At 43.3% G+C, this 263,648-nt stretch overlaps 3 protein-coding genes and 1 long non-coding RNA gene across 8 annotated transcripts; all 4 read right to left on the bottom strand.

Annotated features, from left to right (window-relative positions):
* Window positions 1-1,369: 1,369 nt before the first annotated feature.
* On the bottom strand, window positions 1,370-2,979 carry LOC139702221 (suppressor of cytokine signaling 5-like). Its single transcript, XM_071602794.1, is given in 2 exon segments — window positions 1,370-2,466; window positions 2,469-2,979. Coding segments are annotated over 2 exon segments (1,608 nt in total).
* Window positions 2,980-4,162: 1,183 nt separating this feature from the next.
* Window positions 4,163-9,100, bottom strand: LOC139702220 (uncharacterized). The gene is made up of 3 exons (XR_011704814.1): window positions 9,015-9,100; window positions 7,811-7,890; window positions 4,163-5,813 (listed from the first exon to the last, which is right to left on the bottom strand). It is a non-coding gene; the product is annotated as an uncharacterized lncRNA (long non-coding RNA).
* A 16,734-nt stretch (window positions 9,101-25,834) lies between these two features.
* LOC114081929 (E3 ubiquitin-protein ligase RNF213-like) lies at window positions 25,835-94,908 on the bottom strand. Its single transcript, XM_071602621.1, is given in 55 exon segments — window positions 25,835-26,761; window positions 28,813-28,991; window positions 29,076-29,165; window positions 29,598-29,792; window positions 30,343-30,420; window positions 31,598-31,799; window positions 32,027-32,207; window positions 32,497-32,580; window positions 32,926-33,061; window positions 35,869-36,120; window positions 36,681-36,772; window positions 37,796-37,976; window positions 38,603-38,762; window positions 41,166-41,260; window positions 42,452-42,486; window positions 43,236-43,317; window positions 43,626-43,868; window positions 44,313-44,423; window positions 45,144-45,266; window positions 46,021-46,211; window positions 46,385-46,598; window positions 47,278-47,389; window positions 49,352-49,451; window positions 49,543-49,712; window positions 50,410-50,592; window positions 50,684-50,784; window positions 53,937-54,057; window positions 54,672-54,853; window positions 55,080-55,292; window positions 56,526-56,680; window positions 57,832-57,977; window positions 60,646-60,784; window positions 61,023-61,167; window positions 61,580-61,707; window positions 62,141-62,260; window positions 62,988-63,106; window positions 64,022-64,117; window positions 64,644-64,780; window positions 66,402-66,666; window positions 66,668-66,857; window positions 66,860-67,036; window positions 67,039-67,726; window positions 67,728-70,007; window positions 70,661-70,816; window positions 71,024-71,217; window positions 72,083-73,235; window positions 74,398-74,562; window positions 74,672-74,812; window positions 75,779-75,996; window positions 76,978-77,143; window positions 77,904-78,490; window positions 81,314-81,463; window positions 81,642-81,815; window positions 84,071-84,251; window positions 94,900-94,908. Coding segments are annotated over 55 exon segments (12,339 nt in total). The 3' UTR covers window positions 25,835-26,607.
* On the bottom strand, window positions 94,804-213,844 carry LOC114081391 (serine palmitoyltransferase 1-like). Of its 5 annotated transcripts, none has more exons than XR_011704756.1 (7): window positions 213,760-213,844; window positions 210,578-210,685; window positions 209,589-209,683; window positions 194,183-194,276; window positions 193,156-193,228; window positions 162,613-162,952; window positions 94,804-97,272 (listed from the first exon to the last, which is right to left on the bottom strand). XR_011704756.1 is itself a non-coding variant. In XM_071602581.1 (7 exons), the coding sequence occupies exons 1-6, from the start codon at window positions 213,814-213,816 to the stop codon at window positions 122,003-122,005; spliced, it is 435 nt and encodes a 144-aa protein (XP_071458682.1). In that variant the 5' UTR covers window positions 213,817-213,844; the 3' UTR covers window positions 94,804-97,272; window positions 121,975-122,002. The 5 variants fall into 5 exon arrangements, 4 of the variants coding, with proteins under 4 accessions (XP_071458682.1, XP_071458681.1, XP_071458680.1 ...); XM_071602581.1 differs by lacking the exon at window positions 162,613-162,952 and adding an exon at window positions 121,975-122,010; XM_071602580.1 differs by lacking the exon at window positions 162,613-162,952.
* Window positions 213,845-263,648: the final 49,804 nt, after the last annotated feature.

Raw genomic sequence — 263,648 nt, 5'->3', positions numbered from 1 at the left:
TGCATACAAATATAGCTTTTGTTTTTTGTAGCCTTGGAAATAGCTACAGGGATGTAAAATAACCTTCAGTAGCAGCTGGTAAAGAAACTAAGGAGCACTCTCCAGCAGCACAGAGCACATTAACAAAAAGACATGAGAATGGGATTTGGCTACTATAGTGCAAAATGTCTAGGACAGAATTGAAAATTCGGTTCAATACTAAGAAGCAACCACTAGAACTTGATAATACTTCCCAAAGCGCTCACTCAAGTTGTATTACATACTATTCTAAGTGACAAAAAGGTGCTAAGTTATTTACAGATACAATGGTTGTACAGTACCTTTTAAATCTGCAATTTAGATTTCAAATTTTCCCATTAAGAATTAACTGCACTGAAATTCTGTTAAATTATACTTAAGTGATTCAGCTATGAGAGTTTACAGCAAAGATAAATACTGCCATCCAAATTATTAATTATAGTTTAACAATATTCTCAACACCAGCAACCACTGTAGTTACTATTATCTGACTTGTTTGGGCATCTTCTAGTCTCATTTTCTTCATGGTTCACAAACTCATCCTGGCCATAGGAAAAGATCCAATTTTAATGGAACAATGTTTAGACTGAACACATCAACTTAAAAAACAAAACCACATGCAGGACTACAATTGCAGCAGCTATTCCAAATGCCTGCTTTGACTTAAAGCACTCATTTAAAAAATGAATAAATAAGGTCTTTAAGTAAAACTCTACTACTAACTTTATAAGTCTGAAATTTTAAAAACAACTATTTAGAAAACCTGGTTTACTTAACAGTACTTTTTTCAGAAGAGAAAAGGAGACTGACTATAAACTATGTCAACACTTAAGTGAACTGCACTATGCCCTTGTGGCCAGAAAATTGCATTTTTTTCCCCTAAAAGAAAGGCAGTCTTTTATTTATTTATTTTGGACTTCCAAAGCTTGACTTATAATAACTACAAACATCACTACTTTTGGAAGGTTATAAAAAATTCTTAGAAAAAATAATTTCAAACAGTCAACTTCTGAAATACTCATCTACTATTAATTTGTTCTTTAATAAGAAATAGAATTCTTCATAGCAAATGCCCCAGAGTTGCCTCCATTAGTTACTATAGCCATTAAAAACCAAACTCAACTAAATGGGCAAATGTTTTTGTAGCCTTACTGAACACCTGCAGCTCTATCCTGTTGTTTCAATAGGCACCACATCTGTCTGAGTAACAGTAGACTGCATCTGACAGAGACTAATAACTAAGCTTACACACCATATGAAAAACCAAGCACTGACACTGTGCTTCCTATACGTGTACTGTCTGATGCACATGAAAGCAGACCTAGTTGATGCCCTTTGGGAACAGAAGAGTTTACTTCGCCTTGACTGGTTCTCGTTCTAACCAGCGAACCCTAACTTTTTGTTTATAATGATACTCTTTTAAAATATCCTGTAACATGGATGGTAAAGGGAGACCATCAATTCCATCATATGTAGTGCACCTGCAGATCACTGCACGGCAGATACACTGCAGGCTGAAAGGAAAAGTCCTGTTCAGAGATATTGTAAGCAATGGTTCAAAAAACATGCACGAACTGGGATCTTTATAATGTTCTAGAAGTCCTGTTATAGTGGAGGAGTGAAAAACACATGGGTAATGGGCATCGAAACTGAAGTTGTGGTTCCACTGTTCAATCTGGGCATGCAGGGATCTGTTATAGCGGCGGAAGCTCACAGAGAAGAGGTAGTCCTCTTGTGCAGAGTCCCTGAGCAAAAATGTGCCTTTGGGTTTCCCTTCCAGTAGGGCTTCTGCTTCATTTCGGTCCATCACGCCCCAGTAACAAGGATTCCCGGTAATCTGAAGCAAATCCGGCACGAGGCAGTGAATGTAATCAATCTGCGTGTGAACTTTCCACGCTCCCTGTCTGCTAACATGGGCATGGCTGTCTCCAGATACCTGACGTTGTTTCTGCCTCCACGACTGCAAACACAGGGTGGTTGTGTCCTCTTCCGAGTCACAATTAGTTTGTGGAATTGCAGAACTGTCCCCACTTATTTCTGTCATTCCAGGAGCTAACTTTGGTCCCAGTTTATATAATGGATTAACCTGTGCAGTAGCTTCAAATGTATGTATTTGTGCATTGGGAGGAGGGTCCACCCCTTCTTCAATACTAAGCCGTCTTCTCTCTCTAAGTCTATCTTCTTCATCTTCTGTAGAAACCAAAGATGGATCAAATGTATCAAAAAATGTTGAATGTGGGCTCACAGGAGCTGTATGCTGTTTAATCAAATGCCATTTTTGAGCTAGATCTGAGCCAGCAGGAAAAGGACATTTCTCAAGCATTAATTCAGAAAGATGTATTTTTCTTTTATTGGAAAAGAGGGGCTTTGATTGCTTGCTATAAGTTCTCATAGGAAAACACAAGCCCACAGTATCCTGAAGCCTCTGTCTCAGAGAGCGGCTCCCAGGGTTCTGCTGGGAACACTGTCCATGTCGTGTGCAGAGCTCACTCCATAGCTCGGCTCTTGCCTTTGAAGTCCACTGCGAGTCCTACCGAACTTTTTATCAGTGTCCAATAAACTCTGGGTCTTTGTGGAACAGGAATGTTTTTTCTTCCCTCCCCATGGTGCATGCCGCGAGAAGGAATCTCTTCGTGCAATTCTTGCTCCGGGGGTGACACATGAATCATTATCTTTCTCAATGCTTATTTCAACAATTTGAGGAATTTCAGTGGCACAGTTTTGGTTTCTCCTTGAAGAATTCTTGGATGGACTTAACCCCAGTTGTAAGGCAATATTTTCTCTCAAAGGACTGCTTTGTTGCTGAGGAACCAAGTCTCCCAGACTGATGTTTTTCTCTTTGACAGACAAACATCTGTTGGAATTCACGTCTACGCGTTCACTAGGGCTTCCTCCCTCATGGCTGAAGAGATTCTGACACCTGTATTTGAAGTTATTCCACATTTTCCCCACTTTATCCATTGCTTATAAGACCGGCCAGGATGCACGGGTGGGCCTCATCCAGGGCACCTGCGGCCAGGCAGGACCGCCCGGAGGGCTCAGTCATCAAGAGGGCCAGTCTGCTCGCCCGCCGGTGCGACCTGTCCCTGCCCAGCCAGCGCAGCCTCGCTTCCTCCGGACGGAGCCTGGGGACCCCAGCTCGGCCAGATGCCCCCGCCTGGCCCCCACCCCTTCCCCGGCCACCTCCCCCTCTTCCCTCTTTTCCCCTCCCCCATTCCCCCAACTCCCCTAGGACCTGCAAATTGATCTCCGGAATAGATTAGAGACTTGCTCCTTTCAATGAGTATTTTCTCAATCTGCATCTTAGATCTAATTTTTATTACATTATTAACATTGTTTTGAACTGAGCAGTCAGAATTATGAATATTTATGGGGCACCATGTGATTTTTTAATATATGTATATAATGTGGAATTATTAAAAAGTCAAGCTCATTAACATATCTATCTAGTCCTTTCCTGATCTATGTTATTTTTGTGATGACACACTTTAAAATTACTTTTATTTTGAAATATATAATAAGGGTTTCATTTTATTATTTTATACCTGTTACTCAGTTTTCTCAACAGCATTTGTTAAAAAGGGTATCTTTTCTTCAACATATGTTTTTGACATCTTGTCGAGGACCAGATGATTATACATGTGTGGATTTATCTCTGCATCTTCTAAGATATTCCACTGGTGGATGTGTCTGTTTTAATGTCAGAATCTGGTAACAATTATTTTACTCTCTACTTCTATGAGTTAAACTTGAAGACCTAAATTTAAACCTAAAACTCTAAGACATTTATAAAATAACATGAGAAAGTATCTACGTAATCTTGCATTTGATGGTGTTCTTTTAATTGAATCTCAAAATCCATGAAAGAAAATACTGGTAAGTTGGGACTTTGATAAAATTAAAAACTTTTAAGAACCTGGGAGTTTAAGTTTAGGAGTTTAAGACAAGCCTGGGCAACATAGTGAGATCTGATCCCAAATAATTCATCAGTCAATCCATCAATAACTTAGGATCTGAAAAAGAAAATGTTAAGAGAATGAAGAAACAAACCACAGAATGGGAGAAGATATTTGCAAAACAAATATATTTTTATTTATTTACTTTTGTCATGTCCAGGTTTATTTCCTGTGCATTATTTGCATCTCATTGGGATTTTTGTATTTAAAACATAGACAGTGGATCCCTCAGTGCTTATCATGAAGCACTTCTTTTTGTCCTCCCAGATTTCCTGTGGTGTGTAGGCCACTGCTTTGCAGCAGGCTCCTCTGGGCAATGAACCTTTTCAAAGACAGGGAACCTTCCAAATGCAGGGGTCAGAACTGGGTCTACACTTGGTGGCTCCCATTTCATCTCTTTGGCACCAGAGCACTCACTGCCCTCAAAGTGGGCGCTAACTCCATTTCAGGATGAGGAGAGAGAGAAATCCTAAATGAATTCACACAGACTAAACCCAGGCTTCGAGCCCAGCATGGCTGACCTCCACTTTTAACACTCCACCAACTGACCCACGCTGGGCCCAATCCTGAGAAGGATCCGCATCAGGGCTGTCCTTCCCTGCTTGGCTTCTAAGGACCAGGCTCAGTGCCTAACAAAACAGCAGCCATGCGTGGCACTGACCCACGTCCTGAGCCTTCCCAGGACACATCTCCATTTCTTACTCCTTCCTTAAGAAGCAGGGCTCTGGGACGCCCCTCCCTTGGAGGGTTTCTAGCCTCTAGGTCCCTAATCTACAATGTCAAGGACATTGGCCCCTTGGTTTGGGAAGCAGTTGGGGAGGGTGACTTTGGTCAGGTGTCCCAACACCATGCCCGAGTCAGGTAGAACTGAGGTGCAGACTGCTGGCCCTGGAGGTGACAGAGTCTGTCCAGGACCAGAGTCCCAGGATGCCTCATCCCAGCATCTAATTATCAGCCACTTGGCCAGAACAAGCCACAGACCCTCCTGGACACTCATGGACTTAGGCCTGAGAGGAGTCCCCTGTCAGTGCAGCAGGAATACCCTGCCATGGATCAGTGGCCATGTCATACTTTGGAAAATTAAAAAAAAAAAAAAAGACAACAACCAGCAAACAGGAGGCTGAGTAACAGCTGGACTAAGTCGCAGCAGGCAGAGGCATCTGGCACATGGTCAGTGGTTCGGGGTGGGAGCCAGCCTTAGGATAAGAGGATGGGGAGAGGGGACAAGGACCCACCATGCTCCCCTGGAGGCAGGAGGTCGATCCTCCAGAGAATGTGGGCTCCTCTAGCCTGGTGTTTCAGGTCTATACACCTCGGGCTGCCCAGAAGCTGACCAGAACCTGGGCTCACAGCACAGCTCAGCACTAAGCATCCCCAGGGCCTGGGCCAGCCACTCAGGCTTTCTTCGCCTCAGTCTCCTGTCTGTTGTGACAGGGGCTGCTCCTACTGCTGTGTGCTGGTTACAGGAGGCTGAGAGCCTGGGACTCCACGACCAGTACACTAGGACTGAGTACAGGCTATGCTGCTGTGTATTCTGTCACCAAGGAGAAGCCCTCGTGGCCTGGGTGGGCACTACTCAAGCAGAGACTCTGGGGGTGCTCACGGGGCCTTCCTTCCAGCCCCAGTCCTTCCCAACCAAAGCAAGGCTTCGGTGACTGCGTTATTTCCTCGATGACATTCCACACCTCCTCCTTCCTTGGGGCCCAGTGTCTCTGAGGTGTTCTGGGTCTGGTGGACTGGGCTCTGGGGGGCAGCCAAGGCAGGCAGGGTCTCCTGCTTCAGTCAGCTTCCTGCTCAGCAGCCTGGCCAGACCCCTCAATGTGTGGCTCCTGTTGCAACCTAGGTGGCCGAGGAAAGCTGGTCAGGGGTCTTGCTCCTCAAGGGGACCCCACTGATAGCCATCCCAAGCTCTGTTGGAGCCTCAGCCTCTGAGTGCAGGGTGGAGTCCCTGCCTGTTCACCCTGGGGGGAGTCTGGTAGGGTGTGCTGGAGCCCCATCACCTCCTGGCAAGAGAGCCCTGCAGATAGCAGGCCTCTGTGTGCTGAGGAAGTTCCCCTCCTGTAGAGCTCATGGCTCAGAAAATGAAGGCGCCTGAAGACACTAAACACTCTTTCAGGCCCTGAGGAACTGGGAGAGAAGGGATTTGCCTATGGCTACCCAGCTAGGCATGACAGAGGCATGCCAACCCGGAACTACAGGGTTTCCTTAGAAAGGGGCACTCCTCTAGATGAGGACTCAGTCTGTAGAAGTGGGGTACCCCTCTGTAGGGAGGCCTACTCCCTAGAGGAGGATCACCTGATCCTTTAGAGGATTGGCACCACGTTGAGAGAAGTATCCAATTCTTGCCAGAGAATGGGAGCCCCCATTTCCTACTAGAGGAGCACCCCTCCAGAGAGGGCCACCATTTCTAAATGAGGGGCACACCATCCCCTAGAACAGGGGCACCTTTTTGACTCCATCCTTCATATAGGAGCAGTGCCCCTATCCCCTAGAGAAGCCACATGTTGGAAAGGTGACACCATCCTTATTTTTGGGAACCCCAACCTGAAGTAAAGGGGCACTTCTCAAGAAGGTAGCCCAATCCCTAGAAGAGGGGCACCCCATACCCTAAAGAAGGGGTACACCACAGTAGAGGAAATGTATCTCTCTATGAAGTTGGGGGTGCATGGACCATTGTTAGAGGAAGGGCACCCCATGAGAGGACCCCCCATCCCTCCAGGATTCCAGGCACAACCATATCTAGAAAAGGGGAATTCCCACAAAGCTTGACCCCATCCCTCAAGGAGGCAGGGTGCGGGCCCCCATCCCTAAGATGTGGGTCATACCAGAGAGGGACCACATGCTATAGAAGGGCTGCCCAAATCCCACAGAGCAGAACACCCCAAGAGATGCACCACATCTCTAGAGAAAGAGGGGTGCTCACATCCCCTAGAGAAGGGGCACCGCTGGCAAAAAGGAACCCATCCCTAGAGAAAAGGCTTCTTTAAAATAGGGGGACACTGACAATAGAAGAGCTGCAACCACCCACTAAAAGTGGGATAACCCCTGAGAGGGGAGCCCCATCCCTCACGGGGGGGAACCCAACCCCATCCCTCTAGAGGAGGGCCAGCTCCCCAGAGGGGGAGTCCCATCCCTCACAGGAAGAAGGGTGCCCCCATTCCCCTAAAGGAGGGGCAATCCCCTGAGGGGTGTACCTTGGGCTCAGCTGCTGACTTAGGTGTACTCTCTCCCTAAGGGCAGGCAAGTGTGGCCCATCCTCAGTGGGAAGGGGTCGCCAAAGGCACACCTACCCCTGGGCTTGGGTGGGAACGCCACCTTGTTCCTGGCTCTCATGTGTGCAGTGCCTGCCCAGGCCTGTGGCAGTAGTGTGCCCCTGTGAGCCTTGCCCAGGTCTGCATGAGCTAGTGACATGAAGTTTTAGAGGGAAGGCTCTGGGGGCTTCCACTATGACCCTGTTCTCGTCACACCATTGACAGGACTCCACAGGGGGCCTGGCCAAGAGGCTGACCTGTGTACAGGTGCTCAGTGGGCTCAGAGGCACCATCTCTCCGCCTACCATCTTGGTCCTGGGCCCAGCCTGAGACTAGACTCCTTCACTTACTGGGAATTTCCTGCATGTCCAAGAGACTTCATATGTATTTGCACATTTAATGGCCCCCAAACCTGATGAGGAAAATTTAGAACAGTGGGAGCTGGTGCTCAGCCTCCTCAGAGGCTGCTATAGAACTGTCCCGAGGGGGGTTCCTTGCTGCCCCTGGCCCATGGGGGCAGCTGAACTTAAGGTTGCTTGTGTGAATTTCCTGGGACACCAAATAAAACACAGACACACACTTTACCTTTAAACAAGCTTCCAGACAGCTCCTCCGTTCTTGGCCTCAAGTTCCCCAAATGTGTGAGCGAGGGACATCACAAGAGGCTGGCCAGAGAGAGAGAGTGAGCTCATTCAGAAGTGAGCTTTTATTGGGAGGACCCTCATTCTTAGAAAGTTCCAACCAAAAAACTGAAGAAGGGGGGGAGTTACAAGGGACATGTGAGTGTAATTCGACCCAAGGGCTGTAGGGAGACATCTATGTCTGAAGACATGTCCTCAAACTTCCAGGACCTGGGCCATATCCAAGTCACTAAGAGATATAGTGACCATCACAGCCTCTCTACTCTGGGATGGAAGACACGAATCATTCAGAGCGGCCCCTCACAGTTCCTAACACCCAGTGCACACTGGCTTGAGAGGCCAGGCAGCTTGGCTGCACCTGGACACGACATATTGAGCTGTCCCTTGGGCTCAGCACAAACCCATCACCCCAGCATATGGCTGAGTGTCTTTCCCTCTCCTGTTTGGCCCACAGCCCAGCAGCACTAGGCTAGTGTGACAGGTTGCCAAGAGACCCAAGGAAATATCCACAGATGGTGTGCAAGACATGGGTGTATTTTTTATTTTGGTATCAGGAATTGAACCCAGGGACATTTTATCACTGAGCCATATCCCCAGCCCTTTTTATATTTTATTTAGAGCTAGGGCCTCTTAAGTTTGCTGAGGCTGTCTTTGAACTCATGATCCTTCTACCTCAGCCTCCTGAGCCTTATAGGTATGTGCCACTGTGCCCAGCGATACCAGTGTATTGAAAGCTGCTCTTGGGGAAGGTCCAGGGCAGAAGGCAGGACAGGCATCACCCACCCCTCCTGCAATTCCATCCCTTTCCACACTTTGTCCAATGGCAGGTGGCTGAACAAGAGGAACTTGTCATCTCCCTGGTGCCAACACCAGGCCAGTCACCCAGGGAGAGGGGTTTGTGGCCAGGTCACAGCAGTGACATCATTAGAGTGCTTCATCTGCTTTGATTCCTGCATGACCAGCATCCAAAGAAGTAGCTGTCTTGGTGTGTGTGTGCAAGAAAGCAGCTCCTACTGATAACACTAGTCTGCCTATTTACCATGTGTGACAGTCAGTATCCCTCAGGATGGCATTTACCTGGACATTCTGGTCTGAGCTTAATGTGGCTTGGGGAAAGACCAGGGCATTTCAGGGACATGGTTTCTCACCATTCTCCATTTCTTTAAGGACAGCACACCTCCCTCCTCTTCTCCATTGTTGGCCACATTCTTTCATCTTGATCTGGAACTGGGGAAATGGAGCCCACAGGTCTGGCAGCCAGCCCCGCCTACCCTCTGTCAACTCCACTCTCGAGCCTGGAGTCTGAGGGGCAAACTGGTACATGAAAGACAGGGGATGAGGCAGGCTGCAGGTGGATCACCCACTGTACCCTTCCTCTCAGTTGCCTCTTCAAACCCATGTCAAGAGAGGAAGTGGCCAGATGGGGTGGGGGAAGGGCTGCCTTCCCACGGTAGAGAGGAGGCTTGAGGCTACGCCTCTGGGTGAGGGTGGCAGAAGTGTCCTGGCTTTCTCGTGGTGGGCATGGGGCCTCAACTGCCTTCCATTTGGCATCTTCTGAACCCCTAGCTTCCCATGCCCACCCTTGGCCTCATTCTAGGCTGAGGACAGACTTGTGGGTGCTGAAGCATGGCCACACCACCATGAACCCCTTCTGTGGCCCACTATGGCTGGTGAGGCACCAGTTAAAAACGAACCCTGAAAGTAAAGACAGAGCAGGTGGAGGCAGGTTTATATTCAAAGGAGTGGGCTGAGCAGGAGAGCTGTGGTGTTCACACAGCTTTGGGTCCATGGTGCACATGAACCTGAATCCTCTTCCCATGCTCTAGGAGGGTGATCACAGGCACTTTCTGGTCTGGAACTGGCCTTGGAACGGTCTGTCTTATTGCTGGAGAAGGTGGCTTGCCACTGGCCATGCTGGGTGTTCCAATGGGCATGTCCAGGGTCCTCCTCTATGTTCCAATGGGCCTCTACCTGAGGTTGGGTGTGTGAGGTCCTCATAGCTGGAATGGGAAGCCAGCAGCCCAAGTGCTCATGGCACCCAGTTTACTCTGGCCCTAGCCCTGTTGCTCCTGGGAGCCTCCAAGTCTGTCCTGGGGCCTTTGCTGTGGTCCTTAGGGGTCAGTAGGCTCTCCCAGGCCTCTTTGGGGGCATGCTTTTAGACCCTGTGCCTTCTGGCTCTTGGTAACGGCAGGAGAAAGGGCCACCATCAAATGCCAGAGCCAGCCCAGGAGACCCTATTAGGTCCCTGGAAGGCCTGAGGATGGGCCTGGCCAGAGCTTGACAGTACCACCCTGAACTCGGGTTGGCCAGACCTGACTGTGAAGCTGGGCAGTCCCAGGGGCCCATCTCGCAGTTCTCCAAGCAGCTTAATAAGGCCGAGGAACAGTCACCAGGAAATGAAGGCAGAGGGGAAATGAGCACAGAGGGTACACAGGACTTGAATGACTTGTGCCGTCCAGCCCTGGACACCTCACACAGTCTTCCCTCAGGGAGTGAGGAGTGCCAGAAACAGGGTCTAGAACCCAGGCTGCCACTGTGGCCTGCACTGCTGCTTATCAACACCCTGGGCCTAACCTTCCTCAATCATATGGTGCCACCCAATACCTGCCTCCTGGTAAACTGCCATCAGGCTTTGCTAACCCATTGACAGTCATTAAACAGGCCTGCTTTGTGACACCAAGGACAAGAACTACTGTGCTGCCTCACAGAGAGGGCCAGCATGCATGTGATGGCTGTGAAGGGTCTCCAGGGGCCATGCCCTTTCTGTGGAACCCAGGCTGGGGTCCCTTGAAGATAAAATAGGACATGAGAAGCTGGAGTAGCCCTGCTGGGGGACAGGACTTGGGCCAGATGTTTCTAGAGAGTTCCCACCAAGCCAGGAGTCCATCCCACTCTCCTCCCCCTTCAGGACCTCTCCTGTGTCCCCTGCCAGTCATGAGCCACAACACTGCAGCAGGGCAAGACTGGGCCTCTGGAAGCACCACCTGTGGGCAGCTTAAGCGTCCCCTGGTGCTCACCTCTCTTGCCCTGGTACAGATGGCCTGGAGTGTCCCAGAGTCCTGAAAATGTTCTTGATAGTGGATGTCAGCCTAGAGGAGACAGAAATTGGTGACATGTGCTGGCTGGTTCTGAGTCAAACTCTACCTGCCCCACAGCCTGGGGAGGCCCTCACACCTCCCACAGAGGCCCAGACTTCCAGATATTAGGAACAGCCACCACTGGTGTGGGGGTGACAGGGATTCCAAGAACCTCAGTGTTGAGGTCCTGACATGAAGGAAGAGGGTCCTAGGGTCCTCCCCCACATGAGCAGTTCTGCCCGGCTTTATTGGGGACTTCACTCTCTTCGGAGGACTCCCAGCAGAACTAGTCTGTCCTTCCAACTAGTGTCACCTGTGACCCCTGCCATCTCTAGAAAGTTCAGCAAGGTTACCTTTTACCAGAGTGAAAGAGGGCTTGTGGGTTGCAGGTGGAGATTGGGACAACCCAGGTGGGGAGGAATATGAAACAGGGCTCAGTCCCAAGTGGGACCTTGGCCTCAAGACGCCCCCGATCCTGGCTCAGATGGGTTTAGCTGACCTCTGGGGCCTCACGACTCATGGGCAGGAGCAGCTAATCCCCAGATGGCTCCTGCTTCAGTTAGTGGGGAAGTAGGTGGGGTGGGCTGTGGCAGGCAGCAGCCCAGCGTGGCTGGAGCACTTGCACCTGGCACTGGCAGGGCAGCAGCATCTATGACCAGGGGCCCACCAGAGCAGCAGGAGGGAGACCCAACTCCAAGACCATCTCTCACACTATCTAGGAGGGCCGAGAGGCCAGTGGGCCCAGGAAGAAAATGTCGAGCCTGTAGGACCCTCACCCATTCCAGCAGGGAGGAGAGGATGGGCCCAGTATGGGTCACATTGTCCTGGGAAGGGTCTGGACCGCCATGTCCTCCACAGATGTTTATGGAGTGAGTGCTCCACACAGGCGCCTCTGCCGGAGGAAAGGACAGATGGGGTCTTTGCTCTCAGAATGTGCTGTGCAATAGAAGAGCCAAAGTGTTAATGTCACCTCCCCTGTGCATGCTGCAGGGCCAGAAGAGGGAGATGCAGGGGTGAGAAAGGGTGTGGATGCAGTCACAGGCAGGAGAAGTGGTCCAAAGCCTGGCACGTGGGATGGCGTGGGGGTGACTGGGGGACATAACCTACAATAATCTACATAAGTGTGGCAGCAGCACAGAGGTGGAGATGAAAGAGGCAATCACAGCACAGGGAGGAGTCAGGGGCCCCAGGGGTTGCAAGCCACAAGCTGGGATGCACCACCCAGGGCTACATGGAGAGAGGCACCAGAGAACACCAGGTGTGCTTTACTCCAGGCCAGGATCCAGGGACACAGAGGTATGTGGGAGGTAGCTGACCCGTCCTTCCCATCCCCAGGACCATTCCAGGCACCTGCTGGCTGGGCCCAGGCTGTCCGGGCCTCCTTACCTTCTCCTTGTGCAGGGCACTCTCCTCAAGCATGTCTACCTGCAGGAGTTTCCTGGCCACTCCAGTGCAGGGCAGCTTTGTGAGGACGCCAATGTAGCAAGCCACCCCAAAGCTTGGCAGTGGGCAGAGGAAGGTGAACTGGGGCAGTGGGGTTGGGCAGCACTAAGCCATGCAGCCTGGAGGTGGGCCCAGGATGAGGGATGAACAGAGTCTCACCATCTGCAGACCAGCAGAGAACTCAGGGGCCAGACTCCAGGAACCTCTGTGCCCTGACTTCATGGGTGAGGTTGGGGCAGGCCCAGCAGCCTAATCAGCATGCTCACACCACGTCACCCTGTTCTTTCTTTCATTTTCTGACAATTTCCCTCTTCCTCTCCCCTTTGCTGCTGCCCTCAGGTCTATGCATATGTTCCCATGGCCTGGGTGCCCGTGCCCAGGAGCAGCCTGCTGGTCCCAGGACTAGCATCCAGGTCAACATGAGTTTACCCTTTGGTTTTGGGGCCATGGGGTCCAAGGGCAGTGGCCAGGATGACCATCAACCTCAGCAACCTCCTGGGCCAAGGTCCCTGCATCTGCAGGAAATGGCACTCCTGTCTGATTATGGACAGAGGCCTGACTGTCCAGCTCAGGACGGTGGTGAGGGGGCTCCCTGAGCTCAGGCCCTGTGACTTTTCACAGTGGCCAGGTTGGCACTGGACCATGGTCCTGGAGATGGGCCAGTGTACGGTACTGTGGGGAAGAGAAGGGGTAGGTAGTAAAGGTGGGGTGAAAGGGGGGCTCTTCTCTGGGTGGGGGATCTGTCCTGTGGTCTCACTGCCGATGATGAAAATGAGTCCAGAAAGGAGCCATCAAAGCCTGGATGGCAGCAGAAGCTCTTGCATGGGGTCAGACATGCCCTCTTCTGGTCTCTCCCAGTGCCCACTCTGACCTTTCCTTTTGGGAGAGCAAGATCACCTCAGTGGTGGAACACCCCCATTTTCACCCAGAAACAGGACCTACAGAGCCACAGGGAATCACAGTCAGCTAAGCTGACCCTCACTCCTCAGGTTGGGCTTGTGGGGCAGAAAAAAGGGGAACTGCCACAGGGGTCCAGCTTTTAGAAAACCCTCTTCTTTTCTGACTATGAGTAGTAGTGGCTTTCAGGGGGCCTTCCCTCCCGCAGGCAAAAGCAGAGGGTCCACTTCCTGCCCCTGGGAGGAAGTACCTGTCTGGGGCATGAGTCCTGGCTCCTTCTCCTATAGCAACTGTACCAAATCCACCAGAAAGGGCAACTCGCGGAAGGCCAAAAAGGCCTGTCACATAGGAGGCCATCAGGCTACCCATTCAGCTCTCTTCATACACCACCTGCCACCAGGCATGCAGGTCAGCAGGAGCCCGAGGCCACCTGCTTCCTGCCTCCATTTGCTCTGCCCTATTGCTCAGTTCACCATCAACAACCAACCTCCCCTCTCTGCCCCACCCATGGCTCCCTTCTCTGCCTCACCCAGAGGTGGGGTGTGCAAGATAACCTTCCCTGCAAATGGCGGTGAGGACTGAATGCAATGTCATTTTGTAACAGGGGTTCACTTAATACTTTGACTGTATCCCTTGTTGCCTTGAAACTTGCGTTTTATTCTTTCTCCAAAACTTCTTTTCCCTGACCTTTATCCTCCTTGATCTCTCCTCCCTAATCTCATTTTTCTCTGAATTACCTCTTTAAAAAACCCCTATTTCCCATGATGGGCAGAATCACTGGCTCTGGGTTAGGAGTCCCTTGGGTTTCTCCTTTGCAAGCAAAGCAATAAAACATCTTCCTTTTTCTCAAGACTTTGTCTTTGTTATTGGATTGACATTGAGGATGAGGACTGAGCTTCTGGTTACAATTTCAAAGGTTCCCACCTGGGACCTGGTGTGTATGACACCCAACCACTCTTCCCAAGAGCTCTTCTAAGGGCGGTGGCTAGCCTCACCCCTGCTTGCCCCTTGCCCTTCTGGGGCTCCTTGTAAGTCAACCCTGACTCTTCCACCGCATGCAAGGCTGCTGGAGGCTCAAAGACAAGGCCCAGTAAGGCACTAGCACAAAGGCAGCATTGCATGTACATAGGGAGGGGAGGGGAAAGCCAGGTCTCCAGGAGGCTGTAACAGTGAGGTGTCAACACTGGCTTTATGAAAAGTCCTCTGATCATCTAGAAAGGTGGCCATGCCCTCAGAGTAGGAAATCAGAGAAAATAGGGGTTTCCAGAGACAGGAGAACTTGGAGACACTGAGGGAGGAGGGGAGTGCACACTGGTGTGGAGCTGCAGGGACAGCAGATGAACGGACTGAAGGCCCTAGCACACGCTGCCAGGAGGTGTGGAGGACAGAGGGCCCAGATGGCCCAGGCTTTCTGGAATGGCTGGCAACTACCCAGAGAGCTTTTAAAGTTCAGCTCCCTTACTTAGGGCTCCTTTTCTCTGGCAAACAGACTGTTTTAAAACCCCAAAGACCCTACCCCACAATGGAAGAGGGTGTCTGGTTATAGCCTGGTAGAGCGTATAGGTCAACCTCTGCCTAGAGCACATGAAGGTGGAGTCTCTTAACGGTGTCTTTTCATTAGTCTCTCTGGCCTGGGCTACTTTGCAGGCTGGTCTGTTTCATTCCCCACCAGGGGGCACAGTGACATCTGAAATAGGCTCCTCTTATGTCATGGGCATGGGAAATGAGAGGGGGCTTTCCTTTCTTGCTCACTGGTTTTTGGAGCTTGTGTGGAGAAATTATAATTTAAGCAACCACCATCAACCTATGGGGACACAGGATGCCCCTTATGTCCCTGTGGAAAATCATCTGTAGATTTCAGCAGCCCAACCTGCTTGGGTTCACTAAGAATCACTTTCTCTTGTCTACCATTAGAGTGGACCCTCCGCATTTTGGGTTATTTTCAGGTAAGATTCTTACCATGTTACTGATAAAGTGGCCAAGAGATAAATCCCAGCTCTCTAGGCTAACAGAGAAATCAGGTCTCTTGGGTGTGTTTAGTTGCCAACCCAGCCTCAAAAGAGGAGTAGAAATTGTGGTTTAGGAGATATCACCAAGAGATCTGGAGGATTCAATAACAAAAATGGGGGTGGGGAGGTATAGGGTTCTAGAGAATGTATGTGTAGTAGGACCCTGGGACTTCCAGCCTCCAGAACTGTTTATAAGGCACCTGGTCTGAGGCATTCTGCTATAGTAGCCCAAATGGACTAAGACAAGGGTGCAGGGGGCCACTCCTGGACTTGTTGGATGAGGAGGCTCACTAAAGAGGCAAGTCTAAACTGGGTCCTAAGAGAGAAGTGGGAGCTGGCCAGGCACAGCATGGTGTGTGAGGGAGTCAAAGTTGATCTGAATGGGATATGGGTGTGGGGAGTGGGGTGTGGGAAGGATAGTAGTGGTGGGAGTCCAGCCTACAGGGTCATACCAAGCAGAGAACAGATCACAAAGGGCCTTCAAGCTACTGTCAATAAGTGTGAACTTGATTTACCTTGAGGTCACAAAAAGGACACTGAAGTACTGTAAAGAGGACTTATGGTGACATGATCTCACTTTTTATTTTTTTAAGGCAATCACTGTCTTAGCCCTGGGCACCAAGAAGAAAGACTTGGGATGGGGAGCCCATGACAATTTGGCTGGCTTAGTAACCTACAGAAGCAGAGATGGCGACACAAACAGGAAAGGGGCCAAAGGGAGGCAGACAAGAAGGCAGATTCCAGCAAGACTGAAAAAATTGAGCTGACATCAGACAGGATGTGAGGGGAAGGGGAGAATCCAGGAAGGGACAGAGATTTTCCGCTTGGGCACCTCTGGGTGTGTGCTGCCTGTCACTGAGACTATGAGACCCCAAAGCTGACAACCAGACTTGGAGGTAAACATCTTAGCAGTCATAGAATTCCCTTAGTCTTTATATTTTTATTTTTTCCCCTTCAAACACTTCTCACTTGTTAATGAAATTCTAGGAAAGGCAGGCTGGGGATGTGGTTTAGTTGTAGAGCGCTTGCCCGGCACTGAGCCAGGTCCTGGGTTTGGACCCCAGCACCCCAAAGAAGGAGAAAAGGAAAGAAAGACAATTCTACTACTTTGCTCCAGGTCTACAGCCCCTGCCTGTCCCTCCAGGTTACCTCGGGCTCTGGGAAGCTGAACCATCAAGGAAGCACAGGCGCTGACACTGTCCCCTTTCACGAAGGACACCTCAAGCTCCCGACCCTCTGCTGACCTGAGAAGGCAGGGTCCTGCTGGGATGCCTCAGTGTCACGGTCCACCAGGAGGCTTGCCCCCTGGAAGGACAGCCATCAGCCCCGCCCGGGCCCAGCGTGGACCATGTTCCCTGTCGCGCACTGGAGTAACGCCCTCCCAAACGCCCAGGACCCGGCCTGCCCCTGCCAACGGCGGGGCAGGAGGGCCACCAGGCTTGCAAGGGGTGGTACAGCCCCCTTCCTCCCCACCTCCCGCCCCGCACCTCCTGTGGCCGCTGCCTAAGTCGGCTTGGGTGGCACTCCTAAGCCCAGCCACAAGGCGCTGCAGAACATTTCCCAGCAGAGTCTTGCAGGCTGCAAGGCCTCACCCAGAGAGCGAGAACTTGTGTGCAGTAGGAGTCTTGGACTTCAGATCAGTGTTGCCTCTTACCCCGTGCTCCTCAATGTAATGGACATTTATTTACTCAGTGCTCTCTGTGCCTGGCGCTGTGCTAGGATCTGGAGTAGCAGGTTCCTCACGTTGCTTCACCAGGGACAGAGAGAGGGGTGAATAAATAGTGCGGCTGTAGCGGGCTGGGGTCATGGCTCAGCGGTAAAGCATTTGTCTAGCATGTACGAAGCCCTGGGTTCGATCCTCACACCACATAAATTTAAAAAAATAAATAAATAAAGGTATGGCATCCAACTACAACTAAAAAAATAAATAATAGTGCAGCTGCAACTACTGCTGACTGAAAATAATACCCCCCGGGTTGGGAAGGGCCTCATGTTGAGGTGATATTTAGAGGTGACCTGAAGGGTGAGTTTGAGAGAGCTTGAGACAGCAGAGGGAACAGCGGGTCCTGAGATAGGAAAGAGGCTGCTGTATGTGAGTCACCGAAAGGCAGCCAGTGAGACTGAAGTATTGCAATTTAAGTCATAGTAATTTAACTCATTCTATTCTGAGAAGTCAGAGAGGTATATGCATAGGTCATGTAGTCTGAATACAGATTTCAAGGAGACAGGACGATAAAGAACACTGCATTAGATCGGACTAACTAGTTTCAGGTTTGGGAAAGACTTCCTATAGCACCAACAACCAACAGTGCCTTGAAAGCAGGGCAAGTTCTCTTTGGGGAGAGGGTGTGTCCCATTTCTTGAGCACCCCGCCCCATGCCAGGCACTGTGCTGCTGTTTACCTACTCTAATTTCTCACCACAGAACTGGGAGGCATTTAGTACGTGAGAAAATGGAGGCTAAAAAGGATCAAGTGTCTTTTCCAAGCTGGCAAACAGGAGAGCCAAGACCTGACTATGCTTAGGTCCATCTGGGCTGAGTTGTGTCAGCCTGGTTGTGTTAAAGTTGGGGTTCTGAGGAAGTAGCTGTCCTCGGGGATAAGGTTCCATGGTGTCTCGGGGTACAGGTAGTGATAGGGAAGGAAGACTGACCTTGGTGGGGCCATGTGAAGGGAAAGGCAGCACACTGCAGACTGTGGAGCCCCCAAGCAAAAGCAGCCCCAAGAGCAGAGAGGGCTGTTGCATCACAGGGCCCTCCCCAGCTGGCTCTCTGAAGCACTCCACCGGCTGAGAAGGAAGCAGGCTCCATGTCCCTACAGGGAAGGTATGAGTTTTGCTAGCATTTTCTCTTAGGAAAAAGCACTCGAGCTTGTTTTTCCAACTGGAAATCCCAGGATCCCGAATGCTTGAGCATGTGCTTAGTGAACTTAAAGGGGTCGGAACATCGCAGAACACGATGTGAGTGCCAATTGCTGCTTGAACCACTGGTGCCCAGCTCCAGGCCTCAGGGCTGCTGTCCCCTGGAGCACTCTGCGTGTACTTTGACACGGCATCCTCACTCGGTGCTTCTGGCATCACATCAGAGATGCTTTCCATGTGCACGCTGGGGCAAGCAGGCATGCCAGAACTTGGGCAAGTTTGGCTGGGCCCTTTGAACTGGTGTTTTGCTCACAGTGCTCATCAGTGGAAGTTTGTTTTTTAAGTCAAAATTGCCTTAACATCTAGGAACAGCTGAAGGATCCCATGACTGTCTCCCTTAGCAAGTGGCAAAATCTCCTAAGTGTTAAGGATGGAAAGGGCTTGAGGGCAATGACTTGAACTTCTATTTCTTTCATTGCCTTTATTTCCTGTTACCAGGAAGTCTTCTCCATCCTACAGCCTGACTCACTGAGTTCATTGTTACTCCTTGGTAGCTGGGGCTTTGCTGTTTCAGTGATGTCCCTTTAAGCAGAAGATACCCCTCCCATGGCTGAGTCTTAAGCTTTTTCTACTGTGGACAAGCTGTTCTGCTGTTGTTCTGGCAGTGGAAGTTTACCATCTCACATTCTAGGGTGTGCTCTTCACTTCTGAACCATCCACTTCATGAATACTTCTGCAAGGATATTTCCACAAAAACCCGCATCTGTTCTCATAGCCTAGCTGAAGTCTACATGCCATGCACAGTAGCATGGCCCCCCAAAAGAGGGATCCTTTGGCAGCAGAACTGAATTTTATCAAAATAACATTAAAAGTAAAATGAAATTTACCTATGCTACCCAGTGTATTTTTTTTTATAAATCATGCTAAATATGATAGTTAAGGCTTTGAAAGCATAGCGTACAAAGTAAAACATCTTATTTAAAAACAATTCATAACAGTGAGGAAAAAATGCTCAGGCCAAAGGGAGGAAAAAAGTCTTCACACCAAGGATTTACTTGACACCGGATTCCACCTATGAAGGTGTGGCAGTGAGGAACAGATTGGGTCTGAGTGCCACTGCTGGTCCTGGCAAGCTGCACCCCACTCCCAGGCATCTAAGGCCAAAGTACTCCTGCTCCTACATGTCAGGCTTCTAGTAGGAGGGGGTGGGGCTCTACATAGTCTGGAATGTTCATCACAACTCACTAAATGCAAGCACATGTTCTGTGAAAGGAGCTACAACCTGAGGTCTGTCACTGCACTTCCTTCATCAGACACTGTGAAAACCATTCATGGAAATGGAGTGCATCGTTCCTTCTGCACCTGCCTTTGGAGGTGTGCAAAGAGCCTGTGCCAGGCCACCTTTTTTTTTCAGTGCTATAGGTTGAACCTATGGCCTTGTGAGGCAAGCACTCTACAACTGAGCTGTGCCCTTTGCCCCAGTTTTATATTCCTGTAGTTCAAAAGTACACAGGCCAGATTTCAAGTTGATTAGGTCCCTAATTTATCTGGAATGTAAATGAAACACATGGTCTCCATTGTGCAGATGGCTGCTGTCCTGATCTCACTGCAAATGGATGCTGAGCTGTGAGAAACAGGAATTTATCTGGAGGTCCAGGATATCAAAGTGGGTTTCAAAAAAAGAAAAAACTTACAATGAAAAACACTGCACATGATCGAGGCAAGTTATTTTCCCTTTTTCAGAAATGGAACTGGTTTTGTACTTGCTCGGAGGCTCAGTGGTTTATGGCATGGTTGAGAATCAAAGAAAGGACCAAGAATGCACATACCCAGGAAGCTGAGATCACAGCAAGAATGCTTGCTTACTCCTCATGGCATCTCAAAGAGCCTACCTCTGATCCAAGCTGACATTGAAAATTTTCATTTAGAATCTCAAAATATGAGAACTAGAAGGTGCTTTGGCTGTTAGTCTACTTCAGTTTATTCACAGGGGAACCAAAACCTTAGCAGTATCCCAAGTCCTGTGCTCTTCACAGAGTTGTTGGCTCTGATGGTTTGGAATCTGGCAGTGACTTACAGTGGGGTCTGGGTTGGCTTTTGTTCTGGTGGCCTTAAGGCATGTGCAGATGCCCTGGCTTTCCTCGTATTAGTGAGAAGATAAAGAGTGTGGTGCTTTTTTCACATCTTGAAACCCAAGAAATATGAGCACAGTACTCAGAACTTAAGGGACTGGGAAAGAGAAGAAAAACAGATTCTCTTCTGTGTGTGCAGAATAGAATAGGGAAGAAAAGAGACCAACACCCCTGCATTCTGCCTCTGTGTGGCAATGTGAGGAAGCACAAGGAAGAGGCTGCAGACCTGACAGAGGTCATTGCTGGGAGTGACCCCTATTGTGACTCTTCATTTCTGTTGCTCCTTGAATGCACAGGAAGGTGGTTGATTACCAGTTTCAAGTAACTGATCTTCTCATTACTTATTATTCATAACTTTACATGAAAGTTCTGGAATCTGCATGTGTTCCAGAAACAGCATGGCTCTCAAAAAATCCATCGATCAGCACTGCGACCATCCGTGCAGAAATCAGCGCCTCTGGGCTCAAGTAAGTCTCCGGACCCAAAGCCCGAAGTTCTAGCCCATGCACAGCTCAGAAGCGGCTTAGCAGAATCATCTATCAGAACCTCTACAGAACTCCAGACTGCACACCGATCCCACACAAGTCACATGGCTGCTAGCTATCCACAGCACAAGGCCATTACCCAGCTCCCCCCACATCAGCAGCGCTGGAAACAGACCATCTCTATCTTGGAAAACCTTCGTCACCATTTTGTGGTGGGTGTGGCTATCAGATCCTATAGCCATTTAGCAGGTGATGTATTGTTGATATTGGGATCTGTTAACATTGTCTTCCCCACAAAAGAGAGATCTTGGAACCCTACAAGAACACTACAAATCTATAGAGTAAAAACAATGACACACCAGATCCACAGAGTTGGAAAGGAAGACACGTGAGCAACATGAAAAGACAAGGGAAGAAAGTACCACCAACAAATCAAGAAAATACAACATTAGAAGAAATGGTAGCTATAGCAGAAAAAAATGACAGAGAAAGATTTCAGGATATACATGGTTAAAATGTTTTAGGATCTCAAAGAAGATGTAAGAGAACAATTACAGGCAGTGAAATATCGCTTTGACAATAAGCTACATAAACAAATCTAAGAAGCAAAAGATCACCTCAACAAGGAGATAGAGGTTATACAAAAAAAATGAAATCTTTGAAATTAAAGAAATAATAAACCAAATTAAAAACTCAAATGAAAGCAACACCAACAGAGTAGCCCACTTAGAAGACAGGACATCAGACAATGAAGATCAAATAAATAATCTTGAAAAGAAAGTAGACCACACAGCAAAAATGATAAGAAACCATGAGCAGAACATCCAAGAAATATGGGCTAGCATAAAAAAGAGCAAATTTAAGAGTTATTGGGAAACAGAAAGGCATAGAGGTCCAAACGAAAGGAATGAACAATCTATTCAGTGAAATAATATCAGAAAACTTTCCAAACATGAAGAATGAATTGGAAATGCAAATTCAAAAAGCCTACAGGATGCCAGATGTACACAATCACAACAGACCCTTACCAAGGCACATTATAATGAAAATGCCCAACATACAGAATAAGGAGAGAATTTTAAAAGCCACAGAGAAAGGAATCAGATTGCATATAAGGGAAAACCAATTAGGATAATGGCAGATTTTTCAACACAGACCCTGAAGGCTAGAAGATCCTGGAACAACATATATCAAGCTCTGAAAGATAATGGATGCCAACCAAGAATCTTGTATCCAGCAAAATTAAACTTTATATTTGAAGATGAAATAAAACCCTTCCACAATAAACAAAAAATAAAAGAATTTATAGCTAGAAAACCAGCACTACAAAACATCCTTGTCAAAACATTTCATGAAGAGGAAATGAAAAACAGTAATGAAAATCATCAGAGAGAGGTGGTACAGTAAAGGAAAAACTAATCAAAGAGGAAAACTAATTCAAGTTAAATAACAAAAATAAACAAATATGGCTGGAAATACAAACCATGTCTCAATAGTAACCCTAAATGTTAATGGCTTAAACTCACCAATCAAAAGACAAGCTAGCAAATTGGATTAAAAAAAAAGATCCAACAATATGCTGCCTCCAGGAGACTCATGTGATAGGAAAAGACATACACAGACTAAAGTTGAAAGGTTCCAAATAATCATACCACTAACATAGACTGTGAAAGCAAGCAGGGGTTTCCAAACTCATATAAAATAAAGTAGACTTCAAGCCAAGGTTAATCAAAAGGGATAAAGATGGACATTACAAACTCATCAAGGGAAGCATACACCAATAAGACATAACAATCATAAATATGTATGTCCCAAACAATGGTGCAACTATGTTCATCAAACAAACTCTTCTCAAGTTCAAGAGTCAAATTAACCACAAAACAATGATCTTGGGTGACTTTAACACACCTCTCTAGCCACTGGATAGATCTTCCAAACAAAAGTTGAATAAAGAAACTACGGAACTCAATAATAACACAATTAATAACTTACACTTAACTGACATATATAGAATACTTCAACCTGCATCAAGCAGATACACTTTTTTCTCAGTAGCACATGGATCCTTCTCTAAAATAGATAATATCCTATGACAAAAAGCAACTCTTAGCAAATACAAAAAAGTAGAGATACTACCATGCATTTTATCAGATCATAATGGAATGAAATTGTAAATCAATGACAAAATAAAACATAAAAATTTCTCCATCACCTGGAAACTAAACAATATGATACTGAATGAACAATGGGTCACAGAAGACATCAAGGAGGAGATTAAAAAATTCCTAGAAGTAAATGAGAACATAGACACAACATATAGAAATCTCTGGGACACTGTGAAAGCAGTACTAAGAGGAATATTCATTGCATGGAGTTCATTCCTTAAAAGAAGAAAATGTCAACAAATAAATGACCTTACACTACATCTCAAAGCCCTAGAAAAAGAAGAACAAACCAGTAGCAAAAGCAGTAGAAGGCAAGAAATAATTAAAATTAGAGCTGAAATCAATGAAATCGAGACAAAAGAAACAATTGAAAAAATTGACAAAACAAAAAGTTGGTTCTTTGAAAAAATAAATAAAATTGACAGACTCTTAGCCACGCTAATGAAGAGAAGGAAAGAGAGAACAAAAATTACCAGTATACATAATGAAAAAGTTAATATCACAACAGACACTACAGAAATACAGAGGATAATTAGAAATTATTTTGAAATCTTATACTCCAATAAGATAGAAGACATTGAAGGCATTGACAAATTTATTAAGTCATACAATTTGCCCAGATTGAGTCAGAAAGATATACACAATCTAAACAGACCAATATCAAGTGAGGACATAGAAGAAACCATAAAAAGCTTACCAACCAAGAAAAGTCCAGGACCAGATGGATACACAGCCAAATTCTACAAGATCTTTAAAGAAAAACCAATACAACTACTCTTCAATTTATTGCAGGAAAGAGAAAAAGAGGCAGTAATTCCAAACTCATTCTATGAGGCCAATATCACCCTGGTCTCAAAACCAGGCAAAGACACATCAAAGAAAGAAAACTTCAGACCAATATCTCTAATGAACATAGATGCAAAAATTTGATGTTTTTCTATTCGATTTGCAAAATCCTGGCAAATCGAATAGAAAAACATCAAAAAGATTGTGCACCATCATCAAGTGGATTCACCCTAGGGATACAAGGTTGGCTCATAATATGGAAATCAATAAATGTAATTCATCACATCAATAGACTTAAAGATAAGAAGCATGTGATCATCTCAATAGACACAGAAAAAGCATTTGACAAAATATAGCACTCCTTTATATTCAACATACTAGAAAAACTAGGGATAACAGGATCATATCTCAATATCGTAAAGGCTATCTACGCTAAGCCTCAGAACAACATCACTCTAAATGGAGAAAAATTGAAGGCATTCCCTCTAAAAACTGGAACAAGACAGAGATGCCCTCTTTCACCACTTCTATTCAACATAGTTCTTGAAACACTGGCCAGAGCAATTAGATGAAAGAAATCAAAGGGATATGTATAGGAAAAGAAGAACTTAAATTAGCACTATTTACTGATGATATGATTCTATACCTAGAAGGCCCAAAAAACTCCATCAGAAAACTTTTAGAACTAGTAAATGAATTCAGCAAAGTAGCAGGATATAAAATCAACATCCATAAATCAAAGGCATTTCTATATATCACTGACAATACTTCTGAGAAGGAAATGAGGAAAACTACCCCATTCACAATAACCTCAAAAAAAAAAATAAGATATTTGGGAATCAACTTAATGAAAGAGGTGAAAGAGCTATACAAAGAAAACTACAGAACCCTAAAGAGAGAAATCAAAGAAGACCTTAGAAGATAGAAACATCTACCTCGCACTTGGATAGGCAGAATTAATATTATCAAAATGACCATAGTACCAAAAGCACTATACAGATTTAATGCAATTCTGAACAAAATCACAATGGAATTCCTAATAGAAATGGAAAAATAAATCATGAAATTCATCTGGAAAAATAAGAGATCCAGAATAGCTAAATCAATCCTTAGCAGGAAGAGTGAAACAGGTGGCATCACTATACCAGACCTTAAACTATACTACAGGGCAATAGTAACAAAACAGCATGGTACTGGCACCAAAATAGACTGGTAGACCAATGTTACAGAATAGAGGACACAGAAATTAACCCCAAAATTACAATTATCTTATATTAGACAAAGGTACCAAAAACATGCATTGGAGAAAAGATAGCCTCTTCAACAAATGGTGCTGGGAAAACTGGAAATCCATTTGCAGTTTTAATGAAATTAAACCCCTATCTCTCACCATGCACAAAACTTAACTCAAAATGGATCAAGGACCTAGGAATTAAACCAGAGACTCTGCGTCTAATAGAAGAAAAAGTAGGCTCTAATCTTCATCATGTGGGATTATGGCCCAACTTCCTTAATAAGACTCCTATAGCACAAGAATTAAAACCAAGAATCAATAAATAGGATGGAATCAAACTAAAAAATTTCTTCTCAGCAAAAGCAACAATCTGTGAGGTGAACAGAGAAGCCTACATCCTGGGAGCAAATTTTTACCCCTCATACATCAGATACAGCACTATTCTCTAGGATATATAAAGAACTCAAAAAGCTAAGCACCAAAAAAAAAAAAAAACAAACAAACAAATAACCCAATCAACAAATGGGCCAAGGACCTGAACAGACACTTCTCAGAAGAGGACATACAATCAATCAACAAATATATGAAAAAATGCTCATCATCTCTAGCAATCAGAGTAATGCAAATCAAAATTACTCTAAGATATCATCTCACACCAGTTGGAATGGCAACTATTATGAAGACAAATAACAATAAGTGTTGGTGAGGAGGTGGGGGAAAAGGTACACTCATACATTGCTGGTGGAACTGCAAATTGGTGCAGCCAATATGGAAAGCAGTATGGAGATTCCTTGGAAATCTGGGAATGGAATCATCATTTGACCCAGCTATCCTACTCCTCAGACTATACCCAAAGAACTTAAAAATAGCATACTACAGGGACAGAGCCACATCAATGTTTATAGCAACTCAATTCACAATAGCTAAACTGTGGAGTCAACCTAGATACTCTTCAGTGGATGAATGGATAAAAATAATGTGGCATATATACACAATGGAATTTTACTCAGCAATAAAAGAGAATAAAATCATGGCATTTGCAGGTAAATGGATGGCATTGGAGAAGATAATGCTAAGTGAAGTTAGCCAATCCCCCCAAAAAAACCAATGCCGAATGTTTTCTCTGATATTGGGAGGCTGACTCACAATGGGGAAGAGAGGGGGAACATGGGACAAATAGATGAATCCTAGATAGGGAAGAGGGGAGGGAGGGGAAGGGAGGAAGAAGGAGATTAGCAAGGATGGTGGAATGTGATGGACATCATTATCCAAAGTGCATGTATGAAGACATGAATTGGGTGTATACAAACAGAGATTTGAAAAAAATGTGGTGATTATGTATAATAAGAATTGTAATGCAACAAAAGTACATGTATATAGACATAAAATGGCGTGAACATACTTTATACAAAGGTATGAAAATTTGTGCTCTATATGTGTAATAAGAATTGTAATACACTCCGCTGTTGTGTATTTAAAAAAAAAAAAAAAAGTAAAATCAATAAAAAGTTAAAAAAAAAATCCATCAGCTGGCACAGTGCATGCTGGCCTTGAATTCAGTGCTATTCCAACACTGTCTTTCCAGGTGCCCTTGAGGCACAGTGGAGGGGAGGGGAGCTATGTCCCCACCACATAAAGGGACAGAGTAGAGAGTCCTATTTTGCTTGCCGGTCCTGTTTCCATGCAACTGCCACTTTCCATACAGAGACGCAGCTGGACAGCAGTATCTCTTCTGGGAACTGGGATTCCATTTCTGGAAGAACTTCACTCTCTTTGGTTTCCATGTAACTCATCAGAGTGTCCCTCAGGCTGAAAAATCAGGCACAAGAGACAGTGTTTAGAGTATTCAGGAGCCTATCAGCTCTCATTCTTTATAGGACTGGGGTGCTAAGACCAAAAATACTTAGGGTCAGCTTCAGGTCAGCCAGCTGCCCAGTTCCTGAGCTGGACTCGGAGTCCTAGGCTCAGGGCTTCTGGGGGGTGGAGCTTCCTCGATGATGCTCAGCTAGGCCATTTCAGGCACTCCACTGATGGGCCTGTCTGGCTGCATCAGAAACAAAGCTTTGCCACTCAGAAAAAGGAAAGTGTTCCCTCTCATGGTTTATCTTACCAAAGGTTGCAAATTCTCTAGAAAGGGGAACTTTACTGTACAGGCATGTGCCATGCGGCCTGAGGGCAGAAACAGCAAATGTAGCCTGACTGTCCATCCAGAAAGCCAGCCAAGTGAAATACCTGCCTCATAGCACACACAAAAGTGAACTGACTAATGAAAGAAATGTGCAATGTAGAACTGTAAAAGCAGCAGGAGAAAACAGTATGGCTTAGCACCCTGGGATGTGATAAGGAAGTATGTCCCCGTGGCAGCTTTTTGGGAGGGCAGGGGAAGTACTGGGGATTAAACCCAGGGGTGCTTAGCCACTGTGCCACATCCCTACCCACCCCTCACACTTTAAAAGAAATATATTTTTAGTTGTAGATAAAAGCAATAGCTTTATTTTGTTTATTTATATGTGATGCTAAGGAGCGACCCCAGTGCCCCACACATGCTAGGCAAGTGCTCCACCACTGAGCCACAACCCCAGCCACATCTCCACCCCTTTTCAATATTTTATTTAGAGATAGGGCCTTGCTGAGTTGCTGAGGCTGGCTTTGAACTTAAAATCCTCCTGAGCTCCTAAGATTACAGACACGCACCACTGCACCCAGCCCCACAGAGGCTTTACGAAAAAATCCTATCAATTGACTTCTTAATTCTATCAATCGTAACATGTAGATCAAAGGAAATAATCTATTCTATACAAAGAGCTTTTTACAAATCATTAAAAAAGAGATAAAGGGGCTGGGTAGAGCACTCACCTGGGTTTGATTCTCAGCACCACATGTAAATAAATAAAACAAACACACTGTGTCCATCTACAACTAAAAATAAATATTTTTTAAAAAGAGTGAGATAAGGGCTGGAGTTGTGGCTCGGTGATAGAGTGCTTGCCTCGCATGCATGAGGCCCTGAGTTTGATTCTTAACACCATATAAGAATAAATAATGCAATCGGTATAAGGGGTAAAAATGGGAGTTCATAACCCACTTGAATCAAATGTATGAAATATGATATGTCAAGAGCTTTGTAATGTTTTGAACAACCAATAAAAAAATAATAAATAAATAAAGATATTGTGTCCATCTACAACTAAAAAATATTTTTTTAAAAGGGATAAACTGGTTAGGGGCGGTGGCATATGCCTGCAATCCCAGCAACTCAGGAGGCTAAGGTAGGAGGATCACATAGTTGAGACCAGCCTTAGCAATGATGAGGTCCTATCTCAAATTAAAAAATAAAAAGACCTGGGGATGCAGCTCAGTAGCTAAGTAACCATGGGTTCAATCTCTGGCACTAAAAAAAAGAAAGAACAAAAAAACAGATCAAGTGCCCTGCCCAATAACCAGAAGCTACCAAGAGCTATTTCAGAGGATGATAAACAAATGGTGATAGATTTAAAAATGTGCCCAGCCACAGAAGTAGGTAGGAAAACAAGTGAAAACAAGACACCATTTTTTGGCCATTAGATTGACACAAATGTAAAATTCACATAATTTTGGATATTTCAGATTTCACACATTGGTGTAGCTTAATCTACCTAATCTAAAATGCACACTTCTTTGACATAGTTAGGTCTACTTGTTATAATGAGCATATATGATTTCATAGTTATCTTTTTAGAAGTCCCCAAAAGATTAAAATCAAAGAAATAAGTTTTCAGTTGCTCTGGTGATGGAGAACAGTAGACAGAGGGTCCTGTGGCAAGGTGGAACTACCTTCATGTCAAGGGAGATGCCAAACATTCTCGGTGTGCACACCCTACCTCCATTCAGGGTTGAAGCTCTCCTGGGTCTGGGTGTTTCTTAGTTTCAACACCATCAGCTCATGGAGCTCCATGAGGAAAGCATCTAGGTCTGTGTGATTCAGGAAGGTGCTGAGGAGCTTAGCAATTTCTGGGCTGAGGTCTGCTTTGTACCTAGAACTGATTTCCCAAAAGGGATCCTAAAAAAGATGAACAAGTACAACATCAAAGCCTGGGACCAGTGTGCGGCACCCTCAGTCTGGGCAGAGGCAGGGCAGACTCACTTTCTCCAGTCGCAGCAGCTGTTCCGACTTATGAGCAGAGAGGAACTGCCAGAGGGCAACAGCGTGTTTTAACTGACATCTGCTTAAAGCCTGGAAAAGGAAGAGAGTCCCAAGTAGGAGTGAAGGCTCACTCTGAGTGGTACCCAAGGGCACTCCTCCCTAATTTTGTCTATTTTCTTCATGAGGCCATCTCTGTTCCATCCACGAGTCTACCTGCCTCATCTTGGAAACATCTGAGAGTCTCCCCCTCCTGCAGCAGCTTGTAACTGTGAGTATCATACACTGAGCAGGCAGTCAATGTCCTCAGTCACCTGTGCATCCTGCTCTACTAGGTGGTCAGCACTGAGCGTCCCTGCCTCTCCTGTCCCCAGTGTGCACTGAAATTCTGTGGACTGGTGAGGGGTGGGGTTCCTGACCACCCCTTTCCACAGATGCCTGCACCAGGCTCCTGCGTGGTGGCATTCTGGCAGGAAACTAAGACGAGGTGACGCTGATTCTCCTTGAAAAGCACACAAGACCTACCTTTAAAACCGGAGTTGTTTGGTGGCTCATTCGCAGGATGTCTTGGACATACACATTTAGGTGCATATTTGGATCCCCACCAGCTGTGCCTAGAAAGCCCAGAGTGACCTCTATGATAGAGAGTGCTTCACAGACATCGCTGTAGGACCGAAGCTCTCCACTGATGGCACCCATGGCCGACTTGGGGAGGGGGCTCTGAAACCAAAATCAGGACAGAGTCTTGGGTCAGCTATTGCTTCTCCTGCTTGGTAAGAGCCTGACTGTGAGCTGCCAGCACAGGCGGGGCCAGCTATCCAGCACTTGTGGTAAGAGCTGATCCCTGTGCTTGAGCTGATGCTGAGGGCCTCAGCCTTTCAGACTTTGCACAGAAATGGGCCCAAGTTAACTGAATCCTCCACATGATCCATGAGGACACGGAGAGGCACAAGAGCCTCTCCACTTGTCGGTAGCAGAACCTAAGGAGCAGGAGTAACCTTTAGCACCTGAAGCAGCTGCTGATCTGCTGCTGGACATTGATATCTGGTCATGATATCATCATTGAGAAAACAACCCCCAAGGGGTTGGTCTGTTCTCATCAAGAAAGTTTGGTGATCTGCCATCCTGCTTGCCTCTCTGAGCTCTGGGCTCCCTAAGCTCCTCAGGGAGCCAGAAAGCCTGGTGCTCACAGCAGACACCAGGAGGAGATCGTACTGTCCTTACGTATGTGGATGGAACAACCCTGCAAGTGAGGGTTTATCACGACCACCTGTGCCATTTTGTTCTTGATGTCCACAAAGAGATGTTCGAAGTTCCAGTCATGTCTATAGACCAGCGTGGGTATCCCCTAAGTGAGAAAGAAAAAAAAGTTTTTGGAAATTAAAATAGAGGAGGCTTCCATCTGATGACAGATGTATTCTTCAGCAGTGACTCAGTGGAAGTACCAAGCCGGACAGTATATTCCTGGGCAAGGCATGTAACTTTGTTGTGTTCTGATGACTGTTCCACCCGTACTCTTTGGACACAGTAACACAAGAAATCCAGCCTGGCTACAGTGACCTTGCAGATATTGCCCTGTAGAACAGTGTATCTGCCGACCACAAGAGAGGAAGAGCGCTGGAGGAACAGGAATGGGAATGTGCGCATTTGTGATCTATCCAGCAACACTGAGCAGAGACTGTGCACAAGGCAGCCACTGTCAGGATGAATTAAAAATGGCTTTAGGCTCAAACAACTGACAGGCTGACTACAATGAAGGAATAAATACATCTGAGAATGACACCTGACTGGACCTGGAAGGATGAGTGCAGCCACGGTAAGGGACAGTACAGAAATGCCACTGTGTTCAGGGAGTCGGGAGGCAGTTCACAGGGTTTGATGCAGAAAGGAAGGAAAGGGCTGGAGACACCTGGAAGGTCGAGCTAGGGCCAGGTGACAGGGCCTCTGTGCCAGATGGGGGAGTGTGGTGGAGGCCATGTAACACTGTCCACATGCTGTGGACTGGCTGGGGGTGAGGGTTCCTGACCGCCCATTTCCAGGGGTGCCTGCACTGATGCTCCCCGCATGGGGGCATTCTGGCAGGAGACGAAGATGAAGTGGTGCTGCTGGCACTGGGCAGCTGGACTGACGGCTGAATGCTCTGAAGTGAAGCCAAGGCCATGGCAGTTAGAGGACGAGGCAATGGGGAAGTTCTGCGTGGTGGTTCCTGGGCACGGACTGCATATGCAACTGAAGGGGGGGCAGCAGTGAGGTCTTCTTGGTGGTGCCATTAACTGTGGTGGAAACCCAGTCCACTGAGACTTGAGGCTGCCCTGGAGGACAGGTGCAGATAGTGATGGTGATACGGAAGAGAGCTGGTCTGTGGTCCCTATGCCTCCCGGCCCAGAGAAGGCATAGGGACCACAGATCACTAGTGGGGAGGAGATAACACAGACAAGATCCTGGGTGTCACTTGTCTGTTCCCCCTGAAACTCACAAGGGCTGTTCATAACTACAGCAAATCATTGGCAGAGGGCCCAGCCTACCTTGAGGGTCAGCCTGGGCTTGCCCTGGAGGAAGTGGCTGCTGATCTGCCGCTGGATCTTCTCCAGGTCAAATTCCTGTGAGGTCTCCCCACCTTGCTCCACTTGATACTGGCAGTTGGAGAGAATCAGAGGCATCAGGTCCCGCTCCACTTCGTAACTGACAACATGCAGGTCAGTGACCTCTGAGGCATCCACGGAATAGCTGAGGGACACAAGATACAGGTCTTGGTGTCCAGAGCAGGTGTGTGAGGCCTAGGGCTTTGGGGCATATGCTCCTGCTTCTGCCCTTATAGTGTAAGCAAGTGAAAACCATGTGCAAATACGGGGCTTTATTGAGGAAGGCTGAGAGAGGATCTAGGGGACAGGAGCTTTTGCTGGCTAGAGTCTGCAGCCCATCTTGGTGGCAGGGGTGGTGAGTTTACGCGGTACCTGTTGTTTTCCTTGGAGAACTTCTCCATCGTGTAGATGATTTCATTATGTAGATTAATCAAGTAGCTGACTAATGCAGTTGAGCAGAGGCCCAGGCCCCGACGTCGGGGCAGGATGACCTTAAAATCTGTGTCCAGATCCAACTCAGAGTTGTAGTAGCCTTTAGGTAACTTGATTTCACCTTTAAAAGACAGGGTCATTACTAAGCAAAGGGATGTTGCTCCAGGCGTTTGTCTGGAGGCAGGGGAAGAGAAGGGCAGCCACGGGCAGCCACGTCCAAAGATCTAGGCCCTGGCTGTTAAGTTTCTAGTGCCCCCAACTCCTTTCTGATTCCATATTTATAGACTAAAGATGACTGAGGGTGACTTTGGAGGTTGATTCAGGTATTCCAGCACAAAAATCCATCAACAGGTTGCGTTGCCACACACACATCAGGGTGCTGGCAGAGCCACGTGGAGGAGGACACTTACCGTTGGTCTCCAGTGACCGCCTCAGGGCATTCCACGTGGACAGGAAGGTGGTGATCCTGTTGTGGAACAGCTGCCTCAGCCCCTCTGTTGAACACAACACCTGGTAAGACCCCATGGAAACAACCCCTACCACTACCCTGGCCAGGGTCAGACCACAAGGCGTGCTCCCAAGAACCTGACCCTGAACCTTCCCTCACTCAGCAAGCAGCATGCCTGAGTTTCAAGTTTTAGGCTGTATGAGAAGCTGGAGAGGCTGAGGGCTTTCTAGCCACAGCAGTGGCTCATGGCCATCTCTGTGATTTGGCATCCTTTGCCTCTTTCGCTACCTTAGGACCTGAGCCCCACCCTCATGTCCCAGCCTGAATGATCCTTTTGAACCACCAAACATGGATGGTCCTGACCTTTGGTTGCAGCAGACAGCAGTCATACCTGAACTGTGACTGCTAATAAAACTCCTGATGGAACAGGGATATTCATCTTCTGGAACATTCTGGAATTGTTTCACTAGATCCCTTTGCAGGGCCAAAATCTCAGGTAAGAATTTCACCAGTCTCAGTTCTGCCTCCTGGAGAAGAGAAGATGGCTCAGTAACACTTCCTCTATTTAATTGAGAAACAACATGGGGTGTATAGATTTTAGGGCAGGCTGGGGACTTTCTGTGTAGTTTAATTTGGTCAGTGGGTTGTTTTACATGATTATACCCTGAAGCTTGCAAGTGGGAAAGGGGTCATCCCATCCTTTCACCAAGTGGTAAGGGATGTAGGATGAACTGGATCAAGTCCCCGCCCTCCTCTAATGAAAAGCTGCCTCAAGGACTGAGCTGGGCCCCATCTCTCAGTTTGCACAAGAATCAACTCTAGATGACCAAAGACCCAGATGTAAGACTTGACCTCTGAAGCTATCAGCAGAAAAACAGGGGAAACACTCCAAGACATTGGTACAGGTGATGGGTTTCTGGATAGGACCCCCAAATCAAAGGAAGTAAGAGCAAAATGACAAATGGGATCACATCAAATTAAAAAGTTTCTGCACAGCAAAGGAAACAACCAACAGAGTGAAGGGACAACCTACAGAATGGGAGAAATAGCTGCCAACTCTTCACCTGACAACAGGCAAATACCCAGAATATATAACTCAAAATTTTTTAAAAATCAAAGTAATCCAATTTAAACGTGAGCAAATGATCTGAATAGACAATTCTCAAAAGAAGAAATATAAGTGGTTAACAAATATATGAAAAAATGCTCAATATAATAGCCATCAAGGAAATGCAAATCAAAACTACAATGAGATGCCATCCTACCATAGTTAGAATGACTCTTATTAAAAAAAATAATAAAGTAGGTGTGTAATCCCAGCTACTTGGGAGCCTTAGGCAGGAGGATCACAAGTTTAAGGCCAGCCTCAGCAAGTTCTAAGTTAGTCTAGGCAATTTAGTGAGACCTTGTCTTAAAAAAAAAAAAAAGCAGGAAAGGGGGGCTGTCGCTCAGAAGTAGAGCATTGCTTGCTTGCTTAGGAAGCCCAAGAAGGCCCTGGGTTCCATTGCCACTAGTCCCCCACACCTAAAAATAGATGAACCCAAACATAAAATAATAAATGCTAGCATAGATGAAGAGAAAAAGGAAATCTAATATATTTCTGGTACAACTGTTTTTTTAATGGTTATCAAAAGGGGATTTATTAGAATGTCTTATACAACCAAAAGCTGGGTAGTCCACAAAGGCCATCTGCAGGCTGGGGAGCTGGAGGAACCATTGCAGTCCAAGAAGCAGAAGCCTCAGAACAAGAGGGATTGATGTTGCTACCACAGTCCAGTACCAAAGACTTCTGGAAACTACCTGGACAATCAATCACTGGCAGAGTCCACTTTGGAAGAGTGAAGGAGCGAGAGTCTGATATCCTCAGGTGATCACAGCAGCAATCAAGAAACCATTCAAGAAGAATGGAGCTTGCATCTGCTGCTGCTTTCTCATTCTTCCAACTTTTATTCCATCCAAGACACCATACTGTTGGATGGTGCTGTTCATGCTTAGGGTACAACTGTTAATTAATACCTCATAATAGAGAACAGTATGGAGGTTCATCAAACTAAAAAAAGATCTACCATGTGATCCAACTATCCTACTCCAAAGGAAATCAGGTATCAAAGAGGTACTGCATGCTCATGTTTATGTGGCACCATTCACAATAAGACACAGAATCAGCCTAGAGGCTATCAGCAGATGAATGCATAAAGAAGATGTGGTTTAAATACATAATAGAATATGATTCAGCTATAAGAAAAATGAACTCCTGTCATTTTCAGCAAAATGGATAGAACCAGATGATATTATGTTAAGTGAAACAAGCCAGACACAAAGACAAGATGAATGCATGCTATATGCATACATGGAAATTTCACACCGATTCCCATTATGTATACAACTAATGAATTAATAAAAATAAGTAATTTGAGAAAAATTTTTTTAAAAATTGACTCTTGGGCCCATGGTTGGGTGTGAGGCTGCTGAAAGGAAAGACCAAGGGCTACTGCAGTGGTAGCTGATGTGATTTTGGGTTTTGTTCTGAAGGGCCAGGATCCAGCACCCTCACTCAAATAAGACCGTGTCTTACTAAGAGATCACAACACTAACATGGAGTCCTTCCTAGTGTGAGTACCAGACATTCCCCAATCATTCTGTTCCCTGCCAGCTGTGGTACTGGTCCATGAAGGAGGTGGTGTGAACCTCTACTGTGGCCCAGGAGAGCTCAAGTGGGCGAAAGCTGGGGATGGTTTCTGGGTCTGCAGCCCCATCATGCAGCACACTGCCTTCCACCTGCAGGGCACAGGGAGGGCTCTGGTTTGGTTTTGGTGTGCATTCTTTGTTTTTAATATTTTTTAATTGTAGTTGGACACAATACCTTTATTTTATTTATTCATTTTTATGTGGTGCTGAGGATTGAACCCAGTGCCTCGCACGTGCTAGGAGAGAGCTCTATGGCTCAGCCACAACCCCAGCCCCTTGGTGTACATTTTTGACTGTTCAGCAGGCACTTGCTGGTGACCACCTACTCAGCTTCTGGGGATGAACACAAGGTATCACAGTCGAGTAACCAGGGTGGTCTCTCCTGGCCTTCCTTAGAGATCACTGCTAACCTCACTGTGCACTAGGTAATGTGCATATTACTCCTGTGACTTCAGCAGACGTGTCTTAAGATCTCTGCGCTCTTCCCTAAGACTCCTGATACAGGCCTTGCATTCAGAATCACAGTGCTGATGGGGTTGCTTAGGATTCTGCCTCTAGAAATGATGACTTTGAACCCAGGCACAGAGCCTCCCATCCTCAGGGGAAGTCTACCAGGAAAAGGGGGCAGCCCATGAAGCAGACACACCTTCTGCAGGAACTGCCAGAGCACGGGCACCATCTCCTTGCCGTTCTTCTGCTCCACAACGTGCTGGAGGTACTCGACTGTGATCTTCTTCCTGCAGCTCCAAATCTTTGAGCAATGAGCCTCACTTTTCTGGGGCAGCTGGGGCAAGAAGCTTGCAGGGTCACCATATATGATTCTGGCCACAGGGCTAGAGCTGATGCGCTCATCCTGGCTGATGAGTGTGCTCACAGTCAGCAGGGTCTTATCTAGATGCTGGATAAAGAAATGACACAGCATTCTGCAAGTGAGACATTGTCACAGACAACCAGGTAGCTCTTGGACCCACGGTAGCTCCTTAGGAATCTGCCTGCACAACCCGGATGCTTGCTTTTGCCATCGTTCACTGATTGGGGGGTTCCTTGTACATAAGGTTTTTGCCTCTACAAACAGAGTGAGACTTGGGGCCTTTATTTCACTGCCCTTTTGCTTCCTGACTTCCCTGTCCTGCTGTGGATAGTCAGCTCTGTGATGTTCTCAGCAGAGCAGTCACGAATCCAGAGAGATTGTTGATGCATTTCTGGAGGGTCTCTGCCTCTTACTTTCACATCCTGCTATAAAAAGCAGTGGAGCAGGCTGCCATCTGACCTATGGGAACTCCTGATAATCCTTGGCCTTACCTAAGACTAGTGCAGGAGGGGGATAGCAGAAGGAGGGGTTTCTCCAGGTAAGGCCTCTGACAGCCCTCCTGAGGACAGTGGGCCAACAGTGCTCACAGATGAATGGGACCCCCTCCTGGAGAGAGGGCTAAGGAGTGGTCACCACTCACCACTTACCTCCAGTTCAGGTAGAAGAAGAGCTTTGACATGTTTTTCCCAATTGTTTCTATGTCCTTTTTTGGACAATTTCACATCAAAATTTAAATGTCCTACAAAAAAAATCAAAATGTGTCTGTTACCCAAGAAACAAAAAGCAGTGCTCTCTATACAGTAAACACTGAATAATGTTAATAGAGATAGTCCCCCTTTTGGGGTGATAACTTCCTAAGTTCACCAGCCTCCAGGCCTTGTGAAGACACTTTAGTCTTCTGACAACCCTCCAGGCCACAGCTGTGGCCTTGAAAGTATTTTAAACAAATGGCTAAGAACTCAAAAGCCTAGGGGCACAGCAATGCTGACAGCTACCCAGAGCCACCTCACTGCTGCCCCCAGGCCTGTAGACAAAGGTGGTCCTGGGGAGCTGGCAGCAGGTTAGGGCTCCCGAGTCCATGTGCTGTGGAAGCCACACCAGAACAAGAGGTGCTCGGCAAAATCAGTGTTGCTAAGATGGGAAGGACATGCTAATGCTGGTTTCTGATGAAGACACCCCTGAAGTGGAACAGATTCTCCGGTGGTGGTAACAGACATTTTATTGCTACTGTTATTATCTGTATGCTTTTAAATAACATTGTTCTACAATGGTACAATGATCGTTTTAAAAGATTTTTGCAAGTAAGCAAGAAGAAACTGAAATCCCTTCTAATGCCACTCAGATAACCACTTACAGAGTCCCCTCACAGACCTTTGCTTTTGGCCTGGATTTAAATGTTTAGAGTAGAAGAGTTAGCTCAGCAGACAGTGTTTTGTAGCTTCCTTTGTTTATGTAACAAATTGTGTACATGTACATATTAGGTCAGGGTACAAGTGTGACATCTCTGGAAAGCAGAAGTGGGACATGTCACCTGCTGGGGTGCCACGTGCTCCCAGGGCACAGGTTAATGGTGCATGCACAAGCACCAGGTATCAGTGCTGCAGGCCCCAGCCAGGCAGGTGGTGTGTGGAGGAGCGCAGCAGCCCCTCCAGCCCCCGCAAGGAGAGCAGAGCGCTTGCTCCCACTCCTGTCATGCCATTCACCAGGAGCTGAGGGAGCCTGGCCTCCTGGCAGTTATGCCCAGCCCACATCCCTTGCTTACTCCAGTCAGGGAGTGGGTGCTGCTCTTTGAGAAGGCAGCGCAGCATGAGGTGGACCACATGGGTGGTCTCGTCGGCACTCTTCCCCAGCATCTTTGTCAACTGCTCCAAGTCTCTCCGGATGTGCTGCTGCAGGAATCCTTTTGGGTCACTCACTGGAGGCTTGATGATATTTATCACAGCCTGTGAGGGCAACGAGACAAGACGTGTAGTGAGATCAGTGTGTAGAGGACACAGTGAGAAGCCAAGGGAGCGAAGCACCAGCACTGGGGAGAGGGGGGTTTCTAGGTGAGGTCAGGGTGCTCTCAGCATGACGCAGGCAGCAGAGGAAGGGAGGCAGGTGAGTAGAGCCAGAGATTGCTGGCTCTGATGTCATCCCAGTGCAGCAGGGAATGCTGCCCTGCACCTCCTGCAGCCACCACAAGGGTTTAGGTGACAGGGTCCCACCACCTCCCCATGACCAGGTGTGGGCATGGACAGAGTTGTATACTCTGAGTAGACTTTATGATCTGATTGTTGCACCTTGTATACACATGCTAAGATGTCACACTGTAACAAACGTGTAATTGTTTTGTGTCAGTTAAAACAGATTTTAAAAATTAAAAAAATGAAGAAGATTTTCCATAATCTGAGGAGTAGTTCCCCAATTGCATCATATGCCCCAGAGGGAAAAGTAGGATCTATAACTTTTGCATTACCCTGTGGAAAATCCCTAGGTGGCTAGGACTTTGTAGACAAAAGGACTGGATGCAAACACAGCAGGTTCTTCCTATAGCAACATAAGAGAGTCTAGTGGTAGCATCTTATACCTCGGGATTTTGAGTGGCTCCCAAAAGCATAGCCAGATGAGTGAGTAGGCGCATGAGAATGAAGATGACTGGGGACAGGTCTCGGTCAGACACTACTATGACATCTCTGGGTTGCGGGTGGCCCAGCACATGGCCAGTCTTGGTTCTGTCTGTGCTGTCTCTGGAAAGGATGAGAGGAAACAGGGTGAAGACTAGAGATGTCTGTTTCTCCTCAGCTCCAGGGCCTCACCCTCACATCTTAACGACTAGGTTCCCAGTTTTTTTTGTTGTTTTGTTTTGTTTGTTTGTTTGTTTGGTTGGTTTTGGTAATGGTATTAGGGATTGAACCCAGGGGCTCAACCATTGAGCCACATTCCCAGCCCCCACATTTTTGGGGGCACTAGACCACTGAGCCACATTCCCAGCCCTATTTGGTATTCTATTTAGACAGACAGGGTTGCTCAGTGCCTTGCTTTTGCTGAGGCTGGCTTTGAACTCACAATCCTCCTGTCTCTGAGACTGGGATGATAGGTGTGCATCACCACACCCAGCTAGGTTTCAAGAATTGAAGAAAACACTAAAAGAACCAATTATTCCAAGCCTAGACCACCTGCCTCCACATCCTTCTCTCTTTAGACCCAACCAGCTGGATGGCCAAACTCTGCAACTTTCCCAATGTTAAATGGCTGCACGTTGTGGCCATTAGTGCAGGGTGTCAGGATGGAGACCAACACCTTCCTCATGACAGCAAGTTTGGGGCATTTTTGCATCCATGTGGGGATTGTCTACATAATTCTCAATTTTCCCAAATCAAAGACTGGGATATACAGCCTGGAAAAAGTTTTCAAGATTCAAGGACATTGATGATTTCAGAAGATAAGAGTCTAGACTACTTTAAGCTTTGTAACAGAAAAGCCAGATAAACGGTGAGGTAGAAGGTCCTGCATGTCATCTTAAGGGAGCTCTGACAGCCACACTCATCTCAGGATCAAGCATGGGACTGTGAGATCAGATTTTTATTTATTGTTTTCAGTTCTGGGAATTGAGTGGGGGCTTCACATGTGCTAAGAAAGTACCCTACTTTTGAGCTACACCCCAAGTCCTTTCTATTTTTATTTTAAGACAGGGTCTCACAAGGTTTTCTGAGCTGGCTTCAAACTTTCAATCCTCCTGCCTCAGCCTCCTGAGTAGCTGGGATTACAAGTGTGCACCAATCTTCCTGGCTGAAGGTCAGATCTTTATCTAGTTTCTGAATCTGGTACAGTTAGCCTTATGTATCTGCAGTTCTGCGCCTGTGAATTCAACCAACTATGAATCAAAAATATTCAGAAAGAACTGTGTACTGAAGAGTAGCTTTCTTTTCTTGTCACTATTTCCTAAAAATATGATAAATGAGTATTTACATAGCATTCAATTTGCATAAAGTATAATAAGAAACCTAGAGATGATTTTTTAAAAGTCTATGGGAGGGCTGGGGATGTGGCTCAAGCGGTAGCATGCTCGCCTGGCACGCGCGCCTCGCTGGGTTCAATCCTCAGCACCATATACAAATAAAGATGTTGTGTCCACAGAAAACTAAAAAATAAATATTAAAACATTCTCTCTCTCTCCCTCTCTCTCTCTCTCCCCCTCTCTCTCTTTTAAAAAAAAGTCTATGAGAGGCCAAGTACAGTGGTGCACACCTGTAATTCCAGTGACTTGGGAGGCTGAGGTAGGAGGTTCACAAGTTCAAACCCAGCCTCAGCATCTTAGTGAGACTCTATGCAACTTAGCAAGACCCTGTCTTTAAATAAAATATAAAAAGGGCTGGTGTTGTGGCTCAGTGCTTAAGAACCTTAGGCTCAATCCCCAGTACCATTAAAAAAAAAAAAAAAAAAACTGGTTTACAGGAGGATATTTGTAGGCCACAAGCAAACACTGTGCCATGACATATAAAGGAACTGAACATCTGGACCTGAGTATCTATGGAGGAAAGTGTCCTGGAAACAAGTCTCCACAGATACGGAGGAATGGCTGTAGTTAATATGACTGATTACAGGGCTCGAGCTGGGGCTCAGTGGCCGAGTGCTGGCCTAGCACATGTAAGGCACTAGGTTCAACCTTAGTACCGCATAAAAATAAATAAAATAGTACACGTATGAAGACACGAAGGATGGGGCTCTACTTTGTGTACAGCCAGAGATATGAAAAATTGTGTTCTATATGTGAAAAAAAGAAAAAATAAAGACACGCTATCCATCTACAACTCAAAAAGTTTTTAAAAAACACTGATCATATCTGTCTTTCACTTTTCTCAAATTGAAAAAACAAAACAGGGAAGGGGTGCAACTCAATGGCAGAGCTCTTGCCTAGGATGTGTGAGGCCCCGGGTCCCATCCCCAGTACCACAAAAATAAAACAAAGCAAAGAAACAAAAAAGCTTCAGCACTACGTGACTACAGGTGTGCTTGACGTGGATCCCCAACATGACACAGTCCAGATGTAGAACAGTGGTGTTAGTGACCCTATAGCTCATATGATTCATCTGCTGGAATGGACAGCCCAGAGCCTCAGGCTCCAAGGGACGGAAGCTGAGTCCACATACCTGATACTCTGGAAGCCGGCATGAGGTCTGTGGTTGATACCTCCTATGTTAGCACCACAGTCAACACAGAAGCTCTGCTCCATCGGCTTGCCACACTGGGACATAGAGGGGACACACAGTCAGCACTGCATCCAGCATTGGTACATGTGCAGAAGCCACCCTGCCTAGGAGGTGGTGTGTGCCACAGACTGCATCTGGTGCATGTGTGTGTTAGGGAGGAGCAGGAGCCCTGGGGAGAGGGTGGGCACTTAACCACATATACTGTCCATGGGCAAAGGTGGCTTCATTTTCCAAAAATAAAGTTTTTTACTCCCAAGTAGAGTGACTAGTGTGTATAGCCCCATCTTCCTTTCTCCTATTCACCGCCTTCTCCTTCCCTGTGACTAGCATGCCAGCCTCTAGAGCATCGTTATCTAACACCAGGAATGATGGTGTTAATAACTTCTAAGCAGACCTCCTCACATCCACTGGACAAAAACAAACAAACAAAAAAACCCAACCATAAGATTTGCCACCACTAATGGTCCCAGGTTTCCAAGTCAAATGGCACCCCACTGCATGCTGTGAGTCACAGCCACAGCAGGCCCCTCCAGCTGCAGCGCTCAGACCACAGAACTCAGTGATAAGAGGGGCCCTGGAATCTCTTCTTATTTCACTCCTCGGACAAGGAAACAAGTGGGAGTCAGGAAGGTGAAGTCACATCAGGGAGCATCCTGTTCACTTTAGGGAGCAGCACACATAAGTCTAGTCCAGCAGCATGTTGCTCAGCAAGTGCAGATGCCATGAGCAGCTCGGGAGATGCCCTGGAGTCCCAGATGAGCAGCATGTGCTTGTCTCCCAGGGCTCATCACCCATAAGTCTTTCCTGTCCTCTCCTGTCCTCTGGTATCTAGCCCACATTCCTCTCTGACCAGTGAACCAGCTGAAGGTCTGTGTGGCTGAGCCCTGCTGCAGGGCCAGGGAGGGGGGTGGGGCTCCCAGCCAGCAGCACCATGGCATCCCAGGAGACTTGGGCAGTGCCTGCAGACATTCTCGGGCATCACACTGGGCTAGGGCGTGCTGCTACTGGCACCCAGTGAGCTGAGGCCAGGCGTGCTGCTAAATATCCTACAATGCACAGACAGAGCTGCAGGAAAGAATCATGTTCACAGTGCCATTTAGACACTCAGCCGGAACACCCTGAGTAGCCCTCAGAATGCACCTATGTCTCCCTCATTCCCTAGGCCCTCCCTCTCCTCCCAGATGGGAAATGCACATTTAGAGCCTCCCCCAAACACCATGGCTCACCTCTCCTACAGAACACGGATGACCTTTGGGACAAGCTGTTCAAAGAACAACAGGACACATGTTAGCTAGTGAGTCTCCACCAAATGACCTATGTGGGAAGGGGAAGTTGCCCATGTCCTCATGATCTCACCAGAAGCCTTGAGCCATGCCATCAGCTAAGTTTACTTGACATGTCAAGTAAGCTGCAGCTCAGTGAACACATGTCATCAGTGAAAAGTGTCTGCATTTAGCTTTCTACCACAGAGAGAGGTTAGATTCCAGACACACCAGGGGTAACTTAGTGGCAGGGGGGATAGTGTTTTATATCTTTCTATTCTCTTGGATTTTTTCCTTTTATGGCAAGAGAATGATTTAGACCAACTTAAAAAAAATAGTTTTAGAAGGTTACTTGCTCAAGGCAACAGCTTAACTCACATAAAGTCAGGGGTTATATGGTGTCTCCCAGGTCCAGACTACAGGAAGCTCTCTCTGGGTCAAAAACCCCTGGATTGTGACTGGGCTTTGAATGAGCCTCAGCATGGTCCCCAGGTCCCCCTTATTCCAAATGGCTTGTTCTGCCGAGCAACAGTGCATTCCAAAGGGTCTTGTCCCATGACTATGCAGGGAAATGATTTGGTCATCTAGCCAGCCAAGTCTGTGGCCCTCGAATCACCACGAGGAGGCAGGTGACATGGGCCTTCAGCAGAACCTTGTGAAGCCAAGTCCAATCTCATGTCTGGCATGGCCGCAGGCTGACCTTCCAAGCTGAGAGGAGTGAGACCCTTCCCCTTACACCGATACTCACTGTACCAGTGGACGCCTTCCAGACCCTCCCACTTCTGGGCTTGAGCCAGCAGGTCTTCAGGCATCGTTGGAAGAAACGCATTCTGAAAGACCAAGAGCAGAAGTGGCCCTGCTGAGTGGGCCTGTGGGCTGCAGCTGCTGCCCAGCAAGAGGCACAGAGTGAGGAAGTTTCTTCTCAGCAGCTCGAGAGCTGTTTACAGAGGATGAACAAGAGCTCTGTGTGAAACGGCAAAGGGTAGGGCATGTTTTTACCAGGACTGTGCTGAAGGATCAAGTGGGGCAATGGGGCAGAGAATCTAGAAGATGGACAAGTCGGAGAGTTCCCACAGCCACAGGCTGAAAAACCCCTGAAGTTTCACTGTGAAACCAAAGTCATCATCATGCAGCTTACCGCCATGCTGGCTGGGGAGAAGGCCAAGTTCCTCAGGGGCACCAAGACTTTGCTCTGTCCACACAGAAGGACAGCCGCAGTGTGAACGGCCATTTCTGTCACTGTTCCTTCAAGGCTGTCAGCACCAGGGCCCGCGCTCAGCAAGGGCAGAGTGTTGGCCACGAGGGATGCTGCGAAAGGCCTGACTCCCGGAGGGGACAGGGTCTTGCTGTCCTCAATGAACCTGCTCACAGCCTCGCATTGCTGGCACGAAAGACGTTTTTCATGTTAGAATATGTCAAAGAAGAATACTGTGTGAACTTAGGGTTTTCTCTTTGAAAGTCACATATTTCGATACTGAGTGCACATCAAATATCAAGGTAAATATATTTAAAGGATTATAATGGAGGAGAAATTCTTCAGGTAAGAGAATTTTCATATAGAAACACAGCAGCCACATTCCTGAGTGCAGATCTCAACACTCTGTTTTGATAAACATTAGGTAATGTTCCTGAGACTGTAAGATTTAGGTTTAACAGAAAATAGTTCTTCCACATAACAAGGGTACACCCTCTATCCTAGATAGGAAATTATGGAAGGTCATAATTCCTATTATCCTGATAGGAAATAAAAGTTTATGACTTTTACTGTGCTCAGAAAGTCCCTCCTAATCATGAGACTGAACTCAAGCCCCAATGTGTCACTCACCTCCGGCTTAGGGTGGAGGTTCGAGTTGTGGGAGCAGTGGAGAGCAGCCACTTCTCGGAACAGCGCCAGCAGCAGGTAGACGGCCTGTTGAGCTCCGGGGCTCCTGCAGGCCTGCGGGTGGGGTGTGGAGCGAGCACTCAGAAGCTACACAGCGCTACCTGGAGCAACCTTCCCTGGGCCACGCACCATGGCTCTCCACGCACATGACTGGGGCTATGAGTTCATGAGACATGCTCAGGTTAACCTCAGTGCACAAGGGCCAGGCAGCCATGATGGAGAAACAGAAGTCAGCACCTGTTCTCCTCCAACTACTTCACAGGTCTTGGAAATGTTTCCTGAGAGGTTTTTCTATTTCCTCTTTCCAGCATTAGGCCCAGATAAACTGGGACTCAAAAAGGAAGCAAGACCAGAACAATTTAAAGATTAGAATCCTGGGGCTGGGGTTGTAGCTCAGTGTTAGAGCTCTTGCCTAGCATGTGTGAGGCCCTGGGTTTGATCCTCAGGACTGCATAAAAAGTAAGTAAATAAATAAATAAATAAAGGTATTGTGTCCATCTACAGCTAAAAATATTTTTAAAAGATTAGAATCCTAAATCCCTGTATCAACATCAAAATAGACACATAAGCATATATGTGGATTGTGAATCCATACAGCTATGGATTTTGCTAATTGTCCTGACATCTTTCACTTACCAGGGAGACCATGGGCATCTGGCATATAGTGTCACTCTAGGGGCTGTTCAGAGGCCCTCTCCACCACACCGGCATCCTTTGACATAACCAAGGTCAGGGGGCCACCTGCATCAGGGAGGATCTTTGAGCCCATCCTACCATCAGAGCAGCCTCGAGGCTGGAGGCCTTGCACTCGAGCATGGCTTTGCCCACTGCGTCACGAAGTGCCTTGTACTTGTCCCCATGCACCAGGTATTGGTCCATCTGGCCCGTGTGGTCTTTCTGCAGCTCAAAAGAAAAGGGTTAGTCATGGTGGAGCGGGTTGAGGTGTTCTGCAAGGCCCATCTCCATAGGCTAAGAAAGACAGCAGACACCACTGGAGGCTGGAGGTAGCTCAGCTGGGACTCGCTGTAGGGTCCAGGCATGACAGTCCTGGGAGTCTTCAGGAGCACGGCTTCCACAGGGTCGGAGAGCCCAGGGAGGAGGGAGGCTGACCCTGGAGCTTCTTGCTTTCTCTACACATGGCACCACCCCAAGCGAGGTGACAAAAACATGTCATCTCTGAGTCCCAGTTGGTCATATTAAAGATGCCAGGAGCTGCAGTGCCATATTTTTTAACCCTAGGACAGTAAGAATTTTCAAATTTTTGAGCACTGGGAACAGGGAAGCCCGAAAGCCAAACTCATTACACTTGTCTCTCAATTGTACCCACCTCTGCCTGGCAGAGAGCACAAGTCACAGCCTGCAAGAGGTCACCTTTTAATTTACTGGAAGCAAATATTTAAGAAAAATACTCATTCACTTTCCCTGAAGTGAAGCCTAGATAAAATGCAGGTGAACAACGAACCAGAAACACACACAAGTGTGCACACACATGTGTCCATGCCTACCTTTGCCCTATAGCAAGTGGCCTAAACCCACCCTGAAGCAGAGACCAAGGACCAGATGCCTGCCTGTGTCCTGCCTGTCGTAAGGGCTGGGAGGGTGAGGAGTAGTGCCCATAGCTGGCCCGCTCTGCCAGGGACCTGCGCCTCACCTGCTGTGCAATGACTCCCTTGGGAAACACCCACTGGCACCGATGGCCCTCCCTGGAGAGGCTTTTCACAAATTCCATCCCACGCAGGCTCGCGAGCCTCCGGACCAGGTACACGCGGTGCCAGTCGTTCCCTGCCTGGGTGCAGAACTGCTGGACGTGCCGCAGGTAGCACTGCTGCTCCTCAGCCAGCTCTGAGAGTGCAAGGAGAAAGCTGGTTGGCGACTGGGGACTGAGGGCCTGCTTCTGGGGAACTCAGTACAAAACACCCAGAGGAGGGGACCATGGTAAGGGCCAGCAAGACCCTAAGGACAGTTCCTGTTCTTCTGAACCTGTAGCTAACTTCTCCAAGGTAGAGAAGACCTGCCTGATCCCTCCTCAAGCTCCAAGAGGAGGTCAGAAGCTCTGTCAAGACACAGGCGTGTCCTGGCCACCTCCTGCAGGTACTCGACAGACACCGCAGTGGCAGGTCCTTGGCCTTGTCTCCCTGAGGAGCAGGTCTGCAGGAAACGGCCTTCCTCCCTCAGGCAGTCGAGTTCACTCCTTGTGGAGTAAGCACTGGTCTTCTCCTGAATTGAATCCTAAGGAACAGAGAACAAGAAAGAAAAGGATATTATACTTTATAACAGGCAACTCCCCAACCTTCTAAAATTGCCAGTGAGAATTCAAGGGAAAATAAAAATCATTATTGTAGATCTGAGTATAAATTTTTTGATTCATAGAAAACAACTGAAAAAGCAAACCTATGAGAAAAAAATGTGTATAATCTTGAAATTTGGAAATAAAAATATGAAGACATTAAAAAGGATTCATGTTCTCGCCAGCTGGGGACGACCATTGCTAACCCTGAGGTGTAATCCTCCAGGCTGTGGTGTCTTCGCTTAGCACCTGCACGCACATGACTGTCAATGTAGTCACACACTGCTTGACAACAGGGACACCTGCAAGAATGCATCCTTAGGGACTTTCAATGTTGTGTAAACATCAGACAGCTTCAGATACTAGGTAAGGATCTCACGAGGCCACCATCACACATGCAGTGAAGGAAACGTCACCAAGTGGCTCCTGACTGTGCGTGTGACATCTAAGAGCAGAGCAATGTCTTTGAAACATCTTTCTTTTTCCACACGGAAAAGAAGCATCTGTTAATTGTACTGAATAAAGCTGCATTCTGTCAGTTTTCAGAAACTCTGCCACTGCCTAAACCATATGGTTCAGATGGTTTGCAGAAGAGAAGCAACAAAGAGGCAGCCGGCGTACTTCCAGGCACTTGATGAAGAGCATGTAGAGTTCGGTCTTATCTTCAGTGATGAACGCTTTCTTCTCTAACAGGGACAAATAGGCCTGGATGTAATCTTTCACTGCTTGGAAGCTGTGAAAAGAGAAATATTATTCCTGGTGATGTCAGGATCACCCTACACAAAAGCGCATCTATTAATCTATTATCCATCTATTTCTCTGTGTGAGTATAAAGGTATGATACATACATATGCAGGTATATACCTTTAACAGCTTTTTATTAAAATGTTTGCACACTCTTGGAGGAATACGAAATTCCATATTGAAGTTCAGCTGTTCGCAAACATTTTGGTTTAGGGCTCTTTTACAGGCTTAAAATTTATTGAAAACTGCAAGAAACTTTTTGTTCATGTGGGTCAAATCTATCAATGTTTATGGTATTAGAAATTAAAACTAAAAAGTTTCAAGAATATTTATCAATTCATTTAAGATAAAAAGAATAAACCCACATGTGTTAATGATGTTTAGAAGTGTGGCTTTTTTATAGTCCTATAATTCTTGGAAGCCTTGTTTAACAGAAGTCAGCTGACTTCCTACATCTGCTTCTGATGCTACATTGAAGCGTATAAAGAAAATCTGGCCTCACACATGATGTAGTTGGAAAAGGAAGAATTTTTCAATAGTCCTTATATATATTTGGGGTTATTCTTTCTCAATACTGTACCAACACTTGAAAAGTGATCATTTCTGAAGGCTGGTTATGGGACCTGATACCATGTCAGTTATTTTCATCATCAACTATATTACAATCCCATAGACTACTCTGTTATGAATTTTTCCCAGTGCTATGGATTGAACCAAGGGCCTCACTGTGTGCTAGTCAAAAGCTCTACCACTGAGCTGCATCTCCAGCCACTGCATCATTTTTTGATTCTGTGACATCAGACATTGGTCATTTGGAAAAGCTTTGGTTTGCTGAGTAAAGCAGATCTTGAGATGTTGGCATCTTTTTAGTCTACAACCTGTTATTGTAGATACCTACCTACATTCATCAACATCACCAGAGATCTGTGGTCTGGTGGTCACTGGTTCAGGCAAAACGGCAAGGCCTGAGAAACGCAGCCAATTCTTATCTGGAGACATTTAGGAGTGGAATTCTTTGAGATAACCACTGTCCTCTGGTATGCAATGTTTTGGATCTACTTCCTGCTTCTACACAACATTAAAAATCACAGCCTCAGTCTGAGGTTTTAGCTCAGTGGTGGAGCACTTTCCCCTCAGGTTTGAGGCACTGGGTTCCATCTTCAGCACCACATAAAAATAAACAAACAAAATAAAGATACGCATCCAACTATAACTAAGAAATATTTTTAAAAAATCGCAACCTCAGGGGTTGAGATTTAGTAAGGCTCATATGTGAAACTGGCATTTGAAAAACTACATATGCACAGTGGAGAAGATGACCATGACTATGGTTGCAATTTCCTTCATGCAAAGAAGCTTTGGCAAAGTTACTGCAACTATGGACATGTTGAATAGGCAAATTACTGTCTCAGGATTATTTTTTAAAACTCTGAGGTCTGGGACCCCCTCCCCACCAAAGGGTCTCTGCCAGCACTCTGAGAATTGAAGCTCAATGAACACACAGGATCAGCCAGAGGACACCACGCTTGAACATCACTGACCACCTGTCTAACTGAGAAAACACATAGTCCACGTGCTGTGGAATCTTGACCTGGAGGACACCGAGGGTAAGGTACAATCTGAGTTACCACCCTGCAAATCACACCCTGGGGTGGCCATGAAGCTAGGGTCAGAACCACCATTCCTAATGCATAGGTTCTGCATGCTTCACCACACCAAGGGTCCTTCCCAGAACTCTGTCTTCTTACTTGTACCGGACCCTGGCAATGCCCAACTCACGTGCCCACAGGGTTCAGTGTCTAAACATAAGCAACAGAGACCAGGTTTCCTCGCACTGAAGAAACTTTCCCAGATCATGAGCTAGGATATTTGGCAGCACAAAGACCAAGCACAGCCCAGCCCAGAGAAGACGAGGCCTCAGACAAGTGTGCCTTCAGGGAGCCGCTCCCACCTGTGCTTCAGGAGCAGCTTCAGCACCACGGAGCGGATGACAGGAGTCTTATCCACAGCATCATCAAATGGCGAGAGAGACTTGGTGTGTTCCCGGTATCCTTAGCCAGAAAGAAAAAGGTGCTACTGCTCATATCATGGCACAAAACAGAGAGGAACTGAATCAAGGTTTAAAGGAAAAAAGTAACTCACGTTGGGGAGCATCTCTCAAAAGCTCCTTCTGCACAAAGAGTAGAGACAGCAGCTCATCAATCACACTCTTCTGAGGAGGGGTACTGTCTTTGAAGCACATGGTAGAAACCAGGTCCATGAAGAAACTGTTGCACATCTGCCGGAACTGGGCGTGTTTCCCAATGGCCACCCTGAGGAAACAGTGAAAACCCAGTCAGAGGATTCAGAGAGTGTTCCCAAATCCCTGCATGCAGAATGATTCGAGATTTAGACAGCAACTCATTTTACATCAACAGATGCAAGTGTCTACTTCTGTTAATTAGCTTGTCTTCAAAACTGCAGGTAGTTCCTACACACATGTCTTCCAGGAACGCCTCCATCATTGAACCAGGCAAAGCCTGTCACAGAACCCCTTTACTGGGAGGAAAGAGAAGGCAAAGCAACCAGTGATGGAGCCCGACCACGGTCTGAAGCCCACAGCACCATAGCTCTCTTCCCGCACCTCCCAAAGACTGGGCAAGAGCAGGTGTGGGGCTCGATGGTAGGGGGCTTGCTTGCCTAGCCTGCACAAGGCCCGGAGTCCACCCCTGTACACAGCACTCAGATGAAAAGGAGGACAGAAAAGCTGTATCTAAGTTTCTTGGGTCTCTTTCAAGGGCTTCATTTATTAGTTTCTGAATTTTGCTGTCTCGAAATGTTGAGGGACATGTGTGTCTTGGGGAGAGAGGAATTCTGAGGTACCCAAATGGGAGTCTCACTTCAGAAGAGTTCTCTGAAGCCAGGCTTTTATCAGATGGAGGTTAATAGAAATTGAATTTCTGAATATTATATTTGAGGAAAAAAGGACAGAAAAAAAGAGGAAGACTTTTAAAAAGAAAAGTGTTTTACCTGTGCTTTTGGGAAACGGTCAAAGAGAACTCCTCTGGCAGGACAGTTAAACAGTAGGGGCAGGTCATGTGCCTGGAGACGAGCCAGATCTTGATGCAAGGCAGGCAGTACGCATGGTCACAGGGCAGACACACAGGGTCCTGAGCATCTCCCAGGCAGATGAGGCATGGCTGCACTCCAAACCTGAAATCCAAGCAGGCGATGGGCTCCGAGGCAGACGCCAGCACCCCAGGGACAGCGATCCCTCCCGCCTGGAGCCCAGACCCCCTCTCACCTGGCCAGGCTCTTGCTGGCTTGCTCCTTGCACTCACAGAGAGTGGTCATCACAGCCACAAAGGGCCTGTGGGTCTTGAGGTCAGAGTTCTCCTGAAGACACTGAGGAGAAAGGCCTGGTGAGGGGTGGCTCCCATGGAGGAGGGGCAGGGGTCAGCCGTGCCCTGGGCAGCCCAAGGCCTCAGGGACTCTTAGCAGTTTCCCACCCTTTTATCTCTTTGTGGCTCTGCTGCTTTTAAAAGAGAAGAACCAAATTCCCAGTGTCTGAATTTTCCCTCTTCCTTCCTTTTCTTTTCAGGTCTGCCCCTTCCCTTCCCTGAATTTCAATCTTTAAATGATGATAATGGGATGACCATTGCGACACACCATTAAGCTCTGAGAGACCTCAGCATTTTTGTGATATTGGCTTTAGATCCTGTTTTATTTATTTACTTATTTAGAGATGGGGTCTTGCTGTGTTGTCCAAGCTGCTCTCAAACTCCTGGACTCAAGCCATCTTCCTGCCTCAGCCTCCTGGGGAGCTGGGACTACAGGTAGGCACTGCCACCCCTGGTTATATCATATTTTAAAGGAACAACACATAGATCCAGTTGTGGCAGCACAGGCAGCCCTTTCTGATTAAGTGTCCCCCCTCCGCTCCCGGGTAACCACATTCCTAAGTTTCTCTGAGGTCTTGTGCGCCTGTGTAAACATCCTGCCATTGTCCTGTGCCATTCTAGCCTTTAAACCCTGCGGCCTGGGAGGCCCCACTACAGGCCCAATTCTGTGAGTTCCTGGTTGGGAGCTCAGCTGCAGATCACTGGCATTAACCACTGTATGGCAGCTCCCATGAATATTTCAGGTACCTGTCTCCAGTAATGGACATTTAGTGTGTATTTGGGTTTTCACGATTCTAAAGAGTGCTGTACTAACAGTCTAGCGTATGTCTGCTTCAGTAAAAACAAGAAGTTGGGCTGGGAAGCAGCTGGGTGGCGCAGCACTTTCCTGGCATGAATGAGGCCCAGAGTTCCACCTGAGGACCACAAAATAAATCAAAGTGTCTCCAGGACACTCATTTAGAAATGCACATCTGCAGCAATGCAGGATAGTGAATTTAATGATTTAATGGCTGTTTCTGAGAGTTTGTGGTCAGGCCTGATACTGAAGCCAGAATTAGATAGGCTGCTGGGTCAATTCAGAGAATGGAAGGATTCAAATGTTAATGCCTTCAGAACACTTCCCTCCACCCTCACCAAGATAACCTGCCCTTGCTCCAATATGTTGCTAAGGTAACCTGTCCCAGGGACTGTCCCTCCCTATAGGGAGTTTTAATTAAGCCCCCTTCCTGCCCAGATCACTCCACTTTGACCCCTCCAGGCCATCTGCCTCTCACCTTTTGGCCATCCCACCAAGCATCTTCTGGGCCTAGTCACTTACACAGGAAGGAGAGAGATAAAGGAGAAGAGAACAGGAGAACAAAGGAAGCCTAGAACATATAAAAAAGGCAGAACACCCTCACTTCTTGGGATACCAGGATACCGGCTATGGCCCCCTTCTCCCTTCTGGGAGAAGTCTATGTTACCCATTTTTAAATATGCTTTATATGCTTGCCTCTGCGTGTTCCTCTAATGTTCAAACTTCACCATGTAAGGAAGCAAAACTTGTCACTGGTAACTGTGGTATCAATGTTAGTACTGATGTTCTATAAGGGCATTATACAAGTAAGAATAGTTCCCTATTGCTATTTTGCCGAGGGTATATTTTTTCTAAATCATACATTTTGTCAAATGTTCTCTTTACCTTTTGAAATCATTATTTAGAGTTTATTTTTCTGCTTATATAACTGATGACATTCATAGATATTTTTTAGCCATCCTTGAATTCTCAGGATTGATCAAACCTGGAAATGATGTGTGTTTATTATCCTGATAAATTTGATTTGTTAACTAAAAAACCAACTCAGCAATGGATAATGGACTTAGACATTTCTCCAAAGATACATAAATACCTGAGAAGCACAAGAAAAGGTGCTCAGCATCACTAGCTATTATGGCAACGAATATCTAAACCCTCTGAGGACTGGGGTAGTAGCTCAGTGGTAGAGCACTTGCCTAGCATGTGTGAGGCTCTGAGTTCTATCCTCAGCACCACAATAAAATAAAGGAATAAATAAAAGTATTCTAAAAAAGCTCTTCATTATTAAAACATTATTCTTCATTATTAAAAACAAACTTCTTAATTATTAAATTCTATTAAAATTCTTAATTTTTAAAACAAAACAAAACAAAAACCTCTGAACCAGGCAAGGTGGCACATACTCAGCGATAAAGAAGCCTGAGGCAGGAGGATCACATGTTCAAGGCAAGTCTCAGCAACTTAGCCAAATCCTGACTCAAAATTTAAAAAGAGGCTGAGATGTAGCTCAGTGGTAGAGCACCCCTGCATTCCATCACCAGGACAAAAAAAAAAAAAAAAAAAAAAGAGAGAGAGACAGAGAAATTTAATAAATTGATACTGTGAGTCACCTTCTAGTTATACATCCAAAAGAAGTAAAAGCAGGCCTCAAATAAGTTGGTGAACACCAAAGTTCACAGCAATCACAACAGTCACAAGGCCTCTGACATGCTGATCAAGTCTGGGTATGCCAATCTATTTCCTGTGTGCCTGCCTGCATTTCAAAGGCTGCATACCTGCCTACAATGGCCTTTCTCAGACACCCTGACAGTGGGCACTCTGGAGGTCAATGGCCTTCCAACCACAGGATGAGATCACACAACAGTTACCCTAGCCCAGGTCATGGGGTGAAAGAGGTGGGAATCTGGTTGTGCTGAGTGACCATTGTTGCCAGACAGCCTGGCCACAGAGATGGTGGCTTTCTCTGAGGGGCACCGGTTGTGCTATCATCGGCTTTATCTGGTGTTGGGAGCAGAGGCTCAGTGGTTTTCTATTCCCGTGGTCCAATGAATTGCGTGTATTTTGAAGTCCCCCGCTCCAGTGGCATTCTCCTGCATCACTTTCACCCTGCTCAGGGTGGTGGTGACTTTGCCCCTGAGGGCTAGGATGTTGGCCTGCTCTAGGTCAGCTTGGAGGTGGGTGGAGCCTAACTCTTCAGCTCTTGCAAAGCATCCACAAGCAAGTTTCCTGCCAAAGTCCCGTTCTACACAGTCATTATTATCCCTAAGTGACATGCCACGCATGATACAGCAATCAGGCAGGGCAAACTCATGAACAACACACGTCTCTGCATCCCACCAAGAGACATGCCCAGTGCTCACCTTGTCCAGTGAGAAGACGAACTTGGTCACCAGCTGACACAGCTCAGGAATCTGGCTCTCGGTCCCCAGGAGCACGTGTTCCACAAAGAGTGCAACGGGGAAAACACGACTCCACTGGGTCCTGTCAAAAGAGGGTGTCACACACTCAGCTCCAACAGAGAACTCTGAGACAGGAGGAGGGGATGAGAGGGCAGGTGTAAGGCAGCACGGGAAGGGGAGCTGACAGGAGGGGTTATCCACCAGCCCTGCCCTCAGCACTCCCCTGGCTCTCCATGCAGGCAGGACTTTGGGTCTCACTTTGCTACCTCAGCATGCTCAGCCACTGTGCTCACTCTCTCATAATCCTGCACACAGTGAGTTCCTCGTGACCCTCACAGCCCAGCACAGGTTGGGACCCTCCCCACCCCTGAAGGCCTGCCCTCTGCTTGCCCTGCCTGCCCCTGTCCGTTCCAATGGCTCCCTGCCACCACAGTGGTTCTCCAGGTGCAGCCGAATAACCTGCCTTTCTGGGGCTCTGGGGCACCATGGCCTCCCTGCATGTGGTTCTCCTCTTTCTCAAGCATCTAACGAGATGCCTGGCACTGGACAGGGTTCATCAAGCGCAGAGTGAGTGCACAAAGAGCCCTGCCCGTGGCAGGAGCACCTGCTCACCCTGCTGCCAGGTGAGCCAGGACCTGGAGTCCACTGATGATCACAGGCCGAGCGTGCCGGGGAGAGCCGGGCTCTGGGTCTCACCTGACCTCCGCAGTGACAGCTCTGGCTGTGCTCCCACTGCCTCGCAAGTACCCATCCGAGCAGACGAGCTCCAGCGGTATGGACAGCTTCTTCACCAGCTGCAGCCAGGCCTGGGGACTCGGCTTCAGGGTGTCTCTTATCAGCATTTCAGCACAGGCCATTGCGGCCAACACATCTAGTGTCTGGGAAGAGGAGAGTGGTCACGGGACCCCACAGGGCCCCTTAGGCCAGAGGTCCTGGCAGAGTGTGTCCTTGCATTCCAGGCTCCTAACCTGCTCCTTTGGGTCTTGGGGTAGAGGAAGCACTATCCAGCTGTTCCCAACACCTCTGGGCTATGCTGACTCCCAGGCCCCTAAAGGGTCTCTCCCTGTGCTCCTGGGGACAGGCGCCTCCCAAGGGGGACTGTACCATCTCATTGCCAGCCATGTCATGCTTCTGTATAACTTCAGTGAGGCTCTGCAGAACCTGTGGGTGGATGGTCAAGATTCTGGAGAAGTTGTGCAGCCGGGTCCTGAAATGCTGATAGGCCAGGTGCACCCACGGCAGATAGAGCCCTTCCTCGGGCCTCTCTGAGGCTGCTCGCAGCTCACAGACACAGCACCACAGCGCCATCTGCAGAAACTGGGGTTTTGAAAGGTTTTCAGAATGAATTTTTTAATTATAAAGAGATGTTTTCCTGTGGGAAATCAGAACTATTCAAAAATCACAAAAAAGAGAATTACAACCCAGACTTCCTATCTTCCGACTGCTTTTCAGTAGAGCCTCTAGCCATTTTCCTAGCTGTGCCTTTCCTCAGAATCATCCTCAAATCAAGATCACTGTGTTCCTGATTTTCTCCACTCAAGATTAGATTATGAGAATCCTCTATCACTCATTATCTGTGCAAACATTGTTTTTCAATGGTTGCAAACAACCATTTTAAAATGGACATACTGTAATTTGTCCCTTCTTCATTTATTTGGACACTTAAATTGTTTCTAATTCTTCATGATCAGACACAAAGCAGGAAAACCTTGCTGTGAGCACCTGCCTGGCCTCTGCTGAGCAGCGTTGGGGGGGCAGGCTCTCCAATCACCCTGCCATGTGACCACTGCTCTGCATCTGCCCAGGAAGCCTGTAAGCCCTCCCTTCTTTTTGAAAACAGTTTTGCCAGATGAGCAGTACAACTGGCATCTAGAGACTCTATATGTTCTCTTGAGTCACTGGTAGCGCTGAGCATGTGAGCAAAGCTTTCTAGAAACTTGCACGATTACACCCTGTGTAGCTGGCTTGTAACTTCTACCCATTTTAAAAATAAGAGTATTCTGCTCATTCTCCGCAAACCCCTCGCTAACCTTTCGTCATGCTGGCTAGAGTATATTCTCTCATATTCTCCACCTTCTTTTTCTGCTCTGCGTGTGACTACCAGGCAGCTGAGTTTCCATCTTGGGCTGGGCTCTGGCTCTGCAGTCAGCACTTGCCTGGTGGGACTGAGGCTCTAGGTTTTCTCCCCAGCACCCAAAACAAAACCTATCAATCTTTCCACTGAATTTCACTTATTATTCTTACCTTAAGAGGTCAGTTACATATTTATCTTGATTTTATCAAGAGAAACTCAACAATTTCAAGAGGGGTGATACAAGGAATCTGGAGAGCTTCTCAAGGTACTAGAATGTGCATTCCTGGAGGCCTTGGGGAGTGACGAGGATTGGCCCTGTTTTCTGAGCAGCTCAGGGGACATTCTCAGCCTAGCGTTCTGCATGGCTTCATTCTGTTCCCCTACATGGTAGCACTAGCTCTCAGAAGCTGAGTTCCCGTGTTTGCCCCCAGTGCAGACCATGCAACTTCCACACATGACCTTGAGTGGATACCTACCTTCAGCTCCTCCCAGGTGGACACTCTCATGGTGAAGAGCAAGAAGTCCCTCAAGTAGCACTGAACCAGCTCCTGCTGCTGCTCTCCAGGAAGCTTGGCAAGAAACATGCCCAGGGGAGTCTGCTGGAAGATTCCTACCAACTTCTCTGACCGTCCTGCAGGGAGGAAGCCAGAGTGGCTTGAGACAAGTGAAGCCACAAGCGGAGAGAAGCTTGCTCCCCAGGAAGGAGAGCCATAGGCTAGAGCAGCCCCTGGGGGTGACTCAGACACAAAGTGATACTGGTGGCCTTATGGGACTAGAGAGTGGTGGATGTATAGACTAGGGGACCAGAAAGGAAGGCAGGATCAACATTCAATTTAGGCCATGCTAGCCCCAACAGGAAAAAACATCTGAGGGAGTCTGAGTTTTGTGCTGCACGTCTATTAGGTGTAATGGGGCTCAGTAACCCTGGGTTCCCAGGGAATCAGGACTGAGTGGGCTACTCATCGGGGCTGGGGCCAGAGACTATGCCCACCAGGGAGATTTGCCTTCCAGCAGATGGGGAGCTGGCTCCCAGCTGCACACTCTGGTGGACCAGCAGGGTTGGGTAGGGCATTGCCCCAGGAGAAGAAACACCCTCTCAGCAGGGAACAGACTGCTTCACACTGGTTCAGGACACGCAGCAGAATACAGACCCAGGAAAACAAGTTCACTTTGAACATACTGGTTCTCTAAGTAAATGTTGAAAAGATGGTTTCATGTGTACATGAAAGATGACTTCCAAAAACACAGCCCTGCCACTGGCTTTTCTGGAATGACTATGACCAGACTCAGCCCCCAGCAAGTGACAGCAAAGCACACACTCTCTAGCCTGTGCTACTCAGGATGGACGAATGGCTTAGCATGGAAGACGGGGACACACTCCTTTCATTGCTAGCATTTGCTGAGAAAGCTTAAAGGGGACCTCCCTGGGTCTGAGCCTCAGGACAGGAATGGTCAACTTGCAGCAGGTAGCAAGCCCCGTCCCTGCTGGAACATGCTCCAGTTCACCAGCCTGCTGGTCAGTGCACTACTAAATCACCTCACAGGCTCACTTCATGGTGTGACTTACAGGCTTCTGACCTCCTGGTGACTCTCACTCCTTCATCAGAAATTTCAAAATGAAGGCAGGACATGAACTTGAGCCTATTCCACATGCAAAGTGTGAAAACCACAAGTCCCAGAACTTACCAGGTGCTGGCTGCTGTCTGCCCACTGATGGTCAGGCAGTGTCTCTGTGGATAAAGGCTGCTTCACCAGGGCTGCGTTGGGTTGAGCAGGTCTCACCTTTTACATCCATGATGTACTGGGCCTGGACCCAGAGCTCTTCCACATAGTCCCTGATTCTCCAGCTGAAGGGGACGCTGTTGCAAGCACCCTCGGGAAGGCTCATGTGGTTCTGCATCACGATGGAGGACATCTCACTCTTGGATCTGCAGTGAGCTGAGGTGAACGACAGGTGAAGGTGCTGTGGGCCAGGGGTGGCTCCACGGTAGAGTGCTTGTCTGGCATGTGTAAGGCCCTGGGTTCCATCCCCTGCACCACATCAAAATAAAACAAGGCTGCATAGACAGTTGCTGTCTCCTTTGATGGCCAGGACTCCTGCTGAACAAGAACTGGTGGGCTACCTCATAACCCCTGTTTACAGACAGAATGAAAGCAGGCCACCTATGCAGGGCCTAGGAGGGGCCCAAAACTTCAGGCAGAACCAAGTCTCCAGTGCCTGCGCCTGTCCCTCTCCTGCACCTTATTGGCCTACATTCCAGAACTGAAGTCCCTGCAATCTGAACAGGAAACTTGGGAAGGCCCCGCACAAAATAGGGATGGTGAGTCTGGTCTGATCAGAAGCTCGAGGTTGCCATCTCTGTCGATGAGAGAGATCATGCTGGCCAGCAGAGGGGTGACTGTGCCTTGGACTCGCTTCCAAAGGGTATGCCTGCAGCAGAGTGGGACAGGGGACAGGGGACAGTGGCTCAGTATCACAGCCAGTGCTGTTCTTGACACCTCCTTCCTCTGTGTCAACAAGCCATCTAGCTTACAAGCCAGGGCTGCAAATTGAAGTTTCTATCACTTTTAAGTACAAGAGACTCACAAACGTAATTGTCTTAAGATTAGTTAGCAGGCCTGGATAGAACTTAATTCTACATCTAGTAACAGTAACTAGTGCCTTGAAAAGGTGAAGAAATATTTGCTGCATTTTTAGTATAAATTTTTTTTTCAGAACAAGCCTACTAGGTTCTATAAACAAATCAAATAAGGACCAACTTCACTAAAAAAATTAAATAAATATTTTAAGAAAAAAGTAGCTATAGATGAAATATAATAAAGATGAAGAGATCAAACTAAATTTGATACAAAGTTAAATAAGAAAACATTTTTATCTAGAATTCAGCTTTTCTTATAGGTGTTTCTGTAACTAACCCTGAGTACTTTAGACTGACAGTGCTTAATTGGTTAAATTAACTATATCTCACCTTCATGCTAAAATGATATATGTTTTACATAATGAAAAATGCTACAATTTCTCATGATAAAAGACAAGAATTAATAAATATTTGTTTTGGGGAAAAAAGTGCAGCCCTTTGTAGGGAAATTTTTTTTTTCTGGATATATAGTACACAGGATTCTAGAGATAATTTAAACACATCTACTGAGAAAAAAAAATCCCATTAGGCAAGGACAATGACCTTGACTTAAGACCCCAGACTAGAACACACACAGTGGATATGGGGGAGGCGGTGAAAGGGGCCCTGGGCCAGAGCAGCTGAGAGTCCTGAAAAGTGCTGCAGAATAACACAGTCACCGCAGGAGGGTCTCCAAGAGACCAAATTTAAAACAACTTGAGAATCAAAAAAAAAAAAAAAAAAATGAAGGCAACAGGCTGCTAATATGATGAACTAAAAGGACTCCAAGGAGGCCGGCTGTCTAGCCCCAAGGGTATGTGACATTAAGTCGCGGACACACAGTGCTGGTGAAGTGTCATGACATCCTGCCAGCCTCAGAAATGGGCACTGAGGGTACCATGCAAACAGGTCCAGCTGTTCCTGGGTGTTGCTGGTGACCACGGGGAAGAAACTGGTCCCGGGTGCGGTGGAGACCATGGGGCAGTGAAAAGGGAGGCTGGCGAACCCAGCAAGGCCAGAGCAACAGTGGCAAAGGGGCCATGGGACACGGCTTGGACATGTGCTGGGAAAGGGAGACAGACCATCCAGGGAGACAAAAGCATGTTCAGCTTCTGGGCTCACAAACTTCCTTCAGACGGTATAACTAGGAAAGAAGTCAAGGAGCACTGCAGAGAGAACTTGAAACAGAAAACTTCCTGTGGTGAGGAAGCCAGCACGCATGGGCCCTGGCCTCCCAGGACTCTGCCATCGCCCACATTCCCCCTGTGGGCCACGTGGGGCAGCAGGCCTGGAGCCAGGGGGTCAGAAGGGCAGAGCTGGAGGGACTTGGAGAACCTCAGTGGCCTAAGATCACCCTGCCAACAGGTGGTTTCAGACCCTCAGACCGCCATCTGAGACCCTGAGCAACCCTCCTGTCCCCTAGCACAGGCTCCTCAAAGGTTGTCTCAAGTCTGAAGAAAAGGGTCACGGTATTATAGAAAAAGGATCACGGATAATAAAGGACACTCCTGGGTCCTATTTTTGTACTTGCTGTTACTTCAAGCTGTAGGGCTGGGAAGATAATTTCTGTTACTTCCCTGCACATCACCATCTCAATTTTAATAACCTTGAATGGCAAACCTGGCTTTGGTTTATGACAGGCTGGCAAACATCCTATGAGAACAATTATTTTTAAAGTTTTCTATTTTGAAAAAAAGTTAAGGACACAAAAGCAGAGAAAGGAAGCCAACCATCCCCATGACCACCATTCAGATGGCCAACAATCCACCAAGACCAACATCCAGGTGGCCAGTAAACACCCCAGGACCACCACCTGCATGGCCAACAACCCACACATGCCCACCATCCAGGTCTGCTTTGGGCTCTTGGAGCAAAAACATAGCTCCGCCCCCCACAGAGGTGGAGAAAGAAACACCTGGCGGGCTCCTTCCCCTGGGACGGTACAGCAGGCCCCTGCACTGCCTGCGGCTGGCAGTACCTGAAGGTGCCGGCCTCCTGGAGCGCATCCTGGTTCGCAGCCTCTCGCCCCACCCACTCCTTCAGAGTGCAGAGCTGGTTCTCTTCTTGCTTCTTTAGAAGGACAGAGAGGCGCATCTTGGATATCCGCAAGAACGCGGCTGTGAAAAGGCAGAAGGGACATAATTTGGTCCACCTGTGGGCACCAAGTTGGAGGCTCTGCTGTGCTGCTTGACCAGTTCCCCTGCAGAGGGAAGCCACAGGTCCTCTGGCCAGGCCAACTCTAGAGCAGAATTCATGAGATGTCCTGAGATCCCCGCTATCTACTCAGCCACCTGATTCCCACTGCTCAGGAGGGGCCTGCTGGACTAGGATGAGAAGCAGGGACATGACTCATACCACTGCACACACTGTCCCCATTCAAGAGGCTGAGGAGGATGGTGACTCTCCTCATGTTGCGCGGGCAGCTCTCCTGGTCCCTGAGCATCCCCACGGCACTTTGCACACAGCTCCTCAGCAGTCTGGTGGTGTCCAGGACCTGTGCCTGCCAAGGGAGACAGCACGTCGTCTGCTGCTGCCATGTCCAGGGTGGGTGAAAGCTACGTTACCCACACGAGAAGGTGGCCTGGTGTCCACCTGCCCAAATCAACAGTGACCAGTCTCCATGGCGAAGCTGACCTACTGACCTCCCCCGGCTGATCCCTGTGTGCTGTCCAACCCCCAGAGGACCACTGGCAAGTGGTGGCTGACCTCACGAATTTGGCCAGTGGTTGGGGGACAGCTCCTAGAGCTAACTAAGAGCCTTCATAAAGAAGGGAAAGGCAGATCTTGTCCTGGTAAGTCCCCTACCCTTCCAGCATAAAGAGAAGGCAGGACTCAGCCTGCCGCTGGCACAGCTGCCTGTGCTCCTCCAGATCAGCCACCTGCAGCCAACAGGGGAACAGAGGAGAACTCACATCACTGCCCCGCAGGTCCGCGGCCTCCCATTCCATCTCCTCAGAAACTTCCTTTTCCGTTTCCATTTCTGCCACCTCCCCTGACTTGCTGGTCTCTGCCTCCATCACCTCCTCCTGGTTGCCCTTTGCTGCAAACGAAGGGAACACAATCAAGTCACCACTTGGAGAAGGAAGGGGGTGGGTAGTACCAGGTCTGTGCCTAGGCTGAGCCTCTCCAGGGTTTCCTGTCCCAAGCTTCAGTGGCAGCCCCAGTTAAGGGGACATCCGTCATCCACTAGTCAGGTGCCCTACAGCCTGGGCTGAGGGCTGGCACATGACCCACAGCACACCAGCTGATACACTAGGTGCTGCTCCTTGGCCTTCCCAAGGCTCTGGTTATGTTGACCATGAGCCAGGCAGTTCAGTGCCACATTCTGAGTTCCTGCTGAGGGCAGGTGCCAAGACTCAAAGGGGACTCAAATGTGGCAGCCCTGACTCCAGCTTCACAGGAGGCTGCCTAACTTGGCACCTTTCACCTGCCTTTCCTCCCCCACCTCTGCAGTCTGCCACCTTGCAACTCACACTTTGGGCTGCCTCCTGGCATGAACAGCTGGCTGATGGTGACACTCTGCAGCTTAGTCACATCAGCAGCCATGACTGTGGACCTTCGGAGGTCATCAATGTGCACAGACTGCCACAGCCCTGTGAAGAACAAAGCCACCAAGTCTTCTCACATCTTTCTGCTTTCTTCTTGTCTGTCAGGAGCAGGGGCACACCTCTGTTCAGTTGCTCAATCACACTACTGTCAGAGTGATGATGGGTACCTCAAAGCCTACATCCCCGAACACACCAAAACCCATCAGACTCCCTACATCACATCAGCACACTCACCATCAACATGGGTGTTGAGGCTGATTTATGTAGTCATGCAAAGGCTCCATGGATCCTGCCCACAGTTCTTTACGTGCATCTTACCGTACTTACTGTCCCATAATTAGAAAGTGCTGCAAGGTGCTGACAGTTTGGTTTTCCATCTATGAAATTCTTATTTCCCTCTTTCTAAAATACCAATTGTCTTACATAAGCCAGCTAGTGACCTTCCACAGAAAAAGGGATGGACTGATTTGAACACAGTACTTCCCCAAGGAGCAGGCAAAGGAGTCAGCACTAGGGCTGGTGTGAAAGGGGAAGATCTCTGAGTCATTTGTATAATGAAGAGTGGGAGCAGGAGTGTGTCCCGTGCACTCCTGAGGTAGACCAGGCCATGCTGACACAGCAGCAGCACGCCCCAGAGCAATGGCTGTGAACAGTGAGCCCAGAGAAGCCCAGAGACAGAAGGGGTTGGTGTCTGACCTAGACGTGGGCAGCATGGAACCCCAAGAGGCAGCCCAGACATACTTAAAGACAGTCACTCATCTTTTGGCCCTACCTCCATGGAATCCCACGTAGGATGCTCTGTTCCTCATCCGGGACAGTTTTGTGATGAAGTAGACGAAGACGCAGCCCTGAGTTCCTTGTATTTTGTTTATTTCATTAATAGCAGAATACCTATTGAGAAAACAAAAATCAAAACAAAGCAAGCAAAGGAGCAAAAGCTAAGGTGTGACATGGCTGCCGCGTGTCCCAGGAGCTGTTGGGGCTTTACCACATTCCACACAATGCCAGGGGCCACCACATCTCTCATGAGAGGAGAAGGGTGGCTTCCAATTGGCAGGATCACTTCCTACCTCTCACTGCTGATCAGAACCCCCACCCGCCCTGCAGGTCTCAGGGCACCCACATGCCAGAGGTTGGGGCTTACTGGCCTTCCCATTTTGAGAAAGTACAGTGTGGTACGGTGGCCCTTGCACACCCAGTGGCCGCAGACCACCTCCCTATAGGATCTGGCTGGGCCTTAACTTGTACTAGGCTTCCAAGGGCTTTAAAGGGGCAGAAGTCACTCTTAATTACATGAGGTAACAGAACACAACAATTATGAAAGCAACAGATTTCTGGACACCACAAAAATGTTCAATAAATATTAATTTATTTATATTGTCTTACTGCCCTTAAACTCACGATAAGTTCTTTTCTTTCTTTTTAGGCAGTACTGGGGATCAAACCTAGGGCCTCAGACATGCTAGGCAAGTGCTGTACCACCAAGCTACATCTCAGACTGAATTTTAATTTTAATTATGTGATTCAAAATCAAAATGATCAAAAAAAGGACTGCAAATGCAGCTTTAACACATTCTCCTAAACACTACAAAAATTCCATTATTGACGCGTCTTGCATTCCACAATTTCTGTGCCATTACTGGCCTTTTCCTTCATCCTTTACTCTCTAGCTTCTCTAGCCCAGGTTAGGAGCTGGGAGGGAGAGTCATTCTTATTTCTACACTGTTTTCATGGAAAAAATTCTTCAGGATGCCCTGGGGAGATTTTGGCTTCCTATGTTTTCCTAGAAAACTACTGAGAACATACTTAGCTGACGCAATGAGCTGAGCACTGTGAGCGCCATCATCAAAATCCATCTGGACAATGAGGATTTTACGTCTGGCTGTCTTCATTAAGCTGCTTCTGAAAGAAAAAAAGAATCACCCAAGTGAGTCGTCTGTCCTATAACATGGGCAGCTCAGGAGGCTAAGATAGGAGGGTAACAAGTTCCAGGCTAGCCTCAGCAACACAGCGAGACCCTATCTCAGAATTAATAATAATAAAAATTAGGACTGGGGATGTGGCTCAGTGGTAGAGCAGCCCTGGATTCAATCCCCAGCACAAGCAAAACAAAACAAAGCAAAAAACATGGATCACAACACTCCACAAAGTGAAGGGAAACACAGGCCATGCAGATCCCAGCATCCAGGTGGGGTCTCCCTCTACAAGGTGAGGATGCAATCCACTGGAGAAGAAAAGGACCACACAGTGTTCAGGAGACAGATGGACACAGCTGTCTTACAACTGGGGCTAGAGAAGCATACCAGGAGGCTGAGCAACGAGCCTCCATAGTACTCAGAGTTCCTTATAAATGGTTACCACACCCCAGCATGTGATACCACGTTCCCAGGGCAGGGGCCAAGGGTGATGGGCAGGCAGGGCACCTCACCGGACTTCCATGAGGAACGAGTACTCAGTGTCAAACTGCTGCAGTGACAGGATCACAGGCCTCAAGGCCAAGCCCTTCACTTCTACCCCTAGGGCCTCGCAGTCATGGCTCGTCAGCAGTCTAGAGAAGGTGGTGACCTACAAAATGGGCACACAAGCCATCAGCTGAATTTCAGCAAGAGCACAGAGCACCGGGTCAGAACCCAGGGCCAGTGGGCACTCAGACAGAAAGAAGCCCAACCCAGAGCAGTTTTTATATACAAGGAGTGGCTGAGGCGAGCAGAACCTCCAGGGTCAACAGATGGCCGAGAGAAGACTTGCCCTGACTAAAAGTTGCCTTGATCTCCTCCTGAGATGTCAATGTCTCTCTTCTTGCTTTTTCCCTACCTGGGAGCCTCCTGATCCTTTAGGGCTCAGCACAATGCCATTTCTTCTTGTAATCTGACTTCATGCTATCAGGAGTTAGCCACTGGCAACGCTCCCTCCCCTCAGTAGTTCTCCATTCTTTGCCATGGACCACACCCCATAGTGCAAACCCAGACACCACCAGGCACATAGGACCTCAGCTCTCCAGACCCCATTTTTTTTGTACCAGGGATTGAATGCAGGGGTGTCTAACCACTGAGCAACAACCCAGCCCTTCCTTTGAGTATTTATTTTGAGGCAGGGTCTTGCTAAGTTACTTAGGGCCTCGATAAGTTGCTGAGGCTGGCTTTGAACTCTCAATCCTCTTGCCTCAGCCTCCCAAGCCACTGGGATTACAGGCATGTGCCACTCCACCTGGATCTAGACCCCTTCTCTGGGCCTGTCCTTACTGACAAGCTTCCTATTCCTACATCCAACCACAGCAGACATCCAAACCTATTCAAACCAGAGGTCACCACTGGCTCCCAAACCCAGCGTTCCTTCCTGGGGTCTCCATGATGATAGCACAAAGCGACAGTGAGCTCAGGAAGGCTGTCCTCCACCTCGTGCCACCCTCCATGGAATTGATGATCAGCCCGGCCATGCTGCCTGCTAACCATTTGCAGTTTGCACCATGCCAGAAGCTTCCTGACAGATCTATCCTCTCAATGTCACTCTCTTACTCCACTGTCTTTCCATCAGCCAGTCATCGGGGCCTGTCTACGTACACTTTCATCCATAGCTCCTCTCTGTGCAGTCAAGACCAAGCTCAAGGCTATCCACAAGGCCCTCCACACGTCTCTCCACCTATCCCATCCCCACAACCCAGCACTCACAGCTTGAATTCCAAGCTCCGTCAGCAGTCCCTTCCTGGTCTCCTGCACAGATGCAAATTCAGACTCAACACCTGTGCCCCAAGGATCCCTCTGCCTCTGACGCATACCCAGCCAGCCCTCACAGCCGGCCGGTGTCTTTTAAGGAGAACCCCCTATGATCCATGCCCCCACCTGGCTGCGCAGCTTTCACCCATGACACTAAGGGCACCTGAATGGGAGGCATCCTCGTCCATTACTCTTAGGCTGTCCAAGGATGAGAAGCAGGCCAGTCACTTATATCCCGGGTGGGCCCAGCACTCTGGGAAGTGAAGTTGTGCCCAGTGCTGCTGTCAGAGGAGAGCTCTGCTCACAAACAGGTGAGAGAGACCAAAATGGACTTATCCTCGTTGTGCCTAACATGGAGGGGACATACCGGTTTTCCAGACTGAACAGTGCCTTCAACGGAGTTGAGACCTTCTGGCACCAGAGAGCAAGGGCTCTTGGGTGAAAGAAAAAGGAAAGGCTGTGGGGGCAGTCACCTCTGTGAAGATGGCGTGGCGCTCCAGGTCCGCATTGCGAAGTTGGTCCTGGAGGAAATCTGCAAAGGAGTGGTGCTGCTGCTTGTTCCAGTATTCCTGGGACAGGGTCTGGGCAGCAAATGAGCCCAGCGTGGAGGTGCTCAGCTGCACCACAGCATCTGGTGTGGCACAGTGCAGCAGGATCAGCTTGGCCTCCTGAGATACTCTGTGATACAGCTCCTGTGTCAGGTCCCCGGGGCCCTGCCTCTCCACAGCCTGCAGCACCAGAGGCACAGGCGTCAGAGTGGTAGCCGATGAAGACGTCAGCAGGGCTGTACTTGTGCCCAGCCAGGAACTGATGGGCCTTCACGTCAGCGAAGTCCTCTGCCCACCGCGTGAGCTCCTGCACGATGCTCTTCTGCCACCCCTGCAGCACCGAGCTGAGGTCCAGGTAGTGCTTCTCCAGCCGGTTAATGGGGGGACGGGGAACTGCTCGTACACCACATTTTTCTCCTCGACGACAATCAGGCGAAAGTCGGGGTGGACCCGACACTTGACGCGATGGGTGCCGAGCCCGAGGTCCACGTACTTCTGGCCCCCGAGGTAGACGTAGTACTGGTTGAGCGCGTCGTACAGGCTCTCATAGAGGTGCTGCGGTTCAGCAGCACCACCATCTTGCCCGTCTCCATGCAGATCTTCACCCGGTTGATGTTTCTGCAGATCTGGGTGTACTCCTGGTCCCGGGGAAAACTGGAACCAAAGATGATCTCGGGCTGCTGGTCCTCACTGAAGAATAACTGCTGCAGGATCTGCAGGGCCATGTAGTTTTTGGTCAGCACCAGCAAGTAGCGGGACTCAGCATCTTCCAGCTCTCCAAGTGCCCCCCTTTGCAAGCCCCAACAAATGTTCTGCTTAATGAGCTCCAGGGTGCTGACCTCTCCCATGCACCTGACCTCAGGTAAACTGGCCATGAAGATGTCCAAAGCGGGGATGTCATCTTTGCCACTGAAGTTCCGAAGGACCGCCTGCGCAATCTCCTGCGGGGAAGGCTTCCTGTTAGATGCTCTGGCGGTGGCGAAGACCATCTTGATGAGGCTGTAGTAGTCGCGAAGCCCGAAGAATTCCTTGTCCTGCCTCTGGCACACCATCTCATAGGCCTTGGCAAAGGGAGCGAAGTACCCTCGGACCCTGTCCTGCACCAGGCTGTCTGAAGAGGAGATCCCTCTGGCACTCTCTGTGAGATCCTTCTCACTGGGGCTGCCGCGGGACACAAAGATGCCCCGGTTCATCTTGGCAGGGTCGAGGGCCCAGTTGGAAATACCTATGAAGCCAACTTTTTGGTGGGGGGGCAGGATCACCTTCAATGCACCCGTCTTCCAGCAGGGGGTGCAGAGCCTTCAGGGGCATTTTGGGGGAATCTTCTGCCAAGCCGACCTCATCCAGCACCACCACAGACACGTACTGCTGCAGGTCCTTCCCCTGCTGGAAGCGAGCGCACTGCTTGAAGGTGTTGATGACGCCCTGTGGGGTGCAGTGGGGGCTACACTGGAAGGACACCAGGTGGACCTGCTTCAGGCTGCGGAAGAGAGCGGAGTGCGCGGCCTGGCCCTGCATGGCATCCGCCACGATGGTCTTGGCGAGAGATTTGGAGCTGCCAGGCTTCCCCACCAGGAAGAGGGGTATCTTCAGCTCAATGCAGATGATCATCATGAAGACGTTCTCCTTCAGAGCCAAGTTCCTGGCTATGGTTTTCCTCAGAGGCACCCCACTCAGGAAAAGATCCTGTGCGTGCGTGATCTCGTCCAGGATGACCCCGCTGTTGTCATATGGTTCTGGAAAGGACCTGCAAATGGCTCTGCGGTAGGACTCCTTCTCCTTCAGGGAGGCGTGGTAACAGACCCCCACTGCCAGAACCAGGGACCAGAGGACGGGGTCTCTCCTGAAGTTATTTTTGCTGACACTGGTCTCGCAGAGAAAGGTGTTCAGCTTCACCAAGAGCATCTCGCTGCGGCCATGAAACCACGTGAACACCTTCACACAGCGCTCCACATCCCGGAGGCTGACGAAACTGCACTCACTTTCAGTGTTCCTCATGAACCTCTGAGAGGCAGAGAGCACTTCCGTGATCACACGAGTCTCGTCCTCGCTGATCCTGACGTGGTCCACCAGTCTCTGCACAATCTGCTGGATGTAGAGCTTTTCAGTAGTGTCATTCAGCTGCCCAAAGTCCCACACCAGAGGAATCAGGCTCGGGGGCAGGGCGTGGACACGGTACACCAGCTGCCTGAGGGGAATGGAGCCCAGCCTGTCTGCCGTCTCCTCTGCACTGACCCTGTACCCCAAACCAGCTGACTCCAAACGGCAGATGGTCTCCTGGGAGTGCTTCCTGTAAGGGTTGCAGGCAGCTATGATGTGCAAGCCTGAGTCCTCCTCCAGGGGCTGGCCATCCACGGTCTGGTCACACAAGACTTCCTTGATACAGCTTATGGCTTCTGTTGTGTTGGCTTCATCAAAGAACAAGATGGTGTCCAACTGGTGTTGGTCTTTATTATATAAGGCAGTTTTCTCAGCCTCCAAGACTTTGGAGTGGATCATGGCTGTGGTTGTTCCTCCATGAACCTTGACCAACTTCATGTTCTCAGCCTGGGTACCAGCACGCCGCAGATCACTAAGGAATTTAATGAGCCTGGTTTTCCCACAGCCTGTTTCTCCCATGATGATAACTGGGATCCCACAGCGGAATCGCATCTCAATGGCCAGAATCTTGAGCATGTTGTCTGTTGTAAGCTCATATGTTTCATCGGGATCAAGGGCCTGAGGAATTCCTAGTGATTGGCAGAGTCTCAAGAGTTTCTTATGTCTGGGCAGGTTATCAAAGTCAACATTGAAGGGCACCCTCTGAAGCAACAGCCCCTTGTACAGTTCTTCTGTCATGACATCTTTCTTGATTATCTTCCCATTGAGATAGTTGATGGCGTCAACACTGCCATTCTCATTGGGCCGAAGATGGAAGCCGACGAATGTCATGGTCTCGCGGTCACCACTGAAGAACACATATGGGTGAGGCTCTGACTCCCACCTCCTCCGGAGAGTGAAGGGGGCGAGCTCTTCCTCATCAACCCCATCCATGGTGACCATGTGCTTCCCTGGGCTCTGGTCAGACATATGAAGCGTTGGTGTGGCAAAGTCTCTTGCCATGAAGATCATGAAGGTGACCAAAAAATTCTTGAAGCCTGGTAGTGTAAATCCAGTAAAGCCTGGATTACAGAACATACAGGCCTCACAGTCCTTGAGCTGACAGTTGAGGAACCGAGCAAAGTTCTGGAGCTCTGACCAGGAGGGGTTGATGACCCCACAATATATGAGGAGGTGCTGGATGCACTCCCCTGGGGTACCTTCAACAGAGCCTGCTTGGTATTGAAATGTGTCTAGGTTTTGTTTTTGATGGAATCTTTTTAAATATTGGTAAGGTCTTTGGAAAGTGGCACTGCGGAATTCTCGCTCGTCCATTCCAGGCTCTATGAAGCTTCTCTCGGGGCTCAGCTCCATGGCTATCACTTCTTTGGGAGGTCTGCAGGTGACTCTGGGGAAGATGTCAAGAAAACTGAACTGGGGGGCATGTGGATTCTGCAAAGGAGAGACATAAATAGAAGTTAGAACTTGATTTCCTGAAAGATGCCCATATATATGAACCCTCCACGCGATCTACTCAGGATCGGCCTTTATGGAAACAATCACTTAAATACACAGTGATTGCTTGCATTCTGCAGCCTCTCATTCACAGAGGCTGGCATCTGCACCTTAGGGTATTAAAGAAGCTCAACTACAGTAGCTGTATTATTAACCAGGAATCCATTTCCAACCCAGCCTCCTGTGGCGTGATCTCTCCTCCAAGCACGAACACATGTGCGACCATAGAACTCCCACCAGCTAATGGCTTTCTATGTGCAAAGTCGCCCTGCTATCTTCACTGGCAGTAAAAGAGACAATGGCCATCAACAGAGGAATCTCCTGAACACTCATCACGGGTGAGACTCAACCCAGACACAGCATGGATCTGACAGATCCAGACAAATGCAAGACGCTGCCAATCAATAAATACGAGAGCATTCTCATTCCAGACATCATTAAGATCTAAGTCTAAGCATGCATTTCGCCTTACACATACTCGCTGCTCCCTTAACATGAAAGTGGGAAACAATTAAGATGTGTCAACTCAGGCCACAGGCCACAGCAGCAAAGGTGTGCTGTGATCACCTGCAAATGCCCTGTGTGCTTACCAGCTTTGGAGACCTCTTTGGCAGTACTGAATTTCCTACTGGGATTTCAATGATATATAAATGGCATGGGTTCCGAAGCTACATTTTCCCACTTATATCCATTAGGTATTGTAAAATGAGGAGTTTGAAAAGAAAAACCCAAGTTCCAATCTGTACCTAAAGACAGAGAAGCATGGGTTGAAAATACACAAATGCCAACCATTTCTTCCAACCCCCAGGACCCTCCTGTCTTGTTCCTAAAGAGAAGGGTACTGACCACAGGTAGGTGTAAAAAGAAGGGACTCTTCATACAGGGAGAAGCAAGTGGGGCCCTTGGAATTACACCTTCTGATGTGGCCATTCAGCTGCCATATAGGCACTTACCGAAGCAGTCACATCAAAGTGGAATATCATAGGCGTTTTCCGAAACTGAGCATCCCAGAAAGATAGGAGGGAGCCCAGGATGCGGCCCTCATCCACCTGAGTGTCAGTCAACCGAACAGTCTTTAAAGGCACCTTTTCACTATTTAACTTCTTTTTCAGTTTTTCATGCAATCTCTTCACATAGAGAGACTTCCCTGTAATGTTCAAATAAGGAAATAAGATCCCAAGCCCATGGACCAAGAGGAACAGAATCCAGAGAGATTAGAAGTTACTTCTTAGGCAAGAGCAGTGGCATACGCTAGTAATCTCAGGAGCTTGGGAGGCTGAGGCAGGAAGATTGCAAATTCAAGGCCAGCCTCAGCAACTTAGTGAGGCCCTGAACAACTTAGTGAGACCATGTCTCAAAATAAAAAATAAAAAAGGCTGAGGATATGGCTCAGTGATAGGGCACCCCTGAGGTAAATCCCCATTTTTAAAAAAACAAAAAAACAGTTACTTCTCTATGTAAAAATCAAAACTGATGCAATGGAACATCAGATTAGAGCACAATTGCACCATGAAGCCAGAGTCCCTAGCTGTCACCCACTCAGCATCCTGGCATTCTCCATGATGACAGCAGTGGAAGTATAATAAAGTAAAAGCAGAGGCATGTCCTGAGCAGGGAGGGGGGGGGCAGGTTTTGTCCTGACAGGGCGCAGTGATGCTCATGGGACGAATCAACAGAATGGAAGTCACCACCTCTTATCAAGGACACATGACAGTGACTGAAGGGAGGGTGCGAAGCACTCTTCTCCTGGAGCCAGAGACCAATGCGACCCAGAAGAGGTCAAGGGTTTACACAAGAAAAAGTGACCTGCAGAGAAGTCCATCCAAGGAGGAGCTGGGCTACGAGGAACTACAACCTGGGTGGAAAGGGGGCCCCTTCTAGAGGAAGCACTGACTGCTGGCAGTCAGACCCTCCTGAGACTCACTTTCCCACCTGCAGAGGGGTGTCATCTGAGGTGCCCACTGCTGCAGAGGCAGGGGTCATTGGGAAGCCCACCCCAGCGCTCTCATTACCAACTCCCGCTCTCTCCGAGGCCACGAACCCCACACACATCCGGTCTCTGAACACAGCTGCCGCTGACAGGGTCTGTGCCGGGACCTGGTAGTGATGTGCCAGGTAGTCCTGGATGGCATGGAGGGGTGCCTGGGGGATGAGGTGGACTTTGTGCTGGCTGAAGGCTGAGGGCAGGTAGCAGCATTCCTGTGCCGCGTCGCAGACCAGCACCAGCTGGTAGTCTTCCCGGGGACACTGTGTGCACAGGCTGCGGAAGAAGGCCTCTGCCTGGCAGGCCACCTCGTAGCTCAGCTGGTCCGCAAACAGCAGGCTGTAGACCTTGTGCCCCTGGGAAACCGGGGCCAGGCAGCGGCGCAGGAGCAGGGCCACCTCCTCAAATGTGGTCCCTGGGGTACAGAGTAGCACCTCATCGAAAGTGGGCAGGGGCTGGCCTGGGGCCTGCATGTAGATGGCCAAGGTAGCCAACAGCACCTCAGAATGGCCACACAAGACCAGGTTGGGCTGGCCAGCCTGCAGGCCCGTGGGGAGAGACCGCTCCACAGGAGGCCCGCTCATCCTGGCCAGGCGAGCCAGACAATGGCCCAGGGCCTCCAGGTCCAGGCAGCCAGGCAGAAAGACACTCATGCTCTCCAGGGACTGTTTCATGATGGCCTTCAGCTTGGTCACCAGGCTGATCTCAGCGGATTGCAATGGAGGTAACTTTTCCATCACTGTCCTCACGTGGTGTCTGGGGGCCTCATTGAACCCCTCGGTGGCCCTTAAGACGTCAGCTGGGGTGCAGTTGTCTTTGATGAAGGACAGCATCATGAGGGCAGCTTCGCTGGGACTCTGCTTCCTGAGCTCGGTGCTCAGGAGGACCAGCTGCTCGGCCGTGTAGAAGTTGAGGTAGAAGTGCTCCCTGCGCTTCCTGCTCACCAGCTCCTTCCAGTCATCCAGAAAGTGCTCCATCTGCCTGCAGAGGGCTTCCAGCAGCTGGGTGACGTCCCCACTCTCTGTCAGCTGGCTTACCAACTCCAAGTGGAAGTCCATGCAGATGGAGACGCCGTTCCTGGGGCAGCAGTAGACCTTGGCAGTCCAGGTCCGGAACAGCATGTTTCCCACAGAGTACAGGTTCAGGAAGGCTTGCACGAGCCGCTGCACATGGCAGAATAACTGGGGGAAACAAGGGCATAAGGCAGATGTCACAGTGAGCTACTGCAGGGGGACATGCTAATCTAGACACACACGGGTTCTAAGTCAAGGGGCTTGGGTTCACTCCTCCTACAGGGTCGCTGGGAAACACGAAAAGCCTAGGGAGAGGGCAGCCACCTTCAGGAAGAGATCAGGTGGCAGATAAGAATGTTGACTGTGGGCTGGACTGTGCTCCGTGGTAGAGCACTTGCCCAGTATGTGCCAGGATCTGGCTCTATGGCTGCACTGGAGGAAAAAATGTCAATTGTGAAGTGCAAATAAACTGTAAGGAAAGAACCTATAACAGGAGGGGGGGGGGAAAGGGGGGAGAGAGAGGGAGAAGGGGGAGAGAGGGAGAGAGAGAGAGAGAGAGAGAGGGAGGAGAAGGGGGGAGAGAGAGAGGGAGAGAGAGAGAGAGACAGAGAGAGAGAGGGAGAGAGAGAGGGAGGAGAAGGGGGAGAGAGAGAGAGGGAGAGAGAGAGAGACAGAGAGAGAGAGGGAGGAGAAGGGGGAGAGAGAGAGAGGGAGAAGGGGGGACAGAGGGAGAGAGAGACTCTAGAGAGACTATTACAAAAACAACAACCTATGTCGACAATTATTTTAGGGGTTTTTGGGGGGGGGTTGCTACCAGGGATTGAACCCAGGGTGTTATAACATTGAGTTATGTCCCCAGCCCTTTTTGACTTTGAGACAGGATCTCACTAGGTTGCTGAGGCTGGCCTCTAACTTACACTCTTCCTGACTCCCTCCTGAGTCACTGGTGTTACAGGCATGTGCCACCACACCTGGCTCAGTTACTTTAGTTTTGATGAAGAGTGCCCATTAGAATCTTGAGGTGTTTGCCTTGGCCAATCTACAGAGTAAATGAAGCCATTCTTACTTCTTCTCAGAACTATCTACCTGGTCACCTCCTGCTAAATGCAGCTGATTAACCACCAGTGGTGACAGATCTTAAGGAGGCCTCCAGGGCCTCCAGGGCCTGTCCCACCTCAGAGGGGGCTCCAGGCAAGGTGCACCCTGCAGACCCACCAGCTCCACTCTCTGGAGCCACTCTGTCCACCGGAGGCCAACCCCTGCCCCTTCCCCTTTGCAGGCAGCAGGGCAGTGAGCGTGCCCAGCCTGAGGCAACAGGGCACCTGCTCACCTCAGAAAACCTCTCCACTTCCACACTCTTGTGGTCTTTCTTGCCAGACATCAGCATCAGCTTGTTTAAAAGATCCTTCAGCTCGTCCAAAGTGTAGGAGCGCTCTGGCTCCAGGCCACTGTGACCCCCGGGGAGGATCAGGCGCAGGATGGCATCTGGGGAGATCTGGGAGGCACAACATGCTTAGAAGCCATTTTCTGGTGGCTGAAACGCTGACTCTGCAGCAGGCCAGTGCACGCCACCAGCACTGCACCTGGAATCTGGGAGGGCTCACCTTCTGGTCACCTGTGGGTGCCCTGATCTCATAGATGCCTCTGCTGTTGATTGCTGTGGCCAGGGACAGGGACGACAGCTCAATGGACCCGTGGCTTTTCTTCACTGTCTTCAGCCACTCCAGGTTCCTGGCAGTGTCTCGCTGTTGGAACAAAAGCAGAGAACATGGGGCAGGGTTCCAATGACTCTCTTCCTGGATGTCCTCCTCCTGCCTCTGCCCTTGCTGGGCAAACTCCAGCCCCCCTCCTCCAGGGCTCCAGGCATAACTTCTTGCCTGAGGCTGCCTCAGGTACCCCTGGCTGTTCCCTCAGGACCCTGCCTGTTCCTCAGGACCCTGGCCACTCATTGTGGCTGCACTGGTGCCTGGTTTCTAGCTGACACTTGGAATGCACTTGGCCTGCTCTTATGGTTGATTGGTAAGATAGCCACAGGCCGCGCTCTCTGGTGGCAGGCCACCATCCTCCTGGGTTCCCAGAACAAAGGCCCTCTGAGGAGAGATGGTTGACTGAACAGGAGCCCTAAGTTCTTAATGTCCTGTCATGGTCCCTGAGCATGACCAGAAGAACAGGAAAAATCGCAACAGAAAATGAGCTTCTAGCAGAAAAACTGCAAACTGCTCTCTCTGTCCATCTCCCCACCCTCCAACCACATACAGGACTGTCCCAAGGCTGGTGCAGGCCTCTGGACATCTCTTCTCATTGGGTGAGTTATGAGTGTAAGTTTACTCAGGCGCTGGTACAGGTAGTTTACTTAAATGTTTTTTTCCTGATAAAAAAATTAATCAACATCAATTGTGAAAAATACCAAAAAGTAACTAAATAAAAGGGCAGTTACTAAATTCAGAGAAAACTGCTGCACACCCTTTCACACGCTTCCTACTGTGCTCTTTCCACACTTGTCCTGTAGGGTGGCGACTGCTCTTGACATGCAGCTCTGTAGTTCTCTTCCAACCCAAGACAAAGAAAGCATTTCCATAGTGAAGAAAATCTGGTTTTAAACATCAGTTTAAATGGCTGCCTACACACCTCCATGCCCACGTGCCCCCAAAGCACAGCTGCTCCCCAGGGCTGCAGGACCTCCACACCTTGGAATCAGGAACAAACCTCACCAGCTTACTGGGCAGATGGGGGTCATTTTGCAGAGCCTTCCAGAGTTCTCTTAAAATTTCCATGAACTCGCTGAAGCCTGCCTTCTTGTCCAGCTTATACAGCAGGGACGCATGGCCCTGCACAGCATCATGGCAGCAGGCCACCCGGTCCACGTCAATGTCGCTCTCTCCAGCTGAGATGGAGGCCAGGTCCACAAACACCTGGAGCTCGGTGATGCCTGGGGCAGAGAGGGGGTCAGCACGGGACCACTCCATGATGCTGCACAACTCTCACCTGGGGCAAGACCCTTCGTGAGGCCATCGATAGACACTAGGTAAACACCTAGCGTGTGTGGCACTTCCTGCCTTCCGTTAGGACACCAGGACACCTTTTCTTTTGCAGCATATGATGACACCACTGACCAGCATCTAATCTTTACCAAACAATGTCCCAGGCACTGTTCTAGGCTTGTGTGTTCCTTATTTCCTTTAATCTACAAACATTATCACCTAAACAAAAACACGTTCCATTGGTAAATAATTTGAATCAAATGTATGATATGTCAAGATCATTGTAATGTTTTGAGCAACTAATAAAAAAGATAATAATAATATTGGGCAATCAATTATTTTAAAAACTGAGATAATTCCCCTAGGGTTAATTACTAATCAAAGAATGTAAGTCAAAGCAGACTCAGGAGTAAAGGTGGAGCAGCACAGCTCTGGATGAGAGCTGGGGCCAGTGACGCCTCAGTGCCAGCAGGAGGTGGCCTTGTAGGCCTCGGTGGTGTGTGAGTGCTGTCCCCGCTCCACCTCCTTGGACTTTCCTTCTTACCACTCCTCCCCTGCCTCTATCTAGCCCACACAACCACACAGGCTGCCCAGCCCTAGGCTGGAAGAGAGGTATACAGGTTACACAAGCTCACAGCAGCAGCACCCCTCTGTGGGCAAGAGCAGGCCTAGGCCTCTGGCAGAATGAGCTGGAAGGAGAAAAAGGAGTCAGGATGCTTATGAAAATGATGCCAGTGTCCACAGATGGAAAGAGCAACACAGGAAACAGGTTAACCAGAAGCCTGAAAAGCTGTCCTGATGCAAACTCCACTGTGGGCCTAGAAGCAGACACTGCCCCCCAACCCAACACACGCACATGATTGAGGCAGGACATCCTTGAGGTCAGGAACCCCACTTGGCAAACACCTGAAGCTGACCTCCCACCCCACCTCTCAGCTCGTCGTGTAGCCAGCTGACCAGCTCCTTCTGCAGGGCCAGCTCCTCCAGACACTGGCGGCGGGGCTCGCTGATGTCCTGCAACAGCCTCTTGGCCTGGATGAGCTGTGGGCTGATCTGGTTCAGTCTCTCATGGTGGGTGGCCTCGAAATCATCAATCTGCAAGATGAAGCTCTGCTGTGGGCTGTTCCAGCAACCACCCACACCTGCCCCACAGTATGCCTGGACAAGCAGCTGCTATAGCAGAGCCCGACACATTCTTGCACCAAGAACAGCATCACCTCCACAGCCCTCCTTGCTAAGCTGCAGTTGCTACTGTCCCCAGTACCCAGGTCCTTTGAGGAAGCTTTCATAGACTTCAAAACGTGCTCCTCACAGCAGCCCAGCCAGGTCCATGTTGTTAGCTTCTCTGGGGAAGTTACTCATAGACTTACCGAAGGGTTCAAGTCTAGGTATAGACAATTCCACACTCTGTGTTAAATTTTAAGCATTAACATACCTTAGAAATGTGAAGCTAAGAAACAGGAAGAGATTCAGGCCTGAGCTACCACAGGAGCAATGTACCATTTGGCATTCCCACTGCAACTAGGAGAGGTACCTGGACAGATGACAAAATATCTCCCTTTGTGCCTTCATAACCTAAAGAGATGAGATTCCTCTGGAAAGAGGTTGGTTTTTCTACCCTGAATTTTTGGTTCTCATATAGACCCGAGAAAACTCACTACTAAGGAACAGTCACACTGTCTCAAGCAAAGGTAAAAACCCAGGGCTTGGAATGTTCCAGACTGAGTGCAGCCCAGATGAGAGTCCTTGGGGGGGGGGGGGGGGGCTGCCTCACTGATCTTCCCAGAAAACCTGGGGCTTCTAAGGAGTCTGAGGTAGGCCCCCACCTCCCAGGAGTCCCCAGCAAATAACTTACAAAGTTTATTAAAGTGTAAAGAACACTGAAGTCACCCATCAATCCAAAATCCTTTTTGAACTGCAAGATGACCTTGGCTGAGCTGATGGCCTGGTGCAGGCTATGGTACTCCTTGATCTGTTCAACACGCTCTGAGATCCAGCCCCTGTGGGCCTGGGGGTCTACTTCACACATGATCTGGAGGTCTAAAGTCAGGTCATTGTATTTATCTACAAAGTCCTTGAAGATGACATTAATTTCTCCAAAGGTGACCTCTCCTGACTTCAGATCCTGATACAGTTTCATGAACCTCTGGTAACAAGGCGAGTACAAGTACTCATAAGCCTCTAAAAGCGCAAGGGTTTGTCTTTCAGATTCTCCTTGGGGATGGCTTAATGACTCTGCAGCTTCTTCCCAGAAGATCTGGAAGATGTGGCTGTCCATCAGCGAGTCTATCCTTGCAGCCATTCTTTGGACCTCAGGGTCCAGGTTGTAGTGCGTCATCAGCTTGCAGGCTGAAGACGCCGGCTGTCTCACCCTCATGGCTTCATTCAGTCTTTTGCGGTTCAGGTCTTCTGAGTGTCTTGCTTCAATCTCTCCAAAATCCACTTTGGAAACCACAAGGAAACATGGAAGTTAAACTGCTAGACACGGTAGCATCTTATTTTACTTTCCTAGTATTTCTAATAACTTCTTTGAGAAAACACAAATTAATATTATTTATGGGATTTTTTTTCTTAGGAAGAATTCATCCCTCCTCCCCTCCACCCTGCCACGGGATTGATTATCAGTTTTCATGATAAAGAACAGACTGGAAGCTCTTGTGTGGAGAGAACAGTTGGAAACACAAATCCATCTCCCTCCCAAATCCCATTCCAGTGACAGATTAGAAAATGCCTTTGAAACATCATAACCAGCAGGAACAAGGACAGTAGAGAAGAAGCCCAATAACAACACAACCTGGGAAGCAGAAAGATGGCCACACCAGGGGCAAATGACACTTGGGGCCTGAGAACAGAGACCCTAAGGACACAGCAGAGGTGAGCTCAGCCAGGCCCAGCACAAGTTCCTGGCACTCAAGGACACCAGATGTTAAGGTCACCCTAGAGTGGGGGAGGCAGAGAGGGAACTGGAATTGGGTTCAAAGTCTGTTTAAGAAGCAGTTGGTGAGAGTCCACCTCCACCATGGAGGCAGATGGGGGCTGCCCGCCCCCTGTCAAGGGGCAGGAAGGACCACCTGCAGGGCTCTCTGGCCTGGAGGCTACTTCTAGACACACACTGTCTTGGGCAGCTACAGAGGACAGGGAGTATTCAATCTAAGGACAAAGAGGATGACACAGTCACCAGGGCAGGAAAACTGGAATAAAAGTGGGGCTCACCCTCCTCCTCTCCCTCTTGGCTCCAGAAATCTGGCAGCAGGCAGGGGGTGCAAATATGACCAGCTCACAAGAGAAGCCCTCAAGGACTAGGTCAATTTAAGGGCAGCCACAGAGCCCCACAGGTCACAGCCCAGAAGCCCTTAGCCTGTCCATCCACCTGTGGGGACTGTCTTCATACAGACAAACGAAAATCTCCAATCAGAACAGAAAAAGTTTTAATGTGGGAAATATATCCAAAAAGCCAATAGGGATTGTGTAGCTCAGTGGTAGAATGCTTGCCTAGCATGCGTGAGGCACTGGGTTCGATCCTCAGTGCCATTAAAAAAAAAAAAGAAAAAAAGCCTAGCGTCCATCCCCAATATGCAAAAAAGGAAAGAAAGAAAGAAAGCCAACAGATAAAAGCAACTTGGATGAAATGGAAAAAAACGGGAAAACGTGCTGCGACCACGAACCACAAGAACATAGTATACAAATGAATATCTCAAGAGAAAAGGAGGGGTGGGGGGTGGCTCAGCGGTAGAGCATGCACCGAGCACATGTGAGGCCCTGGGTTCTATCCTCAGCACCACATGAAGATCAGTGAATAAAGGCATTATGTCCATCTACAACTAAAAAAATATCTTTAAAAAAAAAGTTTTGGGCGCGATGGCACACACCTGTAATCCTAGTGGCTGGCAAGGCTGAGGCAGGAGGATCACGAGTTCAAAGCCAGCCTCAGCAAAAGAAAAATAATAAGCAACTCAGTGAGACCCTGTCTCTACATAAAATACAAAAATAGGGCTGGGGATGTAACTCAGTGGTCAAGTGCCCCTGAGCTCAACCCCAGTACCAAAAAAGAAAAGCAAAAAGGGAGTGCCTTCAAATTAACTATGTATAAGAGCTGAAATGAAGAATTCAATGCCCAGGTTACAGGAGGAGATTGAAGAGAAGGCTCAGGAAGTGAAGCCCAAGCAGGAGAGATGTCATGGGAGTCGGGCAACCATGCCAGGAGGCCCAGCAGCTGCTGATGTGCACCCTGCAACAGGGAAAGCACGATGAACCAATTCAGGAGAACGCCCTAGAGCTCTAAGACGAGATCTCTCGCTGAGACCTGCCAGTGCCCCATCCTAGAGATGGAAAAGAGACCCAAGGCCAGGCACAGATTAACGTCAACTTCAGAACACTAGGGCCCGACAGTTCTCAAGGGCATCCAAAGGACAACAAGCTCCATACAGAGGATCAGTAGCGAGAATGCATCTGACATCCCAAGGCAGCACTCAGGCAGCACTCTGAAGGAAACTCTGCCCCTGGCCCAATGATCAACCTACAGCAGGGGCATAGTTCTGTATCTGGCCTCCTGTGTCCCTGTCCCAGCAAGCAGTAGATGCCACCCTCTGTCAAACAGGAGTCAAGCACAGGCCAGAGATGCAGGACCTGCCCTACCAGCCCAGAGGCCAAGGCAACCCTGAGAGACAGAGGAGATTAAGGGCCAACTCCCCGCTAGGGAAAATAAGCCCTCTGTCCTGAGAGACGCTTCAGAGACATCCACTCAGACAGCTGGTACAGTTTGGGGCTGAATTTGAAATAAACGCAATGAAAAAGGGGAAAAGAAAGTACCAAGGCAAGAAATGCAATTCCACCAGCTACAGAAACTTTATGCCAGAACCGTGGAGTGGCCATGGTCCACCGCACGGCTCGCCTGTGAATCCTGTGTTCACACCATGGCGAAGGCCTGACCCTGGAGAAGGTACAGTAACTCAGGACACCACTGGGAGTGACAGAGCAGCAAGCAGCCTCATGTGCAGGGCACAGACTGGAGAAAGATCTACACCTCCCCTCCTTGGGAAGCCAGCATAGGACACTGACACTGGGAAATCAGGACATGGATGGGTGTGGAGGCACACAAACAAGAATGTACAAGGGGAAGCTGCTTCCCTGGGCAAACTCATTGAAAACTGGGTCAAGAATGTTTTTTAAAAGCTTCTCCTTGAAAAATAAGGCCCCTCTATTTGTGGCCTGCTTCATCCCTGTGACAGCTCTCCAGGGTTCCCAGCGCGACTGCGGGAGCAGTACCTTGGACGAGGTGCTTCACCTTCTCACACAGCCTCAGGAGACTGTCCACCTGTCTCTTCTCTCTCTTCAGAAACATGATTTCGCCCATCCTCCAGTCCAGTGTCTCTTCCATGTCACAATTCTTCTCTTGGAATGAAGAATTTTCTGTCTCTGGAAAATAATGACAAGGTCAGCCAAAGGAAACAAACTTCACGGCACCCCTTTCTCTCCCTGGGAGTGCCCCGCAGTCACCATCAGAAGGACAAGGAGGCCCCCACTTGGTGGCATAGAGGAGGACAGCCAGCACACATGTGAACACGGGCTTCTTACCAGCCTGGCCTCAGCTCACCTAACTGCCACAGGTCCAGAAACTGACTTTTGTGCTTCAGGATCAGCTCCAACCGTCTGACCAATATGGACCCATTCAGGACATCGCCAGCAACCTCTGCGAAGACAGAGCTGGCGGCAGCCATCAACCTCTTGGCATCCTCTGTGATGTTGGCTAAGAGTTTCTCATCTGTCCCTGAGAAGATAACGAGCACAATGAGCATGCGGCCCTCCCCTCTCCTTGCCATTAGAACCTCTCACCAGCCCCATGCCCACACGGCGCTGGCAGCAGTCAGTGGTGTTTCCAGATGCGCTGATGCCTCACTCAGCTATGTCTGTACCTGTGAGGTTCAGGTCTTAACCTAGTGCATCTCCTGGCTGGGAGGAGGAGATGGCCAAAGTCAGCCAGGAGAACCACAGTGCTCAGGGTTGAAGTCCTGAGCCCATGCTACAGTGAACGTATTTCTTGAACTACATATGATATTCTTCGAAATTCACCTTGTGGGAGACCAACCTTGCATGTGACTGAGTCACACTCCCCGGCTGGGTGCTGAGGCACTCAGTCACAAAAATATGGCAAAGCTTTCCCCATCCTTCTTGGGTTTGAGGGACAGTGTCTTGTGCATAGGTGTGTCTTGCTACAGCACCATGGGTGAAGCTAGGCTCACCTGTTCCTTTGTAATATAACCCCTTGCCCTGTTTAGGATAGAATCCTTCATGGAAGTGCCTGTGTGTGTCCCCTTCTCTTACTGTGCCCTTGGGTGTGGCCTACTCAGATGTCAGTCAACCTGCTGACAGTGGACATCATAAAGATAGACTCAGCCCCCTGAAACCTGACCCCTTGCCTCATTTGAATTGCTTCTCCTCAATAAAAGGGGTTAGCACGTGCTCTCTCTCTCTCTCTCTCTCTTCCTGCGGACCCTTAAAGTCAGAGGAGCCGTCACTGTGACCCCAAACATAAAGGTATTTGTGTCTCTTGTGTTTTATTTGGCGTACCCCAGTCAGCCCAGTTCAACTGGAGTGACCCCTGAGCCTTTTAGTCACAAGTACAGAAACCTGGCACCCCTGTCTTGAGAATCCCTGCAATAGTAGGAAAATAAACTGCAACAGGACAAGCTCACATCAGAGGCCACTCCACGGGTGCAGGGAAGCATCTGCACAGCACCCAGGAAGGAGGCAGATCCATGCTGCAGCTTCATGCTCTGCCTATCTTGTCTGCAGATCAAAACCTGGAACATGAGCTTTTGGAGCAACTAGAGGACAATATTTTAAAACATGACTAGTTTAACTGCCAGACTATTTATCTCACAGTAATATGAGGTTCACAGAGTATTATGAGAAGACCAAGTTTATTTTTACCATAAAAAACAAAGATAAGGGGCTGGGGATGTGGCTCAATCGGTAGCACACTCGCCTGGCATGCGCAGGGCGCTGGGTTCGATCCTCAGCACCACATAAAAATAAAATAAAAGATGTTGTGTCCACCAAAAACTAAAAAAATACATATTAAAAAAATTCTCTCTCTCTCTTTAAAAAAACAAAACAAACATAACAGGGGGCTGGGGTGCAGCTGGGTGGCAGTGTGCTAGGCCAGCAGGCATGAATCCCTGGTTCATCGACAGCATCACCCCCACACAGAGTGCAGCTGAGATGACCTTCAGGGGGAGAATGGACCAACCCAGGCACATCCAGACAAGGGGGCTTTACTCAGTGATAAAAGGAACGGAACCATGAAGCCAGGAAAAGACAAGGAGGAGCCTTAAATGCATGCTGTGGAGTGTAACAGTGAACTCTTCCCCAGCAGGCTGCTGTGGCCCGTGCACACAGCAGCCACCTTCAGGTCCACACACTACTCCTGCCTATGTCCTGGTGTAGAACAGAGCAGCTGGTTTGGCTGAGACAATCATTGGCCCTGGGTTTTTATTGCCACACCAGTGCTTTCCCACGACAGCATCTGAATCTAGCAATTTACACATAAACCTGCACCATCATTTCCAGGGCAATGCATGCCACTTGGGAAGGTGATGGCTGAAGAGTCACATATTGTTAGTTATCAATATTAGTCTCAAAATGTGACACATGAGCTTCACAGGGAGGCAAGCTGGGCTTGGATTTGATTTCTAATCATTTGTTATCTTGGACACAGTGAGTCTCCAACACCCTGGTTAAGCAATATGCCCTGGGCACTTCCATTCCCTCATCTGGGAATCAAGGGGCTTGGGGACTTTCAGAGGGGTTGCTTCAAGAACCATGTGTGCCCCCAGGAGCACGTATTCAGCAGGCACTCAGCATCTAGTGTTAGATGGTCTTTAGGCCTAACACCTGCCTGGGCACCTCCATGCATCCTGCCTTTACCAAACCTCAGCACATGCAGGCTGAGGACCAGGTCAAGGACCTTGCCTGTTCTATTGCCCAAGGAAGGACAGCAACTCCAACCAGTCCTATACACACCGTACAACTTGAAGAGCTGCTTCACATCTGGCCCCGTGAGCAGGTGTTCAAGAATCTCATCCAGGCCTTCCACAGCCTCTCTGTTGTTCCTGGGCCAGGACTTGGTGATCACAGCAGACACAAGGCTGCCAAATTTCTGCAAATCATGACAAGAGACCCCCTCCAGGACACTGATCTGAGACTAAAAGAAAATGAATTAAAAGAGAGAGTTGAGAAGATTTTACTGATTTGTTTTTTAATGACACAGGTTAGCACCCAAGAGCATTCCATAAATCTACTGAAGCTAGTTTTATAGTGCCTCAAAAATAATAATAGTAATACAGAAGAGAGGTTGGGCTACCCCCTGGTAAGTGGGGAGCTTGGCCTATTGGAGGCCCTGGGTTTCATCCCTCGTATTGCAAAAAGAAAAGAAACATAAAATACTAAATATTTCCTAGGGCACTTCCATTGCCCTGTGGCCTGGATCCTTACGTGAGGTGCCAGAGGTTTGAAGATGCATACACACACACAAACACACCCCTATAACCCCAAGTCACACACCCTCCCAGCTCATTGTCAGCTTCTGTATTTCTCTTAGACATGCCCGTCATGAAAAATGCCAAAAACAAGATGAGGAAAACTTTACTACATCACAAGCTGCCCTCAAACACCACAGACACTCCAATTCTCCTTCTGATGCTTCACCAAGAAACAAAACAGTTTTCTTCTTTGCATTCACATTTTTGCAAAAAAAAAAAAAAAAAAAAAAAATGAAAAAGTTTCAGTGATCAATAAAAAACACAGGGTGAACTAATAACAGGTACTTTTGACACTTAACAGGATAAAAGAAAACATTAATTAGCAATGAATAAAAAGTTATAGACCACAGGGAAGTGAGATTTATCCCAGGAATAAAACCACGTTTTTTACATCAAAAATCAGTTAATAAGCCTGGTATAGGGGCACATGCCTGTAATCCCAGCAGCTCACTAGGCTGAGGCAGGAGGATCACAAGTTGGAGGCTAGATTCAGCAACTTAGTGAGGCTATATCGCAAAATGAAAAACAAAAAGAGCTGGCAATGTGGCTCAGTGATAAAGTACCCCTGGGTTCCATCTCCAGTGCCACACACGCAGACACAAAAACATGAATACATCATACTGATAGAAAAAAAGTGACACAACCATTGTAATAGATACAGAAGAAGTATCAGGCAAAACTCCAAGAACAAGACCAGGATAGCCAATTTCACTCCTTTCACAGTGCCAGAGTTGCTATCCAGGGCAATTAGGTAGGGAAAAGAAAAAAAAAAAAAGTATTGGGATTGTAAATGAAGTACTAACTTATAGGCAGATAACATGGTCATCTATGTCAAAACTTCAAAGAAGGTACTCACCCACGGATACCCCGCTAGAGAAAAGAAATGAGCCTGCAAAGCTGTAGGCCACAGAGACGAGGTGCTGCCCTGTTTCCAAGTGCTAGTGATGAACAATCCAAAAACATATTTGAGAAAACAATTTTTTAAAATATGTTTTTTAGTTGTAGATGGACACAATACCTTTATTTTATTTTATTTTTATGTGGTGCTGAGGATCAAACCCAGTGCCTCACAGGGTGAGGCTAGTGCTAGGCAGGTGCTCTACCACTGTGCCACAACCCCAGCCCTGAGAAAATAATTTGTTACAGTAGCAAAGGAATAAAGTACTTAGGAGTAAATTTCGTAAAAGAAATGCAGACCTCACCACTTGCAAACTGCAAACTACTGTTGAAAAAAATTAAAGACCAAAATAAATGGGGAGACATTCCAGGTTCAGAAGCCATGAGATGTGACATTGTTAAGAGGTCAACACTCCCCAAAATGACTTACAGATTCAAAGCCATCCCTGTCAGAATCACAGCTGCTTTCCTTGAAAAACTGACAAACTGATTCTAAAATTCATATGGCATCCCAAGAGATCCAGAATAGCAAACAATACCAAAAGAGGAGAGCAAATCAGGAGAATTCATGCTTCTTGATTTTACGACCTACTGGAAAGAAATGGCAGTGGAGACGTGGACAGATGTGAGGTGAACCCTCACAGCTGCGGCCAACAGACTTTTTGACAAGAGTGCCAAGATCACTCAAGGGGTGAAGTACAGTGCCTTCCCAAATGGTCGGGAACAGATGGATCTCCACATGCAAGAGAATGTACCTGGACCCTTACCTCACACCACACAGAAAAAGGAACTAATGTTAAGAGCTAACACTCTAGAGCTTTCAGAGGGGGTTGCTCCTTGACAGAGCACGTATGAACATATGGTCCTAGGTTAACACTCAGTGCCAAAAACAAAACAAAAACCTTTTAGAGGAAGACACGGGTAAATCTTCATGACCCAGGATTTAGCACAAGATGTCAAAATTACTAGCAACAAGAGAAAAAAAAAATACACATTGAATTTTTCCAAAAGTAAAAACTTTCCCAGGAGTGGTGGGGCACACCTGTAATCTCAGCTACTCAGGAAGCTGAGGCAGGAATATTGCAAGTTTGAGGGCAACTTTGTGAGACTGTTTCACAAAATAAAAAAGAAAAAGGACTAGAGATGTAGCTCAGTGTTAGAGCACCCCTGGTTTCAATCCCTACTACCACAAAAAAAGAGAGAGAGAAAAAAAAGAAATTAAAAACTTCTGTGCTTCTAAAGAAAACACCCAGAGTGAAAACAATCCAGAGAATGGGAGAAAATGCTGGCAGATCACACATCTGACCAGAGATTTGCACCTGATTATCCAAAGAACTCTCATAAGCCACAATCAAGGAAAGACATAGAGCCCAATTAGCCATTTGAGGAAGGCACTGTACTTCACCCTCTCAACCACTCCCTTCTGGCAAAATGCCGTGCGTCATCCCTACTCAGCTGTGGCCCTCAACATCATAGCACAGCTAGAAAACCTAAATTGTGGATCCCCAGTGTTAGGCACAGTGCCAACCCTGGAGTAGTAAGATGGTTATGGCGGGAAGCACTCAGGTGCTTGCAGACTCATAGGACTGACAGACATCTCAAAACTATTTGAAATAAAGTGCAGTGGAGGGTGGAGGGTGTTGGAATGGAGATTTCTGTGCAGAAGAGGCAGAGTTATGAGGGCAAGTTGGGAGGGTTCGAGAGACCCTCACCTGGAAAGTGGTGCCTTCACTGTTTGGAAAGACAAGGAGTTCCCCAGGCATTCAAGACCATAGAGCAGAACAGAAATGACTGTGCTCTGTTGTGTCCAATGCCTGCTGAAACAGAAGTATTCAGGGTGTCTGAGGATACACTGATGACATATTTTATTCTCCCATTTTAACGGAAATATGAGTTGTGCACAGCCACCCATAGGTATGCACAGGATATTGGTTGAGGACCCCCTTAGATATCAAATTCCTAGGATGCTCAGGTCCATCCATTATATGAAATGATGTAGTATTTACATATAAACTACCCTCTATATCCTTTAAATCGTCTCTAGATCATTTGCAATACCCAAACAATGCAATGATATGTACACAGCTATTATATGGTATTGTTGATGGAATAATGACAAGAAAAATGTCTGTGTGTGTGTTCAGCACAGACCACTTTTTCTGATCATAGGTTGAATCTATGGCTGAGGAACACGTGAATATGGAGAACTAACTGTATGTAGATTTATATTTTTCGTATTGGATTTTCTGATCTTAAAATGTAATCATAAAATTTGGAAATATTTGAAAATCATTGCAATATTTCTCTAACAATGTCTAGAAAACAGAAATGGCTTGCTAATTGTAAGGGTCCGGCGAAGCGTCGGAGAAAGAGACCACCAAGTGACCACTCATGCAATTGGCAGAAGGGGATTTATTGAGGATCCGATTCAGCGCGCTGAGGCTCCATGCTCACCCAGGAAGGGAAAGCAGCCCAGAGCCCCAAGCAGGGGCTGAGCACTGCTTAAGTACACTTTTTTGGGGGAGGGCAGGGATTTTACATACATCACAGTCTCCTTTAACAAATCATCATACACCGTGGGAAAATCAAACAATTCCTAAACATGATTAGTTCATTCATTGGCGGGAACAGGTTGGGCGGGGGTGATAGGTCAGTTCTAAACGGGGTACACATTCAAACTGATTGGTCCAGGCCCTGCAATGCCTACGTGCAAGATCACACAGAGCCGTGAATTATTAAACAACCAAGCAGTCAGGGGGAATATTTACTGGGCGGTTCCAAGCATTGTCTTAACAACTACAGGAATTTCAGGTTAACAATACCTAATCCTTTACATTTTAACTCAGGCCTTGCAGCCTAGAAACTTTATACAATGCCCAGTCTTTTACACTTTAACTTCAATTTCTTTTACCCTTACACTAATGACTACTAATATAACAAAAGTTGCTTTTTTCCTAAACTTCCCCCACTATTCTTATACCTGAAACTTGAGGTTCTGATAATAATGTCTGACAGTTTTAGACTGCATTTGTTGCTCACTTGTTTCTGCTCATTAATCAATAGCACTGACGCCCATGCCCTGTTTGTAAGTAGACATGGTTAGGATGATCTGGCACCTGCAGGACTGCAGGAGGTGCCAAAGGGGACACACAGACCCCTGCCTCTGGCTATATCCTCCGTGCTCCGTGCTACACAAGTGTGCTGCTGATCCTCCAGGAAAATATAAAGACTGCAGATCATTAGTCCCTGATTCCCTCTAAGATTTCCTCATTAGCATCACTAAATCTTTGTTCAAATAGTCAAAATTTTCCTAAGCACAATGTCTTTTTCTTTGATCCTGAATCTCAAATCAGCTGTAATTATGACTGCTCTATAGTGCATTTTCTGTATTTTTATTTTGAAGGAATTTCAGATTTACAGCAGAATTACAAAGATTGTATAGGCAATTTCCATGTCCTTTTTAACTTGCTTCCCCAGGACACTTTGATCAAATCTAAGATACTAACATTGGGACAATATTATTAATTTTAACTGACAAACAAAAATTGCATGTATTTATGGTATACCACACATTTTGACATATTCATATATGGTTGAGTTGAAAGGGTAAAGTTTCTAAGCTGCAAAGCCTGAGTTAAAATGTAAAGGACCAGGCATTGTAAACCTGCTTCTAAACTGCAAAGCATGGGTTAAATTCCTGAGGCAGTTAAGACAATGCCCTACTGGCCATTTAGTTGATTTATAGCCTAAGATCCTGTGCAGTCCAGCACATACACACCTCAGGGCCTAAACCAATCAGTTTAAATGTAACCCCCTCCTTAAGAATGACCTATCACTCCAGCCAGCCCTGTTCCTGCCAATGTATGTACTAATCAAGTCTAAGAATTGTTGTTTGACTTTCCCACGGTGTATGGTGATTTGTTAAAGGAGACTGTGATGTATGTAAAGTCCCTGCCCTCCCCAAAAAAGTGTACTTAAGCATTGTTCAACCCCGGCTCTGGGCTCTGGGCTGCTTTCCCTTCTCGAGTGGGCATGGAGCCCCAGCATGCTGGATCAATAAATCCCCTTCTGCCAATTGCATGAGTGGTCACTTGGTGGTCTCTTTCTCCGACGCTTCGCCGGACCCTTACAGAGTGTAATTAGCATATATATTACCACAATACTAACTCTTTGGTGGTAAGAATCTTAAAATCCACTCTCAGCAACAGTCATATGATGGGATAATTATATATATTCAGGAAGTCAGCAGGACAATGTCATTAACAAGACCTCAAATTATTTTGATTGCTTGAGTTTTCCACTTACTCACTTTTTCTGTAAAATCTCCAGGATTTTACATTAAATGTTGTCATCCTATCTCTTTAGAGTTCCCAACACTGGGATAGGTTCTCAGCCTTTGCTTTTCACAACAAGGTGGGCCATTACTCAGTCCTTTTTGCCAAGTCCCACTGTCTGTCCCAGCTTCCAATCTAATGTTTGGTAAATGCAAAGTCTGTCTGGTTTCAGCTGAGAGTCAACTGACAATCCTGAGTATCATTCCTGCTGCAACAGCTCCTGACTTTATAGCTGTTTAAACAATGTTAGAAATTAGATATTGTTGCCGGGCACACACCTGCAATCCCAGCAGCTCAGGACGCTGAGGCAGGAGGATTTCAAGTTTGAGGCCAGCCTCAGCAACTAACCGACGCCCTAAGCAACTTAGTCTTGTCTCAAAATAAATAAAAAGGTCTGAGGATGAGGTCAGTAGTTATAGTTAAGCGTCACTGGGTTCAATTTCTAGCACCAGAAAAGAAAATAGGTACTGTTGGTTCTTTAACCTACATTTAATAATCTAGATGCCTCAGCTTAAGATTCTAAGAAACTACCAGTTCTCACATGCTCTGTAGGGCATGATGTAAGGTGGGGCATGTTGCATCAGAAAAGAGGAAACTTAACTTGCTGGCTGCTACCCCCTTCCCAGTCCTGGGCCACATGTGGCTGAGAGAGCACCTGGCGATTAGCCAGAGGGCATGGCCGTGGGTTGTGATGAAGAATGGGACCTCCTCTAGGGTAGGCATGTTTTAAGTATCAAAACACTATCAATTCAATATCATTTAAGATTATTAAGTATTTTAACTCCTTTCCTTTATAAACATGGTGATTGACTTTTCATTTCTTCCTCACCCCCAGTCTTTTTAGTGATGAATTTTCTTATTCTAAGTAAGCACAAGCTGCCCCAAGACCTAATGGTATTTCATAAAGGAAAATCTGCAAGAAGAGATTTCAAAGCAGACCCTTTGAAATTTTAGTTAAGTGCTAACCATGAATAGGTTGAAAGGGCACCAGTTTAGAGGGTCACAAACTATTTCAACCTCAGTGTGTACTTAATGGTAATCCCACATTTCTCTGCAGAAACCTGAGCCCCCGCATGCTTGCCCCCAAGACCCATAGTGAAGAGGTTAACACAAGGCAGAGCAGCTGCATGAGCAAGAAGGTGAGATGTGTGATGGAATCCCAGGGCTTGACATGCTTTTTGATGAAGGGTAATGATTACCTCTCACTCCCTTTCACCTGAAGAAAACTTATGTCTTGTGTGCATCTAAAAGTTCTCTAATCTAATCAAGGATGTAAAATAGTTGGACAAGTTGGTTTATAACCAGCCCGATCAGAGCTTAACTGAAGGAACCCTGACATGTGGTACACACCCAGAGCACATTAAGGAAGAGGATATGTGTGAAGTCAGGAGCAACACAGGTACTATTCTCAGACCCGATGACTGTCTATAACCTGTGTGGTACATAGACTTTGGAGTCTATAAGTGCAGAAAGAGAAGTTTCCTAAAGTTGGACAGACTTTATTTTAAGGATGCCACTGTGTCTGTTCAGTCATAGATTATGTCGTGGTTACTCATGATCTTCCTTTTTATAGTCCCCTTACCCTTCCTTACAGATTCTTTAAAGGCAAAGTCCACATGTTAATAAGCTATATTAGGCCTATTTTAGATTCCAGATATCTATTTTTGGCCAAGTCAGAGGAGATGATAATTTGTGGATCATCACAAGTTAAAAATCTGGGTGCCAGACCTTCTTACGCAACTCACTGATCGTATGACCTTGGGAAGGTCCTCTAACATCAAGGCACTTGAGCCTCACTGACGACATGTGCCATGGCCTAAGGAACTGAGGGAATCTTGACGCAATTTAATTGCTTTAGAATGCACCAGTGAGTAGACGGGCTGTCACTTTTTCATTGCAATGACACAGATTGCTTGGGTTAGTCAAATTTTTATCACTGTCATCCAAATACCTGACAAGAACAACTTCAGGAGGAAGAGTTTTGGAGGGATCGTGGTTAAAGGGTTCAATTCTTGGTCAACTGACTCTATTGCTATGGACCCAAGGTGAGGGGACTAACAGATAAAAACTTCTCGTCTCATGGCAGCCAAGAAGGAGAGAGAGAGGAAAAAAAGGGTGGGGGATAGAAAATAAAGAACAAGCAGCCAAGGACAAAATACAACTCTAAGGATGCCCTCAGTGACCAGTGACCTACTTCCTTTGGCCACATTTGACCTGCCTATAGTTACCCCAGCAATTCATTCAAATTATTATTCCATCAAATGGATCAATTCATTGATTAGGTTTCTGCTCTCATAATCTAATGATTTCACTTTGGACCTTCCTGAATTAACACGAGTTTTTCGGGTGACACCTCATATCCAAATCACAGTATTACTATTAGATGGGGATGGAGTTGTAGCTCAGAGGTGCAGCGCTAGCCTAGCACGTGTGAGGCACTGCAGCTATTTTCAGTGCAGCATATAAATAAAGGTTCATCAACAACTAAAATTTTTTTTTAAAAATATTACTATTAGAAATAATTATGTTATAGGTCGTCTTCCTCATTACAGAAGCCCACTTCGAAATAGACCCTGATGCTAAGCAGGTTTTGGCAAGTTATGTGCTTCTAATTTGTGGATCTCTCTCCCTCCAGCCCCCTTTCTCATTCATATATATATATATATATATGAGAAATATATATTGCAGCAGAGTTGACCCAATCCTTCTTGTGTTCACTTAACAGGCATACACTGGGCAGTTGCTAGATGTGAAAAATTGCTATGGTGTGTACACAGATTAGTTAAATTCACAAACAACATTAATTTGTAAAAGTGCTGCATAACTCCCAACCCATTATCTAGGAGAAAACTCAGGCACATATAGAGAAAACTCAAGCAGGCCAATGATCATGAGTGACTTAAAGGATTTTTCAGGAGTTCATGGAACATGAAGAAGGAGAGATTGCTTTTCAGTGTCCTTAGAAGTGATTTTCTAAAGTCACTATATAAATGTCGTGAGAGTACTATCAAATATGGACTAAGGTAAGCTCACATAGTTACATCCTGTAGTTATATACAGTAAACAATTGTGTAGTGCATGATATTTCTTATATAGGAGTTTCTATTTTTATATCACCACTTACCTCACTAAGTGAAACATGGAAGCAGCTCTTGGTACAATAGCAGCCAGATTCATGGCATAACTATCAACAATGAGAGTGTGTGGCTTTTCCTCCTTTAATGGGCTTCTCTTGATGCCTCAGAGAAGACCGAAGAGCTCTGCATCCCTCCCTCATTCTCAATGCTGAGATGCCTAGCAATTCCAGAGCAGGGTAGAAGAGCTGGAAGGTTTTTAAAAAAGAACAACTCACTAACACAGAAATGTTAATTTAAGATAAAGAAATGATCTTCCAAATTTACAACTACACCCAATATTTAGGAATAAAAGACAATAAAAACAATCCAATATATTTTATCTTAGCTGGGGCATTTAAGTAGAGTAAAATCTAACATGAGATAATATAAGCTATCATGAAAGATTTAAATATCAAAATTGACTTCATTTTCAGTCCTATTCAAATTAATTTTAGTTTACTTATACCTGAAGGCAAACCTACACAGAAACCACCATTGTGGTTCAGTTAACTCTCGCTTCACAAGAATCCATCTCAAAACATAGTGACTTCAAACACTACTATTTTAATGCTTGAGATTCTCTGGTTTGATTGTGGTTTATTCAGCTAGTCTTGCCATTCAAGGAGCTACATTTAGCTGATGAATTGACTTAACCAAGAATGTTTAAAATAGTTTCCCCCACATATCTGGGTACTGGAAGGTGGATGTCTGTGCTTCCTGTGCTCACTCTTCCTCCACTAGGCTAGACTGGGCTTCAGTGGATGATAGGTGTATTCTGAGAGAGCAAGCCCAATGTGTACCCTCTTTTGTAGCCTCTCTTACATTACACTCTATGATGGACCATTGACCAAATCAAATCATGGGGCCAAATTGGAAATCATTGTCAGGAAACCACCCAAAGGTGTATTTACTGGAGAGTGTAATTCGTTGGGATGTCATCATTGTACAGCCCACCACAATCCCCTTATATGTGCCAGATACCCCCAGGAGGATGAGGGTCATGACATGCTTCCTTCTTGTTTTCAGTAGTGAGCTGTCATTCATATTGCCAGGATCCTTTTCTTCTTCTGCAGAGAATTCTAAATCTAGAGAAATCAAAATACAGTTAAAGGCATTTTTAAGGGGGTTGAAACACCAACAGCATATCAAACCATAACCTTAATGTTCTACCTCTGTTTACTTTGGAAACTTCAGTAGCTTCTTCTTTAATATGGTCTTTGTGAGCCATTTTCTTTACTTTTGATTCGGGAGCTAGGACGTCTCCGTCTTCAGAACTACTTCTCTTCTTCGTTCCTATTCTGACTCCAGGTAAGCTGGACACTTCTCTTTCCTGTTTTTTCCTCTTTGTTGCAGGTTGTATTTGGAGTTCAGGAATTTCTGCTTCAGAGTCCTTGGACACGAATCCTTGATCTTTCATTTACACACGGTTATATTGCCTGTGTCTGTATTTAACTCTTTGATCTGGACATTGTCTTCCTTCTTTTTTTTTTTGGTGTTGTGGATCTTTACTTTATTCATTTATTTATATGTGGTGCTGAGAATTGAACCCAGGGCCTCACACATGCGAGGCAACTGCTCTACCACTGAGCCACAACCGCAGCCCTTGTCTTTTTTCTTCATTCAAACTTTCTTCTTTTTGTTTTCTTCTAAACAAGTAATCATTAATTTTAGTTTAGTTACACCTATTTCAATATTAAACAAATATCAGCTACTCTGGTTGAAATAGGCTTGTTTTTCACTGTTTTGGCAAGTTTTCTTGATGCTGCTTTGGGTAGATTGTTGAGAAACTGAAATGATTGCAAAAAAAATTCTCCTACTTGGGACTCTTGTTACACCTTTCGATTTATTTTCCCCTTGGTATCTGGATGTACCTCAATAATTTTTGCTGCTTGTCCTTTTGTTTTGAATTCCACAAGGTCCAATAACTTTGCATCTCCAGTAGATTTATAATGTGGGATACTTACATAAACCATATTGCCACATTTCCCAAGTACTCTATCAATCCAGCTGTGACTAGCTGTTTGGGAAGTAAGTCTTGTAATAAATTAGAACTAGCTCTTGTATGTAAGGTTTTAATAGCTATAGCCTAAGATTTTCATAATTTCTATGCCTTACCTAGAATGTCAATAATTTTAACATTTAATATAAAAAAGAAAAGAAAAAGAAAAAACAATATAATAAATAGATCTCTAGACAGGCTAACAAGCCAAAAAAAAAAAAAAAAAAAAAAAAAAAAAGTACAACTCAGGAATAACAAAAATTAAGGAAGCATCAGTAATACTGAATCTTATGGATACCAACCAGATAATAAAGGAACACTCTGAACAACTCTTTGCCCACAGATTCAATAAACGACATGAAGCGGACTCGTTTCTTTAAAGACAAATCTGCCAAAATCCACACAAAAGAATAGACAATCTAAGCAGAATTATGACTATTGAAGAAGTTGAATCAATACATAAAACAGTGGTACACACCTGTAATCCCAGCAGCTTGGGAGGCTGAAGCAGGAGGATCATAGGTTCAAAACCAATCTCAGCAAAAGTGAGGCACTGAGAAATTCAGTGAGACCCTCTCTCTAAATTAAATAGGGCTGGGGATGTGGGTCAGTGGTTGAGTTCCCCCGAGTTAAATTCCCAGTACCAAAATAAATAACCTTCTAAAACAGAAATCCTCAGGCCCAGATAGTTTCCTGGTTAACCCTAACAAAAATTTTCAAGGAATAAATTCTGTATAATCTCTTTCAGAAGATAGAAGCAGAGGAACAATATTTTAACTCATTCTATTGGGTCTGTATTATTCAAATAACAAAATGAGACAGAAATATTATACAAATATTACAGACCAATATCTTTCAAAAAGAGATGCAAAACGATTAAGATATAAACAAATATTCTTCAACAATAAATATAAAGAATTACATAGTAAAACCAACTGGGATTTATCTCTGTGTCAACCCTCATAAATTAATTAATTAATGTAATCTCATATTAAAAAACAAAAGATTTTAGTTTATACAGATTTGAAAGGGAGAAATAAAACTATCTTTGCAGGTGCCCGCATTGTCTACATAGAAAATCAAACACAATCAACTAGAAAACATGTTGGGGACCCACTCATCAGAAGTGTTCTCTAGAGAGCCGCGGGCGCTTTGCTCCCATCTGCTTCCTCTTTCGCTTCGCTCCGGGCAGAAAAGGGAATGTGTAATCAGCAGTGGATTGTAAGTATCCTAGGCAAAGAAAGCTCAGTGCGCCCCGCCTTTTTTTTTTTTTTTTTTTTTTTGAATATTTTTTATACAGGGAGAGTTTGTGGATTGGGATCATTGGCTGGGCTGCGGTTTCTGTGCCGAAAATCCACTCCGCGGGAGCCGCCATTTGCTTTCTGCCGGCTACATTGTCCGGCAGCCGCACCTAGAGGTTGGAGCTGGGCTGCGTGCCGAGCCCTGTCCTCCAAAGGCTGGACCGCAGCCTTGAGCGCCTGGGTCGCTTGTTCGCCGCTGCACCCTCGGGCAGAGCCTGCTCTGGGGTCGTTCTGCATGCCCCTGCGAGGGGACCCGTGCTTCAGAGGAGGGAGCCGGAGAGCCGCGGCGGCAGCCGCTTGGGCCCCGGGGGCTGGGCACCGGTCGGCGGCACAGCTAAGGTCGCGGACGAGCGCGGCGCCCCTGAGCGTGGCCCCGGGGAAGAGGCGACGGCGGCAGGGTTTAATTTCTAGAAATCTGGACTGGAAACAGAAGCAGCAGTTTGTATAATCCCAAGAACTTGCTTATGCCAGGAAGCTGTAAGGGCAACATGAATATCATTGAGGAGATCTAACATGGCAGCGGGCGGGAAGAGATCAAGTCTCTGACCTCTTCAACTGCGCGGGCATAGGGAGCTGTAAACTGTATAAATGCTGTTTGCCCAGGATCACTAGGCAATGCTGAGCTGATGTGGATCTGGGGTGTACAGTCTGGGCCCCTCAGAACACACACACTGAGCCCGGATCGGCTGCATCCAAGCTCCGGTTCGCCTGCTTCTCGTGACTCAGCACTAACAATCCCGCTGAAATAACTGGTTGGCCCTTAGGAACTTTCAGAGGTAAAAACCAACCGAGCCTTCATAGGCAGTGGCCACAGGATTGAAACGGGGATTGGGAGAGACAGTCAGGACCCACCTGTTGCATTGGTCACCCGGCAAAGGGAACGAACGGTCACCTTTTACATGTGATACCACCTTGGCAGAGAACGGACGTCACGGGCGGAGGAGATAACTGCATTGAAACCAGCGCAACAGGGCTCCCAGGAGCAGCAGACATGGCGTGTAGCCAGTATTGTGGTGAGCGTCACAGGTGAGCGCGGCCTGGCTTGAGGAAACACAAGAGAAGGCCCTAGGCACTCAGGATTGGAGACCCGCCCAGTCTGTGAGGAAGAGCTGCTACACAGTGATTGGTTCCCACTTAGTGAAAGGAGAAGCTTGACCCAGTGGGCACAGCTCCACCTACTGGAAGAGAAATTAATCGAACTCTATGACTGCATTTATTATTATTATTATTATCATTTTTTTTCTTTTTCTTTTTTTTCCTTTCATTTTCAATTTTTTATTGTTGTTGTTCTTTAACTTTTTTTAATGTTTCTAATTTTTTTATTATTATTATAATTTTTTTAATTTTAATTTTCATTATTTTTATTATCATTATTATTTTTGTAAAAAAATTTTTTTCTTTTCTTTCTTTCTTTCTTTATTTTCTAACTTTTTTGTGTGTGTTTTGTTTTTGTTTCTTTTGTCTTTCCATTTCTTTTCAATTTTCTTATTCCCCCTTCCTTGAATTCTACCTGCCTACTCTCATTCTCTTTAGTGACTTCTTCCCTTCCCTTCTAATATCTTTCCTCCCAAGCATCAAATAAATTTATAGGAGTAAACAGTAACTCAGCAGTCAAACAGAACAAGAACTAACATGAGCAGCATAAAAAAGCAAGGAAGAAAAGGGGTACAAACAATGAAGGACAGCCTAAATATTCAGGAGGACCTAGAGTCAGCAGAAAAATGGTCATATAAAGAACTCAAGGAATACCTTAGACAGATGGAATGGAACCTTAAAGAGGATACGAGACAGAAAATTCAAACAGTGAAAGAACACATTGAAAATGAATTACATTAAGAGATAAAAGAAGAAGTTAAGCATCTTTATCAGGAGATAGAGATTATAAAAAAAAAATCAAACAATAATTCTAGAAATGAAGGAAACGATAAACCAAATTAAAAACTCAATTGAGAGTATCACTAACAGAGTGGAGCAAGTAGAAGCCAGAACGTCAGATAATGAAGACAAAATATATCATCTTGAAAAGAGCCTAGCCAACTCAGAAAGGCTGGTTTAAAATCACGAGAGAAACATCCAAGAGATATGGGATAACATAAAAAAACCAAACCTACGAGTCATCGGGATAGAAGAAGGTACAGAGATTCAAACCAAGGGAATGAGTAGCCTGCTGAATGAAATAATTACAGAAAACTTTCCAGAAATAAAAAAGGAAACGGATATACAAATTGTAGATGCATACAGGACACCGAGCACACAAAATCACAGTAGACCAACGCCAAGACACATTGTTATGAAGATATCCAATATACAGAACAAAGAGAAAATATTAAAAGCTACAAGAGAAAGGAGGCAGACTACATTCAGGGGTAAACCAATAAGGTTAACAACAGATTTTTCATCACAGACGCGGAAAGCGAGAAGATCCTGGAACAACGTATTTCAAACACTGAAAGACAATGGATGCCAACCAAGAATTCTGTATCCAGCAAAATTAAGCTTCAGGTATGACAACAAAATAAAAATCTTTCATGATAAACAAAAGCTAAAATAATTTGCAGCCAGAAAACCAGCATTGCAAAGCATCTTAAGCAAAACACTACACGAGGAAGAAATGAAAAACAATAACCAAAACCATCAGTGGGAAGTGCCTCTATAAAAACAGAGGGCGGGGGGAAAGCAAACCATGGAGAAACAAACTAAATTAAATTAAAAAAAAAAAAAAAGAAGATAAATAATCAAACATGGCTGGAAGTACAAACCATATATCAATAGTAACTCTAAACGTTAATGGCTTAAACTCTCCAATAAAGCGACATAGGCTGGTAACATGGATCAAAAAAACAAATCCAACAATATGCTGCCTCCAGGAGACACATCTGATTGCAAAAGACATACAGAGGCTGAAGGTGAAAGGTTCGGAAAAAATATACCACGCACACGGTCCTCGTAAGCAAGCAGGGGTGGCCATCCTCATATCAAATAAAATCGACTTCAAGACTAAGTTAACCAAAAGGGATAAGGAAGGACATTATATACTGTTAAAAGGAACCATTCACCAACAAGACATAACAATTATCAATATTTATGAACCAAATAATGGTGCTGCGACGTTCATAAAACAAATTCTCCTCAAGTTCAAGAATCAAATAGACCACAACACAATAATTATGGGTGACTTCAACACACCTCTCTCACCATTGGACAGATCCTCCAAACAAAAGTTGAATAAAGAAACTATAGAACTCAATATCACAATCAACAACCTAGACTTAACTGACATATATAGAATATATCAACCATCATCAAGTGGATATACTTTTTTCTCAGCAGCACATGGATCCTTCTCAAAAATAGACCATATATTATGCCATAGGGCAACCCTCAGTAAATATACAGGAGTGGAGATAATCCCATGTATTTTATCTGATCATAATGGAATGAAACTGGAAATCAATGATAAAAGAAGGAAGGAAAAATCCTACATCACATGGAAAATGAACAATATGTTACTGAATGATCAATGGGTTACAGAAGACATAAAGGAGGAAATCAAAAAATTCTTAGAGATAAATGAAAATACAGACACAACATATCGGAATCTATGGGACACAATGAAAGCAGTTTTAAGAGGGAAATTCATCGCCTGGAGGTCATTCCTCAAAAAAAGGAAAAACCAACAAATAAATGAGCTCACACTTCATCTCAAAGCCCTAGAAAAGGAAGAGCAAAACAACAGCAAATGTAGCAGAAGGCAAGAAATAATTAAAATCAGAGCGGAAATCAACGAAATTGAAACAAAAGAAACTATTGAAAAAATTAACAAAACTAAAAGTTGGTTCTTTGAAAAAATAAATAAGATCGACAGACCCTTAGCCATGCTAATGAAGAGAAGAAGAGAGAGAACTCAAATTACTAACATACGGGATGAAAAAGGCAATATCACAACAGACGCTACAGAAATACAGAAGACAATTAGAAATTATTTTGAAAACCTATATTCCAATAAAATAGAAGATAGTGAAGACATCGATAAATTCCTTAAGTCATATGATTTGCCCAGACTGAGTCAGGAGGATACACACAACTTAAACAGACCAATATCAATGGATGAAATAGAAGAAGCAATCAAAAGACTTCCAACCAAAAAAAGCCCTGGACCGGATGTGTATAGAGCGGAGTTTTACAAAACCTTTAAGGAAGAATTAATACCAATACTTTTCAAGCTATTTCAGGAAATAGAAAAAGAGGGAGCTCTGCTAAATTCATTCTATGAGGCCAACATCACCCTGATACCTAAACCAGACAAAGACACCTCAAAGAAAGAAAACTACAGACGAATATCTCTGATGAACCTAGATGCAAAAATCCTCAATAAAATTCTGGCGAATCGGATACAAAGGCACATCAAAAAAATTGTGCACCATGATCAAGTAGGATTCATCCCTGGGATGCAAGGATGGTTCAATATACAGAAATCAATAAATGTTATTCACCACATCAATAGACTAAAGATAAGAACCATATGATCATCTCAATAGACGCAGAAAAAGCATTCGACAAAGTACAGCATCCCTTTATGTTCAAAACATTAGAAAAACTAGGGATAACAGGAACATACCTCAATATTGTAAAAGCTATCTATGCTAAGCCTCAGGCTAGCATCATTCTCAATGGAGAAAAATGGAAGGCATTCCCCCTAAAATCTGGAACAAGACAGGGATGCCCTCTATCACCACTTCTATTCAATATAGTTCTCGAAACACTGGCCAGAGCAATTAGACAGATGAAAGAAATTAAAGGCATAAAAATAGGAAAGGAAGAACTTAAATTATCACTATTTGCAGATGACATGATTCTATACCTAGAAGACCCAAAAGGGTCTACAAAAAAACTACTAGAACTAATAAATGAATTCAGCAAAGTGGCAGGATATAAAATCAACACGCATAAATCAAAGGCATTTCTGTATCTCAGTGACAAAACTTCTGAAACGGAAATGAGGAAAAACACTCCATTCACAATATCCTCAAAAAAAAATAAAATACTTGGGAATCAACCTAACAAAAGAGGTGAAGGACTTATACAATGAAAACTACAAAACCCTAAAAAGAGAAGTAGAAGAAGATCTTAGAAGATGGAAAAATATACCCTGTTCATGGATAGGCAGAACTAACATCATCAAAATGGCGATATTACCAAAAGTTCTCTATAGGTTTAATGCAATGCCAATCAAAATCCCAATGGCATTTCTTGTAGAAATAGATAAAGCAATCATGAAATTCATATGGAAAAATAAAAGACCCAGAATAGCCAAAGCAATTCTAAGCAGGAAGTGTGAATCAGGTGGTATAGCGATACCGGATTTAAAACTATATTACAGAGCAATAGTAACAAAAACAGCATGGTACTGGTACCAAAACAGGCGGGTGGACCAATGGTACAGAATAGAGGACACAGAGACTAATCCACAAAGCTACAACTATCTTATATTTGATAAAGGAGCTAAAAGCATGCAATGGAGGAAGGATAGCATCTTCAACAAATGGTGTTGGGAAAACTGGAAATCCATATGCAACAAAATGAAACTGAATCCCCTCCTCTCGCCATGCACAAAAGTTAACTCAAAGTGGATCAAGGAGCTAGATATCAAATCAGAGACTCTACGTCTGATAGAAGAAAAAGTTGGCTCCGATCTACATATTGTGGGGTCGGGCTCCAAATCCTTAATAGGACACCCATAGCACAAAAGTTAATAACAAGAATCAACAAATGGGACTTACTTAAACTGAAAAGCTTTTTCTCAGCAAGAGAAACAATAAGAGAGGTAAATAGGGAGCCTACATCATGGGAACAAATTTTTACTCCTCACACTTCAGATAGAGCCCTAATATCCAGAGTATACAAAGAACTCAAAAAATTAAACAATAAGAAAACAAATAACCCAATCAACAAATGGGCCAAAGACCTAAACAGACACTTCTCAGAGGAGGACATACAATCAATCAACAAGTACATGAAAAAATGCTCACCATCACTAGCAGTCAGAGAAATGCAAGTCAAAACCACCCTAAGATACCATCTCACTCCAGTAAGATTGGCAGCCATTATGAAGTCAAACAACAACAAGTGCTGGCGGGGATGTGGGGAAAAGGGTACTCTTGTACATTGCTGGTGGGACTGCAAACTGGTGCGGCCAATTTGGAAAGCAGTATGGAGATTCCTGGGAAATCTGGGAATGGAACCACCATTTGACCCAGCTATTGCCCTTCTCGGACTATTCCCTGAAGACCTTAAAAGAGCGTACTACAGGGATACTGCTACATCGATGTTCATAGCAGCACAATTCACAATAGCTAGACTGTGGAACCAACCCAGATGCCCTTCAATAGATGAATGGATAAAAAAAATGTGGCATTTATACACAATGGAGTATTATACAGCACTAAAAAATGACAAAATCATGGAATTTGCAGGGAAATGGATGGCACTAGAGCAGATTATGCTTAGTGAAGCTAGCCAATCCCTAAAAAACAAATACCAAATGTCTTCTTTGATATAATGAGAGCAACTAAGAACAAAGCAGGGAGGAAGAGCAGGAAGAAAAGATTAACATTAAACAGATACATGAGGTGGGAGGGAAAGGGAGAGAAAAGGGAAATTGCATGGCAATGGAGGGAGATCCTCATTGTTATACAAAATTACATATAAGAGGTTGTGAGGGGAATGGGAAAATAAACAAGGAGAGAAATGAATTACAGTAGATGGGGTAGAGAGAGAAGATGGGAGGGGAGGGGAGGGGAGATAGTAGAGGATAGGAAAGGTAGCAGAATACAACAGTCACTAATAGGGCATTATGTAAAAATGTGGATGTGTAACCGACGTGATTCTGCAATCTGTATTTGGGGTAAAATTGGGAGTTCAAAACCCACTTGAATCAAATGTATGAAATACGCTATGTCAAGAGCTTTGTAATGTTTTGAACAACCAATAAAAAAAAAAAAGAAAAAAAAAGAAAACACGTTGGATGAATAAGTAATTATACCAAAGTTGCAAGAGAGAAGATTAATGTAGAAAAATCTAGCAATGAACTAGTAGAATATAAAATTTTTTAAATTATTATTTTTATTAGCCCCCATATTAATTATTCAGAAAGAAAACTAAAAAAAAATTTATATGACCGATATGAGGAAAACTTTGAAGCCGTGACGGAATAAGGAAGATCCAAATGAACGGGGAGGTATTTGATAACGTGGATAGAAAAACTGAACATTATTAAGATGTCACTTCTTGCCAATTTGCTCTCTATATTCAATGTGATCCAAACAAACTTCCAACAAGTTCATTTGTGGAGACTAAAAAAAACAATTTCAAAGTTTTTAAGGAGAGACAATAAAATGATACTGGGGATAAACAAATCTGGAGGACAGGCAGTACTTGACTTCAAGACCTACTGTGGAGCAGTGGTTATCAGGACAGTGGGATACTGGAGAAAGAGTAGACAAATAGGTGAGTGGACAGATTGGAGAGACCAGAAACAGACCCGCATCAGTCCAGCCAACTGATGTGTATTCAAGGAGCAGAGGCAACACAGCAGCATGGAGCAGAGATCCTTCCCGCAAGTGGGGCTGCCTGACCTGGACGTCCCCATCACCACGGCTACTGACACATGTGGAAGGAGAGACCAGAGAGAAAGGAGGGAGAAGGGGGAAGAAAAACTTGTAAAATAAGGGCTGGAAACTTAGCAAATTTTAATTATACATATATATAAAACCTCTAGATTCAATGCTTTGCCTTTGTAAAGTGAAAACAAATAGATTCATTCCTAAGCACAGCACAGTCAAACTGTGAAAAGGCAAAGATCTCTCTTTAAATCTCTCTTAGAAGCATCAGAGAAAAACTCACGCACAAGGAGACCACAGTGAGGTTATCAGTTGATTCCCCATCAGAAATAATGGAAGGAGGGAGTGGTAGGGAGTCATCAAAGGAAGCCGAGGAGGACCAGCTAAGATTCCATGACCAGAAAATCTGTCCTTTCATAACGAAAAAAAGAGATACTCCCAGATAAACAGTGCATGAGAAAATTTGCTGCCAGCAAATTAAATCCTGTAGATGAAGATAGTAAAATAAATTTGAAAAAATTTTATTTAAAATTGATATAACTAAATAAGCATAAAAGCAATTTTAGTTCTACGCCGAGTTGATACAAGGCAAGAACATATCATATGGAAAAGTTGGAATTTCAAAGAGAGGAGATCCTGAAAGTAATAATCCCTGAGAAATAAAAATTCCAGAGAAAAAAAAGAATTTCCAAAAGCTATGAAATTAATGAAGCTCAAGCAGAGATCTACAAGGAAGTGGGTCACGTCTAGGTTCTGAGGAGAAAGAATATGGAATGGACAAAAGGCTCCTCTGACAGGGTGAGTAGGTGGAGTTGAAAGGAAAGATCTAGAAGGCACAGGAGGGTGGAGGACAGGCTTGGCCAGGGGGTGGAGCAGGGGTGTGGTGCTGCCTCCTCTCCTTGCCCCTCCCCTGCTGTCAGGATCCCTTTGTGATGAGAGGGCACAGCCCTGTGTGACACAGGCCAGGGTACGACTCCCCATTGCTGAAGTGAACTCTCAGGACTCATTTGTCCAACAGGACAGTGTGATTCAGAAGATGGAGAATCTTCTTTTTCCTTTGAATAGTGTTAGTGCCGCATGGCTGAACCCCAGCTTCACCACCTGGGCGGTAGACATGGTCCTTGCCTGTGTGTGTGGACTGGGGCTCTTTTTTTTCTTAATGCCTTTCCTCCAGGGTGATCCATCCTTCCCACCACCAAGGAAAAAGGAAAAACTCAGGAAGGTAAGAAACCCTCACACCAGACTCAACAAAAACTAGGTTCTGTTTTGTCTATTCTTTTTTCCATTTTTCCAAAACAAGTAGAAGCACTTCAAAAAAGATAAATCTCAGGAAAGAAGAGAGCATCATTCTGGGACAGGCGGGGAAAGCAGGGGAAGAGTGTCCACTAGATGTAAGCAAAAATAACCAACATGGTTTTAGCACCGTAATGAAAATACAAATAACCAGGATGGAAGCAGACCTCCAATGAATCAGCAAGCTGCCCTGTATGCTGAAGCACAGTCAATCCATCAGGCACTGGAAGGGCTCATTTTCTAGGTATAAAAATGACCCACAGTTAGAGAAGGAGTCTGAGTTCTATAGTTTCCAAGGAGAGTGAATTGATCATTGGAAACTGCAAATGGCCCTTCAGACAGTCAGGGAACTAGTTGTGCAGGTAAAAATTTTAACTCAGGAAGGCAGGTATAAAAAGTTTGAAACCCTTTGTCACTGTTAGAGATAGGAGTTCATATCCTTCCCATTGCTGTTCGTTTTCCTGTGGGATCCCTTGATTCCCACAGCAGCTATTTACTGTGCCTCCTTTCAGAACTCATTTGCAATGGTGGAAGGTTAAAGTCCAGAGCCCAGGCTTTCCTCTGTGTTGGGCTGAGGTGAGGGCTGTGCTGAGCCCTGAGGCCTCCATCACCCACTGGAGAGACCTCTCCTCAGGTAGCAGAACCCTGTGTCGCAGCTGAGACGAGCTTCTGTAAATGAGTCTGCTCCTGAGCCAAGGATCAGTGGCTGCGCAGGACATGCATGGTGTAGTTCATGTAGAAAAATCTCCTTTTGTGTTTTCCAAAGAAGAAAAATAAAGTATTTTGCCACTTTAAAAATGTTCTCTGAACCAAGAGAACTAGTTAACTGTAGAACGTGATGCTGTTCAGAAAAACGGAATGTCTGCAGCTGACCTAGCAGAGCGGAGGGAGAACTGGGCCACAGCCTCTTTTTCTTTCTTGTTGGTTAGCACCCAAAGGTGAAGAAGAAAAGGAAGAAGAGCAACATTCTGAAAGGTAAGGCCCTGCCCTCCCACTCCAGAGTGACTTGCTGCCACCTGTCCTGAAGAGACCAGAGCCAGGTCCCAGAGGAAGTCAGGTGCAAAGATCTGAGAGGGGGGATCCTGGGAAGGAAAGCATCTCACCAGAGACACTCCTTAGGCCTGCATGGTGGCGGGCCGGGGTGGTGATGTCCAGTAGTGAGGTGTGGGCACGACTGGAGCCTTGCTGTCTGTGATCCTGCCAGTGAGGAGGATCCATCAGGGCCCAGTTCTGTTTCCCCAGGGGTGAAGACTGAACAGTCAAGAAATGCAGAGGCAGACATAGGGAGCAAGTTTTCTTAAAGGATAGAATAGAGTCAGACTTCTCCATAGAAAAGGGGTCCCAGAGCTGGGTATCCAAAGAAGCAGGGGTGTCCTGTCCCTTTGTACCTTTTAGAATTCCTCTGCCCTCATGTCCTCCTTCTCCCCTTATCTTGCCTCTCCTCTCCCATTCTGCATACATGACCCAGAGGTGGGCCCCATGGTGGACTGATCCAGGCAGGAAGGCAGCAGCCCAGGAGGCATCAATCAACAACTCCTACAGCTCCCTGCAGGGAGGAGCAATTCCAGGGCAGTTACCTTAGCGATAGGTGGGAGGAACACTGGAAGGAACATGGGAGGAGGAGGGGGAAAGAGCGTTAGGTCTCCTTTACTTTCCACCAGACCCATCTCCTAATTGGACCAGTCATTATTATCTACCCTGACTTCCTTTGGTTCCCCTGCTTCATCTGGACAAGGAGGGGGACTTCCTGGTCAAAGTGTGGACAAGCTCTTCTTCCCTAAGAGACATTCCTCTTTGAAATTGTCCGATCCTTCTCTCAGTACTGTGGTTGTTAGTACCACGGAGCCTAGTGGAGGTAGAAGTAGATGACAAAATGCTGCTCCTCCGTGTGCCTTGCGATTCATGTCACTTGTCATGTGGCCTTGAACACTGGTGGTGGCAACCAGAGTCCACTCTCTTTGTCTGCCCCCTGTGGATATTCCACACACCCTTCCTTTTCCACAATAACCAGGTCTTCATTTTCAGATTATAGTGATTTCTGGAAAAAAGCGGAAGAGACTAAAGATCTGCTTTTACTTCTACAAAGGTGAGTCCTTTCCACCTCTTCCTGAGCCCTTCCTCCTGCGGCCTGTGACAATCCAGCAACACAAAGCTCTCGTGGGGCAGCAAGGAGCCTCAGGTGGGGCAAGATGTGACTAAAGCTCTGGGGTATGGGACAGCAAGGGCTTGGTAATATCAGCCAGTGGAACAGTGAGGAGCCATGGACCACAGTGTTTACCCCTGCTCCACCTTCCCTACCTCCTGGGCCCATCTGCTCCTGACTGCAGCCTGGGCCTCTATCTCTTGCAGCCACCTACAGAAGCTCCAGGATGACAGCACCTTTCACCACCTTTTAAAAGGAGATGACCCAGATGAGATGTGCAAACCAGGGTCAGCTGGAGCCCACCAGTCATGTACACTGCCTGTGCAGGAGGCTTTGGCCACTGCCTTCCTCCCTTTGGCCTCCCTGACTCCTTTGAGCAAGCGTCCTCTGCTCCTGGCCTCTGCTCCCTCAGCAGACCTAATGACTTCCTCAGATACTGTTGAGACTCACTCATCCCTGAGTGCCTCTCAGTCTCCAGAGTCTGTGATTCCTCTAGAAGGACGTGCACCTCAGCCACGTGGACTTTCCTCTCCCCCATCTCGTCCTCCTGATCCCATGGCCCATCGTATATCTCTGCCAGGACCCAGCCTGACTCCTCCTCAGTGTGACTCAATGACACACTCACTGGGAACCAGCCCACAGAGCGCCTCTCCACCCAACAACTATTGGCTGCCTTCTCCTGTGCCAATGTCATCTGCTGTTCTACTGCCATCCCCCGGCCTATCGCCTTCTCCTGACCCATCGCCCTCTCCTGGCCCATCATCACCTCCTGTCCCATTGCCATTTCCTATCCGATCGCCATCTTCTGTCTCATCAACTTCTCTTGACACTTTGCATTCTCCAGTCAAATTGCCACCTCCTGTCCCAGCAGTCTCAGGCCATGTTCTCTCCACCTGTCCCATCTCATCCCTCTCCTGGTGGCAGATGGCTGCCAGAGTCTGTGGCCTCTCCTGCTCCCCACACAGTGAATCCAAGAGAGCCTCCCAGTTGCTCCACCCACTTGTCCAACTCCAGCCTGGGACTCCAACCTTGTCCTGGTCCCAGTCCCCACCGCTGGCTCAGATCCACCATCAGGACCATCTCCCATCATCTTTCCCAAGCCTGCCATGCCATCTTCCTCTGAATACTGCCTGTGGATTTCCATGCCCCACAAGCCAAGAGGGGACCCAGCTGCTTTCCGCTTCTGCTCTACAATACCTGGAATACCACATTATAAGAAAACACACAGAAAGTAGACAGGGTTTACCTTATTTGGTCCAGAAGTCTCAGAAGGTCTTTAGCCATCTCACTTCAGAGAACAGGGCCTCCTGTGACCACAACAAGCCCCCAGGGAACTTCCTCAGCCTTGATCCTCAGGAGAAACTAGAGCAACACCTTCAGAAGAGGTTCATGCTACATCAGTATGGACTACCACCCAATATGGACCCATTTATGAATCTGACGGAGTCCTGGGATAACATCCCAAAGACAGGTCAGGCAAAGGACAGTTGTGAGTCTTCATGGAACTCAGTGATTCCAGACAACAGGAGCCCTGCTGTACAGAGGGCTGGTTCTGAGAGGCCAGAGATAATACAGGAGGGCACGATTCCCGTGGGTGTTCGGCATTCCAGGCTTGGCTCATACCATGTCTCTGTCCTACCTGGAAGTTCAAACACCCAGAAGGAAACTTGGGGTGGACCAACCTTAAAAGGTGGGGAAGCCTTCAGGAACACCTCCCAGGTGCTCTCCCTCCTTGATGCTAGCGTTCGGCAGGAACTGGAGGCACATGTTACAAGTCTAAGAGTGAGGCACAGGTGGGGCCTACCCCTCAGGGTCCCCAAGCATATTAATATCTTGAAGGTGAGGAACTCTGAGGCTTCACCACCTCCACAGCCTGCCCTTCCCTCTTCAGCCTCCTATGACTCCAGGGCTAACCCCATTGCCCATGATGCCAAGGTCCGGGGAAAACCCACTCAGAAAGGTCCAGGACTGAAGGAGGTAGCACAAACTCCAGTTCCCACCCAGAGGAGTCCTCTCTCTGGCCCCTCTTTTGAGTCCCTGAGCAGAATTCCATCTGGTGACAACGGTGGGCTCCCAGATGCTCCTTCAACTGCACATGAAAGCAGCCTGCCCTCTCAGCCCCACACTTACATTCTCGTGGGCAGAACCTGGCACAATGGTACTGTCCTGGGATCTGCAAGAGACAGTCTGGAACCAAGTCCAAGCCTAGAAATGGGCAGACAGGAATCCCTGGGGACTGGAAGTATGAGCTCACAAGGCTCATGCCACAGCATGTCATCACTTCAGGTAGGACACCAACTTTTAAAGACTGAAGAAGTCAGAGAGCTGGAGGATGATGAGGAGGAGTCTTCTCAATGGGGAATCACCAAGGAAACCAGGAAGACTTCAAACTTCCCTAATGTTCATATTAATTCCCTAGGGAGTTTAGAATCTCAGGGGACCAGTGAAGGACCCCCCCCTTCTATAAGTTCTATTTCCCAGGGCCAAGAATACTCATGCCTGAAAGCACAGACTGAGCCAAAGAACCAGCCTCAAGAACTGGCTACAGGTGTCATCCTGCAAGACTTTGCCACTGACAAGTTTCATCAGGACTGTGCCCCTGAGGTGCTCCTGGCTGCAGACATCCTAGCTTCCCAGGAGAGACAGTCCAACACTCTAAGCATGTCCAGTAGGAGTGCATCAACTTCTCAGTGTGGACTCAGTGAAGACAGCATCCAGGACCTGCAGGGACCCAAGATCCCTCAGCTCCAGGATCCAGGGAAGAGCAGGAGAAATACGTTTAGGCCAACTGCCAAGAGGGCGGACAGCGTGAGGCCCAGGTCAGGAACACAGGGAGAAAGGCTTTCAGGAGGGCGGCCCTCCTGTGCTGGGGAAATGGGCCCCTCTGTCCCAGTTAAGGAGGTAGGGGACACTGTGGGGGACAAGTCCTCCCAGGCTCCTTCAAAGAGAAACTTTGGAGACAGAATAAAGAACTTTCTGCCGAATATTTTCCCCAGTAAATCCAAAGGGCAGGCAAACTCCTCACCCAAAATCATGATCCCATCAACTACTACCCAAAGCCAAGGGTCAGTCACAAGCCAACTGCTAATAGACAATGTCAGGGTGTCAGAGGCCCAGGCACTCTTGTGTACTTTTGGATGCATCATAGCGCAGAAAATGAGGTTTCAACATGAATGTTCTGCTTCAAAGGAAAACATAGTTAAAGAGAAACCCCAGGCCCCTGTGGGTAGACAATCCCATTATGCTAGGGGTTCCTTCTCTCTGGAACGAAGGAGAGGGATCGGAACTATGACTCCTGGTCACCAGGCCAGCCCCAGGGGCCACAGCCATCCTCTGAACAGGTGGATCAGAAACCCGGACAACAATCCGGCCTTGCTGCTTAAGAAGTCTGCACCTCTGCCCAGCCCCTGCCAGCAGAGGTCCAGGGTGGCAGGTATCTCGGGCCACAGTGTCCACTGTCCAAGGCACTGTGCTCTTCAGAGACATTTGCTGTCTCATCAACATCAACATGCTTCCCACTCCTGTCCTGCTGGGAAGAAGTTTTTCCCATAATAAAAACCATACTCAGAAAAACTGTCCCCCTGTGAGCCCTTTGTTTGATAATGGCCTCTTCCTAATAGGGTGACAATTGCTTAAAAATAATGTTTTTTTTTTAATCAGAGAGGCTTCTGTCTTTATTGTGCTGGGTCATAAGGAAGGAGGTCATGTCTGTTCTTCATTAGAATGGATTCTAAAAGAGACTGGACTTGCAGGGAGGTGATAGTGGCATTGAGTACCCACAGTTATGTCAGATCCCTTTGTTATACCTTAAGAATTCATGACTTGATCATTACAGAAATAACAGAACACCTTTGGAACCCCACCCTCATGTCTGAATCAGCCTTTCCCTTCATTCTGAACTTTGTGAGGCCACAGGGATTGGGGTGCAGGGTTACCATGGGACTTAATAGCCTCCCACGCCACAAACGGGCCCAGGAAATTGGGAAAAGGTGTAGTTTCCTGGCCTGAGTTCAGACATGGTCAGAGAGTCCTGGCTGTTGGATGTCTTGGTGGGGAACAGAAGACACCTGCCCTTGGAACCCCTCCCTTATGGAGGCTAACATGGAGATGGGCCTTGACAGCTCCTTCTAGCTCAGGCTGCATGCCATGGCCATGTCACCTGCTTCTGCTCCTGCCTTCCTACTCTCTAGGGTAGTGACCAGGAAAACAAACTGCAGATCTGTGTGTGAGTGTCTCGTTGGAACAGCAAGTTGGCTGCTGAGGGCTGTGTCACATGCAGCTCACCACCTCTCAGCTCTCCAACCCCCAGCTGGCACAAATGGGTATGCACTAACCATGTGACAGTGGGGCACAGTGGGCAGAGTGGGATGTGGAATGGATTATAATGGAGCCAAAGAGAGGGGCAGAGTAACATGGGGATGTCACAGATGGTGTGGTGGATGGGAAGCCCCTGCCCTCCCAGTATCAGCCACCAACCTGGGCGGGTAGAAACATCATGGACTCACCCTGGCCCCACCCCTGTGGACTCTGCTCTGGCTCCCAGACCACAGGCCTGGAGAAGCCTCTTTAGCAATGACACAGGCTAGAGAGGAAGCAAGCCCTTTGGTAGAGAAGATTCATTTCCTGACATTATATGGAATAGTCCTCGTGTCTTAACTGTAGAAGGGGGGATGAGTTAACAATTGGAGTAGCCAGGAGTGCAGAACTGGAGCTGATGACCTTCAGACATGAACATGGACACATGGCCCTAGCACTTCTTCTGCAGTGGAAAGGTGGGGACCTAAAAAATCCAAAGGGGAGCCTGGGGTCACAAAACAAGGTTCTCTAGGCCCCAGAACTTGCTTGTCCACAGACTAGAGGTGGTTCAGTTAGAACTTGTCATATCAGGGCAGCGACTTGTCCAAAATGTGGGCGCAAGCTGGGCAGGGGGCAAGCAGGAGCCTTCCCTGCCCCCAGTGTGCTTCCAGGACCTGTCCACAGGGGAGAGCAGGCAGGACCCACAGGAGGAGAGGAGAAGCTGTGCCTGCAGAGTGTTGGACGCTGTGGCCACCTGGGGAGGCACCACTCCAGGTACCCTGCCATTTTTGCTCCCTGATGCAGAGTCCTTTACCAGGAAGTGACACCAAGGCAGGGACACAGGCCTGGTCCTGCCCCAATATTGGCCTGAAGTCCTCCACATGTCAAGCCAGGCCGTCCCTCTCAGTGTGAGCAAGGCCCCACAGGCCACCCCTGAACCAGGTCCTGTGCCTTGATCATAGCAGACCCCAGAGTGGGCCTAGCATCAAGAACGACCCAGGGACAGAATGGGCTAGAACAGAGTCGGGTCCTTGAATCTGGCCCTGCTGGGTCCTCTCAGAGCCAGAGAGGCAGGTTCTCAGTGCAGAGGAGCTGGACATGGACCCCAGGGATCCCGAGGGGATAATGCCACAGACAGTGACACTGAGGGACAGCCAGAAGCAAGAGGGATAAAGTCCTGTGCCCTCTGCTGCTGCCAGGTTTGATACACAATAAGACCCTGTACAGAGATTTTTCACAGAATCCTTTGTCAGACACAATACACCCCAACAGTTAGCCCTTCAGAGATCCCACAAAAAGACTGTCACAGAGACCATCACAGAACCTCCAACACAGCCTCATGGAAACACAAGAACCTCTCTGAGAAGTAACACCGACTTCATGGTCCTCCCACAGAGCTCTCACAGTACCCCTGACACACTTCCCAGAGGGGCCTCTGACAGATTTGTACCAACAGAGACCTCAGAGACCTAACACAGAGATCTCCCACCACAACCTTCACTGCCACATGGTCCTCATGCAGTGATCTCTCACAGAGACTTCCCACAGAGTTCCAGACCTTAGGGAAACATCATCACAGAGATGTCCTACAGATATCCTCAGCAAGAACTTATCCATCACTGAGACCACCCAGAGACAGTACAGAAACATCGCACCCAAACACACTGACCTCATGGAGTGTCCTCACACAGAGACCTCATACAGATTTTGAGAGACCCACACAGACATCACACAGGCACCTCAGAATTTCCACAGGGATTGGAAACAGAGACCTTTCCCAGAGACTTCCCACAGAATCCCCACATCCATTGCTCATTTCTCTAAAACTACTGGGAGCACAAGAGGGATACCACCAGCCCCTGCCCCTGGAACCCCAGGACACTGAGACACTGTCAACGTGGCCTCCCAGATGGCGTCTCTGCTTGGGAAAATCCTCAGGAACTTCTGTTCCTTTGTAATTCCATTGCCTCTGGACAGAAGAACTGCGGATTCCAAGCGTAGATCTGAAAAATTCCTCCCTCTGCAGATTTACACAAGCCTCAGCTCTGACTCATTGTTTAAAGAACCACAAATTTTAAACATGAATAAATGCCACCAACTTCCAGTGAGAGAAATTTTCTTATTTGTCCAGTTTTACTTATTTTCTTCTCAAATGTAGAAATATCACTTCTTTATTTTATTGGATACAAGAATTGAATTTAAGAGAGCTGGCTTATTTTGGAAAAACGATAAAGACCTGTAGCAAATGAACTCTAAGAATGAAATGAACCAGTAAAGAAGAATCTGGACTCACATTCACTTCCCAGGGGCTGAGCACCCACATATTCTAGTGATCAACACAAACACAAAATATGCAGAAAAGATCAAGAGAAATTTATGGGGTTACAAAATGTAAAGTGAGAAAGTAGAAGAGAAAAAGAAGTTTCCACTAACAGAAAGTGTGCAATCTCTCTTCCTCTCTGTCCCTCCCTCTCTCACACACACATGCACGCACACACATATACTACAATTGAGGAACTGCTACACACTAGGCACTGTGGTTAAAGTGGAATAAATTGTGAATTAAAAGAGAAACAATTTTCTGCTGCTATGAATTATATAGTGCAGGGCAGAAAACACAAAAATAGGCATAGCCCTATTCAGCCATCCAGCTGCAACTACAGCTAAGGCCCATAACCACTGACTTCAGCAAGGGAACTGTCAGACCCTCTCTGCACAGAGACTTCGCCCTGGGCCCTCATCCCCCAGAACACTGCTCCACAGGTGCAGGCCTGGGGCACATCACAGTCATCTGGGGAGGCAGAGGGAATGGCTCAGTCTCCCACATCTGGAAACAGATTAGAAACACAAGTGGGAGAGAGAGACCACCTGGATGCCCTGCCATACCCTCCTCATCAATAGCCCGGCATCCTTCCCTGACCTTTCACTTCTTCTTTTCTTGTTCACAGAGCCCCCAAAACCCCAGCAGAGGAAGCTAAGTGAGCCACACCTTCCTCAAAATTCTCCTTATTCTAATTTATAAATTAAATATGGCATCATTTGTTTTTTAAAAAAATCAGGGCAATTAGTATATGCAATCGCCTCACAGTGTTTAAATGAAAGGAAGAGTTACTCATTTCATTTTTAAATCAAAAGCCACTCGTGGTCAAGTTCAATGCAGAAGGCAAGTGGAAAGTCAAGACAGGCCAAAAGCCATGCCAAGCAGCCAAGCTGCAAATGCAGAGGACAGGTTCTTACTTGCTCCTGGGTACTGAGAATATCACCCAGGCCAGAGGATACCAGGGTCCAAGCGAGCTGGATTCAGTTGCTCACTCACATCACAATTAGGAAGAAATTATACAAAAAGGAAAAAAAAAATGTTTGAAACAGAGTCTGGCCAAATCTCATAAAACAGCTAATCTGCCTTTGCTGCCCTACATAAATGTAAAAATTTATAGGAAAAAAAAAAGAGCCAGGAAATGTGCATATGTAGAGTCAACCAGACTGTGCCAGGCCAGGGAAGTGTCGTGACTTTATTTCTACCTTTGTGGATAGCAGGGCTCTGAGGGACAGCAATTTTAGCTTCCATTCTCTGCATGAGATGACGGCTTCTAGGAATCTGGACAGAGTAAATAGTTTTACCAGAAAATGAATGATAAGTAGGAAAAATAGTACTTAAAGAGTACTTGGGCTTCTAATTTTAAATGGGTCCTATTACAACAAGGATATGGGGGAGGGTTGAACCCAGGGGTGCTGAACCACTGAGTCACAGCCACAGCCTTTATCAGCCTTTTTCCTTTTGAGACATGGGCTCACGAAGCCTTTTTTCCTTTTTACTGTTTCATTTTGAAACAGGGTCTCATTAAGTTGCTCAGGACTTTGAGAAGTTGCTGAGGCTGGGTTTGAATTGTGATCCTCCTGTTTCAGCCTCCAGAACCACTGGGTCTTTCTCCTGATTTTAAAGGACATTCTTCTAATATTTTTTTCATTGAGTAGTCACACACTGGTACCCATATTCTTTTTTCTTTTTTTGCATCATAATTCTTATTACATGTACATAGCACGATTTTTCATATCTCTGGTGGCATATAAAGTATGTTGACACCAATTCGTGTCTTCATATATGTACTTTGGATAATGATGTCTATCACATTCTACCATCCTTGCTAATCCCCTGCCTCCTCATTTTCCCTCCCACCCCTCTGCCCTATATAGAATTCATCTAATCCTCCCATGCTCTCCCTCCCTACCCCACTATGAGTCAGCCTCCTTAAATCAGAGAAAACATTTGGCATTTGGTTTTTTGGGATTGGCTAACTTCACTTAGCATTATCTTCTCCAATGCCATCCATTTGCCTGCAAATGCCATGATTTTGTTCTCTTTTATTGCTGAGTAAAATTCCATTGTGTATATATGCCACATTTTTTTTTTATCCATTCATCCAATTGAAGGGCATCTAGCTTGGCTCCACAGTTTAGCTATTGTGAATTGTGATGCTATAAACATCGATGTGGCTGTGTCCCTGTAGTATGCTGTTTTTAAGTCCTTTGAGTATACACCGAGGAGAGGGATAGCTGGGTCAAATGGTGGTTCCATTCCCAGATTTCCAAGGAATCTCCATACTGCTTTTTATATTGGTTGCACCAATTTGCAGTCCCACTAGCAATGTACCCTTTCCCCCTCATCCTCGCCAACACTTCTTGTTGTTTGTCTTCATAATAGCTGCCATTCTGACTGAGATGATATCTCAGAGTAGTTTTGATTTGTATTTTTCTAATTGCTAGGAATGATGAGCATTTTTTCATATATTTGTTGATTGATTGTATATCCTCTTCTGAGAAGTGTCTGTTCAGATCCTTGGCCCATTTGTTGATAGGGTTATTTGTTTTTTTAGTGCTTAGCTTTTTGAGTTCTTTATATACCCTAGAGATTAGTGCTCTATTTGATGTGTGAGGGGTAAAAAATTGCTTCCAGGATGTAGGCTCTCTGTTCACCTCACAGATTGTTTCTTTTGTTGCTATAACCATTTAGTTTGATTCCATCCCATTGATTGATTCTTAGTTTTGATTCTTGTGCTACAGAATTCTTATTAAGGAAGTTGGGGCCTAATCCCACATGATGAAGATTAGGGCCGACTTTTTCTTCTATTAGACGCTGAGTCTATGGTTTAATTCCTAGGTCCTTGATCTACTTTGAGTTGAGTTTTGTGCATGGTGAGAGGTGGAGGTTTAACTTCATTTTGTTGCATATGGATTTCCAGTTTTCCCAGCACCATTTGTTGAAGAGGCTGTCTTTTCTCCAATGATGTTTTTGGCGCCTTTGTCTAGTATAAGATAATTATGATTTTGTGGGTTAGTCTCTGAGTCCTCTATTCTGTACCACTGGTCTACCCGTCCTTTTTGGTGCCAATCTGGTTCCCATTTCAGCCAGCAGAAGCCAACCATTAATTTTTCTTGACTTTTGTAAGCCAGTGTTAAAATACAGTCATTATTTTTACATTAAGTCATATAAATGTATAATTAAGCTAATTGTATTAAAAACAATGGCAAGAAGTAATCAAAATGCACTATTTAGTTTATTTTATGATATCTTGCTATTTCCCATCCACTTTAGGCTATTTATTGTGTTTTATTGTTTTTAAAGTACTTCCCTCGTTCAGTACAGAAAACATATTTATTAATCAATTAAATTTCTTTCCACATTTTATATTTTGTTTTATGTGTTTATTTTGTTTTAACTCATGTGTTTTATTTACATACATATTTATTTTGTTTTCTATTGATTTATGAAAAAGCAATAAAATATTTCTTAGAAAAACGTTTATAACAAAGAAAGGCTCTACTGAGAGGACTTAGTGGAGAATTCTGGGCAGGTTCCTGTGTATCCAAGGACCAAAATAAGTGAGGCAGTGTCCAAGTTGCCGAGCACCATGGCCCGTGGTCTTGCCACTACATTTGTCAGTGGATTTACTAGCTCCCTCAGAAGAGCTGGTTATCATGGAGATAGCAATGGGTTAGTATTATAATTCAACAAAGTGTTAAACACTCCTAGAGTCTATTTTTGAAATCTCTTCTCCTTCTTCTTCTAGAGTTCCCATTGTTAGGGGACAGACAGATGTGAATGGTGGGAACCCAAGGTTAGGAAAATAATTCTATAAAATGGGCCCATTGGGTTGACAACCACATGCTTTATTTTTCAAGAAGCAATTTACCTGCAGTCCTGCCAGGCCTAAGTGGACAGGATATGTCACATTTCTCAGAAAACTACCTGATATCTGCAGAAGAATGCAGGCCTGAAAAAAATGTCAATAAGAAAAGCCCATGTTACCCTGAAAGGGGAGACATTTTGTGCCCCTTTCATATACCAGATCCCAAAACACAGGGAAATAAGGATGATATCCTCCTAGCCATAAATCTGTAAAAAAATTTATGGTTAAGAATCAAATTGAGCTGGGTGCAGTTGCAGAAGCCTGTAATCCCAGCAACTTGGGAGGCTGAGACAGGAGAATTGTGAGTTCAAAGCCAGCCTCAGCATTGGCCAGGTGTTAAGGTGCTTAGCAGCTCAGTAAGACCCTGTCTCTAAATAAAATAAAAAATAGGGCTGGGGATGTGGCTTAGTGGTTGAGTGTCCCTGAGTTCAATCTCCAGTACCAAAAAAAAAAAAAAGAACCAGTCAGCATGGGCCAAAGTGAAATACTGTTGTCATGGCAGTGGGGATTTGAAAGTCTAATGTCATCTTCATATCAATCAAAAGTCAAGAGGTGGATCTGAACAGGACTCTCTGGAAACTTCTCTGATGTCCCCAATAAAACTGGAGTGCAAGAGAGAAACACTGTTCCTCTATCCCTTGTCAGTGTCCCCTTTTCCCTCTCCCATCCCTTCTAATATACTCATTCCTGTTACTCTGAAATCTTTTGCAAGAATCAGGGTTTGAATTGGGGGTGGGTCTTCATGCTGCTTCAGTTTCCTGAAAGGCCCCAGCTCTGTGACACCATTTGAAGTCTGAGTTTGCTGAAGTTGTGTTTTGGATATGCATATAAAAAAAAATGACCCTAATATAAGAATATACCTTAACTTTTTGTACAGGGCAACAAATTGCTAAAAAGTTAGCATCTCAAGATACCTGAAATAAAACTCCCAAACTGATGGATTTTAAAAAGTAAAATAACTGCTTGAGAAAATTGATGCCATTAGATATAAATTTAAATATCTAGAAAATTGGATTTGACTATTTTTTCAATTGATATTTCCTAAAATTAAAATAGTTAATATTTTCCATACAAGAGCAGATTGCTGAAATTTCTGCATTCTAGATAAGAACATGCTATAGTATTCAATCTCATTTTTCTTCTCCAAAATCTCCTTAAGAAATTTTGTGTTCCATAGTTACCCAAACGAAAGTCCAAAAGCAAAAACAAACACCCAGAAAACTGTCTCCAAAAGTAGCCACGTGAGCCTTGCATTCCACGTTTTGCTTGTGCAGGGAGTCCCTCGTTCTGCCGTTCTTGCTGCTCTAGGGACCCTGATCAAGCTGGCTCAGAGCATTCCGGAGGCTGCTGCCTTCCAGCCTCAGGGCCACTTCTCATGCTGTCAGTCATGGGGGCTGTAGGTGCAGCTTGGTGAAGAGAACCCTGGTCTTGGCAGAGGTGGTTGAAATTGACCAGAGGAATCATATTAAGGTTTTTTTTCTTTCTGCTCCCCACAAAAGCTTGCAATACATACTCGTTTCCTGACAGGGACTGCTCTCTTCATAACTCAGATGCTGAAATCCTGGGCTGTAAATCTTCAAGTGCCACCTGCCTGTACGACCCCATGGAGACACTGGAAACTGTCAACTGCTTTGACTGCAGCACGATCAAAAGGACAACCACTCCATTCACAATATCTTCAAAAAAAATAAAATACTTGGGAATCAACCTAACAAAAGAGGTGAAAGACTTATACAACGAAAACTACAGAACCCTAAAGAGAGAAATAGAAGAAGATCTTAGAAGATGGAAAAATATACCCTGTTCATGGATAGGCAGAACTAACATCATCAAAATGGCGATATTACCAAAAGTTCTCTATAGGTTTAATGCAATGAAAATCAAAATCCCAACGGCATTTCTTGTAGAAATAGAGAAAGCAATCATGAAATTCATATGGAAAAATAAAAGACCCAGAATAGCAAATACAATGCTAAGCAGGAAGTGTGAATCAGGCGGTATAGCGATACCAGACTTCAAACTATACTACAGAGCAATAGTAACAAAAACAGCATGGTACTGGTACCAAAACAGGCGGGTGGACCAATGGTACAGAATAGAGGACACAGAAACCAATCTACAAAACTACAACTATCTTATATTTGATAAAGGGGCTAAAAGCATGCAATGGAGGAAGGATAGCATCTTCAACAAATGGTGCTGGGAAAACTGGAAATCCATATGCAACAAAATGAAACTGAATCCCTTTCTCTCGCCATGCACAAAAGTTAATTCAAAATGGATCAAGGAGCTTGATATCAAATCAGAGACACGCCGTCTGATAGAAGAAAAAGTTGGCTACGATCTACATACTGTGGGGTCGGGCTCCAAATTCCTCAATAGGACACCCATAGCACAAAAGTTAATAACTAGAATCAACAAATGGGACTTACTCAAACTAAAAAGTTTTTTCTCAGCAAAAGATACAATAAGAGAGGTAAATAGAGAGCCTACATCCTGGGAACAAATCTTTACTCCTCACACTTCAGATAGAGCACTAATATCCAGAGTATACAAAGAACTCAAAAAATTAGACAATAAGAGAACAAACAACCCAATCAACAAATGGGCCAAGGACTTGAACAGACACTTCTCAGAGGAGGACATACAATCAATCAACAAGTACATGAAAAAATGCTCACCATCTCTAGCAGTCAGAGAAATGCAAATCAAAACCACCCTAAGATACCATCTCACTCCAGTTAGATTGGCAGCCATTATGAAGTCAAACAACAACAAGTGCTGGCGAGGATGTGGGGAAAAGGGTACACTTGTACATTGCTGGTGGGACTGCAAATTGGTGCAGCCAATTTGGAAAGCAGTATGGAGATTTCTTGGAAAGCTGGGAATGGAGCCACCATTTGACCCAGCTATTCCCCTTCTCGGTCTATTCCCTAAAGACCTAAAAAGAGCATGCTACAGGGACACTGCTACATCGATGTTCATAGCAGCACAGTTCACAATAGCTAGACTGTGGAACCAACCTAGATGCCCTTCAATGGATGAATGGATAAAAAAAATGTGGCATTTATACACAATGGAGTATTACTCTGCATTAAAAAATGACAAAATCATAGAATTTATAGGGAAATGGATGGCATTAGAGCAGATTATGCTAAGTGAAGCTAGCCAATTCCTAAAAAACAAATGCCAAATGTCTTCTTTGATATAAGGAGAGTAACTAAGAACAGAGTAGGGTCGAAGAGCATGAGAAGAAGATTAACATTAAACAGGGATGAGAGGTGGGAGGGAAAGGGAGAGAGAAGGGAAAATGCATGGAAATGGAAGGAGATCCTCAGAGTTATACAAAAGTACATACAAGAGGAAGTGAGGGGAAGGGGAAAAATAATACAAGGGGGACAAACGAATGTCAGTAGAGGGGGCTGAGAGAGAAGAGGGGAGGGGAGGGGAGGGGAGGGGGGATAGTAGAGGATAGGAAAGGCAGCAGAATACAACAGACACTAGTATGGCAATATGTAAATCAATGGATGTGTAACTGATGTGATTCTGCAATCTGTATATGGGGTAAAAATGGGAGCTCATAACCCACTTGAATCAAATTGTGAAATATGATATATCAAGAACTATGTAATGTTTTGAACAACCAACAATAAAAATTATAAAAAAAAAAAGAATAGCAAATAATTTAAAAGACAAATGATGTGTTGGACATGGTAGTGCACACCTGAGGATTGCAAGTTCATGGACAGCCTCAGCAACTTAGCAAGGCTGTGTCTCAAACTAAAAAAATTTTAAAAAGGTCTTTTAGCTCAGTGTGTGCTTGGCATTCTATGGCCTAACCCAAAGCCTTGGGTTTAATCCTCAGTACAGCTAAAGGAAAAACAAATTAGGAAAATTACTTTCATATAAAAAATTAAATTTTAAGGAAAACCAGCTATGTTCACTTATATAAACTTCCATTTACAAAATTAAAAGGAGTTATAGCTCAGAGTCTTTTTTTTTTTTTTTTTTTTTTTTTTTTTTTTTTTTTTTTTTTTTTTTTTTTTTAGTATTAGGAAAAATTGGAAGTCTTCTGGTGAACTCATTGTAATAGCTTTACTTTCACAAATGGATGTTGCTACTATGTAGATAAACAGACACAAGAGAAAAGTATATAACAAATCTAGAGAAAGCAAAACATGAAGTAGACTTTCTTCTCACCATTTTTCTTTTTGATGGCAATGATGGCTCATTTATCTGGAACAAAAAGTGAAAAATGATTTTTCAAATGTGGGTTAAGTTACTTTACAAATATTTTAATCCACTTGCATTTACAGCCTAATTTCAAGTATACAGAGATTGATCCTCTACTTAATGGATGTTCCTCTTACTCATGCGCCTAGATTTTTATGGATCAGTAGATCCATAAAAATACCTGGAGGGGATAAGATTATGTAGCATCCCTATTTAAAATTATTTTCGTTTAATAGTAGCAAAAAGTGTTAAAGTATGTTCTGTTAGCTTCATTATACCCTGAAATAAACTTGATGTTTTCCTGTCTTCTTAAAGAGAGATATAAGCAATAGGGGCTGGGGTTATAGCTCAGCAGTAGAGTTGAGCTATAACCCCAGCCATCAGAGGATGGATAATTGTAGTTCCCTGTCAATCAGGAGCATAGAGAAGACTTGGACATAAGGGGATTGTGGAGACTATTAGGTAAATTGCTTGAATTACCTTGACATTTTATTTATTCCTGGCTACCATTACCTTGAATGATCAAAGAGCTAACATGTTTATCATATAAAATTAATAGAAAAATTCAAGAATACTAACATTTTCTAAACTTTAGGAAGTTATAACAATACACAAATAGGTACAGCCTTCAACAACAGAGTTAACTCAGGTCTAATCAAGTGTTATGAAAAATCTTATAGAAACAAATGTTTGTTGAGAAAGGCAAAATAAAGTATCATGCTAATAATGATAATCATTAATGCAGAACTTTGAAATGTTAAAATTTAATAACTTATTAAACTAGCATAAAATTATGTAGAAGAGTCTCACTATCTGGATTTCACACTGATTAAAATTTTAAATTCTTTATTTGTACAGAGAGATGTAAATTTAAGAAATATGCTTAGAGTGCCAAAATAAATTTTTAGAAATGATTTGAATCTAAGTAGGATTCTAGAAAGATGAATGTCTTCTGTAATAATAAATTATGAATCACACTGAAACTTTGAGGTTCTTTATATAACACGTAGGTTCTTATTATAAAACTATTTACAATTGTTCTATATTAAATTTACAAAAGATTAAAAACAAAAAAAAAACAAACAAAAAAAAAAAAGTGCATTCAGGATACAGATCACGTATTATACAGCATAAAGTCAATGCAGACAAAAGGGATTGACTAGATTGTTCCTTTTTTTTGTGGTTGTCACCTTTCCCATGCTGAGCCATTGAGTTTGTTTCCTCAGAACATGGACTGCACTCATCTGTTGGTGGAGCCAGGAAATTTTTTTTTGCCTAATATTTCCAACACAATTCATGGATAAGCACTTTAGAAACTATTTTTTAAGCATTAAGCTACTTATTTCTCAATTCCATACAGTTACTAGTATAAAGTACTTTACATTCTATAAAAAGATAAATAAAAATGATTATATTGGGAAAAATGTTTAGATTTGGCCTTAAGATACTAAATGGCTTTTTTCAACATGAGATTTTATTTGAACTCTGTAATTTTCCAAGTAACATATAATACAAAATTTACTGGTTTTTTTATTAAAAAATTTTTTATTTATACATTTTTTTAAATTATACATACCTTTATTTATTTTTATGTGGTGCTGAGGATAGAACTCAATGCCTCACATATGTGAGGCAAGTGCTCTGTCACTGAGCCACAATCCCAGCCCCCAAATTACTGCTTTTTAATTCAAATACTTTTTTTAAGCAATATTAAAATAATAAATTATATAATATCTAAAAGTATGTCAAGTCCTAACATAAATCAGAACTATATATCAAAATGTTTGAGGAAGATCTTATAAAAGTAAAATTTTCCTGATATTGTTTCATAAAACATATTTATTTTAAGAGGAGCAGCCGCCTGCTGAGAGGCTGAGCCGCCCCCTCCCCCTGCACTGGCATAGTAGACGGAACTGGGACCAATCACAGAGCAGGCCCAGCGGCCTGCTGAGGGGCAGAGCCGCCCCCCACCCCCCTCGCCTGCCAGGTAGGGGAAGGGTGACCACCGACAGAAAAGGCCCAGTGGCCCGCGGCGGGACAGAGCTTCCAATCACTCCTGCAAGGTAGGCGGGCCTGCGACCCACTGGCAGAAGAGGAGCAGCCGCCTGCTGAGAGGCTGAGCCGCCCCCTCCCCCTGCGCCGGCATAGTAGAGGGAACTGGGACCAAACACAGAGCAGGCCCAGCGGCCTGCTGAGGGGCAGAGCCGTCCCCCACCCCCCTCGCCTGCCAGGTAGGGGAAGGGTGACCACCGACAGAAAAGGCCCAGTGGCCCGCGGCGGGACAGAGCTTCCAATCACTCCTGCAAGGTAGGCGGGCCTGCGACCCACCGGCAGAAGAGGAGCAGCGGCCTGCTGAGAGGCAGAGCCGCCCCCTCCCCCCCGCGCCTGCAAGGTAATCGGAACTGAGACCACCATCAGAACAGGTCAGACCTGCAACCGAGAGACAGAACAGGCCCAGTGGCCTGAGGAAGGGTAGAGCCGCCCCCCCCCCACGCCTGCAAAGTAGGCGGACCTGCGACCCACTGGCAGTACAGCCCCAGAGGCCTGCAGAGGGGCAGTGCCGCTGCCTGCGCCTGCAAAGTAGGCAGAACGGCGACCACCGACAGAACAAGCCTAGCGGCCCGCAGAGGGACAGAGCCGCCGCCCGCGCCTGCAAGGACGGCGGACCTGCTACCGACTGGCAGAGCAGGCCCAGCGGCCTGCCGGCGTGGTAGGCACATTGCCCCAATTGGCGGAGGGGCAGAGCCGCCGCCCGTGCCTGCGAGGGAGACTTTGCAACTATACAAGACCAATATAAATATATAGGGGGAAAATTCAATAGCACAACAGTTTCACCAAGAAGAAAGGAACGCGAACAGTATGAAGAGACAAGGAAAGAAAGGACCACAAGCATTGCAGGTCAACTCAACTTTAGAAGAGGTAATAGCTGCAGCTGATGGAATGTCAGATAAAGAATTCAGGATATACATGCTTCAGATGATCTGGAGTCTCAAGGAAGACATCAGACAGCAAAATCAGACAATGAAAGATCACTTCAACAATGAATTACATAAACAAATCCAAGAAGCAAAAGATCAACTATACAGGGAAATAGAGGTTATAAAAAACAAACAAACAGAAATCCTAGAAATGCAGGAAGCAATAAGCCAACTTAAAAACTCAATTGAGAATACTACCAGCAGAGTAGAACACTTAGAAGACAGAACATCAGACAATGAAGATAAAGTATTTCAACTTGAAAAGAACATAGACAGCTCAGCAAGACTGTTAAGAAACCATGAGCAGAACATCCAAGAAATATGGGATAACATCAAGAGACCAAATTCAAGAGTCATTGGGATACAGGAAGGAACAGAGTTTCAAACCAAAGGAATGAGCAATCTATTCAATGAAATAATTCGAAAAAACCTCCCAGACTTGAAGAATGAGACAGAACCCCAAATCCTAGAAGCCTACAGGACGCCGAATGTGCAAAATCATAAGAGACCCACACCTAGACACATTATAATGAAGATGCCCAACATACAGAACAAGGAGAGAATTTTAAAAGCTACAAGAGAAAGGAAGCAGATCACATTTAGGGGTAAGCCAATCAGGATAACAGCTGATCTTTCAACACAGACTCTGAAAGCTAGAAGATCCTGGAATAACATATTTCAAACACTGAAAGAAAATGGGTTCCAACCAAGAATTGTGTTTCCAGCGAAATTAAGCTTCAGGATGGAAGATGAAATTAAAACCTTCCACGATAAACAAAAGTTAAAAGAATTTGCAGCTAGAAAACCATCTCTTCAAAACATCCTTGGCAAAACATTACAGGAAGAGGAAATGGAAAATAACAATGAAAACCAACAGTGGGAGGTAGGACACTAAAGGGGGGAAAATAATCAAAGTGGAAAACAAACCATGTTTAGTAACATAAATAAACAAATATGGCTGGAAGAACAACCCATATCTCAATAATAACCCTAAATGTTAATGGCTTAAACTCACCAATCAAGAGACACAGGCTAGTAGAATGGATCACAAAACAAGACCCAACAATATGCTGCCTACAGGAGACGCATTTGATAGGAAAAGACATACATAGGCTGAAGGTGAAAGGTTGGGAAAAATCATATCACTCATATGGACTTCGGAAACAAGCAGGAGTATCCATACTCATATCAAATAAAATAGATTTTAAGCCAAAGTTAATCAAAAGGGATAAAGAGGGACACTACATACTGCTCAAGGGAACCATACACCAACAAGACATAACAATCATAAATATATATGCCCCAAACAATGGTGCAGCTATGTTCATCAAACAAACTCTTCTCAAGTTCAAGAGTCTAATAGACCACCATACAATAATCATGGGAGACTTCAACACACCTCTCTCACCACTGGACAGATCTTCCAAACAAAAGTTGAATAAGGAAACTATAGAACTCAATAACACAATTAATAACCTAGACTTAATTGACATATATAGAATATACCACCCAACATCAAACAGTTACACTTTTTTCTCAGCAGCACATGGATCCTTCTCAAAAATAGATCATATATTATGTCATAGGGAAACTCTTAGACAATACAAAGGAGTAGAGATAATACCATGCATCCTATCTGATCATAATGGAATGGAACTGAAAATCAACGATAAAAGAAGGAAGGAAAAAGAATATATCACTTGGAGAATGAACAATAGGTTACTGAATGATCAATGGGTTATAGAAGACATCAAGGAGGAAATTAAAAAATTCTTAGAGATTAATGAAAACACAGACACAACATATCGGAATCTATGGGACACATTGAAAGCAGTTCTAAGAGGAAAATTCATTGCTTGGAGTTCATTCCTTAAAAAAAGAAAAAACCAACAAATAAATGATCTCATACTTCATCTCAAAATCCTAGAAAAAGAAGAGCAAAACAACAGCAAAAGAAGTAGAAGGCAAGAAATAATTAAAATCAGAGCTGAAATCAATGAAATCGAAACAAAAGAAACAATTGAAAAAATTGACAAAACTAAAAGTTGGTTCTTTGAAAAAATAAACAAAATCGACAGACCCTTAGCCATGCTAGCGAAGAGAAGAAGAGAGAGAACTCAAATCACTAACATACGGGATGAAAGAGGCAATATCACAACAGACACTTCAGAAATACAGAAGATAATCAAAAATTATTTTGAATCCTTATACTCCAATAAATTAGAAGATAGTGAAGGCATAGATAAATTTCTTAAGTCATATGATCTGCCCAGATTGAGTCAGGAGGATATAGACAACCTAAACAGACCAATATCAATTGAGGAAATAGAAGAAACCATCAAAAGACTACCAACTAAGAAAAGCCCAGGACCGGATGGGTATACAGCAGAGTTTTACAAAACCTTTAAAGAGGAACTAATACCAATACTTTTCAAGCTACTTCGGGAAATAGAAAAAGAGGGAGAACTTCCAAATTCATTCTACGAGGCCAACATCACCCTGATACCTAAACCAGACAAAGACACTTCAAAGAAAGAAAACTACAGACCAATATCTCTAATGAACCTAGATGCAAAAATCCTCAATAAAATTCTGGCCACTCGGATACAAAGGCACATCAAAAAAATTGTGCACCATGATCAAGTAGGATTCATCCTGGGATGCAAGGCTGGTTCAATATAAGGAAATCAATAAATGTTATTCACCACATCAATAGACTTAAAAATAAGAACCATATGATCATCTCGATAGATGCGGAAAAAGCATTCGACAAAGTACAGCATCCCTTTATGTTCAAAACTCTAGAAAAACTAGGGATAACAGGAACATACCTCAATATTGTAAAAGCAATCTATGCTAAGCCTCAGGCTAGCATCATTCTGAATGGAGAAAAATTGAAGGCATTCCCTCTAAAATCTGGAACAAGACAGGGATGCCCTCTCTCACCACTTCTGTTCAACATAGTTCTCGAAACACTGGCCAGAGCAATTAGACAGACGAAAGAAATTAAAGGCATAAAAATAGGAAAAGAAGAACTTAAATTATCACTATTTGCAGATGACATGATTCTATACCTAGCAGACCCAAAAGGGTCTACAAAGAAACTATTAGAGCTAATAAATGAATTCAGCAAAGTGGCAGGATATAAAATCAACACGCATAAATCAAAGGCATTCCTGTATATCAGCGACAAATCCTCTGAAATGGAAATGAGGACAACCACTCCATTCACAATATCTTCAAAAAAAATAAAATACTTAGGAATCAACCTAACAAAAGAGGTGAAAGACTTATACAATGAAAACTACAGAACCCTAAAGAGAGAAATAGAAGAAGATCTTAGAAGATGGAAAAATATACCCTGTTCATGGATAGGCAGAACTAACATCATCAAAATGGCGATATTACCAAAAGTTCTCTATAGGTTTAATGCAATGCCAATCAAAATCCCAACGGCATTTCTTGTAGAAATAGAGAAAGCAATCATGAAATTCATATGGAAAAATAAAAGACCCAGAATAGCAAAAACAATGCTAAGCAGGAAGTGTGAATCAGGCGGTATAGCGATACCAGACTTCAAACTATATTACAGAGCAATAGTAACAAAAACAGCATGGTACTGGTACCAAAACAGGCGGGTGGACCAATGGTACAGAATAGAGGACACAGAAACCAATCCACAAAACTACAACTATCTTATATTTGATAAAGGGTCTAAAAGCATGCAATGGAGGAAGGATAGCATCTTCAACAAATGGTGCTGGGAAAACTGGAAATCCATATGCAACAAAATGAAACTGAATCCCTTTCTCTCGCCATGCACAAAAGTGAATTCAAAATGGATCAAGGAGCTTGATATCAAATCAGAGACGCGCCGTCTGATAGAAGAAAAAGTTGGCTACGATCTACATACTGTGGGGTCGGGCTCCAAATTCCTCAATAGGACACCCATAGCACAAAAGTTAATAACTAGAATCAACAAATGGGACTTACTCAAACTAAAAAGTTTTTTCTCAGCAAAAGATACAATAAGAGAGGTAAATAGAGAGCCTACAACCTGGGAACAAATCTTTACTCCTCACACTTCAGATAGAGCCCTAATATCCAGAGTATACAAAGAGCTCAAAAAATTAGACAATAAGAGAACAAACAACCCAATCAACAAATGGGCCAAGGACCTGAACAGACACTTCTCAGAGGAGGACATACAGTCAATCAACAAGTACATGAAAAAATGCTCACCATCTCTAGCAGTCAGAGAAATGCAAATCAAAACCACCCTAAGATACCATCTCACTCCAGTTAGATTGGCAGCCATTATGAAGTCAAACAACAACAAGTGCTGGCGAGGATGTGGGGAAAAGGGTACACTTGTACATTGCTGGTGGGACTGCAAATTGGTGCAGCCAATTTGGAAAGCAGTATGGAGATTTCTTGGAAAGCTGGGAATGGAGCCACCATTTGACCCAGCTATTCCCCTTCTCGGTCTATTCCCTAAAGACCTAAAAAGAGCATGCTACAGGGACACTGCTACATCGATGTTCATAGCAGCACAATTCACAATAGCTAGACTGTGGAACCAACCTAGATGCCCTTCAATGGATGAATGGATAAAAAAAATGTGGCATTTATACACAATGGAGTATTACTCTGCATTAAAAAATGACAAAATCATAGAATTTACAGGGAAATGGATGGCATTAGAGCAGATTATGCTAAGTGAAGCTAGCCAATCCCTAAAAAACAAATGTCAAATGTCTTCTTTGATATAAGGAGAGTAGCTAAGAACAGAGTAGGGTCGAAGAGCATGAGAAGAAGATTAACATTAAACAGGGATGAGAGGTGGGAGGGAAAGGGAGAGAGAAGGGAAAATGCATGGAAATGGAAGGAGACCCTCAGAGGTATACAAAAGTACATACAAGAGGAAGTGAGGGGAAGGGGAAAAATAATACAAGGGGGACAAACGAATGTCAGTAAAGGGGGCAGAGAGAGAAGAGGGGAGGGGAGGGGAGGGGAGGGGAGGGGAGGGGGGATAGTAGAGGATAGGAAAGACAGCAGAATACAACAGACACTAGTATGGCAATATGTAAATCAATGGATGTGTAACTGATGTGATTCTGCAATCTGTATATGGGGTAAAAATGGGAGCTCATAACCCACTTGAATCAAATTGTGAAATATGATATATCAAGAACTATGTAATGTTTTGAACAGCCAACAATAAAAAAAAAAACAAACATATTTATTTTTCTATTCACAGGGAGGATCCTGCTAGAGTTGGCCTGTTTCAGATAATAGATTTATTCAAATCACAATAAAGGGGCTTGCAAATGAGATTTGTGTAAAGCTGCATGAATTGCAGGGATATTTTTGTCTCTAAATGCAAAATCCAAAATTCTGTTTATTTGTTCTAAAAGATTCAGCATATAAGGGCAAAGAGATGTTCTATTTTAAAGTCATCACTTGTTTTTTCCTAATTTTTTAACTTTTTGACCAAGTGGCCCTGCAAATGCACTATGGATGTTGAGGGCTGTGCTCAGGCCAAAGCTGACATCATCCATATAAAACATGTGCATGTGTTAATTCACAGAGCTCTGTCTTGGTAGCCCTGTCCCTTTATTTAGTCAAAGCTTGTCTGGAATGCACAAGGGTAGCAGGTGGGTAGAGAAGCGCCAACAGCTTGGACAGAGGCTGCCTGAGATTGCCACATGGAAGCTCTTTTGTGATTTTCTCACATTCCTTCTCCAGTTCAGAGTCTCTCAGTCCCTGTACACAGCTCAAGTTACCAAATGAGACATACAGAATAAGTCAGCCCAGTTTTCAGAATTTCCAGCAACCTTCAGAGAGTCAGAGTTAGGTGTGATTTTTGTCCACCATCTATGCCAGATTACAGAACTGCCCCCAGAATCAGATCTCTACTGGACCCAGTAGCCTCTTTCAGATGAGTGAGCTTCTTTCAGGAGGGCTCAGATTTCTTAGTGCTGTTCCTGCTTCTTTGCAGGATGGTATTTGAATGGAATTGTGTGATGGGTGGAGACATTCTGGTATGTGTCAGCTCTTCAGGTTGGTCCTTGACTTTCACTATGTGCTAAGGCAGTTTGATATTAACCCTGAAGATTGGTTGGTATCTGCTCCTGAGTCCTGTTGGACTTTTTCATCAAAGTCTTTTTGGTAAGTCCATGTTCCCAGGGAACAGGTCATTATCCCTTATTGAATGTGCCCCATGTTACTTCTTGCTGATGGTGTAGCTCTGAAGTCTGACTGTGAATCTTGTTTCTGGCCTGAGCAGTCAGACTGGCCTTGGTTCCAGGTTTCATTTGCTCATGTCAAATCAATTCAGTCTTTTAAACTCCCATATTTGTCTCACCTTGATGACCTACTGGGAACTCTGGGTCACAATGCAGAAGTGAAAGAGTATTTGTCGATTTTGTCCTGACAATTCGGGCTCAGAAATGACCTATCAATTCCACATCCAACTTATCTTTCAGAACTAATCACATAACCCTACAAACCAGAGGGCATGGAAGTATAACCCAGTCAGGAACTACAGTCTGCTTTACCATGGTTCGGAAATTCTCCCTCTAGGATTTCTACTTCCCAGAGCCCAGGAGACTCCTGCCTGAGAGCAAGGACTGTGCCAGAGAACCAGCCTCAAGATCTGGCCACTGGCATCATACTTCAACACTGTGCCCCTGACATATTCCTTCAGGACTGAGGTGCTCCTTCCTGGTCACAGATATCCTGGCTTTCCAGGACTCTCTGTTCATCTCCCTAAGCATATCCAGGAGCAGCTTGTCCATGGCCCAGGGGCCTGTAGGGTCTCAACCAGCAAAGAGAACAGCCAGAACCTGCAGAATCCACAAGCTCCTGGACCCAAGAAAGAGCAAGAAGAAAAAAATTGGTCCAACTGATAAGAGAGAGGGTTGTGTATGGCCCAGCTCGGCATAAGGAAGGAAGGTTTGAAGGAGGGAAGCCCTCCCATGCTGGGGGATGTGCCCCCTGCCCAGGTCAGGGAGGTAGGAGACACAGTGTGGGGCAAGTGCTCCCAGGCTCCTTCCAGAGAAAGGACTGGCTCCTTCAGAGAGGCCCTTAGGAACTTTCTGCAATGCATTCTCCTCAATAAAGGAAAGGGGATGGCATATTTCTTGCAAAAAGTCAAGACCCCATCAGTCGTCTTCCAAGCTAGCAGCACTAACAAGCACAGAGCACCTGAAGAAAACACTGATAGTTCACGGCATGATGCAGCAACAGAAGTATGCCAAGTATCTCCATTGCCCATTCCTAATCATAAAAAAGGAAGGTTCTGGGTGGCCATGCGTTTGATACCTTGGAGCATTTTCCTCAAACTAAAAACAACTATACTGTTGGCTAGTGCCCCTAATTGTTAGGGTCAAAGTAGACTAAAGAAAGGATGAACTCAGGGATTCGAATTCCCAGCTCAATCTCACACAAATGACCACAAAGATTCTACATCTGCCCTGGAAGAAACCCTCATTCCCTGTAACCACAGAGCTGAGACTGCCAAAAAGCAAACCCAGAATCACATCCTGTGAGTGGCTGAATTATGATGCACATTAAATTCCCAACGTTGTAGAGCGTCTGCTGTGAGGGCATTGATTGGGGCCAGGGGTGGGGGTGGGGGTGGTCCATAAATTGAAATGGCACTGTTGGCAAGATCTTGATGACATTTGAGAGATGGAACCCCTGAATCCCCAGTCCTCTTTGCCATTAGAAGCAGCTGCTCCACCCCCATCTGAGTTAACCCAGCTTTGCCTGAAGAGACTCCAGTCCCCTCCCGAGTCAGCCTCCAGGTAAGATACTACTCATGCTCCTCAGGACCCACCCTCATTGCCTTTTTTGCTTCTAGGCCTACAACCATACTCAAGTCCCAATAGGCCTTAAAATTGTGGTTCAAAGTGGATCCTTGAGGAGGTACACTCCATAAAGGCTACATGATTTTTAAAAAAATTTATACAGACATAAAAGTGAGGACATATGTGTGGCAGTGGACTTATGAGACAATGGTGGAAGAGACATAAAGTCGGATGAGACCGAATGTACTGATTGAGGCCTACTAAATAGAGATTCTGCTTTTAGCACTTCAGCTCAGTATCAAACAGCATCTCATTATTTGGTTTGCTGACTGAAATGTGGACCAAAAGGTGACCTAAATTCAATTATTGCCAGAACTATTTAGGAATGACATAGAGAAAATAATTCAAAGGATAAGAAACATATGAATTAGAATGGCCTTGTCCTTAGTATCTGCGCACCTATCCTAAAATAAAAGTCCAGAGAATACATCTTTCAGAGTAATCTTGAGAAATAAATTTGTATAGAGTCTCAGGATCCTTAAAAATGTCACTAGTCAATTTACTGTAGGGCAGAAATTAAATGGAAACTGCTGACACTAAATTTGAAAACTTAAAGCATGTAGTTGGAAAGAACTGATCCTGGCCAAATGGCAGCACTCAGTTACAGAGGAAAAGTGATCATGATTACCATGGAGACAGGAGGGTCAAAGGACCAGTCAGAGCAATCTGAGGAGCAGAGGCCTGCAGCATGGCCTGCTTGATTACTGAATTCCTAGGAATTAAACAGATGGGAAGTCTACTAGATTCTTACTGAATCTGCACAGCATAAGAGTTTCAGATCAAGTGAACAGAAGTCAAACTTGAATCTAAAAAGAGTTAAAGATCCTCCCTCAATCAACTCCCAGACTGGAGCCAGTTTGCAGAACCAGAAGGTCTTGAATGTAGGGAAAGCTGGGTGCCCTTGTGTAAAGACCCTCTGCACTGCCAACATGTAAATGATTAATCTTTCTCCCAGACTCATTCCAACAGACCTACCACTTCTTACCAGGATGACTGTGCACTGAAGATACTGGAAATAATCAGGTGTTAGGGAGATTATGGGATATGCCTCTGAACTGACACTGATTCCAGTAAACCCAAACACTGCTGTGGCCCACAAGGTAGGGTAGGGGCTTGCTGATGGAGGTCAGGTGATCAATGGAATTTTAGCTCAAGTGCATCTCAAAGTTGGCTCAGAGGTCCCTGATCCCACCTGCTGTTATTTCACCTATTCTTTAATGCATCATTGAAATAAACATACTTAGCAGCTGCTGACTCCCTATGTTGGTTCCCTGACCCATGGAGTGCGGGTTATTATGGTGGGAAAGGTGAAGTGGAAGACACTAGAACTGTCTCTACCCAGAAAAATAATAAATCAAATATAATACTGCATTCCTAGAGGGACTGGAAAAAATAGTGCCACCATCAAGGACTCGAAGGACATAGGGTGTATGATTTACACTATATCCCATTCAATATTCCTGTGTGGCTTGTGCAAAAACAGATGGACCTTAGAGAATGACAGTGGATTACCATCAGCTTAAGGAGGTGGTGACTTCAATTACAGCTCTTCTACCAGATGTGGTTTCATTTCATGAGCAAATCAACACATCCCCTGTACCTGGCATCAGCAGGCAAGGCCACCAATATACTTTCATTGTCTTACTTCAGGATCAACTCACAGGTATCTTGATCTATTTTCCTTTCCAAAAGACATAAGAGTGTTCCAGGGCTTCTCAGTGGTCCCTGTTTTCAGTGTTTCAGGTGATGCTAGCTATGGAGCCTGAGGTACTCAAAAGGGACTCATAACTAGTTAGTTGTATCATTTAAATTTATGTATTTGGTACTGGGGATTGAACCCAGGGGCATTTAACCACTGAGCCACATCCCCAGCCATTTTTCTATATTTTATTTAGAGACAGGGCCTCACTAAGTTGCTTAGGGCCTTGCTAATTGCTGAGGCTGGCTTTGAACTTGTAATCCTCCTGCCTCAGCCTTCCAAGCTGCTGGGGTTACAGGTCAGGGTTTGTTACCTTCAAGAATCCATGGCCTCAGTTCCTACATATTTGTATTCCCTCTTATTTGGACTAAAAAATGTTCATCCACCGCCATGAGGGTCTGGCCTGGTCTGGTCCATGTTCTGTCTAGTCACCATCACCCAAGTCCAGGGACCTGGGACGTACCCTGGTTGGAGACCAGGTGCTGCAGCCTGGGGAAGAATGGGAGGAACGGAAATGACCTCAGTCCAACATCTTCAATTTACTGACAAACATCAAGAAGAAGCAAGTGCCGTGTACTGAAGAAGAGCCAGAGCCCCAGTTGGAATGATCACAGGCTTCTGCTGGAAACCAAGTTGTTTTAGTCAGTACAGTAGGGAGGTATCAGCAAAAATTCTCAAAACTGAATGTCACATTTGACTCCTAAAGATGCTGGGGATAAAACATGACTCCACAGCACAACACAGTGATGATAGAATTCATGTTTTTTCTCTGTTCCCCTTTTATGCTTTCTATGACACAGGACTCACTGTTGGCTTTTATTTATTTTTGTCATGTCCAGTTTTATTTCCTGGGCATTGTTTGCACTTCATTGTGATTTTGCATTTAAAACAAAAAGAAAAGACACAGACAGATCTAGGATTCCAGAGTGCAGTTTACTGGGGGGACTTACTGACATACATGTGTGGTCCTGGGTGGCAGCAAGAGCAAATGCATTCCCACAACTTTGGACAGAACAAAAGGTGTACATTATATATGGGTTTGGTCAAAACTGACTTCATCCTAGCTGCAATGTAGCTGGTTTACCTTAAATTAGTATCAAGGAGTTGGTCACATTCCTAGTACTAAGTTCCAGTCATAAGGCTCCATATACTACTCTAATGATTTTATATGTTTATAGTTTGCTGGGGAACAATGCAGGAGTAACCACTGGGATTTCTCTGGGTGAGTCATGGTGATTACAACTTAAGATGGCTTCAATCATGTCAAGCTGAATGCCTACATTCCACCCCTTGTAACTGGCTCTTATAATCCCACATGCCCCTTCTTCCATGGTGTGCCCTAAGCCTGTGAGGGGTTTTAGCATAGTGTAGACAGCATGCCAAAAGGCAACCCATCCAGCTTGTGAGCAGAGTTCAGGGCACCAACAGGGCACATGCACAAAGAGCAGGCAGAAAACAATTATGCAAATGACCATAATAATCATTTTTTTTTCCGACCAGGAGACTCAGAAACCAAATCAATGACTTATAATTGCTCCTCATCAGGGGAAAGAAATATATAAGACATTACTTTGTGTCTTCATTTGTGACTTGAGGTGTGTGACTGTACACACACACACAACATTTTGTCTTTATAACACTAAATGTTCCATAGAAAAAAGAAAAAGTGAGAACTGCAGCTATGGATGGAAAAATAAATGTTGAGTAGGATCTTGTCAAGGTTAATCTGTACTTTCAAACAAGAAAGTACTGGTGGCATAGTGTATGTCATAGAACATGGCAACAACATCTGGAGGAGATGCTGTAGAGCATCCCAAACACTGACCAAGAGGACAGAGTCCATGAGTGACTCCAAAGGTGGACAGTGAATGACATGCCAGAGTAGGAGGCTAAGTTCAGCTCTCTGAATATTTTCTTTAATCCATGAGGGCATGATCACAGGTTCAGAGCCCAACAAGGCCAACAAGAATCCACTTAGGAGACTCCTCACACTATGGCAAGAAATAGCCAACCCATCTGTGGGGGACAAGCCACTTGAGCCCCCATGGAATTGTCCCCACCCTGGACTTAATGCTTACTGGGTGCAAAACCCCAGAGCTCTTTGTCTTTGCATCAACTCTGGTAGGATACCATCTGGGTGCACAGCTTGGACATGCATGGTGTTTGGGGCAGGGGCCAGAGCTCCCAGCTGCTCATAGGAGAAGGCATCCAAGACTTATGGGCATTTAAATCTATTAACATTTCTTTTTTTTCTTTTTTCTTTGTTCTTTTTAGATCTACATGGCAGTAGAGTGTATTTTGGCATATTGTACATACATTTCTCCAAAGATTCCAGTCCAACTGGCCAAGGTGGGTTTGCCTAATACTTGAACAAGACTTGCTCTCTCTCCACCAAACTTGCTTGCTGACTTAGAGTTATATGGCAGATGGAAGTTTCCTCATGTTTCATGTCCTTGGGAACAATGCTGAAAAACATGGCCTGTGAACTGGGTGTCCTGACTGACAATCCAGCGTCAGTACCCATACATTATGTTAGTTTCTCAAGACCTTTGAAAGTGGTGTTTTGAATAGCTCTCTTGTTATGGAAAGCTACACAGGGTTAAGGCTTTGTGTGTCCTTTATTGTTTGGCAAAAGGCTGATATGAACAATCTGCCAGTCCCAAACTAGTTGGACTGTTCAGTGTATTTTTCCTGAATGTGGCTCAAAGGACAGGACAGGAGGCAGGAGCACACCTGTCACTGGGATGTTTCCAGGAGCAAGTCATTATATTTTAGGGATAATCCTGTCTACAGAGTGAGAGAAGATATTTGCAACCCAAATTTGATGAAGAATTCTTATTGAGTTCTTATAACTCAACAACTAGGAAGCAATACAATTTGAAAATGGACAAACAATAGGCATTTTCCCAAAGAAGATGTACAAATAGTCAATAATCACATGAAAATATCATTGTCATGAGGGAAAAGCAAATCACTAATTGGTGGTTATCACTTTACATGCATTACAATGGCTGGTTTTTTTTAAAAAAAAAATTTTGTAGTTGTAGACGGTCACAATGCCTTTATTTGTTTATTTTCATGTGTGCTGAGGATCAAACCCAGTGCCTCACACATGCTAGGCAAGTGCTCTGCCACTGAGCTACAACCCCAGTCCTACAATGGCTGTTTTAAGCTAAATGGAAAATAAATGTTGAGAGGGAAGATGGAGAAAACAAAATCATAAAATTTTCTGGTGGGTTCCACCTACGTCAACCCAGATGTGGTTTCTGCAGTTTTTGCCTTTAAATATCCTCAAATGCTTAGGCTCAGGGTTATTCTTTGCAGAGACACTTATGGGTTCTGTGGGGAGCAGTCACCAGCTGGCCGGCTAAATACTCTTCAATTTGGACAAAAAAAAAAGAAAAAGAAAAAAGAAAGAAAAATATTTTCTGGTGGGAATTTAAATTAACCAACTACTACACTAAACTGTATGATAGTTCCTCCAAATATTAATATAAAATTATTACATGATTAAGCAAATCCACTTACAGGTATATTTCCAAGAGAATTAGAAGGATACACTAAAACCAACACTTGCACACCAATGCTCATGGCACCTTAATTCACATTAGCCAAGTGGTGTAAAGAACTCCAAGTTCCCTAAATAAACAAATGAATATGCAACATATTGGATGTTCATGCCAAGTTGTATCATTCAGTCTTAAAAAGGAATAAAGCTCTGAAAAAATGCAATAATGTAGATGAATTGGGAAAATAGAAGTGCTAAACCAGAAAAAAAAATATGATTCCAAATATCAGGTCCTTGGAACAGGCAATTCCATAGAGACAGACAGTGGAGTGGAGGTTACCAGCAGTTGGAGAAGAGGAAGAATGGGGCATTCTTGTTTAACAACATGGGAATTCTGTTTAGCAAACTGAAAAGGCCTAGAAATGGAAAATATCCATGGTGCACAACATTGTGAAAGGATTTAACGCCATTTAATTGTACACTTCAAATGGTTAAGGATAAGTTTTATTTTATGTACATTTTCCAATAAAACCCCAATCATGATATGCTTTAAAACAGCTCAAAAGAAAAATATTTAATATTAATTTGATAGTATTTAAGATGATTGAATTTGGGCAGCTCACAAGGCAGCTGCTACATGTAAGAAATGGCTCTGGGGTGTACAGAGCTGAGCTCAATTACTACAATAGATGAATTTAGCCAGGTGCAGTGGAGGTGGTGCACACTTGCAATCCCAGTGACTGGGGAGGCTGAGGCTGGGGGATCACAAGTTCGAGGGCAGCCTCACCAATGTAGCAAGACCCTCAGCAATTTAGCAGGACACTGTCCCAAAAAACAACAAGGACTAAAAAGAACAGAGGATGTAGCTCAATGGTCAACAATAAATGGTTCAATCCCCAAACATATACACCTGTTTATACTTATATGTAAATCTATAACATACTTTTAAAAAATCCTTCAAAATAATTCACCATCTATGAGAAAACTCAGATATATACAAAGACAATTCAACCAGGCAAATAATCCTGAATGACAAAGGATGTGCATGAAGTTTTAGAACAAGAACAAGGAGAGACTGCTTTTCAGGACTCTCAGAAGGCTTTTTTAAAAACTTTGTTCTTTTTAGTTATACATGACAGAAGAATGTTTTTTGACAGACATATATAGAACATAACTTCCCATTTTTGTGGTTGTACATGATGTGCAGTCACACTGGTTGTATATTTATATATGAACATAGGAAAGTATGTGCAATTTATTCAATTGTCTTTACCATTTTCACCCCCTCTAACTTTCCTTCATTCCCCTTTGTCTAATCCAAAGAATTTCTATTCTTCCCTCCCCTCTCCTTATTATGTGTTAGCATCCACATGTCAGAGTAAACATTTAGACTTTAGATTTTTTTGAGATTGGCTTATTTCATTTAGCATGATAGTCTCCAGTCCATCCTTTTACTGGCAAATGTCATAATTTCATTCTTCTTTATGGCTCAGTAATATACCTTGTGTATATATATATCACATTTTCAGAAGGCCTCTTAAAATACTATTTTCAATGGAATCTGCACCATCATTAAGATATTCAATAGCTGGTAGACAGGTTTGGAGAAGGAGAAGGAATAACTGGAGCCAAGCTGGGGTAAAATGAGTGGCACACTTACCAAAGCAGAAGCCATAGACGATTTATATATATAATATCTTTATTTTGTTTTTATATGGTGCTGAGAATCGAACCCAGTGCTTCACACATGCTAGGTGAGCGTGCCACCACTTGAGCCATATCCCCAGCCCCACACAGACAATATATATTGGTGAAAGAGCTATATACCAGGAGCTCACTAGTGAGGACTCCCAATGAGAAGTCAGAATTTTTATAGCTTTAGCAGTGAAAGCACTAGACTTGAGGAGCAGGAAGAAAAATAAAGAGAGAGAGAGAGAGAGAGAGAGAGAGAGAGAGAGACAGACAGACAAAGCCATAATGAAAAATACAGACAAAACAATCCAAAGTACCCAGAATACAACTGTTTCCAGCTCAAAACCTAGGACAACCAACTCTAGAGCACTGGGGAAGAAATATCACAGGACACTGATTCTAAGGGGAACACTGTGGGCCACTTAGAAATGTCTGGTTTGACTTTGAAAATTGAACGTTATCAGTACCAAAACATTACACAGTAATGCGAATTCACATATATGGGTCCTGTACCTATACATAGCAAGTGATTATTCATCACCTAGGATATCATATACAATAATTTCTTATTCCTCTTATCACCATTTCCTCAGTACTGAAATAGACAGCTCTTGCTCTAACAGCAGCCAGACCCGGGGCACACCTATAAACATGGTGGGGATGGGGCTCCTCCTCCCTCTGTACTGGGCTCCTCATGGTGCCCCAGGGGAGGCAGCAGAGCTCTGCATCCATCCCTTACTCTCAATGTGGAGGTCCCTAGTAATTTCAGAACAGGGAAAAGAGTGGAAGATGTTCTACTCACAGAAGCAGAAATGTTAATTTATGATAAAAACAATCTTCCTAATTCACATTGAATCTAATATTTAGAAATAAGACAATGCAAATAAAGCAACAATTTTATTTTAACATAAGGATTTACACAGAGTAAAACATAACACAATAATATGTGAACGAACTATCATAATGACATTAACATTAAACATGACTTTATATTCTATTCAAGTTGTCAATGTTGAAGGCCCCAGTCAAATATTGCTGCATTAACACACACACATACTTCAAACAGCATCATTTTAGGGCTTGTGGCTCTCTGCTTTGGTTGTGGTTTCTTGAGCTAGTTTTGCCTGACCCATTCATGAATCTATAATCAATTGATGAGTTGGCTGAACCTACAGTCTCTGAAATAGCTTCACCCACATACCTGGAGTGTGGGCACTATTGTAGCATACATGGTAGAGACCCGAGAACCATCTATTCTCCATGGGGTCAGAATGAGCTTCCACAGACAACAGCAGTTTTAAGAGACACGCCTCATGTTTAAGCTCTTTCCTAGCCTCTCCTACAGTAACTCAAAGACCATTCACCAAAGCAAGTCATATGGCCAAGCCTGAAGTCACTGCAACAAGAAACCACAAAAGGTTTGAGTATTTACTGAGAGATGTGGTTCACTGGGGATCATCAGCATAGCAGTCTACTACAACCCCCTCATATGGGCCAGATACACCTAAAAGGATCAGGGTCACATTGGAAAATGGAATAAACAATGCACAAATCAGGTTAGGGGGAACCTCTTTCTTGTTCATCATTTAACAACCTTAGAAATCACCACTCTGGCTGGGCTTGGTGGTGCATGCCTGTATTCCCAGCGACTCGGGAAGTTGAGACAGGAGGATTGTGAGTTCAAAGCCAGCCTCAGCAATGGTGAGGGACTAAGAAACTCTGTGAGACCCTGTCTCTAAATAAAATACAAAAATAAGGCTGAGGATATGGCTCAGTGTTTGAGTGCCCCAGTACAAAAAAAAAACAAACAACAACAACAAAAATCCACCCTGTCCTCATAACATATAAAAAGGTAAACAAACTGAAAAATCAACAAGTCTTAGATTCATCAAAGAAACTGGAGCCCAGGACCAACCCCTATCCCCCAAAATTAGTGAAACAGAAAGGCACATTCAGAGGCTCATAAGTTCTTAGAGTGGAAACCCACGAGCAGAATCTTCTTTGGGAAGCAATACTGGACTAGGAAAACCTGAACAAGAATTGAACTCACTGTGAAAAAGCTGACCCAGTCACCCAGGGTGAGTTTTACCACCAGTTGAGTTTTACCTCCAGGATCTCAACCAGGATCTCACAGGGCACCAGAGCATTCTGTTCTTCTTGAGAAGTTTCAACCTTAGGAGAAACTATTTTACAAAAGAAAAGCCTACTGAGATTTCCTCAGACCCTACATGACCCAAGATAAAGGAACTACCATACTCAAGCCTGCTCTAGCCCCACACCTGGAAGAAGAGACACACTCAACACCAGCGCCCACTGCTCTTCCATATGAGAGAGGAAAACATCCAACCACAGCTGCCTCCAGACATATCTTGTCCCATGAGAGGGGGGAAAATGAGGAAACCGATGCAGCTCCTTTCAAGAGCCCACACTCACTAAAAGACTGAGATATAATCATACGGCCAGGAATACCTTCCCTCACCAAGCAGGGGAAATACAAAGCAAAACTAAACAAACAAAAAAACATTCACATTTTATACTCAAACAGCAGAAAATCAAAGGGTGAGGAAGTCATTTTCTAAAGTCCAGTAAAGAATGGTGATTATCCTGGTTTAGATCTAGGAATGTCCCCCCAAAAGCACAGGTATTAGGTAATGCACAAATATTCAGAGGTGAAAAGATTGGATTATGAGTTCTGCAAACTTATAGGTGGACTACTCCTTTAGATGAATTAATCTGAATGGACCACTGAGTGCTAACTGCAGACAGATGGGTGTGGCTGGAGAAACTAGGTCACAGAAGGTGCCTTTTGAGTGCACAATGTAACATTAAGAAACAGTATGTAGGGCCCCAGGCTTCTCTCTTTGCGCCCCCCTATCTTTCTGTGCTTATTTATGTATTTATTCATTTAGACCAGAGATTAAATCTGGGGCACCTAACCACTGAGCTACATCCTCAGCCCTTTTATGTTTATTTTGACACAGGGTCTCACTAAGTTGCTTAGGTCCCTGCTAAGTTGCTGAGGCTGGCTTTGAACTTGCAATCCTCCTGCCCTCCTGACTCAGCCTCTGGAGCCCCTGGGATTACAGGCACACACCACCACACCTGGTTCTCTCTGCTTCTTGTCTGCCATGGGCTGAGCAGTTTCCTCTGCCATGCCCTTCCACCATGATGTTCTACTTGCACCCAGGGATGGAGATGGCAGAACCCAAAGTAAACTTTTCTTGCTCTAAGTTATTCTTGCCAAGTATTTCATTCACAGGGACAAAAAGCTGATTAACATAGGGACTATAGTTAATATTTCAAAGTTGCTAAAATGTAGTTTAAATTTTCTCACATAAAGAAATAAGTCTGGGAAGCAATGGGTAGGATATAGTAGTTGACCTGACATAGTGTATCCTAACATTACATTAGGCCCATTAGGCCCTATATATGTGTGTGTGTGTGTGATTATTTGTCAATTAAAATCATGATAATCAATGAGCCTTTAGACAATATATCAAAGAAAATAGAAGATAAAAATGAGGAAGATTGGAAGTTACAAGGGTGGTATCCATACAGATCCCATGGACATTAGAAAGACAGTAAAGGAACACCACAAACAACTCCATGTTCTTAAACTCAAGAAACTACAGGAAATGTACTTTTTGATTTCTTGCAAGACAAATATGCTAGATTTAACACAAAAAGAAATGATCAATCTGAACAGAACTGTAACTTATCAAAGATACAGAACCAATAAGGCCAAGCCACCAGTTCAAGATAGGTTCCTGGTGAATCCTAACAAACATTTAAGATAGAAATTATATCAATTCTCTAAGATCTCTTCCAGAAGATTAAAGCAAAGGAGCTACCTTCTAACCCACTGTATCAAACCAGCTCTAATGTAATAACAAAATCAGACAAAGATTAGAAGAAATCTACAGACTAAGTCCTAAAAGAAGATAAGAAAACGTAACAATGAAGTCTTAGCAAATATGACCCAGAAACAGACCCACATCAGTACAGCCAACCTGTGTACAGTAAAGGAGCAGAGGGGACACAGCAGCATGGAGCAGAGATCCTTCCAGCAAGTGGGGCTGCCTGACCTGGACGTCCCCATCACCACGGCTACTGACACATGTGGAAGGAGAGACTCAGAGAGAAAGGAGGGAGAAGGGGGAAGAAACACTCCTTGTAAAATAAGGGCTGGAAACTTAGCAAATTTGTTATAAAACACAGACCTCTGGATTCAATGTTTCCTCTTTGTAAAAAAAAAATCCATTGCTATGCACATCACAGGATGCATATTTGGTATGCATATCACACATGAATACTTGGGGTTGCATCTCTGTGTGTGTGTGTGTGTGTGTGTGTGTGTGTGTGCCTCTGTGTGTCCATGTCTGTGTTTGTATAGAAATTCTCAAAAATATCTTCTGCCATTGAACATTCATTGATTTTGGAATCAAACATACTAGAAATACCCAAAAAATTCTCTGAATTTTTAAAAAACTTTCTATACTGTTCTTCTGAATTCTTAATAATGGTATATTTTAATTTAGTTATTTGTTGTTGTTCAAGACCCTCTAACTGAAGATAATAAAATTAACTAGAAAAAAATGATGAAGAAATTTTATTCAAAATTCACAAAAATACATACAGAAGACATGTCAGTTCTGTGTCTGAGTTGATGCAAGGCAAGGAACTACAATGTGGGAAGCTGGAACTGCAGAGAGGGGGAACCTGAGAGTAACAATCCCTGTGAAATAACAATTACAGGAATGATCCAGTTTTCCAAAAGTGTCATATCAATGGAGCTAAACAGATATACAAAAAAGCAGGTCATGTCTACATGGTAGGCAGAAACAACAGGACATGGACTAAGGTCTCCTGTGGTAGGGTGAGCAGGTGGAACTAGAAGGAAGGATCTAGACAGCCTAGAAGAGTAGGGAACATGCTGGGCTGGAGGGTGGGCAGGGGTGTGGTCTTCTTGCCCCTCCCCTGCTGTCAGGATCCCTTTGTGATGAGAGGGCACAGCCCTGTATGACAAAGGTCAGGGTAGGACTCCTCATTGCTGAAGTGAACTCTCAGGACTCATTTGTCCAAACAGAACAGTGCGATTCAGAAGATGGAGAAATTTCTCTTTCCTCTGAACAGCGTTAGTGACACATGGCTGAACCCCAGCTTCACCACCTCGACAATGGATATGATCCTTGCCTTTGTGTGTGGACTGTGGCTCTTTCTCCTCTTATTGCCCTGCCTCCAGGGTAATCCATCCTTCCCACCACCAAGGAAAAAGGGAAAACTCAGGAAGGTAAGAAACCCTCAGGCCATACCCAACAAAAAACAGATTCTCTTTTGTCTCCTCTTCTTTCCATTTTTCCAAAAGAAATAGAGACAGTTAAAAAAAAAAAAACAACATTAGGACAGAACAGACCACCACTCTGAGACAGGAAGGGCAGGGCAGGGAGAGAGTGTGCACTAGGGCTTCTCCAATCTGAAGCTCTCAGACCATCCATGGGGGGAGCTGCAGGTCCCAGAGTGAAGCACACACAGTGACTCAGTGGCTGAGGTCTGGATCCTGAGGGAGCTGGGAACCTCTGGAGGAGGACAGGCCTTGAGCACTGCTCATTCAGTCATCTTCTTCTGGTGTGTATCTCTGGAGCAGGCCTTTCCTCTGTATTGGGCTGAGGTGTGAGGGCTGTGCTGAGCCCTGAGGGCCTCCATCACCTGCTGGAGTCCCCTCTGGCCTCAGGGAGCACAACCCTGCTAAACAGCTGAGAAGAGCCTGTGGAAATGAGTCTGTTCCTGAGCCAAGGATCAGTGACTAAGGACATGCATGGGATAGTTCATATAGAAAATCCCCTTTTGTTTTCCAAAGGAAACAAATGAAGTTCTGCTACTTTAAAAATGTTCTCTGGTAGTGAATCAGATTAAGCATCTAGCTGAGACAAGGATTGAAAACTAGGTGGACATTTGAAAGTTTAATGTCCCAGAAAGCCAAACTAGTAACAGGCCAACAACATAATGCACTGCCAAGAAAGAATGTGAATTTTTAATAGTTGCATTTTACTAAATTGCAGTGATCAATGTGTAAAGGGCACTTAGGGTTTATTAGAATGAGGCACAGTATGCAGTATAAGGTGCCCTGTTTCTTAAATTGCAATGGATAGGTATCTGCCAATAAATGCACCCAAACCATTTTTTACAGAAAAAGTATTGAGCACTTGATAGCTTTCAAAAAATACTTTTTTTTTTTTTTTTTTTTTTTGTATTACAGAACTGCAAAGCTATTCTGACAGTGATCTGGCCTCATATCCCTGCAAAGCTTAAAGTGGGGAGTTGTATAATGTGAAAGTTCAAAGTACCTAGGGGAGAAGAGCCATGTAAATACATGTAATAAACTTGTAGCATATGTAAAGTCTTCTTGGCCTACAAAAATAGAATATTTTAGTATGAATTTGCTGAATGTAGAAAGACCATGGACTGTTTTTTTATACTATGGCCTAATTTTAAAGGTACAGAATTGTTTTTAAAGTTTGCCCTCATGCTAAAGTGCCAGTGTATGTGTCATAATTGATTTGGTTGTAAACTATATTACAAAGTAAATCCTAATGTAATTAAGTTTTGTATTATAACTAAAAAAGTCTAAGCTGCTAAAAGATTTCCTACTTTTAGGAGATGTAAAATGCAGTACAGGATTCCTCTACCCTCCAGTCTATAAACCCAAAGATTCATTTTGGCTTTCACCAGTTCTTGTAACCAATGATACAAATCTAAATTGTATTTGGTGCCAGTGAGTGGTTTTTTTGTCATAGTAAGTACAACCCAGGGGACCACTTTTTTAAGATGTAATCTCTTGCATAACACCCCTTTAGGCATGTTTTTACCAATCTTAAGGGAAAATGCTAAATATGACAGCCTAATAGCAAGTTAGAAAAGTACATGGGCCAATTAAAAAGTCCTGATAATGCCCTACTTTCTAATTTTGCATCTTTGATGTTAAAACAGGCTAAGTTATATTACACTAAATGAATTTAGATGAACTATTGCCCAAGTCAAATATTGAATATACTAAAGGCAAAATTTATGTAGTACTTATTGTATGATATGAATTTGAAACATGAAATTAAAAAATAAAATTTTTCTCCCCCCAAAAAAATGTTCTCTGAATAAAAGGGTCTCCACTAGCTGTAGAAAGTGATGTTGTTCAGAAACATGGAATGTCTGTAGCTGGTCTAGTACAGCAGAGGGAGAACTGGACACCAGCCTCTTTTTTTTTTTTTTTTTTTCCTGTTGGTCAGCATCTGAAGGTAAAAAAGGAACAGAGCATGAAGAGGAAGAAGAGTGGCATTCTGAAAGGTAAGGCCCTGCCCTTCCACCCCAGAGGTGACTTTCTATCTACTATCCCCAAGAGACCAGAGCCATGTCCAAGATGATATAACTTGCAGAAACCTGAGAGGAAGGGTCCTGAGAAAGAAATCATACCAATGACACTTCTCAGGTTCTGTGCCCAGAATGAAGCTGTGGTGGGCCGGGGTGGTGTGGGCACGACTGGAGCCTTGCTGTCTGAGATCCTGCCAGTGAGGAGGATCCATAAAGGCTGAGTTGTTTTCCTAGGGGTGAAGACTGAACACCCGAGAAACACCAAGGCAAGCATAGAAAGCGAGTTTTATTTATATTCCTCTGCAGAAGAGGGGTCCCAGACCTGCATATATAAATAAGTGGGGGTGCCCAGACCCTTTTATATTTTAGAATTCCTCTGCCCTCATGTCCTCCTTCTCCCCTTATCTTGCCTCTCCTCTCCCATTCTGCATACATGACCCAGAGGTGGGCCCCATGGTGGAGTGATCCAGGCAGGAAGGCAGCAGCCCAGGAGGCATCAATCAACAACTCCTACAGCTCCCTGCAGGGAGGAGCAATTCCAGGGCAGTTACCTTAGCAACAAGTTGTAGAGGGGACATGGGAGGAGGAGAAGGAAAGATCATTTGATTTCCTTTCCTTTTGGGACATCTTCCCAATGGGACAGATATATTATCTACAATGACTGCCACTTGTCCACCCCCAACACACACACTTCATCTGGATATGGTACTGGGACTTCCTGGTCAAAGTGTGAACAAGGTCTCATGCCCTTAAGACTGACTCTTTCTCCCCATAGGGAGTATAATGGGGGTTGGTGGAGGTGGAAAGAAATGACAAAGTGCTGCCCCTGCATGTGCCTTGCTATCCCTGTCACCTGTCTTGTGGCCTTGAACAGTGGCACTGTCCCTCCAGAGTCTACTCTCCCAGTCTGCCCCACATGGACATTCCCTTCTCCACAATGACCCAGCCTCCATTTTCAGGTTATAGTGACTGCTGGAAGAAAGGGGAAGAGACTGAAGACCTGCTTTCACTTCTACAAAGGTGAGGCCTTCCCACTAGTCCCTGTGCCCTTCCTCCTGCTGCCTGTGATAAGATCCAGCCACACAAAGCTCTCATGGGGGAGGGGCAGCCTCCGTGGGGCAGATCTGCCTAAAGCTCTGGGGTATGGGAGAGCAAGGCTTTGGACACTCAGGGTGTGGGGCAGTGAGGGGCCCTGGGCTACAGGTGCGCACCCCTGGCCACTTGCCCTACCTCCTGGCCTCATCTGCTCCTGGCTGCAGCCTGGGCCTCCTATCTCTTGTAGCCACCTAGGGAAGTGCCATGATGACAACAGCTTTCACCTCCTTTTAAAAGGAGATGACCCAGATGAGATGTGCAAACCAGGGTCAGCTGGAGCCCACCAGTCATGCACACTGCCCGAGGAGGACGCCTTGGCCACTGCCTTCCTCCCTTTGGCTTCCCTGACTCCTTTGAGCAAGCGTCCTCTGCTCCTGGCCTCTGCTCCCTCAGCAGACCTAATGACTTCCTCAGATACTGTTGAGTCTCACTCATCCCTGAGTGCCTCTCAGTCTCCAGAGTCTGTGATTCCTCTAGAAGGACGTTCACCTCAGCCACGTGGACTTTCCTCTCCCCCATCTCGTCCTCCTGATCCCATGGCCCACCCTCCATCTCTGCCAATGCAATCTCCTGGTCCATTGCCAACTCCTGGCCAATCGCCTTCTCTTGTACAACTGCCATCTCATGTGCCATTGCCATCACCTGTCCCACAGCCACCTCCTGTCCCAGCAGTCTCAGGCCATGTTCTCTCCACCTGTCCCATCTCATCCCTCTCCTGGTGGCAGATGGCTGCCAGAGTCTGTGGCTTCTCCCACTCCCCTCACAGTGAATCCAAGAGAGATCATGCTCCCCACCCACCAGAGGACTCACTCTGGGCAAACGGCCCACTCTCGCAGGTAGAGGCTGAGGGGAAATCTTTCATTAACCCTGGTGTCCAGAAACTGCTGGAGATACTGATCAGCAAGAGAGCAGAAATGAAAATTTGTAATCTGAAGACAAAGGGTGAATTAGACAACTCCCTGAATAATCTAGGAATGACCATAAAGTCACTGGGCAGGGAACAGGACACCACCATCCCACAACCCTTCTGGAACACAAAAGGCAAGCCAGAGAAGCTTTCTGTTCCTCAGCAGCTCTTTTACACTGAGATTCTGAGCGACCATTTACAGCAGAAATGGAGCCAGTTCTTTTGGGGCTTCCCCATTCTGCACAGCGAGTCCCTGGTGGCTACTGTCAGCATGTCTGAGCCCTCAGCAGACTTTTCCTCCATTGCATTCAATGAAGTACCTAATTACATTCCAGGGCAGGTACAGGCGGCACCTGGGCCACTCTTTGCCTCCCAGTTGCTCCACCCACTTGTCCAACTCCAGCCTGGGACTCCAACCTTGTCCTGGTCCCAGTCCCCACCGCTGGCTCAGATCCACCATCAGGACCATCTCCCATCATCTCTCCCAAGCCTGCCATGCCATCTTCCTCTGAATACTGCCTGTGGATTTCCATGCCCCACAAGCCAAGAGGGGACCCAGTTACTTTCCCCTTCCCTTCAACACCTTAAATATGAACACTTGAGGAAACAACTAGAAATTGGAGAAGCTTTACCTCATTTGTTCCAAAAGTCTCAGAACATCTTTAGCCATCTCACTTCAGAGAACAGGGCCTCCTGTGACCACAAGCCCATCAACAAGCCCCCAGGGGATTTCCCGAGCCTTGATCTTCAAGAGAAACTGGATCAACACCTTCAGAAGAGGTTCATGCTACATCAGTATGGACTACCACCCAATATGGACCCATTTCTGAATCTGACGGAGTCCTGGGATAACATCCCAAAGACAGGTCAGGCAAAGGACAGTTGTGAGTCTTCATGGAACTCAGTGATTCCAGACAACAGGAGCCCTGCTGTACAGAGGGCTGGTTCTGAGAGGCCAGAGATAATACAGGAGGGCACGATTCCCGTGGGTGTTCGGCATTCCAGGCTTGGCTCATACCATGTCTCTGTCCTACCTGGAAGTTCAAACACCCAGAAGGAAACTTGGGGTGGACCAACCTTAAAAGGTGGGGAAGCCTTCAGGAACACCTCCCAGGTGCTCTCCCTCCTTGATGCTAGCGTTCGGCAGGAACTGGAGGCACATGTTACAAGTCTAAGAGTGAGGCACAGGTGGGGCCTACCCCTCAGGGTCCCCAAGCATATTAATATCTTGAAGGTGAGGAACTCTGAGGCTTCACCACCTCCACAGCCTGCCCTTCCCTCTTCAGCCTCCTATGACTCCAGGGCTAACCCCATTGCCCATGATGCCAAGGTCCGGGGAAAACCCACTCAGAAAGGTCCAGGACTGAAGGAGGTAGCACAAACTCCAGTTCCCACCCAGAGGAGTCCTCTCTCTGGCCCCTCTTTTGAGTCCCTGAGCAGAATTCCATCTGGTGACAACGGTGGGCTCCCAGATGCTCCTTCAACTGCACATGAAAGCAGCCTGCCCTCTCAGCCCCACACTTACATTCTCGTGGGCAGAACCTGGCACAATGGTACTGTCCTGGGATCTGCAAGAGACAGTCTGGAACCAAGTCCAAGCCTAGAAATGGGCAGACAGGAATCCCTGGGGACTGGAAGTATGAGCTCACAAGGCTCATGCCACAGCATGTCATCACTTCAGGTAGGACACCAACTTTTAAAGACTGAAGAAGTCAGAGAGCTGGAGGATGATGAGGAGGAGTCTTCTCAATGGGGAATCACCAAGGAAACCAGGAAGACTTCAAACTTCCCTAATGTTCATATTAATTCCCTAGGGAGTTTAGAATCTCAGGGGACCAGTGAAGGACCCCCCCCTTCTATAAGTTCTATTTCCCAGGGCCAAGAATACTCATGCCTGAAAGCACAGACTGAGCCAAAGAACCAGCCTCAAGAACTGGCTACAGGTGTCATCCTGCAAGACTTTGCCACTGACAAGTTTCATCAGGACTGTGCCCCTGAGGTGCTCCTGGCTGCAGACATCCTAGCTTCCCAGGAGAGACAGTCCAACACTCTAAGCATGTCCAGTAGGAGTGCATCAACTTCTCAGTGTGGACTCAGTGAAGACAGCATCCAGGACCTGCAGGGACCCAAGATCCCTGAGCTCCAGGATCCAGGGAAGAGCAGGAGAAATACGTTTAGGCCAACTGCCAAGAGGGTGGACAGCGTGAGGCCCAGGTCAGGAACACAGGGAGAAAGGCTTTCAGAAGGGAGGCCCTCCTGTGCTGCGGAAATGGGCCCCTCTGTCCCAGTTAAGGAGGTAGGGGACACTGTGGGGGACAAGTCCTCCCAGGCTCCTTCAAAGAGAAACTTTGGAGACAGAATAAAGAACTTTCTGCAAAATATCTTCCCCAGTAAAGCCAAAGAGCAGGCAAACTCTCTACCCCAAATCATGATCCCATCAACGACTACCCAAAGCCAAGGGTCAGTCACAAGCCAAGTGCTTATAGACAATGCAGTGTCAGAAGCCCAGGCACTCATGATTACTTTTGGATGGATCATAGATCAGAAAATGATGTTTCATGATGAACATTCGGCCTCAAAGAAAAACACACTTAAAGAGGAACAGCAGGCCTCTATGGGTAGACAATCCCATTATTCTAGCTGTTCCTCCTCCCTGGAACAAAGAAGAGGGATGGGAGCTATGGCTCATGGTCACCAGGCCAGCCTCAGGGTCAGCCATCCTTTGAACAGGTGGATCAGAAACCCGGACAACAATCCGGCCTTGCTGCTTAAGAAGTCTGCAACTCTGCCCAGCCCCTGCCAGCAGAGGTCCAGGGTGGCAGGTATCTCGGGCAACAGTGTCCACTGTCCAAGGCACTGTGCTCTTCAGAGACATTTGCTGTCTCATCAGCATCAACATGCTTCCCACTCCTGTCCTGCTGGGAAGAAGTTTTTCCCACAATTCAGACCACACTGAGAGAAACTGTCCTCCTGTGAGCCCAGCCTTTGTTTGATAATGGCTTATTTCTAATGAGGTGATGATGGCTTAATAACACTGTTTTCTTAAACCAGAGAGCCTTTTGTCTGTGTTTTACTTGGTCACAGGGAAGGGGAGGTCATGTGTGCTCTTTATTAGACTGGATTCTAGAAGAGACTGGACATGCAGGAAGGTGACAGTGGCATTGAGTACCCACCCTTATGTCAGATCCCCTCATATACCCTAGGAATTCATGACTTGATCATTACAGAAAAAAACAGAATGCCTTTGGGACTCGTCAAGATGGGGCAACCCCACAATGACCCCACCCTAAAGTCTAACAGAGCCTTTTCTCTATTCTGAAATTTGTGTGGCTGTAGAGATTGGGGTACAGGTTTACCATGGAACCTAGTAGGTTCCCATGTTCAATAAAGTTGGGGAGGGGGTAGTATCCAGGCCCTGAGTTCAGAGGTGGCTGGAGAGTCCTGCCTAGTGGATACCTTGGCGGGATCAGAGGACACCTGTCCTGAGAATCCCTGCCTTATGGAGCCTAACATGGAGATGGGCCTTGCCAGCTCCTTTTAGCTTAAGGTTCATGCTGTAGCCATGTCACCTGCTTTTGCCCTGTCTTCCTCACTTTCTAGAGCAGTGTCCAGAATAAAAATTGTAGATTGGTGTGTGTCTGGGTGGGAACTGTAAGTTGGCTGCTCAGGGCTGTTTCACTTGCAGCTCGCCACCTCTCAATCTGCCTTATAGCCGACACAAATATGCATGCACTAACCATCTGACAGCGGGGCACAGAGGACAGAAAATGGGATGTGAATTAAAATGGAGCCAAATAAAGAGGCAGAGTAACATGGGGATACCACAGATGATGTGTTTAGCCCGCAACCAGCACTGGCTTCATGAATGAAGGTTCGAAACGTCAGAAACCTCTAGGGAGTTTTGAATTAAAGAGACAGACTCTAATTACCTTTAAACAGGCTCCAGGATGGCTCCTCCTAGCTCCAGCCTCCAGCCACCTATTATGGTAGCATGGTTTACTGAAGAGGCGAGAGAGAGAGAGAGACAGAGACAGAGACAGAGAGAGAACATGCCTGGGAGTGGACTTTTATTGGCGAACAAAAAATTCTGGGGAAAATCCCATCCAATGAAGATTAAGGGGGGCAGTGTCCCAAGGTCAGGGGAGATGGTTGGGTCTTTGGGGTAGTGGCCAGACACGCCTCCACACGGACTAGCCCTGAGAAGGGTGGGGAAAGCTCTGGACAAAAGAGTGCCCAAGCATCTCTCATCCAACCAGGGAGGTGACTCAAATCACGTGCGAGGATGGCCTCCCACAGATGTGGTGGATGGCACAGCCATGGTGGATGGTGCCGACCTCAGGGAGGAGACATTATGGACTCATCCTGGCCCCACACAGACCACAAACCTGGAGAAGCCTCTTGAACAATGACACAGGCAAGAGAGGAAGCAAACCTTTTGGTAGAGAAGATTCGTTTCCTGGCATCATACTGAATAGGGCCTCATGTCTCTGCCTCTCTAATTACAGAAGGGATGAGTTATCAACTGGAGTAGTCAAGAGTAGGGAACTCTAGCTGTGACTCCCAGTTTAGGGACTTTTAGACATACACATGGCCCTAGCACTTCTTCTGCAGTGGAAAGGTGGGGACCTAAAAGGTCAAAGGGGTAGCTTGGGGTCACGACGCAAGATTCTCTAGGCTTCCAGGACTTGTTGTCCAGACTAAAGAAGAAGAGGTGGTTTGGTCAAAACTTGTCATATTAGGGCAGTGACTGTCTAAAAGGTAGGGGTAAGCTGGGTCTGGGGGTAGCACCCAGCAGACTTCTCTGACCGCACTCTGCTTCCAATACAAGCTTCTTCCCAGGGCCTGTCTACACGGGAAAGAGGTAGACCCCACAGGGGAGAGGAAAAGGCATGTCTGCAGAGTGTTGGATGCTGTGGCCCACCTGGGGAAGGCAGCAGCACCACTCCAACGCCCTCTGGCATTTTTGTTCCCTGATGGAGAGGCCTATACCACAAAGTGCCACCAAGGCAGATGACACAGGCATGAACCTCCTCTAATGTCTAAAGATATTCCATATGTAAAGCCAGGCAGTCCCTCCCAAGTGCAAAAACAGGCCCTATAGTGCCGCAGTCCGGCTGGGCAAAATAACCGGGAGGTGACAAGCAACTTGAAGGTTGAAGCGGGAACTGCTTTATTGCTGAGAAACTTAGCGGGAACTGAGTGGGAACTCAAGGTAGCGGGCACCCAAGGTAGCAGGAGCCGCCTTACTGCGGAACAGCAGGGGTATATATACCTTACTGATTACACACAGCTTGTCTCAATTAACATCATCTAGATACAGCAGTCAGCCAATAAGAAATCCCCATCATCTTAATGACTCGGTGGCGTGGCCTCACAAACCACTCCTCCTGGCAAACTGCCAGGCACCATCTTGACTTGATTTGTGGTCCCCAACACTATAGGCCAACTCTGAGCCAGGTCCTGTGCCTTTTTTGATCACAGCAGACCCCAGGGTGGGCCTACCATCAAGAACAGACCCAGGCACAGAATGAGCTAGAATAGAGTCAGGACCTTGAATCTGGCCCTGCTGGGCCCTCTCAGAGTCCAGAGAGGTAGGTTCTCTGGGCAGCGGAGCTGGACGTGGACCTCAGGGATCCTGAGGGGATAATGCCACAGACAGCGACACTGATGGACAGCCAGAGGCACGAGGGAAGAAGTCCTATTGCCCTCTGCTTCTGTCAGCTTTGTCATCCATGAGGGGCAGTAATTCCAACAACCAGGAGACATCCCAGAGACCCCCACACAGACATGTCACAGAATCCTCAGTCAGACACAAGTAAGACCCCCTGGCACATAGCCCTTCACAGACCCAACTTGAAGATGGCACAGAGACCACCATAGAACCTCCAACACAGCAGACACAGAAACAAAGGACCTCCCTCAGATATAGCACCATGTTCAGGGCCCTCACACAGAGATCTCACAGAACCCCTGACACAGACCTCCCCAGAGGGACCTCTGACAGATATCTATACCAAGAGACCTAACACAGAGAATTCACACAACAACCTTTCACTGCCACATGGTCCTCATGCAGTGATCTCTCACGGAGACCTTCCACAGAGTTCCAGACCTTGGGGAAACATCCACAAAGATGTCCTCCACCGGAACTTATCACAGAGACCACCCAGAGACAGTACATAGACATCTCACACAAACACATTGACCTCATGGAGTGTCCTCACAGAGACCTCATACAGACTTTACACAGATTTTGAGAGACCCACAAAGAGATGTCACACCTCGGAATCCCCACAGGGACTGAACAGAGGCCTTTCACAGAAATTTTCTACAGAAAATCCCACATCATTTTTCCTTCATGTGAAACTCCTTAGCCAACTGGAAGCACAAGGACACTGGCCAGACCCCTGAGACACTGAGACACTGAGACACTGTCAGTGTGCCTCCCAGATGGCGTCTCTGCCTGGGAAAATCCTCAGGAACTTCTGTTCCTTTGTAATGCCGTTGCCTCTGAACAGAAGAACTGCAGATTCCAAGTGCGGACCTGAAAAATTCCTCCCTCTGCAGGTTTACACTAGCCTCAACTTTGACCCACAGTTAGAGAATCACAAATTTTAAACACGAATAAAATGCAGCCAACATCCAGTGAGGGAAATCATCTAATTTGTCCAGTATTAGTTATTATCTTCACAAATGTATAAAAGTCACTTTTTTTTGTTGTTTTTAATCTCATTAGAGACAAGAACTGAATTCTGGATTGTTGACTAGTCTGGAAACACGATAAACACCTATAGCAGATGGACTCTAGGGATGATATAAACTAGCAAAGAGCATCTGGACTCACATCGACCTCCCAGGGCCTGAGCACCCACACATTATCCTAGCCACCCACACAAACACAAGGTGAGCAGAAAAGACGGAGAGGAATTTATGGAGTTATAAATAAGTGAGAAAGTAGAATACAGAGAAAGAGAAGTTTCCACTAATAAAGTGTACAGCCTCTCTCCCCCACCTTCCCTCCCCCTCGCTCTCTCGCTCGCTCTCTCTCTCTCTCTCTCTCTCACACACACACACACACACACACACACACACAAATAGACCACAAGTTGAGGAACTGCTACACACTAGGTACCATAGTTAAAGTGGAATAAGTTGTGAATTAAAAGAGAAATAATATTCCTCTACTATGAATTATATAGTGTAGCACAGAAAATACAAAATTACCCCAAACCCCTCAGCCATCCAGCTGTAACTACCATGAGGGACCATAACCACTGGCTTCATCAGGGGAACTGTCAGACCCCCTCTGTACTGAGACTTCGCCCTCTGCCCTCATCCCTCAGAACACTGCTCCACAGGTGCAGGCCTGGAGCACATCGCGGTCTTCTGGGGAGACTGAGGGAATGCTCAGTCTCCCACAAATAGAAACAGATTGGAATGTCAGGAACACGAGTGGGAGACAGAGACCCCATGGACCCCCTGTAATACCCTCCTCATCTAAGCCCAGCATTCTTCCCTCCGTTCCTTCCTTCCCTGTTCACAGAGGCCCCAGAATGCCTACAGAGAAAGCCACGCCTTCCTCAAAATCCTCCTGTGCAATGCACCTGGTTAGAACAACCTCAGGTTCTCACCCAGTGTCTCAAAGTCCTGCAGGGTGTGGCCCCTGGGGGCTCTGTGTCCTCACTCTCACCATGACCCTCCCCCATGACATGCCACCTATGCTGGGGTTTTTCTTGATCCATTCTGGATGCTGTTCCTTCCCAGAAACCCTGCTTGATAACTCTGTGCTTGGAATGCCCACCCCCCAATGCTACAGGGCTCCTTCCCTTCTCAATGGGCTTCTCCCTGAGAGCCCATCCCAAAGATCTCTCCCAGGAGAGCCAGGTCTGTTCTTCCTAGTCCATGCCCCTTCCTGGCCCACTGCTATCCACAGTATTTATGTATTTATTCCAGTCACATCCCTTTCCCTAAGTACAAGGTCATGGGAAGCTGTGTGCCAGAATCAGGCACTTGGAATATGTCCACAAATAAATGATGAATAGTACTCCAGTGAGGAGCTACAGAGTGTGGGTGGAGAGGCCTGGGGAGCTGAAGGAACTGTGCATTTGATTTGTCACAGAGATTACCAGGGCCTGATCCTAGTGTCCTGGCAGAACCCAGCTTTAATGACTGAGACCCATCACCTATCAGCCATTCTCTGTCTCCATACTTTGGACCCTTGGAGGTTGTGGTGACCACTTTTGCTTTCTGTGTCCACTGAGCCCAAGATCCCAGATACTCCATTGAGGTCCTGGTCATCCATGTGCAGGCTACTCAGGGTGGCTGAGACCAGGTGCAGAGGACCTGTAAGCAGTGGGAGCCACAGCACTGAGACCTCACTGGTCAGAGTAAATTGGTGAAATCAGCCCCTGGTACAAGGCTTTGATGTGTCTCAAGAGCCACATCCAGACAGGCCATGTCCTAGGCCACTGCCCAGCTCCTCCTACTCAGACCTGCTCCAGTTAGAGGACAAAGGAATAGTGATGACCTGGATTCATCTGTGCCCTGAGTCCTCTGGCTCTGAGCCCAACTGTCATAGCACATAACCTACTGGGGGCTCAGTATGTACTAACAATGCTGTCCTATCCCCAGTGGCCCTAGAGTCAAAAGTCATCCCCAGGAGGATTATGAACTGAGGACCCAGACCCAAGATGTGGAAGGGTGGCTCTGCAGGGCTCCTGCTCATCAAGGCAAGGACAACATGAGGGTATGGCAGACCCCTTCTGTGGGAACATGGTGCATGGTTTCCTTGGGTTTCTTTCTAGTTCACCTTAGAGAGTTCTTGGTTTTTATAGGAGTTTTTGATACACCTCTACATTTTCTGCAAGTTAAACCAATCATATTCCTTATTGTCATTTTACTTTATTTCCATCCCATCTTTACATTTCTAGAAACCAGTGTCTTCAGAGATGGACCCTCAGTGACTCTACCATTACCACTTTCCCCTCTAGAGAATGCTCATGTGTTTTCCTATTGTTTACTCAGCATCCTCCCCAGACTCTGTCCTTGTGTCCTGGGCCAGGATCAGTAAGGACCTGAGCATGTGACCTAGAGCCACCATTGAGAGCCTCAGGCCCCAAGAACAGAGGCCTGTGCCAGAAGATTTTCCCTGGAGTGTGCATCAGGGTGCCTCAAATAGGTCAGCAGAATAAGCTGAAATTAAGTAACTACCACCAGTAACTTGTGTTCCATTGAGCTTGTTTCTTATCTCCTTCCATGTAAAGGAGTATTTTAAGGAAAGCACTTCAGAGTCAGCTGCAGCAGTGCTGGCCTTCCCAGCAAAGACATGATTTCAAAGGAAGGTCATGGGCAATGGAGATTAGCTGTGATTCATGACCAGGGAGATGTTTTAAAACATCAGCAAACCTGCTCTACTGGAACTGAGCACAACTATCACATGATGGGAAGTTCATTTTGCAGGTGATTCATTTGGATTTTAGCAACCCAAACAAACTATGAGCACAGTTTAATATGTATAAGAATCATGAACTTCCAATGGTGTGCACACTGTTTCATTTAATATCAGAAACAAATACTATAACTATTCCTGTTTATTTCCTCACTCTCATTTCCACCATAAAGGAAAGTCATTTCCATGCAATTAGGCCAAGGATGATTAGATTAAGATAATCAATCAAGAACTAACTTGAATGAAAAAAAAAAGCTGAACCAATTGAAGACTTAAGTAGAAGCTTTTAAAATATTTTATAAAACATGAGGTTTTCTGTTTTAGTCAGCTGTTTTTTTTTCCGCTGCTGTGCCTAAAGGAACTGATCAGAACTGTAAAGGAGAAAAAGTTTATTTGAGGGCTCACAGTTTCTGAGGTCTCAGTCTACAGAAGTCTGGCTCCATTCCTTGGGGCTCAAGGCGATGCAGAACATTATGGCAGAAGAGTGTGTCCGAGGAAAGCATCTCACATGGTGATCAGAAAGTGGAGAGAGAGTCCACTTTCCAGATACAAAATACATACCCTATAGCCACTTCAACAGTGAATCTCCCTCCCGCTACCCCCTACCTCTTCATTACCACTCAGTTAATCCCTATCAGTGGATTGATTTACTGACTGGGTTAATAATCTCACAACCCAGTTATCTCTTCTGATCCTTCTAGCACTGTCTCACACATGGGCTTTTGGGGGATATCTCACATCCGAACTATAACGTTTTCCTATTGCCATCTCCTTTCCCATTGCCATCAGGATCCTAACCCATAGCCTTCTCCCGTCCCTTCACCATCTCCTGTCTCATCACCTTCTTCTGTTCTATTGCCATCTCCTGTCCCAGCAGTCTCAGGCCATGTTCTGTCCACCTGTCCCATCGCATCCCTCTCCTGGTAGCAGATGGCTGCCAGAGTCTCATGTTCTCCAACTCTTCACACAGTGAATCCCAGAGAGATCATGTTTCCCACCCACCAGAGGATGCATTCTGTGCAAACCACACATGCTTTCAGGTAGAGACCAAAGGTACCTCTTTCATTAACTCTGTTGTCCAGAAACTGCAGGAAATACTGGTGAGCAAAAGAACAGAACTGAAAATTTGTACATTGAGAACAAAAAGGTATCAGATGACCCCCTTTATTCTGTGGGGAGCACAGTACAGCCACTGGGTTATGAGCAGGACACTACCACCACCCCCCCCCAACCCTTCTGGAACACAAAAGTCAAACCACAGCAGCTTTCTGTTCCTCAGCAGCTTTTTTACCCAAGGTTTTGGGAGAGCACTTACAGCAGAAATGCTGTCAGCTTTTGTGTGAGCCTTCTAAACAGCAAGGCTCTGGTGCCCACTATAGGGACTCCCACTAGGCATTCTTCCATTTTATTCTTTAATTCCATCTCAGTCAAATTAAAACTAAGGAGCCTGTATGACTCTTTTCTCTCAGCTCTTGCTCCACCATGTAGTCAAACCTCAAACTGACTCCAACCTTATCCTGGCCTCAGGCCCCACCACTGGCACAGATTCAGAACAAGGGCCATCTCACATTGTCTCCCCAAATCCCATCAGCCATTCACCTCTGAATAGTTCCTGTTGCATTTCGTGCCCTACAACCCTACAACCCAAGAAGGGGATGCAATGTCCTGTTCTAATTGCTGTTTAACACTCAGAACATCACCCTTTGAAGAATCAACTAAAAAGTATGAGAGCTTTACCCTATGTGAGCAAAACATCTCAGGAAATCTTTAGACAACTCACAGCCAGCACATGGCCTCCCAGAAACACAGTCCACTGCCAGACTCCCAAGTTATTTTATCACTAATTAGCACCAGAAGAAACTGGAGTAACCACCTTTGAGAAGAGGTTCACCCAGCACTGGTGTGGAATATTCCATAAGATCCAGCTATCTCCAGACCCAATGGAGCCCAGGGTAAAATTGCCAATATGGCAAAAGACAATTATGGATCTTTCTGGAGTTCCATGATTCTAGATGATAGCAGTCAGAAGGGTAGGGAACCTAGAAATAGTACAGGTAAGGAAGTACCTGGGCAATGTTCTGGGGGCATAATCTGAGAATGATCCTAAAATAGCTTCCCAATGAAGGTTCTAGAAGTCATCTCTGAGACAAAGTCAGGAAGGGACTTGATCAGATTCTCAAAAAGTGACTCAGGAAATGATTCATCAAGAGATCCAGAAAAGAAGCATACAGATACCTTGCAAGTTCATTCAAGGAGGAAGTTGGAGCAGATCAAAGGGGCATGATTCCTGTGGGCAGGTGTCATTCAAGGTTTGCAACCTATCAGGTGTCTGCACCACCTGAAAACTCAAAGACTCACAAGGAACCTGGGGATGGACCATCCTTGAAAGGTGGGGAGACCTGCAGGAACACTTCACGGAGCCCTCCCTCCTGGACGCCGGCACTCCTCAGGTGCTGGCAGCACACATTAAAGTCTCTGTGTGAGGCACAGGGGGGGCCTGCCCTTCAAGGTCCTCAAGCACATAAATCTCTTCAAGTTGAGAAAGTCTCAAGCCTCAGCCCTTCCTTTGTTTGCCCCTCCCTCATCAGCCTTCTGTGACTCCAGGGCTGATTCCTTTGTCCACGATGCCAAGGTCCTGGGAGAACCCACTCAGAAGGGTCTCACCCTGAAGAATCCTCTCCCTGGAACCTCACTTGAGGGTCAGAGCAGGACTCCATCTGGTGACAACTGTGGGCCCTCAGAGGACCTCCAACTGGACATGGGAGCAGCCTGCCCTTTCAGTGCCCCCAGTTAAGTTCTTGTGGCCACAACTTGGCAGAGCAATATCATCCTGGGGTCTGGGAGGGGCAGCCTGGAGCCAAGTCCAAGCCCAGAATAGGGCAGACAGACAGGAGCCACTGGAGAGAGGGGTGTGGGCTCACAAGACCGTGCCTCAGCATGTCAACCCTAGATCAATGGAGAGTCCCAAACTTCAAAGGCCAAAGAAATCGGGGAGACAGAGAAGGCTCAGGAGGAGCCCTCTGAAGAGGTAGTCATCATGTGAACCAGTAAGATGTCCAACTCCCAAACTGTTCATGTGAATCTGAGGAGTTCTGGGACCAGTAAATCCCCTCCTCATCTTGAAGTTCCACTTCCCAAGACCCAGAATACTCCTGCCTGAGAACAGATGCTGAGCAAGAGAACCAGCCTCAAGATCTTCAAGACGGTGCCACTGGTGTGTTCCTTTAGGACTGTTCTCTTGACATCTGGCTTCCCAGAAAACTCTGTCCACCTTCCTGAACATATCCAGCAGCAGTGTGTCAACATCCCAGGGGACGTGTCATCTCCTAATCAGCAAAAAGAGCAGCCAGGACCTGCAAGAGCCCAAGATACTGAACTTGCAGGGCCCAAGAAAAACAAGAGGAACATGGCTGGTCCCACTGGCAAGACAGAGGGCTGTGTGTGCCCAGGTCAGGAATACAGGAAGGACAGTGTTCAGGAGGGAAGCCCTCCCATGCTGGTGCGTGTGCCTCCTGCCCAGGTCAAGAAAACAGGAGACACTGTGGGGACAAGTCTTCTGAGCCTCCCTCCAGAGAAAGGACAGGCTCCTTCAGAGATGCACTTCAGGAACAGGATAAGGAACTTTCTGCAATACATTCTCCTCAATAAAGGAAAAGGGGTGGCACATTTCTTGAAAAATAAATCCCCATCAGCCATTTCCCAATGCTCATGTTAGTAGCAGGCACAAAGTTGATAGACAGGGGGAAGCTGATGCCAGATACTCATAACCATTGTTGCATGGATCCTAGAGGAGAAAATGGGCCTGCTGCATAACCTTTCTACCTCAAAGGATAATTAGCACAAAGAGGAACTCCAGATCCTGGTTGGTAGATATTCCTGTGACCATAAGGGACCCTCACCCCAGAGCAAAGGGGAGTGATGTGTAATTTGGCCTGTGGTCATCAAGCTGGCCTGAGGGCCACAGCCTTCGGGCCAAGAAGAGATGAATCAGAGACAAGGAGAGCAACCAGGCCCTGCTGCCCAGGCTGTCTGCACCACTCACCAGCCCCTGCCAGCATAGGCCTAGGGCAGCAGGTGTCTTGGGCCACCATGTCCACTGTCACAGGCACCGCTGTCTTCAGAGAAGTCTGTTGTCTGGTGAATAACATCATGTTTCTCACTTCTTTGCTGTTGGGAAATCTTTTCCCAAAGAAACAGTTCATTCCATGTGGAGGAAAAGGCATGTTGTCATGACCACATCTGCTGTGTGCTAAGGGCTCTTCCTACAGAGATGTCTATTGCTTCCTAATACATGCTCTTCTCATCTGAGGTACTGTCTTCTCTCTGTGTTATGGTGGGGCGCAGGGAAGGGGGTCGGCATCTGTTCTTCCTCCCAGTGGGTTCTAGAAGGGAGGGGAAAAGCAGAGAGGTAAAAGTGACATTGAGGACCACCCTCACCCCAGATCCCCTCATTGTATCATGTATCCATCATTTGGTCATCACATAGACAAATAACAGAAAACTCTGGAGACTTGCCAGTATAAGGCAACCCTCCAAAAAACACACCCAATATCTGGCTCAACTTCCCTCCCTTCTTTCCCCCTCCCTTGAACTTTGGGCATCTGTGGGGACAGGTGGCTTCACATACTACAAAATGGGCACAGGAAAGTTATGGAGGGGCTTAGTGTGCTGGCCCTGAGTTCAGAGGTGGGGGAGTCTAATCTCTCATATCTTTGTGTGGGGTGGGGTAGTGGGTATGGTCCTGGGGACTGAACTCATGGCTCTCTGCCACAGAGCTATACCCTCAGCCCTTTTAGTTTTTGTTTTTTTTTTTTGTATTTTGAGGCAGGGTCTCGTTAAGCTGCTGAGACTGGCCTCAAACTTGGAATCATCCTGCCTCAGCCTTCTGAGGATCTGAGATTACAAGTCTGCCTTAGGAACTCTGCTTTGCCTGATAGAGGCTGGCATGGAAATGGGCCCCAAAAGCCGCTGTCAGTTCAGTCCTTATGATATGGCCATGTCACCCATCTCTGCCCCTGCTTTCTTTACGCTCAAGAGCACTGGCCAGGACAGCACATGGAGCACCACATGTGTGGGTGTGGGAACTGTGACTTGACTGCTAAGGGCCATTTAGGTGTAACACCCCTGTCCATGGTCCACTGTACTCCCCTTGGGGCCCAACTAGGCATACAATAACAATCTCCAGACTCCCGCAGTGGTGCATGCCTGCAATCCCAGCTGACACAGGCTGCAAGTTCAAAGCCATCCTCAGAAACTTAGCAAGGCCCTAAGCAACTTAGAGAGACCCTGTCTCTAAATAAAAAATATTAAAAGGGGCTGGGGCTGGGGCTCAGTGGGTAGGTGCCCCTAGGTTCAACCCCCATAAATAAATAAACAAACAAACAAATAAATAAATAAATAGGCCATGTATAGTGGGGCACAGTGAGCAGAGAGTGGGATGTGGAGAATTAGAAAGAATGGAGCCAAGGAAGGAAGCAGAGTAGCGTGGGCTTGGCATACAGGTGGATGAGAAGCACAGCAGCCTGGGAAAAGGACAAAGGAACATAGGGGGATGTGCCACTCCCCCTGGCACCACTCCGGGGCTCTCAGCCCTATTTGTTCCCTGATGGAGTCCTATGCAGGAGGTGCCACCAAGGAAGATGATGTGGGCATGACCCTGCTCTGATGCTTCACAGTACTACATATGCGGGTGGGGTCAGAGAGTCCTTCCTGGTGCAGGCAGAGGTCCTACAGGCCACTCCTGAGCCAAGTCCCGTCCCTTCATTGATCATAGCAGACCACAGAGTGGGTCCACCATCAAGAATAGACCCAGAAAGCAGATGGAATAGAAGAGAATTAGTTCCTTGAATCTGGCCCCTTTGGGTCCTCTCAGAGCCTAGAGAGGCAGGTTCCTACTGCAGAGGAGCTGGATGTGGACCCCAAGGATCCTGACGGGATAATGCCACAGACAGTGACACTGAGGGACAGCCAGAAGCATGAGGGAGAAGTCATTGTGCCCTCTGCTCTGTCACCTCTGTATCTATGAAGGGCAGTAATGCCGACAATCAGTAGACCCCACAGAGACACATGGGTATGAGACCCCCAGAGAATCCTCTGTCAGACACAAGTTAGATCTTTCCACTTAGCTCTTCAGAGACCCAAGTAAATGACTGCCCCAGAGACCACCAAAGAACCTCCAACACAGTAGTTACAGACACCCAAGGACATCCCTCAGAAATAATACCAACTTCAGAGCCTCATGCAGATATCTCACAGAACCCCTGACACAGACTTCCCAGAGAGACCTCTGATGGAGGCTTGTACCAGGAGAGACCTAACAGACCTGCCATAGCCTTTCACTGCTACATGGTCCTCCCAGAGACCTCCCTTAAAGTTCCAGACCCTGGAGAAACATCTCCACAGAGATTCTTCACCACAAAGAACTCACCACAGAGACCACCAAGACACAGTACAGAGATATCTCAGAACAGAGACCACATGGAGGGTCTTCACACAGAGACCTCATACAGACGTTACACAGATTCTGAGAGACTCACACGAAGACATCTCACAGACACCTCACAAAGTTCCCACAGAGAATTGACACACACTGACTTCCCACAGACACCCCACATCCTTTCTTCCTTCTCAGTGGATCTGAAAACACTCAGCCAACTGGAAACACAAGAGTGTCCACCCAAGCCTTGTTCTCTAGCCAGAATCCTGAAACACTGAGACACTCTCAACACAGCCCCCCAAATGGTCTTCTCTGCTTAGGAAAATCTTCAAGAACTTCTGTTCCTTTGTAATGTCACAGCATTCTAACAGGAAAAAGAAAACTGCAGATTCCAAGTGTGGACCTGAAAAACTCCTTCCTTTACAGGTTTTTACTAGCCTCAGCTCTAACCCACAGTTGTTATGGTCATTAACCAAAGAAATATTAAATTTCCATAAATTACTGAGTTGTGCTAGTGACCACGATTGTGAGCAAGGTGAACATTCTGATTTCTTTATCTTGCTAACCTACTAAAATTAATAAATAAAGTGATAATGGGAAAACCCAAATAATCTAAATATATTTTATCCCATTTTATTAATGTTTATTTACTAATGCCAATGGGATTGATTCCAGTTAACAAAATACTTTTCCAAAATATTCCCTGAAATAATATTGGTAACAGATTACTAAACTTATATGTATAATAAATATGGTTTTCTTAGAATTTACTTTCAATAATGCTCAGATTCTCTAACAACAATTCTCAGAATTATGCAGAGGTAAGGCATATTTTCTAGTTAAAAAGATTATCTGCCCTGCACCCTCCCTCCTCCTTTAGTAGTGCCATAGATTTCAGGTTTATTTTTCTTTTTCCTCTACAAGAAAGGATAAACCCACAGCCCAGTGAAATGGCAGTTTCTCCCTTCCATTCTCTTCCATCCGATGCAGCCAAGGATACCTGCACAGGGCTGGCACCGCCCTGGGTGTGGATGACACACTCCATATTTCCCAAAGGCAGGAGTGAGTCCTTCCACAGTTCTCCTTTGCACAAGGGGCTTTTCATGCTAACCTGTTAACAACAAGCTGATGAAAGGGTGCTCCTGAGATGTCTACTTCTCTCTGTTTATTAACATTGTTCATAAGGACAACTGCAGCTTTCCCAAAGAGAATATCAGGCATCTATCAGCTTTAGAGTGTATGTGCTCCCCCACAAACAGAAGGTTTGTCCTTTCCACAGGGAACTGTGGATTATCCCACGGAAGGTGGAGAACAACTAACAACCACCTGCCCCAGGAGCTGCTCCCTGGGTGAGGAAAGGGGCCTGTTTCCTGCATTTAGAATCAGTAGTAAACACTAGTCCCTGCCAAGGGCCCCCTGAGCATATCTGTAGGGTCAGGAGTCCTGGCCACACTCCCAGAGAGTCCAGAAACCCATATGGGTCAGGAAAAGAGGCCATGCTAGCAGGTTTGAGCATCACTCCCCACCCACACCCACTGTGTGATCCGGGGCAAGCTTCTTATTTCCACATCTGAATCCTAAGAACATGGCGATTTACTTAATTCATGCAAAACGGTGGGCACTGTGTCTGGTTAGTGATACCTGTGGGCCGTCATTATCATCTCGGCCCCAGGCTCACTGTCAGCAAATCAGTTACAGAGGTGCCAGTCAGGTCCTCTCTCCAGGTATATTCCAGTGCACCCTGAGCACCCCACTTGAGACAGACGGCACCTCTAAGCAGGTCAGAATTTAGTCTCAGTCACTGCTCAAGAGAAGCCAAGTCAGGATGCTCCCCAGCCCAAGTGCCACAGTCACAGTGCACAGAAGGAGTGTTCCCAGTGTACGGAACTTCAGATGATCTGGGAGGGCTCGTGCCCTGCCACTTCATGTTTCCCATGGGCTCTGGGCCCAGGTAAATAACTGTTATACAGTACTGTAAAGGGAATAACAGCAAGGAAAAAAGTCTGTGTTCAATACAGACAAATCATTCTTTCTCAATATTTTTGATTGGAGGTTAGTTGCATCCATAGACGAGGACTGCAGATAAAGAAGGTTAACAGTATATATTATAAAAATCACAGCATATTATACAAAAGGGACTGCTCAGCATTTAATACAAATAAAAGCCTCTGTTGCTAATGGCTCTGCTATGACCCTCAGAGTAAGTTCAGTGCTACTGTCAGGATAATGGCATTTCCAAGGTCCTCTTCACAATGCTTCATTTCTTGCAGCTGTGATTAGTTTACCACTGGTTTTACTAGTCAGTTGGCAGATGAAGTCCTGCTACAAGAGCATGAAATCTATCAGGGTCCTACTTACTCCCATCATAGTATGCAGGTTCTTGGCAGGAACCTTCTTAAGCCACAAGGCCATGCTGGGTTGTTCAATGATAACTAGACAACGACATCAGCAAGTCCTATAGAGGGACACCCACAGCTGGGATCACCAACCTCTGCTTAGAGGGAATAATTGTAGAGACCTCCCCCCCCCTCTTCAGACCTTCTGCATGGAGGATGCTCCTCTTCACTTGCAGATCCCAGATCCATGAGGACCTGGACTGTCAAGGATCAGGGAGGTACCCTACCACCTGCTCACTAACAATGAGGAAAATAAGGATGCCCCTTCTGCTTGATATGCACACACAGGTCCCCACACAAGCTGCCTGTACTGCACGGCTCCTGGAACTGCTCTGAGGCCCAGGAGATGCTGCTTTATAGGGACAATCTTCAACTTTATACATTTATGGAGCCTCTAAATAAACAAAACACTGATATTCCCAAATCCAAATCTTTGTTTTGTGTTGGCCAAGTATAAAAGCAAAATATTTAAAATAAAACAGAAAGTTAAAAACAACTGAATTTATGACATTCATTTCTTAAATGTAAGTAAATTTTAATGCAAACTTTAAGAAGGGCATAATCTCAGAATTGAGGACAGCACTTTTAATTGGACACATTTTACTTAAGACAAACCTGTCACATCATTCTTGTTGCTCTCATTCCCCATAGACTTGAACCCACATTGACACTGGCTTCCATTAGGCCAACTGGTAGAAAAATGCTAAATGACTCCATTTTATTCAACAGTATTGACAAGACACACTGATGTTTCGTCACATCCTTTTGGGATGACAGGTGCTGGTGGGGGTGGCCTAATGTAGTGAGATGGGAACCAATGTGTGTTTAAGCTTCTAGCATGTCTCTAAACTGATCACATATTTACAGTATCAATTATACAATTTCATTATAAACATCAGATTGGCCTCATGGGTAAATAAAATCGGAATTTAGTGACATCACACTATTTTTTTCTAGGTTATGTCACATGGATTCATAATTCATAATATTCTGTACAATTATTTTAGATTTTGGATTTATAGTCTATGGATATTAAATCTGACATTTTACACAGTACTATTCATTTTATCAAGCAATCTACCACTTGACTAGTCCTAGAGACCCTGGTTGTCCCTGGGCTGTTTACTAACTGACTTATGCATGAGGTCACTTATCGTCACTTGCTGGGGAAACAAAGGCAGAGCTTCTCTAGCCATGCCACCCCACCCTCATCCGTAGGCCCCATGAGCACCCCTGCTACAAACACTGTGGTGGCCCTAAGACCCTGATGCTCGCCAGAGACAACCAATCTCTCCACACCTGCCTATTATGGTTGAGTTATGTGCCCCCAAACTCATATGTGGTCTCAACCACCAATACTTCAGAATGGAACTGTATTTGGCAATAGGGCCTTTAAAGAAGTAATTAAGGTAAACTAAGGTCCATATGCTTGACTATAATCCATTCCGACTGGTGATATTTAAAAAGAAGAAAGTCTGGGTAAAGGAGTAGCATGCCAAACAAGACTACTATATCCAGAAGTGTTAGTCTTCAAGAAAACAGGGGAGATAAAGACTTTGGATAAAAATAAATTGAGGGAAGGCATGACCACTAGACCAGCATCACTGAAGATACTTGTGATAGTTTGGATCCAGAATGTCCCCAAAGGCCCCAGTACAGTAGTATTCAGAGGTGGGGCTTTTAGGAAAAAATTGAATCAAGAGGACTCTGACCTCCTAAGTGGATTAATCCATCAATGGCTTCATAATATGAATGGATTACTGGGAAGTGGTGAAAACTGTAGGAAGTGGGGTCTAGTTGAAAGGAGTAGGTCCTTGGGGGCAGGCCCTTGTGGAATATGTCTTGTCACCAGACCCTTCCTGTCCCTCTCTCTGCTTCCCAGCTGCCAGGAGGTGAGCAACTTTCCTCTGCCAAGCCCATCTGCTATGATGTTCTGCCTCACCTTAGGCACAAAGGAATGGAGCTGGCCAACCACAGAATGAAACCTCTGTAACCATGAGGCAAAATAAATCTTCCTTTCTTTAAAGAGTTTTCTCAGGTATTGTGTCAAAGTGATGAAAAGCTAAGATAGTACAAAAGGGAATACTGTACCCAGAGGAGGAAGGGAGATAAAATAGTCAGCAAATGTGAGAAAGTGAATCCCACTAAAGGAGCAGACATTAGAAATAGTATAGAATCATACATTATCTAAATAGTAAACCATCAAACTTCCAAGATGAATAAGATAGGAAGAAAAAAAACATAAAATATTCAAAACCACAGAAGTAAAAAAGAACAAAATGACTGGAACAAGTACATACCTTTTGATAATCACCATGAATGTAAATATTATTAATTTTCCATATATGTAGATTGGCTAAATGGATTAAAAAATAGGACCTAACAATATGCTGCCTACAAGAAACTGACCTCGCATACGAAACCATACACACAATGATAGTGAAAGGATGGAAAATGATGCTCCCAGTAAAGGGAATCCAAAAGCAAAAAGGAGTAGCTACATTTATAACTGACAAAACAAGACTTTAAAACAAAATCAGAAGAGAAAAGGAGGTCACTATGTATTGATCAAGGGAACAATTCATCACAAAGATATAATCATTATAAATGCATTAGCAACGAGTCTTAGAGCACCCAATTTTAAAAAACAAACATGATTAGAGATGAATGGAAAGATAGGCCACAATAAATACATCATCCAGACTAAAAAATCAACAAAGAAACATCAGATTTACATTATACTATAAATTAAATAGACTTAACAAACATCTACAAAATATTACATCCAACAGTTGTAAAATACACATTATTTTCTTCAGCACAAAATATGTTTTCCAGAATAGACCATATATTAGATTATGGAAGAACTCCTACCAAATGTTTTCTAAATGAAATAATTTCTTGTATTTTATCTGATCACAATAAAAAGAAAATATAAATAACTGCAGAAATCCCAAATACACAGAGAAATTGAGCAATACACTATTAAATGAACAGTAGATTATAGAAGAAATCAGAGGGTAAATTTTAAAACTTCTTGAATCAAATTAAATGTAACCATAACACACCAGAACAAGGAAAGCAGTGCTAATAGGCAAGCTTATAGCAATGAATGCCTATATCAAAAAATAAAAACAGAACTAAATAATGCCATGATTCATCATACTGTCTTATAAAAACAAAAACAAACCAAATCCATGGAAGAAAATAAATAGTAAAGATCAGAGAAAAAATAAATAAATTAGAGACTAAAAGAATAATATAAAGCATCAATACAACAAACAGTTGCTTCTTTGAAACAATAATATTGACAAACCCTTAGCTAAACTGACAAAAAGAAAGAGAAGGACCAAGGAAATAAAGTTAGACTTAAAAAAGGAGTCTTAAAAATAGAAAAGAGTGAAATTCAAATGATCATTAGGGAAAGTTTGAAAAACTCTGTGCCTAATAAATTAGAAAATCTAGAAGAAATGGGAAAATTTCTGGACACATATAACTTATCAAAATTCAACAAAGAGGATACAAAATACCTGGATATATTGATGACAATAAATGAGATTGAAGCAGTAATAAAAAGTTTTCAGATTAAAAGAAGAAAAAAAATGATCCTAGGACCAGATGTAATCATTGCTGAATCTTACCAAAGTTTTTAAGAACTAACACCAATGCTGCTTAACTTAATTCATAAAACAGGGAAAGGAAGCTTTCAAACTCATTCTATAAAGTCAATATTGCCTTGCTAACAAATCTATAAAGGACACAACAGAAAAAGACACTATAGACCAATATCTCTGATAAATATAGATACAAAAATCTTCAAGTATTTTAACTTTCAGATTCAATTTAATAGCACTTAAAAAGATAATGCAATAAAAAATATAACACCATGATTGGGTTTGTTTCATTCCAAGGATGCAAGAATGATCCAACAAACACAAATCAATAAATGTAATACAGCATATAAATAAAATCAAGGACAAAAATCATATGATTATCTCAACAGATGAAAACAATTCAGCATCCTCATTATGACGAAAACCCTGAATAAATTACACATGGTGGGATCATGTCTCAACATCATAAAGGCTATACATCATATTATCTGAGAAAAGCTGAAAGCACTTCCTATAAGATCAGGAACGAGACAAAGATGCCCTCTCTCACTAACCTTATTCAACACCAGAAATTTTAGCCAGAGAAATTAGGCAAGAGAAAGTAAATGGTTTACAAACATTAAAGTAGGAAGTCAAATTATCCTAGCTTGCTGGTGATATTATCGTGCACCTAGAAAATTGAAAAAAAAAAAAATCCATCAAAAGACTTAGAACTGGTAAACAAACTCAATGAAGTAGGATTTAATATTAGCATGCAAAAATCAGTCACTTTTGTCTACATCAATAATGAATTCTCTGAGAAAGCAATCAGGAAAGTAATCCTGCTATAGCAATGAAGAGGAGGAGGAGAAAGATGAGGGGAAAGGGAGGAGGAAGAAAAGGAAAAGAAGAAGAAATACTTAGGAATAAACCTAACTCAGAGTGTAAAAGGCTTCTACAATGCAAATTACAAAATGCTGAAGAGAGAAACTGAAGAACACACTAGAAGTTGGAAACACCTACTATGTTCATTAATCAAGAGAATTACTATTGTTAAAAAGCCCATACTATGCAAAGCAATCTACAATTCACTGTGATCCTCAACAAAATACCAATGAGATTCTTCATAGAATTGGAAAAAATTCTAAAATTTATGTGTAAACAAAAAAGATCCAGAATAGCTAAAGCATTTTTGAACAAAAAGAGCAATGCTAGAAGCACCACAATACCTTATTTCAAATTGTACCTGAGAGCCACACTATAGTAGTGGCATAAAAAGAGGCAGTAGACCAATGGAAGAGGAGAGGGAACCCAGAAATAAATACACACTGGAACCGATTATCAACAAAGATGCCAAAATACTGGAAAAAGAACAGGCTTCTTCAACAAATGGTGCTGGGAAAACTGGATGTTCCCATGTAGAAGACTGAAATTAGATCCCTACCTCTCACCTTGTATAAAAATCAACTCAGGATTAAAGAACTTAATGTAAGTCAGGATCCTTTGAAACTACTAGAGAGAACATAGGGGAAACTCTTCAAGATCATGGCAAAAGCAATGATTTCCAAGTGAGGACTCCAACAGCTCAGGAAATCAGAATGAGAATGAACAAACAGGATTACATCAAATTAAAATCTTCTGCACAGCTAAGAATACAATCAGCAGAGTGAAGAGAAAACAAAGATACTGGAGACAGTCTTTTCCAGCTACTTGTCTGAAAGAAAATGAATACAGCAAAAACATGACAACCCCCAGAATCAAGTCATATAATAAAAACGGACCAATGACCTGAATAGACACTTCTCAAAAGAAGAAATGCATATTGCCAATAGATATAAGTGAAAATGCTCAACATCTTTAGCCATCACAGATGCATATCAAAGCTACAAGGAGATTATGTCTTACCTGGTTGGGTAAGATGGTTATTCCAGTTGGAATAGTTATTATAAAAAAAAAAAAAAGTAACAAACACTAGTGAGGATGTGGAATAAACAGAACCATATATGATGTTGATAAGAAGGTAAACTAGTACAACATCAATAGAAAACAGTATGGTTGTTCCTCAGAAAATTAAAATAGAACTACCATATGACCCAGCTATACCACTGCTGGGTATTTTTTTAAAGGAAATGAAATCAGAAAATAAAAAAGACACTTGAATGACCATGTTTGTTGCAAGATTATTCACAAATGGTAAGATATTATGGACTCAACTGAGGTCCCCATCAACAGAAAGCAAATATCACACACACACACACACACACACACACACACACACACACGATGGAGTATTATTCAGTCAAATAAAAATGAAATCCTGCTGTTTGCAGAAAAACAGAATTGAGTCTTGTTAAATTAAATAATTCAGACACAGTGAGGCAAGTATTGCATATTTTCTCTCATATGTGGAAACTAAAAACCAAAAAAAGGATATCAGGAAAGAAGGACCAAACCAGGCCCAGAATCAGGTAGCAGGGAGAGTGTAACAAGGGTGGAAAGGAAGGTCAATGTGTGACATATCCATGAAAGGAAATGACTCAATGAGACACATTAATTTATACAACAAATATGATAATAACAAGTTCTCTCTCTCTCTCTCTCTCTAATACACACACACACACTCACATGCCTACATGAAAAAGAGGAGACAAAGGACCATGTGAGGACATAGAAAGATGGTGGCATACAAAATCCAGGGAGAAAATTCTCAGAAGAAAACATCCTAATGACATCTGGATCTCAGCCTTACAGCCTCCAGAACTGTGAGTCAATATATTTCTACTGTTCAAGAGACTCCGTCACTGCACCTTGTTATGGCAGCCCAAGCTGAGTACTACACACCCCTTTCTGCAGAGAGGAAGAGAAGGTGGACTCTGCTTTCCCCCATGGCAATCCTAAGTCCTATGTCCCTGAAAGATGGGGCCTCATGTGAGTCTGTCACTATGTCCAGCAGCACCTGGAACCATTTTCATTACTTTAAAACTGAATGCCAGAATGGACACAGATGGGCCAGTTCCAGAGTGAAAGACGAAGATGGGGTGAAAACTCAAGGATGTATAATTTTGCAAAATCCAAAGTAAGTCCAAAATGTCAAAAATTTAAATAACAGCAGGATCCACTAATGATATTTTAAAACTTAACCACCAGAATAGCACAGACCCTGTCCACAGGGCTGGAGTTGACCCAGAGGGCTCCAGCTGCCAGGAGAACAGGGAAGTTCAGACAGTGTCAGAGGAGAGGCAGGGACAGGCCAGCAGCAGGGGGACATTCAGTACTCTTCACCAAGCAGTACAACATATTTCAACATTGCAATAATCCACACAGCCACAATGGTTTGAGCCATGGAACACCAGCCTAAGAGTACAGGTGGAATCAGTCACTGCAGAGCACTCGGACGTAGGTGATGATTATGTCTAAATAAACATCTAGCCCCAGTAAAAGATAAGGCATCCTTGAGGCCAAGCCCACATGATATTTGCCTTTACATTCTCACAGTAGGGTTCAGTGCCTCACCTTCTGGGGTGCTCAATAAATTCTGGTGCTCTAAATGAACTAAAGAAACATCTTTATCTCCATGTAACTTGAACATTCTAGAAAAGTGTAGAATGACCCATAAAGAACTATTTTCTTAATGTAAATGGTCTTTCATGGGCCATTGTCATAATTGACTAAAAGGCAAGTGCTTTCTCAGAGACTGTTCGTTATCCTTCTAAGGTTCATAGAAAAAGAAAGGAACTGTATTCAAATTTTAAGCCAGAATCCCCACACGTTGGAACACACAGCACACACAGAGGGGTTGAAGAAGAGCTTCTGAGGCAGGGACAGCTCACAGAGGTGTGGGCAAGGATGAGGAGTCCATTGATGGACGAGCAACCCCTAACAGGAGGCTGCACATCCAGATGAGAGTGACAGGGATAGGCATGCTCCTGGACCTAGGCTTGAGGCTGTCACGGAAGAACTGTGGCCACCTCAACCGAGGGCTCAGAACCCAGCCTCTGCCAGGGCTGTCTCCAAGCAGGACCACAGAGGTCAGGGAATGAGCGCCCTGGCCTCTTTCCCCTCCAGACTTCCTCTCCCCAGAAATGTCTCTCATTGGGTGAAGGAGAACCACTGCCAGAGGTTCAGGGCCCAGAGGGATGCAGGGCGCCATGAACACAGGATGCTGCTGAGGGGCACATGCAGAAAAGAGCCAAATAGTGCAGAGTTGTGAATCTCATATGTATATATCTGCATTGATGGTCTGACAGCTTTCAAATGCTTCCCATTTAACTAAAAACACAAAAGAAAAGTTAATAAAGAAAGTGCTGAATGACTCCCAGTGATGATTTAGCTCTCCTTTTAGTACAGAATTTTACTGTTTTTTTTTTTTTTCTATTTAAAGTGATTTCTGTGTTTAGAGTGTTTCCAAGCTCAGATAATGGTTAAGAGGATCTGTGAGATGGGAAAGATAAAAGCAACAAAAGAAACTCCCAGGACTGAGAAGTAGTACCTAATGTGGAAACACTGAAAGCTTATGGAAATGCAAAATTAAAAAGAGGAGGAAAGTATACACTACAGAGACCAGGAAAAGAAATGGGGAAGTATTTATCAGCAAAGTCACTGACAAAATGTAAAAAGAAAAAAAAAAAAGAAGAAATTCAGGCAAGAAAAATATTCTTGCTGACAAAGTTAGCAAGATCCATTAGAACAAACAGTTAGTTGTTAGAGCAACCAGCAAGAAGGGGCTTTATAATATGTGACAAGACTTAAAGATAAGGGGCTGGGGATGTGGCTCAAGCAGTAGCGCGCTCGCCTGGCATGCCTGCGGCCCGGGTTCGATCCTCAGCACCACATACCAACAAAGATGTTGTGTCCACCGAAAACTAAAAAAAATAAAAAATATTAAAAAAATTCTCTCTCTCTCTTTAAAAAAAAGATTTAAAGATAAGAGCAATATGTGACTTGTTACGGGTTGCACTGTATTCTCTCAGAAGATTGTGACATCTTAACACAGTACCAAATAAATGACCTCATAAAGAAACAGATTTTAGAGATGTTCAAGTTAAGATGAGGACACTGGGTAGATCCCAATCCAATATGACTGTGTTCCTATGAAAAGGGGAAATTTGATGAATGACAGTAGAGGGGGTAGAGAGAAAAGAGAAGAGGGGAGGGGAGGGGAGGGGAGGGGAGGGGAGGGGAGGGGAGGGGAGGGGAGGGGAGGGGGGATAGTAGAGGATAGGAAAGGCAGCAGAATACAACAGACACTAGTATGGCAATATGTAAATCAATGGATGTGTAACTGATGTGATTCTGCAATCTGTATACGGGGTAAAAATGGGAGTTCATAACCCACTTGAATCAAAGTGTGAAATATGATATATCAAGAACTATGTAATGTTTTGAACAACCAACAATAAAAATTTTAAAAAAAGAAAAGGGGAAATTTGAGAAAACAATTTCTGTGGCATTAGCCCCCAGTTTGAGGTACTTTGCTATGGCTACCCAAGGAAACTAGTACACTGCTCTTATTGAAAAAGAGCCATAGCCACCAGGCAAAGTAACACTCATTTGCCACTTAAGCTTGTTATATCTGAAACACCTTTTCTGCCATTATATTCTTATGTTTCTCCAGGACAGAGGTGTTTAATCAATAGTCAGGTTATTAGTGAAAGTTTTGTATTCAGCTGTCACTTGCACAATGAAGGACTATGCATTAAGAACAAGCCCAGACAGAGGACTAGAGTTTGATGCTAAATCAATCTTTTAAATACAGATCATAGTTTGGAGGAAGAGAGTGCATTCTTTGATCCACTGCACATTGTCTGCACCACCAGGCATCTCCAGCAGGTGTCATTCACACTGTGTGATTGCTGGCACAGTAGAGTGGCCAGAGAAGTCCAGGTGCATCTAGCTGGATGCCAGGAAAAGACTCAAGGAAGGTAGAAAAATCACCTAACTTGATATCTAAGATTCATCCATCACAAATGAAGAATTACATGGGGGCTTAGCACATCCTCACTGACTCATTAATAGACAAGAGGTGGTGGCAGGGGCAAGGAATTAGAAACCTGCATAAAGTGGAACTCCGTAGTTTCAAAAGATCCTCTTTCCAAGAACATGCCATGGACTATCTGGATTACTGTGTTTGTATTCTTTCTATTATTATAACTATTTTTTTTTTTCATTTATAACCATAGAGTTCTAGTAAAATACTTGCTAATTAACATTTTATATTTAAATTCTGGAAGGTTTCATATAAAGTGGTTTGATAGTAGGAAAACATTAAAACTATACTCACCATGTCATTTACTGACATAGTGTACATAAAAAATTCAAATCTGGTATGACTCTACATCATGTGCAGCCAGAGGAATGAGAAGTTGCATTCCATTTGTGTACAATATGTCAAAATGAATCCTACTGTAATGTATAACTAATTAGAACAAATTAAACAATTAAAGAAAGAAATCTAAAAAATTGCAAGTCTGTCATTAATAAGCATAGCAGAGGAGAGAAAGTAGAATATTAATATAAGACCATCACACTAGAATGCCACCATGTTGATATGTGCAGAATGAATAACGCTGAGACTTTTAAGAGAGCCATTCGGTGAGATGGACTTTGTTAGAAATCCCTTGTATGTGGAAAGGTTCCATTGTAAACAATGCCTTACAGATCATTAGTCATGTAACTTTGGTCACAATAAATAAAATTATACTCACTTTAATTCTCTTCACCTGTTGTACTGTGCACAGTATCCAAAATATGAAAAAAACTAAAAATCATCATGGAGGTAGAAAAACAAACAGCAATGATCAAAGTGGTAAGACATTTAAGAGAATAATAGTAGGAAACAAATCAGACTCTTGCATCTTTAAAGCAAATTGAAAAGGGCTTAGAGATTTTACTAGGTCACGAGAAATTAATTGTCATGTTAATAAAACCTATTTTACTGTATTAACATATTTGGAGATTCTGATTTTGATATCTAAGACAGATGAACTGATACCTGAATTTTCCTTGCAGCCATCTCTTTATTTGAATTTATTTGCAGCTGGAGCAGATAATGGCCCAATCTTCTTTCTTAGCTAACAAAATCAACCAAATCAAAAACTGAATTGAGGGCTGGGTATGTGGCTCAAGAGGTGCTGGCCTGGTATGCGTGCGGCCCGGGTTCGATCCTCAGCACCACCTACAAACAAAGATGTTGTGTCGGCCGAAAACTAAAAAATAAATATTAAAAAATTCTCTCTCTCTCTCTCTAAAAAAAAAAAAAAAAAACTGAATTGGATGTGTTTCTAATACATTAGATTAAGTAGAAGATGGAATTTCAAAGCTTGAAGATCAGGTGGACATCCTTGAGCATTCAGATACTATTAAAGAAAAGAAATAAGAAACTCCAATCATAATTTAGAAGAACTCTGAAACAACATTAAGAGACCAAATTTAATGCTCACAGACATTAAAGAAGGTTCACAGATACAGGATCATGGTAGAGATAGAACAGCCGAAAAATGCCTGAAGCCTTGGGAAAGAGATGAACCTCCTGATACTCAACAAACCGGACCAGAAAAGAACTTTCTCACACCCTATTATAATTGCAATGCCAAAAATTTTAGTTCAAAGAAAGAATTTTAAAAACTACAATAATTTTAAAAGCCAGGTAACATTTAGAGAAAAACCAATCAGCTTAAGATCAATTTCTCAATAGTAACCCCAATGTCCTGGAGGGCTTGTAACATTGTATTAAAGTCCTGAAAGAAAATAACAGCCAACCAAGATCACTGTATCCAATAAACCATTAGAATCATAGTAGCAGAAATGAAGAAGAAATAAAAACCTACTAAGGTGAGCATAATAAAAAAAAATTCATTACTACTATGCCAGCATTACAGAAGATACTTAGAAGAATTCTACACATAGAAGAAGATTAAAAACAACTCAGAGATCTTGGATAAGAATAAATTAAATTAAAAGTCTGGATTAATATGTAACAATTAGGATAGAAGCAAACATTAAATGCAAATCAACATGACAAGAAGTAACACATTCTTCCCTATAATAACACTGAATATAAATGGTCTCATTTTTCCAAATAATAGACATACATAAGACTGGACTAAAAAAACAAGACCCAATTATTGTCACCTGCAAGAAACACATCTATGGTCAAAGCTACTCACAAGCTAAAAGAAAAAGAATAAAAAATGACATTACATGTAAATGAAACCTGAAAACAAGCAGGAATACCTATTCATACCCAACAAAGCAAATTTCAAGAAAAATTACCAGTAAAGGGAACCCCAACAACAAAATATAAAGATAGTAAATATGTATACCCCAAACATTGGTGCACCTAATGACATAAAACACCATGCAATATAAAGGTGTGTATAGGCCCCAATATAATAATACCAGGTGATTCCAATATAACTCACTAATAGGTCATCTAGACACAAAATCAACAAAGACACTACATAGTTAAATCAAACTCTAAATCAAATGGATTTAAAAGATATTACAGAATATTTCATCCAACAACAGCTAAACACACTTTCTTTTCAGGTTTCTCCAAAACAGATTGTGTTAGGCAACAAAGCAATTGTTAGCAAATATGAAAAAGTTGAAATAATTCCATGTATCATATTGAAATGATAATGGAATGAAATTAAATATCAAAAGCAAGAAGAAAACCATGGAAACTATACAAAGACTTGGAGAATGAACAATACACACTTTAATGATAAGTGGATCATCAAAGGATTCTGAGAAGAAACTAACTAAAAAAATTCTAAAAATCAAATAATAGAAATACAACATACTCTAGGAGACAGTGAAGACAGTTGTGTGTGGAAAGATTATAACTATGAGTGCCTACATTAAAAGATCTGGAAGATTCAAAATAAATTAGATGTTCATGTATCCTGAGATCATATACAAATAAGAACAAACCATTCTCAAATTTCAGATGAAATACAGACTAAAAAAAACACACACACATGAAGGAAGTATAAAATGAAAAATCCATTCTCTGAAAAGATAAATAAGATTGGCAATTTCTTAGCCAAAATAACAAAACAAAAATAAAGAAGACTCAAATGAATAAGAGTCAAAAATGGAGATTTAAAGGAAGATATTTAAGAAATTCAGAGTGTCATTAAAGGTTAATTTGAAAACATATATTCCAATAAATTAAAAATGAATTGAAAAGACTAGAAAAAATAGATACGTTTTTAGACACATACAACATATCAAAATTGAACCAAGAGGATAGAGAAAATCTAAGCAGAAAAATAACAAGCAATAAGATTGACACAGTAATAAAAAGACTTTCAACAATGAAAAGCCTGGACTAGATCGATTCTCAGCTGAATTTGGCCTGAACTTTAAAAAAGAACAAATGCCAACATTCCTCAAATGATTAGATGAAACAGAAAGGAAAGGAACACTCCCAAACTCATTTTATGAAGCCAGTAAACCCTGGTACAAAAACAAAATTAATAACACTTCAAGGCAAGAAAACTACAAACCTTGATGAGCATGGATGCAAAAATCCTTAATAAAATATGAGCAAATCACATTAATTAACACATTAAGAAGATTGTACATTGTGATCAAGATGGTTTCACATCAGGTGTGCAAGTGTGGTTCAATATATGCAAATCAACAAACAGAATCTACCACATAAATAGACTCAAGGATAAATCTCATATGTGAAAAAAATCCTTTATGAAATAATTCAATATGCACTCATGACAAAAATACTGAAAGGACCAGGGATAGAAGGAACTTGCCTTAATATCATAAAGGCCCATATATAAGAAACCCAATGCCACAATGAACTGAATAGAGACAACCTGAAAAAATTTCCTCTAAAATAAGGAATAAGACAAGGATGTCCACTCTTATCACCCCTATTCATTATTGTCCTTGAAACTTTAGCCACAGCAATTAGTCAAGGAAGAGAAATAAAGGAGATTCAAATAGAAAAAAAAAAGTCAAACTGCCTCTGTCTGCAGAAGATATTATCCTAAACTTAGAAGATCCAAAAAGCTCCACCAGTAAACTTCTAAAGCTGATAAACAAATTCAGCAAAGTAGTAGGACACAAAAATCCACATATATAAATCAGTCACTTTTCTATATACTAGTGATGGATATGCTGAGAAAGAAATCAGGAAAAAACTTTCATTAATAATAGCTTCTGAGAACATAAAATATTAGCAATAAATTTAACCAAAAAGGTGAAACACTTCTACAACGAAAATTTACAAAACACAGAAAAAATAAATAAAATTGAAGAAGACGCAAAAGATGGAAAGAACTCCCATGTTCATGTTAGGGAGATTTAATATTGTTAAAATGGCCATACTACTAAAATCAATCTGCAGATCCAAAGCAATTGCCATCAAAATACCAATGATATTCTTTTCAAAACCAGAAAAAGAAATCCTAAGATTTGTACAGAAGAACAAAAGATCCTGGATAGTGAAAGCAAATCTGATTAAAAGATTAAAGCTGGAGGTAATACAACCCTGACTTTAAATTATCCTACAGAGTCATAGTAATGAAATCAGCTTGGTACTGGCATAAATATAGACATGTAGGCCAATGAGACAGAATAGAAAACACAGAAACAAATCCACACAGTTACAGCTATCTGGCTGACAAAGGTGCCAAAAAGTTAACAATGGAGACAAGACAGCCTCTTTAACACGTGATGCTGAGAAAATTCGATATCCATAAAAGATTAAAAATAGATAGCTATCTCTCACTCTGTGTAAAAGTCAACTCAATTGGACCAAAGACATAGGAATAAGACCAGAATCTTTGCAACTGATAGAAGAGAAAAAAAGGAAAAGTTGCAGTATATAGGTGCAGGCACTGACTCCCTTAATAGGACTTCCACAATTCAGTAAATAAAAGTAATAATTTAGATGGCATCAAACTAAAAAGCTTCTTCACAGCAAAGGAAACAATTCACAGCACAAGGACAAAATCTATAGAATGGGAGAAAATCTTTGCCAGCTATTCTTCTGGCAAAGGATTAATATCTAGAATACATAAAGAACTCCAAAACCTCAATATCAAAAAAACCTATTCAACAAATGGGCAAAAAAAAAGACATTCCTCAAAAGGAGTATAAATTATATTTTTTAAAAGTTTAACAACTATAGTCATCAGGGCAATGTAAATCAAAACTACACTTAGATTTCATTTCACTCCACTTAGCCATCAAAAATACAAATAACAATAAATGTTCGCAGAATGGAGGAGGAGGAAAGAACCCTCATACGCTATTTATAGGACTGTAAATTATGATAGCCATTGTGGAAATCATTTTGGAGATTCCTCACAAGACCAGGAATGGAACTACAGTAAGATTCAGCTATACCATTTCTCCTCAGTATTTTGCCAAAGAACTAAGGTCGGAATATGACAGTGACATATGCCTGTCCATTTTTATAGCAGCACTATCCACTATTGTGAATTGTGAATTATTGTAGGAATTACAAAGTCATGGAGCCAGCCTAGGTATCAGTCAACAGATTAACAGATAAAGAAAACGTGATATATAGACACAATGGAGTTTTATTCAGCCATATCACAAAATTATGACATTTGCAGGAAAATGGATGGAACTGGAAAGCATGTGTTAGACAAAATAAGGTAGACTCAGACAAAATAAGGTAGACTCAGAAAGTCAAGAACCATGTTTTCTCGCAAATGTGGAATTTAGCAAGAAAAAAAGGATCTCATGAAAATAGAAGGGAGAACAGTAAGGTAAAGGAATGGAATGAGAGGAAGGGAGAAAGGGAAGGCAAGGAGGTACTAAGGATTTAATCAGATTATGCAATGTGCATATAAAAACATGTAAGGAAAATAAAAAGAGACATAGAGACAAGATGCAGAGGCAGGAAAGATGGCAGAATGGCAAAGCTACCAGCTTTATTTATATCAATAGGTTACATTAGGTCACTGGCATCAGTAGTACATAATGAACATTGATTGTATCATTAGGCAGGTTACAGAGCTAGCAATATTATGCAGCTTATTCCTCAGTTATATACTATAGTTGCAAAGTGCAATGTTAGGAGCTGTGTGTAGCTATCAAGAAAGTCCATGGTTTATAGTTACTGTTATGTGGGCAGGTTTAAGCAGCAAAGCTTGGTGAAACACTGTGGTTACCTAACAAGAGAGTTTCTTCATTCCCAGGAGCTGTGTATCTGAATTCAAGGTTTAGGCTGATAAGACTCTAGCAAAGAACCTCCTCAAGCAGGGCGTTGCTACAGCAGCCAGACATCCTGTGTCTTTGCTCAGAAACTTCTTAGCCACCAAGTATGCCACAGTCATGAAGCTATCAGAGACCTCAATCCCAAACAAAGAACACTTACGTAAACATAGGACTTCCACAATTCAGTAAATAAAAGTAATAAGTTAGATGGAATCAAACTAAAAAGCTTCTTCACAGCAAAGGAAACAATTCACAAACTTAGAAGATCCACGAAACCCACTATCCTGTGTAATTTTTATGTACAAATTTTAAAAAATCAAAACTTAACAAACTGATGGTCATTTATGGAAAACTCCTGGTCACACAGGATCCAGGACATACCTGCAGAGATGCTTTCTGTAATCCTGAAACAACTTCCCTTCAAAGCCTGTTGCTAGCATCCACCTGCTTGTGTGTTGCTCCTTGGTGCTGGGTGTGTGTAGTGCACGTCAGTCACTCCAATCATTGTCCAAGTCTTGCCTTGAGTCCTTGCTTCCAAGACACTGGTCAGGAGAAGCTGAACTGCCGCAGTCTGGCTGGGCACAAAATCACGAGCCACTCAAGCAGGAACAAACTTTATTTCTGAACTCCACCAGCACACTCCACACACGCTGGGGGGGGGATGCCGAACCACGCCGCTCCTCCCGCGACACACTCCTCCAACAGGCAAATCCCTCCTCCAGAAATCCCTCCTACCGCACTTCCCCAACCAATGGGAACTCTCCGGGAGTCCTGCTAGAGCTCCAAAGTAGCAGGCCGAGGCATACAGCAGGGGTCTAATATCCAATTGAATGCAGATCTTAACATAATCATATCATCTCAATGGCTTGCTGGCTTCACTTTTCAACCAAAAATGCCATGCGTCATTCCTACTTGGCTATGGCTCTCAGCACTGAACCAAGTACAAATTGAAACATGAATCTTCAGAATTTGAGTGTTAAACATTTCTCAGCCCTTTGTGGGATTGTCTACTTCCATTTCTAGTAGCTGGGGTGCTATGGAGTAAATATCTTGACCTCAACTTTAAATATTGAAGACTTAAACCCTAATGTGATGCTGTTAGGATGTTGGGGCCTTTGGCAAGGAGCTCAGTCATGAAAGTGGAGCTCTCGAGAATAATCTTAGCCCTTATGAACAAGGGAAATTTCTTCTCCTCTCTCTTCAATATGTTGAGATACAAGGAAAAAGGCTGCCATCTACAATTCAGGATGAAGGTCTTCACCAGTTCCCAGCCAGGCTGGCCCTCTAAACCTGAACTTCCAGCCTCTGGGAAGATGAGAAATAATCCAGCCATGGTGTAGCATCCTGAGCTGACTAAGGCATGGGGTAGCCTCAGCCTGAGCCCACTTGGTTCTAAAGCATGGAGATACTCTGAGAGGGAGTGGGAGAGGAGGTCATCCAGGTTATTCAGGTGCTGATTTCCTGGGTTAGGAATTCAAGGGCCAGGAACATGGTCTGCAACACCTGATTCAGGCCTGCCCAGCCCCTTCCTCCAAGAGGAATTTGGCACCAAGGCCCTTGTGATTGTTCAAATGTAAATGATTGCGCAAGGCTTAGACCTCAACAGAGGGGAAGGAAAATCCAATTGTGGGTCATCTCCACCTATATAAAAGATTTCAAGCCCAGGTAAGCTCTTTGATCTAGGTCAGGTTGGAGTTTTTTTTTTTTTTTGGTGGTGTCAAAACCACAGAACAGGGGCTGGGATTGTGGCTCAGTGGTAGAGCACTTGTCTGATATGTGTGAGGCACTGGGTTCGATTCTCAGTACCACGTATAAGTAAATGAATAAAATAAATAACAAAAAAATAAACAACAAAAACAAAAACAAAAAACCTGCAGAACAATGCAGATGTGTTTTGCCCCAGAGCTCTGTAATCAGTTACTGGGGTAGGCTTCTTTCTACTATTTTCTCAGTCTCTAAATTTTGGGGTCTTCTTAAGATGATTTTCAGTCATTGCATCCATTTAGTTCTTCCTTCTTTATCCATTTTCTTGTAATCCTTCTTTGTCAAATTCATTTCTTCCTTTGCACTTCTAATGTGTATCCCAGCTCAGCCTTTCAGACTCCTGCAGTAACTTGCCAATTCACCCAGTACTTCTAGGCTCCTCAGTACATCCTAAGCATTGCTAAAGCAGACAAACTTTTGCCTCATGTATGGTTTGATCAGCTTCTCCCGCTGGTCCACACACTGCAATACCCCACACCATCTACCAGGGCCCTTCTAAATGCCTCAGTGCATATGTCCAGCACTCCTGTCCATGGTCTCTACAGCTCCTCCTAACCTGATATCCACAGCTGCTTAGCCTGGTTCATGGTCATTGAAGGGAACCACAATGGAGAGTAGAAGCCACAGCTGCCTCAGAATTGTATGCAATATTTTAACTCTTCTTTTTTTCTGTTTCTGCTTTTGTTTTGTTTGTTTTCACTTCTGGGAAAAGTTTTCAAAAGATGCTCTAATACAATTTGCATTGCCTGAGTTCACAAAATCCTCCCATTCAAGCTTGTCTGTTAAATATATACTCAAATAATTCAAATTCTTGGTGCATGAAGGCAACCAGGGGAACAACAACTACCTGAAGCATGGTGGACAAGTGGGTTACAAGTGCGTGGGTGTACATCAGGGGAACAGGCATCAGATGTTGGAGGAAGTCAGGCAGCAAGAAAGTGACTGACTCATAGAACGGTTCCGTGTAACACTAAAATCAAGAGATTTCTTCCATGACATATGCAGAAATGTTAGGCAAGTAGAACGTTATAAGAAAGTTACCAGGATAGAGGTATGACAAAAAGGACAGATACAAAAAGTTTGTAGGGAGATAAATAGGAGTGAGCAACAGTCTATTTACAGATGAAAGACCACTTTGATGACTGTTACAGTTTGGATATTAAAAGCCATCTAAAGGCCCATGTGTTAAAATCCTGGTCCCCCAGATTGGCACATCCTCAAGAGTTTGGGCTTACAGTGAAGTCTTCAGGCCACTGCCAATATGGGATACTGGTCTCTTCATCTCCTTGGGGTGTGACTGAAGGACACTGTGAGAGAGATTCTGGTCTGTCCTTCTACCTCATTTGTTTACCTGCCAGTAGGTGAGTAGTTTTATTTGACCACCTGCTACCACAATGATTTGCTATGTTGTCACAGGCCCCAAAGCAATGAAAGCAATAGATCCGGGATAGGAATCTCTCAAACTGTGAGCCAGAACATATTGCACTTCATAAGTTGTACCTTGGGTACTTTTTGGTGATGGCAGGCTGACTAACACAGAGACTGTGTGAGGAGAAGTCCTCTCTCCCCCTCTTCATTTTCTCCCAGTTACACAAATTTGTGGTGATGCTGAGGGTCCAAAATACATATCTGTGTTATAGAGAAAGATCTCCAATTCTTTAATTCCTCTCAGGATGTTATTTTATTTAGGAATGAGATGAGGATATAAACTAAGAAGAGGAGGTTAAAAAAATCCTCTTGAAGTCTTTACCAACTTCATCAACCTGAACACAGTGGTGGCTTCATACTGAATTGCTTTTCTTCCTGCCAAACTATTAGTTATACACTGTGGGCACAGGACAGAAAGCCAATGAGCAAGCTCATTCTCCAAAGAAGCCAGGTTGGGGTCTCCGTACATGCAGATCACTTTTCAAAGCAGCTGGTTGGCTTTATCTTTGCCAGTAATGCACCGCTTGAGCACCAATCACTATCTGCTTTTATCTATGACAATGCGCTAAAGGCATGGAGCCTTAATGGATGAGACATGTTAGCTTAAAGACAGGCTGAATAAATGTGAGCTGCAGGGTAAAACTGAGTACCCAACCCCCACCCTTCGTTAGCCCTTCCTTCTCGGGATATTTATTTGGTGCCTTTTCCCTTTACTTCCTCCAGTTGTTTTTCTGATTTGAAACCCACACCTAGCCTATGCCCAATCCGCCTGAAGGCAGAAGATGACACCCATAGCAACTACTGTGTGATCCAATCACTGTACGCCACAAGGCAGCTTGCAGACACAGAGACCCTATTAGATTTAAGCAACACAGCAAAGGGCTATAAAAACCTTCTCCTGCTGGGCCCTCTCTCTCTCTTTCCTCTTCTTCTCTGGTCAATCAGATACCACCGCAATAAAGATCTCTTGGTCACTCCAAGTATCATGGTCACTTTACATATATCTGTGCCTGGGGGTAACACCGTATCACTGTCTAAGAATAGAATTGAGATTTACTCAACTACTGGAATGTATTTTTAAAATCCATCCACTCCCAAGTGCACACTTAAGATGAAGGTCTTTACCATGACACCATGGGCTCCCTTTCAAATAAAAAATGTTGGATTTCAGTATACATATATGAGTACTTAAAATACACACAGATGTTACAGAATAAAAGATACATCTCCTATTTCAAAAAAGTTATTAGATATACAGGTGAAGATATTTTGATATATTTTGGGGTAAAAGTTACATAGTTTATTTGCCAGATATCATCTATATTATAATTAACATCAACTCAATATTGCTTATGACTTTTTTGAACACAAAATCCTGGGTATTTATATAGAATATGCCAAAATAATCAGTAGTTATTATAATAGCAAATGACAATAACAATAATAGCTCATTTTTATTGAGTAATTATTATGTGTCACAGCTGCTATTCTAAGCACATACACTCAGTGGGAAAAAAAGGCTTGAATCAGGAGAAGCTTTTGTGCCTATTTCACAATACAACTAGACTAAAGCAGAGTCTGAATTTAATTAGCTAAATGAACACAATTAATAGGCTATAATGTTATACTCATGGTCTTCCAGTCTGGGAGGTAGTACTACAACTCCCTTTTGTGCTTCTTAAATTCATCTCATAAGGTTTAGTTTGTGACTTAGTAATATCCTTAGAAAGGAGTTATGGCAAGATTCAAGGACATTGTGGAAAATGATGAAATGTCCTCTTAGTTACCAGTGAATGAACACATTTCTAACATAGGAAACCACCACTTCAATGACTGAGTCAAAGTCAAATGAATTCTTTATAAATTTCTATTCCATGTAGGTCATACACTATGATTACTATTGTTATTAGTTAAATTATAGAAAATATGGTAAACTGGCTTTTGGTGATAACTTTCCCTAAAACCCAATGAAAGTCAGTACAGAAAATTCTTTCTCAGTACAGTATTTTTATTACATGTTCTTCATTCATTTTTGTGGGGAGGGTGTGGAGTGATTTGCTATTAATGTGTTTGGAAATTTACAATGGTTAACATTCAATTGCAATCTTTAAAAACAAATCATGGTTAAAAATCCATTTTAAAGTCACTTGATAATTCCTGGAACACTTAAGAATTTAACACTTAAGCCCCTCCTGGGTGCTCCCCAGGAAACCACAGAGCAGGTTCTGTGACAGGGTGACTGCAGAACTAGTTTCTCTTGATGCTACTTTGTGCAATGAAGAAACTCTCAACCCAAGGGAGGGGAGACAGCAAGGAGGAAAACCGTCAGGGAGCTGTTCTTTGACTTCTGATGTTCATGTCTTCTGTGAACAAATGCATTTCAGCAATTGATACTGCAGCTCTGGATGGAACAAAACTCAAGCACTGCATTCTCAAAGTCACAGCAGCAGATGCCACTGCAGAAGGTGCTCCAGAGAGTCTCTACAAGACTCAGAGCACTGGGCCCACTTTCTCACACTTGCTTATCTTCATGTCTAGCTCCCAGATCAGAGGCCCTGGCAACCAAGGCCACCATGAAGTTCAGATTACAGACAGGCCTTGGGGTCCCCCGTCACCTGGTGTGCATCTGGGAAAACCAAAACTGCGCTTTGCCTCTCAGTGCCTCAGCCATATGGGATAATAGCTAGCCCTTCCTCAAAGGGATGTTAGATTCACATGGGTTAATGCCAATAAAGAACCGTGCCTGGAATGGAACAAGCAGGATGCTATGTAAGACTTTGCTCAATTAAACCGGTACCTGGAGAAGAAAAGGTTTTCTTTTAAAAGGGAAAACCCGGTTACAGTTTGCTATCTTAATTATCTGAATTTCTAATAATTACAGACTCTTCTTCTAAGAACTACTTGTTTAGCTTCTTACTTAAAATGAGATCATGTGATAGCCTTCTGCACTGTTTTCTGGAGGAAAGACCAAAAAATAGTCAACTTTGTCACATTTTAGAAACATTTCACCTACTATGTTTTTCTCTAAGAGCTTCATATTTTTGCATTTATACTACTCTTTCGAAAAAGTCATAGATACACAAGTTTTTCTAAAAGGAAAAAATAATAAGACTTATATATTCATTAGAACATAACTCTAGCGCAGAATGTTTTTCAAAATGTTTTCACAAGAGAATCCTACCAAACTTTTAAAAGCTATGCAAGAAGAGATATTCCCACCTGAGCCAACCACACCCCAGGACTGGCAGGAGAAAAGTGGCACATCTAGGAATTTTATGTCTAATGTTCTTCCCACTAAAATATGAAATGAAAGTTCAGTAGACTAACACAAAGAAAGAAGATGTTTTTAAAAAACACCCAAATGAACAACTGTTTACTAATGGCTCCAAACAGAATTAAATGCCATCATCTCTCACCAAGAAACCCTTACCACACAACTGTCTTTCCATTTGGTGAAGCCAAAGAGCCATGCAGGAATTACATATGTAAAACAGATCCCAGGGTACCAGGGAGAAAAATCACAGATAAATATAGGTTTAAGTATATTAAAAGCAAAACAAAGAAAAAAAGTGTTCATCAGAAGACTCCCTCGTGGGTGCACAGAGACTAGATAGTCTTGGAGGAAGAGAAGACTCCTTAACTTCCTCAGAAGTCGGTGAGGAGACATTCTGGTCACCATTGTGAGAACTTGTTTAGCTCTACCTGCCATGCACCTGGGAGGCAGGAGAAGATTTAACCTAAAAAAATGACATGAAATTTTAACTCAATCATTGCTATATTTCCTTTTTTTTGGTATTAACCAGCTGGCTTATATGCTAATGTAAAATAGTAAAAAGGGAATATTAAGGAAATTTAATTGTACCACAAATGATTTATGTTCACGATCTGAAAAATTGGATAAAAAAAAGAGAGAGAGAGAGAGAGAAAGAGAACTAAAAGAGGGAATGGATTTGGAGAACAGATGCCTGAATATGATAACTCTAGAGAAGAACACAAAGAAGACAAAGTTAAAAGCTATCTTTTGGGGGCCCTGGGAAAAAGAGATCCTAAGCCTTGAACTAATCTCTTTAGGGATACACATAAGACTACAAGAGGGAAAGGGGTCCTCATAACTGCTTCTGTGCTCAGTGCAAAGAGCAAATGTGCCCTAAATATTTAGAATAACTAAATTATACAGTGCATTTCAGAGATTTAAAACTTAGATTGAGATGACCAGAAATAGTTTGTGATATTGCTAAATGTTAAAAATTTAAGGTGCTTTAATAAAACTAGAAACATTTAAATGATTACTTCCAGAATAAGGAAAAACAGAAAAAGTCATGCTGGAAACAAAAAAGTACAAATATGGGCATTTTATATATAGAAAGGAAAAAAAGATAACAAGAGAACTGTGCAACTATTAAGAAGAAATGAAATAAGTTGTCTGAAGGACAACACACTCAGAAAACACGACAGATTACTACCACCTGTCTCATTATAAAACTGTCCCACTGCAAATTAACTTGCAACTTTGGTCCAGATCCCAAAGTCTGTTCGAACCTTCAACTATAATTTTAGAATTAGGATGAATCAGTGACCAATAAAATAGCTTACAGAGGACTCAATAAGCAACTGTATTCACAGTTGCCTGGGGTGGCTCATTCAGATACCTGAAAGATCAAATCCAATTTAAATTTAAAACCCATTAATTTGGGGACTGGATTCCAGTGGTAGAGTGTTTGTATAGCCTGTGCAAGGTCCTTAGTTCCATTTCTAGCACCACAAAAAACAAATAAGCAAAAATATATTAATTTCAATACCAAGGAAGAGAACAATAAATACTGTGTACAACAATTTTTCCAAAAATGGGGGAAACACATATGTATAAAAGAAGTTTTCATATTCTGAAAAACAAAATCTCTGGCAAAATTAAAAAACTAGTAATGGAAGCTTGTTTTTTCCAGGGGATGGAATGGTGATAGGGAGGACAGGGCAGAGGTTAAAAGGCTTCTCTTGTCTATCTGTCTTCTGTTTTGATGTTTACATCCTGTACTGAATTACCCGGTCAAGAAAATTAATTTAACAGCTATTAATCTAAGGACTCAATGTTTAAAAGCCCCCAGCATACTCTTATGCAAGTGATCCAAATGGAAAGTTAACTAGGCTATTTTAACAATGTATTTGCTAGCTTTGAGAAACTGGTTCTGAAGATTTTAAACTTTTTTTTCCCTTCACAATTTGATTTGGCAATAAATTTGTCTTCCCAGATTATCTTCTAAGCAGAGGTCAAGGCTACACATGCAAATAAAATCCACTATAAAGAGAGGCTTTTAAGAAAGCAATTTCTTTATCCCAGCAAATAGTCACAGAAAGAAAGCCTCATTAATCAGACGACAACCAACAACCTCATAAAAAATTGCTTTTTCTAGTTTTCTAGTACTTTGTTAAGGAAATAATTCCCTACCAATAAAAACCAAGCAAACAACCCGTGTTTGTCTTAAGACTAGAAGAAAGTGGGAGGCTCTGATCTAAACTCAGTCCTTTGATGTTGCCATTAAGACTGGGAGTCAGGACACTGGGTCTATATTTAGGATTGAATTAATGAGCTGTGTGACTGAGAGGAAGATGCTTAACTTCTCTGGGATTTCTCTTCTTCTTCTGAGTAGTTGGGAGGGATGATAAAAGCAAGATTTTCAAGATCCATTAAGATGCAAGATTCTTGGACATTACTCTGTTTCCGAAATAAATAATGTAACCACCAAACAAGGAATAAAGAAAGATGTTCCCTTACATAAAATCAAGTTAACTGTTAAAACTAAAAACAAAATAAACAGAAAGATCCAGAAATGCAAATAAGGGTAGGAGACAGACGATGTCTCCCTTGATCTACTTACCCCACACTTGGATACTGGGTAAACCAGAATGCTATTTTCAGTAATACAGTCATTTGAACAGTTATTTAACGACATTTTCAGAAGAAAAGACCAACATACACTTAATAAAAACAGCCACAAAATGCCAAGATCTTTCTTAAAGACTGAGTTAGGGAGCTCATGACATTTGTTATACACTTACCCAAATATTTAGTTAGCCTGCCCTGGATCATAATCCCACAAAGAAGTCAAAGAACCTTCATTCCAGAAAGAAAAAAGCTTTTAACTCCACCAGCAAATCTGTTGTTGCCTTTCTTCCTGGAACATGGTGCCCAGCTAGGGCTCTTTTCCAGTTCGGGCTCTTTCCCAGCCCCCTTTGTGGCTGGGTATGGCCTGGAGTTAGTGGTCACCAGAGGACAGTGGGTAGAAATGATGTGCAAGGCCACCTCTCCTTCAGAGCTACCCTGCACTTCTATTCCCCCATGCTGTGACTTTTGTCCACCACAAAGACCAGGCCAATATCCTCAGACACTAGAGCAATGAGATGGGGAAGACCTGGGTTCTTGCACAACTATGAGAACAGCACCACCTGCAAATGGGTCTTCTCCTAACAGCTGGCACGCACAATGCAAACAGTATTCTCCACACTGCTGTGTCTTGGGGCATCTGGGAACAGCAGCCGGATATGGCATGTTCTAAGGCACCCACAGCTCTTTTCCACAGGTTACTTTCAATCCCAGATCAGTGCACTTCCCAACAATGCTTCCAAACCACAAAATGAAAGTTAGGTAAGATTTGAGCATGTCAGCTTAACACGCAAACTGATCATATATTTCAATGAGCTCTGAAATCAATCTTAAAAGTAGAAGTGTTAAAAACAAGAGTATCACAACAACTTACCAAAAGTGCCGTAAAATCCTCTAGGGCCACAGGTTCCCACTCCATACTTCTTAAGAGATGCTAAAGCTGCTGCCTATATTTTAGGAAAAATTTACATTTTAATAATTTATCTAAAAGTATAAAAATCAACATTTTCATGCTTTTTATTCTTTAACCCACATAGTTCCTTATCCTTCCTCTACTTCTCTTCCTTTCTTAGAACTAAGATAATTCTTTTTATTTTTTTTTTTATTTATATGCAACACTGAGAATTGAAACCAGGGCCTCATACATGCTAGGCAAGTGCTCTACCACTGAGCCACAACCCCAGCCCAGGACTAAGACAATTCTAATAGGATGTAAGAAAACGACAGGTGTATGACTTAAAACATGGAACAGTTATATTAGCTTGACTCTCAAAACCTGGTTAACCAAATGCCTTTATATTTTTTACATTGTGGACCTAAGTCTTTCCTGAAAAATGTTTGCTACTTCACAATCCCAATATCGTGAATAAATCCCTAGCACCTTTCTGACTAACTCAAGTCTGGTTTACTTGGTACTTCGCTGTCACCCACACTAAGCTCTATGAGACATTTTTTTTTTTTTTTTTTTTGGTACTGCTGATTGAACAAAGGGGCACTCAACCACTGAGCCACATACCAAACCTTATTTTATATTTTATTTAGAGACAGGGTCTCACTTGAGTTGCTCAGAGCCTCACTATTGTTGAGGCTGACTTTGAACTTGTGATCCTCCTGCCTCAGCCTCCAAGCCGCTGGGAATACAGGCATGTGCCCTGCACCTGGCACTATTAGACATTCTTGCTTCCCTTTGTCTAAGTCCAGGTTATGGGTCTGTCAGACAAAGCGTAATGGAAAATGCTTACACATCCCTTCTGATAGTCCACACTTACCTTTTACTTTATGTTCTGTTTCTTAAGTCAGTAATGTTATATGTGTCTTGGGGCATCTGGGAACAGGAGCCTGATATGGCATGTTCTAAGGCACCCACAGCTCTGCACACTTCAGCATTATGTGCTACTCACCTTAACCCTAGGATTATCCAGCAATCCAAGAAAATTAAAGGATGCAAAGTTCACACATTCTTTCCCATTCACCACAATGTTGTGGCTTGGAGGGCTAGGAAAAAGAGACAAAAAGTGATATGCTTCAATACACATTCATGTCACATATTACCCTAGTGGTAGGCACAACAGAGTAGCATAGCCATTCGGCCCTACTTGCATACCAATCTTCTCTTTTATTTTTAAAGGAGTGAAAGGAAAGTAAAAACTAGACACCTTTCCATAAATTCTATTCTGAGTAACTTACCATGTACTACTTAAATAAAAAAGAAAAATGAGCTAGAATTCCAAGATGGACAAATGGCAAATCTTTGTTTTAAACTTTGCTTAAGAAAGAAGTAGCTAAATAAAGTATCTCAGAAATATCTGGAATTATACAAATAGGCAGGAAACATAAAATGATCAAGATCAAAAGCAAGAATAGGCAGAGTAAGCTATGATTAATGTTTAAAAATAAACATTATCTATAAGAAATCATGAAAAAAATAATAGGGATTCCCCATCCTTACCCTACCATCTCCCCCCAGATTAGGAAACTGATCCGAGCATGGCTAAGATGGGAGAATGGGTACTTGAGGAACCCCTGGTAAGCCCTCTCCTGAATACACTGAAGTATAAGCCATGCTTCAAAAAATATGGGGTCAAACTACAGGTCATGAACCATTTATTCACGGACTGTGAGACATGTTCATTACAACCAGCCTATTTTGACTAAAGGAAACAATAAGAATATAATGGAACAAAGGAGACACAGCCATTGCACAGGGTGAGGGAAAGGACCGTGCCGGCAAACTCTAATTTCAGTTTTGTTTCTGTATTAGCCCGTGAACTGGGTCACTCTATAAAATGCACTGAAGCTAGAAAAGACTGAGAAATGTGGCTCCTGTGGATAGTCTCAAATAGAATTGGTAATTTCATGAGAAAAATAACACAAAATACTGGAAAACCAGAGAAGGAAAAGTCAGTCTGAAGTAAATTCACAAAAGCAAACTGACCCATACAAAGGCAAGAAGACTCAGTGAAAATAAAATGGACTGTAGATAGACACCATCTGCATTATGACTGCTGACAGCACTGGATGCTTAGGATGTCACCTGGACTCTATGATCAGGGTCATCACCTTTAAAGTAGGGGGAGAATCTCTCTCTCTTAGGGTAACTGTGATTATAGAAGTGCATGCTCCACAAAAGATACTCTCTAAACATCTCCATTGTTCCATGGGCCTTTGAGGGCTTCTTTCAAATCCAGTGTTATTTACTTTCCTACTTATCAGGGCCTTCTCTGAGTGTCCCCAACTCTTTCCTGATTGTGGAGGTGCTGGCCATCACAAAAAGACAAACAAAAACACCTGAGTAGACAAACCCTTACTAGAGGTTGTTGGCTCTGTGAATTTAAGCCATTCCATAAAAACTGTAACACAAAAAAGAATATAAAATATCAAGAGTAAGTACATCCACAGCTCCAGACTATATAGCCCCCTAAGCTGCCAGGGGGCAGCATGACATGATGTAGGGCTGGTATTTTGGTCTAGCACTTGGAGAACGAAAGGAAAGGAAATCAGCATCCAGTGCAAACTAAAGTCTCCTACCTGTCCTCCATGCAGGCTAGCTGGAATAAGTCATACAAGGTACTAGATACAGGAATCTTGGAGCTAAAACCCTACACGGTACCTTGCAGAAGCAAGTCAGACCAAAGATACCTTCACAATCAAGGTTTCAGAGGACTTAAAAGGAAGGAAGAGAAAACTTTTCCCAATCACAATCACAACCCTCCCATGAGCAAGAGTCAGCAGACAAAAGAGTACAGAGGGACGAGCACCTGAGAACTTGAGGTGCCAGAACAAGGAGGCGTTAAGGATCAAAAGCATAAACACAAGGAAAGATTGAGGCACTGTGAACAAAAGGACAGGCAGATAGATGTGTAAAACAACCATATGTACCTTCCAGAAATAAAAATTAAGTGTCCATAAAATTAGAAATCTAAGATACAGATTAAATACCCAGACACTGTGGAAAATGAAAGAGCTGAGAAATATAAAGAAATGAAAAAACAGGAATCTGCACATACTGGACATGAAGGATACCAAGAAAAGGTTAAAAGAACATTAGGCACGAGGCTGGGTTGTGGCTCAGTGGTACAGCACTTGCCTCACATGCGTGAGGAACTGGGTTTGTTTTACATATAAATAAATCAACAAAGTCCACCGGCAACTAAAAAAAAAAAAAAAAGAAGAAGAAGAACATTAGCAGATGTTCCAAATAAAACAATGGAGAAGAAAAGGAAAAGGGAAGAGATAACATTCAAATAGATAACAGCTAAAAAGTTCTCAGAATTCATTTAGGACTGGAATCAGACTGAAAAGGAAAAACCTTAACAGGGTAAGAATAAATTACAGAAAGACACATATAGTCAAACTGCAGAATTCTACCAATAAAGAGAACAACTGTAAAAGCCACTAGGAAAAACAAAAGATGGGCACCAATTAGACTGACATTAGCCTCACCAAAATAGTGACAAGAATGTGATGGTGAAATTTTCCAAGGGCTGTAGGGAAAATACCCATCTAGAACTTATTTCTCTCTGTCACTCAAAAAGGTAAAATGAAAACATTTTTCAGTAAGAGATGAGATTATCTTCTACAAACCCCTACTGAAGGATCTAACAGAGAATATATTTTAGGAAAAAAACATTTTAAGTCCAAAGAAGTTGGATAGATAAAGCAATAAATACTCACAGATTAGCAAAGAAACTGTAACAGGTAAAGGTAAGAAGTGGTAATTCACAAAAATAATAATCCAGGAGGGTGTAAACTGGGGGAACTGAAGCGGGTGAGAGTGGGGAATAACTGAGGTAGAGAGTGGAGAAAGAACCAGTCCTGCTCAGTAAGATGAGAAATTCTGATTAAAAGTTAGACAGAAAATGATTATGTTAAACATGAGGGTTAAGAAAGAAATGAAGAAAACTAAGTTGAGAAAATGAGATCAGGAAGACAGAATGCAAGGGGGAAAAAGAAATGAAACCAGTAAAAGCATGGTATTTAAGAAAGATGATGCTCAAAGCAGAATCTACAAGTCATTTGCTCCAGTTTTTATCCCTGCAGTAACAGAGAGCCACACAGGTGAGCCCTCAGTCTCTCAACATTACCTGGCACTCCTGCAATTACATCAGCTATTTGGGCAACACGAGCAGCAGAGATCAAGAGCTGCCAATCTAACAAGTATTCTCTTGTGTCTACCCTGCCACCTGGAACAGCAGAGGCATTTTCCAGTTGTTCCTGCAACTAGGTGTGGCCAGTGCTGCCTTAACCAACCTGACAAAGCAGAAAGGACCTCTTTTCTTTTCCGTTTTTTGATTTTTTTTTTAGGATTTTAAATTAAACTAGAATAACAAGATTAGCTGTTCTCTAACTTGTTTCTAGTCCAAAACTACTTTTATTTTTTAAAAATTTCATTGGTGACTTATAATTATATATGCCAGAGGGAGTCAATGCATTGTATTTGCTTACCATCCTGTCTTAGGTGACTTATCAATAGAAGTCACATAACACCTCAAGAGTACAATAGCAGAATGGGAACCTGGGTCCCTGAGTATGTGTGGAGCTGTCCCCTCCCTTCATTTGTAGGCAAAGGGAAATTAACAACTATTTTATTCAAACCAGGAAAGTTTGAATTTCCTATTATAAGGAGCAGAACTGAATTCTAACTACTGCCAGAAATGATCTCTATCAATTCTACTTTTAGGTAGTCAAAAGAAACAAATTTCTTCTTTCTACCTCCCTCTTTCCTTCTCTCTGCCTCTCTCTTAGACAGAGGTAAAATAATTTGACATAAATATAGCATAAATTCCCACCCAAATTATATATTCCTTGGAATAAGACTTCATAATGAAAGTACTACACAACCAAGTAAATAAACCTTTAAAACAAAAAGACAACAAAAAACTTTACCACAGGGGTCAAGTATAGAAGTGACAGTGAATAAATATTTGAGACTTGGGTAAAATACTGCAAAATACACAGATTTAAGAAATTATGGATCTCAAGTATTAATGAAGATGTGAAAATGACATCTTGAAAATTAATTTTTGAAGTGATTAAAATGATAAATATGGTATCCAAGGTGTCTGTAAAGAATCAGAATAAGATTACTGCATGAAGTAAGGGGAATTACAATATTTTCAAATAATACTATTTGTACGAAGAAATTTAATATATGTATGATTGGCTATTTCTTATATATCCATTTAATTTTACATATCAAAGTGGCCAAAAAATACCTTAAATTTTACTAGGAAAATTATGAATTATCTCATATTTCAGCAGTATTAATATTTATTATACAAATAAGTCAGTAATCACAATAAATGTGTACAAACCCCTCAGTTAAAAGATGAAGATACTGGACTGGGGTTGTATCTCAGTGGTAGAGCACTTGCCTAGCACAAGTAAGGCAGTGGGTTTGATTCTTGGCACCACATAAAAATAAACAAAATAAAGTTATTGTGTCCATCTATAACTAAATTGTTGAAAAAAAGACGAAGATACTGATTGGGCTTTTAAAACCCAATTATGTACAAAATAAACAAGAGTAAAGTTGAAAACAGAAGAGAGAATAATAATTATTAATTATTTATTAACTAAATTATTAATTACTTGTTAAAACTAAGCTGGTATAGCTACAGTGCTATCAGACAGACTTTAAGATAAAAAGTATTATTAGAAAAATGAGGAAAGCTGCTACAAGATGACAAAAGGAACATTCAAAACCACTAAAAAATACTGAGCCCTAAGACACCTAGCAACATACTTTCAAACCTGCAAGATAAAGATCTGTATATGTAACACACAATATAACTTTAACATTTGCAAAAACTCTCAATAAAGACAAAAGTGAATCTCAACAAGAGCACTAGTCTCATTCAGAAAGGATACCATCCACAACATGTTATGATCATAGTCAATAAATTATAAATCACTGAGAAGAACAAAGTTCAGGGAAAACATTTATGCTTTGGTTAAAGGAAAATATCAGAATGAAAATTAGAAAATACTTAGATCTGAATAACACATATTAAAAGTATAGGTTAATAGTATTTGGAAGGGAATTTATAGCCCTCAACACAGATACAGGAGTTTTTAAAGTTTGCCACAAATTCATTTGGCACTAAAACCTGTCCTAAACTGATGATGAACTATTTATTGCTTTTACTTATTCCACTGAGTGCGAATATTCACATGGGATGCTGCCCCAGGCTTCACAAAAAAGTGGTTCTCTAATAAGGAATAAGTACTTCATTATATTTCAAAACCTAAATAATTCTGAATTCTCCACTCTAAAGGTTTTGGAAAACTGACTGTGAATTAGTACTAGAACAAGTTAAAAATGTGTATTTTGTGAGTTCAACTGTATCAGAAAAAGAACAGTGTGAATCTAAAAGATGTAGAAGAAAGTTAAATATCAGGAAGCATTATTCAATTTGAAAAAAATACATGATATATAATGAAATAAAGAAAATTATGAATGCTCTTAATAGAGACAGAAATGATATTTGATAAAATCCAACATTTATTTATAAATTAAAATTCTTGGAAAACTAAGATCAGAAAAGTATGTTCTCAAACTGAGAAGATAATATATACCCCAAATCTATAAATATTAAGTGGAAATTAATGGAGAAATATTCTGCAACAACAGGAACAAAACAAGAATGCTTGATTTTTTTTATTGCTCATCATATTTATAAAGGCCATACTGTACTATGAGGCCAAAACTATTATCTCTACAAACTTCAAAATTACATGGAAGGATAAGTGAACTAAACTCAGAAGGAAGAAGGTGGCACATATCAGTAATCCCACCAGAGGCAGGAGGATTTCAAGTTTGAGGCCAGGCAGGATGCTGTCTTATAATAAAACATAAGATCCTTAGTGAAATTCTGTCTCAAAATAAAATTTAAAAACGGCTGAGACTGTAGCTCAGCGGTAGAGTACTTGTCTAGCATGTACAATGCCCTGGATAGAATACCAGTAATGCCCAAAAAGAAAAGGGGAAGAAAGTACTTTACACAAAGAAGCAGTAAATATTTCAGACCCTGGTAGTGCTAGATTTGGCACTGGTGCAGATAGGCAAAGAGACATAAGAACATGGAGTGCAGGAAATTGCACACATAAAAATACTTGAAAATGAGAGCAGGTGCCCCACAAATTACTAGGTTACACATAAATTTCTCTATATGGGCAAAGTTAAACTACCAGTACAAGAAAGTGAAAAATATTTTTAAAAAGATCCTGTCAGCTTTTTAAAAATATCTTGTGACTTTGGAATTGACTTCTTAAGTACATAAGCCTCCAAATAACAAAACAATGCCACACTGGATGCATTTGACCAAGTCAAAATTTAGGAATTTGTTTTCATGATACCAAAGTCAAAGTAACAGGTGATTTATTATATTACACTGAATCTAAGAGGTCATCAATTATAATTTATCTATCACTATGGAAGAAAAACAGTGTCGATTAAAATGAAAGAATATATTTTTGTCATGTAGACCTATTTAGTTTATATTTAACAAAAAGGTTTACTAGTCATTCTTAGACACAGATCTTTGTCATACTGCTTTTATACTTATGGAAAGGAAAATATAATAGATACATCAAAATATACCTAAACCTCTTTATCCAGTTGTCTTTCTCTTCTGCTGAATCATCAGTATGCTGGGTATTCACGCAATATTCTCCTTGTGCTGTCAGGTGTATTTTAGCATTTTTAAACCACCCCTGGACTACCTATTATTGTTATTGTCTTTCATTCTCAAGTTTTGATGCTAAAATTTTCCTACTGGAAAATTTTCCCCCAATCAAATCACATGTTTCTATAAAGTAAGTTGTCACTGTCCAAAGACAACAGGTACTCTGACAAACTGATATTCAAGCCATGTTTTAGTCACAGCATCCTCTCTTCATCTGCTCAGTGTGGTCAGGCTATTTCTCCAGTCATATGTTGCCTTACTGACCAGCAGTGCATGTGACTTTATAGTAGCACTGACAGTAGGGAGGGCCAAGACCAAGTTCATCAGTACATAGGCAATGACAACCACAATGTCTCTAGCCAACAATGACTCATCAATGACTCTCAGCAACTGATGATTCATTCCTACTTCAGAGATCTCAAAATAGGGGAAAAAACCCAAAACGTCTTAGAATCAATGCAATAGAGTACTACATCAAAAAACTAATGATTAAAATCTAAAATGCATGTATAACTTCTGCTACCTAAAAGAAGACTGGGAATCTAGCAGAAAAAAATAGGTAAAAGATATGATGAGGCTAATCCACTTTTCAAGATGGCAGAAGAGGGGCTGGGGATGTGGCTCAAGCAGTAGCGCGCTCCCCTGGCATGCGTGCGGCCCGGGTTCGATCCTCAGCACCACATACAAAGATGTTGTGTCCGCCGAAAACTAAAAAAAAAATAAATATTGAAATTCTCTCTCTCTCTCTCTTTAAAAAAAAAGATGGCAGAAGAGAGAGTTGCTAGGACACTTTCCTGGCTGCTCCATGGTGTGAAACCAGGAAAACAGATAGGCAACTTCTCAGAAAGATGGGCGACAAAGAATTTTAAAAAGGGAGACTATACTGGGCTTTAATTCTGGACACTCAAAGTAGACTGGGGACCCAGGAGGTTGGATATAATAAAATAAGGAAGAAATCCCCAGTGCCACCACAGCTGCAACAGCTGGAGGCACCAGACAGAATGGTCCCTCCATAAGCAACATGGAAAGAAAAGGGAATAAAGGAAGCCACGTTTCTAGGATGCCTGAGGTGTGTCTGAGTATGGAGAGATCAGAGATCAAATACACTGTCTGACTAAACCAAAAGGCTGCTGAACAACATCATTGTGCAGTAAAGAAACCACCTCTCTCCCAGCAGCCTGTGGAAGATAGGAAAGGAACCATTTTGAAGTTGCGGAGCTTAGCAGCTGGGAAAGCTGATTCCTGGCAAACCTGAGTTTAGCCCGAAATACAAGCCTGGTAAACCCACTGCACAACACAGAGTGTGCCTAATTGACCAGAAGAAAATCAAATGTGGAGAGGGGTTTACAGTGGAGAATACTGATAGTGGAAACTAGCACCTGGCCAGGAATTCGAAAGGGTACGGGTGGGATGTGAGAGACTGAGTTTGGGGACAGAAGACACCAGGAAATGTGGAGTCTGCAGGTGATGGAGTGGACCTAAGAATTAGCTTCTCCACTGCACCAGGAGAACCCAGGGGAGATTCCCCGGGTCTAGTCTTCCAGTGTGGACCAGCAACTGCAGCGCCCTAGTGGTACACAGATTTAAAATCTTCATATCAATCACCACTCAACAAGAACCTAGAGACTTCCTAAGCCTAAACTCCCCCTCCAGGATTCTATCTACGGGATTTCCTCTTACATACTAGCAACCCCACCCTGAGGGTGAAGCAGGCATCACACTCCAGACTCTAACACGGCTGAGAAGGGAAGGTGAGAAATATATGAACTCCAAAGGAAGCAATTCTTTAACTTTTGATCAAGATTTTTAAAATTTTTTCTTTTCTGTTTAATTGTGACCTGAATGGCTCATGGAGACCTATACATATTCATTTTTTTCCCCTCACTTCTAGCATTTTGGAAGCCAGTTATTTTTCATTGATCAGTATTTAGATGTTTCATTAGTATATTTCAGTTTTATTTTTAATATTTTTATTTTTAATTTTAAAAAAATTTTACTTTATATTTTTTTCACCTGTTTCCCTCGATTCTCTTTCTTCTCTTTGTCTAACAGCAAATCTCTATTGTTCTCTTTCACTCCTTCTTTAGTTTTTTACTTATATTTTTTTCTTTTTCCCTCATAATCATCACATCCTACATAACTTCTGTTCTCTCCTTGTCTACCATTCAAAATTGTAAACCCTTTTGCAAACTTATTATCACTATTGTCTGCAATAACTGATCACATCACTTTTGTTAATTGTGACAATTAGCATTGTAGATGTCTAGCAGGAATTATTTGGTTTAATACTGTATATTGTTTGCATTGGTTGTTGTTATTATTTGTCTCCCTCTAAATGGTGAAATACTGGAAACCTTCAAGTACACTATAAGTCCAAAGGGTAGAAACTCTACAGCCTCAGACTCATACTGTTAGATGGGTAGACACATAAACTACATGAAAAAGCAAGGGAACAAATCACTCCAAACAAACCAAGATACTTCAATAATAGAATCTATCAACACCAGAGTTAAAAAAAAAAAAAAAGGCAGAGAGGAGTTTAGAATGTACACAATCAAACTGGTCCTCCAGGTAAAGGACAATGAAAGGAGTGAAATTAGCAAGATATAAGAAGTGAAAGATCATTTCAATAAGGAAATAGAAATTCTAAAGAAAAAAATCAACCAGAAATTCTTGAAATACAGGAATCAATAAACCAAATTAAAAATTCAGTGGAAAGCATCACAAGCAAACTAGACCACTTGGAAGACAAGAATTTCAGGCAATTAAGACAAAATAAAAAATCTTGAAAATAAAGTTGACTGGAAAATTATGTTAAGAAACTATGAACAGAACTTCCAAAAAATATGGAAAAGCATGAAAAGACCAAATTTCAGATTTATCAGGATAGATGAAGGCTCAGAGATACCAACTAAAGGAATGCACAATCTTTTCACTGAAATAATATCAGAAAATTTCCCAAACCTTAAGAATGAAATGGAAAATCAAATACTTACAGGACTAACAGAACTACAAATACACAAAATTACAATAGACCCTCACCGATGCACATATTATGAAAATACCTAGCATATAGAACAAGGATAGAATTGTAAAGGGTGCCTGAGAAAAATGACAGGACAAATTTGGAGGAAAAGCAATCCAGATCTTAGTTGATTTCTCCACCAGGACCTTCAAAGTTAGGAGTTTTGGAATAATATACACCAAGCTCTAAAAGAAAATGAATGTCAACCAAGAAAACTATACCCAGCAAAACTGTTTCAAAATTGATGATGAAATAAAAACCTTCCATGATAAACAAAAGAATTCACAACTAGAAGCCTGCACAAAATATATTCAATATAACAGTTCATGCAGAAGAAATGAAAAATAAAAGTGAAAACCAGCAAAGGGAGGAACTACAAAATTAAAACAAAAAACAGATAATAAACAAAAATGACAGGCGTAAAAATCATTTCTTAATAATAACGTTGACTGTAAATGGTCTAAACGCATCAATCAAAAGATAGACTGGCAGACTGAATTAAAAACAAGACCTAACCACATGCTGTCTCAAAGAGACTCAGCTCATAGGCAAAGACATCCACAAATTTAAGATAAACATCATACACATGCATCATGTAAATAAGCAAGGCTTTTTATCCTAATTATCAGGAAAGTGATCTTTAAACAGAAGTTAATCAGAATGGACCAAGAACGTCATTTCATACTGTTTAAGGAATTATATATCAAGACATAACAACTGTACATATTTTTGCCCCAAACAGTGGAGCACCTACATACATCAAACAAACCCTTCTCAATTTCAAGAATCAAACAGACCACAACAGAATAATACTGGGTGATTTTAACATGCTTCTCTCATCACCAGATAGAATCTCCATACAAAAACTAAAGAAGGATAGGAACTAAAAAATACAATTAATCATTTAGACTTAAAAGACACAGAATATTTCATCCATCAATGCCTGAATATACTTTCTTCTCAACAGCAACAAATATCCTTCTCTAAAACAGACCATATCTTAGGCCACAAAGAAACTCTTAATACCTTGCATTCTATCAGATCATAATAGAAAGAAATTAGAAATCAATAATACAATAAAAAAGAGAAGCTACTTCAACACCTGGAGACTAAAATCAAGGATTAAATAAAAAAATTCTTAGAGGTAAATAAGAACAGCAACATAACATCGAAATCTCTAAGATACTATAAAATTAGTTCTAAGAGGAAAGTTCATTGCATTGAGCTTATTTATTAAAAGAACAGAAAGTCATCAAATAGATAATCTAATATTACACCCCGAAGCCCTAGAAGAAGAACAAATCAACACCAAAAGCAGTCAAAGACAGGAAATAATTAAAATCAGAGCAGAAATCAATGAAATAGAAATAAACAAAAAACAATTTAAATAATCAATGAAACAAAAAGTTCGTTCTTTGAAAAAAATAAATAAAATTGATAAACCCTTAGCCAAGCTAATGAAGAGAAAGAGAGAAAAAACTCAAATTACTAAAATTCGCGATGAAAAAGAAATATCACGACAGACACTACTGAAATACAAACAATTCAACACTACTTCGAAAATTTACATTCCAATAAAATAGAAAATCTTGAAGTCATCAATAAACTCCTAGAGATATATGTCCTACCCAAATTAAATCAGGAGGACATAGAACATATAAACAGATCAATTTCAAGTAATGAAACTGAAGACACCATCAAAAGCCCACCAACAAAGAAAGGACCAGGACCAAACAGATTCTCAGCCAAGTTCTACCAGACCTTTAAAAGAAGAACTAACACCAATCCTACAAATTACTCCATGAAATTGAAAAAGAGGGAATCCTTCCAAACTCATTCTATGAAGATGTATCACCCTCGATACCAAAATCAGACAAAGACACATCATGGAAAGAAAACTTCAGACCAATATTCCTGATAAATGCAGAAATAAAAATTCTTAATAAAAAGCTGCAACTCACATACAAAAATATACTAAAACAATAATGCACCATGATCAGGTGGGGTTCATCCCTTGGATGCAAGGTTGGTTCAACATACAGAAATCAATAAATAAAATTCATCACATCAACAGACTCAAAAGACAAGAGTCACATAATTATCTCAATAGATGCAGAAAAAGTATTTAAGAAAACACAGCATCTATTCATGATTAAAACACTAGAAAAAAAAAAGGAATGAAAGGATCATACCTCAACACTGCAAGAACTATATATGACAAACTCAAGGCCAACATCATTCTAAATAGAGAAAACGGAAAGCATTCCCTCTAAAACAGAAACAAGACAAGGATGTTCTCTTTCACCACTTCTATTCAACAGTCTTCAAATCTCTAGTCAGAGCAATTAGGTAAAAGAATGAAATAAAAGGGATATGAGTACGAAAACAAGAGCTCAAACTATCCTTACTTGCCGACAAGAAGATCCTATATTTAGAAGACCCAAAAAACTCCACCAGAAAACTTTGACAACTCCTAAACAAATTCAGCAAACAACATGATACAAAATTAACACCCATAAATCAGTTGCGTTCCTATACACCAGAGATGAATCAACTGAAAGGGAAATTAGGAATAAACAATCTTATTCACAATAGCCTCATTAAAAAAAAAATACTTGGGAATCATTCTAACAAAAGAGGTGAAAGACCTCTACAACGAAAGCTACAGATCACTAAAGAAACTGAAGACCTTAAAAGATGGAAAGATATATCTCATGTTCTTGGATAGGCGGAATTAACATTGTCAAAATGCCACACTACTAAAAGCACGATACTGGTGAATATATAAAGTGATATATTCATATGAAGAACAGTAATTAGTCATAAAAATGAATGAAGTACTAATATATGCTACAAGAGGATGATCCTTGAAAACACAAGTAAAATGAGCAAGACACCAAATGTTACATATTGTATGATTTATTTTATATGAAATATCCAGAATAGGTAAATAATACAAGTGGATTAATGATTGCCAGGATTGGGTATATGGGGAGGAATAGGAAGGAATGGAGCATGACTGCTAATAGGTTTGGGATATTTTTTTGGAAGTAATGAAAATGTTCTGGAATTAGAAAGTGGTGAGAGTTATAAAACTCTTAATATATTAATTATATAATTAAAAGTTATACAACTTTTAATATATTAAAAACACCTAATTCAGAGGCTGGAGTTATGGCTCAGCAGTAGAGCGCTCGCCTTGCATGTGCAAGGCCCTGGATCCCATCCTCATCACCACACATAGATAAATAAGAATGAAGTTAAAAAAACAAACAAAAACCACCTAATTGAGCCAGGTAATCCCTGCTACTCCCAGGAGGCTGAGGTAGGTGGATCACAAGTTTGAGGTCAGCATGGGCAACTTAGAAAGATTCTGTCTCAAAGCAAAAAAAAAAAAAAAATAATAAGAAGGGCTGAGGATACAGCTCAATGGTAGAGTACCCCTGGGTTCAATTCCCAGTACCAAAACAAACAAAAGAGACCAACTATCCTCCCAAACCACTTAATTATGTACTTCAATATAAAGAATTTTATGTTACATAGTTATTTCAAAATAAAGCTGTTATTTAAAGGAATAAAATCAAGATAAAATATTTATTTATTTTTGTGTCAAGTCAGTACTGAATATAGTTACTGAAAAAAATTGAAAAGCAATACACAATTTACCAATAAACAACAACAAAAAAATCCTTCAATTTTTTTCTTGTAGTTTTTGCAAACAATGTACATAATATTCTGCATACTAAAAAAGAATGGATACTAAGGATCACAAAAATTGAGGTGTTTTAACAAATCACTAAAAAATGATAAAATAATCAGTACAATGTGAAAAGTCAAAATAAAAAGCAATTTAAAAATATATAAAGTTCATACTACATAGATCTTTCCCAGGAATCTATTTATATTCTACTAATATAAGAGAGAAAACCAAGACAGAGCAAATAGACAATGCAGGAGAAAGAAAGTAAGTCCTGAGAGAATGGTGACCTGAGATTCCAGGGCCACTGTGTGCAGCAGCTGCATTTAACAACCAAGCAGGACTGGAGCAGAGTAAGAGTACTCTGGGAAGAAAAAAAGAAATGAACCCAAGAGATAACTAATGTGTGTGAAAATTCCGAACAGAGATCTATACACCTACAGGAAACTGAAGAGACAATACAAAGAACCAAACAAATGAGCAAGAAAAATGACTGACACCAGGGAAAACAGAGTGTACAAAAAGAAAACGCAGTCACATAACACTGGCCTAATTAATGAATGATATTACTGTAGTCATAAGATTGTAAACATTAAAAAATTGAAGGACACCTTATAACTGAACTCTGCCAGGGAGAGGTGGGGAGTGTGGCTGCTGTTAGCTGAGCAGCAGATGTCCTGCTAAGGGCGCCCAGAGAACCGCACCACAGCCAAAGCCCATAGCCGACTATCGCACCTGCTAGAGGAAGGCTGCCTTTTTCTCATCCACACAAAGGCTGGAAAAGAGCTCCTACAGGCTTGGGGAGCAATCTGTTTTTATAAAGCCATTCTCTCTCTCTCACAATTAGTGGCTATAACAACATGGGAATAAAAGAAAAAACAAAACATGAAATAACAGCATAAGCAAGTTCCTTGGAAAAAGAGGTAAATACAAGGGAAAAAAGCTAAATAGAAAGTGATTCCTTCTAGAAAGTAGAAATCTGGAGTGAGGTAGGATGGTAGATTGCAGTTTTCCTCATTAAAAAAAATTTTAATTATGGACATGAATGACTAGTTATGAGAAGTCATGCTCACATTTGAATAGAGGTACAGGACACAAAGGCTATTGTCACCACTCTTTCAGCTCTGAATATTAAGTGTTAGCTAATGCATTAAGAAAATCAAAACTATCTTAAGATTTCATCTCACTCCAGTCAGAATGGCACTGAATATTAAAAACAGCATATTATAGGGACATAGCCATATCAATGTTTATAGCAGCACAATTTACAATAGCTAAACTGTGAAACCTAGATGCCCTTCAGTAGATGAATGGATAAAGAAAATGTGGTATATATATACAATGGAATACTACTAAGCATTAATAGAAAATAAAATCACAGCATTTGCAGGTAAATGGATAGAACTGCAGAATATAATGCTAAGTGAGGTTAGCCAATCCCCAAAAACCAAATGCTGAATGTTTTCTCTGATATAAAGATGCTGATTCATAATGGGGTTGAAGGCAAGGGAGCATGGGAGGAGCAGACAAATTCTAGATAGAGCAAAGCGGGGGGGGGCATGGGAGTAGAAAAGATGGTGGAATGAGATGGATATCATTACCCTAAGTACACGTATGAAGACATGAATGGTGTGAATATAGTTTGTATACAACCAGAGATATGAAAATTTGTGCTCTATATGTATAATATAAATTGTAACGGATTCTGCTGTCATATATAACAAATCAGAACAAAAAATAATTAAAAAAAAAGAAAAGGAATAGGAAAAAGATGCTACTCATGATACAAAGGAAAACTATGGGTACCTAGAGATGAATCTATTGAAAAAGTACGCACTTTGGCAAACATAACCAGAGAAAACCAAATTCAAGTTCTTCAAATAGCAAAACCAATTTACCCTGAAACAATGTTATAGTTGAGAGCAGGATGGTCTTTTGAAACAGGAGAAACAAGAGGTTCCGGTTGCCATTCTTCGATCAATTCTTCCTTTTCCTACAGGAGAAAAGGGTTACAACTCAGCACTGTCATTTCACACAGTCTTCAGCAATCTCTAAACTACGGGTGTAGCCAGGCACAGTGGTGCACACCTGTAATTCTAGTGACTCTGGAGGCTGAGGCAGAAGGACTGTAAGTCCAAGACCAGCCTTAGCAACTTAGTGAGGCCCTTAGTAACTTAGTGAGATTCTGCCTCAAATAAAACAGTGAAAAGGGCTAGGGATGTGGCTCAATGGTTAAATACCCCTGGGTACAATCACCAATATCAAAAAACAAACAAACCCTCCCCTACCAAACTATAGGTTGTAATGGAAATTCATAATGAATTCATTATTAGAGATAACCTACATAGCTATTGTGGCTAGAATGAAAACAGAATCATTTCTGAGTTTTATGTACTTTGTCCTTAACTCCTTCCTTATCACAAGCTAAAGGTTCTATGGATGACTGATATTTAAGAAAATTTCATTTCTATGATGAGGATTTTTTTTTTCTCCCTTACCATACACAACACGTCAAGATTCCATTTTAGATGGGGGTAGGTATGATTCTAACTCCAAATGTCCTTTGTAAAGTCCTCAGGGAGAACTTTTTCCAGGGTTCAGAAATAGTTTAGCTTTTCTCAAGGAACTCATAATCTTTATATAAACTATTATATAGTTTTTCAGACTACTGCTTTCTCCCAGCAAATACAGGAATATAACTTTGAATACTGACTTTATCCCAAACTTTCCCAATATTTTGCCTATGGTGACATTTCATTCGTCTTAATTTCCTTACATTTCAGAAGATATTTTAACATATCCTGTAGAGCTGAGGCACCACAATTCCTTTTGAGAGAGATGTAGCAATTACAATCATACACAAAACAAAACATGTTTAATTTCTTACCTTGACTGTAAGATCAGATCGTTCTTGTAATTTGTAAGTTTTAGAGAAAAGAAGTCTGATTATCCAGAGTATCAGAATTCCTTCCAAAATAAGATGATAAGCAGGGGCCTAGAAGAAAAACATAAAAGTGAAATAAATAAATAAAATATACACTTCCACAGCCTGCACATAACATTTAGCATTCCTGAATGTACTGCCTCTCCTGAACTTTAAATCTACTTCTTCTTAAAATTTACTTTCATAAAATAGACTTCTACAGTCTTAATTGAGTGCCAAGAAAAATATATAAAAGGAAGATGGCTGATGAATGAGTTTATAGCGTTCTAGTCTAAAGCTAGTAAAAATGTAGAAAGACCACACTGGTTTCTTCATTATCAGTTCCTTAAACAATCCAAATGTGGGCTTAGAAGCAAAGTTTAGCATTAAGCACTATTACCTTTGTGGATAAGCTTCAGCTTGTTCTTGGCAAGAGAAGAGTGCTTGAGTTACAGAAAGTATAACTAGTGTTAAAAATTCAGCCTTTTTATAAACATCCAGATATCAAAATAGATTTTGATATATAACTGAGTTTTCTGAGATGACACTACCTCAAGTTCTATAACCATTTTACCTGGACTTTTTAAGCAGTCCTATGAATGTATCCGTAAATGTGGTTATCAAAAACCAAATAGCTGCCTCACAACAATTACGTACTTGTTATTTAAAGAGGGAAAAATATTAAAGTTTGGATTGAGTATATAGGCTTCCTATCATTTAGTTTCTTTTTCTACATTAAAGATTTAACCTAAATTCTAAGTGTTTGTAAAGGGTTAATCGTCCTACATCAAACTTGTGTCAAATAATTCCATCCACTTATAAATTTGGAAGTAGAAGTTGAACACTAGAGTTCATATGCCTCCGAGTCAGAAAGACAAAAGTAATACCCCACAATGAGTTGATTACTTTGATAAATGATAAAAATAATCTTTGAGGTAAAATAGTAATTCTTTTAACTGGAAGATCATGGGATACATCCTTCCTATTTTTCAGGACAGATAGTTTTTACAGTGGGGTAAGTAGGTTAAAATTATACTGCATGAAATTTGCATTTAGGTTCTAAAGAAAAGAATCTGCAGAGAAATCTATGCAGTATATAATAGTCCAGATTAGTTTTCAGTTGGAGAAAGGAGTTCTGAAATATCTTCAAAGTTTACTCATCAATTGAAAATCTTTCAAAAAGAGATCCATTGGGAAACGTGTGTGTGTTGGTGGAAAAGAAAAGCTCCCTCAGTTTTTGGAGGGAAAAAATTAAAAATTACTTAAATGATTAAGTTTACTTGGTGCCGTTAAGAATTAAACTTGTCAATTTTAACATTGCTGTTACATCTGAAAAAAACGTATGTGATATTCTGGTAAAAACATCATCATCAACAACAACTTACTTTCAAAGCTCTCTTAATGTCTTATCAATTTCCTTTTCCAATTTCTAACAGTAGACAATTTCTCCTTCCCATGAAAAACCTCTAATGCTTCAGCTTTTCAAATCTCTTTAGGAATGAAAATGAAATTTTAAAAATCTGACACAGAATCCCAATATTTACAGCAGTATAAACTATCAGATCCTTCAGGTTAATTTAAATTTTTACTGGTAGGAAATGACTAACAAAATATTTCAGTTTAATAACCCTTCTATCACCTCCATCTATCTACTCCAAGAGAAGCTAATAAAGTGATGTGGAAACCAGTTGCCACAATCTCTCTCTGTTCTTCTGCTTAACTGTATGTTTTCAGTCCAGGCTGACTTTCCTGTGGAAGATTCCAGATATTAATTACATCCTCAGTCAGTTTGTTATGGGGTTCTGTACTCCAACAGGTTGTTATTGGAAAAATCATTTCAAAAAAGGCATTTAGAAACGTAAGCTAAATTACTTTCAAGCATTAGACTGAGTGACAATGATTTAAAATTTACAAATTTAAAAATGAATACACCAGAAATTGGAGACTGGGAAACTGCTGGCAAATTCACATATAAACTTTGAAGTCAATGCACAAATAATTTTAAAACTACATACACTCTATATACACACGCACAGTTCTTTCTCTTTTTAGATATACCATACAAGCCTCCCCCAATATTACAAAGGACAAAGCAACTGGCAACAAGAACTGGTCTCTTCAAGACAATTTTAAAAAGTTGCTGATTCTCCCTTAAACGTAATTTATTCAGTAACAAATCTAAATATCCTTTTAGTTTTCTCAAGGACTAGAATTTAGCAGGTAGAGACTCCATCCCATAAAGAAATCACTCTAAATGAGAAACTATTAGTCTAGTGAATTAATAAAATTCACAAATGCCACTTCTTTTCCTCCTCAAGAAATGTTTACAGCTACATGTGCTTAGTGACTACTGCCCTGAACAGACCCGAGAGAGACGCAGCAGAAAGTTCAGCTGTTACACGAACATTCTCTAAAAGCTGCTCTTCTGGTATTTCATAGGGTCTCACGCATCTCAAACGCCAGCCCTTTAAGAACTTATTCTGCAATCTGTATACGGGTAAAATGGGAGTTCATAACCCACTTGAATCAAAGTGTGAAATATGATATGTCAAGAACTATGTAATGTTGTGAACAGCCAACAATAAAAAAATTTAAAAAAATTAAAATAATAAAATAATAAAAATAAAAAAAGAACTTATTCTCTACCTGAAGTCTATAAAGAGACATAAGCTTTCGAGACAGACAATGGGATGACAACGACCTAATATGCCTCAGTCCTGAACCGTCAGCTGCTTTTCCAACCCAGCCTCCCCGTCCCGACGAAAACGGGCTACACGGTCCTCCAGGCTTTTCCGAGCGGCCGCTGCCCCTTCTCTGGCGCCTCCTCTCCCAGGCCCCTCCGACCGCGCTTCCCCGGAGCCTGCGCCAACTCCGTTCTCCCCTTAGTCCCACTCTGCTTTCCCAGGGCCCCCGTTTCCCTCGGCCCACTGCGGCTCAAGTCAAAAGCTCCCGTCCGGGCCCGGCGGGTCCCTGCCCACAGCCCACGCTCGGCCGCCGGGACAGCGACTCCAGGAGTCCTCTCACAGGAACGCCGAGTCGGCCGGCACCGGTCAGCCCAGCTGAGGCCTCCGACCGCAAGTCCACACGCGCCGTGTCACCCTCCCCAGGGCCGGGGGTGCGTGGGCCTCCCGGTCCTCGGAGCCCACCTCGTAGAGAGCCTGTACCATCTCCACCAGGACCCACTGCTCGGCGGCGGTCGCCATGGTCGGCCGCTGAGCTTCCTTCCGGAAGGCGGGTCACCAGTACGTCAAATAGTGCGCGGCGTGGCCTAGTGACGTCTTCGCGCCCAGCACCTCTTGGCGCTTGCGCACTGAGCCGAAGGAGGCCTGCGGGAGCGAAAGGGAGGGGTGGGGGCGGGGTAATCATCATATGAATAAACTATTTTATCCACCAAAGATATTGATGAATGAATTGACTATAACCTTTTCATTGATTTTCTGAAATATATGATGCAGTCTCTTTTATCCTGAGAGCCAGTTCTGGACTCTACACTGTAGCAATTGCAGCATTTTTACTCATGGTATTTCAGAGTGATCTTTTTTGGGGGATGGTGCAATGTGACATTTTCTTTCCCATAAGTGTTATATAATGAACAAATCAGGGAAATTAACACATCCATCATTTGTCATTTCTTTGTGGTGAGAAGTTTCAAAATCCTCTCTTCTAGTTATTATGAAATATACAATATGTTGGTGTTAAGTAATCACACCTCTATGGTATAGAGAACTTATTCCTCCTAACTCTAACTTTGTACCCATTATCCAACCCCTCCCAAATCCCTTCTCCCCTCAATTCCAGCCTATGGTAACCATTATTTACTTTCAACATCCATGAGATCAGTTATTATAAATTGCACATACCAATGAGATCATGCAGTACTTGTCTTAATGCATCTGGCTTATTTCACTTAGCCTACGTTTTCCAGGTTCGCTCATGTTGCGGCAAATGGTAGGATTTTATTCTTCTTTAGGGCTGAATCATATTCCCATTTGCATATGTACTACATTTTCTTTAATCCACTCATCCATTGGTGGGCACTACAGAGAACTGGTGGCAGAGAGATTTTTGTAAAGGCCATGGCAGGAGCAACAGGGGATACAGGAATGATGTGGCAACCTGACATCAGCAGGAGGCCTTTGCTGGTCTTCCACCTGAAGGACACAGAGAGGAGGGATTTTCCTGAACTGCCTTGCAGATGGTGGACAGTCTGGAGGGAGAGCAGCCCTGAATTAAGTAAACTGCTGCTGGTGATCTTGCTTAAGGCAGTGGTGAGTATGAGCCTCCCAGTCACCCTCTGTCTCTTTCAGTCTCCTGTGGGTGGGTGCCTGAGAACCAGCCAAGAGAGGAGGGAAGAGGAGAAATGAGACTTGCAAGGACCAGCCCTGTGTGTCCAGAGTGTGAGGGCTGTCTTCATGGCCAGCGGACCCTGAAGCACCGCACTCATGCCATCTGAGTAATCTGAGAGTTCTGAATCAGGGCACAGGCAGAGGGGACGATAAGAGAACTGGTGGCGTCCTGAAGCACTTACACTGATTTTCTGATGAGTTCTCTGAACCTTATGAAGAAGAAGACAGAGGTGTCAAGGTTGTGTCCTGAGAACTCGAAGAACAGTTTTGCCAGTGACCCGATGAGGAAGGTAGCAGGAGGAGGAGGTTTGGGGGGACACATCAGGTGCTGAGTGTTGAATGTTAACTTGCCACACATAGACTGCAGGGAGAGATGTTGAGGACCCAGCCAGGTAAACAGGTTCCTGACATCATCTAGGGAAGGAAGGAAGGAAGGAAAGAAGAAGCTAGAGGCCCAAGACCCAGGGCAAGGCCGACAAAAGGGACAAAATTGGAACCTCAGGAAGGTCAGAGGAAAACCAGAGTGCTTCCAATGTCAGAGTGTCTGTCTGAGGGGATGCTGCCAAGAGGCCCAAGGTGACTAAGGCTTGTCCAACATAGCTATCGCTGGTGACCTTGACCAGTGCAGTGGGGGTGGGCCACAAGTTGATGAGAGTTGATTGCAGAAAAGTGGGACGTAGGAAATCTGAACAACTTCACTGTTCCTTTGAGGATACAATCATGCATTGTCCCTTGGTGTCACAGGGACATTAGTTCCAGGTCCCCCATAGAGGCTCAAATCTGTTATATAAAATGGTGTGGTCTTTGCATTTAAACTATGCAATCCTCCCCATGCATTAAATTAGCTCTAGTTATATTTATGTCTAACATGATGGAACTGCTATGTGTTATAGTTTGGATCTAGAATACCCCAAACTTCCCATGTTGAAGGCTTGGCTCCCGGCTGCTGGTGCTAATGAACTGATGGAAACTTCAGGAGGGGAACCTAGTTGGAGAAAGTAGGTTCCTGGGGGTGTGTCCTTGAAGAGGATACCTGGTCCTTGACCCCCCCTCTTTTGCTTCCTGGCCACCATGAGCTGAACAACTCTTCTCTACCAGATTCTGCCCACCACGATGTTCTGCCTCACCACAAGTCCATGGCAATGGGACCAACTGACCATGGACTGAAACAAGTCTTTCCTCTTTGTTAGTTGTCATATTTGTCACAGTGACAGAAAACTGATTAACACACTATATAAATAGTTGTTATACTGTATTGTTTAGAGAACAGCAACAGGAAACACTTTTTTTGCAAATTTTTTTTCCAGTTATTTGTGATCTGAGATTGGCTGAATGCACAGATACAGAGGACCAACTACACTAAGGTCAGTGTTTATAAGTATTTGACTTATTAACTGTTCACAGAAGCAATAGATTCCTTGTTGGTGTTGGTTTTCTTCACATGCTTGATGATTTTGGGTTATGTGCTCTTCTTTTAAAAACTTTCATGTGCATTTGTTTTGTGCTGAATTCATTCCATGCCATGAATCTTGTTCCTTCAGTGTTTTTTTTTTTTTTTTTTTTTTTTGTGGATAACTTTTTCTTCTGGGCAGCCTCCTGTTCTGGTTTAGGGGCGATTTACCCTCTTCAGTGAGGACCATCTGTAGGTAGTGGGGGAACTTATGCATGGGTTAATCTGACCATGAATTCTGTAATCACCAGGATGTCTCAGGTGCTTTGTCCACCTGGGTGTTCTCAATGACCAGAGAATCTACACCTAGCCCCTTGTATCAGGGCATTACACATCGTGTACATCTATCACATCACCTCACTGTATCTAAGTAAGTACAATTAAAATCATTCTAACTTTTTAAAAACCCCTTAAGATCAACATGTACAGTAAAAGCTCAGAACCCTTTGTGGACAGCCCCACTGGACTCCTGATGGGCATACTTTAGTGGAGTTTTTCTGAATCAAGTAGATAGCCAACCATTTTCATGGATCACTTCAGGCTGCCTTTGGAGGAACGGTGTTCTTAATCAGGTTTGAGTTTCCCTATTTATTTTTCTTCAAATGCTGTATATTTTATCTCAGACATCCCCCCAGATGATTCCTTTTTCTGTTAGAATTAAGTAACACTCTCATACTATTTCATGTGCTGATCTTGGATTCGAGTTTATTTGATGTTCATAGCTCTATACTTCCTTTTGTTGGAATGATGTGTTCCTTTGAAACTTTACAATAATATGAAAAAGTATACGTCAAATTTATTTTAGCCACTATTTACATGTATCAACATGGATAAATTTCAGAGACACTGTGTTTATGGAAAAAACATATTATATAAATATATTCATGATATGTTTATGAAGTGTATTTATGGAAAAATGTTAAGTGCATATAACCGTATAAAGCATTATGACATGTACCTATGAATATACCTTATGTACATAGGCATTATGTGTAACAAAGTTAAACATTTTAAGTTTATTCTTCTTGAGTACTAGTTAGGGTCTTTCCAACTGAAGGGCTGTATCTTTCTTCAGCTCTAGAACAGTGTTGTCAAGTGCTTCTCTGAATATTTCCTCATTATTTTTGTTGTCTCTTTTAAAAACTATTTCTGAGAGAAATCATTGGCAAAGCCTTAAATCGGATAGAGGAGTGAATGAAGATAAATATCCAGAGTGTATGGAGAGTGCATGGAGATAGACATCCACTGTGTATACAGAAATTCTATAAAGTAACAGTCATCACCACAACAAGCCATTCGGCTGAAAAGTGAGCAAGGACTTGAGCAGACATTTCCTGAAGTACTAAAAATGGTCAAAAAGGCAAATGAAAATATACTTGATTCCACCAGGTTATACACTTAAAGAGGTTGAAATGGTGAATTTTATAATATGTATATGTATATATTTTATTACAATAAAAAGTCCATTTTCTGAATATATATATATGTTATATTTATCTTTTATATAAATTCTTTTCAAATTTTTCCTTTTTTAACCTTCTGCATTTCATCTTGGCAGAATTCCTAATGTCAATATTCTGGCTCACTAATTTATTTCTAGTGGTGCCTATTCACCCTCTCCGACCATTGAGTTACTATTTAATGTCACTACATTCATTCATTCAATGATTATTTATAGAGCTCCTACTTCATACAGGCACTGGAGATACAAAAATTACCCCCAAAGTGCTTGTCCTCCCGGAAACTTACATTCTAGTGGGTAGTCAGACAACAAATAGATCAAGAACTTCTTTGGGTTGCACCCCTGAGTGGCTGGCATGAAAATCTAGTATCACGGGAAGTCCAAATGAGGAGCAAGTTTAGGAGTGAGTGTCAGACACCCCAGTGGAGAAACCCCAAAGGCAGCTGGATGTTTGCATCTGAAGTTCAGAGAAGAGATTAGGAACAGAGATACAAGGTTGGTAGTGTACAGAGGACTGACTCTAAGTGCAGGAGAGAAGAGCTATGAAGTTCTCCCTCAGAGTACTATTTTCTAGGTATGTTCTTTACGTTTGCTTTAAACTTGTCTTCTGCTTTGTCTATTAATTACACTTCTCAGGTATCATTTCTAGTTGATCACATTAGATATAACTTTCTGGTTAGATATTTGGGAAAAAAGAAGTTCTAAAATTCTAAATTTTAATTTTTTTTCTCATCTTGGACTCTTGACTGCTAAGAAAGACTGAATATGTAGATTGAGTCATCTACGAATTAGTGTGACAATTTACTTTAGTCTCTACAAAGATTGTATTACAATTCAACTCCTTTATATATCTGTATTTTCTTAGCTCTTAAGTACAAATAGTCATCTAAGAGTCACCATAGAGTTGAGGAAAGCATCTAGAATGAAAGACCAACATCAAAATAAAAAATAAAAAAATGTGGAAGTATTGGCTCCTCAACTGTAAGAAATATGGTGTAGTAATGTAAGATGTTAATTCTAGGAGAAACTGGGGTAAGGCATATGGGCACTCTCCTCGCTATTTTCTCATGGTTTTTGGTAAATATAAAATTTAATATACATTGACAAATTTATATTGAAATATAAAGCTCATTAAAAAGGGAACTTGGCAAACCAGTTTTATCCTGAGAGCAGAAGAATATATATATATACATACAACTTATAGTTTCAGGGGGGAAAAGAAGATAATTGTACCCTGGGTGGAGACATGGGCTGTATAAAGGACCATCTAGAGCTCTTGGGAATTAAAAATGTATCAGAAATATGAAAATTAAATGTGTTATTTAATTAAATATGTTATCAGAAATAAAAGAAAGAATGTCCTAGAAGCCTTATGAGATAAAGTTTTAAAAAGGCCTTATAAATTCAAAGACATTAAAGAGAGGGACTGTTACGGTTTAGATCTGGAATGACCCTGAGGGATCATGTGTTGAAGGCTTCCCCCAACACAACAAGGCTCAGAGGTGGTGCTTTTAGGAAATGACTGGGTCATGGGCTCTAAATTCACATCCATTGATACATTCATATTTGATGGCATTATTGGGAGGTGGCGGGAACTATGGGATGTGGGGTCTAATTGAGGAACTGGGTTGTGTGGGAGTGTGTGCTCTGGACACACTATTGTGTCCCTGGCTCCTTCCCCTCTCTTTTTCTTCTTTTGGCCATCATGAGGTAGCTTTGTTCTACCATGATGCTTTGCATCAGCATAGGCCCATGGTCCTGAAGCCTGAAGACCATGGACTGAAACCTCTGAAACTATGAGACAAAATAAATCTTCCTCCTTTTAAGTAGCTTTTCTCAGGTGTTTTGTCACAGCAACAAAACCCACTAACTCAAGAATGAAAGACACAAAGATGAGAGAATCTTCCAGTTTATGACCTGCAAGATTTAAATACGCAAGTTCCAGAGACAGAACACACAGGGAAAGGTTGGGAGTAAGCGACCTAAGAAATGATATGAGAAAATTCTCAAAGCAGGACATGAGCGTCTAGATTCAGAGGCTCCATCAAGTGACCTACACAGTGATTATAAAGAACTCTACCACCAGTCATCCCATTATGAAGCCAGAGAATAATGAGAATAAAGAAAGCTTCTAGAGATTTCCAAAGGGAGGATGAAGGACAGGTCATGTAAAAAGGATACTTATGTGTGTAGCATCACATTTCTCATTAGCACCTCTGGAAGCCAGATGGTGTAAAGAAAGGAGGAGGAGGAGGAAGAGGGAGAAAAGAAGAAGAAGGAGAGGAAGGGGGAAAAAATGAAGACAAGGAAGAGGAAGCAGCAGTAGTAGCAGCAGCCAGTGGTTTCCAACATGTGAAGGAAATGATTTCCAGAGGGGATTCCGTCACTATGGAAACTATCCAGTAATCATAAAAGTAAAAACATACAGTATATGTTAAGCCGGGTAGGTTAGGTTATGCTGCAGTAACAAGAAACCTCCAAATCTCTGTGCTTATAACAACAAAGGTTTATATCATGCTCATCCTACATCCTTTGTACTTTTGTAAGTGGGGGAGGTTGGATCCTGCAATTTGTTTCCTTTTGCATAATCCGAGTTTACAACATAGTCACTGTCCTGAATATTAACTGTCATTACGTTAGAGAGAAATGCTCTGGAGGGTGACACACTGGAAATGAAGTGCTCTGTCATGAAAGTGACACGCCACGTCTACTCGGGAAGGGTCATGGGAGGATCATGTTACCCTGGCTCGGAAAACAGAGCCAGAAGTATTTGGTGAACAGCACTGTTTGTTCCAGAAGAAGTTCTTAAACATGGATCTCCCATGCTTGCTTTCTCACAGAAAGGAGAGGAGGGAAGACAGTTGTGGCCAATTAAAGTGTGACCTGAAAAGTGGATTAAGGCACCAGAGGGCGGAAAGAGTGGAACAACTGGGTCCTACATCAGTAAATTAATAAAAGGAGGTGAGGAGCTCAAGAGAAAACTGTTACAGAGAGGGAAGGGCATCGCAACTTGGCTCCACAGTAAACAACAGTTTTTAAAGTCATTTACAACAAACATTCTGAATGGATATAACCCTCCCCCACATCCCCCCAAATGAGTTAAAACTAAATTGAGAAGCCGAGAGGAGGGGAAACAGGTAAGGGAAGTAATATAAGAGACCTATACCTTTCTCTTCTCTAATGCCATGTTAATGAACAATAGAAAAAACTAGAACATCATAAATTGCCAAATAGAATGCCACTTTAAAAATTTGAGAAAATTTTCAGAAAAAGTAACAATAACAAAAAAAGAGTGGGTGGCACCTTGGAAATGGGAATCTAGGATGAAGAAAAGGTAGACCAGGACTGATTTCTGTTGTTGTTTTTATAAACCTTGTACGTTTGAGTTCTTAAGTTACACCCTGTGTACTACTTGGATAAGAATTAAAATTAAACCAGAATCATGTCCTTCATTATCTTGTTATATTTTTACTAACATATTTAATAATGTGTCAAATGCTATTCAGAGTGATTTATGTGTATGAAGAGTGGAATAGACTCTTATTGTGTGGTGCAGAGGGATTTCTGGGTGGATTCAAAGTCAGTTTGTTATACAAAGAAAATTAATGCTGAAAATTCCCAAATCTCCCATAAATCTGGTATATTAAACATGTAACTTTATATTCGCATCCTTGAATCTCTTCCTGTAACTTTTCCTCAGATGATGTTCCTTAAGGGTCCTTCATGCATTAATCATTCATGTTTTAATCTTTGGGGTATAAAGTTGAGATATTCATATTCATAAGTTTAAAAGTAACATGTAGTTCATCTATTCATTTATTTTTCCCTTTGTCCCACTCCTTGTCCTTCTGAATAACCCCTTTAATATCTTGCTAAGTGCACAGTACTCATTGCTGCTCCAATCAGTCGTGTCAAATTTTAAAAAATGAGATTCAGTTTACTCTTGGATGGCCCCAATCCTGTGGCTCAACAAAGCCAATGAAGACCCTGGTTCTTTTGAGACATCTGCTCTGTATATATCAGAGGATTATCTTCCATTTAAGACAATACCAAGGTCATTTTAAGACCAATAGTCCCCACTGCTTATGTTCAGGTAACCATAAAAACTGGCTTTGAGGTTTCCAAATGTTTTTTTCTTTAAAAGCAAAACCCAACTTTCTCAGAGATTATAGAGCATTGCTCAAGTCCCATGGGCCCAAATTGGCTCAAGTCAGCCCCATTCCTGAATAAGTATAAAGGAGGGAAGGAATCACCATAATAAGCCCCACTCTGGAACTGAGACTTGTCACTGGGGGGGTGTTGGGAGCCCCTCACCAACAAGAGTTTATTGGCTCACAGTTCTGTAGACTGGGGAGTCCAGTGACCTTCAAAATCACCTCACTAGTCTCCTACATTTTGTTTTCCTTCAATCCTTTTAACACAGCAACCCCCTGAATCTATCACTTAAAATCCTTCCATGGTATGACATCTACTCTTCAGTGGTGACCCTCCCATGGAATCATACCTCCTGGCATTAATGTCTTGAATTTGGGTTGGCTCTGTATTTGCTTTTGATTACTAGAATATAATGAAAATGATGCCATCCACCTTCCAAAGATAGATCATAAAAAACCTTAGGGTATCTCTCTGAGCCTGTAAGATCATTTTTGGGATACTCCCTCTAACCAGCTACCACACTATGAGATTCATAAGTCACACGAAAGGGCCATGTGTAGGTACAATGGTTGGTAACCCCAGCTGAGCTCCCAACCAAGAGCTACCATCAACCACCAGCCATGTCGGTGCTCCACCCTGGAAATCCAGCCCAGTCATGCCTTCAGACAGTGCAGCCCCAGCCTTTCGGGAACCACATGTAAGACTTCAAGCGAGAATTACCCAGTTAAGCTTAGTCAACCTACAGAACTGTGAGAGGTAATATTAAATTGTTGTTTTCTACCATTAAGTTTGGGGATGATTAATTATCAATAATAGATAACAAAAATGCATATATATGTATGTGCACACACACATGTTAGTTTGGGTTGCATTGGTCTGTAAGAAGATACTTCTGTAAGAAGATACTTGACCACCAATGACTTAAGGTGCTATGGCTCAATATTTGTTCTCTCCAAAATTTAGGTTGAAATTTAATTGCCATGGTATTAGTATTAAAAGGTGGGAGTCATCAGGCTGTGAGGTCTCTGCTCTCATGGGTGAGATTAATGCCTTGTAAATGGGCGAGTACAGTCTCCTTTTGCTTTTTTCTGTTCTGCCTTCTGTCCTATAAAGATGAAGTGCTCCCACCCCTCTAGAGGACACAGTGTTCAAGGCACCATCTTGGAACCAGAGTCATCAAACATGCCAGTGCCTTGACATTGGACTCCCCAGTCTCCAGGACTGTGAGCCAATCAATTCCTGCTTACAAATGACCTAGTCGGTGGTATTCTGTCATAAAGTTCAAATTGACTAAGCCACAAAAGCCTAATGATCTCACATACCAAGAAGCCTGAGAGAGGCAGTTGTGGAACTTGTTCAGTGGCTCAGTGATGTTGGGAACCTAGACTCTTTATATATCTATCTCCATTTTGCTTTGTGTAATTAGAATTGTCATTGATTCCAAATGGCCACTGTGTCATGTAATCACATTACAGCCAGGAAGAGAGAGACAGAGCAAAAAGAATCTCTCTTTTCAAGGCTCTGAGGTTCTGTCTGTCAACCTAATTTTTCCCAGGAAATATCCACCAGGCTCCATTTCCATTCTATTGGTCAGAACTGGGTCACACGCCCACAACTTGACTGGTCACTAAAAATGGGGAATAGATATAACCAACCCATCTTAACTTCTTTTCTGGGTCTGGGGACTGGACCAACCTTCACTGAGACCCAGGAGTCTCTGCACACTGCTTGAATAAAATAGGCAGGAAGGGTGGAATTGAATGTGCCACCAGACCTGCTGTACCACTAGATAAGGCCCAGTTCTTAGTTACCACTTTGCTCTGGACTCCGGCACCACGAGCCTTTCCTGTCCTCCCATCATATGCTATTCTCCACAGCTGGGTGCTGTCTTCTCCCAGCCACAATTCCTACCTTCAGATCTCAGATCAAAGGCCATTTTCCCAGGGAGCTATGCCTCCTGAGCTGCAGGTGGTTTTAGGACTGTGCACTTTTTGGTTTCATAACGAAGCCTAAGTATGTCAATGTCTATCGTAGAGATTATCCTTAGCCTTCTCCATGGGCCAGAAATTGGAATTGTGGCAAAATTTTTGTCATTATATTCTCAAGTATCTGGTAGATAACAAATAATTATAGAATACATGAATTGTGCTTTGTTTCCTCAATTTCATCCATCTCTCTCTATAATGGTGTTGTGTGAACACAGAAGTCATTTTTAAAAGTTATTTTGCATCCTAAATTTTAAAAAGTTTAAAAGGTTTATCTTAAATTGTTCAAACAATAAATTACATTTTTTCTCCTATGCTCTCCCTCCCTACCACACTTTGAGTCACCCCCCCTTATATCAGAGAAAACATTCGGCATTTTTTTGGGGGGGATTGGCTAACTTCACCTAACATAATCTGCTCTAATGTCATCCATTTCCCTGAAAATGCCATGATCTTATTCTTTTTTAGTGATGAGTAATATTCCATTGTGTATAAATGCCACATTTTTAAATCTATTCATCCACTGAAGAACATCTAGGCTGGCTCCACAGTTTAGCTATTGTGAATTGTGCTGCTATAAACATTGATGTGGCTGTGTCCCTGTAGTATGCTGTTTTTAGGTCCTTTGGGTATAGACCGAAGAGAGGAATAGCTGGGTCAAATGGTGGTTCCATTCCCAGCTTTCCAAGGAATCTTCATACAGCTTTCCAAATTGGCTGCACTAATTTGCAGTCCCACCAGCAGTGTATGAATGTACCTTCCCCCCGCCCCACATCCTCGCCAACACTTGTTGTTGTTTGACTTCATAATGGCTGCCATTCTTACTGGAGTGAGATGATATTTTAGAGTAGTTTTGATTTGCATTTCTCTGATTGCTAGAGATGATAAGCATTTTTTCGTATATTTGTTGATTGATTGTATAACCTCTTCTGAGAAGTATCTGTTCAGAAGATTACCTCTAGATAGGGAATGGGGATGGGAGGGAAAGGGGGGGGGGAAGGGGAATAGCAAAGATGGTGGAAAGAGAGGGTCATCATTATACAAAATACATGTATGAAGATGTGAATTTGGTGTCAACATACCTTATAAACAAACAGAAATATTATAAATTGTGGTGTAAAGGTGTATTAAGAATTGTAATGCAAAAAAAGGGGCAGCTCATGTATAATGGCATAATTTGGTGTGAACATACTTTATATACAGAGTTACAAAAAATTGTGCTGTGAATGGATAATTATGAATGCAATGCATTCCACTATTGTCATGTTGGTAAGAAATTAAAGAAAAAATTTTAAAAAATAAATTATATTTTGCTTAAATGAGAGTTCATTTTAGACTCCATGAAACATAAACATTTTAGCATAGTACAAATCAGTAGTTTATAATGACACAGAATTTTGTTCATTTTCAGTTCTTGGATAACTATGTCACTTACAGGGAAGAAAAAAAGTCCCAATGAACACAATTAGGAGAGCTTCCTCCATTAAAGTTGGACCAAGTTGGTTGCTTATGAAACTAATGTGTTTTATTAATGTACCCAACTGATAGTGCTCAGGGGTGAGTGACCCTGTGATTTTGATTCTTGGGGAATTAAAACAGTCATTAGGTAGGTCTTCGAAGCTATCTCTTTGGTAAAGGGCAAACTTCTGGGCCATTATTCTGCAAATAGATGTGGGAAATAATCATTCCATACTTTATTAGGAAGATATGGAAGTGCTGCTGTAAGTTATATCTTGCTCCTGCACATGACTACTGAACCCACACTATCATTGTGACTCCGGGCAAGTTGCTTAATCCTTCTGTACCCAGTTTCTTCTATTGCCAAACGGAGATAAGATTGTAGTAAGATCGGGGCAAGTTAGTGCACGTAGAGTGCTGAAGACATTGGCAGGCCCCTGTTGAAGTGCTTGCTTGAGTTATTATTTCATGTCTAGCACTGCAGCAGGGTCTCAATGCACAGCCACTAAAAGCCCTGAACCCAGAATCCATCACTGAACTAGCTCCAGGACTTCTGGGAAATTATGTAACTTCTGCAAACCTCTGTTTCCTCATCCATGCAATGGGTATCAATACCTACGGGTGAAATGAGGGTTGCGTGAAATTGAGCTGTGGTTATGGGCACCTGCAACATTTGAACTGCTCTTCTGTTTGGCCCCTGGGACACCTCAGGTGACAAGCAAACATAGTCCATGCAAAGCAGGCACAGCTCCTGAGACTGTAGGGCAGGAAGGACAGTCGGAAGCCACCTAGGTCAAGTTCAATCATATGTCAGGAAACAAACCAGGGCCTGAGGCAGAGGGGGTAAAACAACTTATGTGAAGGCACCCAACCAGTTAGTGACAAAGAAGCACCTATATTATAAAAGAAAACTATAAAGTGTCTCTGTGTTTCATACATGTATACGGTTGGCCCTGTGTGCGCTTAGGTTCCACATTTTTGAATTGAGCCAAGTATGGCTCAGAAAATAATGTATAAACATTTTTTTTGTCATTGTTCCCTACATAATACAACAACAAACTATAACAACTATTTACTTCGGATTTATACTGTGTCACATATTATAAGTAATCTAGAGATGATTTAAACTATACAGGAGAATGCATGTTTATTATAAGCAAATATTACACCATTTTATATAAGGGTCTTGAGCATTTGCAGATATTTGGTATTCATGGGGTGTGCTGGATCCAATGTGCCCACAGGTACCAGAGAATGATTCTATTCACATTGTGTTATTTTGCAGTAGCATAGTGCTTTTTATTGCAGGATTTGGAAATACTTCCTGGGATCCCACTGTTACTACTGTGGGGGACAGAGAAGCAAGGATAAATTAGACTCAACAACCAGTATGCTGTCCCCACTAACTATCTTTACAAACCCTGTCACACACAAGAGTTTTCTCTGGTCCTCTGCAGATAAGAAAGGCGTGGGCTGGGGCAGCTGTGATCTATGGGGTCCTGGGACAGAGGCAGCCAGCACCAGGAGTCCTGGGCATCTTTCCAATGACTATTTTGGTTTTTAATGAAAAAAAATCAGTGTTTTTTAAATCAGCATTCTTTCACACTACTATTGCACATTGGAAAAGAATATCTCCAAAGGGCCAAATCAGACAAATATTCAGAATATAGAAAATAGTCTCAGTGCCTAACCTCCCTTGGACGCCCACTTAGCCACATGGGTAGGGGCCCCTGAGTGACCGTGGAGTGACTCAGATTGATGACTCCAGGATGACTCTCTGAAGAGCAGGCTTTGCTGTCCGTCCTGATGAACAGCTCTCGCTCAGCATGGTGGCTACCGCAGCAGGGTTAGAGTTAGGGGACTGACCCAGCCGCCATGTCTCTGGAACCAGCACCGGTCCACCCTGGTTCCTGGAGACCTTCACTCCACTCCTGGAAAGAATAGAACTTTACCCACTTCTGAAGTTTGACACTGCTTTATTTTTTTTTTCCAGAGGAAGCAAATGTAATCAAAATATGATTTCCAACACAGTGAATTTCCTAGGGAAGGAAAAGATAGTGAAGAGTCCCATGAGGTCTGACAAGTCACGTATCAGAGAAACTGCTTACAGGATATTTTAAAAGGAAATGTGTTGTTTTCAGAAGGACATGTCCACTTTCATTTTCAGCATACTCGTGGCCATACCAGACAGAACACTGACTTTAAAATGACCAGATCCCAGGGCCAGATAAAAGGAGATATTATCTTGAAGATGAACTTCTGACACTCCCAGATTTGTGCTTAGTGTTGGAATCAGTGGTCACAAATTCAGATGCTCACCTGTCCCCTCTCCCTGCTCCACTGGTGGAGAAGAATGACCTGTGTTTCATAGGCAGGAAGTAGCTTTTCAAATGCCTCCAAGCATTTCCATTTCAGAATGACTTACACTCATGCACAATAGAGGCCTCCATACCAGGTATTACATTAGAATGGAATTTATACATTACACATATATTCACGGATCTGCACACACCTGCATATAACCACACATTGGTATATATGTTTGTGTGTGTGCATAGTTGTGGTTGGTTATGGGGGGGGGGTTAGTTCCAAGACTGTGTGGTTATTGAGAATTGAGCATGATCAAGTCCTTTATATAAATGGCATCGTATGTGCCCTGTGTGCATCCTCCTGTATACTTTCAGGGCTCTGAATCCAGTTTGGGTTCCAGCTGCGATGGGGGTGTGGAGGACAAAGCAATCTTAGTGAGGTTCTCTTACTGGGGACTCAATGAAAGAAGAAGGTCGGAACAGAGATGGCCAGGGAAGTGCAAATGGATCCAGCAGATGGATCTGTTGCTAAGTCTTAGCCTTAAAGCTCTCTGCAGGGGTTGTGTTGTGGCTCAGTAGCGCAGCCAATGACTCACATGCTTGAGGCACTGGGTTTGAGTCCCAGCACCACATAGAAATAAATGAATAAAATAAAGGTCCATCAACAACTGAAAAAAAATTTAAAAAGTATCCCCTCCTTTTTTTCTAAAGTTCTCTGCACATTAAAATAATAAATCCCTCTGCGTTTTTTTCCTCCTCTGTACAAAGGGAATGGGTAACCATGAAAATAAAAAAGGTTTGACACATAGGAAGTACCCAGCAACAGGTAGCATAGTTTAGAGTTGCTTTCATGGTTAGAAAAGTTCCAGGCTGATTGGGGACAGAAGGGCTGGGAGATCTTACCAGGACGGCAGAGGGCGAGTCCAGAACTGGTTCAGGGAGTGACTCCCTCCTGATGACCCAACCAGATCCCCCACTGTGACAGGACCAGGCATGCTACAGATGGTTTTATCTGGGTCACCCGGGGTGAAGCAAGCGTTCGTGATTAGCCTGAACAGCAGCCACCAGTGATAACACAAAAGGCATCTGGGACATGCTTATGAGTTCGATTTCCTCCCACAATAGTGACAAGGTTTAAAGGAAGGAGTTTCACACTTTGGCACAGTTCACCTTGACACAGTGAACAAGCGTGTTCCATGGCTGAACCCTTGGGGGACAGGCCAGGTTTTTTGCATGGCGATTATTTCTTTGGTGCCCCCAGGTGAGTCATTGTACCTTTTTGACCTTGACTTTCTGATCAGTACAGGAAGGAAGGGGGATCGTCAGGGTGTTCGTTAAGATACCCTGCCACTAACTCACCTCTGTGGCTGTCCCAGCAGCCTTGGTCTCCGGGGCTGAGACTCAGGATTGGTTGAAATGAGTTGAATCTACCTGGAAAGACAAGGTGGGGGGCATCAAATGTGCAAAGCGCAGAGGGCAGCATAGGAGATGACCACAGTGAACTGCTAGGTTGATGGTCATGGGACCAGGGGTGAGTCAGGGGAGCGCAATGGAGGTGTAAGCTCATAGTCCTTATTAGCCCCCTTCTGCACTTCTCCCCAGTACAAAATGACATGGAATTTTACACACATGGTCCAGTCCCTTCTAGATGGAGACCAGAAGTCCCTTCTCATCCAGAATCTGACCGAAGTTACTCAATACATTTTTTCCTTTTCTTTTTCTTTCTTTTTTTCTTTTTTTTTTTTTTTGTGTGTGCGTGCATGTGTGTGTGCATGTGTGCTGGCGGGGGTGGGGAGGGGGTGCTAGGGATTAAACCCAGATTCACTTGAATGCTGGGCAAATGCTCTACCACCGAACAACATCCCCAGTCCTTTTGTTATTTTATTTTGGGATATGTTTTTTTTTTCTAAATTTCCCAGGCTGGCCTGAAACTTGGAATTCCCCCTGCTTCACTCCTGAGTAGCTGGGATTACAGGTATGTACCATCACACCTGGCTTCAGTTAGATTTTTAACATGAAATGCTATCATACTTCATGTCTGGAATCTCAAACTCTCAGAGTGACTTCACAGATTGGAAGTAGTTAATCACCACTGTTTCTCCTTTCCAAATATGTTAATGTTCAGGTATATGGTAATGTCAGTCCACAATACAGATGATGTTAAGTTTGGGTGGGAAAAAGTGAAGGAGCCAAGCAAGTAGGAGTGTCACGTATCTTCTCAAACATCTTGATTAGCACTAAGTGCAGGTTTTCTGGAATGAAAACATTTGGGATCCACAAGGAGCAGGACAAGTTCAACAGCATATTTTTCTCCTTTGCTGGATTCTCTGCGCTAGATTTCTTAACAGACGTTTGCGTAACAGCGTTTACGAGTTTACCTCCTGATATTGTGTTCCCTTTTCATTTCTGTGATTAAATAGGGATTTAAATCCTGGAACTGAGTTTCTATGGAGAGTGAGTGGTTTCCCCAATCCAAATCATTCATACAGACACATGAGTCCTAAAACCTTCTAGAAATGCTTCTCTTTTTTCTTTTTTGTGGTGCTGGGGATTGAACTCATGGCCTTATGCATGTGAGGCAAGCACTCTACTAACTGAGCTATATCTCCAGCCCTCTTCTAAAAATCCTGAGGAAATAATCAGGCAATTACAAATGTCCTAACATGCTCACATATTTCCTCACCCCATAATAAGAAAAACCAGCAGTGTAATCACCACAAAAACCGTGAGATCTAAATGTTGTTCACGTCATCCTTATGGAGTTCTGTTTCTGTTGAATGCAATGTATGTGTTTATTGTATGCATCATTTTTGCCAAAGACTCAAGGAATAATTAAGGATATAGAAGAAAATAGAGTTCTCCTCCTCCTCCTCCTCCTTCTTTTTCTCTTTCTTCTTCTTTTTTATAAACCTATATACCTATACCCACTTCCTCCTCTTTCCATCAGACACTTCAATTACACTTAAAATTTGGTGTTTGGACTTTGGGATCTTTTTCAAGACATTGACATTCATGAATACATTCCCTTATGTTTTTACATGCTATCTTTACATAGTGCTTCATTCATTCATTCATTCATTCACACAGGCCCGACAAGACACTAAGTCAGCATCACCTGATTCTCGAGCCTCATCTCACACTGACCAGAAACTGTGAGGCCAGGGTTAGGGGGGCAGCAGTCTGGGCTTCAGTGCACCTGTGGCAGTGATGGCCATGGTGTGGGGGTGTTCCGACCCTCACTTTTGAGAACCATTGCCTAATGCCACTCCAAACATCTTGCAGCCCTGAAGAAGTTGAGGTCCTGGTCTGTGGGCAGGAGAAGTGTCCAAAAGACTAGAAGTAGATTAGTGAAGGGATTTTGAGCTTAAACTCTTCAAACCTCTCAAGGAGGGATGTGAACCCAGATCAGACTTGCTGTATCTGGATCTTCAGTGGATGTGGCTTTGGTCTGCAACTGGAGAGCCACGTGCCTTTGCCAAGACCAGATGGATTTGCATGAGCCTGTATCCCACACGCTGAGCACCTTGTCCACCTGATGCCGGAGGAATGAAACATCCCAGTGGATTTCCTAACTTTTCCCCAATTGCTCATGAAATAGAGCATGTTTCTAGTTAATGCCCTTCCATAAAACTTCTTTGGTACATTGTCAAAAGCTTTTGCCTCTTTTGCTAATGAATTATTCTTTTTCTTATTTAATTTTACATAACTTGTATATTTATCTCTTTTTATATATGCCACATACATTTTCTCCTGCACTGCATAACTTTAAAAAAAACTTCGTTTTGGCATCTTTTCCCAAGAAATAAAAATTTTTAAGTAGTTAGATCTTCATGTCTTCCTTGGTTTTGGCTTTTAGGATTTGTGCCATGCATTTAAAAAAATCTTTCTTCAAAGTTACATTATTAAAAAATAGGTTTTCTAAATGTCCAATGTATCTAGTAATTAGAGAAATGCAAATCAAAACTATCCTAAGATTTCATCTCACTCTATTCATAATGGCAGTTATCAAGAATACAAACAACAATAAGTGTTGGTGAGGATGTGGGAGAAAAGGCACACTTATACATTGCTGTTGGGACTGCAAAGTGGTACAACCAATCTGGACAGCAGTATGGAGATTCCTTAGAAAACTTGGAATGAACCACCATTTGACCTAGCTATACCACTCCCTGATCTATACCCAAAGGACTTAAAATCAGCCTACTATAGTAATGCAGACACATCAATGTTTATAGCAGCTCAATTCACAATAGCTAACCTGTGGAACCAACATAGATGCCCTTCAATAGATGAATGGATAAATAAACTATGGTTTATATACACAATGGAATATTACTCAGCATTAAAAGAGAATAAAATTATGGTATTTGCAGGTAAATGGATGGAATTGGAGAATATCATGCTAAGCGAAAAAGCCAACCCCCAAAACCAAAGGCCGAATGTTTTCTCTGATAAGTGGATGCTGATCCATAATGGCGGAGCATGGGAAAAATGGAAGTGCTTTGATGGGGAACAGGGGGGGGAGAGTGGGGGAGAGGGCATGGGATTAGGAAAGATGGTAGAATGAGATGGACACCATTACCCTAGATACATGTGGTGTGACGCTACATTGTGTATAACCAGAGAAATGAAAAGTTGTGCTGCAATTATGCAATTATGTACCATGAGTCAAAATGCATTCTGCTGTCACATATACCTAATTAAAATTAATTAATTAAAATAAAAAATCTGTTTTCTTAAAATGTTTTCATAATTTTTATATTTTTGCTTTTCATGATATGTTTGCAATTTTTATTGGTGTGCATTGTATGAAGGCAGGATCTGTTTTTTTTTTTCTTTCTCCTGTAAATACCTGAATAGTTACTAGATATGAACGTGAGATAATACCTTGCACTGATCGTCTGGGTGAGAAATGGACACTGTCCAGCTCTGGTGGTAGTGGGGATAGTGAAACAGGCGCTGTGCTGGGAAGTCCTCATAGGGCTGCTCTGCAGTACAGCAGTCTTCCTGCAACACGCCTTCCCCTCAGATCCTAAAGGGCAGTTCTTCTCCTGGGCGTGTTCCTGGAAAACCTCTCACTTGGAGTCCTGAGGGGACACACACGAGGATTCTTGGCAATCGTGGTAGATGCTATAGCAGAAGCAGTTAGTGCTCCTTACTTCTTAAGCACCCAGTACGTACCATTTCTGGGCATCACCTGCAGTTCTCTGCCAGGGCTTTATCTGGTGCTGGAGGCACCAGAAGAGACACTGAAGGAACTAACTAGATCACACGCCCTCTTCCGGCTCCCTTTGCTCCCTGCCCCATTCCTCCTTGCACTACTAGCGTTTCTAGGGGTCATCTCCCAGATGAGCTACCTCTACCTACCTCCTCGTATGTCCTTGCACCCAGGGCTCCCTCTTAGGAATCCCAGATTAAACATACCACAGAATACAGCAGAGTTGCTAAAAGCAACACACACTCGTGTGTGCACACATGCACCTGGATGCACAAGCATGTGACTTGCCAACATGGATATAACTTTAAAGCAAAGCACTAGATGACAAGATAAGAATCAGAATAAGGTCTTAAAGCACATGCTATGTATGTAAATAAAACACTCACACAGATAACAGTATGCTTTTTGAGGATACGTGTATAACCAAAAATAGATATTAAACATATTAGGAAAAGACATAGAATAAACTATAGGGTAGGTGTAAATGCCATGCTGTGAACTGAGGTTTATGGTTTTATGGATGTAGATACTTATGTATATTGTGTTTGCTTATAAACGCATTTTAAAATATTTTTAAAATTAAAGGATTAACAAAAAATAAAAACCATGCCCTTTCTGTCATCCCATGGACAGCTGAAAGCGTTAATTAAGGCTACCATACATACTAATGTGATCCTTCATGTATACTATGCATAGAACGTGACCCTCCTCAATCCATAAACTGAATCCTAATCCCCAGCATCACGGGCTTTGAAGGTGGGGCTCTTGGAGACGATGAGGTCAGGAGGGTGGAGACCTACAGACTTGTATCTTTATAAAATATACTCTAGAGAGCTCCACAGTCCCTTCCACCACGTAGGGGTACAACAAAAAGACAGCAGTTTATGAATGAGGAAGAGAGCTCTCACTAGTCATTGATCTGCCGGCACCTTGATCTTGGACTTCCCAGTCTCCAAAATTGTGAGAAATAAATGTCTGTTATTCATAAGCTTCCCAGTCTATGGTAGTCTTGTAAAGCAGCCTGAACAGACTACGACAACGTCCATCTCTGGACAGTCTTCTGTTCTGGGGGCCCAACTTGACACGTGTACTAATCATTTTCATTCTGGGTTGGGAAGTCTCTGGGCAACACATTTCTTCCTCTTCCCTTACTTCTTCTTTTTGGAGGAGTGGGGGGTACTGGGGATTGAACTCAAGAGCACTCAACCATTGAAACACATCCCTAGCCGTGTGTGTGTGTGTGTGTGTGTGTGTGTGTGTGTGTGTGTGTGTTTTATTTAGATACAGGGTTTCACTGGGTTGCTTTAGTGCCTCACCGATGCTGAGGCTGGGTTTGAACTCATGATCCTTCTGCCTCAGCCTCCCAAGCCACTGGGATTACAGGCATGCACCACGGCACTCAGCTACCTTACCTCCTCTTGTCTACATCACTGCTCACACGAGATTTTAGAACTTCGGGGATCTAGACCTCTGTTTACCTTGCCACGTTACCTGGGATGAAATTGTGGTCCTGATGCAGAAGGATGGACCTATCCCCGTGTGCCAACTCAGGGCAGTGGAGTGTAGAGAGTAAATGAGCGTTCCTGAGTTTCCTGTAGGTTCAGATCCTGATTCTAGCTGAGCAAATCTGGTGAGTTAATTAACCTTCTGTCCCTTAGAAGCAATGAGAACTGATGCTTCCGATTACCTGGGATCTTTGTGGACCTTGGCAAGAATGTCCTTGTAAAATGTTTGCTGGAACATCATACCCGCTCATAAACAGGGCTGCCATGCTGTTCTGCAGCTCCGGCTTGATGCTTGACCATCTGTGCCTCCCCCCACCTGTCCTCTTCTTAATAAAGATTTGCCTCAGTTTCCCTTAATGCTTGCTCTAGCTAAAGGCTTGAAGATGCTACTCAAGGTACCATCAACCAGTTGTGCTGATGGGCACTGCACATTTTCCAGCACATTTTGTCATGTTTAGCTTTTTGTTTTCCTGATTCTTGAAATGGCAAATGTAAGGCTCTACTCTCTGCAAAGAGCAACTGTGGGGTTCAAACAAAAGAATAGAGACATGAAAGGCCATTTAAGAGTATTTCCAGAGGTTAGTGAAGGCAGGCCTGGCAATGGTGACCAAGATCAGAGGCTCTGTCATCCTCAGTCAGGACCTGAATTAGACTCTGAATTATGGATAGACTACATTTTATGTATCTGTTTATATGTTGAGGACTCTTCAGATGCTTCTACACTTTGACTTTTTTTTCATGCATGTGGTTACCCTGAGGATGACATTTAACACCATAAATTTATAACCCATTAATTTGAATTTATACTAATTTAATTTTAATAGCATATACTCTGCACCTTTACAATTCCATCTCTGTCCTTTTCAGTTATCAATATCACCAAATCACATGTTTACTCTGGGTCCCAAAACAGGAACTAATGATTGTTTTAAAACGTGTAGAAAACAAAATGTGAAGTTATAAATCCATGTTACAATAATACTTTTAGTCAAATTAAAGTGTTAGTCTTTTAAATCATATAGAGAATATGGAGTTATAACTATTGCTAAAATAATACTAGTGTCTATAATTATGAAGTATTTACCTTTACTGAGATTTTTTTTTCATGTGTCTGAGCTACTGTCTAGTATCCTTTATTTTATACTACAGAGCTCCCCTAAGTAATTCTTTTTAAGAAAATATTTATTTTTTTAGTTGTAGTTGGACACAATTCCTTTATTTGATTTACTTATTTTTATGTGGTGCTGAGGATCGAACCCAGGGCCTAGCACGTGCTAGGTGAGTGCTCTGCCACTGAGCCACAATCCATCCCTCCCCTAAGTAATTCTTGCAGGGAAGATCAAATAGTAATAAATTCCCTCAGTTTTTGTTTATCTGGAAATATCTTAATTGCTTTCTTATTTTTGAAAGACCATTTTTTTCTGGATATAGGACTCTTAATTGATAGTTTTTTTTTTTTGTAAAATTAGTATTTTGAGTATATTTTCTGATGAGAAATCTAATTACTGAGAATCCATGTTATGTAACAATTTGTTTCTCTTTTGCTGCTTTCAAGATTCTCTTTCTCTTTTATTTTCAACAGATTATTTATAATTTGTTTTGGGGTAGATAAGATATCTCTGAATTTATCTTACTTGGAGTTTACTGATTTTCTTGGATATGTATAGTCATATCTTTCATTACACTTGGGAAGTTCTTGTTATTTCTTCAAATACATTCTCTCTCCATTTTTATTTTTGCTCTTTCCTGGACTCACACTGTGTATGAAGATCTGCTTAATGCTGTGCCACAGGTCCCATAGGCTCTGTTCACTTTTCTTCAATATTTTTTATTTCTGTTCTTTTGACCTAATAATTTTAATTGTCCTGTCTTCAATTTTCCTTCTACCTGCTCAAATCTGTCTTGAATTACTCCAGTGAATTTTTTGGTCAGTTATTGTTCTTTGCACAGCTAGAGTTTCTCTTAAGTTTTTTAATTGATGTTTTTAGTTTGTTCATATATAATTTTCTTCATTTCCTCCATGTCTTCCTTTAGTCCTTTGAACATCTCTATGACAGTTATTTTAAAGTCTTGTGTAGAAGATCTTCTATCTGGTCTTTCTCAGGGAGTTTTCCTTTGAACGAACCATATTTTCCTGTTCCTTGTATGTCATGTGATTTCGTTGTTGTTGGTGGTGATGTTGAAAACATTTGTTTCTAATAATGTGATATCTATGGAATTCAGGTTCTCCTCTGCCCCGAGGCTTTGCTTTTTCTGTTTTGTTTCCTTATTTTTGTTACTGTGATTGTCATCAGCTGTCTCCGTGCTAAGGATCAACCTGAGGTGTAAAGCTGAGGTCTTTTTAGGGTTCTTTTTCTGAGCCTATGCCTCCTCTGATCCTGTGTGATCACTTTATACTTTTCCCCTTATGTGAAGTTGTTTTTGTGATAGTAGGAGCAAATGTGACTCCATTTGGTTTTATGACTTCACCCTGTAAAACAACCAGGCCAAGTAGAAGAGTCATGACTGGGGCAAGATGTTCTTTTCCTTTTGCTATAGAAACCTTTAAGAACACGGAACTACCTCATGGGGCATTGTTTCTGTAACTAGGGTAACGGGGCTCTGTTTCTGTAACTGGGGTGACTGGGCTAACTGTGACTGGTTAGGCTTCCCTCCGCTTGACTGCACTGTCTCGCTTCTGTAACCTGGCTTGCTTGCATTGGCTAGACCCCCTGAACATCCCTTTTGCGGTTTTCAGGCTTATAAGGAGTGCCCTTGCAATTGTTCGGGGCTGATCAGGGGAACAGCTTTATGTTCTGGTCAGCTGCCACCCGTGTGCTTCCATAAAGGCTTGATTCGATTATACGTGAGTGGTCTGGAAGTCAGTTTATGAAACCCTGGGACAAAGCTTCAACTATAACATTTTGAGTGTTCTACTTTTTTAAAATGCCTGGCTTCTATAAGAGGAAAGAGAAAAAATTCAGGAAGGAAAAAAGTGTTGGCCTTTTAAATCTCAAGGAAGTAAATTCTGTCACAGGTGAGGGGGCTTGAAAAAATTGGGGGGGGGGGGCGCACAACAACAAATGTCACCCACCTGTTTGTCTGCATCTTTGTGATTAGAAGTAGCCATCAGCAATCAGAGCGGCTACTACATCCTTAGTAGTTTTAGGATAGTCTTTTTATCCCATGCTGGTTACCCTAAACTGTGTGCAGGTTTCTTCAGGAACGTGTGCACAGCTGCCTGCCAGAGGCTGGGGGTGGGAGATGGGTGGCTGCTACTATGCTAGGCGATGAAATTAGTCAATAATTTGTCATACCATTCAAGCCTTCCCCTAGATGTTGCAAGCCTTCAGTAAACTCTAGATATCCAAGATAATTAATGAGAAAGATTCTGCCAGTGCAATTATCGTCTAAGTGGACAGACAGATTCCTGGCGCTTCCTACTCAGTAATCAGAATTCTCTTGGGAACACAGCAAATTTGGCACACATGGAGGACCAAAGCCGCTTCTGAGCACAGCTATGACATAGCTTCCAGACATTCTGCTCTGTACCTTTCTGCACCTTTAACCTACAGCCCACTGTGAATAAAAGGTGACACTCATCTACACATGCTGAACTGGACCAGGACACATATGGTGAACAAGGAGGACACATGGATGGAGCAGCTAGTTGGGAGCTGGAATTCTGAGTGACTTTGAACTGTGTCCTTCACTTTCTCATTTGTAAAATGGAACCACTGGAGTCACGGACTCATTGGAGAACCCGAATAAAGTGTGTTCATGTTCCCCAGATGATGTAGCTACCTGGTGACCGGGACGGCAACCTGAGGGTGGAAGTTAAGTTGGTACCACAAAAATAGAGTTTCCCTTCCATATCTGTGGGCTGGATACTCGTGGATTCAACTGTGAATCAACATATTTTAACGAGTTGCGTCCCTGCTGAACACGTGCAGACTTTCTTCTTGTCCTTGTCCCCTAAGCGATGCAGTATAATACCTGTTTACATAGCATTTGCACCGTGTTAGACATCATGAGTAATCCACAGGTTGTTGAAAGCCTATGAGGCCGCAGCGCTGCTGCTCTGTCCGCGCGAGTCCTCGCCACTGTCTGCGCGTGGCGCCGGCCTCGAGCCTCGAGCCTCGCCCTCCCCCTGGCGGCGGCGACAGGAGGAGCGCCCGAGAGGCGGCGGGCTCCGTGGAGAAAGGCGGGCGCCGGGGCCGAGGCGGCGCTTCCATCCCGGCACCCGGGCTCCAGTGACCCGCGCCCGCGTCCTGCAGCGCGTCGGAGCGGCCGTCGGCCCCGGGACTAAGCGGCCTCGCTGCCGCTCCCCGGCCGCCGCCTTTCTGCCGAGCCACCGACTCGCCCTCGCCCCACTCCCCGGCCGGGTGGCGGCAAGAGCCCGCCTCGAGGATGAAGTTCAAGGCCCAGCAGACGCGGACCTACGACCGCGAGGGCTTCAGGCAGCGGGCGGCGGCCCGTGCTCCCCGAGCGAGCAGGAGGGCGAGGTGCTGTTGCTGAGTAGCAGTCGGTACCCAGACCCGTGCACGGTCCCAGGAGGAGGGATGGGGCCTGAGGAGGAGCCCGGGGGCTGCCCCGAGGGAAGCTTAGGAGCAGGCAGGAGTCAAAGGAAAACCAGGAAGCCTCCGGGGTGTATTTGAGCACCAAGACGGAAAGCGCAGGACGTATGTTTATGTTCTCACAGTCACTGAAATATCAGCAGACTGGGAAGATTCTGTTAACATGGGAAGAAGAGAGAGTGGTTCAAAGTGCAAGATGCGATCAAAGCTCTCCAGTGTCATGCACCTGTGCATGCAGAGCATCTGCAAAAGCTACAGCTGGGCTGCTCCCCAAGCAATGGAAATTCCACAGTACCTTCCCTTCCAGATAGTATGCCTTGTTTGTGAGGTTGCCATCTAGTGTAAGATAGAGACTTTGGGGAGAGCCTCCCCGACCGTGTGTGATCTCTTGGGGAGAGGCTTCTTCGCTTTCCTTGGCAAACATCTGAATGATGCTCGCAAACTGTCTGAATTTGCCATGCAGGGATTTCAAACAATTTGCTTGTTTTTCAGATGCTTTCAAATCTTCTTTTTTTTTTTTTTTTAAAAGTGTAAAATATTTTTAATAAGCCAAAGCCATGTGGAATTTTTTTTAGATGCCTTAACTGTGCCCCCTCATGTTATTTTTGTCATTTTTTTCCACAGCATTTTTTCAGGGTTTTTTTGTTTTCATCTGTCCATTTGGCATCAGTCTTTTATCAGATCAAATTACTTGTGGGTATGTTCCCCCTAAATTGTTTTCTCATTTGCAGCATTAATATAGTCAACAAATCTTTCTGTGGTGGGAATTAATGGAAAATATTCGTAGTATTAAAGAAATCCATCCATTCCAGATCTTGTTTCATAGGATAAGAATTTAAAATCATAAATTGCACATTTGGACTGTCTCTGTATGGTCCTTAACTGTTCGGACAAAGGACTTCAATTTGATATTTGGGAAATTTGTCAACTCTTCTCTAAATTTGCATAATTAGTATTATTATGTTGCTGTCAACCTGAAATGGCTATTTTCCCTAAAATTCAATAGTAATTTAACACAAAATATTACTCTATAGTGAGTTGGTGATTTTTACGGAAATACTGTTAGCAAAATGCATGATGTAGTAAATACATCTTATCATGAAGACACTATTCACGGAATTTATTTAGCATGCTCAGTTGCCAATTCCCTTTGTCATTGATCTCTTACATAGAATATCTTGGAACCATATTTCCCTCAATGTAAATTGCCCTTAAAACATTTTCAGTTTTAATTTAGATTTACCAAAAACCACAGGATTAGAATCTCACCTTCAGGGCCAAGTCAGTGATGGCTGCACCACAGTGAAATACAAAGGCCACCTTGCTGTTCAGCTGCTGTGGGCTTAAGATTGTTAAGGCACCTTCAAATGTCTCATCTTTTTTAGGTTGTCAGTAATTACTATTTGTCATAACTTTTGGGGCACTAAACACACCTGAACTAAAAATTATTTCATCTTACCCTTTATACTCACTTTAAAAATCAGGCATCCCACCTAAAACAAATAAGTACCTGGATTGAAACTCCTGCACTTCCCCCAACAAGGTCAGAAATAAGGGGAGAGGAAAAAAAAAAAAAAACACTTTTGTAAATATTGTAACTGGTGAGTATAAAGTTGAAAAGGTATAGTTAAAATATTTGCTCTCTATATAACTGCTAACCTTTAAAAATATAATTGCTGCTAAAAATAGAGCTCTTATATTTCAGGAAAATTGGTGCCGTTTTGAAAATGAGATCTTGTGCCATTAAAGGCAGCTGAACTAAATATAAACATAGTTCACAAATTAATGCTGTCAACGGAAGGAGTAAAGTAGAAAAACTTAACCAGTGACACTTTATCCTAAATTATGTAGTATAATCAAATGTGATCATCAAAATTTTTATATTTTTCTTTGTACAGAGGTTATGTATTCTGAGTGTTTTTAAAAAAGGAAACATTTTAAATCCCACAGATTTGTATCAATCACCAATGGACTTAAGATTTTTTTTCTCAGTAATCTCTGAAATTTGTTTAAATTATACACTTAACACAGCAGACAAACTGGATTGTTTTTGTATATAAGACTGCTTCCACCTGAAATGCTGTCAAGAGTACTTGGGGGGTTTATCTTGTACATGATATTCTTAGAGGTAATAATGCATGAACTTATTTTATAAACTCTTGGACTATGTATTTGACATGTAAAAAATGTACAGTATTAATGTCAACCATCTCTTAAAAGTTAGCCTATAAATATTGTTGTATAATTTTCTTTGGTCAGAAACATTTTGGTCTAAGTAGTGCTGTCAGGATTTTCTTCAGTGCCATTTAGCAAAACATCTGTCATTCACCTATGCAACTAGCAAAAATGTGTATAATACTACAGAGTACCTTACAGTTTCACTTTTAAAATTTCTTCACTGTTCTTGTGGAACCTGATCTAGCAAAATTAGAGGAAAGCCCCAAGGAAATTTACTTGAAAAGCCAACATTTCCAGGTTAAATAGTGGAATCCACTACTAAAGATAACCAGTAAAATGTCTACCATCTCAACCCTCCAAAGTTTGCAAGGTGTTGAGGCTGTTAATTGTGCTTATTTGTGGGGTAGTTGAATAAAATTGGGCACTTAATTTTTCGGTTCCTTGTTCCTCATGAAAAAGCAGTCACTGTAAATTTGATTTGTAGACAAAGTAGAATCTGCCCTGCATGTTGTTTAGTAAAGATGACATTTTTCCATGCAAGCACATGCTATCCAATTTCCTGTCTATCACACTATTGTATAAAGAGCAGCAAAAACCGGAGGGGGAAGTAACTGCTGTAAACACTGAATTGCTCTGCATGGTCTTATTTGAGATAATTGGTGTAAGAATCTTGACTTTTTTATATTTGGAAACATCAAATAAAAATGGAAACAATCAAAAAAAATAATAAAGTATATGAGAGGATTACATAGGTGATGTGAAAATTCTACACCATTTTATTTAAGGCACTTGAACATCCTGGGATTTGGATACCTTCAAGGGATCCTAGAATCAGAACCCTACAGATGCTGGAGGTTGGCTCTACAGAATAGGCTGGGTCTCAGTTGCCCATTTTGTGTTTCTTTCCTGGAGAGAGAGTAACCCTCTCTCTTGCTTAAACCATTGCTATTTTGGGCCACTGTAGTGGTGGCTCATGTATATTGTTCATTGTTTACCCCCAACCCAGGCCCCACTGGAACGTAGCAACTTGCTAATTTCGTTCACTGCTGTGTCTCATTGTCTGGAAGAATGCTCACACAGGAGAGATGCTCCATAAATATTTTTTAAACAACTTTATTGAGATATAATTCACAGACCATATGGTTCACTCCTTTCACGGGTACACTTTCAGTGTATTCAGAGTTGTTCATCCATCACCACTATAGATTTTAGAGAAACTTCCCAAAAGAATCACCATGTTTCTTAGCCTCCCTCCTCTGACACTCGTTGACTTTCTTACTCTGGACATTTCATGTAAATGGAATTATGCAGTATGTGGTCCTTTGGTGACTGGCATCTTTCCCTTAGCATAATGTTTTGGAACCTGTGCATGTTGTAGCATAAATCAGCACTTTGCATGACTCAGTTTTGTTTGACTCCTCCTCATTTGGACATTTGGGTTGTTTCTATTTCTGGGCTATCATGAAGAATGCTGTTGTGAACCTTCTCACATAGACATTCCATTTCAGTTCTTTCGGACTAGGTGGAAGTGCTGGGTCACAGGTCGCTCTGTGCTCAACTCCTGGAGGAACCACCTGGATTTCCCCCACAGCACTGCATCGTGTTCCCCCCCAGCATCGTATGAGGGTTCTCATTTCTCTACGTCCTCACCAACACGCAATATATCTGTCTGAATAATATTTTTGATCAATGAGCAAATGGGCAGGAGGAAACAGAAGAATAGAAAAGGACTGCGATGGAGAGAAAGAATTGAGGGAAACGTACGAGAAAGGAAGACAAGTAGGGGCTGGGCTGGGTACAGGGAGGGCTGGAGGAAAGTAGCTCATGAACAGGAACACTGCAGGATGGGAAGACCACAGGGCGTGCTCTGCGTGATTTCATTCTCTTCAGTTTGTTGGGGCTTGTTCTGTGACTGAGGATATGATCCCTCCTGGTGAATGTCCTATGTCTATTTGAAAGGAATGTGAACTCTGCTCTTGTTGGGTGCTTGTGTTGTAGATATCCCAGGTGTTTTGCACATACATATATTTAGATCCTGCCCAGCTATTTCTAAAGAGAATCCTGGAGTTTTTATTTAATAGCTTATATTCTAGTGCAAGAAAAAGTGATCTGGTGTTAGGCTTGTTCATGCCTGACTTCAATTTTAAACTATAAAGAAATAGACAATAACCTGGATGTTATTAGTGGGTGTTATGTAACGACTTCTGCTATTCTGAGTGATCTTGTTTTACTCGTGTGTCTTGAGCTTTATTCAAAGAGTTTTAATCACATGAGTAATATTTTTTGAGGTAGGCCAGCTATTTTTTAAAAATCTCAACTGTCACATTATTTTAAGGAACTTCAGGAGAGAACATGTCTATAATCCTCACCTAGACAGTTACTATTTCTTTTGCTCTTTCTTCATTCCTGAAATTCTCACTTTTCTTTGCATGTCACTTCACTTCCATCTGAAATGTTTTTGTCAGCATTTCTTTTAAGACAGGTATGCTGATAACAGAATTTGAGTTTTCTTTCACCTAAGAATATGATAATTTTGACTTCCTTTCTGAAGGATATTTTAACTGCTCACTGATTTCTATGTTGACAGTCCATTTCTTCTGGCATTTATGAAACATTCCAGTGACTTCTAATCTCTCTGATTTTCAGTGAGACGTATGTCATCATTTGGATCATGGATGCATATTTTTTCTATTTTCTTTCCCTTTTGTTTTCAGTAGATTGTGATGTATTTGAACATTTTTTTGAGGGGGGTCTATTAGATTTTCTTTTGATCTGAAATTTTATGAGTTTTGCCAGTGTTGGGAAGTTGGGAAGCTTTCTGTCATTCCTTCTTTCTTTTTCTTATAATGCATATGCATTTTATTTTTTATATAATTAATTAATTTTAATTTGGTATATGTGACAGCAGAATGCATTTTGATTCATTGTACACAATTGCAGCACAACTTTTCATTTTTCTGGTTGAATACACTGTTGCGTCACACCATATGTGCAGTCCTACATATACCTAAGGTAACGGTGTCCATCTCATTCCACCATCTTTCCTGACCCCACACCCCCCTCCCCATCCCTGCCTCCCCTTTTCCCCATCAAAGCTCCTCCATTTTTCCCATGTCCCCCCCATTATGGATCAGCATCCACTTATAAGAGAGAAGATTTGGCCTTTGTTTTTTTTTGGATTGGCTTACTTCACTTAGCTTGATATTTTCCAACTCCATCCATTTATCTGAAAATGCCATGATTTTATTCTCTTTTAATGATGAGTAATATTCTATTGTGTATATATACCACAGTTTATTTAGCTATTCATCTACTGAAGGGCATCTAGGTTGCTTCCATAGTTTAGTATTATGAACTGAGCTGCTATAAGCATTGATGTGTCTGCATTACTATAGTATGCTGATATTAAGTCCTTTGGGTATAGACTGAGGAGTGGGATAACTGGGTCAAATGGTGGTTCCATTCCAAGTTTTATAAGGAATCTCCACACTGCTTTCCCAGATTGGTTGTACCACTTTGCAGTCCCACCAGCATTGTGTGAGCGTGTCTTTTACCCCACATCCTCCCCAACATTTATTGTTGTCTCTATTCTTGATAACTACCATCTGACTGGTTATGAAATAAAATCTTAGAATAGTTTTGATTTGCATTTCTCTAATTACTAAAGATGTTGAACATTTTTTTTCATATATTTGATGATCAAATGTATGTCTTCTTCTGAGAAACGTCTGTTCAGCTCCTTAGCCCACTTATTGATTGGGTTGTTTGTTTTTTTGGTGTTAAGTTTTTTGAGTTCTTTATATATTCTGGAGATTAGTGCTCCCTCTGATGTGCATGTGTGTAGGGCATGGCTGCCTGCTTCCTGGTCTTGGGGCCACACATGTGGCTGGGATGGCTCCTGGTGATCAGCCAGGAAGCGGTGCTGTGGGTGGTGATGGAAAAGGCGGACCACCTCCAGGATAGGTCCAGGACTCTTCCGCCCTTGTGGACAGCTCGTGCCTTCCCTTACGGACCATGGGATGGGTGGACACGTGAACTCACTCCACCCCTCTGACCTTTATCCTGATTGGCTCCTGTGCAGTATATAAGTTGTGTGTACTTCCTCAATAAACAAGATCCTGCTTCTACTCCTCTCCCTGGCACGTCTGATTGTCCTCCATCAAGGAAGGGCTGGGTGCGGGCCGCCAGTCGACCTTTACCTCTCTTGGCTTATCCTGGTTGGGGCATGCTTTCCCTGCTTCTCCCGCCGGTCAGGAAGAGACAGGGGGCTAAAAACCCCTGACACATGTGGCAAAAGTTTGCTCCCAAAATGTAGGCTCGCTCTTCACCTCACTGATTGTTTCTTTTTCTGAGAAGCGTTTTAGTTTGAGTCCATCCCATTTATTAATTCTTGATTTTATTTCTTGCGCTTTGTTAAGGAAGTTGAGGCCTAATACAACATGATGAAGCTTTGGGCCTATTTTTCCCTCTATTGGACGCAGGGTCTCTGCTCTAATTCCTAGGTCCTTGATCCTCTTTGAGCTGAGTTTTGCATATGGTGAGAGATAGGAGTTTATTTTCATTTTGTTGCATATGGACTTCCAATTCTCCCAGCACCAGAAGAGGCTATCTTTTCTCCAATGCATGTTTTTGGCAACTTTGTCTGGTATGAGAGAACTGTATTGATGTTGGTTGTCTCTGTGTCTTCTATTCTCTACCATTGGTCTACATGTCTTCATATTAGTGCCAATACCATGCCATTTTTGTTACTGTAGGTTCCTAGTATAGTTTAAGGTCTGGTAAACTATACTAGGAACCTACAGCACCCTGCTTCACTCTTATTGCTAAGGATTGCTTTGATTATTCTGGATGGCCATTATTTCTTAAAACACCTTTTTTTCCCAACCCCCAAGCTTTTTTTTCTTTAGGACTTCAATAGCATGAATAGTAAACTTTTGTTATTGTTAAATAGTTTTTTGAGGGCCTGTCCCTTGTTTCTTTTCCAATATCTCCCCCTGTTTAGTGTATTTAAATCTTGGTATTTAGTTTTCTACTGCTTCATAACAAATCATCAGAAACTTAGTGACCAAAAAGGGACCTAAAACAGAACATATATTTATGCTCTCATGGTTTTTGCAGGTCAGGAGTCCGCTCCCAACTTCAGTGGGGCTTCTGCATCATGGTGTGGGTCAGGCTGTGTTCCCACCTGGAGGCTAGGCCAGGGAAGCTGCTTCTTCCACATTGTCATGTTGTTGGCAGAATTCACTTCCTTGTTGCTGATTTGGTTAGAGACTGACCTCAGATCCTAGGTGAGGGGTCATGTGCTTTTATTTGTTGTGCAATGGCTACTGACTTCATCAAATGCTGAAGGAGAATCTATTGTTCTAGTCAGTTAGCAAATAGAGTTGTAGTCAATGTAATGTAGTCAAAGGTGGAACATTCTAGCATGTTTGACTTATTCTATGGGCTTAATACAAATCCCAAATCCCACCCACACTCAAGGAAATGGGATAATCCAGGGTGTTAATACCAGAAGATTGGAATCACAGGGGAGGTCACCTCAGGGTCTGAGAGGTTCACCTCTCCACCCAAGGATTCACACCCTTCCCATGTAAGAAACACATTTCCCCCAGAGCTTTTATAGTATCATCTCAAAGTCTAAAATCTATGCTCCAAATCAATTCTAGGTGACTTAGATGAGGCTCCTGGGTTTAATTCACTGAGTAGAGCTCCTGGGGCATATTTCCTCTTCTCCATGTGTGGAGACCTGTGGAAATAAAGACATTAGTTACCTGCTCCCAACACTCCTTAGATACAGTAGTCATCTAAGATACAGGATGACAACTGCAGACATTTTGGTTCACAAAGGGGAAACATGGAAGGCAGAAAAGGTGTCATTGATCCATAGTGGTTCTGAAACCCACTGGGCCAATGCTGGGGACTCAATAATTAGGTTTCAAGTTCAAGGAAAAACTGTTCTTGGCTCATGGTCCCGACTCTTGGCTCTTGATTCTGTCTTCTCAGAGTTTTTTCCTGTGCATGCTCTCTTTCTCTCTGTCTCTCTGAAAGGTGGATAAAAAAGGAGAACATTTCGACTGAAATTCATTCTAGCCACTGTTGTACCTTTCAGGTTTCAAGCTGCCTTTGAATTTAGGCCAGGGGGTATTGTTCTTACTTCAGCTCTTGTTTCTTCCTTCCTTCCTTTCTTCTTCCTGATGCCAGGGGCTCTTCACACTGCTCAGAAGGCTGTTGCCCTCATTCAAAGGATCTGAGCTGCATTCAATGGGAAAGACAGCTAAGCATGTCCCTCCTCACCAGAACTGGAAACGTCCATTATTCACCTTTAAAAATTCAGTAGGCAGAATACATAATAAATTTTCATGGCACAAAAGACCAAAAAAGCCTCCCTTATATTGTTATCTCCCAACTCTCATTTCCCTTCGCTTGAGGTTAGCAATCCCAGTTTCCCAAGGAATCTCCACACTGCTTTCCATATTGGCTGCACCAATTTGCAGTCCCACCAGCAACGTATGAGTGTGCCTTTTCCCCACATCCTCGCCAACAATTATTGTTGTTTGTCTTCATAATAGCTGCCGTTCTGACCAGAGTGAGATAATATCTTACAGCAGTTTTGATTTGCATTTGAGGCCCTTCTTAATGGTGTCTTTTAATGAATGGAATCTCCTAAAGTAATTCAATTTATCACTTCTTCCCCTCATTATATGCTATCATTATAATTAATATTATATGTTGACACTTTTCATGTCCTCTTTGAGGAAACTACCTACATCAACTCAATCATAATGATTTCTTAAGTTTTCTTTTAGTTGTTTTATCGTCAGAAAAGGAAACAGAAGCAAGGTACAGAGGCAGAATGGCCCCTTGTCTAAACTGCCCGGTTTTATTTATATCAAAAGGTTACGTGAGGTCACTGGCACCGTAGTACATCATTGTTCCTTGTGCCATTAGGCAGGTTACTGAGTCAGCAACATTATGCAGCTGATTTCTCTGTTACATACTAAGTTGTGATGTGCAATATTAGGAGCTTTGTGTAGCTTTCAAGAAAGCTCATTGTTTAAAGTTACTGTTATGTGGGCAGGTTTAGGAGCAGCAGGAACTTGGTGAAACGTGGTGGTTGTCTAACAAGAGAGTGCCTTTATTCCCAGGAGCTGAGTGTCTGAGGTCAAGGCGGAAGCTGCTAAGACTCTGGCACAGAGCCTCCTCATGGAGGGCGTTACCACAGCAGCTAGGCATCCTGCACCTTTGCACAGAAACTTTTCCAGGCACCGAGTGTGTATTAGTTATCTTACTAGGTTCCTGGGAGAAACTGCAGAATATTCCAGCTGTGAAAATAAAACGCCGATTATTCCCCGAGAGTTTGCTCAAAGGAGACACTGTTTACATTTCCATAGCCCAAACCCTTACATTTTATACTTCACATTTAAGTTTATAATGTATATGAACTTTAGAATTGATTGACAGGGAAAAAACACTAACTCCAATAAACTGCTTTTTGCCACTTGTGGTATTGTCATTTATTTTATTTACACATATATTTTAAAGTTCTCATTACTGCTGTTTAAATGGTCAGTGTTTTTGTTTTGTTTTTATTTGTTCTTTTTACATATGCATGACAGTAGAGCGTATTTTGACATATGATACATACATGAAGTATAACTCACTCTAATTAGGATCCCACTCTTTTTTTTTTCTTTGCGGTGCTGGGGTTTGAACCCAGGGTCTTGTGCATGCAAGGCAAGTCAAGCACTCTACCCCTGATTTTAACCCCAGCCTCTTGAGGATCCCATTCTAGTAGTTGTACATGATGTGGAGTTTCCCTTGTCATGTATTCATATATGAAAATCCTATAGTACCATATCCCCACCTATAATCATTTCCCTTCTGACTCCAAAATCCCATGTGGTACTTCTTTTAGTGTGTGTCTGTGTGCCATAGTTTGGCTCTTAAATATCTCCCAAAGGCCCATGTATTAAAGACTCGATCCCCAGCTTGATGCTTTTGGGAGAGGTGCAGTCTTTAAGAGCTGGGACCTAATGGGAGGTCTTCAGGTCATTGGGTGCCCTTGAAGGGAATAGTGGGACCCTGGGTCCCTTCCTCTCCCTTCCCCTTCCTCTCTCTCTTTCTCTCTCCTCTCTCTCTCTCTCTCTCTTTGGTATTGGGGATTGAACCCAGAGGCACTTTACCACTGAATTACATACCCATCCTTTTTATTTTGAGAAAGGGTCTAACTAAGTTGCTGAGTGTCTTGCTAAGGTGTAGAGGCTGGCCTTGAACTTGTGATCTTCCTGCCACAGCTTCCCAAGTTCCTAGAGTGGCAGGTGTGTATCCCGGCTCCCCAGTCTCTTGCCTGCTCTCTTTCCTCTCTTGGTTGCCACAAGATGAGCAGTCTGGCCCCATTGCATGCTCCCTGGCATGGTGTGCTACCTCACCCACAGGCCCCAAAGCAACAAGGTCAACTGACAGGGGCTGAAACCTACAAAACTCTGAGCTGAGATTAATCTCTTCTCTTCAGGACTTGATTATCTCAGTTTTATCCACCTTTATTTTCAGTGTGTGTTTTATTTCCTGGGTTTAGAAGTTGGCAATTATTTTCATTAAGCCTTTCAAAGGTGTCATTTGATTATTTTTTTCACTTGTATAATTTGTGTTGTAAAGTGTTATTTTTTCTTTTGAAAGTAAAACCCACCCCTTAAGCAGTCTTAGTAAGGTAAATGGAGGTGTGAACTCCAACTGTGTTTTATGTTCCAGTTTTACTGTCTGTGGTGGCCGTGAGGATGCACCTCTCATCTCCAACTTTCCAGTGACATTCCGACCTTGACCACTGTGTCTATGCCAGGGTCATGGCTCCCACAGGCTGCTTCCAGCTAGTGTCTGAGCTCAGCAGAGATGCTAAAGCTTGTCTGTTCCTGAGACCTGGGGATCTCGCTGGCAGGCCTCCCCAGCAGCCTTGGAACCACACTGCAGTGTAAGGTCCTTCCACACAATCTCTCTTCCTTCCCTCTCTCTTCTCAGGCCAGAGAAGCTTGAAAGGATTTCTAGGCACTTTATCCTCTCTAGATGTGTTAATTTACACAATATTCCGAGAAGCATGATTTCAAATTTTATAGAGGTTTGTGTGTTTTGTATGTGTATGTGGTATGTATGTATTTGCATATGGGGTGTGTGTGCATGGGGATGTGTGTATATGCATGTGTATATTATGGTGTGTTTGTGTATGTGGTATATATGTGCATGCACACATATATATATATATACTGTGTACATATGTGTGTTGCATATATTTGTATACACTGTATATATGTGTGTATATGTGTATGTATGTGTGTGTGTATGTACAACTATTTTTCTATGTTGAGAGGGTCTGGAATGCACCACATATTAGAAGCACATAGGCCATGCATGTTTTCTAAGCATCAGTCCCCACAAAGGAAACAGGAAGGGGTACTTGCAGCATGCCTGATTCCAGGTCTGGGACTGACAACAGACAAGAATTTCATACATCTCATGCCAGAACGCCCAGATGAACTTGGTACATCTCATGCCAGAAACTAGTTAAGTGCTCGAATAATACCGGAGCTTTTGAAAAGGACACAGGAGTGGACCTGAAGTGCCAGAGGAGAGGTTATGGACTAAAAGCTTGTGTTCACCCTCAATTCATAGTTTGAAGCCCTGTCACCCAATGTGACGGTATTGAAAGTGGGGTCTAGGGAGGGAATTAGGGTTACATGAGGTCATCAAGGTGAGAACCTCGTGATGGAATTAACCTCTTTACAGAATGAGACACCAGGATGCTTATTCACTCTTATTCCCTCTCCATCCCACACATCAAAGAAGCCATCTGTGCACTGAGCAATATGGGCAGCCATCTCCAAGCCAAGAGAAGGGACTTCAGAAGGAGACCTCCTGGGCCAGCACCCTTGATCTTGCACTCACAGACTCTAGAACTGTGGGGAATAAGTTTCTATTGTTTAAGCTGCCCAGTTTCTGCTATTTTCTTATAGCATCCCAAACCAACAAAGGAGATACTTAAACACCAATCACAGGAATAAAATGAGCAGGAGCCTCTATTCACATACTGATATAAATTAATGAATAAGTAACAAGTGAAAGAAAAGAAAAACTTCCTCTAGAGTATGCAAATTAATAAATATAGAAGAAATGACAGCATGAGAGACCTATTTCCCAAGTATCATTGTTAGCTCTTTGTTGCTGTAACTAAAATACCTGATGAGAACGACTTAGAGGAGGAAAATTGATCTTGTCATGATTGCAGAGGTCAGTCTATGGTCAACTGACACCATTGCTCTGAGCCTGAATGAATTGGATCATCATGGCAGAAGGGCAGGACTCAGGAAGGCTGTTCACCTCATGACAGCCAGGAAGTGGGGGGGGGGAGAGAGAGAGAGAGAGAGAGAGAAGGAGAGAGATTGAGAGACTGAGAGATTGGGTCACGAGGGACAAAATATCAACAGCAAAGGCACACCCCAGTGATGGTTGAATCCACTGATTAGATTGCAGCTCTCATAATCTAATCATTTCACCTCTGAACATTCCTGCATTGTCTCTCACCTGAGCTTTTTAGGGTCGCCTCATATACAAACCATAACAGTCAACAGTGACACAATTCAAGTAAGCATGAGCAGTGGGTGAAAAAGAGGATGTCTAAGTAGTCTCAGAATCTCTCTAACTAAAACAGCAGGGCAGATTGCTATAATACGCCCCGGGGCAGCAGGTTAGGTTGTGGACAGAGCATTGGGTTATGGCATTCTTCCCCCAAAGGGCTTCATGTGAATCTAATCATGTGGAAAGATGAAACGAACTCAGAAAATATTTTGTTTATATTCTCCAAATGTTCAAGGTCATAAAAGGCAGACGGAAGAACATCTTCAGATTAAAAGATGAGTTACCTAAATGCAATAAGTGATACCTAGTCAGATCCTGAACCAAAGAGGGGAGGATCTTATAAAGGACATCATTGGGACAATTGCCAACATTTAAATACAGACCATGGTTTAGTAAGCAGTGTTGTATCAGCTGCTTTCCAGGTTTTACTGTGGAGAGGTCTTTGTTCTCAAATATTTAAGGGCTGATAGGATATGGTGTCTGCAACTTGTTTTCCAATTATTCAGAAAAAAGCACATATTACAAGTATGTATTGCATATGAACATTGTTCAGAAAAAAATGTATGTATTATGTATGGAGAGAGAGAGAGAGAGAGAGAGAGAGTGAGAGTAAATAGTGCAAAATATAAGAGCTTCTTGTACTATTTATGTATTTTTCTGAAGGTCTGAAGTCATATGTTTAAAATCAAAGTTTACAAAAGAGAAATATCTCAACAAAACAAAATAGGAAAAAGAGTATAATACTTCCTGCTTAAGATACACACTAGTCTATTATGTCCAACACACCCTCACACACTGAAAGTTCATAACTCAAAGCCTCATGCAACGATTATCACAGTGCTAAAACCAAAATACCCTTCCCGGACCCATCCCCTCCTGTGGCCCAGGGAAGGACTCTCTTCTTTTCCCCAGGGCAGGTCATCCAAGGTGGTACCCATCCAGGCTGCACTCTGCACATTTAACTGCCACTCAGGACAGATCTGTCCCTGGAATCTTGGGGCAGGAACCTTCCAGCCTGGGAGTAGCAGTTGGCCTGACACTCACAGCTTTTTGGGACTGTTGAGAACTAGGAACTAGACTGTCCGGCCTCCTTCCTCTGCCAAGATCCTTTAGTCTCCCTGGAAGGGCAAGGCCTTGGACTGCTGTGCTGCCATGAGCAAGGAGAGACCACCTGTGTTCTGCAGGTCGACTGATTACCAGCCCCTGCAGAGTACATCAGGAAGGTGTGTGCCCTCGGTTCTTTCCCTACCAACTTACCACTGATGGCCCAGGGATGATTTACAGATACATAATGAACAACCTCAGACTTATACCTGGGTTTCAGAGTTTCTGTTTTCAAATGAATATATCCTTTATTAAATACATTCCTATTCTCTTTTAAAAGTTGTAATAGACAATGGTGTTTAGAAATACGGGCAGCAAGTGTTGAAACTACATGATGAAATTAACAAATTAGGAACTTAAGTTTATAATGTCAAAACATTCTTCAGTATGCTTTTTTGAATTATCAATTCTAAGGTTTTGACTGAGGCTTAAAACATGTGTGTGTGTCTGTGTGTGTGCCTCTGTGTGTGTGCCCAAATACATATATAAACACAGTTTCCACACATTTTCTAACATGTCTGGGCCTAGAGCACTCCTTGGAGGTAGTGCCTGGATTGGTTACTAGGTCATGTGACCTTGATAGCCTGTGATATTTTTCCTGCTATGTTGCTTCCTTGCACATATTTTGGTTTGTGTTTATCTTATCTTTTGTCATGTTGAAAGCCTTTTGACTCCATTTATTTCTCTCATTATTTACGTAGAGGAAAGCCCACACTAGAAGGTGTTTTGTTTTCCTAAAAGCCCTGCATGTCATGTATCACATGTAAATATATTTGAGAAACAGCCTTAGTTCCAAAAACTTCCACCATAATAACATGTAACATAAAACCATCCTAACTGAACCCAATAAAGTCTCTGCAGATCAGGTTCAAAGAAACACATTTTCTAAATATATTCAGTTCAGTTGCATGAGAATCTGTCATATTTCCTCTTGTGAGACAGACAGAAGATACTGCAAGTTTTTGTTTTAGCATGAAAATATTTTAAATTGCAGTCTTGATTTTTATACAGTCATGTCTTTTCGAATATGCTTAAAAATTTGCGTATGTTCTGAATGACCAATTTTGACCAGGAAAAGTTACTTTTCTGCAAGTATTTCTACCTTCAAAAAGATGACATGGCCAGTGGAGAAGTGTAGAGTAGGGTCCTTGCATTCTACCTGTGTTTGATCATGAACTCTGATAGTTTCACTCCTGCCATATGCTGGCATCATCTGGCATTTTAATTTAAGATTATTATTATTTATTAAGAGTAGTTTTGACTTATAGACATAAGTTATGAGTTATATTGCCACTATTCTTGGGTCCCCTATGGGCATTCCTTTCTCGAATTCAACTTTTGTTTTGTACTAGAGAGCAACCTGTAGAAATTCTTTCTGAAAGGTCTCCATATACTAAAGCTTCTTTTTCTTCACACGTCAAAAAAGTGTGCTCAGTTTGTTGTCACCCCTGAATTCTTACTTTCCAGCTTCTGGTCTCACTAGGGAGGGATGAAGGTGACCATCCCAGTAAGCAGATGACCCTTCTAGGAACGGGGCCTAATGTGGCTCCATGAATAACTGATGTGCATTGTGTGTAGTGCTTATTACTAAACTATTTCTATCTGGGCATAGTGTAGGTTTTCAATGTTTACATCGATATCTAAAGTAACCTCTAAGAATGAAAAGATTTGAATAGTGATATTTCTGACTCAAGTAAAAAAACAAAAAACAACCCCCCCCCCCTTTTTTTTTTTTTAACTCTTGAAAACACTGATAGTTTCTCCCAACTATGTGATCTGAATCTAGGAAATAGTCTCTTTCAACCTAATGAGTCTTAAATCTAGCCAGCTTCTTCATGGTTTCTAAGAGTGTTTTGCCAATCCAATCTAGATGTTTATAAGAGTGTTCTGCCAATACAAACATCTCTAGGTTTTTACTCCTTTCTATTGGCAGTAACTTATTTTTTAAGGCTCCTTAGGTAGTTTCATGTTCAGATTTTCTATAGTGCATCTTTTCTCTATCCTTCCTTGGTGTGTCTGATTTTGTCCATATTTGCATTTTATTTCTTTTACTTTCTGTATTCTAGCACTGAAGATGAAACAAATGCTCAGGGCTTGACCTCAGTAGTAACCAAAGAAGTGGCATCTTTAAGAAATGTCAGCTTGATTACAAGAAGAAAGGTGAGTGTCCGTCATGCCCAGGAAGGCTGACAGAATGGAAATGAGAAGAACTGATCTTAACAATGAAGTTGCTGAATTATGCCAGTTTCTCTGGCTCTCAGCCAACTAAACGTCTTTCCCTAAGAAGTCAGCCCTACTTTGGGGGAGGTAGGGACAAGTATCATGGTGGTGGTAAGTACGACAATGAGATTGTTTGTATGAGTCTCTAACATCATTTCCAAACTTCATGAAAAATTATATATTTTAACAAGTAATTTTCTATTTACTATTCAAAACAATAATAGTCTAGAGTATCTCCTAATATTTGCATGAATTAGATTTTAATGTTAATATAAAATTGGAAGTGAAAACCTATTTTCATGATCTTGTAGAAAATGCTAGGGGAGATGGAACCATTTGATAAACTGGATTCGTCGGCTTTACTTCAGTTGGAGTCGGCTCTGGACCTAGAGAGATCATGCAGACAGGAGTTCCCAGAGGGACCTCAGGGGGCATTTCACTGGTAAGGCCAAGGGATACCTTGAAAAAACAATGATTTTCTGGTCATGGTAATGCATGACCATAGTTCCAGCTAGTTGAGAGGATCTCTTGAGGACACAAGTTTGAGACGAGCCTGGACAACAGAGTGTGTCTCTGTTTCAACAAACCAGAAACAAACAAACAGACAACAGTTTGTAAGCTAGCCACAAAGCTAGCTTAGGGAGGGATGAGGGTCACCATCCCAGTAAGTAGATGATCCTCCTGGGAACCGGGCCTAATGTGGTTCCCAAAGCACAAAGCACCCTCTTCAAGGTTACACATTCAGTCTTCCTATGACCTAAGGTTTGGTGTTCCGAAAAATCAGATGTTATCTTCAAGATGACAAGTCATAATAATCTGAAAGTGTTTGATTCAATGCTTTTAACGTGTCTTCTTTTGCAGTGTGTTAACTTGTGTGATTCTGGCATCTCCACCGAATGGCACTGATGATGATGAATAGTACAAACACAGAGGCACCAAGAGGCAAGCCTCTACTGTTTCTTCCTTCTTCCCTGAAAAGGTCTCTGAGTCAGAAGCACCCCAAATCCTCGTGTGTGTGTACAAATGTAATTTGAAATGCAAATGGAATGAAGTCAGGAAAATCCTGTGACCTCTTTTTCAGAGCCTTTTAAATTCTGTAGAGTCTAATGGTGTAACATGTTTTCAATTTCAGCTTATAATTCACATTGCACACCTTCAAGCATGTCTTTTTAAAAAGGTGCCTCTTCCCACTCCATTTGCTGGATGGTGGCGAATTTCCTTTTCTTCCTACAACAACAGTAGGGCCAGTCAAATTCTACCAGTGTGAGTGCTAATAAAATAATTATGCCAGTAGTCAATAAACATGGCTAATGGATATATCAGAAGACGGGAGATGGTGTGACGTGGGAGGATAAAAGGGAAAACATGTAAAATTCACAGCAGAGTAAAAAATACAAATATAACATTAGTTTTATACATAGATGTGCTCTCGAAGTCACGTAGTGAGAGAAAAAGAAATATGACTCCAAGGGCCAGGTTTTGTGTCTAAAGCCTTATTCACTTAACTGTGTTAGACAGTAACACTTGGGTCAACTTCACTGCAGAATGTTGAATTACGCAAGACCAAGAGCTTACGTGTTCCGATGATCCATTATAAGACTGTACACACTTTATTTAATGTAAAGTGGGAAAGACATTTCTCAGTATGTGGTTGGTACAGTATGGATAGCTACCAGATGGCATCTGTGTGGCCTTTCAAGATAAAAACATGCCCATTCATCTTATGCTCAGGGCACGTCTGTTCACACAGAGCAGATCTGTGAGTCAAATGGAATATGGCGCATAGATTCACTTATTGGCCCAAGGTTTTGGTTCCCTGTGAAACAAAACCCAAGGTAATTCTATCCAATCTCCTTTATTTGGAATGTCATTTTAGATATGAAATTCAACTTAGCTGAGGATTCTAACCACAAAAGCCCTACATTCCTGTTTTGTGGGATCCAATTATAGGTTATTCACAGGCACTGGGCACCTAATGATGTCTTCTGTTCTTTTTGCCTCTTTTAGTAAAAGGAAAGCTAAAGTGAAGAAATACCAGTCTGACTTGTGGTTAGAAATCGAACGTCTGAAAAAGGGTGAGGAACTCAGATCTCAAGGCGGGGTGTGTGGGACGGGTTGTTGTGTAGACAGGGTGCTATGGCATTCCATTTCCATGGGCATCTTTTGGGCAGGTGGGGGAATAGCCCTCACTAGCTGGCTCGTGTGTGTGTGTGTCCTTATTTAATAAAATGTTCAAGGAGACATTTTGTTTGCTTTTAAATAATCCAGAGAGCTTTTTATGATAGCAAAAGCAAGATATTTTGCTTTGAGTGGAACTATCCTTATTTAATACCATGAAATATTTTGTAGAAACATATTTTTTTGCCATTGATAAAGTTTTCAAATTTATCCCAGTCATATCACTTCCCAGTTTTGGAATGCTGCCACATGTCACAGCACAAGACAAAACCATCGTAGAGATATGGGAGGTTTGCTCGTGTTCAAACTGGGGCTGGTTCTTAATAATGAATTAGCTGGTAGAACTTCTTATACACTTGTGTGACCCTCAACTTGCGTTCCATGCTTTGATGGCACACACTGGACTAGATCAGAGGGGGTGGCCCTCCCTTGGCTGGTGCATATTGTGGAGGACGGGGGAGACTCCTAGAGAACTCAGGAAACCCTGGATAGCAGTGTCTGTCCCTTTAATATCTGTGAGTTGACTCTTGCATGGAAGTTAGAAGAAACACTCCAAAAGCACTCTAGTTGCCCCTGAAAAGATGACAACCAACAAGGCTCTAATTTAAGAGTAGTCTAGAGAGTGCTGAATGCAGGACAGGGTCCATGAGTAGCACTGAGGAAGCCCTGGCCCCCTGGGAGAGTGCCCCAACAACATAGCCTTGGCTAGAGCTTTGCCTACTGGGGATCGCCAGTGAATGGGCCGCTCTGAGTCCAAAACCTTGACGGACAGCTTGACATGTTTCAAAAGGAACCTGACAGAGAAAGACTATCTATTACCACGGTGTTTTGTGAAGTTCACCTTTAGACCTAGTGTTTTTTTCTTCTTATCATGATTTTCTCTTTGAATACCACAGTGCATTAGCACACTTCTGCAGTGTCCTGTGACACCCTGCTTTATTTAACTCAGTAAACGATTATGTTAGTGATTCACATCTGAGTATTCATCTCCTGTCATTGTCAATGGCTCAAGGTGTCAAGAGGGGGTGGCCTTAGAGAACTTAAATGTGTGCCTTTCAATTCTGTAATATTTAAATCAAATTATAGTCATAGGGTCAATTTGAATACCATGCATATAAAGTTAGTAGTATTGCTAGATGATAAAGTATGGCATTAAAAGAAATTCCTCTGAGGGAAAACAAAACTTAGAGTTGATCTTTTTCCTGCCTAAGTAAATAGTACTTTGATGTTATACAAGTTTTAAGTAGAATTAACTATATTTGTTTTATGACTGTGTGTTCTTATCATGAATAACTCTGTTAAGAAGTGTCATAGTTGTAATCCCAGTAGCTCAGGAGGCTGAGGCAGGAGGACTGTAAGTTTAAAGCCAGCCTCAGCAGCTTAGCGAGGCACTAAGCAATTCAGTGAGACTCTGCCTCTAAATAAAATACAAAACAGGACTGGGGTTGTGGCTCAGTGGTTTAGTGCCTCTGGGTCCAATCCCTGGTACAAAAAAAAGTGTGTCACACTAGAATTGTGGAACAACCAGTATAGAAAAGGTGTACAGGCTCCGTGGTTGAGGGTGTGAGGCAGGTGTGACCCTGGGTTGCATCCCCAGCACGAGAAAACTAAACAAAACAAAGGAGGAAAGAAAAGAAAAAAGCCACATGTCATACTTCTGAAATCCCTTTGAGTCTCCAAAACTGTTTTAAGTCTTACTTAGTTTTCCTACAATTGGAAAAAAACAGTGATTCAACATGTAGGAGTTAAACAAATCATCAAAACTGATGTAATTTATTTCTGCATTTTCAGTACAGTTTACCATGAACTTGGTAAAGTGGTTGCTTTATTTGACATGCAATCAAATGATTTTAATGTAAATAATATATGTCAATATATAGAAACATTTGGGTTTAAATATGTATATGCCACCAATGGGCTTATCTTTGAAAAATGTAGTCTGAGAACAACTTTAAACTAGAATTAAGACTGAAAAAGTCATGGACATGGTTCAGTTTCCATTTTCAAGCTTCAAAAACATGTGTGGTTGCCTTCCAGGTGGGGTGCAGCAGGACTCAGGCCCGTCTTCCCGGGCGCTTTTCAATACGACTTGCAATGCAGTGGCTCAGAAAGAAGTGAGTATGTGCTAAGCCTTCTGGGTGTGCTCTACTGCCACTTCTGGAATCACTCTGTTGTTCTCAAAATAGCAGTTTCCCTCTGGCAAATGACTGTTTCCATGTCATTCCATGTTAGAGGCATGGGGACCTGACAAACACACAGGAAGGAATCAGGTGTGGGTGTAAATCAGGGCTGAAAGGTTATATGATGCTAAAGCATCTGTATTAGAACTTAAATAATGAACAAAATATTGACATCATGAGACAAACCACACAGACTAAAAAGTGCATAAAAGTCCATAAAAGTCACGTAAACACAGGAAATATGACTGACCACCTTGGAACTGGACCTCTCCAGGTGACAGCCCACCCCTCTGTGCTGAAGGGAACTCTGCCTGCATGATCTGTGCAATGACTTCCCCTCTTCTCATTATATTTTTACAGCTTGTGTATGGACCATATGATTTAATTTTAGATATATGGCATATGTTCTTTTGTATCATCAAAGTTCAGTTTGTGAGTTTCATGCTTTTTGTGATGTGTAGCAACAATGTGTTTGACTGTATTGCAGTATAATATTCCATTCTATGGATATTTTATAACCATTTCATCCATTCTGTTGTTGATGAGTCTTTGGATTCATAATTCAGGAAAATGAACTCGACCAGTTGTTTTAATAGAGATCTCCTAAAACAGAGACTTGGTTAAAAATAGTGGAGAGCTAAAAAGGTAAAATGAGAATAGAGAGGTAACAGGGAGCACAATTCTCTTCCCTCAAGTATGGGTAGGGCCTGTGATGACAGAAATAAATCTCAATAAACTAGTAACTAAACTGACTGACAGTGAAAAAAATACTGAAGTGGGAAGAAAATGAAAGATTGTATCAGAATAGATACAAATAAAATGTAAGATGTTCTATTTGTGAAGAAAACCTGTAAGCCATAAGCGAGTAGAAAGAATGCTTTCCTATTGACTAAACCTTATCTGACAAAGACTGATATAGACATGTAAATATCAAATGAAACTTAAAGCAAAAAATTATTACTGGAGGTAAGGAAATGCACTCAGTTGTGATAAAAGGTTACTTTTACTTAGAATTCATACTAATTTTAAATATATATGAACTAACTAATATGACAAAATATATGAGAATTGACTGAAATACAACAAAACTAGACAAATTCATAAATGATAAAGGAAGATCTAAAGACACATTTCTCAACAAGTGACAAAAACTATTTGAATGGAATGATTAAGAAGACTGACCGAGAGGAAAAATATAGACAGAACATATAACACAGGCTGAATACATTTTTTTTCTAAAACTGCAAAAATATTCTTAAAAAATGATGCTGGATCACAAACTAAGTCTGCACAAATGTCAGGGGATTGGTTTCACGGAAAATATGTTCTCTAACTATGGTTAGAGAGCTGAAGTAGAAACAAATATTTTATACCATATGTTAAGTTCTTATATGTAAAATAAGAAATACATTTTAAGTAAACCATCAAAAATGTTATATTTACATAATGAATACATGTTTTAAGTAAGCTGTCAGCCCATGGTGAAATTCTAATGGAAATTAGATAACATCTGAACTGAATAATAACAAAAATACTACATATTGAATGTAGCTAAATCAGTATTTAGAAAAAATATAGCTTTATCTACATAAAAGAGAAAATAAGAAAGCCTGAAAAGTTATGAATTAGACATATATCTTGAGAAGTTGCTAAAACAATAGCAATTTAAATCTCAAAGTGTGGAAGGCAGAAAGGAGTAACGTAAAAGCTGCAATTGATGATGCAGAAAAAGTAAGACAAAATAGAATAAAACAGTGAATTTGATACTTTTGACTTTAATAGATGTATGAAGACATGAATTGGTGTGAACATACTTTATATACAGAGATATGAAAAATTGTGTTCTATATGTGTAATAAGAATCGTGATGCCTTCCGCTGTCATGTATTTGAAAAATAAAAGCAATTAAAAATACTTTTGACTTTTAAAAAAATAAATAAAATGATAAAAATATACTGCAAGATCATTTAAAGAAAAGGATAGAAAGTAAAGGCACATAAAACCAGTATCAAGAATGATAAAAGGAAACATCATAGCTGGGGCAGATAGTTAAAGATAATAACAAAGTATAAACTGAATTCAGGCTATTTTGAAATATGACAGTATCTCATACCAAGATATGTGAAACAGTTTGGGGACAAGGTATTAGAAAACAGGGCCTAACAAATTCAATTCATGAGAGCCATGTCCAAAACATGAATATTTCTATAACCATTGGAGAAATCATGGCTGTTGTTAAGTATCTTCCCACAGATTTAATCCCAGACCCAGGCAGTTTCTTTAAACATACAAGAAGGAATGAGTCCAGTCTTAGACAAAATGTTCCAGAAAACAGGAAATGAGGGGACACTCCCTGTGATGGTTAATATCTTACGTGTTAACTTGACTGGGCCACAGGATGCTGGTGTATCTGAATGAGGTGAACATTTGAATAAGTAAAATAAAAAAAGGGGGGGGGGTCCTGGATAGTACAGAAGGTCGACCCTTCTGTGGATGGCAGGGATTCCTGCCTCTCTGCCCGACCCGGCACATCTGTCTCTTCCTGTCTTTGGACTTGAAACAATGGCTCTTCCTGGTCTGGAGCCCGTTGCCTTTCAGTCCGGAAACCATCTCTCCTGAGTCTTCAGCTTGCTGACTGTAGCTGTTGGAACTTCTCAGCCTCCATAACTGTGTGAGCCAATTCCTTGCAGTGAATCTCTTTACACACACACACACACACACACACACACACACGCACATTCCAATAGGTTCTGTTTCTTTGGAAAATCCAAACTAAGATTTTGGTACTAAAAAGTGGGGTGCTACTGTAACAAATAACTAAAAGTGTCTAACTGGCTTTGGAAGTGAGTAACAGGGAGAGTCTGGAAGAATTTTGAGGTGCAGGTTAGATAAGCCAAAATGCCTATTGGGAATATTGGTAGTTCATGGACCTCAGTAGTGATTCTGGTTGAGGGCTCAGAAAGAAAAGGAGAGCTGGAGAGAAAGCGCACCTGACGTTTCTTAGAGAACACACACCGCGGACAGAACGCTGGTAGAAATATGGATGCCAAGAACCATTTTGTGAGGCTCACACAGAGCCTCACCAGAATGGTCAGGTTACTGGGGACTGGAGGAAAGATGATTCCTATATGACGCCAAGAAATAGACTGAACCGGATTCTAGTGTTTTGTGGGAGGTAGAACTGGGGTCTCTTTTTTACATGTGAAGATGTAATGAGGATGCAGCCATCTGAAAGCCAAAATGACAGCCATCACCAGACCTCGAACACGCTGGCGCCCTGAACTTGAACTTTCTGCCTCCAAAACCGTGAGAATATAAGATTTCCATTGTTTAAGACACGGTTTTTTTGTTTGTTTGTTTTTTGCATTTTGTTAGTGAGACTCTGTTTTAAAATAAAAAATTTTTAAAAACAGAATTTTAAAAAAGGCTGGGGTTGTAGCTTGTGATAGAGTGCTTGCTTAGCACCGGTGAAGCCTTGGGTTCAATTCTCAAAACCATACATGCAAACAAAAAAGTAATGATACAATAATAGAGCATGCTCAGTTTGGTTTTATCCCATAACACAAAGTTTGGCACTAAAAAATGAATCAGCATAACTTAACAGATTAAAAATCATGTTTAAAAAATTTTAGTTGTAGATGGAAACAATACCTTTATTCTATGTACTTATTTTTATGTGGTGCTGAGGCTCAAACCCGGTGTCCCCATGTGCTAGGTAAGTGCTGTACCTCTGAGTTACAATCCCAGCCCCAAAATAAAAATTATATTTTTAATAAAAGTCTGAAAATGTCAGATGCAACTCAATAACATTTTGCAACAGAAAAAAAAGAAAAATCCTCATTCCATGTTAGAAAAGAATTGCCTTAATTTGATTTAAATGATAAACAATGAAATCTACCATTCTCCTTTTTATGTTTATGAACAAAATAAAAAAGCCTGCTCTGATTTTCAATCCAATATGATAGGGATGATGTCTGTCCTGTTAGGTTGCTGTGATGAATTGCCATAGGTGTTCTGGAGGCTGAAATCCTACGATGCAGGTGCCAGCATGGTTGGGTTCTGGTGAGGGCCCTCTTCCTGGTTTGAAGATGGCGGCCTTCACAACTGC

This window comes from Marmota flaviventris, chromosome 16 (assembly GCF_047511675.1).
Source record: "Marmota flaviventris isolate mMarFla1 chromosome 16, mMarFla1.hap1, whole genome shotgun sequence".
Classification (NCBI taxonomy): domain Eukaryota; kingdom Metazoa; phylum Chordata; class Mammalia; order Rodentia; family Sciuridae; genus Marmota; species Marmota flaviventris.
The sequence above is the reverse complement of the archived record's forward strand: the minus strand, read 5'-3'. Positions and strand labels throughout refer to the sequence as shown.

Excerpts from the sequence above, each read along its gene's own strand:
- LOC114081391 (XM_071602579.1), bottom strand. The coding sequence starts at position 213,816 with ATGGCGACCGCCGCCGAGCAGTGGGTCCTGGTGGAGATGGTACAGGCT. Across the intron at positions 193,229-194,182 it reads TGGATAATCCTAGGGTTAAG|GCAGCAGCTTTAGCATCTCT; the intron begins GTGAGTAGCACA and ends CCTAAAATATAG. Across the intron at positions 178,170-193,155 it reads AGGATTTTACGGCACTTTTG|GTGGTGCTGAGGATCGAACC; the intron begins GTAAGTTGTTGT and ends CTTTGTTTGTAG.